Here is a 288358-nt window from a genome sequence, read left to right on the forward strand (position 1 = left end):
TTTATAAACGGTGGATCGTCTCATTTAAAGTTCAAATAAGACCACAATTAGCTGGTCGTAGGTATCATATTAAGATGCTAAAGGCAAATGGTGACATTCTAACTCCACACAGATCGACGTGCCATTATGTGCACAGCGAAATTACTAATGAAACGCTACTGACATCCGTGGTTTCCACAGATCGCTTGAAGCTGTTGGTTGTGGTCGTTCCAACCGTTTAGTTCGTTACAGCTCGTTACCCAGTTCATAGAACACCTACATCTACATCTACATTTATACTCCGCAAGCCACCCAAGGGTGTGTGGCGGAGGGCACTTTACGTGCCACTGTCATTACCTCCCTTTCCTGTTCCAGTCGTGTATGGTTCACGGGAAGAACGACTGCCGGAAAGCCTCCGTGCGCACTCGAATCTCTCTAATTTTACACTCGTGATCTCCTCGGGAGGTATAAGTAGGGGAAAGCAATATATTCGATACCTCATCCAGAAACGCACCCTCTCGAAACCTTGACAGCAAGCTACACCGCGATGCAGAGCGCCTCTATTGCAGAGTCTGCCACTTGAGTTTGCTAAACATCTCCGTAACGCTATCACGCTTACCAAATAACCCTGTGACGAAACTCGCCGCCATTCTTTGCATCTTCTCTCTCTCCTCTGTCAACCCGACCTGGTACGGATCCCACACTGATGAGCAATACTCAAGTATAGGTCCACCGAGTGTTTTGTAAGCCACCTCCTTTGTTGATGGACTACATTTTCTAAGGACTCTCCCAATGAATCTCAACCTGGCACCCGCCTTACCAACAGTTAATTTTATATCAGCATTCAACTTCAAATCGTTCCGTACGCGTACTCCCAGATATTTTACAGACGTAACTGCTACCAGTGTTTGTTCTGCTATCATATAATCATACAATAAAGGATCCTTCTTTCTATGTATTCGCAATACATTACATTTGTCTATGTTACCACGTGGTGAGCGAACGACGGTTAATAGGTAGGTACAAATCTTTGAGAGAGCAGGAACATTTAGAATCATCGTAGAACTTTAAGCGTCCTGGTATTCTTAAAAATCAATTAGTCACAAAAAATAAGTTTTAACAGCGAATTAGCGAATTCTCGTGTGATAGAGTTTCGGGCATATTTGCCTCAGTTACTAACGAGAGTAATAAAATTTTTGAAATGCCAGTTATTATAATAAATTTGAATTTACAAGCGTTAAGGGATGCATCTTGTGTAATAACGTGTTTCCTGATATTTGCAATATTGTGGTATTAGTTTCCATATGCACTCATTGCCACAAGGAGCAGTGGTTTCTAGTGCTCACTTGTAGTAACCATTTTGTACAGCCAGACGATTGGGAGATTTGAAGACATGCAAGAAAGTTAAGTTATGTAGGCTGTACGCAAATCAGCTAAAAGCAGTGCTGTTAGTTCACAAATCTTTAACATATTGCAGCGTGTCAGCAACTGTGAAATGTACAGCAAATAAACAATTTTGTCAGCCTTCAGTTGCAAGGTAATTTTACTCGTTTACCTAGGTTTCGATTCCAGTAATGGAATCTTCTTCAGAACAAAAAAATGAAATTATTTTGTGAGCCAAACACTGGCCATGTCACAGATTATGCGTCTTTAATGTTTTAATTTTTAATCTGTGACATGGCCAGTGTTTGGCTCACAAAATAATTTCATTTTTTGTTCTGAAGAAGATTCCATTACTGGAATCGAAACCTAGGTAAACGAGTAAAATTACCTTGCAACTGAAGGCTGAAAAAATTGTTTATTTGCTGTTAGTTCAGATACTTCTAAGCCTGGCAGTACATATCATAAATTTCTCATCGTGTCAGTGTTTCTCTATTGTTCCACTTGATAGCAACCTGTGTGTAGTGTATTGCTATTAGGTAGAGGTGTCATGCCGGCCGCTGTAGCCGACTGTAAGCAGGAGATCCCGGGTTCGAGTCCCGATGGGGGCACACATTTTCACCTGTCCCCGTTGATCTACATCAACGCTCGTGCGCTGCTGACGGTATTATTATAATTATTGCCGGCACGGTAGCTCAGCGTGTTCTGTCAGAGGGTTAGCTGCCCTATGTAATAAAAAACTGAGTGAACGGATCAACACAGAACCAGAACGGGTGTCAGGGGACGTCCGCCACGAACAATTACAAGGAACTATAACGAACAAAATGAGATTAAAAAAAAGCGGTTCTAGGCTGTTCAGTCCGGAAATGCGCGACCGCTACGGCCGCAGGTTCGAATCCTGCCTCGGGCATGGGTGTGTGTCATGTCCTTAGGTTGGTTAGGTTTAAGTAGTTCTAAGTTCTAGGGGACTGATGACCTCAGCTGTTAAGTCCCATAGTATTCAGAGCCATTTGAACCATTTTAGAGCTGTCACAAGAATACTCGCGAAAACCTGTATAACTTATGGATGTATCCACAATTTTGTCATTTATCAATAGGAAACAAAGCAGAAGATGATGCTGTCGTTTCGAGTTTTAAGGATCCCCACAGTGCAAATTCAATGTGTTGTTATTTATAAGAATGCGTTTCTGTATATCGATACTCACTTTTCCTTTTAACTCGTGCGATAGTAAGTGTAAATCAATAAAGAAAATATAGAGACGTGGATCACATACAGAATATTCAAATCTTCGCTCTGTGGTACGTGGACTCAGCCTTTCACAGACACACACAAAACCAACAAACACGTGCGGAATTGAATGGTGAAGCATGCTGGACAGCACGTATTCCAAAGCAAATAAGCAGAAAGTCTGTTACTTCGATTTGGTCTTCTTTTGGTGAATAGAAACGGGCAGCAGTGGCGATTCATTAGGCGCGTGCAAGTGCTTGGCGCCCGAAAGGTGAGGGCCGGGACGTGTGAACTGCCAGCTGGCCAACGGCTGCACCTTGCGTCGAGCTGAGCTCTGTGTGTGTGTGTGTGTTTGTGTGTGTGTGTGTGCTGCGCGGCACAAGAGTACGGCGCTTGTTGTCGCGGTGACCGCCTCGTCCGTCAAAGCGGGCCGTCCCGTCACAGTAAGTTCGTCATTCAGTTCAGTCTCACTGATCTACTAACCACAACTCTCCACTTGTAACAGCCTTTAACCCACAACCGTATTTTTTTGTTTACTTGTTCTTGCAAAAAAATAAATGCTTATGGTACAAACGGTTTGCACATAAGCGTGTGAGATTTTACCTCTTTTAATTGCAATCAGAAACAGTTCAACGATAACAACTATTCATATTAATTTTTCTACTAGGTTTGTGCCAGGATACGCATTGATTGGAGATTGGACACGTATTTGGGAAGATGGCGGTTCAAATACCAGTCTACACTCATGCTCATAAATTAAGGATGATGCGGATACATGGTGAAACAACGCTCTGGTGGGCGGTTTGCGGGTTTAAATCACCTCGGGGTATGACCATGCGGTGCATTTGACCTGCGGTCGTCGCACGGTGGTGCTGGCAGCAGTCCACATACGCAGAGACGTGTTGGTGCATGTCAGAGTACAGTGCAGGGAGTAAGTCAGCAGTCATTTTCAGACGTGCTAATGGTGACTGTGTGTTGAAAATGGCTCAAAGAACACATATTGAAGACGCTATGAGGGGTAGAAAACTAGGTCGACTGGAGGCTGGTCAAACACAGCAGGTCATAGCACGGGCCTTCCGTGTGCCACAAAGTGTGATCTCAAAATTATGGCAACGATTCCAGCAGACAGGAAACGTATCCAGGCACTACAGCACGGGACGTCCACAGTGTACAACACCACAAGAAGACCGATATCTCACCATCAGAGCCGCAGACGGCCACGGAGTACTGCAGGTAACCTTGCTCGGGACCTTATCGCAGCCACTGGAACAGTTGTCTCCAGGCACACAGCCTGCAGACGACTGAACAGACGTGGTTCATTCGCCCGGAGACCTGCAAGGTGCACTACACTGACCCCTGGTCACAGGAGAGCCCGTAAAGCCTGGTGTCAAGAACACAGTACATGGTCATTGGAACAGTGGTCCCAGGTTATGTTCACGGACGAGTCCAGGTATAGTCTGAACAGTGATTCTCGCCGGGTTTTCATCTGGCGTGAACCAGGAACCAGATACCAACCCCTTAATGTCCTTGAAAGGGACCTGTATGGAGGTCGTGGTTTGATGGTGTGGGGTGGGATTATGACTGGTACCCGTACGCCCCTGCATGTCTTTGACAGGGGAACTGTAACAGGTCAGGTGTATCGGGACATCATTTTGCAACAGTATGTTCGCCTTTTCAGGGGTGCAGTGGTTTCCACCTTCCTCCTGATGGATGATGACAGACGATCCCACCGAGGTGGCATCGTGGAGGACTACCTTCAAACAGAAGATATCAGGCGAATGGAGTGGCCTGCCTGTTCTCCAGACCTAAACCCCCGGAGCACGTGTGGGATGCTGTTGGTCAATGTATCGCTGCACGTCTTCAGACCCCTACGACACTTCAGGAGCTCCGACAGGCACTGCTGCAAGAGTGGGAGGCTATACCCCAGCAGCTGCTCGACCACCTGATCCAGAGTATGCCAACCCATTGTGCGGCCTGTGTACTTGCGCATGGTGATCATATCCCATATTAATGTCGGGGTACATGCTCAGGAAACAGTGGCGTTTTGTAGCACATGTGTTTCGGTACGGTTTTCTGAACTTATTACCAATACTGTGGACTTACACATCTGTGTCGTGTGTGTTCCCTATGTGCCTATGCTATTAGCACCAGTTTTGTGTAGTGCCACGTTGTGTGGCACGACATTGTGCAATTATCCTTAATTTATGAGCATGAGTGTTGGATGTCCAGATTTAGGCTTTCCACGATTAAGGCAAATTCCAGGACTGTTCCTTTGAAACGGACACGCAGGATTTCCTTCCCCATCTGCAGCTTATGCTTTGTTTCGAACTATCATTTCGTCGGCGGAACGTTAGAACTTATTCTTCCTTCTTTACTGGTAGATTATAACTTACTGCCACTTACTCAGTATTGGAGGAGGTTCTCTTCTCTCGGGCAGAGAGACTCAAACACCCACAGGAGCAAATATTATCTCCATGTCATGCTATATTTTGTGATGGTTAGGTGCGTAAGTTAAAGCTCGGAAGAAGAACGGCTCACCTGAGTGTAACGTCCACATACAAACTGATTCTCTTCAGTTTCCTCATATTGGCTTTGAGAGACTGAGAGAGGCTCATTTACACAAATCTGACCCACACTTCTGGAAAAAATCTCAGCTTCTGGTCTTCTCACTCTATAGAAATAACCGACAATTTCCCACTTGGCACCCGACAGCAAAAAATTTGTTTATCCTTCTACCGAATGATTTACACCTACAGTTGATATGTAACACATTGATACTTCACTCATTAATGTGCACAAACATGTCTCTTGAATTAAATTAAAGTTACTGATGTATACAGGACATATGAACACAGTGAGGACATTGTGGCACCCCGGTTTGGTATTTTGTAGATCTTTTCGTCACTTCGGGAGTGGAATTTCCTCTCTTCCTACAAGACCCATAATATTTCTTCCTGAAATGACTTTTCATCTGTTCTGCCGATTTTCATAGATACGTGAGCTATAGTACCAGTTATTTGTGCGGCTTCAAAAATATTGTCGCAAGCTAAAATACTGGATTACTTTTCGCGTAAAAGTGTTGTCACAATCCGAAAACTTTTTACTGCAAATCACTCTGGCAGTGGAACATTGAACGCAGTATGTCGAAAAACACGAAAACGACCTAATAGAGGAATCTTTAGCATCAGATTTGCACCTATGGCTTCAGAATACGCTTTGCTTCGACCTCGGCCGGAAGAGGACGCGGATGGCAGCCCGCAAGTTTGGTCGGCGCGCCGTGGCCCCGGCTGCGGCTGCAGCGGCGGGCCGGAGGTGTGGCGGCCGGCGAGCGGCCGGCCTGCGGCCGCTGCTCGCCGAGGCGGCCCGCGGCTGCTCCGTGCACGGCGTGCGCTACCTCGCCCCCCACGCGGGCGCCTCGCCGGCAGCCAGGCAAGTGGGGCCACGTGAGCCAGGACACGTTTCGTTGAGTCAAAAAGTACCTGCTACCAGTGTTGCCAATTTAGCGACTTTGTCGCTAGAAATGGCGACTTTTGCCTTCGTCTTTGTAGTGTTGGCAGAAGAGCCAACACTGTGTTGCAAGAAGAGGCCGAAATGCACCCGTCAACTCACGCAGGTGGCGCTGGGCCTGAAACAGGTTACGTAATGAATGCTATAAAGAAAAGTACGTAGCTGCTGGAATACTTAACTTTAATCCATCATTTGTATACAGCATTCTTGATGATACAAGTGAGACTCTCTCTAGAAATGGTTAATGGGGCCTTGCTAGGTCGTAGCCATGGACTTAGCTAGTACGTCTCTCTAGACCTGCCGTGTGGTGGCGCTCGGTCTGCAATTACTGACAGGCGACACGCGGGTCCGACCTGTACTAATGGACCGCGGCCGATTTAAAGCTACCACCTAGCAAGTGTGGTGTCTGGCGGTGACACCACAGTCTTAGTGACAAAAACAAAACAAAAAAAACCTTTTTTGCGACAAAAATTATTTAGCGACTTATCTGGCCACTTTTGGAGTACTGACGACTGACTTTTGAAGTACAAATCAAAACTATTTTGGGCCAGTATTTTCATTAACAAAACTAAGACTTTAACTATAGAATGGGTACTACACTGACTTTGTTCTAGATTTACTAAGTTAAATTAAGTTCTTAGCAGATCATGTAGCATTGTTCAGCATTTAGTAAACCTGAATGTGGGAACTGCCTACAGAGTAAGAAAACCTTGACTACAGAACAATTCATTATTCATTATCCACTAGCCTGTTATCGTCGATAGCGTATCGATCTATAATTCTTCAACTTCTGACCTCCCTTTATTTTTCGAATTGACAAAAAACATACGTAATATTAAGTATAGTGAAATACATTTCTGTCCAACAACCTCTAACTTTTCGAAGTGTTAACTCGCAGTCAAATTATTACCACATGCACAGTTGTAACGCAAGAACAATTCGGCAGGGGTATCTCAGACATTATTACCTTTTAAACAATGAACAATATGACTGATATCGAGTTACCGAGTGAGTAGATTGTTTCATGACCTCTAATTCGCCTGAGTTTTAATGTATTTTCAGTGATTATAAATTGGTGAAACTTAGGTTGTGGTGGCTTACATAATGATTTACCGCAGAAGAAGAAGCAGTACGCTCAAAAATATCGGGATGCGTGGGAAGCAGAACCTGAATTCAATGGGTGGCTGAAACCAGTCGTTGGAGACTTATCCAAGGCAAGATGTCAAGTATGTGCAACAGAGTTTTATGCTAAATTGTGTGATATCAGAAAGCATTCGGAAACTATTAAGCATAAACAAAAAATTGATTTAAAAAAACACAAACCACCTTACCTGTGAAAATTGTTCCGACAACTACAGTTAGAATAGCAAATAGAGCGGAAGGCGCCTTTTTTTTATTTATTGCTGAACATTGTTTTATTTTAGCTATATATCATTTAGGAATACTGTGCAAGAGGGTGTTTTCCGGTGATGAGGGTGTCAAAAACATGCAATTACATCGTACAAGGTGCACTAACATAATAACTGAAGTTTTGGTTCCACATTTTACACAATCATTGGTTGAAGATATAGGTAACCAAAAATACAGTGTACTAATACATGAATCCACAGATGTAGCAATATCTAAAATGCTAGGTATCGTTATACGGCGCTATAATGTAAACAACCAAACCATTAGATCAGCGTTTCTCAAACTCGCTGTAGTAGAAACTGCAGATGCAAGAAATCTGGCTGCTGTGCTTGTGAATTCTTTGAAATATCTCAAACTTCCAATCGCTAATGTGGTAGGAATTGGCACAGATAATGCTTCTGCAGTGGTTGGAATAAACAATCGAACAACTCAAGAGAGAATATGGTTTGAAGCATTTGGTATTGGTCCGGTGCATTTGTCACTCTCTTCAGCTTGCAGTTTCGCACGCCTCAGTGAATATCATACCTAGAAACATATAGTTTCTTGTACGGGAAACCTACAATTGGTTCTCCATTTCACCCAAAAGACAAGAGGAATATAAAAAGGTTTATGAGACAATAAATTTTGGAAAACAGCCACTAAAAATTTTGAAGGTCTGTGCAACGCGTTGGCTTTCAATTGAACCAGCAATACGAAGAATTCTGGAGCAGTGGGAAGAACTAAAGCTACATTTTTCACTTGGCATGGTTCAAGACAATTGTTACACTGCCGATCTTTTGTACAAGATGTATTGTGAAGACTCAAATCATCTTTACATATTTTACCTTACACATGCTTTAAAAGACGTACAAATAGCAATAAAAGCTTTTGAAGGAGAAGACAATGACCCCACTAAATTACTAGAGACACTTGCATTTCTCATGCAGTCACTCTGACAAAACATAGTTTTTCCAACTGTTGATTTGTTGACAACACCAGTTCCAAACGAATTTACGTACGCAAATCCGAACCTTGGCTTTATGTTTGAACAGAAATTGTCTGAGTCAAGTTTGTCTGAAGAAAATAAAGTTTATTTGAAGAAGAGATGCATTCAGTTTAGTCTGAAACTGATAAAAGAAATTCAACAGACTGCCAAGTAACGTTACGATCCTGAAAAAAATGTCAGTGTTGAATGTTGAAGAAACACTAAAAGTGAATAAAAATAATGCTGTAGCGGATGTAGCCAAAGAATTGGGTTTTAGTGGCGATTTCATAGACGGTATACTGCACGAATGGCATAATATCAAGTTCATTAGCTGGAATAACATTACTATCACTGTTCGATTTTGGAGTGAGGTTTTTCAGTACAAAAATGCCGCAGGGGAGAATTCTTTTTCTTTGATTTCACAGCTAGCAGTGACTGTTCTATACCTACCTCATTCAAATGCAGAAGTGGAAAGAATATTCAGTTCTATGAACATTATAAAAACTAAACAACGTAACAGATTATCGTTAAAGACAATTAATGCTTTGATCATATTGAGAGACCAGCTGAAGAAACAAAATAAAGACTGTGCATCTTTTGACATACCGTCAGACGTATTGGAGCTTATTGGAACGAACAAAAGTTACTCTTTTGCGACAAAACCAGTCGAACTGCAACATCATATTTTGAGCGACGTTCAACCCTCTACATCAACTATAGTTGTGTCAGAGCATGAAACAGAAGAGTTATGCGATCTTCTGAGTGACGACGATGACTACCGGTATGTATATATTTTGTAACCTAATTTGAGTTCTTACTTTCTTTTGTTACAAATATAGTTGTACATTTCGAGTATATTTGACTACTGTGATTGAAACAACAATTTATGTGTTGCGTTAATTATGATAACATGTTTAATTATGCAAGCGATGCGTCGTTTAATTAAGACAATATAGCAATTACGTATGAGATAATTTTTATTAATATTTTATTACCCCCGCCCACTGGCTTATTGCACCATTCACAGCAGGAAATTTTCAGTACACCCCTAGTAAAATCAGTTTTAGCGACTTTCTAGAGACTTTTGATGTTGAACATTAATACGCCCTGTGACTCCTCTTGAGAGATGATGCCAAGTACAGCCGTCATAAATGTACTGATACAAAAAAGATATGATTGCAGAAGACAGGTGATATTACATTGAGGTGACAAATTTCGTGTGAAACCTCCTAATATCGTGTCGGACCTCCTTTTCCGCGGCATAGTGCAGAAACACGGCGTGGCATGGGATCAATAAATCGTTGAAAGCCCCCTGCAGAAATGCTGACTCATGCTACCTCTGTAGCCGTCAATGATTGCGAAAACGTTGTCGGTGCAGTGTTTTGTGCACGAACTGACGTCTCTATTACGTGCCATAAATGTTTGGTGGGATTAATGTCGAGCGATTTGGGTGGCCAAATCATTCGCTCGAATGTTCTTCAAACCAACCTCGAACAAATGTGGTTCGGTGATTTGGCGCATTGTGTTCCATAAAAATTTCATCGTTGTTTGGAAATATGAAGTCCATGAACGGCTGAAAATAGTCTCCAAGTAGCCGAACGTCCAGAGGACCCATTCCATTCCATGTAAATACAGCCCACCCCATTATGGAGTCATACCAGCTTTCACTGTGCCTTCTAGACAACTTTGGTCGATAGCTTCGTGCGGTCTGCGCCACACTCGAAACCTACCGTCAGCCCTTACCAACTGAAATCGGGGCTCATCTGACCAGGTCACGATTTTACAGTCGTCTAGGGTTCAACAGATACGATCACGGGCCCAGGAGAGGCGCTGCAGACGTTGTCGTGGTATTAACAAAGGCACTACGCCGGTCGTCTGCTGCCACAGCCCATTAATGCCAAATTTCACCGCTCTGTCCTAACGGGTATATTCATCGAACGTCCCACATTGATTTCTTTAGTTATTTCGCTCAGTGTTGCTTGTCTGTTAGCACTGACAACTCTACGCAAACACTGTTGCTCTTGGTCCTTAAGTAGAGGCCATCGGCCACTGAATTGTCCGTGGTGAGAGGTGATACCTGAAGTTTGGTACTGTCGGCACTTTCTTGACACTGTGGATCCCAGAATATTGAATCCCGTAACGATTTCAGAAACGGAATGTCCCATGCCTCAAGCTCCAACTACCATTTCGCGTTCAAAGTCTTTTAATTCCCGTCGTGCGGCCATAAGCAGTTCGGAAACCTTTTCACATGAATCAGCCGAGTACAAATGACAGCTGCGGCAATGCACTGCCCTTTTATGGTTGGCTGATTCTTGGGAGGGGACCAAACAGCGACGTCATCGGTCCTACCGGATTAAGGAAGGAATAGGAAGGAAATCGGCCGTGCCCTTTCAAAGGGACCATCCAGGCATTTGCCTGAAGCGATTTAGGGAAATCACGGAAAACCTAAATCAGGATGGCCGGACGCGGGTTCGAACCGTCGTCCTCCCGAATGCGAGCCCAGTGTGCTAACCACTGCGCCACCGCACTCGGTCCTTTTATACTTTGTGTACGCGACACTACCCCCATCTGTATATCTGCATATCACTATTCCATGACCTCTGTCACCTCAGTCTAATAAGCTATTAAACTGATGGCAGTAGACAGAATGCCAGACAATTAATGTAGAGGCTCAATTCCGCATCAGCACTTGTGATTCTGCAGGGACATGATTTCGAGATAAATCAGAGAGATTACAGAGAAAATTGAGCTCGTGACAAAGTGGCTGAGGCGTCGAAAAGGGGGGAGGGGGGTTCGATGTAGTATTACCCGATGGCGATGACGACAGTGCTTGGCAGCCGACGGCAGGGTGCCACATCGCTCCTGCACGATACAGTTGCTTTCAGTCAGTTAAATCCATGGCCCTTTATACGAGTACCAAGCAACATTACGCGTCTCGGACCAACATAACGAACAGCAAGGAGCCGAACGAAACATTTGTTCGTTACTCTGAGTGCATCATCTAACTGCGACAGCACTTCGGACCAGCGCCGCAAACAAAGTGGGGCCTGGAGCAGCTGTGCTCCGGACTTTTGGTCGTCAGAGTGAATGCTCCTGAGTACGCTTCCGTTCTCAATAAATAGGTCTCCTGCCAACTGCTGAAAAGCACAGTGGTCAAGTTCTACCTGGTGAGACGTAGGTACAAAGCAGACAATGTCTTTCTTCCTCCCAGGTTTACCATCATGCCTTGGCGCCAAACGTAGCAACAGAGGACTTTCGTACCAAAGCCTGCCTTTGGAGTAGGAGCCCTTAATATTTTTGAAAGATTGTAACTGTTTTTCCAATTCTGATGAAAATCGTATCCCTCGTTTTAGAGATTAGATTTCTGGATAATTTTCTCTAGTACGTAATGAATCTAGTTGTCATTGTCCCTTTTCTCCCTGATATTTCTTTGCGAAAGTATGTAATGTAAGCAGACATCGAAATAAAATCAGTATCAAGAACCAAAGTACCCCCGTGTGTTAGATGCAAAGAAAGTACCAGTATCAGATAGGAATGTGAGTACGATTTTAATTAATTGAGGTCTCTCTTAATTCGCCTTACGTGAGTACAGGAGTAGCTACGCGTTCGACACGGTACAAGACTGGTTCAAGCTGTAGCGTCACAAGTGTGCTACGAAACAATTACAATATCTGATTAAAAGCATGCGGAGAGTCCTATGTAATGAGGAATTGAGGTCCATATGTCATAAGAGGCGGACGTGCCAGTAAAAAGGCGGCGGAAGTTGTTGTCAGAAGAGAAACAATAACACAGAATGGATCGCTCAGGAGAGCTCAGTAACTTAGAACGTGGACTTGTCACTGAATGTCATCTGAGTAACAGATCCATCAGGACGTTTCAGTCCTCCTCAGGCTTCCAAAGTCGACTGTTGGGGATGTGACTGTGAAGTGGAAACGTGAAGATAAACCACACTTAAATCAAGACCAGACAGACCTCATGTACTGACGAACAGGCACCGTCGAGCATTGCGGAGGGTGGTAGCAAAAAATCGCATGAAATCAGCGGAAGGAACCACTCCTGATTACAAAGTGTTAGCACAAGTACATCTGGGACAATTACTGTGTTTAGGGACTGAAGACGAATGGGATACAATGGTCGAGCAATACATTTCTGTTGTCACTACTAAGCGACTCTTCAGGTGATGTAAAGACCGACACCACTGGACAGTGGATAACTGAAAACGAGTGATTTGGAGTGACAAATTGTGCTCTGCCCTGTTGGATTTCCTATGGAAGCGTTTGTGTTTGCCCAACGCCTGAACGACGTTACTTGCCGTCGTGTGTAGTGCCAACAGTGGAGCATGGAAGGGGTCGTGTTATGGTAGGGGTGTGTTTTTCGTTACCAAGATGTAGTCCACTTATTGCACTTAAGAACGAGGAAGGATACGAACACATTTTGCAGCATTGTGTACTGCGAGCAGCAGAGAAACAGTTTGGAGACCATGACTGTATCAGTACGACAACACACCCTATCATAACGAAGCATCTGTGAGGTAATGATTTGTGGGCAATAAATTCCTGGAATTGACTAAGAAGTCTCGAGACCCGACCTGAATGCAGTGCAACACCGTTGGGATGAGTCAGAACGTCGACTTTGCTCAAGAATCCAGTGCCCTAGATCAATACCTTCTCTAGTTTCGGCTCTTGAGGGCCAGGCTTCCATTCCTCCACAGGCATTCAGACACCTTATTGAAAGCGTCTCCAGCAAAGTTCAAGATGTCATGAAGGAGAAAGGTGGGCACACCCCACATTAACGTCCACTAATATCCATTCCAATTCCTTCATGAATCGAAACATGATTGCGTCGCGTCGTTTTATGATTCGAGGGTCTGCAACTGATAAAAAAAAAAAAAGGGGCCCCCGGGGTCCCAAGTTCGAGATGGCGGCGTCACTGTCCCGCCGAGATAATTTGTCCTTTTAGGACAATTATCTGAGCAAGCACCCACGCCAGCAAAAGGTTGCCCAACACGTGCTGTTCAGTAATGTAATCTGGAGTGCTAGAAATGTAAGTATTGATAACTGAAATTGCTTAGCAACCAATCTAGTATATAAGGGGCGTAAAATTGTTGTCTTCACAGTATGTCCTCTGACTACACTTCGAAAAAGTCTATTGTGTGTGACGAGCTCCCAGAAACAGTAAGTACAAATACTTACATGGCTGTGATTGCTCTCCTTCGTCGTGGACATTTCTTAATTCTGGTGGCAATAAATGGGTCAACCCTAAATCGGCATCTACATCGTCTAGAGGAGTATATGCAATCGTGGACGAGGTGGATGTGGTCGTCATCATGTTTCCATATGATAATTTCTCCAGGGTAGACTGATGCATTGATCAGATAGTTTATTTCCATAAGAAGTTCTGTTTTATTACATAGTATGTCATTTGAGTGTTATACGTGATATTTCAAAAACATTCATCCAGTGACACAAGACTCATTCTTCTGCGTGAATGAGAATATAATCTTGGGATAAATTATAACTTACGCATTGAACTACGAAGTTTTTATTTACTAAAGAACCATCCGATTTTACGAGAGCATTTCTCTTACATGTATGTACATTCAATGTTGTGGTGCTTTTTGCAGTTACGTTTTGTGACCGAAAGCTCAAAGTGTTCTCTACCAGGCGAACGACAGACAGCCAGACGTTATTCAGACTCGCTTCATACTACTGCGAGCATGTCTGCAGATACTACACTATTGACCATTAAAACTGCTACACCAAGAAGAAATGCAGATGTTAAACGGGTATTCATTGGACAAATATATTATACTAGAACTGACATCTTATTACATTTTCACGCAATTTGGGTGTATAGGTCCTGAGAAATCAGTACCCAGAACAACCACCTCTGGCCGTAATAACGGCCTTGATACGCCTGGGCATTGAGTCAAACAGAGCTTGCATGGCGTGTACAGGTACAGCTGCCCACGCAGCTTCGACACGATACCACAGTTCATCAAGAGTAGTGACTGACGTATTGTGACGAGCCAGTTGCTCGGCCACCATTGACCAGACGTTTTCAATTAGTGAGAGATCTGTAGAATGTGCTGACCAGGACAGCAATCCAAGATTTTCTGTATCCAGAAAGGCCAGTACAGGACCTGCAACATGCGGTCGTGCATTATCCTGCTGAAATGTGGGGTTTCGCAGAGATCGAATGAAGGTTAGAGCCACGGGTCGTAACGCATCTGAAATGTAACGTCCTCTGTTCAAAATGCCGTCGATCGAACAAGAGGTGACCGAGACGTGTAACCAATGGCACCCCATACCATCACGCCAGGTGATACTCCAGTATGGCGATGACGAATACAGGCTTCCAATGTGCGTTCACCGCGATGTCGCCAAACACGGAGGCGACCAATATGATGCTGTAAACAGAACCTGGTTTCAAAATGGCTCTAAGCACTATGGGACTTAACATCAGAGGTCATCAGTCCCCTAGAACTTAGAATTACTTAAACCTAACTAACCTAAGGACATCATACACATCCATGCCCGAGGCAGGATTCTAACCTGCAACCGTAGCAGTCGCGCGGCACCGGACTGAAGCGCCTAGAACCGCTCGGCCACCGGGGCCGTCACAGAACCTGGATTCATCCGAAAAAATGACGTTTTGCCATTCTTACACCCAGGTTCATCGTTGAGTACACCATCGCAGGCGCTCCTGTCTGCCATGCAGCGTCAAGGATAACCGCAGCCATGGTCTCCGTTCCGTTTTACCCTCCTGTAGCCACCGATTCCATATTCTGCTAACAGTCATTGGATCTCGACCAACGCGAGCAGCAATGTCGCGATACGATAAACCGCAATCGCGATAGGCTACAATCCGACCTTTATCAAAGTCGGAGACGTGATGGTACGCATTTCTCCTCCTTACACGAGGCATCACAACAACGTTTGACCAGGCAACGCCGGTCAACTGCTGTTTGTGTATGAGAAATCGGTTGGAAACTTTCCTCATGTCAGCACGTTGTAGGTTTCGCCACCGGCGCCAACCTTGTGTGAATGCCCTGAGAAGCTAATCATTTGCATATCACAGCACCTTCTTCCTGTCGGTGAAATTTTGCGTCTGTAGCACGTCATCTTCGTGGTGTAGCAATTTTAATGGCCAGTAGTGTACATTCCCTGCTGTTGCTACACGGTGTTGCGGCTCTCCCAGTGGTGTTGGAATTAGAGGCATGCGTAAGAAGTATTTCACGAATATCCACATTACGTGAACTTAGGAGACGATGAAGACTGTGAAACTGCTGGCGCCATCGTCAGATGCTTTGAGGAGCCGCCGTCCTGTATCCTCAACGAATATCACGCCGAATAATAGCAAATGAATTGAATTTGTTGGAACAGAAGACGCAAAGTGACTTTTATTTCTGTGTTACCGCCATTTCAATTCGACGCACATGAATTGATAATGAACGAACAGGCTTGCTATCCGCACGAGGGAGACCCGTCGCAGCAAACACATAAACCGTTAACGTACAATTGGCACCAAAGTAAAATTTTAGTTTCGATGCGTAAGTTAAAATTCACCCCTGGTTTCTGCAGCATTCACGCAGGAGACACAGTCTCGTGACATTAGATGAATCATTTTGTAACGTAATAGATGTACAGCAAATAATTCACACATTAGAATATCAACTACAATGTAAGACCTACACTGCATTCCATAGTATGACTCAGCGATGAACAATTTCTCATATATTGTGACCAAGGGCATACTTCTGTAAGGTGTTATAAATTAATGTAACAAGTCGTTACGCTCATAAAATAGCTTCCATTGGTTTTTATAAGCACATGTGTTAGTTACAGCATTAAAGTTCAGTAGACGAGCTGTTCTATAGCAGGTACTCCTCATCTGATAGTCTGCATAACGCGTTTGATCAAGCAAAATGATGCTGCAGATAGGGCTGAGTTTGGTTACTGTTGACGACATGATGACTGTGATTACCGCAACAGTGGGGATTCACACCTGAGGAAACACGATAGAAATATATAGAAGAAGGTTACAAAGAACACGGTACAGCAGTGAGCTCAGTACGGTAATATGGAAGGGAGCATGACTCTCATACATAAACAACCTACCCTCCATAATTGAGTGTCTAGTGTTACTCTTTCTCACCATTTGCTAAGAGAGAAGATGATATTCTTCTCGCTATAAATTTATACTTCTGTAAATGAAACCCATCTTTTTTAAATTCGCTCTTTTTTAAAATGTTTCTTAAATATGTTAGATGGACATCGTGCAGTCCAGGTAACCACTGCCTCTGCCCCATCCCTCCTCTCACTTGTGCCGTACTACCCTGTCACGGTCCCCACTTGTCTTCCTTTCGCGGGGCAAAGCCTGGCGGAGTGCGGCGAAGTAGAATTCCGGCTGGCATGAGTACTGCTAGGTCTTCGAAGCCAGAAAGATCATTTCACAGTGCACCGGAGCAGCTCCGGATCTATGATATTTCCGAACCAGAACAAAAACTTGATAGCGGCACCCCTTCCCCCTCGAGTATTTGAGATAGGACGTCAAAATATTTTTAAAAAATCGATTTTTCAAAAATACGTGCATTTTGTAGCGCTAATTTTTATGAAGAGTTTGATACATAAAACATATATGTTCGAGGAAATGTAAGACATTTTATTTGGTCTTAAATGTACCAAAGTACAGTGCCACGTCTCTTCACACAGCATTTTTCTGTCGCGCGTCACTGTATTTTGCTCTTTGGAACTGAAACGAGTATATTTTGTAGTGGAAGCTATTAAACCTACATTCAGAGCAGTGGAAATTAAAATGTCCTGTGATCCCTCTCTTGCTCCCAGTCGGCCGGTTTGACAGCCTGTCCCCCTTAAAAAAAACCTCACAGTTGATACTATGTGGGATTATTGGTAACAGGGAGAATAAGAACTCTTCAGGAAATTTTCACTCTTTATTGCCTATTAGCTATTACCTTCTCCTTTGTGTGACATAAAACATAGGAAACATAAAAGCAGTAAAGAAAAGAGACAAGTAAGACAGTATATGATTCTTCAATCCTTAGGTCCTAGCATTTTTTCCTCTCCACACGGCTTTATACGGCATGCTTTCCTTTCTGCGAAAGAATCTATCAACTCATCAAAATTCGTTAAACGTTTTGCTACATGAAAACACCAAATTTTGCTACCTAATACTGAAAAAGCCGTTAATACGAATTGTACCCAATACTGGTGTGGTTTCTTGACTTGAATACGTCTGATTTGTCACTGTCTGCTAGATGAAACGAAATGGGCCTTTCTAATATTGCGGCAATTGTAACACACGCCAAATAAGAGAGACTTTTATGGCACAAATGGTCATTTTTTAACCTCACTTACATAAATAGCACGATGGAATATAACTGAAGAAGTACCAATATCAAATCCCTACTGCAAACAAAAAGTTTTATGTTAGGAAATAGATTCACATTTCATTCACATGCTCCAGTTGCTCTAGCATGAGATCGAAAAGCAGTATTACGAAATATTCTTCCTTACAATTAGCATGATGTCCCCGTTTCTTCGTGAATTATATTCTGTTGTGTTATTTTTGTAAATGAGATAGATAAAAATGACCATTTGTTCCAAAACATCTCGCTTATTTGGCGTGTGCCACAGTTGACGCAATATTAGAAAGGCCTATTTCATTTTATCTCGGAGACAGTGACAAAATAGGCGTAAAGAAATCGAGTAACCTCGCCAGTCTTGGGTACTATTCGTATTAACAGCTTCTTCAGTATTAGACAATGACATTTTGCTCCATGCAATATGTGCGATGTCCCCGTTTCTTCTCCTTTCTCGTTCTAACAATCTTGTCATCACTAATTTTGTCACTATTCCAAACACTGTCAAAACTTATTCACCAGTTAACCTTGTTAGAATCACTGGTTCAGTTATCACGCGTTTATTCTCCGATCAGGCGTCATTTCTTGTTCGTGCAACGCGTTTTCCGCGCTACTTCAAGAATAGAATTAAGCGTTTGCTAACCAGGGACTGTATAACTGGCTCTTAGTAGTGTAGCGATCTGGCAAAAAATTTCTGTCAAAATTTTATTTTCTTGGATATCCCGAGAAGATAATATGTTATCTTTCTTACCTGTTATTCCCTGTACCCAGTGCCGACTCGCACTAACGCAGCAGCCGCCAGACTGCGCCATATGCCAGTGTCCAAGATATTGCAATTTGCTTGCTCAGGCCCCGCAACTGACAGAATGGATGTCGCGCTGATCCCCGAACAAAAGGGTCAGGTGGCAGAAACTCTTTGATATTGATACCTTAGAAATTCCTGTCGAAACACATGCTCTCTCTCTCTCTCTCTCTCTCTCTCTTTCAATGGCCATGTCCTGTCTCCTGTCACATGCAACTGCAAAGCCTGTATGCGCTATCGATCACGGTTGGATTGAATTGTAGACAAATCAGCACGTACATGGTAAATCTCTAGCTATAGATGTCTTGGATATATTGCCTCATTATATCAGATTGATTGACTAATTAAGAAAATCAGTAACCTTTGTGTGGGATACTTTTTCCTTGCTTCCTACTGGCAGATACTAGCAATGGGATATTAGGCGGCATTTGATCCTGCAACCATCTGTTTTCCAAACCCTACTACATTTTTTCCCTTTGCCTCCTATCAGTGGATACAAGCACAATTAAGCAATTTGGTAGGAAGTCCATCACGTTGGAGGTAGCCAAAATATTCCAATTTCAGCACAATTGCATGCTATGTCCTTAAATAATTTGTAGGATGGGTTGGACAGATGTGTGTTCGCAACACAACTATCAGAAACAATAAATTTATCAATGGGGATTTGATGTTGTGATTGGATTTTACAAGCACTATAGAATTCCTAAGTTATTCCTCTCCATTACACTCGGAAGGAGGCGTGGTGGGATAGTAAAAATAACAACAAATACCTCTGCAAGACAGACATTGAGAATCAGTAAACACGACACATTTAAACCGTGATCCAATCTGTAGTAATAAGTTGTCATGGATAGATATCAGAGGTCACTATCAACCAGGAATTTGACATCATGAATGGGTTTTTAAAGCAGTACAGAATTCCTAAATTAGTTTCCAAACTACATACAAACACTGCAGTCTGAAGGAGATCTGTGTCCCTCAGGGTGCATTCATTTCTGTCACCCAAACAACCTCCCTAGCATCGTTATTTTGTATCATCCAACAGAGAATAACTATGAACTATAAAAAACTCTGCTAATGTCATCCGATAGAGAACTCAATAGGCTTTTGCTACATGCCTCTCTTCCAATAAATCAGGGAACAAATACTGTCTGATTGTTGATGTTGAGCATATGTGATGAACCATTTAAACATACATGGATTGGTAAACTGGAGCAGGTGGTCAATGATCAAAGTCGCTTGCACAGACCAGTGTAAAGTTTCATTGCCTGTACTGTAGGAGAACCATATAGCATAGACTATCATTCGCAAGAAAGGGTCCCTGTGATGTTTTCTCGTACAATGTTTTTTCTGCCATAACAAACCCAAGCAGTGTATGACTACTACTTTGTACACCGCCATATATTTTGTTTTTCCATCATGACTCTGAGGTCTCCATCCAATGTTAAACTGGCATTAACACATCTCGATCCACTGGCTCTCACACAAAACTGGACATCGCATGGAGTAAACTATGCTGCTTCTCCCACAACACTCAGGATCGTTGAAATAAAAGACCAAGGCAGCATTTATTACTGATAAAAATGTGGAACTTTACACTGTTCTATACAAGCAACTTCGATCACTGACCACCTGCTCCAGTGCACCAAAGCATGTATATTTAATGGGATCACCACATACGGTCAATGTCAACACACAGACGGTACCTGTTTCCCGATATATCAGAAGAGAGAGTTGTGGTAAAATCTTATTGAGTTATCTATCAGGTGACGTTAGTAGGGTTTTTTTTATAGTTTGTACCTTTTTCTCTATTGGATGGTACAAAAAATGATGACAGAGAGAATTTTTGGGTGACTGGCATGAATGCACCCTGAGGGACGCAGATCTCCTTCAGACAGCAGTACTCGTATATAGTTTGGAGATGTATCACAATGCAGTAACAAAATCCTCGCCCTTCTTCCAATTCCTGTAGCTGCTCATACTGTCTTTTCTACTACCTTATGTTGCAGGAGAAACCTTCGCTTCGTGCTGGCCTTGCATATTGTCCACAGTTGGCAGAGCTATGAAAAGATGTTCCCATTTCCACTGGGTAGTCAAACCAAGGTTCTGTCATGTTAGCTCAGCTCATTCTGTTTCTCCATGATGTGCAGAAGGTGGTAGATACAGCGGCCTCTGACTTCTGTTTGGTTCCCAATTAGATTGGCATGATCACATGAACAAAGCTGCAGGGATGGTGGGGCAGAGACTGAGAAACAGTTGCAAGATGCAGAAGGACTGTCTAAAAACAGCATTAGATTTTTGCTGTATGGGATCCTTAAAAGACAGGTTCGAAAAGGTGACTCGTTTCGAGATATGAGAGTGGCACGAATATGATTCACCAGTGGCAGTAATTATTAAAAGACGTCTCCATAGGATCCAACGCAAGTGTGTGGTTGAATGGAGAGACTTGATTCCAAATCGCAGACAGCATTTCTGCCAGAAAGTACAATACTATCAGCGACTCTTGTGTGTGCCTGGAGAACCAAGACAGTTTTTTATGCAGGCTGACATTAAAATAGTCATTGTGATAATTTTTTTGATAGCGCAGTCTTTACACAAAATATATGTTGCCAGCGATAGAATTCTTCTGCGGTCAGCTTTAAATGTCGTTGCTCAATAGTGTTCCTCGAAAATAGCATCGTCTTCCCTCTACGGATTCCCATTTGAGCTACCTGCTGAGTGGAATCTGACTGCTGAAAGAAAAAAAATTACTCGCCATGCAAAGTGACTCTCATGATCAATTTAATTAATTAACTTATCAATTTGATATCAATGACGTGCCACCTGGCTGGTGAAAGTTCAAAAAAGTTCAAATGTTTGTGAAATCTTGTGGGACTTAACTGCTACGGTCATCAGTCCCTAAGCTTACACACTACTTAACCTAAATTATCCTAAGGACAAACACACACACACACCCATGCCCGAGGGAGGACTCGAACCTCCGCCGGGACCAGCCGCACAGTCAAAAATGGCTCTGAGCACTATGGGACTTAACATCTATGGTCATCAGTCCCCTAGAACTGAGAACTACTTAAACCTAACTAACCTAAGGACAGCACACAACACCCAGCCATCACGAGGCAGAGAAAATCCCTGACCCCGCCGGGAATCGAACCCGGGAACCCGGGCGTGGGAAGCGAGAACGCTACCGCACGACCACAAGATGCGGGCCACGCCGCACAGTCCATGACTGCAGCGCCTAAGACCGCTCGGCTAATCCCGCGCGGCTGGTGGAAGCGGTGGCTAGGATACCACTGATATGATTCTTCAGTAGAGCGGTAATCAGGCACTTTTTTCGTTGTTGTGATACATTTTAACGAAATTTCAGTCTCTTACCTAAACAGGGAGAGATACATAGTATAAACCTGATATTTACAATTTCTCAGTGCTGTTACCTTAAGAGACTTCGTATGTGGCGAGACATATTGTTATTTTAAGGGTGGTCGAAAGTGAGGAGGCGTCCTGTGACAGAGGTAGATCTTAGCACTCCGTTATGAGCCAAAAATGGGTTTAATAATCTAGTCCTGTGACCCAAGACATAACAAATACTAAACTGATGGGAACACATTTTTTTTCTATCTAATGAGAAAGTACTTAGAGGAACTATAATAGCCTATGCCCTACTGCAGGAGTATTTTCACAACAAGTAAACATACTTTAGTGATGTGAAAAAGCGTGTTTGCCTTGATTTCTTTCCTTCGAAAACAACTTGTATAAAAAAGAGAAATCTACATCTCACTTGAGAAATTCGGGTGTATGAGCAACATATCGCTGTCTCGGATTAGGCAAAGTGGACTTTTAAAACTGGTGTGTCTGCGTTGGACTGGAATATGTTAGAACTACTGTATACATCCAAGTCACAGCTGTTTATCTCGCAGTGCATTTTGGCTGATGGCAGGAATGGTCACGAGGAGTCATCGACTGGAAGTAATGGATTAGCTGAGCCTTTGACGGGCGATTAGGTGCAAAGAATGCTCCAACCTGTCTGATCTCGCTGCAACATTGGGGCAATATTACCACTGTGCTGGGTGAGCGGCGATAGAAGTGGATGTGTGTGTTCTGTGAAAATATTCAAAATGACAGGTGTCTGCACTGGACATATTGATAGCATCCGAATTTTGTCCACTCCAACCATCTCCGGATGCCCTCCATGGTGGAGGGTGGTGCACTCTGGCCTACAAGCACATCTACAAATGTTGCTGCAGCTGTAGGGGTAGTTTCACCAACCTCTGAGCATTGGCAACGACAGCGTATGAGGGAATTGGAGCACTGTGTATTGACATCACGACATGAGCACATGGGATGTGTCAGTGTTTCAACAGTCATCCATATCCAGCCATGACATTTGCTATGGGCTGGATAATTGTTTTAGTGTATTGTGTTTAGTGCTTCTCAATACATCACAGTGGACTCTGTCTTTCAGCGATATTTGCTGTTGTCTCCATCCTGTCACGCAGTAGGCCATTCCTTCTTCTGAATGTCGTGGAGAGAACCAAATTAGGAATCCTATAGTGCTTTAAAAAACCAATATTGAGGTCAAATTCCCGATTGATAGCGACCTCTGACATCTAGCCATGACCGTTTATTATTACGCTCTGGATCGTGGTTTAATTATGTTGCGTTTAGTGCTTCTCAGTAGATTGCAGTGAACGCTGTCTTGCAGAGGTATTTCTTGTTGTTTCTACCCCATCACTTGGTAGACCTTTCCTCCATTCTGAATGTAGCAGAGAGGAAGAATTTAGGAATTCTACAGTGCTTTCAAAACCCAGTCACAATGTCAAATTCCCGATTGATCATTTTATTGCTTCCAATAGTTGTATTGTGAGCACACATGTGTGCAGTCCCTCCTGCAAATTGCTTAAGGACATAGCATGCAGCTGAGCTGAAATTTGAAATCTTCATTTACCCCCAACATGATGGACTTCTACCAAATGACCTAACTATGCAGTATCCACCGATATGAGACAAGAGAATCCAGAAGGGCCTAGAAACAAGGCGACTGTAATATCGAATCCCTCGAAATATTCCGGTCTTAATATCCACCAATACAAAGCAAGGAAAAACTATCCCACACAAGGGGTTTTGATTTACTTAATTATTCAATCAGTCTGATCGAATGAGGCAATGTTTCCAAGACATCCACAGCTGAGGGTTTACCAGGTAAACGCTGGTTTTTCAGCAATTCGATCTGACCATGACCGATATTTTTGGTATGTGCACACCCAGTGGTGGCAAGAGACAGAATGTGGCCCTTGAGAGAGAGGATGTGTTTTGACAGGAATTTCTCAGGTATCAATATAAATAAAGTTAATTGTTGGGTGTTATTACCGGCCACCAGGTTCCACCATGACAGTTCTAGAATCATTCAAAGGGAGTCTACACTCTGTATTGCAGAAGTACCCGGATCATGCTATATTAGTCGGAGGCGACTTCAACCTACCTAGTATAGACTGGGATGTCTATGGATTCATTACAGGTGGTACAGACAAGCATTGAACACATTATCCTAAAACTGTCTTGAGCAGCTAAATCGACTGCCAACGCGTAATGGAAATATTTTAGATCTGGTAGCCGCGAACAGACCAGACCTCATCGACGGTGTCAGTGTTGAGACAGGGATTAGTGATCATGATGTTGTCATTACGACTACGGTTACGAAAGTTAAAAAGCCGGTCAAGAGGGCTAGGACAGTATTCTTACTAGAAAGAGCAGATAAGCAGTTGTTAGCATCCCACTTAGTAAATGAATCGACTTCATTTACTTCCGGTACGATGGACGTGGAAGAATTATGGGCAAATTTTAAACACATTGTAAATCTCGCATTGGACAAGTATGTACCGAAAAAGTGGGTTACGGACGGAAAAGACCCACCGTGGTTTAACAGCGCAATTCGGAGAATGCTCAGGAAGCAAAGACAGTTGCACTCGCGGTACAAGAAAGATCGGGAGAATGAGGACAGGCAAAAGTTAGTAGAGATTCGTTCAAAAATGGTTCAAATGGCTAACTAACCTAAGGACACCGCACACATCCGTGCCCGAGGCAGGATTCGAATCTGCGACCGTAGCGGTCGCGCAATTCCAGACTGTAGTGCCTAGAACCGCTCGGCCACACCGACCGGCTACAGATTCGTGTTGCTGTAAAAAGAGCGATGCGCGAAGTATACAACCACTACCACCGTCATACCTTAGCAAAAGATCTTGCTGAAAACCCAAGGAAATTCTGGTCTTACTTAAAATCGGTAAGCGGGTCGAAGGCTTCCATCCAGTCACGCACTGATCAGTCTGGCCTGGCAACGGAAGACAGCAAAACGAAAGCTGAAATTTTAGATTTAGCATTTGAGAAATCTTTCACGCAGGAGGATCGTAGAAACATACCGCCGTTTGAGGCTCGTACAGATTCCCGTACGGAGGATATAGTGATAGACATCCATGGGGTTGTGAAACAGCTGAATGAGTTGAAAATAAATAAATCGCCAGGTCCGGGTGGGATTCCAATTCGGTTTTACAGAGAGTACTCTACTGCATTGGCTCCTTACTGAGCTTGCATTTATCGCGAATCTCTTGCCCAACGTAAAGTCCCGAGCGACTGGAAAAAAGCGCAGGTGACGCCTGTATATAAGAAGCGTAGAAGGACGGATCCTCGAAACTACAGACCAATATCCTTAGCATCGGTTTGTTGCAGGATTATCGAACATATTCTCAGCACGAATATAATGAATTTCCTTGTGACAGAGAAGTTGCTCTCCATGCATCAGCACAGCTTTAGAAAGCATCACTCCTGCGAAACGCAACTCGCTCTTTTTTCACATGATATCTTGCGAACCATGGATGAAGGGTATCAGACGGCTGCCATTTTCCTTGACTTCCGGAAAGCGTTTGACTCGTTGCCCCACTGCAGAATCCTAACTAAGGTACGAGCATATGGGATTGGATCCCAAATATGTGAGTGGCACGAAGAATTCTTAAGTACTAGTAATAGAACCCAGTACGTTGTCCTCGATGGTGAGTGTTCATCGGAGGAGACGGTATCATCTGGAGTGCCCCAGGGAAGTGTGGTAGTTCCACTGTTGTTTTCTGTCTACATAAATGATCCTTTGGATAGGGTGAATAGCAATATGCGGCTGTTTGCTGATGATGCTGTGGTGGACGAGAAGGTGTCGTTATTGAGTGACTGTAGGAGGATACAAGATGACTTGGACAGGATTTGTGATTGTTGTAAAGAATGGCAGCTAACTCTAAATATAGATAAATATAAATTAATGCAGATGAATAGGAAAAAGAATCCCGTAATGTTTGAATACGCCATTAGTAGTGTAGCGCTTGACACAGTCACGTCGATTAAATACACTCCTGGAAATGGAAAAAAGAACACATTGACACCGGTGTGTCAGACCCACCATACTTGCTCCGGACACTGCGAGAGGGCTGTACAAGCAATGATCACACGCACGGCACAGCGGACACACCAGGAACCGCGGTGTTGGCCGTCGAATGGCGCTAGCTGCGCAGCATTTGTGCACCGCCGCCGTCAGTGTCAGCCAGTTTGCCGTGGCATACGGAGCTCCATCGCAGTCTTTAACACTGGTAGCGTGCCGCGACAGCGTGGACGTGAACCGTATGTGCAGTTGACGGACTTTGAGCGAGGGCGTATAGTGGGCATGCGGGAGGCCGGGTGGACGTACCGCCGAATTGCTCAACACGTGGGGCGTGAGGTCTCCACAGTACATCGATGTTGTCGCCAGTGGTCGGCGGAAGGTGCACGTGCCCGTCGACCTGGGACCGGACCGCAGCGACGCACGGATGCACGCCAAGACCGTAGGATCCTACGCAGTGCCGTAGGGGACCGCACCGCCACTTCCCAGCAAATTAGGGACACTGTTGCTCCTGGGGTATCGGCGAGGACCATTCGCAACCGTCTCCATGAAGCTGGGCTACGGTCCCGCACACCGTTAGGCCGTCTTCCGCTCACGCCCCAACATCGTGCAGCCCGCCTCCAGTGGTGTCGTGACAGGCGTGAATGGAGGGACGAATGGAGACGTGTCGTCTTCAGCGATGAGAGTCGCTTCTGCCTTGGTGCCAATGATGGTCGTATGCGTGTTTGGCGCCGTGCAGGTGAGCGCCACAATCAGGACTGCATACGACCGAGGCACACAGGGCCAACACCCGGCATCATGGTGTGGGGAGCGATCTCCTACACTGGCCGTACACCAGTGGTGATCATCGAGGGGACACTGAATAGTGCACGGTACATCCAAACCGTCATCGAACCCATCGTTCTACCATTCCTAGACCGGCATGGGAACTTGCTGTTCCAACAGGACAATGCACGTCCGCATGTATCCCGTGCCACCCAACGTGCTCTAGAAGGTGTAAGTCAACTACACTGGCCAGCAATATCTCCGGATCTGTCCCCCATTGAGCATGTTTGGGACTGGATGAAGCGTCGTCTCACGCGGTCTGCACGTCCAGCACGAACGCTGGTCCAACTGAGGCGCCAGGTGGAAATGGCATGGCAAGCCGTTCCACAGGACTACATCCAGCATCTCTACGATCGTCTCCATGGGAGAATAGCAGCCTGCATTGCTGCGAAAGGTGGATATACACTGTACTAGTGCCGACATTGTGCATGCTCTGTTGCCTGTGTCTATGTGCCTGTGGTTCTGTCAGTGTGATCATGTGATGTATCTGACCCCAGGAATGTGTCAATAAAGTTTCCCCTTCCTGGGACAATGAATTCACGGTGTTCTTATTTCAATTTCCAGGAGTGTATTTGGGCGTAACATTGCAGAGCGATATGGAGTGGGACAAGCATGTAATGACAGTTGTGGGGAAGGCGGATAGTCGTCTTCGGTTCATTGGTAGAATTTTGGGAAGATGTGGTTCATCTGTAAAGGTGACCGCTTATAAAACGATAATACGACATATTATTGAGTACTGCTCGAGCGTTTGGGATCCCTATCAGGTCGTATTGATGGAGGACATACAAAAAATTCAGAGGTGGGCTGCTAAATTCGTTACTGGTAGGTTTGATCATCACACGAGTGTTACGGAAATGCTTCAGGAACTCGGGTGGGAATCTCTGGAGGAAAGGAGGCGTTCTTTTCGTGAATTGCTTGTGAGGAAATTTAGAGAACCAGCATTTGAGGCTGACTGCAGTACAATTTTACTGGTGCCAACTTATATTTCGCGGAAAGACCACAAATATAAGATAAGAGAGATTAGGGCTCGTACAGAGGCATATAGGCAGTCATTTTTCCCTTGTTCTGTTTGGGAGTGGAACAGGGAGAGAAGATGCTAGTTGTGGTACGAGGTACCCTCCGCCACTCACTGTATGGTGGATTGCGGAGCATGTACGTAGATGTAGATGTAGAATATCAAAAGGTGGTTGCCACCTAACACTTTTTTGGGGGGATCAGGACGACATCCTGTCTGTCAGTTGTGGGACCCAAGCAGGAATAATGTGATCTCTTGGACACCAGCATATGGCACAGTCTGATGGCTGATGTGGTGGTGCAAGCTGTCACTGTGTGCCGGCCAGCAGATGTCGGATGGCACATGATTTACCATCTCAAGATTTTTAATAGTGAAATTATGTGTGATGAGTGTTCCATGATGGTATTCCTTATGTGGTCGGAATAAAAAAAGGCGATGGAAGTAATTACTCCTTTTCCATGTATTTTATAAAACCTGCATCTTCCCAAAAAGCAGAGAATGATTAGCATGAGAGATTCAGTCCCTAAAAATTGAATTGTTTATAAATAAATAATATACCATCTGCTACATGATTGAGTTTCCTGTCGTGAGATCCTTCCTCTGCAGCACAGAACCGCCAGTTTCCATGTGGGAGGGAGGGGAGAAGTGGAGAAGAGGGGAGGGCTGGGGATTTACCAGAGGGGTTAATTAATTGATTAATTTGATTAATTAATCAATCAAATTGATATAGTGGGAGGGTGGTATTCTAATAAATCAGGCCTGAAAGTGTACCTGTATTAGTGTGTTGGAGGAGGAGGGTTGGTTTCTCAGAAGGACAGATTATCTCCAGGTGGTCATAATCAACTTAACAGAACAACAGGTTAGGGACCTGACAATCGAAAGAGAACAACAGGTTTGCCTCTGAATGTATACTTACCCCTGAGTGTGGGCAACCTACACTAACAAATTGTCCTGATGTGGGCCTTGCCCCACTACTCAAGGAATGACAATAGGAAACCTATATAGTGAGTGATTTCTGCTGTGTCTCCATAACACTGAGGTAGTTGCTAAGGAACACCGTTCTATGTATGTATGACTTGCTACAGACATTCTGTTGTAAATGGTAACCACTTGGTTCAAGTTGTCTTACTTCAATATAATTATATGTTGGCTTCAAACTAAAGACTTGGTAGTTGCTAAGGAATACCATTCCATGCATGTATGTCTTGTTACATATATTCTGTTGTAAATGGTTACTACTTGATGCAACTTGTCTTATTTCAATATCATTATATGTTGACTTCAAACTAAAGACCTACATCCATTTGAGTATTGCTTCTGTACTGAATACAACACTCAAAATGACTCACATTAAATTTGCAGAAGGTATTTTCATGCCGGCCAATACAACACTCAAAATGAGTCACATTAAATTTGCAGAAGGTATTTTCATGCCGGCCAAAGGCAGTGATAACACCAGTTCCTGTTAGGTGGTCGAAGTTAAGTGCTGTTGGGCTTGGTTAGCACTTCGATAGGTGACCACCTAGGTCTACTGAGTGCTGTTGGCAAGGGGGGGGGGGGGGGTGCACTCAGCCCTTGTGAGGCCAAGACCAATTGAGGAAGCGAAAACTAAAAACAGCCTGTAGACTGGTGTGCTGGTGCTGAACACATGCCCCTCCATATCTTCATCCATTGACGCCTATCAGCTGAGGCTGACATGGCAATCTGTCGGTATCGCTGGGCCTTCTGAGGCTTGTTCAAATCGGGCTGTAGCTGATAAATACAAATAAGTGAAAATATATCATGCTATCCACATAATTGAGTTTCTAAAAATGACAAAGCTGTTACAATATTATGTAAAGAAACTAAGTACTGCACGTTAATGGGGAGCATGTGTGAAAGTATTGTGTTCAGAACAGCACATCTGTAGACGTCGTAGCCATACTTCGCAATGAAGCTGACAACATCATATACCATCCCATGCTCAGCTCTTCTTGCCTCTCACCTACTTGATTAGTCTGATACATTACTACATCTTCAGAAATATTGCGTAATTCTTTTGAAATGCGAAACAATAGATGTTATGTTTTGTAGAAGTCTGTGTTCCTGCAGCAGAAATGCTTTACCTGATGAGGAACGTAGGTGTAGGTGGTTCTATTTGCGTGTGACGTGATTCCAGTCACTTATGTTAGCACTGTGTATGATTCAGTTCTTCAACAACTGGTTGTAGAAAAGAATAGCATATTGCTACCACAAGAAAAAATCTTCTTGGGAACGGCCAATTATCTGGATATTGGTATGCTTCTTGTAGCACCTCTTTAAACCCCAGACCATCCAACTTAATCGGTCTCTACAGATTAAGTATGACAGACCACACACATTCACCATAGATGCTATTAAGAAATGACAAATCCAATGGAACTTGACCCATGGCGAGAAAAAGTTGACAGTGAAACAAGGAGATTCCAATCGAAACAAGTTTCTAAGGAAATTCGTTTGGTGCTATTTGGCCCTAAGAAGACCTTATGCAAGCCACGAGTTTTAATGGCAATCCTACTGGTTGGAAAATGTATCACAGACTATCCATCGCAAGTAATCGTTGGGACAATGAAGAGTAAGAGACGAGAACAAGTTGCTGGTGACTTTGTTCAGTTGCAGTCCTGGAGAAGAACACATGGCTGTACAAGTCTGTTGTGCTGAGCTCTTGGTGGAGTCAGATGACTCTCTAGGCACTCCCTCTTTCAGAAGGTAGCTCTGTCGCTGTCTGCCTTTGCCACCTGCTCCACATATTGCTGGTGACTGCGTCTCAGGTATTCCATCTCAGTGATAGAAGATCCAACCCACCTACTGGAGGGTGCGAGGCTCATGGGCTGAGTGTGGGCTCATCGCTATCTGCATCAGCACAGCGGGCCGTCGACCAATCTGAGAGGTGGTATTTCTGCCCGTTTTCGTTACTTTTATCCCGCTGTATAGTAGGAGTTGTACTTATGTGTGATGTGAACGTAGTCTCTGGTACACAGCCTTACACGAGAGCGCGCCACCATCCAATTATTCCAGCTGTGGCTCCACATCGAGCTCCAGTCTTTTGCCATCCAAGTAAAATGAAACCGATTTCTGCTTCTGCTACAAGACTGGAAAGCCTCACATTCACCCGCCGATAGTGATATCAGTTGCCACAGACGGCGCTTCTTTCCTCTTCCCAGATACAAGTCTACTCCGACGATCTCAGGACAAACAGCTAGTCGGGGCCATTCTCAGCACAGTTCACGTCGGGACAGTCCGACCAGCTGCATCTCACGTCAGAGCGCCTCCAGTTCTATAGTGCCACCAGCCGACACTGTTTTCAATTGGCACTGTAATAGCAAGCTGCTACTTACCAGTAATCGTCAGAGTGTTCAATGACATATGTCTGGTGCCATTATTAGTCAGCGACTGAGCAGGGAAAGTCACAAACAGTTGTCTGGCTAAACGGTTTTAAATTACATGGTTATCTTCAAGGTGTTAAGATAGTCAGCGTGCTGGACTTCGAATAAGAAGGCACGAACCTGTCGGCACTCAAAGCTGAGTATTACTTTAGTAGTTAAAGTTAATAAATGTTTATTACTTGTTTCATTTTGTGTCATCCATTTTATGTATATTTTAGACCTAAAGCCCTATGTTCACATAAAGTTTCGTGGCATGTTGGCCAGCCACCTTGCACAGCAACTAAGTGTCTGCAGTTCGAGGTTCACTGCCTGCTTTCTTTGCTGTTAGGCATCAGATTTTATAGCATGTATCTCCGTATCTCAGCCACTCTAAAAACCCTGGGAGAATTTTTCTGATTGACCAAGTAGTCAATATTTGATATTCACGGTAAATGATAACAGCCAAACAGTTGCAGGATAAAGATTTATTAAAATCCTTGACCACGGTTACGGTATATCTAAACATACTTTCATCAGAAGCAAAACTACACCTGAATAAGGAGACACCTTCATTAGCAGAAAACTTAGCAACATAACTGAGATAAAAGAAAAAACAAACACTAATAGCTTTAAGTACCATAAAAATTACCAAAGTATTACAATCACACAAACTTTTAGTCACTTACTAAAATCACATAGTGCAGTGGAGGTGCATAAAACAATCGTGCCTCTACTGCAGAATGTGATTTTAGTAAGTGGTACTTAAAGCTATAAGTGTTTGTTTTTTCTTTTACCTCATTTATGTTGCTACGTTTTCTGCTAATGAAGGTGTCTCCCTATTCAGGTGTATTTTTGCTTCTGATGAAAGTATATTTAGATATACCGAAACCGTGGTCAAGGATTTCAATAAATCTTTATCCTGCAACTGTTTGGCTGTTACCATTTACCGTGAAGATTTTCAACAGTTGTTGCTTCAGCCACGTTTAAAATTTATCAGCATTTGTTACTTTTTCTCACAGGAATTACATGTAAGGATTTATTTTGTTGTTATTTCCTATGGTTCAATACTATAACATTTATGTTTCATTGTATGATGGGCCTACTTCTGAAGGACGTTTTGTCTTTCAAGAGTGTATGCACGGTGCCGCATGTTTTACCTGGTCCAGTGACATCAACGTGATCACCGCCAATGTCCGACATCAACGCCCAATAACCACTCACAGACGGCAGATGCCAACACCAGCAGTGGGGGTATATACACTGTGGGATACGGAAACTATGCAGACCCTGTTGTACTGAGGACACGTAGTGGTTTAACTGACGTCCAGAAGGGCACGATAATTGGCCTTCGGCCCAAGGCTGGAAACATTTCCGAAACGGCAAAGTTTGTAAACTGTTCGTGTGTCGTCGTGGTTAAAATGTGCCGTGCATGGCAAAATGGCGCTATCTAAAATCGGCTCCGAGGCAACTGTGATGCAACACAGGCCATACATGACAGGGAAAAATGACGGCTGCAAACATGTGTACAGGCGAGTAGACGTGCAGCTGCTGAACAACTGGCCGCCCAGGTCAACCAATGGGTTATCAGTAGTGTCTCCTCAACAACAGTTCAGCAAACGTTGCTGCATATAGGCCTCCGCAGTATGTGCTTAGTTCATGCAACCATGCTGACTGCTGTTCATCGGCGATGAAGTCTGGAATTTTCACGCCAGTGCCGCAACTGGACGTCCATTGAGTAGCGGGAGGTGATCTTTCCAGATGAATCGCTTTTTGTGCTCCATCATATATGACCGTTGGATCTTTGGAAGGGTCCAGGCCGGAGGAGACAGCGTTATGTTCTCGATAATATTTTCGTGGCATTCCCTGGGTCATCTCTTCATTCTGGAAGGCACAATGGGTCAACACAAGCACGCATCTGTCCTTGGCGACCATGTCCACTCCTACAGGCAGTGTATTTTTCCTCAACACGATGTCATCTACCAGCAATATAATGCAATATGTCACACAGCTCGCACATGAATGCTTCGAAGAGCACCAGTATGAGTTTACCGCACTCCTCTGGCCCTCAAACACCCTGGAATTAAACCCAATCGAGAATCCTTTGGATCACCTACATCGGGCTGTTCGCGCCATGGATCCTCTGCCGAGAAACCTATGACAGCTGACCATGGCACTAGAGTCGGCATAGCTCCACATCCCTGTCGGTATCTTCCAGAGCCTCACTGGCTCCTCCTTCACGTCTCGCAGTGGTCTGTGCTGCGAAAGACTTGTTACTCAGGCTTTCTACCGGCTATCACATAAATGTGACTGAATAATACAATTACCTTGTAGGAACAAGCCTGGTGCAGGTCAATGAAATAACAGAACCATTTGACCAGAAAGCCGGCCTAGTGGCCGAACGGTTCTAGGCGCTACAGTCTGGAACCGCGCGACAGCTACAGTCGCAGGTTCGAAGCCTGCCTCGGGCATGGATGTGTGTGATGTCCTTAGGTTAGATCGGTTTAAGTAGTTCTAAGTTCTAGGGCACTGATGACCTCAGCAGTTAAGTCCCATAGTGCTCAGAGCCATTCGAACCGTTTAACCAGAAACTAGCTTCACGCGAATTAATTATCCAAGAAATTCAGGTCCCAATGTGTATTTTTTCAAATCGTTATATTTGTCTGTATGGAGGACGCTCCAAGAAGAGTGTCATGCTACTGTCAGAATTCTGAAGATTATTGTTGCGACTTCCATGTACATTCATGCTCAAAAGTATCCGAACGACCTGAATTGCAATTCGCCTGATTCGCATACAACCCTCATAACGCAGCTGTCTAGCAGGTCCTCTAATAGCTCCTCGGTACATCCATTTGACTATTAAAAATGGTTCCAGCAGATCACCACTAGAAAACACTACTCTGTATCGCAATAACTCAAGATGTAAAGTAATACCACGATACTACAAATATCAGGGAACACCTTATCACAGATAAGACTGTCTTTAAGGCTCGTAAGCTCACATTTATTACAACAAATGACATTCCTGAAATGTTACCACTCTCACTATTATGTCAGATAGGTAATGCACGAAGTAAGTTCATCGTATTCATGATTTCCTCTTCAAAGTAACATACCGTACTTATTATTTAACAACAAATGACATTAAAAATTTAAGTTTTTCACGAGCTGATAGTTGAGAATATGTATGAACTTCAAATGACACGACGAACCGTCTCGTTCTGCATGTGGATTCAAACCCAGATCATGCAGACTAAGCAAAAATATCGTGACTGACGGAAACTAACAGTCATTCCTGACTAGGCATACAGAGAGTGATATACCTCGATTTTAGACAGTGTCAGTTGGGAAATATCAACTTTAAATTACATAACGTAAACATTTTTAACGGACGCGAATTCCTACAGAACATCTATTGTCTCTGTTAGTGAACTACGAGACATATTAAATATTGCTTCTTCACAAGTAACTTACTTGAAATGCCGTGAGGTAAAGCTTTGTGTTGGACAGGGATTCGAACCCAGAATCTAATCGGATTGTTATCGAAGCACAATCAACTGTGACATATTCCGATATTTCTCGGCAGTAGCAAGATGTTTTAACTGAAATGACGAGACGAAACATTAATTTTTTCCTTCCAAGGACTCCAACCCGGCACCTATCGCTGTTATATTCTAGAGAAAACGACGTTAAATATGGGTTTGTTACACCAGCAGCGACATGTGAGCATGTTTGAACTAGAAATAATATGACGAAGAGTTCAGTGCTGACTGGTAGACGAACCCCGCACAAATCGTTGTTGACTACACACAAAGAAACGTCAGCTACCGAATTTTTCTCCACCAGCAGCTCGGAATAGCATCCTTGAACTTACAGTGATCTCGCAAATAGTTCTGTGACTCACTGGGAGTCAAAAACGTCAGATGCGTCAGTGTTGACAACGAATGAAAATACATTAAAAATCAAAATTGTTATGCACTAGGAGATAGGTATTCTCCTGCTAGAGCTTGATAATATATAATGAAACTTTAGTACCGGGCCAGGATTCGAACCCATTCAAGCGCAACATGTGGAGATGTTGAAGAATCTGCAGTTTTGAACAAACAACAAATTGCAGTCGAGCTGTATTGTCACGAAGGGATCAAATTCCGCATTAAGGGTGGTCTGAGTTGCATTCCCAGTTCAGAACCAATTTTATCGACATACAGAAGCTCAAATAAAAGATGGAATAAGTGTCCTGTGACCCTACATAGCGTTAGTTTCGTCACTAGAAATAAATAACTAGTAATAAATAACTAGTATAAGAAAGGTTACTGGTAATAGAGTTTCTACATGTCGCCACCCCTGACTTTATTGTGGTTCAACTTAATGTCTACTTGGTAGAGAAGGAATATCATGTTTAATGTGAATTTCAGACCACAGTGCCATTATACCTTCTTCACTTGGCGTAGCCAGAAGAGAATAGAATCTGTCTCTCCCTATCAAAAATCTTTGATAGAAGCTGGAATCGAACCCAGACCATCAGTATACAAATCTACCAGTAATCCAACAACCCACCAAATGATCTTTGCTAGGACTCATTTTTCTACTGTAACGCCGTTGCGCCACACTGGTTGAGAATTCTGACACACAGGCTCCCTGTAGTCGTTTCAGTACATTCATTTACTTGGTTGACCGAATCGCCATGAACTAGCTGCTTCGGCTACCCAGTGCATACATTCGGCTCTATTTTGTAATCACCGAAATAAAATCACGTAACTGCCACCTACACAGAACTGCCAACAGTGTAGGATGTTGAAATTTAAATTGGAAATTTTCCTTTCCACTTGAGCTGCACTATTGCGCTATCTGTCTGTTTAAAACGTCGTGTAGTGCAAAAGAAAAGCTGTAACTGTCTGTCTCTCAGACGTCTACTTCCGGCCTTATGCATTATCTCATAACACCATGGAATGCGAAAGTTCTGGAAGAATTATTATTGACTTCGCAAGGTGGTGTAGCTACGGTTCAGCTCGCAGTGTAACGGTAAGTGCAGTGCACTGTAGACAAAACGTCGCGAGTTCAAAAATATTCACTGTTACAGTTTTTAAATGCGATTCTGCTGTTTGCTGACGTTATCAATCTAATGGAACTTAGAACATAATTCCCTTCACTGCTCAACACAAAATAGTCGCTTGTGGAGAAACGGCCAACTACTGTGGCATTTTGTTCTTTTCAGGTTCGATTATCAGTCAGCACTGAACTCTTCGTCATATTATTTCTAGTTCAAACATGCTCACATGTCGCTGCTGGTGTAACAAACCCATATTTAACGTCGTTTTCTCTAGAATATAACAGCGATAGGTGCCGGGTTGGAGTCCTTGGAAGGAAAAAATTAATGTTTCTCGTCATTTCAGTTAAAACATCTTGCTACTGCCGAGAAATATCGGAATATGTCACAGTTGATTGTGCTTCGATAACAATCCGATTAGATTCTGGGTTCGAATCCCTGTCCAACACAAAGCTTTACCTCACGGCATTTCAAGTAAGTTACTTGTGAAGAAGCAATATTTAATATGTCTCGTAGTTCGCTAACAGAGACAATAGATGTTCTGTAGGAATTCGCGTCCGTTAAAAATGTTTACGTTATGTAATTTAAAGTTGATATTTCCCAACTGACACTGTCTAAAATCGAGGTATATCACTCTCTGTATGCCTAGTCAGGAATGACTGTTAGTTTCCGTCAGTCACGATATTTTTGCTTAGTCTGCATGACCTGGGTTTGAATCCACATGCAGAACGAGACGGTTCGTCGTGTCATTTGAAGTTCATACATATTCTCAACTATCAGCTCGTGAAAAACTTAAATTTTTAATGTCATTTGTTGTTAAATAATAAGTACGGTATGTTACTTTGAAGAGGAAATCATGAATACGATGAACTTACTTCGTGCATTACCTATCTGACATAATAGTGAGAGTGGTAACATTTCAGGAATGTCATTTGTTGTAATAAATGTGAGCTTACGAGCCTTAAAGACAGTCTTATCTGTGATAAGGTGTTCCCTGATATTTGTAGTATCGTGGTATTACTTTACATCTTGAGTTATTGCGGTACAGAGTAGTGTTTTCTAGTGGTGATCTGCTGGAACCATTTTATAGTCAAACGACTGTACTGAGGTGCGATTAGAGGACCTGCTAGACAGCTGCGTTATGAGGGTTGTATGCGAATCAGGCGAATTGCAATTCAGGTCGTTCGGATACTTTTGAGCACGACTGTACAAGTAGGCAACTACGAGGTCATATAGTGCCAAATGTGAAAAGGTGGCTGTGCGTTCACAACCTCTGAAATAAAAGATTGGCAGCATGTATATAGATACTTCAGGTGGTTACCGCTTCGGCTTAAGCATTTCGATGCGAGCATATAAGGCCATCTTTGCTCCTTCCCGTATCGAGCTGTTTGAGTCAGGAATATCTATGACCCTGATACAAGTGATGAACGCATTCGTTTCCCGCTTCGTCTGGAGTGGTGGGCACTGACATAATATCAGCTTCCGCAGAGAGCGCGGCAGGTGCAGATTCTTGTATAAGCGCACTCTTGCTGCCACGACGTGGGGATAGCACGCTGCCAACTGCGCCACGTGGGTCGAAGCCTGGTAAAAATTGTTTATTGTTATGATAATCATTAAGCTTCTTTCAACTTATTCTTCATTTGAGACGAGAGTATAAACATTGCGTTCGCTTTTCATGTTGGCTTGTGATCAGTGATTCTCAGTCCACGCCACGCCATAGTCTCGTATATTTATCCTGTGTCTTGTTGTGCCGCGTCTTCTCGTAGTAGGCCAATTACCTTTGCTAATTATTGCGAGGAAATAAGCTTATGATGTGGCTAAATTGCGTTATGTAGTTGCAGCGGTTTATTAGTGAATTATAAGCTTAAACTTTTGATGAGTGTCTGCTTAAGTAACACGTGGCCCTCAGTTACTGCCTACATTTATCGAAAGTGATGATGTACAGTATAGTACATTGCCCTCCCCCCCTCCGTCCCCCGCTCCCCCGACCACCAATCCGCCTGTTGTGCAGCAATACGTAGGGATCATCCACAGCCATTCATGACAGATGAAGGTCACAGCTGCATCCATTACCAGTATATTATGTTGAGGACTTATTCTGTCAAGAATGATCTCTAGAGTAGTAACCATTCAGTAGGATCTTCTAGGGGGCAGACGTCTGATGATACTCACTCTTTACTTTTTCTTTAGACGATCGAGTCACACTTAGTGTGATGTAACAAGGGCTCCAGCCTTTGCAGAGGTGGTATCGATGCTCAGTGATGTGGCTTAAATTAGATTACAATAATTAAAAGGTCTTGCTCGCTAATACACAAAGTCGAGCGATTTTTGTACCTAGATAGTATCTGTAGACAATCGAGCGATTTTGTATATCGACAGCTGAGAGATATTTCTTGGTTATACACATGCTTTTTCGACAAAATCGCAGAATTTCTGACTCCCGTCGCAACATTTAATAGTGTAGGTACGCTGGTAGCAATTGTCTCCTGTTATTATCTAGGCAGTGTGGGAAAAGGTGAAACGGTTTTTTGTTATGTTTGTTTTTGTTTATTCAATATCAGTGATTGTGAAAAAAAAGTCGAAAGTAAATTATAGCCGAAACGAGGCCCTTCCACAAGCAGATCACGTTTCCACCAACGTTTCCTCTTTCTATTTTTTTCACTACCCGCAAGCCGCAAACCCAACTAGGTCAACCGTAAGTAGCAAATATCGAGACATAAGGCATTCGAGTGTGTACACGATACAAAGTACCTAGACAGTGTATATACATTGTCTAGTAAGATGTCTACAGACAGTCCTTCTGCAATCCACAGACAGTCGCTCGATTTTGTATCCAAGTGTGTACTTGTCTTTACAGTATTAATATTTGTAACTGTGGATGCGCATGCAGACTGCACAGGCTCGGAATGTGTCGGCCGTGGAGTGAGCAGAGGCTGTGCGCAGGCTGGCGTGGGCGGCGGCGGTGTGCGGCAGCGCGCTGCTGGCGGCCCTGGTGGGGGCGGAGGCGTGGCGGGGCTACGCGCGGGCGCCGGCCGCCATGCGGGTGGAGAGCACGCACTGGCCGCTGCGCGCGCTGCCCTTCCCCGCCGTCACCGTCTGCCCCGGCCGGCGCGTCGTCGCCCGCCTCGCGCTGCCGCTGCTCGCCAGGTCAGCCACTCCACACGAATTCCAGTCGTAAAGTATTCACTATTAAATTACGTAATTGCAGAGTGATTCAGGAGGAATATTGCATAATTTGTGAGGTGATTCTACATGTGAAACTAAGCGGAAAAGTCCTACGAACGTGCTTCCGATTTTCGATCTTTACGAACTGGAGCGGATTGAAGACTACACAGATCCGTAAATAATTTTGAAGTTAGGCCTAAGTGTGGATATTACTTACCGAAATTCTACTCTACTGGCCATTAAAATTGCTACAGCACGAAGATGACGTGCTACAGACGCGAAATTTAACCGACAGGAAGAAGATGCTGTGATACGCAAATGATTAGTTTTTCAGAGCATTCGCACAAGGTTGGCGCCGGTGGCGACACCTAAAACGTGCTGACATGAGGAAAGTTTCCAACCGATTTTTCATACACAAACAGCAGTTGAACGGCGTTGTGATGCCTCGTGTAAGGAGGAGAAATGCGTACCATCACGTTTCCGACTGTGATAAAGGTCGGATTGTAGCCTCTCGCGATTGCGGTTTATCGTATCGCGACATTGCTGCTCACGTTGGTCGAGATACAATGACTGTTAGCAGAATATGGAATCGGTGGGTTTAGGAGGGTAATACGGAACGCCGTGCTTGATCGCAACGGCCTGGTATCACTAGCAGTCGAGATGACAGGCATCTTATCCGCATGACTGTAACGGATCGTGCAGACACGTCTCGATTCCTGAGTCAACAGATGGGGACGTTTGCAAGACAACAACCATCTGCACGAACAGTTCGACGACGTTTGCAGCAGCGTGGACTATCAGTTCGGAGACCATGACTACGGTTACCACTGACGCTGCATCACAGACAGGAGCGCCTGCGATGGTGTACTCAACGACGAACCTTGGTGCACTAATGGCAAAACGTAATTTTTTCGGATGAATCCAGGTTCTGTTTACAGCATCATGATGGTCGCATCCGTGTTTGGCGACATCGCGGTGAACGCACATTGGAAGCGTGTATTCGTCATCGCGTATCACCCGGTGTGATGGTATGGGGTGCCATTGGTTACACGTCTCGGTCACTCCTTGTTCGCATTGACGGCACTTTGAACAGTGGACTTTACATTTCAGATGTGTTACGACCCGTGGCTCTACCCTTCATTCGATTCCTGCGAAACCCTACATTTCAGCAAGATAATGCACGACCGCATGTTGCAGGTACTGTACGGGCCTTTCTGGATACAAAAAATGTTCGACTGCTGCCGTGGCCAGCTTATTCTCCAGATCTCTCACCAATTGAAAATGTCTGGTCAATGGTGGCCGAGTAACTGGCTCGTCACAATACGCCAGTCACTACTCTTGATGAACTGTGGTATTGTGTTGGAGCTGTATGGACAGCTATATCTGTACACGCCATCCAAGCTCTGTTTGACTCAATGCCCAGGCGTATCAAGGCCGTTATTAAGGCCAGAGCTGGTTGTTCTGGGTATTGATTTCTCAGGATCTATGCACCCAAATTGCGTGAAAATGTAATCACATGTCAGTTCTAATATAATATATTTGTCCAAAGAATGCCCGTTTATTATCTGCATTCTTTTTGGTGTAGCAACTTTAATGGCCAGTAGTGTAACAAAAGTGTTATCTGCTTACCGAGTCATCTGGATAAAGATGTTGCATGGAATGGATAAAAGCCCTCGGAATCTAACGTATGCCACACTCGCGTTTGTGGAATATCAAGCTGACGCCTAACGATCCGTGTTCTGGCGGTGGGACTCCGTTGTGCCATTGCAGTATGTCTCCCCTTTCCTCAACTGACTGGATGGCCTCAGATTCTTTTGTTACATGTACACTGGGTAGTGTTGCAGATTCACGTAATGTTTGAAAACACTTGGAAATACCCTGGCACGAGGTGTTCATCGATCAGGGTAACGTTTGGTACTCTGTCACTGCCACATGGGCACTGCCATTACAGTACCTGTACACAAACAACATGTCTACGTATTCCGCATGGATGAACATATGCATTATGTCGGTATTCACGGACACAATGGACTTCCTCTTTTATCCAACACTCAAGCACGACATGCACACGGCCTCACTGCTGGAAAACCCCCACACCTCTTGCAGAATAAACCAGTCATCTGTCCCATCCATATTCCGTCCACCACAGCCCCTGCGCGGCATTTTGGTAAGTAATATTCACACTTGTCTTCATAATTATTCATGGGTGTGTGTCGTATTCAGCCTGCTCCAGTTCTGTAACAATCGAAAGCTGGACACATGTTCACGGCACTTTTTCGGTTTAGCTTCACATGTAAAGTTACCTAAAAATTATGTGACATTCCTCCTGAACCACCCAGTACGTCTCGTGGCTTGATACGCTTTGAAATTCTCCCATCACAGTACCATATCACGCGGCTACAAGAGCCAAAATCCCTCACTGAAATGATGTCGTCTAGTAATTCCTTTTCTACGTTTGAAGAGGAACAACGCCGCAACAGTCCCTGCTGAGTTATTAGAAGTGTAAAGCAACAATGCACCACTATTGTGTGGCGCAGTGGGTGGGTGCCTTAGACGCATCCAGCGTGGTCAAACAAGACTGCACCACGAAGAATTACGTGGCAGACCATGTCCTGGAAATAGAGCGAACACAAGCATAACACAATCTAGGTGATGGTGGAACTAGTGAAAATCAGACACAGATCAGTTTCCAGCATCTTCCACGACATTTTGAACGTGACACAGATCTACGCCAGCTGATTTCCGCTACAGGTCACACCCGTTCAAAAAGCCTGTCGAACCGAGGTAGTTACAACTGTGTCGGCCCAATCCAGATGACTTCTTCATCCGCCTAATCACAGTGGATGAGTGCCTTGGAGTATCACACTGACTGATTCTGGATCAGCAATGGAAACAGTGTCCGTCAAAAAAGACGAATAACCAACTGCAGTCTGATAAATACAGTCACGACACTCTCTGGGATGATGATGTTTGGTTTGTGGGGCACTCAACTGTACGGTCATCAGCACCCGTACAAAATCCCAATTTTTACACAATCCAATCTAGCCACTGTCACGAATAGCGATGATGAAATAATCAGGACAACACAAACACCCAGTCCCCGGTCAGAGAAAATCCCCAACCCGGCCGGGAATCGAATACGACACACTGATCCAGCGGCAGTAATGCTGGCTACTAACCGCGAGCTACGGACGACACTCTCTGCTGCAAATGTTGTTACCGTATTATTACGTCTGTGAGGTTTCCACTTAAGCTACAGTTGTAGCGGCTTATTTGATACATTAAGTAATGTGAGTATTAGTTTCCATATTCGTTTCCTACGTTCCACATTCACTGATTGGACTGAAAGTGTAGCGAATAAAACTCTGCTTTGCTGGATAGATACATGACGTCTTTCTGTAAAAGGTTAAGTGTTCTGATGTTTGCAAGCAACTTTTCTTTAGTAAACGTAAGCGACATTACTCAGTGAATGTCTGTACGTTACAAGAGAATCGTAAATAAACTGTCCTGTAATGCACCGTTTTGTATCTCCCACTATTTCTACTAGGAAGCTAAATAATCGCAAATGTGGTGTACTTTTTTAGCGATTGTCGATTTTCACGGCGCTACATACAATGCTTGTTGTAAAAACTGTTACAAATCAGTATAGACGTTAGTATTCGTATTCATCCGATATCGTATTCCGAATTGTCGCTTGCCGTGCGGAGTGGCCGTGCGGTTAGAGAAGCCATGTACGGACTGCGCAACCACTCCCGGTGGAGGTTCGAGTCCTCCTTCGGGCACGGGTGTGTGTTTGCTGCTCTTAGCATAAGTTAGTTTAAATCACTTTAAGTAGTATGTAAAGTCTGCGGACCAATGACGTCAGCAGTTTGGTCCCTTAGGAATTCACACACATTTGAACATTTGAAGTGTCGCTTGCTGGCCACTTGGGGCACTGCAGTCGCTGGAGGCAACAAAAACAAGATGGAGTGTCACGACTGTTATATTAGACTGTGGAACCAACCGTCGTCAAGTTAGATGATGCAGGGTTCCAGAACTAGCGTAGATTATCCCCATAAGGAGAACACTGTCACACAAAAGTATTACCGAAATCGAATGACGTGACTGGAGCCTGCAAAGACAAAGCATCATAGAAAATTGTCCAGCAGGGGTACTTTTGCTTCATTATACCACCCCAGGTCATTCAGTGTGGGACACAAACATGCTCTCAGATTTTCCTTCACCTCTCATATTCTCCTGAGATGAGTAATGGACATAGGCACTTTTTGGCACAGACAATAGGATTCCATTTATATCACTTTCATCAGGGGAAAGGACAAATACAAGCTCAAGTTCACCTCATCCCCCTCTCTTGCCTCCCCCTCCCTTCCCCCTCCCTCTTAGTCATACCCCTCCCCTCACCCATTCCCTCATTCCACTTCTCCTTCTCCCCCTACAAATTTAAGATGATGGATCTAGCACATCTGTCCTAAGTTAAAATGATAGTCTAAAGATCGGTGATGGTGGTTCTAGCTCATGCATTTTACTATTTATTAATGCGCAATTACTCTGGAGCTGGCAGCGTCATGAGTGCTGGAGCAGACAGCATCGACCCACAAAGTGCATGTCCAAGGATATATAGCCATTGATTGGTTTGCATGGGGAAACAGTGAGTGGGGCCCAGGACAACTTTTTTCAGATCTACAGACTGGTTTGAACAAGTGCCTCACAAGTTTCTACATCTTCAGCATCACCATTCCTCACACCAGGTTGCAGGAAGCATATCTATTCTACATATGTGTTTTTGTGTGTGTGTGTGTGTGTGTGTGTGTGTGTGTGTGTGTGTGTGGTGTGTGTGTGGTGTGTGTGGTGGAAGTGTAGTATGAGCTTTCATGTAAACGTCTAACCACGCATTTCCAGTTTATTTAAATCAATGAGTTATTGTAACAGGGCTTGGGATTCAGGGCATGCTTTGTAAATAAAAAAGGATGCATGGTAATCAATTATTTTGTTCACTCATTAAATGCTTTATACATAGTCTGTTTTAGACAGTCTATCAAGGCTAGCAGCAGGAAAAAAACTTAATGTATGTAACGTGTACATGCATTACAAAACTTTCAGTAGAATATCTATCATCGCAGGGCATGAACTCTCTTTATCTAGATGTTTTGTTTTGCATGCAAAATTAATACTGTTAATACCATGTGTACAATACATCTTTCTCCTGTACAAAAAAAGCAAAAGTTTAATGTCCCATCAACAGTGCAGTCGTAGAGGCAGAGCACAAGCTCAGATTATGAAAGGATGGAGCGATTTAGGAAAACCATAGAAAACCGTAAGCTCGGTGGCCCAATGGAGAATTAACTTGTATGTGCAATCTATATAGCATCTCACTATATATATCATTTTCTTTTAAGCTGATTAACAGATGATACTGAAGTTCATTTACAACCTTTAAGCTGAAATCTGTATTCTCCAAATAAGAACACACACACACATACACACACACACACTTAACAGTATGATATACTGGTCAAATTATTCCTCACACAAATATATATACCTGTACACCTACTATCTCTCTCCCTTTCTCTCTCTCTCTATGTCTTTCTCTCATCCCAATGGATAGTGGAAGTGGAGTCGTATTTCAATTCTACTACAGCACATGACCCATTTATCATGACAAAACAGATCGATTTTCATTTGGCCTGTAGCATGAACCATATGTCCCTTGGACATGAACTGATGTACCACATGTGGAGCCTCGTCTGGACCACCATAACAGAATGTCAGGTAATCATCAACCATAAGAGGCACATGATTCTATCCAGTCTGTGTATATTTTAGATTATAGCCCAACAAACTCCAAAGTCCTTGATTTGTCACCCAATCACGTCTTTCATCAAACCAAAAACCCTTTGCGCACTGGCTTTATACTATATGGATTATTGGTTTTATATCCAGATATTTCGAACGTGTTGGGATGGCACTTTGTCACCTCATATGGATTACAGTCCTTCACCCAGTAAATAAATCTGTCGATATACATAAGACAAACTTTGGGTCTTCAAACTGTTTTCACAATGTTATAATGAAAACAGTACATGTGGAGGCTGATAGGTCCCATATACACATTACAACATAAACGGGTTACGGGAACTGTACTGCAGTCTTCGCCGTCTCAAGAGCCACAAACTCTAAATGTAAGATGGCAGTCCACTTAAAATCAGGCTTGGCGATAAATTGTCTACCCACACTCCACAACCATCCTCATCCCAATAACTGATTAATTTAATGTCATGGAGTATTCGAATATTTTCAATTGTCTTGCTAAAAATTGTCTCCTTCAACGATTTATAAAAATTCTTTCTCAATTCCGCTCACCACAGATGATTTTTTATGGGTTTTTAAAACTATGTACTCCTTCAGCCACCGTTTATAGTAGAACTAGGTAATGAAGGTGATTAAACAGTTCTATACTCAAATTGAGGCATTTCTGGAGGTTTCTATAACGTGTATTATATATTCTTTTGCCCTACAGCTTGGGAAGGAACCATATTATGGAACTTGGTGCTCTGAATGCAGTGGCAAATTGTTGTGATTGACATGCAAGCTACTGGAATACGCTTAGTCTACCTGCACGACTTATCCTTCATCAGAATCATCTGCCACAGCTAAAAGTTTATTCGATGAATTTCAACATGAATCAGCTACCAGGATCCTCCAGTAGATAGAAAATGTTGCATGGCGAACCCATATAAATTGTTAAGAATGTAACTTGAATTGATAGTTCTGTTGGGCATTTCACCCTTTCATGGGTGGTTTGCCATGGTATGTCCATGAATTAAGCAGCAAAATACTCCACGACTCCCGTACTCAAAGAATAATAAGATAGTACCATCAGATAAAAGCTCGAGTTCCACAAATGTTTTTATACATTGTGTCCACAATAACCCATGCGTGGTTTAGTAATAGAGAGGATCCAGATTGTATGTTGCCACGTATCCGCACTAGAATTGTTCGAATACATCTGAGTCCATGCAAAACCTTGGTATTAAATTTCCGCCAAACTTGCATCACACGCTCCTATTGCGGTGGAGTAATACAAGACTTTTTAAAAAAATAGTTTGTCATCCAGCTTATAGTAATTTTACGTTATCAACAGCACATACATAAAGTTAACACTATCATTCTTGAAAATTTCTCAGCGAATCTCGATGATGAAGTCTCCTCGGGTTATCAGCCGAGTCAAGGTGTCGTTCTGCGGCAACATTTCAACAAGTGTCCTACTTGTTATCTTCAGGCCTGAAGATGACGAGTGGGAAACTTGTTGAAACTTTGCTGTAGAACGATGTCTTGACTCGACAGATAAACCTAGAAAACTTCATCATTATCATTCTTCTTCTTCTTCTTCTTCTTCTTCTTCAGGAGGTGGAGTGAAAGACATCCATACTCCACAGAGTATTGTATTGCACCATGTTTGTAAATAGTGCATACACATGAAGTTTCCTCACAATCAATCACATATACATTTGTAACCATATAGTCGAAAGTCCTGGGCGTTGTTTTCTTATCTGTATAGGTCATCAACCGATTGTTACAATGTATTCCACGATAATTACATGTTTACCACAGTGCTGTTTTCCGCATCATGCTGCATTTCACATCTCTGAAAGGTTTCTGTGATGCAATTTTTGTGGAGGCTATTGTAATAATACGTCCACTATATGTGTATGCAATGAATGCTATATCTTTGAATACGAACTGTCTACATTCATCATAGAAACCATGAACATTAGCGAAAATATGTGTACTTTGAAACTAATGGAAAGGTTTAGAAGTGCTGATACAGTTATGCATTTATGTGGGCTTTATACATTTTCTTTGGGTGATTATAATTTACCACACACTAGCATGTGTAGTATAAATGCATTAGCTGTTCTATATGATGTAAAATTTTCTGAAGCTTCGAATTCTACACAAACATTGATGGGTGCCAATTTTACAGATTCATTCTGTTTGGAGTTGTCTATTATTGTAATGGGCGCTAACTTTTGATATTTATACGGACTGAATATGCATCAGATTTTTCTTTCAGTCCCTGACAGTAAGATGGAGGAAAGCTTGAGTATGTACCAAATAGGAAGCTCTAAGCGATATTACTCCAACCATTATGCAAATTTTCATGTGGGTAGAACAGTTTACAACTTTCGAATTCAGTCAAATCACTTACTGTATTTGTCTTCCTGTCACTCGACAGTGTGAGTGTGATGATTCAAGGTATTTACAGTTGAATTACTCTTTTAATAGGCCATGTTTGTGTGGAGGCATTCAGTATTATGTGGTATTTAAATAGCGCATCAAATATCAGTAAATATTTTAAGCATTTCTCATTGATTACTCAAACATGAGGCATCTTCTATACAAGTTTATCAATCACAAATTTGCTCTCTTCGATCACACCTGTTCTTTGATGTAAGCATTGCTATCTGTAGCACTTCGTACTAGAATGAGTATTTGTTTTACATAGTTGAGAATACATTTCATTCTTCAAAAATCTCATCATCAGCATGATATAAACACACTGTATTCATTTGTTAATGTTGTATCTTCTTTTTTGTGAACCATCCTGCATTTTCTACGCCATTCAGGTCCTGTTTCAATGTGGAAACATATAGTTTAAGAGTTGATGCGGTCTGTAAATTTCTTGTATTACCACCTTCAGAATTATTCAGTTCGTATCTTATTTTCTGAAACAGGAATGTGACGGCATTACGTGTAAGATGGGATATTGTTGCAGGGGCTCCATCCATTTTATTAAATTTTCCTTCGCAATATAGAAAACTGATGCTTGGAATTGTTAAACCAACCTGGTGCTGACTGAGAATACTAGTCTGATAGTTGTTATTCAACATAGCTGAAACGAAGTCTTCTGTGACAAGTATTCTCGTCATATGAGCAATTCATTACGGTTCAATAGGACCAATCTATTGAGTGGTTTAAAGCCTAGTAATTTTAGGGGGTTGTAACTCTCCCGTTTTAGCATATTGTTTCCATGGTGAATTGGTACACTGATGAGTGTGTGTATCGGTTTCATACCTTTCCCACATACTGCTTCTGTTGTAAATGTCTTATGAGTTCTTCACCATGGAAGTTAATAATATGTCCTTGTTTTTTAATATTCAACTCGAGATTGTCTAATGTCTCGATAGCCACTGGAAAGTATATGGCATTGGCTGGTATCTCAACGATTTTGTATCCTTGACTAACTGTACATTGTGTGAATCAATATATCGTTTGTTACAATGTTGAACTTAATGTCAGTTGTGTTATTCAACAGTATCTCCACCATTTAAGCAAACTCGTAAAATCTGTCAAGATTCGGTTGCAAACGTTGTGCCTATGAGAAACATAGGGGTCGTAAAGAACTTTTCTGTACAAAAGCTATTGTCTCCTTTGTTATTGATATTTGCACATACCGCAAACCCCTAAGCAAACTGTTTTAAAAATGTATTTCAGTCACTAGCATCATGTGCACCACTGGGTATCCACACAAATTTAACATCTTCTAGACTTAGTTTTCAGTTTGACTGTGTTATATTAGGAATGCTGTCATACATGTCCAAACCTTTTGTTTAATATATGCCACCGAGCATTCTTGGTCCTCCCACAACATCTAAATGTACATTTTCACATTCTTTCGACTTTCACGTAGTCTTAGGCAACTTTTTTTTTCTTGCATAAACACTACTTGAAATGTTGAAATGTGAAACTTATTGATGAATTTTAGCTGATCGATATTTGTAAGTGGTCTGTTGGGTATTACAGATAGCTCTTTTTGCACAATCCCAGTCCATGCCAGTATCATTTTAAGCATTGACCTTTTCCAATAGCCATAGATACCACTAAACTGTTGCGCCATTTTGCCTCACCAGGCTGTTGCTGAGCGCTTTTTGCATTTTTCACTGTGATGGTTGGTGCTCCTCCAACCAATGACACAATAGCTGAAAGTCATGATAGTGCAGGACTTACTGAATGTAAGAATTCCACTTGATGATGTCTGAAGTATTGGTGTTTTGGGTTCAAATGGTTCAAATGCCTCTGAGCGCTATGGACTTAACGTCTGAGGTCATCAGTCCCCTAGAACTTAGAACTAGTTAAACCTAAATAACCTAAGGACGTCACACACATCCATGCCCGAGGCAGCATTCGAACCTGCGACCGTAGCAGTCGCGCGGTTCCAGGCCGAAGCGCCTAGAACAGCTCGGGCACCGCAGCCGGCTATTGGCGTTTTAATCAGTCTCATTTTTAATATTCTTTTCTTCTTCATGGAACATTTAGATATTTGACTGAACGCATTTTTAAACCCTCTTGGTTTTTTTTAATGGTCAATGTGTGATGTTCATCACTTGCCAAAAATTTATCCTGGAACCCAATTTAAGTTGGGCATGCAGTGTTTTATTAAAAGTAAATGAAGAAGTATATTATCCTATACCTTTGTCTGTTTTTACATATATCTGATTAGCTTTGCCAGTTAAAATTCGATCTACAGGAAGACATTTTGTTTGATCTTTATTTGTGGCATATGTGGTATCATGTTCTCTGCAAGCTTCATCCACTAGATTAATTTCTTTATCACCATCTTCCAGTCATTCTTCCATCTTTGTTCCCAACCTGCAGTATGTAAGAATATATAGCTCTACAAATAAATTATTGAGAATACTGCAACTATCATGTACTATGACTTCTGCTATAAGTGCTATACTATGTCTGGATTGAGGTGTGAGGTTACAGCTCGGCTTTTCACATACATCTGCGGATGTCAGAATGAATTGCATTGGTGGCCCGAGAATAGTTAGGTCACTCCCCATTGAATCACATGCATGTAATGAAAAAGAGAATACTAATAGAACAACGTGGCCCTAATAAAAAAGATAATAAACAGTATGTTCATCTAACTTTGAAATAAAACAGTGGACCACATATTCCTTGTTTATTAAAAAGTTTCTTTCTAGCATACATGAATAACAAATTATTACAGGGTCTGTTTCATCACAAGAGATCCAGAGAACAAGAACATTACCAATAGTTAACATTGGCTACTCTAACAATTGAAAATCTCAGCAAAGATTGGATGATTTAGTGGTATGGGACAGGATTGTAATCTACACATGAATTATGGGAGAATAGAGACTGTGCTGGTCGCATAAAAATTGCCTTAATGCGGCAGAAAATAGAAAAACTACACATGTAACTAACATTTCCCGTTGAATTCTAATGAGCCTTTAATCACTTGTGAAAAGTACTGAAGTCCTCAATGTGGCTAATCCTAACACCATACCTGAAAAACGCACATTAATTCTCTCATCTTGTTCACCCAAGTTGCGATTTCTCCCCAAAATCAACACTCACTGTCAGGTGCATGGAGCGTAGTGGGCACCATGATGTTCTGTAGATTGTGACATACCAGCTATCCATCCGATTTCCAAAGTCTCTAAGGCAGATCTTCTCTTCCATATTCCGAGCCTAAGTCTCCCATACCATATCCCCAGCTGAAGAGCGTTCTTTTCTCAGTTTTGAACAGAAGTCAAAAGTTCTTTACCGAGACTGTCTTCGTTCTCCAATCTGCAAGACTGCGCAATTCTCGGTTGCCAATGAAAACGGCTCTGCAAAGTGATGGTAAGTGATATTTTTGTCAACATGACAACAATTTCTCTTCCACGAGAAAGTTTTACAACACTGACCAGTTGTTGCACACCTGGCCATGTGGTTCTGTCTTACTCATCCAGTCTTCAGCGAGTTTTATATTTTAGCCAGTGGAATCACCTCTACATCGCACTTCACAGAATTTAGTGCCCCGATTTCTTTTTCTATGCTATTTGTTTAATTTAACAAATGAGGAGCTCTCTTACAACTTTTTAAACCAGATGTTAGTCACTTCGTGTGAAGCAGCGACAGAAAGTCGGTCCATTGGTTTACAAATAAAAAAGGATTCCTTTTCACAAAGCAGCCTGGCAACTCCTCAGAGAATGCTGAGATGTTTATCTCTCACTGATTGCCCCGCACCTAGACTTTCCGAAAGGTGCGTTTTCAGCACAAAACAATTTTTTTCCCTGATACCCCTGCCTGTAAAACCTGAAACCTTCCGCGAGCGCAGGTCTTCGCACTGCCAAGCTATTTCTGTAATGTAGCTCTGGACCCACATCGCACAGAGTGTATAGTATTATGGGAAAACCGCAGGGACTGGATGGCGCCTACACTGACAAAGGCAGAGTCGGTATCCAGAACCTGCCCTTAGCAGTTGCCTTTGCCTTGTGGTTTGCTCTGGAAAGGCAGGCTGCAACAGCAATGGAGCTACGTCCGAACATCAGGTCACTGGTCCGGCCTACTGCATCCAGCCTGATCCAGCAAACATCCATCTGAACTATAGAGAAATTACATACATGGTCGCCACCAGGAAAAAGGACGAATTAATATAGAAGAAGGTGACTTAATCCTGGCAGTCATCGACGTTAATAATTACAATCCTTAACTGTTTTCTAGAGTGATGGGAATAAAGTTCAGATAGTAATGATTTTAAATCAAATTATGAATGGCACGCGAGAAATGCCTGTCCGGCAATGGACTGCCATATGGCAGAGGGATTGTGAGCCTTGTTATGTACCACATCTTTGACATCTAACCAACTGATAAATGATGAAGAGGTACCAAGCTGTAGAACCAACACCTTGTTCCCATAATGTATTATGACATGCTCTTCAAGAAACACATCCAACTGAATATTTCTCTGTAATTATTCATTGCAGAAACTATCTGCTGTTTCGTTGTCTTTGCTATCCTTTAGAATCTATGTTCCAAGATTTGTCTGCTGCACCTTGAATACTGTGAAGTATTGAAATGGCTAATGAGTTAGGTGCTTGTGGAGTGGTAGGGCTAGATCATCAAATAAACAATACAATAACAATTTCGTTAAAATAAACCAGCACTGTGCTCATTAAGTAACAAGACATAAATAGTTTTCCAGAAGTTTACAGTGCAATTATAGAAGCCAGCGGGTGTCAAGTTAGATTCCTTTTATAATCAATCAGGTGTGGGTAGGGTTCAAACCCGGCACCTGTTCACAGTACTGGACGCGCAGTTCTACAGATAGCTGGCCAAATAGCGCAGTCAATGGTACTTTCAAAACATGTAAATAGAATGTCCAACGCACAGTAACCAGCTCTCAAAAGTGGATGGCTCTTCAAAGTTTCTCATGGTTACACATTACATTCCCTAATGCCCAGAAATACATTTTCATAAATAAAAGGAATTATCCGAACACGACGGCACTCGGTAGATGTGATTTATATGTAGAGATAAACGATTTCAAATTACTATTTATTCGAGAGAACAACTTCACAAATCAAAAACCCGTTGGTCCACCTCCTGCCCATATTGAAGCAGTTATTCGGCTTGGCGTTTATTGACAGATGTATTGTACATGCGCCTGGGGGATGATGTACCGTATTCTGTCCGGTTGGCGTGTTAGATCGTCAAAATCTCGAGCTGGTTGCATGGTCTTGCACATAGTGTTCCAACATTCTCAATTGGAGAGAAATGTGGCGACGTTGCTGACCAAGGTAAGGTTGGCAAGTTCGAAGACAAGCAGTAGAAACTCTCGCCATGTGCGGATGGGCACTATCTTGCTGAAATGTAAGTGTAGACGGTGATAGTAAGTTCCTATAGGACCGAACTGCTGATGTCATCGGTCCCTAGGCTTACACACTACTTAATCTAACTTAAACTAACTTAGACTAAGACAACACACACACCCATGCCCGAGGGAGGACTCAAAACTCCGACGGAGGGAGCGGCGCGAACCGTGGCAAGGCGCCCTAGAACGGTCAGCTATCCCGCACGACGTAAGTCCAGGATGGCATGCCATGAAGGACAACAAAACGGGGCGTAGATTATCTCCGACGTACTGCTGTGCTGTAAGGGTGTCACGTATGACAACCCAAGAGCCCTACCATAATGTGAAATGGCATCCCAGACCATCAATCCTGGTTGTCGTGCCGTATGGTGGGATACGGTCACACTGGTATCCCATCACTGTCTGGGACGTCTCCATACACGTCTTTGCTGGTCATTGGGGCTCATTTCTAAGCGAGAGTCACAACTGAAGACAATTATGCTCCAGTCAATGAGATTCCAAGCCGAACGTGCCCGACACGACTACAAAAGGTCTAGTTGGTGTACAAAGATCAATGGTAGTCGGCTCAGAGGCCATCGTGAGCTCAGTCCTCTTTCCGTGAGCTCTCTATTATTTGGTCACTGAAGCATAACTTGCACATCGGCTCAATGATAATAATGAATCCGGATCTCTGAGTGCCTCTCTGATAAATGCTTGGTCCTCATGTTCTATTGGGGCTCTAGGTCAATCACTTCCTTCTTGATGCTGAGTTTGGCCATGTTTCACCTATTCATGCAAACATCGTCGAATAGTGGCATCGCACTTTCTCAAATGTCGAGCAATTCTACGATTATTCCAACTGACTTTTTTGACCCCAGCTACATGTCCTCTCTGAAATGCATGCCTGTTCACATACCTCTCTGAGAGGCATAGTTACTGTCCAACTATGTACAGGGAATGAAATTTACAAATACTTTACACCTTGGTTTCGACATGTTATTTGTGTACAATCCTTACGAGCTATGCAGTGAAATTGTGCTGCAGCGTCACACATTCATCCATTAGCTGCCAAGGTTTAGAGTTTTGCATTTTCCGTCGATATCTGTATGAATATCAATTTGTGAGTAATTTGAATAAATCCTTCATGATGCGTCGTTTAATTTGTCCTTACGTGTGTATTTAAAATAATCTTTCACAATATTAATAAATAATTTAAACCTCACTAACAACAATAAGTTAAAACAACATTGCTTGTATCTACGTTGATACCCTGCAAATCACATTTAAGTGCCTGGCAGAAGGTTAATCGAACAACCTTCACAATAATTCTCTATTGTTCCACTCCCGAACAGCGATCGGAAGAAACGATCTTCCAGTGAGAACTCTAATTTCTGCGCATTTGCCTTTCCCATCTTTGTTTTTACAGGTAAGATCCAAGAAAATTTGAAATATATATCAAAGTCCATTAAAATAGTTTTGAAATCTTTATTATTTCATGAGTACTGCTTCACATATAAAACCTGGCATAAGTCGTACAAGCTTTGTAGCACGACCTATCTTTGCAGGCGTGTTTTGTACGCTGTTGTGGATTTTTCAAGTTAACACCTCCACAACTGTTCGACAATGCATCTTTCACGGAGCTCTGAAATGAATGATATGATTTCGTTCACATATCCAGTATTTCCTGTGTGGGTTATGCTGTAAGCAGTCTGAATCATTCCGCTAATTCATTGTAGTGTTATCCAAGTGGTAGTGGGCGTAAGGCGAATTTGCTGTCATTCACAAGTAATTTGTAAGTATAGTCGCCGGATTACGACACCGACATTTTAAAAAATTTAACTATACACTTTTGTCTGCGGCATTTTAAACAAATTCTAAGAGAATTTCATCTACATATCATTTGTTTTATGTGATCAAATAATTTTAAGTTAACAGCGCCGTAAGCCACTGTCCCACCTTCAGGAGAAGATATTCGACGGACGTCAGCCCTCTTATACCAAATGTGAGCACGGTTTGTATGTTTATTTCCACGGTTGTCATACCAATTACTCAAAATATTGATCTTGAGCATTGCTACACGCTATTAGGTGATTCTGGAGAAACAATACTGTACGTTGAATTTCGCCTGGAGTTAACAAGAGGACCGGCCCGTGTTGCAAGGCATTTTATGACTTCGTGAGTCGTTGGTGTTTCCCAACAGACGTCTTGTTTTAATTTTCGCCGCAGATAAAAGTATACAACTCTTAATTTTCGTGAGTCTGCAGGCCATTTTGCTTTTCCAGAATGACCGTCCCAGTGCTCTCCAAATGTTGCCTAAAGACGGTCTGTCATTACATGTGCAGAATGAGAGATGCATTCGTCATGTTAGTACGACACTGATTTCCTTATGTCCAGTGGTATGTCTTCCAATAACTGCGGTAGCAGCATATCTCATCAACTCGAGATAAGTTAGCGTATTTAGTTTCCTGTCAATAAAACATGAATCCATTATGTGGTTTTTGAAAAATAAGCACCAAACCTTGATAGAGCAAGAGCGTTGTTATCATCCACTTCCTTGAATCAGCATCGATTTTTAGCTGACGATTAGTGCTCATTGCGAAGATTGGCTTACTCAGTATTTGTAAACGATATTTCTTCTTTAAATAATATTTTGTTTAGATGCGCCTTATCACTTTGCACTTTCACTATGAAAGTATAGATGCAGCTAAATATAAGAGGATGAAATGCGATGGAGTGCCAAGATGCCTCTTTCATCAGGTGCTATTTTTTTTTCCTTTTTGTATTTTATTCTAGTCACTTCCACTTTCTAGAACTTTTTTCATAACGTTTGCAAGGGCAGATCGTGAGTGCCTGACACTGGATACTCTTCAGCAAACAACTGCATCGCTGCTCTGATAGTTTGGCGACATTCTACATAATCAGCATTCACTTTTTCGACAGTTGCATACACTGTGAATGTCTCAATAGCTTTCCGAGCAAGTTATCTCAGTCGTACAACAGCAGAACACAGACTGATGACATCCAAGCGTACAGGTAAACACAAGAACCATACCTGAGTTACGTGTTTGCTTACATTTGGTATAGTAGGGCACACATTCATAGAACCTCTTCTTTTGATTGTGGGGCAGTGTTTTGCAGCGCTGTTATCTTCATATTACTTGATAAAGTCTCATACATGGTATGTCACTCTTTAGAATGCATAGAAAAAAGTATACAGTTCCAATAGAAAACAAGCAAAGTTGGTGCCGTAACTCGGCGATTATAAGCGATGAAAATTGCTTACGAGCATTAGTATATTTGCCATACTGTCCATTGTCCACTGTCCACTGAAAACCGCACCTCGATATATTTCTTCATCTGGATGTATATGGGCTGGCCTGTCTTAGCTACCTCACCCTGTATATGACAAAGACGATCGTTCATTTTTTTTATACTGAATGTCAAAAATAGAACTACTATCATGCACGTTTAATGCTGATTTAATAATAAAATGACGGGAAAAATATCGCGGCAGCAAAAACTAATTAATGTAGAGTAATGAAATTTCGAGAATACATTTATCTGTGTTACATATTTAAGTGATAAACGTCCCAAGATCACAGGTTAATGTAGCCGCGATATACTCCATTGCAAATGTGAAATTCTGGTACATTAATAACCGATAACCACCAGAACGTTGAATAAAAGCATGCAAAATCGCATGCGTTGTGTTGTACAGCTGCCAGATGTCAGCTTGTGGGATGGAGTTACATGCCTCTAGCACTTCGTCGGTCAATATAGAGGCGGTTAATGCTGTTTTTGGACAACGCTGGAACTGTCGTCCAATGATGTCCCATATGTGCTCGATTGGAGCAGGCCTGATGACCAAGCAGCCCAAAACAACGTGTCGACACTCTGTATAGCAGGTTGGTTTGCAACAACGGTATGTGGGCAAGCGTTATCCTGTTGGAAAACACTCCCTGGAATGCTCTTCATGAATGGCAGCGCAACAGGTCGAATCATCAAACTGTAGTACAAATTAGCAGTCAGGGTGCGTGGGATAACCAGCAGAAAGCTCCTGCGATCATATGAAATTGCACCCCAGATCATAACTCCAGCTGTAGGTCATTTGTGCGCAGCAGGCAGAGAGGCTGGTCACAAGCCCTCAACCAGTTTCCTTCTCACCAACACACGGCTCTCACTGGCACCGAGGCAGAACCAGCTCTCATCAGAAAACACAACAGACTTCCACCCTGCTCTCCAATGAGCACTTTCTTGACATCTCTCAAGTCACAAATGACAGTGGTTTAGGACCAGTCGAATGCACGCTACAGGGCGTCGGGCTCAAAGCTGTCTTTGAAGTAATCGATTTGTAAGAATTGGTTGCTTCACTGTAATGCCAACTGCTGCTCAGGTTGCTGCTGTAGATGCAGAACGATGTGTCTTGCCTTAGCCGAACACGGTGCTCTTCTCTCTCGGTAGTCCCACGTGGTCGACCGGAGCCCGGCCGTCTTGCGATTGCACGTTCTCGCGACCACTGCTGTGCACGACCACATACATTGACTACATTCCTGCCAAGTGTTTCTGCAAATTATCGCAGAAGGAACATCAAGCTTCTCGTAGTTCTATTACACGACCTTCTTCAAACTCAGTGAGGCTTTGATAATGGGGTTTTGTCGCCTTAAAGGTATTATTGACTAACATTTACCATGCCCAATCTCAAAGATGACTAACTTTCACAGCCGTTACAGTGTGTACTTAAAGCAATCCCGATTTGCATCTTCATAGAGATGCTACCAGCGTCACTCTTATGCGACTGGCGCCAAATCTGAACAGAGGTCATTCTTCAGATGTAGAAACACCCCTAAATGCTTTCGTTTTTTTCGCACAACTCCTTTGTGTTGCTATTTTTTCAGTCAGTGTAATTTTGTATTTCCTACTATGTGGGCTTTTTATTCGTTTTGGCCGCGGTGGTCTAGCGGTTCTGGCGCTGCAGTCCGGAACCGCGGGACTGCTACGGTCGCAGGTTCGAATCCTACCTCGGGCATGGGTGTGTGTGTGATGTCCTTAGGTTAGTTAGGTTTAAGTAGTTCTAAGTTCTTGGGGACTTATGACCTAAGATGCTGAGTCCCATAGTGCTCAGAGCCATAGTGCGCAGAGCCATTATTCGTTTTGTTGGGGCATTGTTTTTTCAATATATGTATATTAGTCGCGTGTAGTATTTCTGCACACATTTTTAATTCTTTTGCTAAATATTTGTCACATTTCGAGGTTTTTAAGACTACTGAGGCAGTAGAAAAGCTGTTGTTTCAACTTTTCTTTTCCAAACCCAGATTGTTTGCTTGTTTACACTTATAGGTAACGCACCCAACACACGAATTTCTTCCCTGGTCGCTCCGTATGTTCCATTTACCTTGCTGTTGCTGTCACATTTAATGAAATCGCCTATTGTGTGTTATTCTTCTTCACTATTCACATTACTGGTCGTTTGCGAGAGTTGGAGTTTCAGTAACAGGCTTCAGTGTTTCTCTGACAGACTGGCCTCTCTCCAACTGCCACTCTCTTAGCAATCGTAACTTCTATTGAATAATCTTACACACCTCAACGACGTTGCGTTTTGTCATTTTGTTGTGGGCTCAACGACTTTGAGACAGTATGTAACTTGTATCCTCTCAGTCTAGTTGCAGTGGGTTTTTCGTCTTTATTAGTTCGTTTTAAAGTACCACAGCCCCACTGAACATATTGACTTTACTCCAGAATTTTGTGTTAATCTATTATTAAATGTTGCTCTCGGTTTCTACATTAACGATCTAGTATGTTTTTCTACCTGGACATTTACATCCCTTAAACTTCCACTGATCGTTTCATTTTTCATGTTAAGATAGAGACACATCTACTGAAGCTGAATGTGTGACACACATGCGACTTTGTTCATAGTGTAATGTATAACAGTGTAACTACCTCTTCCTTCAGTGCATATACTGCATATATTCCCGAGCTATATGCTAGTTAACTTCAAGATCCATTACTCCGTCTGTTAACTTGTTAAGTTTTTCTTTAATGTTCCGTAGATTTTCTATGCTTGTTTGTATCAAAATATTTAATACTTTTATTTTTGTGTATATCTCTGAAAATATTTGTCAATTCCGCTCTGAGGGTTACATACATTCGACTATGAATATGTATCGTACGACCGTATTTATCCATGTTGTGCTATGTGCTGAGGCATTCAATAGCATTATAGTAATATTATCTTTAAAATAATCAGTCTCCACATATAATCCTAAGCAGATCATCATTTTAGTTCCTGTGTGTCCTTGATAAATTTCTTTTGGATACATGTTCTGTTGTTCGAAAGTGATAGTAATGTTTGGGTTATCCCTTACCATCTGTTTTCGTGTCCTCGAGCATGTTTCACTCAAATAAAAAATCTACCTAAGTGTGACGACCATAACAGAAATTTTTTCGCATCTTTTCAGTTTTCATCAAGTATAAACGCATCGCTTTCCAGCGATAAAACAGTACCACTTTCATAGAATGCCTTGTATATAATGAAATCAATGCCTGACAACATATCTTGTAATAGCTAATACTAAGGCTCAAATTACGTTTTTAAAATGCATGGACATGCTTCAAGCGAACTTCATCAGGATATGTAAGGCAGTTATATAATATTCAGCTTGCCACAATCTGATGGGTCCGTAATTATCGACTGTATATTGTCAGACAATATTGCACCATTCTGTATGATTTGAATAGGTGTTTCACACATTTAGTCATGATGTTAACTGTGCTACTACATCAGCAGACAAGATATTTTATAGAAAGAAAAAACATGACTTATACTCTCCTATTAACTATTCATGGAAACATTACAAATTTTACATGATACATTATGTATGAAAATACTTAAATATGGTAATAATTCTGTGTCTACATCTGGCATGGTGAAGTCATATATATATTATGGACGGTCACAAAGCATGGGTCAGCTGTTTAATCACATTCTGGCGTGAAAACTCGACCACATTCTTTCACAGCTTCTTACAGAAGCTACTTGCATAAGGTTGCCAGTTAATATGTTCAGTAACACAACGGACTACATAGCTCGCGTACAGTAAATTCATAATAAATGTTCTTGTGGGTGCACGAACTCTGTGTCGTTACGTATGCTCACTGTTCAGTGTAAGTCACCACTGCAAGTGTGGTCTGCTACTTGAGTGAGAGGTTCGGACAGCTGGCAACGGTCGGAAGAGTGGTGTGTGGACCCCTCGCCCCTCCATGCCGCTTCCATGACGCCTTAGACCGACGATGACACTGCGGCCAGTCGCTCTCACGCGATCCTCAGCCCCCGATCGCCGAGTTCTTCTTTTGCCAGTCACTCCTACGAGCGTTTTCCCAGCTGCATTTCGAAATCTGTATCTTCAAATTCAGTGGCCAATATCAGTCGTTTTTCACTGTTGGGTCATTACATAAAATTATCAACTCTACTTGGGTAACCTATAGTTTCGAAATACACTCCTGGAAATGGAAAAAAGAACACATTGACACCGGTGTGTCAGACCCACCATACTTGCTCCGGACACTGCGAGAGGGCTGTACAAGCAATGATCACACGCACGGCACAGCGGACACACCAGGAACCGCGGTGTTGGCCGTCGAATGGCGCTAGCTGCGCAGCATTTGTGCACCGCCGCCGTCAGTGTCAACCAGTTTGCCGTGGCATACGGAGCTCCATCGCAGTCTTTAACACTGGTAGCATGCCGCGACAGCGTGGACGTGAACCGTATGTGCAGTTGACGGACTTTGAGCGAGGGCGTATAGTGGGCATGCGGGAGGCCGGGTGGACGTACCGCCGAATTGCTCAACACGTGGGGCGTGAGGTCTCCACAGTACATCGATGTTGTCACCAGTGGTCGGCGCAAGGTGCACGTGCCCGTCGACCTGGGACCGGACCGCAGCGACGCACGAATGCGCGCCAAGACCGTAGGATCCTACGCAGTGCCGTAGGGGACCGCACCGCCACTTCCCAGCAAATTAGGGACACTGTTGCTCCTGGGGTATCGGCGAGGACCATTCGCAACCGTCTCCATGAAGCTGGGCTACGGTCCCGCACACCGTTAGGCCGTCTTCCGCTCACGCCCCAACATCGTGCAGCCCGCCTTCAGTGGTGTCGCGGCAGGCGTGAATGGAGGGACGAATGGAGACGTGTCGTCTTCAGCGATGAGAGTCGCTTCTGCCTTGGTGCCAATGATGGTCGTATGCGTGTTTGGCGCCGTGCAGGTGAGCGCCACAATCAGGACTTCATACGACCGAGGCACACAGGGCCAACACCCGGCATCATGGTGTGGGGAGCGATCTCCTACACTGGGCGTACACCACTGGTGATCGTCGAGGGGACACTGAATAGTGCACGGTACATCCAAACCGTCATCGAACCCATCGTTCTACCATTCCTAGACCGGCAAGGGAACTTGCTGTTCCAACAGGACAATGCACGTCCGAATGTATCCCGTGCCACCCAACGTGCTCTAGAAGGTGTAAGTCAACTACCCGGGCCAGCAAGATCTCCGGATCTGTCCCCCATTGAGCATGTTTGGGACTGGATGAAGCGTCGTCTCACGCGGTCTGCACGTCCAGCACGAACGCTGGTCCAACTGAGGCGCCAAGTGGAAATGGCATGGCAAGCCGTTCCACAGGACTACATCCAGCATCTCTACGATCGTCTCCATGGGAGAATAGCAGCCTGCATTGCTGCGAAAGGTGGATATACACTGTACTAGTGCCGACATTGTGCATGCTCTGTTGCCTGTGTCCATGTGCCTGTGGTTCTGTCAGTGTGATCATGTGATGTATCTGACCCCAGGAATGTGTCAATAAAGTTTCCCCTTCCTGGGACAATGAATTCACGGTGTTCTTACTTCAATTTCCAGGAGTGTACGTTATATCCTGGTATCATGTTTGACAAATGTAATTAAATTCACAAAACAGTGAATACCTATTTATGAATTCTTGAAACAAAAAATCATTTAGTTTGTCAGAATATAAGTACTGGAATTCCCAAAATAGAGATATTTCGGCTTACTCCAACGAATGTGAAATGTAGGACAAAGAAACTAACATGAAGATACAGCCTATAAAACGTGGCCGGAATCGAAATAATGATAATGTTAGATAATGTATGCCATCAGAAATAAAATCTAATTTGCCTACTTTAAGAGTCTCTTCAAAATCTACACCAGAAACGGGTAACGAATAGAAAGGATTGTTTAAAATTTATTTAGAAGAAATTTTAAGGATGTCTAGAAGTAAATGTAGCCAGTGCGATATGATATATTGTCTCCTCCAAACAAACCTCTCGGGTTTGCCACCAGGTAGTATTTTGCAAATCCCACAATGGAGGAGGAAAGTAAATGACTGGTGGTGGTACAGGGTGCCCTCCGCCACGCACTGTATGGTGGCTTGCAGAGTATCTGTGTGGATGTAAATGTAGAATATTTCATTGATACAATTCAGGCGGTGGTAGATACTATTGTTCAGGCTGCAAGATGCGACTGATGATAATCGCGCGGCGGCGTCGAAATTTATTAGGCCAGCAGTAGTCAACAGAAGTACGCAGGACGGCGCTCACAGTTGGACGAATGCGGCGCTGGTAGTGCCCCGTGCCGGGAGCCGCAGAGAGGCCTTCCGCGCGTGGGCCGTGGACAATGACTGTGTGACTGTGCTGCCGGACTCTCCTGTATCTGAAAAAAGCTAAATTAAACTCCGTCCGGACAGGCCATGAAGGCCGCCTATCATCCTCAGCCTAGAGGCGTCACCGGATGCGGATATGGAGCGGCATGTGGTCAGCACACCGCTCTCCGGACCGCATGCCAGTTTCCGAGACCGGAGCCGCTACTTCTCAATCAAGTAGCTCATCAGTTTGCCTCACAAGGGCTGAGTGCACCCCGCCTGACAACAGCGCTCGGCAGACCGGATGGTCTCCCATCCAAGTGCTAGCCCAGCCCGACAGCGCTTAACTTCTGTGATCTGACGGGAACCAGTGTTACCACTGCGGCCAGGCCGTTGGCCCTGTAGTTGAAAGCTGAATTAAATCTCAGTAATGCAGTGTGTCGGGTCATGAATCGGAAGTTCTTGTTTTTCACGTTTTAATTTAGAGAGAGCCAGTGCTTGACTTCAGGCGCGCTTAATTGAAAACCTGCAAGATTTCTATAAGACTGTCCACCGTACGGATATATAGAGCCTCCTTGAAAAGACGGTCGCAGAATGATTACTCTGAAGACAAAACTTTAGTCTTCTCGTGAAACACGCTATGCCCCGTGATCGGTCAATGCTTCGCTACGGCTGATTTATCAGTTTGGCCCAGACGTGTATGGTCATGATTTCCAGCATAACGTTGTAAGATTTCCCACATTCGCATGGAGTCTTGTGTACGCCGTGTTTCCTAAGGTCAAGATCCTCTTTGACCAAATACAATAAATTCCTCAATTTTGCTGGTGGACGAAAAACACACTCAATGCCGTGTCTCTTGAGGATTTTTCTATTCTTAATAACATGCCACCAAAATACGGCAACAACGCCGTCGCAGTGTGTACCCCCGCATCTTCATTTACGTCTCTGCACTGAATTTGCTTCGAATGGAATGCACAGAGAATTTGTCTATCAGAACAGCCACTCCGTTGGAACACCGTTCTTAGGTGTTGTAACCCGCCAGGCAGACTTTCGGTATCTGCGATCACATGTGCACTGTTTACCAGAGACCGTAAGGCACTACCGTCTTATGCACAAAGACAGCTTGTAGCCTGCAAATGTAGCTCGGTATGAGTTGTTCTGCGGCAGACATTATGTCCCAGTATGCCATCGACTTTTCTTCTGATCGTCACATCCAGGAATTGTAAAACGCGATCTTTTCCGTCCTTTTCTACTTTCTGCTATTCGCTGTTGACCAGGAGATAGTTGTAGTAGATAGCCACTTAGTTCTATGCTGAGAGAGTGTGTGTAGAATAAGACGAGAGAGGTTTAAAAATAAATACAGAGAAAACTGAGCATATAAAATTGGGCGGTAATAAAAAATATAATTTAGACAATGGGAATTTTATGATTAAATGCTGTTCTTATTGTAAACACGTAGGTGCAACTATATCAAGATGTAGACAATAGCCGGCCTTGTGACCAGGCGGTTCTAGGCGCTTCAGTGTGGAACCGCGCGACCACTAAGGTCGCAGGTTCGAATCCTGCCTCGGGCATGGATGTGTGTCATGTCCTTAGGTTAGTTATGTGTACGTAGTTCTAAGTTCTAAGTTCTGATGACCTCAGATGTTAAGTCCGATAGTGCTTAGAGCCATTTTTTGTAGACAATACAAAAAATGAAATTGGGCAAAAATATCGCTTTCTGGTTATCGAAAAAGATGTCTGAAGAAGTACTGAAATCTCAAGATTATACCACATCGGAAATAAAGAGCTAAAATAATAAATGAAAGCAGAAGGGAACATAATGGAAGTTTCTGAGAGGAAGATGTCGCTATGGCATGGCCATTTACAATTGCATGTATACTCTGCAACCCATCTTTGGTGTGTGCCGGAGGGTTACTTTCTGTACCAGTACCGCTTCCCCTTTTCTTTTTCAAGTCGTGTATGGTTTGTGGGAAGAACGGTAGCTGGTAAGCCTCTGCGTGGGCTCGAATCTCCCTAATTTTATTTCCATGGTCTTTTTGCGAGGTATACATTGGAGGGAGCAATATGTTACTTGGGTCTTCTACGAACATACGCTCTTCAAACTTTTAACCGTAGACAACACTGTGGCACAGGAAGCGTTTCTTACAGCGTCTGCCACTGGAGTTGGGTGAGCATCTGTGTGACGCTTTCGTGTTTACTACATGACCCTGTAACGAAACGTGCTGCTCTTCTTCGGATGTTCTCTATTTCCTGATGGATCTTCTCTATTTAGAAATAACGGATGATAATAAGAGGGCGTGCTGAAATGTAATGCTTCCGAATTTTTTATGTGAAAGTTCTAGAAGACATTTTTTAAAGAAAACAAACGCTATTAACATTCTGTATCTTTATTCTTCACGACCACGTTTTTATTTCTCCACATAGTCACACTGGCGACGAACACCGTTCTCGCAACGAAAGATTAGTTTGTCGATACAGTCACAACAGAATGTTTGACTTTGTTGACGGATACACATCCTCATCTATGCTTGCACGGTTTCATCATTACCAAAGTCATCAAAGGAAGTACCTGAAAGCGTTCTTTAAGTTTTAGAAACAGACTAAAATCATCTGATGGGGACAAGCTTAGACTGTAGGGAAGATGACGGACGGCCGCGAACCCAAGGCGTCGGACTGCTGCAAATGTCGCACCTCTCGTGTGTTGTCTGGGATTCTCGTCCCGACGGAGAGGCAGCTCCATGTGTGGACGAGCTCTTCGAATTCGAAATTGATTACAGAACGCTGTTTCTCACGTACCAACGTAGGTACGTTGCACACCACTAAAATTCGGAGCGCTGTAGTAGCAGAGAGCTGCAAATATGTAAACATTAGGGATAAACATGTAGAATGTTCAAATAACTTACGGGTTTGCTGCCGGGTGACGTCGTCGAACACCGCCGATATTTCGAGAGGAGCAGATTCCTTAATAACACTATCCCAATAGCTGGACGTGCAAGCCAGAATCTCTGTGTTGTTGTATTCCTATGGAAAGGAAGCTGTTGAAATCAGACTATCAAGCAAACTTATTAACAGAGATGGTAGATTTTGTTTAAATGCTGCTTGGAATCCGGCTCTGTCTCTCATCAAAAAACAGAGGGACAGAATTAGTGCTACCTCACCTATTGATTAATAGTAAGTATCGATATTTCTGATGTTGGTTATCTTTGGTTGTGTTGACACTTGTTCTGTGTGTGATGTCTTCCTTGTTTCTCCTCTGTGAACCGAGGTATTAAATTTGCTCGCACATTTTTTCTTCCTTGCATTTGTGCCTTGAGAATGGTAGGGTGTGCTCCTGTCGAAATATCGGCGGTGTTCGACGACGGCACCCGGCAGCAAACCCGTAAGTTATTTGAACATTCGATTCGCCGGGAAAAGTTAAGGTCTCACAACATGTAGAATGTTTATAATATAAGCGTTACTGAAAAATCTTTAAGAGTTTTCACATAAAAAAATTCGGGCGCATTACTTTTCAGCATGCCCTAGTAGACAGCCGAAGAAGGTAAAGACAAAAAATACAAGAGATTGACCACCTAGAAGATGGGTGACAGATGTCAACGAATCTATGAACTCCAGGATTCTCGAGCGAGATTCGGAAGACCGTAAACTATTAATACAGAGAAGCATAAAGCGACATTAAAAGTCGAAATAAATTAATAAATACACTCCTGGAAATGGAAAAAAGAACACATTGACACCGGTGTGTCAGACCCACCATACTTGCTACGGACACTGCGAGAGGGCTGTACAAGCAATGATCACACGCACGGCACAGCGGACACACCAGGAACCGCGGCGTTGGCCGTCGAATGGCGCTAGCTGCGCAGCATTTGTGCACCGCCGCCGTCAGTGTCAGCCAGTTTGCCGTGGCATACGGAGCTCCATCGCAGTCTTTAACACTGGTAGCATGCCGCGACAGCGTGGACGTGAGCCGTATGTGCAGTTGACGGACTTTGAGCGAGGGCGTATAGTGGGCATGCGGGAGGCCGGGTGGACGTACCGCCGAATTGCTCAACACGTGGGGCGTGAGGTCTCCACAGTACATCGATGTTGTCGCCAGTGGTCGGCGGAAGGTGCACGTGCCCGTCGACCTGGGACCGGACCGCAGCGACGCACGGATGCACGCCAAGACCGTAGGATCCTACGCAGTGCCGTAGGGGACCGCACCGCCACTTCCCAGCAAATTAGGGACACTGTTGCTCCTGGGGTATCGGCGAGGACCATTCGCAACCGTCTCCATGAAGCTGGGCTACGGTCCCGCACACCGTTAGGCCGTCTTCCGCTCACGCCCCAACATCGTGCAGCCCGCCTCCAGTGGTGTCGCGACAGGCGTGAATGGAGGGACGAATGGAGACGTGTCGTCTTCAGCGATGAGAGTCGCTTCTGCCTTGGTGCCAATGATGGTCGTATGCGTGTTTGGCGCCGTGCAGGTGAGCGCCACAATCAGGACTGCATACGACCGAGGCACACAGGGCCAACACCCGGCATCATGGTGTGGGGAGCGATCTCCTACACTGGGCGTACACCACTGGTGATCGTCGAGGGGACACTGAATAGTGCACGGTACATCCAAACCGTCATCGAACCCATCGTTCTACCATTCCTAGACCGGCAAGGGAACTTGCTGTTCCAACAGGACAATGCACGTCCGCATGTATCCCGTGCCACCCAACGTGCTCTAGAAGGTGTAAGTCAACTACCCTGGCCAGCAAGATCTCCGGATCTGTCCCCCATTGAGCATGTTTGGGACTGGATGAAGCGTCGTCTCACGCGGTCTGCACGTCCAGCACGAACGCTGGTCCAACTGAGGCGCCAGGTGGAAATGGCATGGCAAGCCGTTCCACAGGACTACATCCAGCATCTCTACGATCGTCTCCATTGGAGAATAGCAGCCTGCATTGCTGCGAAAGGTGGATATACACTGTACTAGTGCCGACATTGTGCATGCTCTGTTGCCTGTGTCTATGTGCCTGTGGTTCTGTCAGTGTGATCATGTGATGTATCTGACCCCAGGAATGTGTCAATAAAGTTTCCCCTTCCTGGGACAATGAATTCACGGTGTTCTTATTTCAATTTCCAGGAGTGTAACTGTAGTGTACAGATTGTGAGAGTGATTGTGTTGCAGGGAGTTAGGAGAGGACCCCGAGTCGCTGAACGGCAGCCTACAGGAGTCGCTTCTGCACGTGCTGAGCGCGCTGTCGCTGTTCCGGTCTCCCAGCTACGAGGGCGTAGCCAGGGACCTGCTGGCGGCCGGGGACCCGCTGCTGCGCCGCCTGGCCGGGCTCAACGTCACCAGCCTCATGCTGCAGGTAGGCACTGACCAGCTGGCGGAGCGTGCGGAGTCGTCTGCTGCCACACGGCGACAGCTCAGCTCCCCAGTAAGATAGCCATCAAAGAGCGCAGCTGTACTGGCAGCTCTGATACGACGGCATGTGTAGGCACCTGCAGGAAGTCAGGAACCCTGTGATACGTTGCCTGTAACGAGTGAGCACCATCGTAACCGCCGCTGCAGGTATTAAAAAGTGAGCAAACCTGGGCGATGAGGTAGCGGTCAGACACTGGGCTCGCAGAGTTTAAATCCATTTCTCGCCTTACAGATCTGGGTTTCCTTTACATATCCAAAACACTGAAGGTGAATGCCGCGGCGATTGCTTCCCAAAAAGAACACAGTACCTAATGTAACGGTTTCTTTGATCTTCTATAAAAAAGAGAATATGGAATCTTTCAGACACGAAACATTACTGCATCTGAATATGCTAACACTATAAGTTGTCCCTTGAAGTTGTGTATTGAGAGGTACGTTGGATAAACTGCGAAGGTAAATTCTAAAAGTCGACACTCAGTGGTTAGCTGATTCAGAGAACAGGGGCCAGCTTATCTCAGTCTTCTAAATACATCTCCTTGGCACAACTGGAATTCTTCTCCAAAATTTTCGGCTTCTAATATAGTTATTTTCGATAGGGAAGTCAGTGTGATGTTCGGATCGTTGCTATTGTCAGTACAACACTGTCTAAGGTCTGTGACTCACGAAAATAGGTGCTATCGTACGGTAAAATCAGTGCCGTGTGAGTAAAAATCCACAACTCAGTGTGGATATCTCATCAACAACATGGAGAACTATTGCACCTAACATCACTGTCTTTTCTTGAAAGTCATTTCATATCAAACGGATACGGATGTGAAGCGTGGGGTAGAGGAAAGGCAGAGAAAAAGAGACTGGAAGCAATGGAAATGTTGATACGGAGAAGAATGACGGAAACAAGCTGGGTAGATAGAAAATGTAATGAACAGGTCTTCAGAGAAGTGAATAAGAAAAGAACGCTGCTAAATTTCATAGGAAGAAGAAAATAAAAAATGATAGGGCACATAATGAGACACAACCAGTTCCTAAAGAATGTATTTGAAGGAAAAGTTTTAGGGAAAAACCCAAGAGGCAGACCAAGAGCAACGTATTTTAATAACATCAAAGAAGATATGGGGATAAAATCGTATGAAGAATTGCAGAGGATGACAATGGAGAGAGGGTCGTGGCTAAATCGACAAGGCATAGCCTAAAGTTTATGATGATGAGATGTGTCTTGGCCATCTCTCAATCTTAATTGCTCTGACACGCACAGCTATAGTAGCGAATGTATAAATTCTGTATGGACATCAGTCAACCCGTCGCCACCCTAGTCCAGTTCGATCTCGTGCGCTACTGACCTCGTTATCATTTATCATCCTTCGCAAGTAGGCTACGGCAGGATAAATGCCGGCTGTGATGTCATATGAAGGCAGCTGCTAGCAGCCAGTGACTCGCACCTGCAAACGCCTGGTACGTCTCACAATCTCCTATTTGTTGCTGCATGTACAGCTACCCCCACAAGAAAAAGCTCACGTATTGTGGCAGCCCAGCAACGGAGCGACCATCTGTTGCAATGTCTAATGCGACTCAGTGTCAGAAGCATCTTGCTGCAGGTTCTCCCAACACCTGCAATGTTACCCAGCTGTGCACGTGTAACGACTGTGGCCATTTTCTCAAAAACGATTCTGAAAGATTTCGGTCGGTATAAGATGCTTACCTACGTTCATTACCTCAGGAAGAAGCTGCACACATGTATCACTCTGTATCAAAAGCTGAAATCTTTTTGATGAAAATAAGTCCAAATTACGACGCATCCAACGTTGAATATGTATTTTCTATTACCTCTCTTCACTACACTCATGGCTCGACTACGAGTAGTAGCGGTTCAGTCGCACCATGGAGGGGTGGGGCGATACTTGTAACACTTTTCTCCTGTGGCGGCGTCGTGATTCATTGATTCCTGATGTGTCGATGGTATCTGAACAGCCAGGCACACTCCGTTGGCTTAGGCAGCGGGGCCAACCACCATGTCCTAACTGCTTCTCATCATACTTTAGGATGGACTGTCAGAAAGCTGGGTGCATTGCAGCCATTGTGGAAAAGATGGGCATCACCGAACTGTCTGCCATAAAGTGTTGGAACCGTCAGTCACAGTTCCCAGCATGTGTCAAGGCACGGTACATGAACTTAAGGTGGTTACCCCCCAGGGCGATCCTTGTGCTACTGAGTTATTTATCACAGTTGCGAATCAAGACGTTCATTTCCAGGTGGACGTAGGAACAACCGTTTCCTCGGCGTACCTCCCTCAGGTACGCTCATCTGGGTTCACCAGAATTGGACCCGTCCGTCCTCCCATAAGTTGGTCGCATATGATGACACTTTGACTCCCCTCCACAGCCAATTCACATTCACCACCACCTGCAAAAATTTCGCATACCTGACAACATTATTTCCTGTCGATAGCCACGTAGCTGGAAACATTTTCGATTTGGATGCCTTCTCATTGTTTAGATTCTCCATCACCGACGAGGTTAAGATCGTCTCTGACATGGTTCCCTTCGATAACATCGACTACTTTTGTGCTGTTTTCTTATCAATATTCTAACCTGGCCTGTGGTGCACCGCAGGTTTCTTGGGCTCCGACACAGTGCTCTGTTCCTGCCAGATACAACTCATTCGCGTTTCTCCACAGATGGCCATTAAAAAGGAACTCTAGCGGCTTCACGTGGATGGGGGCGATTGAACCAGTTAAATCCTGCGCTTGCTCTACACCTATGGTAGTGGTCAATAAACCCAATGGCTCTCACCAGCTACGTGGAGATTTTAAATCGTCAGTCGATGCCCAGGCACAAGTGAAGACATATCCCACTTCCCGACCAATCGACCTCTTCACAAAGCTAGTTGGGATTGAATATTTTGCTAACGGAGACCTTACCGACGCGTAGTTACAGATTACGGTGTATGAGCATCCTGGTAATGAGTACTTCTTTCAACTCATACTGTTACAAGCCTTTGGCTTTTGGGATCTCTTCCTCTCTGGCAATCTGCCAGAGACATCTAGAACAGTTAACCATCCCCATCCCCATATGCACTATCTAGATTGGCTAATTATCGTGGACATTATGCCTCGGGACTACTGCACAATCTTTGCAACATATTTACCACGTTGCATTACGCAAATGAAAAGTACCGCCTACATAAAAGTCAAGTTTTGCTGGAGTAAGTGGAAGAAAGAGCGGGAGTTCAGGGCACCCTCCTGTCCTTGGGGTGTGAAGCTGCCCCTAAAGGCTGAAGAGTCAGCAATGAACAAGACATGAGGATGCAGAAGGCACTGGAAACTAATGAATTAAAGAACCTTACCGTGTATCCACGGGACATGTGGCCTGTAACTGAAGTGTCATGATGATCTCTCCATTTGCAAAAGATTCCGGAATAGTCCCCCATTCGGATCTCCGGGAGCGGACTGCCAAGGGGGAGGCTACAATGAGAAAAAGATTTAATAATCAACGAAAGGATAACGTTTTACAAGTTGGGGCGTGAATGTCAGAAGCTTGAACTTGTTAGGGAAATTAGAAAATCTGAAAATGGGAGTGCAATGGCTCAATCTAGTTACAGAAGGGGTCTGTGAAGTGAATTGGAAAGAAGACAAGGATTTCTGGTCAGATGAGTATAGGGTAGTATCAACAGGAGCAGAAAATGGTATAACGGGAGTAGGATTCGCTATGAATCGGAAGCTAGGGTAGAGAGTGTGTTACAGCGAACAGTTCAGTGACAGGGTTGTTCTTATCAGAATCGACAGCAAACCAACACCGATAACGATAGTTCAGGTATACATGCCGACGACACAAGCTGAAGATGAAGAGATATAGGAAGTCTATGAGGATATTGAAAGGGTAACACAATATCTAAAGAGGGATCAAAATCTAATAGTCATGGGGGACTGGAATGCAGTTGTAGGGGAAGGAGTAGAAGAAAAGGTGACAGGAGAATGTGGGCTTGGGGCAAGGAATGAGAAAGGAGAAAGACTAACTGAGTTCTGTAGGAAGTTTCAGCTACTAATAGAGAATACTCTGTTCAAGAATCACAAGACGAGGAGGTGTACTTGGAAAAGGCCGGGTGACACGGGAAGATTTCAGTTAGATTACATCATGGTCAGACAGAAATTTCGAAATCAAATACTGGATTGTAAAGTGCACTCACGAGCAGGTATAGACTCAGATCACAATATAGTGGTGATGAAGAGAAGGCTGAAGTTTAAGACATTACTAAGGAAGAGACAATACGCAAATAATTGGGATACGAAAGTACTAAGGAATGAGGAGATACGGTTGAAGTTCTCTGAGGCTATGGATACAGCAATAAGGAATAGTTCAGTAGGCAGTACAGTTGAAGAGGAATGGACATCTCTAAAAAGGGCCATCACCGAAGTTGGGAAGGAAAACATAGGTACAAAGAAGGTAACTGCGAAGAAACCACGAATAACAGAAGAAATACTTGAATTGATCAATGAATGGAGGAAGTACAAAAATGTTGCGGGAAACTCAGGAATACAGAAATACAAGCCGCTGAGGAATTAAATATATAGTAAGTGCAGGGAAATTAAAACAAAATGGGTGCAGAAAAAAATGAGAAGACATCGAAAATGAAATGATCGTCGGAAGGACAGACTCGGCATACAGGAAACACAAAACAACCTTCGGTGACATTAAAAGCAAGGGTTGTAACATTAAGAGTGCAACGGGAATTCCACTGTTAAATGCAGAGGAGAGAGCGGATAAAAAGAATACATTAAAAGCCTCTATGAGAGGGAAGATTTGTCTCATATGATAGAAGTAGAAGCAGGAGTCGATTTAGAAAATATCGGGGATCCATTATTAAAATCAGAATTTAAAAGTGCTTTGGAGGACTCAAGCCAAAATAAGGCAGAAGGGATAGATAACATTCCATCAGAATTTATAAAATCATTGGGGGAAGTGGCGACAAAACGACTATTCAAGTTGGTGTGTAGAATGTATGAGTCTGGCGACATACCATCTGAGTTTCGGAAAAGCAATATCCACACAATTCCGAAGACGGTAAGAGCTGAGAAGTGCGAGAAATATCGCACAATCAGCTTAACAGCTCATGAATCCAAGTTTCTTACAACAATAATACACAGAAGAATGGAAAAGAAAATTGAGGATGCGCTAGATGACGATCAGTTTTGCTTTAGAAAAGGTAAAGGCAGTTCTGACGTTGCGGATAATAACGGAAGCAAGACTAAAGAAAAATCAAGACACGTTCATAGGATTTGTCGAACTGGAAAAAGGGTTCGACAATGTAAAATGGTGCAAAATGTTCGAAATTCTGAAAAAACCAGCGGTAAGCTAGAGGTAGAGACGGGTCATATACAATATGTACAACAACCAAGAGGGAATAATAAGAGTGGACGACCTAGAACGAAGTGCTACGTATTAAAAAGGGTGCAAGACAAGGATGTAGCCTTTCGCCCCTACTGTTCAATCTGTACCTCGAGGAAGCAGTGATGGAAATAAAAGAAAGGTTCAGGAGTGGAATTAAAATTCAAGGTGAAAGGATATCAGTGACGCGATTCGTTGATGATATTGTTATCTTGAGTGAAAGTGAAGAAGAATTACATGACCTGCTGAATGGAATGAACGGTCTAATGAGTACAGAGTATGGACTGAGAGTAAATCGAAGAAAGACGAAGGCAATGAGAAGTAGTAGAAATGAGAACAGCGAGAAACTTAACATCAGGATTGATGGGCACGAAGTAGATGAAGTTAAGGAATTCTGGTACCTAGGTAGTAAAATAACGAGTGACGGACGGAGCAGGGAGGACATCAAAAGCAGACTAGCACTGGCAAAAAGGGCATTCCTGGCCAAGAGAAGTCTACTAACATAGAATGTTGTCGTCTTCAGTCCTGAGACTGATTTGATGCAGCTCTCCATGCTACTCAATCCTGTGCAAGCTTCTTCATCTCCCAGTATCTACTGCAACCTACATCTTTCTGAATCTCCTTAGTGTATTCATCTCTTGGTCTCCCTCTACAATTTTTACCCGCCACACTGACCTCCAATGCGAATTTTGTCAGACATAGTGGGTATAAAAATGAAAAAGCTGGCATACTATGCTTACTTTCATTCCATAATGTCATATGGGATTTTTTTTGGGGGTAATTCATCAAGCCAAGCTAAAGCTTTCCGGGCACAAAAACGTGCAGTAAGAATTATATGTGGTGTGAACTCAAGAACATCCTGCAGAAGCCTGTTTAGGGAACTAGGGATACTAACTACAGCTTCCCAATATATTTATTCCTTAATGAAATTTGTCATTAAAAATATATCACTTTTTCAAACCAACAGCTCAATTCATGGAATCAATACTAGAAATAAGAATAATCTTCACAAGGATTTAAAGTCACTTAGTCTTGTACAAAAAGGTGTGCATTATTCAGGAACACACATTTTCAATAACTTGACAGCAGCCATAAAAAGCTTAACAACCAATGAATTCAGTTTAAGAGAAGCCTAAAGGATTTATTAGTGGCCAACTCCTTCTACTCCATTGATGAATTTCTTAGTAAAACCAATTGATTTGTATATAAGTACAACATAACTTCTGCACAATTTCAGTGCAGTAATGTGTTCACCGAAAATTTGTGTGTCTGTGTGTGTGTGTGTGTGTGTGTGTGTGTGTGTGTGTGTGTGTAAGTATAATCTAACTTCTGCACCATTTCAGTGCAGTAATGTGTTTATTGTAAATAAGTATTACAGTAGTTGTATTACATGTTTATTACCTTATAAATAAGTAAAAAACTTTTTTATTTTAAATTCGGTGCATTAGTATTTGTAAAATGACTCTTAGTGTTCATTAAAAAATGACGGTCATTCCACTTGGGACCTGTGGAATGTTACATTAGCTTGTTTGTTTTAGTTGTAAGTATTTGTCGTGTATTGTTGTTTTTCTTACATGTTCCACATCCTGGAGGACCTCCTCACTGCGGATCAGTTGGAATGAAAGCAAATCTAATCTAATCTAATCTAAATTGGTGATCCCTTGATGCCCCAGAACATGTCCTACCAACCGGTCCCTTCTTCTTGTCAAGTTGTGCCACAAAATCCTCTTCTCCCCAATTCTATTCAATGTCTCCTCATTAGTTATGTGATCTACCCATTTAATCTTCAGCGTTCTTCTGTAGCACCACGTTTCGAAAGCTTCTATTCTCTTCTTGTCCAAACTATTTATCGTCCATATTTCACTTCCAATCATAGCTACACTCCATGCAAATACTTTCAGAAATGACTTCCTGGCACTTAAATCTATACTCGATGTTAACAAATTTCTCTTCTTCAGAAACGCTTTCCTTGCCATTGCCAGTCTACATTTTATACCCTCTCTACTTCAACCATCATCAGTTATTTTTCTCCCCAAACAGCAAACCTCCTTTACTACTTTAAGCGTCTCATTTCCTAATCTAATTCCCTCAGCATCACCCAACTTAATTAGACTACATTCCATTATCCTCGTTTTGCTTTTGTTGATATTCATCTTATATCCTCCTTTCAAGACACTGTCCAATCCGTCCAATTGCTCTTACAAGTCCTTTGCTGTCTCTGACAGAATTACAATGTCATCGGCGAACCTCAACGTTTTTATTTCTTCTCCATGGATTTTAATACCTACTCCGAATTTTCCTTTTGTTTCCTTCACTGTTTGCTCAATATACAGATTGAATAACATCGGGGACAGGCTACAACCCTGTCTCACTCCCTTCCCAACCACTGCTTCCCTTTCATGTCCCACGACTCTTATAACTGCCATCTGCTTTCTGTACAAATTATAAATAGCCTTTCGCTCCCTGTATTTGACCACTGCCACCTTCAGAATTTGAAAGAGAGTATTCCAGTCAGCATTGTCAAAAGCTTTCTCTAAGTCTACACATGCTAGAAACGTAGGTTTGCCTTTCCCTAATCTATCTTCTAAGTCATAGGGTCAGTATTGCATCACGTGTTCCAATATTTCTACGGAATCCGAACTGATCTTCTCCAGGTCGGCTTCTACGAGTTTTTCCATTCGTCTGTAAAGAATTCCTGTCAGTATTTTGCAGCCGTAACTTATGAAGCAGTTAGGTCGTAAATTTTCCCTCCTGCAACACCTGCTTTCTTTAGGATTGGAATTATTATATTCTTCTTGAAGTCTGAGGGTATTTCGCCTGTCTCATTCACCTTGCTCACTGAATGGTAGAGTTTTGTCAGGGCTGGCTCTCCCAAGGCTGTCAGTAGTTCTAATGGATGTTGTCTACTCCTGGGGCCTTATTTCGACTTAAGTCTTTCAGTGCTTTGTCAAACTCTTCACGCAGTATCATATCTCCCATTTCATCTTCACCTACGTCCTCTTCCATTTGCATGATATTTCCCTGAAGTACATCGACCTTGTGTAGACCCTCTATATAGTCCTTCCACCTTTCCGCTTTCCCTTCTTTGCTTAGAATTGGTTTTCCATCTGAGCTCTTGATATTCATGCAAGTGGTTCTCTTTTCTCCAAAGGTCTCTTTAATTTTCCTGTAGGCAGTATCTATCTTACCCCTAGTGAGATAAGCCTCTACATCCTTACATTTGTCCTCTAGCAATCCCTGCTTAGCCATTTTGCACTTCCTGTCGATCTCATTTTTGAGACGTTTGTATTCCTTTTTGGGTACTTCATTTACTGCATTTTTATATTTTCTCCTTTCATCAATTAAATTCAATATCTCTTCTGTTATCCGAGGATTTCTACTAGCCCTCATCTTTTTACCTACTTGATACTCTGCTGCCTTCGCTATTTCATCTCTCAAAGCTATCCATTCTTCTTCTACTGTATTTCTTTCCCCTGTTCCTGTCATTCGTTCCCTAATGCTCTCTCTGAAACTCTCTAGAACCTCTGTTTCTTTAAGTTTATCCAGGTCCCATCTCCTTAAATTCCCACCTTTTTGCAGTTTCTTTAGTTTTAATCTACAGTTCATAACCAATAGAGTCTACATCTGCCCCTAGAAAGGTCTTACAGTTTAAAACCTGGTTCCTAAATCTCTTTCTTACCATTATATAATCTGACTGGAACTTTCTATTGTTTCCAGGCCTCTTCTACGTATACAATCTTCTTCCATGATTCTTAAACCAAGTGTTAGCTATGATTAAATTATGCTCTGGGCAAAATTCTACCAGGCGGTTTCCTCTTTCATTTCTTACCTCCATTCCATATTCACCTACTACTTTTCCTTCTTTTCCCACTACCGAGTTCCAGTCCCCTATGACTATTAAATTTTTGTCTCCGTTCATAATCTAAATAATTTCTTTTATCTTATCAAACATTTCATCAATCTCTTCGTCATCTGCGGAGCTAGTTGGCATATAAACTTGTACTACTGTGGTAGGCGTGGGCTTCGTGCCTATCTTGGCCACAATAATGCGTTCACTATGCTGTTCGTAGCAGCTGACCCGCGCTCCTATTTTTTTATTCATTATTAAACCTACTCCTGCATTTCCCCTATTTGATTTTCTATTTATAACCTTGTATTCACCTGACCAGAAGTTCGCTAATTCCCACTATATCTAACTTTAACCAATCCATTTCCCTTTGTAAGTTTTCTAACCTACCTGCCCGATTAAGGAATCTGACATTCCACGTCCGATTCGTAGAACACCAGTTTTCTTTCTCCTGATAACGACGTCATCCTGACTAGTCCCCGCCCGGAGATCCGAATGGGGGACTATTTTACCTCCGGAATATTTTACCCAAAAGGACGCCATAATCATTTAACCATACAATTACGCTGCATGCCCTCGGAAAAAATTACGGCTGTAGTTTCCCCTTGCTTTCAGCCATTCGCAGTACCAGCACAGCAAGGCCGTTTTGGTTTATGTTACAAGGTCAAATCAGTCACTCATCCAAACTGTTGCTCCTGCAACTACTGAAAAGGCTGCTGCCCCTCTTCAGGAACCACACGTTTGTCTGGCCTCTCAACAAATACCCCTCCGTTGTGGTTGCACCTACAGTACAGTCAACTGTATCGCTGAGCTGCGCAAGCCTCCCCACCAATGGCAAGATCCATGGTTCACATATTATGCGTCCGATAGCTAAAATGTGGAAGAAAGGCATTCAGTAGAGTTGGAAGGTTGCTTGTGCACTACTTTCGCATAATTTAAGCATCAATTATGCTGGCACTAGCCTTACACCCTCTTCCCCTCTCATCCATTGTCTTTGACTGTGGTTACCTCCCCCTATGGCACGGATGCAGTGCTGGACTTAAGGAACGATGACAGTAGTGAACAATCAATTGCCTACAAGACAAAAACACACACACAGCTGCTCAAACGAATTACTTGCAGATTATCTTTACAATTAAGATTTTCATGTTTACCTGTCCAGAAACAAGTTCACACTCATTATAAACCACAAACCTCTGCTAGAGCGCTGAGGGCTACGCTCCCATCTTCCAGAGCAGATAGCACAATGGTTTCAGCATTGGGCATTTTTCCTCAGCTCCAACAATTAAACCTTTAAATAAAAACCCACACTACAACACACAAAAGCAGACACTCTATCTCACCTTATTGTGGGACCAGACCCAATCTTCGACCACCAGGACTTCTGAAGTTTCCACATAGGCATGGAACAGCAACACTTTGGATGGGTTTCTTATTACAGGTGCTCGGATCACTCCAGACATGTGCTATGACTATATTATGTTGCGTCAAGCATTATATGCTGCATGGTTGGCCCACATATTTTTCAAAGGGCACAAGTCCAATGTTCCTGGCCTGGGCTCGCCTCTCCCACCATGTGTTGGTCGTCAGCGATGTTCTCCTGCTGTGCTGCGGATACAAGTTTTACAATTCTTACATCTTGGTCTTTGGAGTGTGTAATGGATTAGATTCCTTGTGTAGCGACATTCCTACTGGCTAGAACTGAACATGGACATGAAAGCTATGGTGTACAGCTGTTCCACATTTGCCTGCACCAGACTGCTCCACCAAATCCTGGCCCCTCTCTATGCTCTATGTGATTTATTGTTGTGGACGCCTACTCTACCTATTCCTATGTCGTCAGCATGGCGCTCACCACGACAAAGGCCAAATTTAATATGTTTGTCCTGATTCTTGCCATCAGAAGGATTCCCTGTATGGTCATGTCAGACAACGGGTTCCAATTTTAGCTGACGGCTTTCGATCAATTCTGCACCACAAATGGCATCAAACATGTATTTAGTCTGGAGTTTTACCTGTACTCTAATGATGAAGCAGAGTATACGGTGCAGAAGTTGAAACAGCAGTGTTAAAAGTAATGGGGTCGACCGCCACCATAAATGTGTTCACTACGTCGCTGAGCGCTTAGAAGACCACTCCTGTCCACAAATGTAACCCAGCAATGCTCATCCATGCGCAGCAGCTGCATACCCACCTCCATCTCCTTGCTCCACAGCTTTGGGAGCCCCAGACCTGGCATGCTGAGCACTATCCACCTGGCACAGTTGTGTTCATACGAGGCAAAAGACGCGTGGGCGCTGGCCATAGAGGTTATCACCTAGGAAAAACTCTCAAGGCAGTTGACACTCTAAAGTGTTTGGAGAGGAATCATATCGACCACCTGCATTTACGTTAACCAACTGTGTCACCGTCGGTGGCTCAGGCCGACTTGGAAATTCCATCTTTGCTGGTCCCACAACCAAACAGGTATAACTTGCACTCCAGAACAACAACAGTTGTTCCTGTGAACATGGATGTAGAGTTCTCACCACAGCCACCAAATGCGCGGCTGATGTCGCCCGAGCCGCCACTACCCAACATGTTGCCAGACCACCTATTTCCTCTAACCAGCTGGGGACCTTAAGTGCCAGGAAAACAACTGTGCCACAAGTTCACCTTCCAAAGCATCATCCAGATCGCTTCCGCCCTAAGCATACATTGCAGGAAGGAATGATCTGGTATCCTGGCCCAGTGATTTTGAAAGCTTGCTGAAGGACATGGAATTCGATGACGACCGCTAGGCGGCACTGATACATCTGCAATGCTGTCCGTAGAGCCACACCCATCTTGTTGGCTAATTACAGTTCTTGGCCACACCTGAATACTAGCAGCCCTGCAGCTTTGTCTTCAGTCGTGATTTCACTGTAATCTTGCATTGTTCTCACTACACATCGTTGTTTTCGTCTCAGAATTATCTAAGCATTAGGTTTTCGATTCTGGATACTAATTCGAGCCCATTATTCTGCTGTATCGTCTCCAGTGTCCATCTCTGTCTAGTTGTTGTCCTGTTCCCACTCGACGAATTGCTGTTGACAGCCCTTGGTCAGTCGACCAGTTTCTGCGGGTTTTTCTCATCACATTCTGGATACTATAATTACATACGTAGTTTCCTCACTGTCGACAAGAAATTACCCAAGAGAGCTGGCGCGCAGTGGTAAGAGGTAGGACTGGTATTTCGGAGGATGGTAGGAAAATTGTCTCACGAATTGTTTCTAAATCTCTTATGGCAAAAACCATGATGGTTTCTTTTCAAAGGAAGATGCCGATTTCCCTCCCCAACTTGGGATTGAGCTCCATTTTCTCATAGGTGCAATATTAAATTCTAATTTTCCTATTATGTGTCTTTTATCCTTCAGACTAGTTGGTTTTGGAAACATGTAATCTCAACAATGGAAGTGTTTCATTACCTCTTTAATGTAATTTCTGTTACTAATTTGTAATCAAGAGTGTAGACGTATCTGACTAAATTCAAGTATAGCTATCCGCTTTTCCTATATTTTCATGTTCTGCATACTTAGTTTCTTGTCACATCCGCTACTTGCTTGAAGCATCCAAGGAGTGGGAAAGAACGTGACTCCCCGATTCACGTCGCTGTCATATCGCGCCTACTGCGTAATCACGCTCTGTTCTCTGTCGACAGGTGCTGCCCCGCTGCGAGGCGGTGTTCCACAAGTGCTTCTTCGAGGGCGCTCCGCTCAACTGCTGCCGAGAGATGTCGCTGCAGCGAGCGCCCGTCGGCTTCTGCTACTCCTTCAACTCGCTCACGTCTGAGGCTAGGAGGCACTGGTCTGTTAGCTCACACCACAAGATCAGCTTTCCTGTAATTCCGTTGGAAAATGTTCACCTCATTTGTTACGTTCTCGAAATCATTAATTAGTCTGAAATTTAAAGTGCCGCCTTGTTGTACAGTCACATGCAGAGAACTAAAAAACACTGTAGCAAAAAAAAAAGAAAGACACTTTTGTTAGATAGGGAGGCGATCAGAAGGTTTCTTGGTCAGGCGTAGAGATGTCGCTGATACGAAGTGTCAGGGTATTTCGTGCATACGAGGGGGAATAGCTTTGTCAACCTGGCTCTCACAAGGATACCAGTAGCTCTGAGGGAATGTCGTCACTCCTGGGGACGAGTTTCGATTTCGGTCTTTCAGTGCACTGCCAGATTCATCTCGCAGTATCGTATCTCCACCTCAATTTCTCTTTCCTCTTCCCTTTACATAATATTGCCTTCAAGTTCATTTCCCTTGTATAGCCACTCTATATATTCCTTGCATCTTTGTTTTCCCTTCTTTGCTTAGTACTGGTATTCCATCCGAGCTTTTGATATTCATGCGGCTGCATCTCTTTTCTCCAAAGGACTCACTTTTTTCTATAGGCGGTATCTGTTTTTTTCCATTATATTTATACTTCATCAAAATGTTCAGTCAGTTATAGAAAAATACTACATGCCGTTAATCTATTTTAGAACTTGAAAACTCACGAAATATATGCGTACCCCGCGGACAAAAATACGCAGATTGTTCAGAAATATTATCTGAGTATTTTAGATATGAGAGACCAGTTATCTCCGGTAGATAATTACAAAATTATGTACACTATAGGCCATTAATATTGCTACACCAGAAGAAATGCAGATGATAAACGGGTATTCAATGGACAAATATATTATACTAGAACTGACATGTGATTACATTTTCACGCAATTTGGGTGCATAGATCCTGAGAAATCAGTACCCAGAACAACCATCTCTGGCATTAATAACGGCCTTGATACGCATGGGCATTGAGTCAAACAGAGCTTGGATGGCGTGTACAGGTACAGCTGCGCATGCAGCTTCAACACGATACCACAGTTCATCAAGAGTAGTGACTGACGTATTGCGACGAGCCAGTTGCTCGGCCACCATTGACCAGACGTTTTCAATTGGTGAGAGCTCTGGAGAATATGCTGGCCAGGGCAGCAGTTGAACATTTTCTGTATCCAGAAAGGCCCGTACAGAACATACAACATGCGGTCGTGCATTATCCTGCTGAAATGTAGGGTTTCGCAGGGTTCGAATTAAGGGTAGAGCCACGGGTCGTAACACATCTGAAATGTAACGTCCACTGTTCAAAGTGCCGTCAATGCGAACAAAAGGTGAGCGAGACGTGTAACCAATGGCACCCCATACCATCACGCCTGGTGATACGCTAGTATGGCGATGACGAATACACGCTTCCAATGAGCGTTCACCGCGATGTCGCCAAACACGGATGCGACCATCATGATGCTGTAAACAGAACTTGGATTCATCCGAAAAAATGACGTTTTGCCATTAGTGCACCAAGGTTCGTAGTTGAGTACACCATCGCAGGAGCTCCTGTCTGTGATGCAGCGTCAACAGTAACCGCAGCCATGATCTCCGAGCTGATAGTCCATGCTACTGCAAACGTCGTCGAACTATTCGTGCAGATGGTTGTTGTGTTGCATACGTCCCCATATGTTGACTCAGGGATCGAGTCGTTGCTGCACGATCCGTTACAGCCATGCGGGCTGTCATCACGACTGCTAGTGATAGGAGGCCGTTGGGATCCAGCACGGCGTTGCGTCTTACCCTCCGGAACCCACCGATTCCATATTCTGCTAATAGTCATTGGATCTCGATCAACGCGAACAGCACTGTCTTGATACGATAAACCGCAATCGCGATAGGCTACAATCCGACCTTTATCAAAGTCGGAAACGTGATGGTACGCATTTCTCCTCCTTACACGAGGCATCACAACAACGTTTGACCAGGCAACGCCGGTCAACTGCTGTTTGTGTATGAGAAATCGGTTGGAAACTTTCCTCATGTCAGCACGCTGGAGGTGTCGCCACCGGCGCCAACCTTGTGTGAATGCTCTGAGAAGCTAATCATTTGCATATTACAGCATGTTCTTCCTGTCGGTTAAATTTCGCGTCTGTAGCACCTCATCTTCGCGGTGTAGCCACTTTTAATGGTCAGTAGTGTAATTATGATATTTCCGGTTTGTTACTACAGATTACTTTGTTTTCATGAAAACAACCTGAAAATAGTGATAAAGCCTTTAATACATTATTCAAAACGCAGAACACAGAGCACAAAGTAAGTCAACAACACTCAGACAGATGCAAAACTACTGCAATGTGGTGCAGTTGAGGGTCAAGGGTGAAGTGTGCATTACTTTTGTCAGTAGCATAATCCGTAAATAAATGAAATAAGTGTGTTTCCAAAGCAGACAAACAGACTGTACTGTGGAAATTTGCAATGTTATGGAGATATTTCTAGTAGATTTCTGATTCAAAGATAAACGGGATAAGAAATGAAACGGCATGCTATAAAGAGCTACAGGGGATGACGAATGCTTTACAACAAACCAGCTAAGTACCTGGCTTTACCCAGACATGTACTCGCATTTATTACAGCTCTATTCGTCCATCTCCTCCTTCCCGCTCTCTCTGCCCATCTCCTTTCTCTGCTCATCTCGTAGTCCACCCTCTGTCTGTCCATCTCCTCTTCTTTCTCTGTCCACTTCGTCCTCCCCAAGTCTCCGTCCTTCCTCTCCTCCCCCATTCTTAGTCCATCTCCTCCATCTCCCTCTCTGTCCATCTCCACCTGTTTCCTTTCTCTGTCCATCTCCTTGTCCCGCATATCCGTATCCACCTACTCATTCGCCCCCCCCCCTCACCCCTTTGCCTGTCCACCTCTTCGTCCCCTTTCCCTGTCCGCGTTTTCACCCCCATCCCAATAGGATTTTGCCGGATCTTATGACCACAGCACTTCTTTCCAAATTGTAAGTAACATTTGTACCAAGTTTGGTTGTAATCGATCGAGGGGTTAAGAACCAGCTTTTTGCCAACGGCGTTGCTGCATATGTACGTGTCACATACATTTAACAAATTTCACACATATTTCACCTGTATCTCTAGCGAATTTCGCCCTGTAGTTTCGTTTTCACGCAGCTCAATGTCTATGACGTCATATCTTCTGGACTATGTGTCGTACAATGATATGTTTTTACACGTACATTCAGTGGTATATGTGAATATGTACTGCGAATAGAGTGATTAGTAAAGAAGTAACAAATTTAAAGGTTATGCCTGTTTCGACAGTTTTACTGCTTGAACAGCGAAAATGAAATAAACGATGACCTACATTCCATTTGCCGCGTTGGGTAGCCGTGCGGTTTGAGGCGTCTTGTCACGGTTCGCGCGGCTCCCCCGTCGGAGGTTCGAGTCCCCCCTCAGGCATGGGTGTCCTTATCGTAAGTTAGTTTAAGTTAGATTAAGTAGTGCGTAAGCCTAGGGACCGATGTCCTCAGCAGTTTGGTCCCATAGTGAGGCAGAAAAAGTCTCGTAAACGTTTAAAATTATGCGTTAAGTTTGCTGCACTTTGCTAAGTGTTCTCATTCTCAAATACTGGATAAATATGGTCTGGCTATTTGTGAGTTATGATCTTCACTGCTTCTTCATCCGCACCCCTTTCATAGTCTGATGGTCTTTGTCCCCACTATTGTTCTTTCCAGGCACGAAATGATATGTATACCAAGTACAGTACAAATCTACCCAGTAGTTTAGGAGGAGATGTGGAACGTATGTGCAAGTGTACACCAGAGTGAAACATGCTCTTATCACGGTTCAAAAAATAAAAATAGAGAAGGTAACTAGCTTTCCGACTTCCGTGGCAGCTTCAGAGATATTTAAATCAAAAAAATCTTGAAATATTCGCTCCTTTTCAATTGTTAGTATTACGAGTATTACACATGTCATTTAATATGATCCACTGTGTCAAGTAAAGTAACATGATACATGATGAAATGTCATATAACACGACACATGTCATCATGTCATCCAGCATGGCGTTTGTCATGTCACGCAATATGGTACAATGTGTTATTAAACTTGCATCCCCACTCTGAGGCACTTCCTATTATAGATGCGCCTCCACTCTCGGATACTTACTATTGTAGATGAATCCCACTCTTCGAAAGTACATAAATTTATGTCTATTTGTCCCTGCATCCCTCACCATTCGTGTAAGAGGGTTTGGTGGAGAGGAGAAATGGTCCCATCGATGAAAAAATCCAATCAAGCCCTACCCCCTTCCAGAAATCAAAAAATTATCTTAGCGTGCTACCAGAAACAAATCAATTCCCATAAATTTTATCCCCACAGAAAAACATTATATTATATATCTTATAAATCTTCTGGATTTTGGGCACACGATCATGGACTTTAGGCTATATATTGCAAGCAGCAGGTGTGCCAACACCTTGCTGCTAAGAGAGCTTGCTGTGTCGGGGAAGTAAGGCAAACATGTAAAAAAAGCGCCGATACATCAACTTAGTTTCCTACTTTTACGTCCTTACCTCTGCCCAGGATATACTGGCCTGTTCTTGTGCTATGATAGTAGCAGTTTTCATTTTGGTTTCCAAGTTTTACTCTACTATAATTTTGACATTGGACAGGCACAGCTTGGTAACCGATGTAGACTGCTGTTGACTCGCGCGACAACTGATCCGGTATAGGTTTTTTCATTTTTTTTTTTTTATCGTCTTTCGAGCCATGTTGCTTGAATTGGGCATCGTTAGCCTGGCTCCTCTACGGTTACGCGCGTGATATGGTTGAACCTCTATAGTATAGCCTCATGTCTTCAGGGCACACAAGACTCATCATTTCTTAAATTTTTTTAATATTTTTTAGTTTTTATTATTATGTTTTCTATTTTTTAATTTCTTAAAATTTTGTTTTATATTTGTTGTACTTTTTTAAGTTTTTTTGTTTTATAGTAAGACATATTTAATTCATGTGCACTTGAGACCGTATACGCAAACACATGATGAAAAAACCATAAACATTTAATAGAGTGGACAAAATAACAGCAGCTATAAATATAATACCGAACGAAATATTAAATACTGTGCGAAGTTTAGGTTAGTAATGTAAGCACATACGTAGTTTATATTACGTAGATAAACTTACGATACAACCATATTATATAAATAAACTTAGGTAAAACCTTACTATATTGTGAGCAGAACAATTCGTGCAACAAATAATAAGCTATTGAAAAGCGAACATCTTGTTATTATCTGTTATCTTAAACTTCTTATCGTTGTTTATTTAAAGTACGCAATGATAACAAATTGAAAATTAATAAACTGCCGTTAGAAAAACTCGCGTGATTAAGTCCTGCGCGAAATGTTGCGACAATCAATTAAGTATAACTGGCTGAAGTAAGCAGACGAACTGTGAAACAATTAATGTGCAACAAAATAGTATGAGCTTTTCAGTCCTGTACGAGTATTGACGAACTTGAGCTCCTTTTTTTTTACAAAGTAAATTTTCCAAATGATAGCACAATAGTTTTTTAAAAAAATGGAATAAAAAATTTTCTGTCTGTTAGAAATTAGGTGACCTTTCTTCTGACTATTTTTACAGTAGTTTTATTGTTGGTTTAACTTTACACGTGGTCATCGATAGAGCTTTAAATGCTCGATCAAACAGTATATCATCTTATAGCGGGCTGGGCATTTGGCACGTACATCGCTTGAACGTCCAAAGAGTTTTCTACGGTTTTAAGCCATTGGTGAATAAAGTCTTTAATGTGTAAACAATGAAATGATAATCAACAGTAGTAAACAGTTTTCTTTAAATATATACAAATGCAGCGCTTAAAATGCAACGCATTTGTATGAAAAACAGTTTCATGCGCAAACACGTGATTTTTCGCTCATAAGACCCAAACGATGAAATATTTTTGCAGACGCTTCTTATAATTACCGTAAGAATGTATTCTTTATTATCAGCTGTATCACTTTCAACCATTTCAGCACGTGCAATTCGCGTAAAACTGGATTTATACGTATTTTACGTGCAACTTTAGACCTCGTATTGTGGCACCGGATAAACCTTTCACAAAACAACTCTACGACCGTTAACTACATGTTTTTGTCTATCTTCTTACAAATTTTGAATTGATTCGCACAAGCCTGAAATGTAGATGTGACGCGCGTTACGAAAGCCACAAAAAAGTGTTTTTTGTACTTAAAATCGGAATGAAGTTAGATTTTTGAAAGCACGTTTTCAATTTTATCATAATAGTGCGCTTTTTATTTATTTGGATCGTTTTAAACCGTTTCTGAGCATTCAGTTCACGTAATTTTTTGTGCTATATTTAACTCGACTTTAAAACATCGTATCTCGACGACGAATAGAGGTTATTGGATTGACTTTTTTTTTTTTACTTTATCTGTTTATCTATTTTCGTGCAAACTTTGAGCCGATTCGTAGATGTTTAAAGTATCGAAGTGGAGCGCTTCAAAAACCTCCCAGAAAAACGTGTGGGATCCTAACGAAGCAAGATTTTTTTTTTCAAAAGCTTATCTTAGACCACTCTCTGATACACCGGTGGACCACATTTGAGGCCACCGCCTGGTTCCAGTCCGGACTAATTTAAGGGTGACACACACAAATGGTGCCACTGCCTGAGCAGTAATTTCAGCCCAATTAAAATCTTTTGCAAAAGGAGTTAATCGATTCGCACAATTTCCCTGGACCCCAACTCCGTTTCGTCGTTCAAACGTTACGTAATATAGTACAAAATAATTACAGTAAGTCAGATGTTCGAAATGCTATACAAACGGCCGCTGGTCCGGGCTCAACCAAAAACTTTTCATCCCATGTTCCTAGATCGGATAGCAAGCGAGCACCAAGCGTTCCCCCCCACCCCCCCACCCCCCTCCCACCCTCCTCACCCTCATCCACTTTAAACCATGGTTCTGCGCGCGGGCTTTTCATGCGTATTTGAAGTCCATATCTTTATTCTTTATGTCTACATATTTGTAACCTTCCGAATTGTATGGCGATGTGTAACGTAACTATGTCGGTGCTTGAGAAACAGCGTACTGTAATCGAGTTTCTAGTTAGAAGATTTGTTCACACGTGGAGCACCTCTTCTTCAACATGACAATGCCGGATAACAGACGAGCGTTGCGACATCTGCAACAATCCGACGCCTTCTGTTCTCTGTCATCGATCGTCCTCCAAACAGTCGCCACTCAGCCCCATCCGATTTTCATTGTTTCCAAAACTTAAAGAGCACCTTCGAGGACTTCAACTTGATAGTGACGAGGCGTTGCGAGCAGGGGTGATATTGTGACTCCCTCAACAGAGTCAAACATTCTACAGTGACGGTATCAACAAACTGGTCTATCGTTGGGAGAAATGTGTTCGTCGCAAGCGTGACATGTTGAGAAATAAGTTTGTAGGTATGAAGAATAAACATGTGTTATTAACGTTTATGTCCTCTAAAAAGCCTTATTAGATTTCGCATTAAAAATTCGGAGGCATTACTTTTCAGCACGCTCTCGTATGTGCAGACTGCACAGAGAACCTGCATGAACAACCACGAAAACATTGTCGAGGGTTTTCGGATTCATCTTGTGTATGCAGAATGAAACAAAACGATAATGAGTAACTCAGAAGCATCGCAGGGAGTTTGTTGGGTAAAAAACTGAGCGTAGGAAGAAATTCGACTTCATCCAACGATGCCACTGAACTCCGAAACTATAGGGGTAAACGCCCGCTTTTAAGTCATCCTTTCGGCAAGTGACCTGAGTCTTATATGCAAGGGACTGCTTGGTATGGAGAAGTAAAAACCTAGCTGACAAACAAAAGCAGAACGAACCGAAAATGAGCGTAAGGAGACTAATGATTTTAAAAGTAAGAGGTTGTCAACCAACTTGAGTAAAATTCCTAAGACATTTTGGTCGTATGTAAAATCAGTAAGTGGGTCGAAATCATCTATTCATTCTTTCAGCGACCACACCGGCACCGAAACGGAACATAACAGAGAGAAAGCCGAAATACTGAATTCGGTCTTCCGAAGTTGTTTCACCGCCGAAGATCGTAATACTGTCCCTCCTTTCAATCGTCGTACGAACATCCAAATGGCAGATATTGAGATAACCGATCGCGGAATTGAAAAGCAGCTGTAATCGCTTAGTAGCGGAAAGGCTTCAGGACCAGATGAGATACCTATAAGATTCTATAAAGATCATGCGAAAGAGCTTGCTCCCCTTCTAGCAGCAACTTATAGTAGATCGCTTTAGCAACGAAAGGTTGGAAAAAAGCGCAGGTCATTCCCGTTTTTAAGAAACGCCGTAAGACAGATCCACACAATTATAGACCTACATCATTGACGTCAATCTGTTGTAGAATTATGGAACATGTTTTATGCTCAAGAATTATGACGTTCTTCGGAAATGAACATCTCCTATTAAAATCAACATGGATTCCGCAAACAGAGATTCTACGAAACTTATCTCGCTCTGTTCCTCCATGAGATCCACAGCGCAGTGGACAACGGCGCTCAGGTTGATGCCGTGTTCCTTGATTTCAGTGAGGCATTTGACACCGTTCCGCATCGCCGTTTAATGAAAAAAATATGAGCTTACGGAGTATTAGAGCAGACCTGCGATTGGATTCAAGACTTTCTTGTAGACAGAACTCAACACGTCACACTTAACGGAACTAAATCGACAGATGTATAGGATGTACAGATGTACTGGAGTACCACAGGGAAGTGTGATAGGACCGTTGCTGTTTACAATATATATAAATGATCTAGTAGAAAGCGTCGGATGCTCTTTAAGGCTATTCGCAGATGATGCAGTTGTCTATACCAACACCAGAAGATAGTAAGAATTTGCAGAACGATCTGCAAAGAATTGATGAATGGTGCAAACTCTGGCAGTTGACCCTGAACGTAAATAAATGTAACATATTGCGCATACATAGCAATAGAAAAACACTGCTATACAGCTACACTATCGATGACAAACACCTGGGACAGAGTTTGCCGTAAAATATCTACGCGTAACTACCCAGATCGACCTTAAGTGGAGTGACCATATAAAACAGACAGTGGTAAAATCAGACACCAGACTCAGATTCATCGGAAGAATCTTAAGGAAATTTAACTCATCCACGAAAGAAGTGGCTTGTAAGGCGCTTGTTCGCCCCATTCTTGAGTACTGTTCATCTATCTGGGATGACTGTCAGGTAGGACTGATAGAGGAGATATAAAAGATCCAACGAAGAGCGGCGCATTTCGTCACAGGATCGTTTAGCTAGCGAGAAAGCGTTACGGAGATGATGAACAAACTCCACTGGCATACGTAACAAGAAAGACGTTGTGCATCAAGGAGAGATTTACAACTGAAATTTCGGGACAGCACTTTTCAGGAGGAGTCAGACAACATATTACTTCCCCCCACATACATCTCGCGTATTGACCACAAGGAGAAAATTCGAGAAATTAGAGCCAATACAGACGCTTACCGACAATCAGTCTTCCCATGCACTGTTCACGAGTGGAACAGGGTTGGAGGGATCCGATAGTGGTACCAAAAGTACGCTCGGCCACACATCATTAGGTGGCTTGCGGAGTATGAATAGATGAACCGAAGCGTACATGGAAGTAGGCCCGCTACTGCCTCAAGTGACATCACAGCTTGAGAGAGACGCGACGGCGCTAAGATTTCACGTTAAGAGTTCCAGTCTGAAATTTTGGTGCAAACGTATAAATCACCGTGCATTGTGCATTTCACGCAGATTACATTAAACTCTAGAGGAACTGAGAAGGGAATCAGGAGGAAAAATGCATGTAACTCATGTCTACTCTTGTTTCTTATTTTTGCATATTATCTGTGAAAATACTTCTCAAAATGTCACATGCTTCTTGAAGTGATTTCTTTCTTTACCGCAAGTGCATGTCTCAGAAAGGAGAGTATAATCAGCTGTCAATTATAGACGCTGTTAAACATTTCTCTATGATTTGCGCTGCTTAGTAACGAATTTTCAAAGTCATCAAAGAAAGGCTGATCGAAAATTCGCGCGCATCGAAAAGTAATATGTCATTATAACAAATATGTTTGCACTGTATTTCATAACCTGAAAGTTATAGTTTATAACACCTGCTCAAAATAGTTGCACCGTTCAGTCGTTTTACCGTATTTGAGGCCACTTCGCGGAGCTCACTAACACTGAAGTTGACCTCCATTATTACGTTAATCTTTAGTTCTGTCAGTGTGTGCGGCCTATTTTTACAGAACCGTCCTTTAAGATAGCCCCACAAGAAGAAGTCTGGAGAAGTTAAATCGGAAGAACTTGGGGATCAAGATGCTTGGTAGAAAACACTGTTTACTGCAGTTAGAAAAAAAATAGTATACACTATTCAACGAGGCGATACGCCGCTCCAGTTCTGTGACGGTGCAAGGCGTTTTCATGAATAGTACTTGGATTTTCGACAGACGAAAGTCTTGTGTTTCCAACATCCTCATTTCCACTAAGGTGAAGCCACGCTTAAAAGCTCTGACAAAATATTCAATTAAATGAGAACTGTGGCTGTCTATAGTAAAGAGGTATCGGGGCCTAGTTTTCAAATATATTTTCACGAAGGTACAATAGTTACAAAATTTTCCTTTGCAGTAGGATACTTAACTACTGCACTACTGCACTTCTTAATTACTAGTACACTGACACCATCTACACTGCTACTGGTCCTTGCAACGAATCTCGGAGTAACCAGTCTCAGGATAAAATAAGTTCAATATCCTCCACCATGAAATAAAAATTTGAATAAATTCTACGCTACCTACTAAACATAACATTACAAAAAATGAGCGCAAATCTGAAACACGCTGTTAATCAAAACGGTACACCGCCAGTGAAACATTTGGCCGGGATTTCCAGGATGACGGCTGTCTTTCATGCAGGACCCGTTGTTGCGTGGCAACTCCTTGATGATGACAAGCGAGCTACTTGCCAGTTATCACAACCTTTGTAACGCTATGCTACGGCCTGACAGCATTCTGGAAGTTAGATAGTGCCTAAAGACACGTGACAGAAACACGGTAGAGTACACAAAGTCACGTTTACTGCCAAGGGGGATGGCCTAGCAGGTTTGACATGGGTGATGTTTTCAGAAAGGGTTGCTATCCTCAATTTGTATCTTAAGGAATCCTCAACAGTTCCTCTGATTTTGTCGATATCGTTTTGTTATACATTTTACATAGATGAACAGTCATTATGTCAGAAGTTAATCAGGTCAGTACATTGTTTCTAGACTTCTTAAAAGTAAGCAGGCAAGAGAAACACGACGAATACGTGGAGAGTGCGCCACGAGACAGGCACAACCTGTGACTGGCGTCTCTCAGCTCCCGTGCACAGCCTCCATGCGGCACTCACAAACCCAAACCTCTTCCTGCTTCTGCGCCACTTCCTCCAGCGCACTATGTGAGTCCGCTTATAGTCAGGACAGCCAACAAGGAACTCTGCCATCCGTGGATTACTTCGCTTTAAGTCTTCCAGCCCGTCACATATCTGGGAAACTATTCCGTATGCTCGTACCTTCATTAACAGTCCACAGTGGGGCATCGTGTCAAATTCTTTTCGGAAATTTAGGCGCACGGAATCTGCTTGTTTCCCTTCATCCATGGTTCGCAGGCTCTCATGTGAGAGAAGGGCAAGCTGACTTTCGCAAGAACAATGCTTTCTAACACCCTGCTGATTCGTGGATAGAAGCGTTTCCGCCTCAAGGATTTTTTTTATGTTCGACCTCAGAAGATGCTCAATAATTCTGCAGCAAACTGAGGGTTAAGGATACTGGACTGTAATTTTTTGGGTCTGTTGTTTTGCCCTTCTGATATACAGGAATCACCTGCACTTTTTCCCAGTCGCTTGAGACTTTGCGCTGGGCGAGATATTAGCGATAAATACCAGCTAAGAAAGGAGCCGATGCCGTAGAGAACTCTTCGTTAAACCGAACTGGGATTTCATCCGGATCTGGCGACGTACTCATATTTGTTTTCAAATCTTTTAGTTGCTTCCTTGCGCCTGGGATACTTATTACTATGTCCTCCATATGGGAGTCTGTGCGATGGTCAAACGGCGGTATGTTTGTACGCTTCCCCTGAGTGAAGTATTTCTTAAACGCGAAATTTGAAACTTTGGCTTTCCATTTGCTATCTTCTGCTTCCATGCCAGACTGGTAATCGACTACCTGTACTGAAGCCTTAGAACCGTTTACCGATTTTACCTAAGACCTGGATTTCCTCGGGTTCTCGGCGAGATGTTTCGCTAAGCTACGATGGTGTAAGCAGTTGTATACTTCACGCATGAATTTCTACAACTCTTGCCAGTCGGAATTGGCGCATTCTCTTTTGAACCGAGGGTGTAACTGCCTTTGTTTCCTCAGAATTTTCCGAACTTCATTGCTTAACCACTGTGGGTCTTTACCGTCCTTAATCCACTTACTCGACACATGCTTCTTGAGAGCATGATTGAGAATACTTTTAGGCTTTGCCAATAATTCCTTTACCTGCATCATACTGGAACTAAAAGATATCACTCCAGTTCGCAAGTAGGATGCTAACAGCTGCTTATCTGCCGTTTCGAGCACAAATACTCTCCTGGTCTCCTTGACTGATTTATTAACTTTGGTAACCATAGTCGCTATGATGACATCATGATCACTAATCCCTGTCTATAAGGTGACGCCGTCGATAAGGTCAGGACTGTTTGTAGCTATGAGGCCTAAAATATTTCCATTGCTTCAAACCTTAGTAAAATGAGTATGTCCATTGCGTTTTAGCTGCCGAACTTGTTATTCAAGACAGTTTTTGGAAAACGTGTTCAAAATTAGTTGGCAGGGCTGTCTGTTTGTACCCCGTGCAATGAATCCAGACCCCATGCAATGAATCCATAGACGTCCCAGTTATACTCAGCAGGTTAAAGTCATCTCCAACTAACATTGCCAAATCTGCATATTTCCGCGCTGCTGACAGTAGACTCTCTATGAAAGACTAAAACTGTCACAGCGGAATTGTGTTGCAGGTAAAAACATCCAACGATTCACGTAGAACTTATATACGCGACCAGATAACTTCACTGTCACATTCAAATTCGCCTTCAATAAAGTCAATACTTTTGTCAACTGCAATGAACAGTCCCACTCCTCTAGAGTCTAATTTGTCTTTTCAATATATGTCCTGTGAATCGCGAAATATCTCAGAGCTTTTTACTTCTGGTTACAGCCAGCTCTCGGTCCCGAGAATAATTTAAGTGCTAGAAATTTCGTGGAGGGCAGTAAAATCTGGAGTTTCGTTACGAATACTTCGAAAATTTACTGATAAACCTTTGACAATCGAAGTGTCATTACTCTGAACGCTGTATGATTTCGCTATCTGCGTGTCGTCTGGCAAGTGGTCATCAGAATATCTTACGTCCTAGAAAATCCCATGTGCACTCCACAAGTATTCTGTTACCCGTGTAGCTGCTTCCTTTCTGTAGTGCACTCCTGACCTATCAAAGCCAGTGCTACAATTCCCCACCCGATAAGTCAGGTTCAGAAATCTGCAGCTAAACCCTCATAGAGTCGACGATGCCTTTGGATGAGAACCTCCGCTCGGCACCAAGCCAATGGATCCAGATCGACTCTGGGGAGAATGCTGCAAACTTCGAGCATTGCTCGCATCCCGAGCGAGAGCCAAGCAGCTTTCACCACCTCCTCTAGCCGCCTGCAGGAACTGAGGATGTTTAGGAAATCAAGAGCCACGCATCTAATTGTACCGAAGTTAAGCACCATTTTGTAAAATATAATTTCAACAAACGTTGTTTGTTATTTCTCATTCTGTTGACACTGCAAATTCTTCTCCTGTGCCAAATTTTTCATCTCAAAGTAGTACTTGCAACCTACGTCCTCAATAATTAATTTCTGGGTGTAGTCCAACCTCTGTCTTCCTCTACAGTTTCTGCTCTTTACGTCTCCCTCTAGTATCCTGGAAGTTATTCCATGACGTCTTAACAGACATCCTGTCATCCTGTCCCTTATTTTTGTCAGTGTTTTCCATATATTTCTTTCTTCTCCGATTCTTTGGGGAACCTCCTGATTCCTTAGCTTATCAGTCCACGTTATTTACAACATTAGTTTGTAGCACAATGTCTCAAGTACTTTTAAGTTCCTCGGTAACCTTATTTTTGCTACTCCTCACTATTTTCCTCTTTCTTCGATTTACTCTCAATCCATACCCTATACTCATTAGATGCTCATTCCGTTCAAAAGATCCTGTAATTCTACTTCAGTGTCACTCTGGACAGTAATGTCATTAGCGAAATTTAACACTGATATCCTTTCACCCTGGGTTTTAATCCCTCTCTTGATCCTTTTTTTTGTTTCCATCATTCTTCTTTGCTGTATAACTTGAACAGTACGGGTGAAAGCCTACATTGCTGTCTTACATCCTTTTTAGTCCGGACACTTCCTCATTGGTCTTCCAGTCCTACTGTTCCCTCTTGGTTCTTGTACATATTGTATATTACCCGTCTTTTCACATAGCTTACCCCCGTTTCTCTCAGGATTTCGAACATCCTGCACCATTTTGCATCGTCGAACGCCTGTTGCAGATGGATAGCTCCCGTGAACGTGTCTTAATTTTTCTTCAGTCTTGCTTCCATTCTCAACCGCAACATCAGAACTGTCTCTGTGCTGCCTTTACCTTTCCTAAAGCCAAACTGATCTGTCATCTAACAGATTCTAAATTTTCTTTTCCATTCTTCTGGATATTATTCTCCTCAGCAACTTGGACGCATGAGCTGTTTAGCTGATTGTGCGATTTTTCTCGCACTTGTTGATTCTAGTAGTCTTCGGAACTGTGTGGATGATTTGTTTCCAAAAGTCTGATGTTATATCGTCAGTCTCATACATTCTACAGACCAACGTGAATAGTCGTTTTGTTGCAATTCCCCGCTATGGTTTTAGAAATTGCGATGAAATGTTATCTATCCCTTCTGCCTTATTTGATCTTTAGTGTTCCAGAGATTTTTAAAGTTCTGGTTCTAATACTGGATCCTCTATACCCGTATCTTCTCTGTAGACTCTTATTTATTATTCTAACACGTCATCAGACGATTCTCCCCGACATAGCGGCCTTCAGTGTATTCTTTTCACCTGTCCACTCTCTCTTGTGAATTTAACAGTGTAATTGCCACTGTAGTCCTAACGCTACCGCCATTGGTTTTAATTTCACAGCAGCTTCCTTTGACTTATCTATGAGCTGAATCAGTCCTTCTGATCATCATTTCTTTATTGATTTCTTCACAGTTTCCGTGTAGCCTTTTGGTCTTAGCTTTCTTGCACTTCCTATTTATTTCATTCCTAAGTGACTTGTATGTTTGTATTCCTGAATTGCCGTGAACATCTTTGTACTTACTTCTTTTGTCGACCAACTGAAGTATTTCTTCGCAGTTAACTTCCTTGCACCTATGTTTTTATTTCCAACTTCTGTGAGCGTCCATTCCTCTTCCTGTTTCGGAATCTCTGCCTATCATGATGTAATCAAACCGAAATCTTCTTGTATCTCCCGGCCTCTTGCAAGTATACCTACTCGTCTTGGGATTCTTGTATAGAGTATTCACTCTTACTAGCTAAAATTTATTGCAGAACTGAATTAGTCACTCCTTGATAAATGACTATCGCAAGGGGACTTCGTTTGCCTTCCTCATGACTGTTAATGTCATAAATAAGTGACTTAGCAGGCTGTGTTGGTTGCAGTCTCAGACGTTTTGCATGTCACACATTTACCGTGTTCAAAAGAGGAACTCCCCATCGCACCACCCTCAGATTTAGTGGTAAAATGGCCCAGTGCAAGACAGAACACAGATCAGGCATGAAAAGAGGAACAAGATGTACTGAACCGGGAAAAAAGCAAAACAGAAACAGTGAACGGTCCGAGCTCAAGATGTGCAACATAGAGCGAACTGCAAGAATTACAGCATCGTGGTTGTGTGGTCACGGTGTTGGACTACAGAGCAGCAGAGACATGGTCAAAACTCCCTCGTGTCCTTTTTCCTCCACAAAAGAGTGAAGTTTGTGTCCGGTCATTAATGTGTTTGTTCTTCTGTAGTCTTGGCAATTGTCATAGTATAAATTGATTGTAAAATATGAGCCGGCCGCTGTGGCCGAGGGATTCTAGGCGCTTCAGTCCGGCACAGCGCTGCTGCTACGGTCGCAGGTTCGAATCCTGCCTCGGGCATGGATGTGTGTGATGTCCTTAGGTTATTTAGGTTTAATTATATATGAAGATAGTAACTGTTCTCCAAAGAACAGATACCATTGATGACGGTGCAGCTTCTATAGAATAAATGATAATTAATTGAAACCCTGAGCTGCCGACAGGTGTTGTTGCTGTACCTCGATGGGGACAGATTAAAATGTGTGCCCCGACCGGGACTCGAACCCGGGATCTCAGTGGTATCTGTTCTTTCGAGAACAGTTACTATCTTCATATATAGTTAAATGGCTACCCGGCCATTGACCTTCGTCTGTGTGAATGCGCACAGGTTGCCCGAACTCTTATGGGAATAGTCACCTTAGTGGGCGCGAGTAATGAGTGTATGGGCAAATATCTCACGGGAAGCGTGCAAGGGATAAGTCCCTGCAGTCGCGCTATTCATCTGTGTCCTCGGTGGCTCAGTGTATGGGCAAATATCTCACGGGAAGCGTGCAAGGGATAAGTCCCTGCAGTCGCGCTATTCATCTGTGTCCTCGGTGGCTCAGATGGACAGAGTGTCTGCCATGTAAGCAGGAGATCCGGTGTTCGAGTCTCCGGTGTTCAGCTGTCCCCATCGAGGTATATCAACAACACCTGTCGGCAGCTGAGGGTTTCAATTAATTATCATTTAGGTTTAATTAGTTCTAAGTGTAGGGGACTGATGACCTCATATGTTAAGTCCCATAGTGCTTAGAGCCATTTGAACCATAAAATATGAGTCATGTGGTAAGAATATATTACCGTCACAAGTAAATGTGATGAACAGAGAGAGCAGGCGAGATGCCACACAAACTTCTCACAGAAATGAAAGCAACAAGTAAACGGGTGTGAACTACGTTGCAACAAAGGAATTCAAGAGTCAAGATTTCCAATAGGGAACGCAAGAGTCATAACATGCAGTACTTGTGTAGAACAAATAGGGGGTACATACTTCTGGAGGTCCCTTTCTTACACTTCGCCGTTGGTAACGGACGTTACATCACGACACAGACACAAATTTGAATACACCTAACAGACACTTCAATGATCGGACAGACAGTTCACAATTTTGTGATTAAAAAAAATGGGACACGAGGGAGGTTTGAACACGGATCTCCCCCTTTGGTGTCCAACACCAGAGCACACAGCGACGACGCCGTGCTTCTGGCAAATCGCCCCATGTTGCACATGTCGAGCATGGAACGTTCACTCTTCCTATTTTGCTTCTTTTTTCACAGTTCAGTACACCTTCTTCCCGTTATCATGCTTGACGGGCTATGCACTGGGCCATCTTACCATTAAAACTGAACGGAGTGCCATGGCGAGTTTCCATTGTCAGAAGAACGTAGTTTGACCTACTGCCGTTAGATGCTTGCAACTCTGGCTGTGGTCACGTTTGCCTGCGCGCAGCGACGCGAAGGACGCGCGGCTGGAGTGCGCCGTGCGGCGCGGCGCTGGCTCCGGGGACGCCACGGGGCTCGAGCTCTTCCTGCGCCGGGACGCCGCCACGCCCGACGGCGTGCGCCGACTGGACCCGCCGGGAGCCCGGGTGAGCGGCCAGCGCCTGCAGCCTGCCACAGCGACCTCATCAGTAATACCCGGTAGCACTGACTTCAAAACACGTCGCCAAAACTTTTCAGGTATTATGTACACAATTGGCCATTAAAATTGCTACACCGCGAAGATGACCTGCTACAGACGCGAAATTTAACCGACAGGAAGAATGTTGTGGTTGGCAGGAGAGCCAACACCGTGTTACTAGAGGAAGCCGAAAGGCACGCGTTTTAGCTCACGCAGGCTGGCGTGAGGTCTGGAACAGGACAAGGAAATTAGACTTTAGAAAAAACGGACGTAGCTGGTGGAATACTTAACTTTAATCCATTAATGGTGAACGTCGGTCTGGACGGTACATTATTCACAGTATCAATAGTAACTGGTAATGGCGCCTAGCTAGGTCGTAGCAAATGACGTAGCTGAAGGCTATGCTAACTATCGTCTCGGCAAATAAGACCGTATTTTGTCAGTGAACCATCGCTAGCAAAGTCGGTTGTACAACTGGGCCGAGTGCTAGGAAGTCTCTCTAGACCTGCCGTGTGGCGGCGCTCGGTCTGCAATCGCTGATAGTGGCGACACGCGGGTCCGACGTATACTAACGGACCGCGGCCGATTTAAAGGCTACCACCTAGCAAGTGTGGTGTCTGGCGGTGACGCCACAAAGAAGATGCTGTGATATGCAAATGATTAGATTTTCAGAGCATTCACACAACGTTGGAGCCGGTCGACACCTACAGCGTGCTGATATGAGGAAAGTTTTCAACCGATTTCCCATACACAAACAGCAGTTGGCCGGCGTTGCCTGGTGAAACGTTGTTGTGATGCCTCGTGTAAGGAAGAGAAATGCGTACCATCACGTTTCCGACTTTGATAAAGGTCGGATTGTAGCCTATCGCGATTGCGGTTTATCGTATCGCGACATTGCTCCTCGCGTTGCTCGAGATCCAATGACTGTTACCAGAATATGGAATCGGTGGTTTCAGGAGGGTAATACGGAACGCCGTGGTGGATCCCAACGGCCTCGTATCGCTAGCAGTCGAGATGACAGGCATCTTATTCGCGTGGCTGTAACGGATCGTGCAGCCACGTCTCGATCCCTGAGTCAACAGATGCGGACGTTTGCAAGACAACAACTATCTGCACGAACAGTTCGACGACGTTTGCAGCAGCATGGACTATCAGCTCGGAGACCATGGCTGCGGTTACCCTTGACGCTGCATCACAGACAGGAGCGCCTGCGATGGTGCACTCGACGACAAACCTTGGTGCACGAATGGCAAAACGTCATTTTTTCGGATGAATCCAGATTCTGTTTTCAGCATCATGATGGTCGCATCCGTGTTTGGCGATATCGCGGTGAACGCACATTGGAAGCGTGTATTCGTCATCGCCATACTGGCGTATCATCCGGCGTGATGGTAAGGGGTGCCATTGGTTAGACGTCTCGGTCACCTCTTGTTCGCATTGGCGGCACTCTGAACAGTGGACTTCACATTTCAGATGTGTTACGACCCGTGGCTCTACCCTTCATTCGATCCCTGCGAAACCCTACATTTCAGCAGGATAATGCACGGCCGCATGTTGCAGGTCCTGTACGGGCCTTTCTGGATACAGAAAATGTTCGACTGCTGCCCTGGGCAGCACATTCTCCACATATCTCACCAATTGAAAACGTCTGGTCAATAGTGGCCGAGCAACTGGCTCGTCACAATACGCAATGAACTGTGGTATGGTGTTGAAGCTGCATGGGCAGCTGTACCTGTACACACCATCCAAGCTCTGTTTGACTCAATGCCCAGGCGTATCAAGGCCGTTATTACGGCCAGAGGTGGTTGTTCTGGGTACTGATCCCTCAGGATGTATGTACCCAAATTGCGTGAAAATGAATGTACGTTCTAGTATAATATATTTGTCTAATGAATACCCGTTTATAATCTGCATTTCTTGTTGGTGTAGCAATTTTAATGGCCAGTAGTGTATCTATACCTAACTAGCTTTTGCCTGTGGCTTCGTCCGCGAGGATATCGAATCCTGTAGATTATTATCGGTGAGGAAAACGGATATAAAAAACTGAAGGCGAAGATGTCAACAGGGGGCAACGCTAAAGAATTGATGTGTTCGTAAGCACAGATACTGACATTTGAAGTATGAAATACCAATAGACCTGGATAGAGGAACAGCCTAGTGTAGTGTTTAAAGAAATTACGAAAATTAAAGAATCTGTTCTCACAAACACAATTCTTTGTCGTTGCGCGTTTTTCACAGCTTTACCTTCAGTTTTTTATATTCATTTTATCCCACCGATAATCAGCTCAGGATTTTTCAAAATAGTGAGGGTTCGAGATCCACCCGGACAAAGTCGCGGGCAAGGCGTTATTACTTACTACTCGACAAAATTACCAACGATAATAGTTACACCAACAGAAGAATGAATTCTAGAAACAAAGAAGTTAATCGAACCAAGATACTAAAACGAAATCACAACAATTCTATCATTACAATTGTATCGGTAAGACATGATGAAAACCTCTGAAGAAATGTACGAAAGAGATTTTTAGCGACAAATCGACAAACTATTCAACGATAGAAGGTTTTTTTGTGTCAACTCGACCACTTTATCAACGATAATAGAAATACCAACTCGACAAATTTATCAACGATAATAGTTACACCGATTCATGAACTGTTAACATTATTATTATTATTATCATTATAAAACGTTCCAAAACAGTGTTTTTGTACCAATACCATAATTTCTATTCTGGTTTATTTGGTTAAGTTTTATAAAACATCTGCTGACCCGATTTTGTTTCTTTCAGTGTAGTGAAATGAACTTACACGAAACTGAGTCGATCCACATCAGAAAATGTTTGCCAATTTTACTCATCTTCATGGACAACTCACGCTTCACCAAAAATTTGATTATGACAAAATTGTTTTCACAAAAAAGCACCTAAAGGTTCCTAAGACAGTTTCCCTGTATCTCCTATTTGTTCAGATTTCTCCGTACTGATCAGCTGAAGAAAACATTCGTCTTGTAGGCGCCATATATATATGAAACATGTACCAGATTTTATGTCAGATTCCAACAATACAACTGTGAAAGCCATATCCAATTTTATGCAATAGTTTTTGCGTAATGCGGGTACAAACATACGGACAGTAGACAGACAGACAAACAAACAAACATTCTAAAAGTAATTGTTTTGGCTTCCATTTCACTTACAAAGACCCCTCATATTAAGTTTTCTTAAGTATCTCCTATCTCCAGACGTCGGTCGGTAACAACTTTTTTTATACATTACTGGCGATTAGAATTGCTACACCAAGAAGAAATGAGGATGATAAACGGGTATTATCTGAGAACTGACATGTGATCACATTTTCCCGCAATTTGGATGCATAGATCCTGAGAAATCAGTACCGAGAACAACCACCTCTGGCCGTAATAACGGAGTTGATACTCCTAGCCATTGAGTCAAACAGAGCTTGGATGGCGTGTACAGGTACAGCTGCCCGTGCAGCTTCAACACGATACAACAGTTCATCAAGAGTAGTGACTGGCGTATTGTGACTAGCCAGTTGCTGGGCCACCATTGACCAGACGTTTTCAATTGGTGAGAGATGTGGAGAATGTGCTGCCCAGGGCAGCAGTCGAACATTTTCTGTATCCAGAAAGGCCCGTACAGGACCTGCAACATGCGGCCGTGCATTATCCTGCTGAAATGTAGGGTTTCGCAGGGATCGAATGAAGGGTAGAGCCACGGGTCGTAACACATCTGAAATGTAACGTCCACTGTTCAAAGTGCCGTCAATGCGAACAAGAGGTGAGGAGAAGTGTAACCAATGGCACCCCATACCATCACGCCTGGTGATACGCCAGTATGGCGATGACGAATACATGCTTCCAATGTGCGTTCACCGCGATGTCGCCAAACACGGATGCGACCATCATGATACTGTAAACAGAACCTGTATTCATCCGAAAAAATGACGTTTTGCCATTCGTGCACACAGGTTCGTCGTTGAGTACACCATCGCAGGAGCTCCTGTCTGTGATGCAGCGTCAACGGTAACCGCAGCCATGATCTCGGAGCTGATAGTCCATGCTGCTGCAAACGTCGTCGAACTGTTCGTGCAGATGGTTATTGTCGTGCAGACGCCCCCATCTGTTGACTCAGGGATCGAGACGTGGTTGCACGATCCGTTACAGCCATACGGATAAGATGCCTGTCATCCCGACTGCTAGTGATACGAGGCCGTTGCGATCCAGCACGGCGTTCCGTATTACCCTCCTGAACCCACCAATTCCATATTCTCCCAACAGTCATTGGATCTCGACCAACGCGAGCAGCAAGTCGCGATACGATAAACCGCAATCGCGATAGGCTACAATCCGACATTTATCAAAGTCGGAAACGTGATGGTACGCATTTCACCTCCATACTCGAGGCATCACAATAACGTTTCACCAGGTAACGCCGGTCAACTGCTGTTTGTGTATGAGAAATCGGTTGGAAACTTTCCTCATGTCAGCACGCTGTAGGTGTCGCCACCGGCGCCAACGTTGTGTGAATGCTCTGAAAATCTAATAATTTGCATATCACAGCATCTTCTTCCTGTCGGTTAAATTTCGCGTCTGTAGCACGTCATCTTCATGGTGTAGCAATTTTAATGGCCAGTAGTGTATGTAGTACATGTATAGATGGGGTTGAAAGTGGCACATACAGAGGCACGAAATCGGCTTTTAAATGTGTTAAGACGTTTAGGTAATAATGATAGCAAGGAGTTAGACAAAAACTTCGAAACTCCACGAGAAATGCACGCTTGAATATAAATGCAGATACTACCTTAACCTGCAGGTGCTGCTGCTCTATTTGCCCACGAACGGCAGCTGTGCGATGCCTTCAGTTCGTTGCAAGTGTCGTGGTCAGAACAGCGTTAAGTGTAGATTTGAACGCATTGTGCAGGAGTCTGTGAATTCAAACGTGGGCAAATTTTTGATGTTCAGATACTGGGTGGGTCCGTAGCCAGCTAGCCAAAATGTTTGGTGTGTCAAGGGGCACGGTTTTGAAAATATTCAATATAGAAAAAGCGGAAAAATATCGTCCGTTAATCACGATGTGGACGATAGTGTGCGTTGACTGATAGTGACGGACGGTCACTGTAGAGGATTATGACGAACAGTACGTAGACGACAGCTGCCAATGTCACTGCAGAACTGAATATCGCTCTCGCGGACCCAGTCAGCATCAAAACAACACGAAAGGAACTCCAGAAGTACGGAAATGCAGGGAGAGCTGGAATTCCAAAACCACTCATGAATTATGCCAATGCCTGTAACAGGAAAACGTGCCACCCAAGTTGTAAGACTTCCACTACGGGGCAATGGAAAAATGTAACTTGTTGGATAGGTCTCTTTGCAACTTATGGGAGAGTTTACATTCCAAGAGAGAAATATGTTGGTGGTTGGGTGATCATTTGTGGAGCCATATCATGGTATTCCACGGGTCTCGAGGTGCTTTGGAAGGTCACCTAATTGTCACCGATTATGTGATTCCCGTTCCATTCCCATTCCTCATATATGTGAATGACCTTCCACTTGGCATTCAATAAACATAACTGGCACTTTATGGAGACGATACTGGTCTTATGATAAATTCGATTACAGAGAAAGAAACACAACAGCTGGTAAATGATATTTTACAAAGAATCATTAAGTGGTACTCTTCCTACATTTTGAAAAAAAAGACGCTCCATTCAATTCTGCTAACAAATAGAGTAATATCATCAACTGATGTAACACATGAACAGACCCCAGTGTATAGGGTACAGTACTCCAAATTTTTGGGTGTACATAGCGATGAAAACTTGAACTGGAAGAAGCGTATTACTGAGCTTCTCAAACAAATTAATTCAGCCACTTCCCCCGTTCATATCATTGCTAATCTTGGAAACAAAAAAGTCAACCTGCTGGCACTCAGCAATGTCTTACAGGATAACTTTATGAATAATTCATCACTTAGGAAGAAAGTGTTGATTCCAGAAAAGCGAGCAGTAAGAACAATGTGTCGCCCTCACCCACAGACATTATGTAGGTACCTCTTCAAGGAGCTACGCATTTAACCTGCACCACAACAATATACGTATATATTTGCTGATGAAATTCACCATACGCAACCCATCACAATTTGAGAAGAATGTCGTGGAGGTTCGAGTCCTCCCTCGGGCATGGGTGTGTGTGTGTGTTTGACCTTAGGATAATTTAGGTTAAGTATTGTGTAAGCTTAGGGACTGATGACCTTAGCAGTTAAGTCCCATAAGATTTCACACACATTTGAACATTTTTTGAAGAATGTCGTGTCTATACCTACAACGCTAGAGATAAAAATGACCTTTATTACCCATTGTTAAAGCTGTCAATGGGTAAGAAAGGAGTTGAGTATGCAGCAACAAAACCTTTTGATCATTTGCCCAATAACATAAAAACCTGAAGTTTTAAACCTAATTTAAAATCGTTTCTTCTGGAAAGTTCCTTCTAGTCTACTGACGAACTTATTCTTAAAAACTGGTAGCCAATAACAGAAAAAAGAATATTAGGAGCAGTTGCATGAAGAGGACTAAAAATAATAATGTGTTCATTAATGTTAACATCAGTCATGTATGTATCCTGTAAACTACCTCGTTCCCCATCATTTCGATAATAGAATCGTTCAAATGGTCTATGGAACATGTAACTAACTAACTAACCAACCTACTATTTCAGGTTCATCTCATGGAACGTTGTTTGTCCCCCAATGGTGCTGCTGTGTTTCAGGAAGACAGGGATGCTGTCCACACAGTTCGCATCGTCCAAGACTAGTTTTGTGAGCACGAATGTGAATCCGCCTCTACCCTCGCCACTGTAATCAGCAGATGTCAATATTGCTGAGAGTTCTTGGTTTATCTTGGAGAGAATGGTGCATGATTACTATACACCTCCATCATCGTTACTTCACCATGTCACTATTTAGCAGGAACTTGAAAACTACACAGGACCTGTGTTTATCCATTCTTAGACGACTGGAAGCTGTTTTGAATGCCAGATGGTTTCCTACACCCTATTAGGCACGGCAATGTGTTCTGTTTCGGTATTTCCATTTTTTATCCGTCCCCTGTAGAAGTGAATCATCATTTACCGTGACTATGTCATTCACAGTGCTGATAGCATCTGTATAATAATTTAAAAAGTGAGACTTCCTGCCGTTTTACAACTGGAACTCCAATCCAAAAGCTTATCCTTTCGCAGATAAACTTCTTCTAACAATGCTAGTCCCGCTAGATATGCATGAGCCATTTTGCGACGTTTGGAAAGCTGGAGAGAGGCACTGGCGAGGAGAGCTTCGAAGGCGGGTCGTTTGAGTCGTGCCTGTGTAGCTCCAGCAGCAGGCGTCTAAGTATTCAGCGTCATAGAAGCAGTAAGTGTGTCCAGTCACACCTTCGCTGACGAGTTTGCACAGAGGGGGCCACACCTGTGTAAGTAAACCAAAATCTTACACGCCGTTCGAGATGAGTTCTATTCTCCGTCAGTGCTTTGCGGAACAGAAGTCAGCTCTCATAATGTCGCTTCATATTTTCTGGTGGAATGTCTGGTTAATGACTGTCCAGACCTATTCAGATTACGTCACGTCTGATGTTATAAGATATAATAAACCGAACTGAGGATATTAAACAATCGCCTTGTTGAAATTCTGTTTCTTGATCTTTCTTCTTTGTTGTTATTTCATTGCTCCTTATAAAAGGGTGAAGGTATCCATAAATTTTCACTGTATGCCCGAGAATGTTTATAAAATACATGGACAGCTTCTAAAAAAAATGTATATGTTTTACAATTATAAGGGGCAGTCAAACGAAAACGAGACAAATGGAAAAGAAATACATTTACATCTACATCTACATGGACACTCTGCAAATCACATTTAAGTGCCTGCCAGGGTTCATCGAACCCCTTCACCATTCTCTTATTATTCCAACCTCCTTTTAGCGCGCGGAAAGAACGAACACATGTATTTTCGTGCGAGTTCTAATTTCCCTTATTTTATCATGGTGATCTTTTCTCCCTATGTAGGTCGGTGCCAACAAAGTATTTTCTCATTCGGAGGAGAAAGTTGGTGATTGGAATTTCGTGAGAAGATTCCTTCGCAACGAAAAACGCCTTTCCAAATCCTGTATCATTTCAGTGTCACTCTCTCCCATACTTCGCGATAATATAAAAGGAGCTACCCTTCTTTGAACTTTTTCGTTTGTGTGACCTAAGTTCAACGAATTTCTTCTAGCACTCATGTGGACGACCTCACACTTTTCGTTATTTAGGGTCAACTGCCAATTTTCGCACCATTCAGATATCTTTTCTAAATCGTTTTGCAATCTGTTTTGATCTTCTGATGACTTTATTAGTCGATATACGACAGCGTCATCTGCAAACAACCTAAGACGGCCGCTCAGATTATCTTCCAAATCGTTTATATAGATAAGGAACAGCAAAGGGCCTATAATAATACCTAGGGGAACGCCAGAAATCACTCTGTTTTACTCGACGACTTCCCGTCAGTTACTACGAACTGTGACCCCTCTGACAGGAAGTCACAACTCCAGTCACGTAACTGAGACGATATTCCATAAGCACGCAATTTCACTACAAGCTGCTTGTGTGGTACAGTGTCGAAAGCCTTCCGGAAATCCAGAAATACGGAATCGATCTGAAACCCCTTGTCAGTATCACTCTTCATTCTAATAAAGAGCTAGTTGTGTTTCACAATAATGATGTTTTCTAAACCTCTGATGGCTGTGTGTCAATAGACCGTTTTCTTCGAGGTAATTCATAATGTTTGAACACTCAAAACTTTAATCAATCTGCTTTGATTAACTTTAGATCAGCTAAAGACCACATTCAAAATCCAAGACACAAGGCTTAAGCAAAATTGAAATACAAGGTTCTTCTGGAGGTTTCACCCAAGAATATTTTCTAAATCTTCAATCAAATCGGCTGAAGGCCTTAGAAATTTAATTTTAATGGAACTAGGTTGGAGGTCGCAAAATAAGCAATAAGAGAAGTTTCAATCAAAAGGCAGAAGGCCTTATCTTAAAACCCCTCCAGCAAAATTCGGCTGAAGGCCCCATATAAAAATATAACAATACCATGCCTTAAGAGCAAGACAAGAACATTAATTTAAGAGATATTGATACTCGGCTGAAAGCCACACATCAACCAAATAACTAAAATCCAAACAGGGAAATTACTAAATAACACACAAGGAATGGCGCTCAGAAGTTTCCAAGTATCGGCTTGGGATTGTAACACTAACGCCCGTTTAGGTGAGACAGGCAGCCTGACCAACGACTTCTTCATCTGGGGGCAACCCAACCGACACACAGCTGACTGACCAATCAACCAAATCAGTTCCACTCCACAAAACCAGCAAAACGACCACAAGATTTCAATACACGACACACAGAATATTGGCGCCCACAACGACCAACAACACCTCAGCTGTCGAACTACAAGCCACCCTGGACAGTAACAGCCCGATGAGGAAAATACACAGCCTAAAATTACGTCAACGACCAGGATAGGTAACCTGAACGACAACGGCCACAAGGCAGAAGATACCGCTGGTGAACTTCCATAACAGGGAATAAATTAAGTTAAATTTCACAGGAAGACGACTGGAATCTTAGCCGACTTAAATACACACACGTTGTTGCTCACGGGAATGTCCCAAAAGCGACAACCAGGATCAAACATTGAAATGTAAATAGTTGAGGCTCGATAGTAAGTCAAGTGAGGACTCAACTTTCATCCCCAAGATCGGTGGGCGGCAAACTTCGTAGCACTCGCAAGCAGCACCTCACATTTCAACCGCGCGTGCTCGCCGCCATCGGCTCCAGCCCGACTTCGCGCGACGGGGGCTTGCTTGCTGCTCCACACCAGCCGACTGACTGACTGACTGGACTGCTGGTCCACCCGCGACTGCTGCTCTGTCGCGACTTCATTGCTGGTGCGTCTCCCACTCTCTGACCAACCGACACATGGTGACCCGGAAATACTATCGGTCGCTCCAGAGATGGCACGACAGTGCGCTTATCGATATGCGCTGCTGCTGCCTCTCACAGACAAGTAAGGCAGGAAGATAGTGAATGGAATAAGAAAACTAGGCGGCACTACCGTAATAGAAGATGACAAACAATTAATGGGATGAATACGAGCCGTGCACAGTTCAAATATCTTTGGATTTTCTGCCATTTTTGGAGACAAAGTTTCGTTATGGAAACTCTTGTAACCATCTCGCGTTGAAGTCCGCACTAAATTTTGAGCTTCTGTAAAAGATCGCCAATCTTGGGCATTTTGCATCTGTTTAAATTTGGCATGTTTGTTTCATTGCTTCTGCAACAGTGTTCTGACCTGTTTTATGTACCGAGGACGATCAGTTCCATCGGCTATTAATTTATTTAGTATTAATCTCTCAATTGCTACCGACACTATTTCTTGAAATTCAAGCCAAATCTGATCTACACTTAAATAATAATTTGGAAGCAGTGGAGATTGTCTCTCAGGAACGTGTCAAGTGAATTTTTATCTGCTTTTTTGAATAGGTATATTTTCGTTTATTTTTGGAGGATTTGAGGGTTACAATATTCAATCTCGCTACGAGAATCCTGTGTTCACTAATCCCTGTATCTGTTTTAATGCTCGTTATTAACTCAGGATTATTTGTTGCTAAGAGGTCAAGTGTGTTTCCACAACCGTTTACTGTTCGCATGGGCTTATGAACTAACTGCTCGATATAAATTTTCAGAGAATGCATTTAGCACAATTTCTGAATTAAACATGTATTTTCGCGAACATATCGAGGGTAAATTAAAGTCACCACTAACTATGTATAATCGTATGAGTCGGGTACGTGTCTGAAATCTAATTCAAGTTTTCTTTGAACCTTTCACCAACTGTATCATCTGAATTGGGAGGTCGGTAAAAGGATCCAATTATTATTTTATTCCGGTCGCCAGCAATGACCTCTGCCCATACTAACTCACAGGAACTATCTACTTCAATTTCGCGACAAGATAAACTACTTCTAAGAGCAACAAAAACGCCACCGACAACCGTGTTTAGCCTATCCTTTCGGAACACCGTTAGGTTCTTCGCAAAAATTTCGGCTGAGCGAATCTCCGGCTTTAGCCAGCTTTTAGTGTCTATACCGATTTGAGCATTAGTGCTTTCTACTAGCGCTTAGAGCTCTGGTACTTTCCCAACACAGCTCGAGAATTTACGACTGTTATACCGATGGTTCCTGTATCTACGTTCTTCCTGTGTTCGGCTTGCACCCTTTGTGACTGAAGCCCTTCTTGTGTTTCCTGAGACCCTCTAACCCAAAAAAACCGCTCAGTCCACGCCACACAGCCTCTGCTGCCCGTGTATCCGCTTCCTGCGTATAGTGGACACTTGACCTATTCATCAGAACCCGAAACCCAACCAAGTCGAGGACTCTGCAGCCTACACGTTTGCAGAACCGTCTGAGCCTCTGATTCAGACCGTCCACTCGGCTCTGTACCAGAGGTCCAAAATCGGTCTTGTCGACTAGGCTGCAAATGGTCAGCTCTGTTTCCATCTTGCAAGCAAGACTGGCAGCCTTTACTATTTCTGTTAGCCGCACGAAACCAGAGAGAATCTCTTCTGATCCAAAGCGACACACATCATTGATACCGACGTGAGCAACCACCTGCAGTTGGCTGCGCCCTATGCCCTTCATGGCATCCAGAAGGACACATTCCACATCTAGAATGACTCCACCCGGTATGCACGCGAAGTACACATTGGTTTTCTTTCCCATCTTGGCAACCATGTCCCTAAGGGGCTTCATTACGCGTCTAACGTTTGAGTTCCCAACTATCAATAATCCCATCCACTGTGATTGTCCGGATCTTGCAGGCTGAGAGGTTTCCTCTGAAACAGGACAGGCGACAGTATTTCGCTCATCGACAGTGTCAGCCACAAACAGCGCCTGAAAACTGTTTGTCAGACAAACCGGGCAGGCCTTAAGCCGTCGGCACACGGACCGTGCATCCGAACGTTGAGCGTTGAGCGTGCCGGGTTTCTGACGTTATAGCGTGGAACAGCACGTTCGCGAGTCTTTCCGAACGTGCAGAGTAATATCTGGCATGTCAGATATTCTGAGCGTGCGTCTGAGCCTTGACCAATGTGATGGCACAACGCCACCTACGTCACACGCAAGCCGTCTCCCTTCAATACAGAGCTATGAGGCGCCATATTGGCATCCATTTCAAGCCTATATGTATATATGCCGTTTCTGAGCACAAGCAAATTGAGAATCACTGGAAAACTCGTTGATAAATGTGTGATTCGTTCCAATAAAATAATAAGACACATCATATCCGTGGCAAAAGAATTATTTTAACTTGCGTATTATAAGAGTAGGCTATTTTAAGTCAGCGACACACTGGAGATCCATTCAAAACGCATTGTTCTTGGCACAAATTGTTGTAATTAACTTTAATTGGTAACATATCTACGATTTAGGTTTTTGAGAAAGCCGTAACACAATAATATTAGATACAAATGAGGTGGTGTTAATTTAGTGTAACTGCCGGCACGGCAGCTCAACGCCGGCACGGTAGCTAAGCGTGTGCGGTCAGAGAGCCGGTTGGCCTCTGTAATAAAAAACTGAGCGGAAGGAACAACCACCGAATTTGAACAGGATGGCTTGCGACGTCCGCAACGACCACACACAACGATCAATAGCGAACAAAAAAAAAAAAACAAAAAACAAAAAAAAAGTGTGTTCGGTCAGAGAGCTGGTTGGCCTCTAATAAAAAAACTGAGTGGCAGGATCAACAAACGAACCTAACCGGATGTCATGTGACATCCGCAACGATCAAACCCAACGATCAAAAAAAAAATCGTAATGAGTAGCGGCACTGACCTCTGTTTGATGGGCGGTCGCGTCTTGACACTTACAATTTTTTTTCTAACATTCACGTTTTTATTAGTTTCTGATACTTTATTATTAGTTTAATATAAGTACATACTATAATAGTTGATTTTATGTAATTATAAGTTCACCTTTTTTTGAGGGACGATGGAGGAAATGTGAGTTTTAATAGATGTAACGTGAGACTTACGTGCGATCGTTGAGTAAATACTGTGATTTACGAACTAGAAACATCCCTCAACTGCCGCTGGAGTGCGTTGCGATCGCATATACCATGTTGGTCCCACGTACCGTATGCACAAGCCGCATCGTCCCTGAGCGTTCAACAGCACGTTGAACTTGGCACGCTCAACGTTAACGTTCGACAGCACGGTCCGTGTGCCGACGGCTTTACGTACGGCCGCCTGGGAATTCTTTCGACGCCTGCTACGCCCCAGGGCGACCTCCCACTCGACCACAGCTGAAAAGTCAACCTCAGTGCGAGCAGTAACTGGGATGCCCACCAGTGAGCACCGATCAGAGGACTCGGACGTGCTAGACGTCCATTGGATCCCCACGGCCGTCCCACAACCGTGGTACCCATCCACTGCAGCCTCAAGCTGTGTAACCGAAGCCATCACAGTCTGAAGTTGAGAGCTAAGTGTCACCAACTCAGCTCGCATCTGCACACAACAATCGCAGTCCCTGTCCATACTAAAGACCGTGAAAAACTGAACTATGCAGATAAACGGACTGCCGGCCGGTGTGGCCGTGTGGTTCTAGGCGCTTCAGCCTGGAACCGCGTGACCGCTACGGTCGCAGGTTCGAATTCTGCCTCGGACATGGATGTATGTGATGTCCTTAGGTTAGTTAGGTTTAAGTAGTTCTAAGTTGTAGGGGACTGATGACCACAGATGTTAAGTCCCGTAGTGCTCAGAGCCATTTGAACCATAAACGGTGCTATCGGCACGTGCTGCGCAACTCTGCTGTAGACCAAGACGAAAACGCAGGAACTGTGTCTAATAAATTAATTAATACACAGAGATTCAGAAAGCTAACTACCGAAGCACTCAAGTGAAACTAAATACTTCGCCCCTGATTAGGAACTCGTAATATGTCACAAAATCTGTTTACTTTCCGACGCAAACGAAAACGCGAGAACTGTGGCTATTAGATATTAAATAAACCCGCAGAAACTCAAGAAACTAAATTATTTAAGCTCACAGATGATACTATAAAATTCGCCCCTTGTTTGGAAACTCATAAAAGTCACAAAATCGGTTAGTTCCCTGCTGCTGCTTGTGTCTCGGCCGGCTGATGCTGCCTGACTGTTTATTATTTCAAGAGTAATTGTCTCAGCTGTTAATACATTTATCCCACTGTGAGACAAGACGGTTAGTGCCTTCATGGAAAAATGTTTGCAGTTCCCTGTGGAACCACGATGGCAAACAGCAGTGCACCTCTTCCTCTGAAGCAAATCGAAGGGCCAGGAATGTCGTCGTCCTTCAGAATTCCAAAAAATGAAATCGCATGGTAAGCGATCGTGAAGATACGGAAGATGTGTAAGGACATCCCAGCGAAACTTCTGCAATGTAATCGGAACAACTTTAGCAACATGCGTGCGTGCATTATTCTGCAATAGAATGATGCAGTCCGTCAACGTGCCTGAGCGTTTGGACTTGGGACCACGTTTCGTTTTTCGTAGTGTCGTACCTCTGTGCGTTAATTTTGGCGTCGTGTTACTGGCGGACAACAAACGTCAGGCCCTTGCATCATCATCATCATCATCATTTAAGACTGATTATGCCTTTCAGCGTTCAGTCTGGAGCATAGCCCCCTTATAAAATTCCTCCATGATCCCCTATTCAGTGCTAACATTGGTGCCTCTTCTGATGTTAAACCTGTTACTTCAAAATCATTCTTAACCGAATCCAGGTACCTTCTCCTTGGTCTGAACCGACTCCTTCTACCCTCTACTGCTGAACCCATGAGTCTCTTGGGTAACCTTGCTCCCCCCATGCGTGTAACATGACCCCACCATCTAAGCCTGTTCGCCCTGACTGCTACATCTATAGAGTTCATTCCCAGTTTTTCTTTGATTTCCTCATTGTGGACACCCTCCTGCCATTGTTCCATCTACTAGTACCTGCAATCATCCTAGCTACTTTCATATCCGTAACCTCAACCTTGTTGATAAGGTAACATGAATCCATCCAGCTTTCGCTCCCATACAACAAAGTTGGTCGAAAGATTGAACGGTGCACAGATAACTTAGTCTTGGTACTGACTTCCTTCTTGCAGAAGATAGTAGATCGTAGCTGAGCGCTCACTGCATTAGCTTTGCTACACCTTGCTTCCAGTTCTTTCACTATGTTGCCATCCTGTGAGAATATGCATCCTAAGTACTTGAAACCGTCCACCTGTTCTAACTTTGTTCCTCCTATTTGGCACTCAATCCGTTTATATTTCTTTCCCACTGACATTACTTTCGTTTTGGAGATGCTAATCTTCATACCATAGTCCTTACATTTCTGATCTAGCTCTGAAATATTACTTTGCAAACTTTCAATCGAATCTGCCATCACAACTAAGTCATCCGCATATGCAAGACTGCTTATTTTGTGTTCACATATCTTAATCTCACCCAGCCAGTCTATTGTTTTCAACATATGATCCATAAATAATATGAACAACAGTGGAGACAGGTTGCAGCCTTGTCTTACCCCTGAAACTACTCCGAACCATGAACTCAATTTACCGTCAACTCTAACTGCTGCCTGACTATCCATGTAAAGGCCTTTAATTGCTTGCAAAAGTTTGCCTCCCATTCCATAATCTCGTAGAACAGACAATAACTTCCTTCTGGGAACCCGGTCATATGCCTTTTCTAGATCTATAAAGCATAAATACAATTCCCTGTTCCACTCATAACACTTCTCCATTATTTGCCGTAAGCTAAAGATCTGGTCCTGACAACCTCTAAGAGGCCTAAACCCACACTGATTTTCATCCAATTGGTCCTCAACTAATACTCGCACTTTCCTTTCAACAATACCTGAGAAGATTTTACCCACAACGCTGATTAAAGAGATACCTCTGTAGTTGTTACAATCTTTTCTGTTTCCATGTTTAAAGATTGGTGTGATTACTGCTTTCGTCCAGTCTGATGGAACCTGTCCCGACTCCCAGGCCATTTCAATTATCTTGTGTAGCCATTTAAGACCTGACATTCCACTGTATTTGATGAGTTCCGACTTAATTTCATCCACCCCAGCTGCTTTATTGCACTGCAATCTATTGACCATTTTCTCCACTTCCTCAAATGTGATCCTATTTCCATCATCATTCCAATCCCATTCTACCTCGAAATCTGAAACATTACTGATCGTATTTTCACCTACATTGAGCAACTCTTCAAAATATTCCCTCCATCTGCCCAAGGCATCCACAGGATTCACCAACAGTTTTCCTGACCTGTCCAAAATACTTGTCATTTCCTACTTACCTCCCTTTCGAAGACTGCTAATTACACTCCAGAATGGTTTTCCAGCAGCTTGACCCATAGTCTCCAACCTGTTTCCAAAGTCTTCCCAAGATTTCTTCTTGGATGCTGCAATTATCTGTTTGGCTTTGTTTCTTTTTTCAACATAACTTTCTCTGTCTACCTGAGTTCTAGTCTGTAGCCATTTTTGATACGCCTTATTTTTCCTTTTACAGGCTGCCTTGACTGTGTCATTCCACCAAGCTGTTTGCTTCATCATACTTTTACACACTACTGCTCATTCTTTAGCCACTTCTAGTACTGTGTCCCTGTACCTTGTCCATTCCTTTTCCAATGACTGTAATTGACTACATTCAACTAACTGGTGCCTTTCTGAGATCGCTGTTATGTACTTGTGCCTGATTTCTTTATCCTGAAGTTTCTCCACTCTTATCCTCCTGCACTTTCGGCCTCACAATCCCAATTCCACTGCAGATTAAATAATGATCAGTGTCATCAAAGAATCCCCTGAACACACGTGTGTCCCTCACAGCCTTCCTGAATTCCTGATCTGTTATTGTATAGTCAATGACAGATCTGGTTCCCCTGCCTTCCCAAGTATACCGGTGAATGTTCTTATGTTTAAAAACGGAGTTTGTGATTACTAAGCCCATACTGGCACAGAAATCCAAGAGTTGTTTCCCGCTCCTGTTGGCCTCCATATCCTCACCAAATTTACCCATAACCTTTTCATACCCTTGTGTTCGATTTCCAATCCTGGCATTAAAATCACCCATGAGCAGAACACTGTCCTTGTCCTTTACTCCAACAACTACATCACTGAGTGCCTCATAAAAACCATCCATCTTATCTTGATCTGTCCCTTCACAATGCGAATATACTGACACAATCCTAATTTTCTTGCTAGACACTGTCAAATCTATCCACATCAGTCGTTCGTTTACATACCTTATTGCAACTACACTGGGTTCCATTTCTTTCCTGATGAAAAGCCCTACACCTCATTGTGCTATTCCTGCTTTGACTCCTGACAGGTAGACCTTGTATTCTCCCACTTCCTCTTCTTTCTCACCTCTTACCCCAATGTCACTAACAGCTAAAACGTGTGCACTCCAATATGGCCATCACAAGTGTTTCCGCTGTACAATTATTCAAATGAAAATTCTGTACCGTCTCGTGTGATACGCAGCTGTAGTGATCAAAGCAACCACCGCTTGCCGCTCCCATAACCCTGCGCACAGCCGCCTACCTCAGCTGAGGTAGCTTCATTTCTGATGTTGTCTGGTGACGACATTCTTATTGGGTTTATTGCGTCGACCAAGCCGTACATCTGAATTAATAAATACTTTTCAAATTAAATTATATTTTATACAACTTCGAATTACGCTCAAGGCACTTTGTGCATCAATATAGAATTCGTGAACACTGAAAGATTTCCGATTCTGTTAACATGTGAATTATGCTTAAAACGTAGTGATTAAACTGATCTGACACGAGGACAGAACTGCTAAGAGCAAATGGAAACAAAAAATTCACTATGAATGGCAAGATATAAATTGAGCAGTATGTTGTTGATACGTATGTCAAATAATTGATTTTGATCAGTAAAGTACAAAACTGAAGTCGAATTTTGTCAAGGCAATGTATTTTCAAAGCCATCAACGAATTTTATCGATGTTTTAATTAATATTAATCTTTCAGACCAAACAAGTTACCTTTATCGAGGTATTTTAAACAAACTATCAGTTTGCTCGCCTGTCAGCCCTGCTGGTATGAGAGGCTAGGTTCAGGAACGAACGCCGATTGTGCGGCGACACACCTTACTGACCGACTGAGCTGCTTCAATTGCTTCAAAATGCTTATTAAGGAAACGGTCCTTACCAAGTTCAAAGAAGAGCAGCACGTGTTGTATTATCGAGAAATAGGGGACAGAGTGTCACTGACGCGATACAGTATTTGGAATGGACACAGTCAAAAGAAAGGCGTTTTTCGCTGCTGCGAAATCTTCTCAAAAGTTCAATCACCAGCTTTCTTCTCGGGAAGTGAAAATATTTTGTTGAGCCGACTTACTTAGGGAGAAATAATCATCATAATAAAATAAGGGAAATCAGGGTTCGCCCAGAAAGCTATAGGTGTTCGTTTTTCCCAGCGCTGTTCGAGACTGGAATAACAGATAATTATTGCGATGGTGGATCGATGAACTCTTTGTCAGGCACTTAAGTGTTATTTGCAGATTTCCAAGTAGATGTAGATGAAACGACTCCACAAGAAACCTACTATGTTACTGCGAATAAGAGGTGGTCCTGGATTTCAATAACTGTTGGTAATGTTAGACATACTTTTTAAAATCAATAGCAATAGCGGAGCTTCAAACACACAATGAGGGCTGATGGAGAGTATCTAATTAATGGCCTTCAAAGAGACGTTCCATCAGAACCAACTTTTGTTAAGTGAAAATTTACGGCGTGATGAACAAAAAGTCTTCCGTCTAATTAGACGCAGCTCGCGTGCTTGTCAAAAACGGCATGTAGTGAGTTCAAAGGAGACAGAATTAACGGTCTCCAGAAAATGGATTTATAATACCGCTACATTCTGATTCGTACCATAGGACGTGGAGCTACAACAGTGATGTGTATATGGCATAATGGCATCAATGGGCCGTCCAGCATGGTCCACAGAGTTGGGTCTCCTGACTAAAACTGACTTTTCTTTTGATCTGCGTCTGCCGTGGTTTGCATTGGTGACCCGCCCCCGTTGTGTTGGCTTCCATTGTACAAACAGTACGTACATCCCACGTCAGGCCAAAACGAGCATGCATGGGGATCGACTAATTCGTGACGAATGAAAAGATGTAGTGATTTCAGACGAGTTCCTCTACAAGCCATTCTGCAATCGTGGCCTGATACATGTTAAACGCTATCTTCGCACCTTCGCCGTCTGGCAAGCTGTGTTGTTGTGAGACGCAGCATACAGACAGCAACTCCATTGGTTTTGGGCGCCATTGGACACAACGTGCCACCGCTACTCCTTCGTACTTAGAACTATCTTAACGGTAGCTGTCTCTCGTATCCTTCAGACAACTGCAGGTGCCATGTTTCAGAAAGACGATGCCTATCTAAAAGTGGAGAAGAACGTATATATCTGCTTTGAACATCGAGACTGTTACTACTACTCTCGACTGAAATGATATTCATTTTAGTTGCGTCCACAGTATCTAGAAATAAAAATATCTTTCACCTGCACTGTTACACGGTCGGGATTTCGGCTGTTGTTCCATTCTCAGGTATAACTGCACCAGCTAATATCACTAAGAAAAATCAATCCTAGAGATACATCCTGTTCTCAAAAATTTTGTAAAAACGCAAATTACTGGAATCAGTGCATACTGCGATGCATAATGAAAATTTCCTTTTGGCAGCAAATATTTTTTTTAAAAAATACACACAACCTGCCACCTAATTGTGAAGTGCGCCAATGTATATTCATTCTTATCAAGAGAGCGAAATATTGAAATGATCGTATGGCATTGTTGTCCGGGATGTCCCATTCGGGTTCGGCCGCCAAGTGCAAGTGTTATTTCAGTCGACGCCAGAGTGGGCGACTTGCGGCCGATGATGAGGATGAAATTATGATGAGGACAACACAACACCCAGTACCGAGCGAGAAAATGTCTAACCCGGCCGAGAATCGAACCCGGGCCCAGCCGGCCGGAGTGGCCGAGCGGTTCTAGGCGCTACAGTCAGGAACCGTGCGACCGCTACGGTCGCAGATTCGAATCCTGCATCGCGCATGGATGTGTGTGATGTCCTTAGGTTAGTTAGGTTTAAGTAGTTGTGAGTTCTAGGGGACTGATGGCCTCAGAAGTTAAGTCCCATAGTGCTCTGAGCCATTTGAACCATTTGAACCCGGGCCCAGTACATGGGAAGCAAGCACGTAGCACCTAGCTAAGCAGGCGGACAGCGAAATATTGTGTCATCCGCATTTATTGCTTATCATGCTAATACAGCTGTTACTTCAGAATGGCGCAATAGCCTAAACACTGATCGTAAAAAATATAGCTAATAACGGCCCAGGCACAAAATGTCACTTCATCTGTTATAGCTCCTACCGGTCCCGTCCGAGATTATTTTCCACGCAGGAAAATAAATACGCTTCTTATTTTCAGTTCAGCCCACTAAGCTGCTTTTACCACTTTTCGGCTTAAATGCCTTTAAAAAAAATGGTTCAAATGGCTCTGAGCACTATGCGACTTAACTTCTGAGGTCATCAGTCGCCTAGAACTTAGAACTAATTAAACCTAACTAACCTAAGGACATCACACACATCCATGCCAGAGGCAGGATTCGAACCTGCGACCGTAGCGGTCACGCGGTTCCAGACTGAAGCGCCTTTAACCGCACGGCCACATCGGCCGGCTAAATGCCTTTCATTTTGAAGCCACATACTCCATTTTCAGACAAAAGGATTTGGTGTACATCTGTAACACGTTCTGTGTAACAGATAGCGACAGGAAACTGCTTTCCGCCCATGTAGCAACGGATAGGAATACACCCAATGACAAATCCGTCGGTATATGCGCATATTTGTTGATAGATAACCAAATCAAAGTTCAGGACACCCCTAGGTAATGCGGAACTGACGACTGGACATGACCAGAAGCAGACGCGCATGTTTGAAAGGAAGTGGGGAGAGCTGTTTTATGAGTAGAGGGGCAACAACTGCAACACGGGTTGGTGATGGTTCAAATGGCTCTGAGCACTATGGGACTTAACATCTATGGTCATCAGTCCCCTAGAACTTAGAACTACTTAAACCTAACTAACCTAAGGACAGCACACAACACCCAGCCTTCACGAGGCAGAGAAAATCCCTGACCCCGCCGGGAATCGAACCCGGGAACCCGGGCGTGGGAAGCGAGAACGCTACTGCACGACCACGAGATGCGGGCCGGGTTGGTGAGGCGAGCTCAGTGACTTCAATGATGGTCTAGTTTTTGGATGTCACCTGAGTAACAAAACCATCAGGGACACGTTAACACTTCTACAGCTGCCCACGTCTGCTCCTCGTAATGTGCCTGTGAAGCGCAAAAAGTGCAAACGCTGAGGAACAGCCATAGCTAAACCATGAGGAGGCAGACCTCGTGTTCTGACGGACAGGAACAGTCGAGATTGTGGAGAGTGATTGTAAAAAATCGCATGAAATCAACAGATGGAATCACTCGTGAGCTCCCAAAGTGCTACCAGCCGCACACATAGCACAAAGAATTTTTTTTCCTTTTTTTGTCATCAGTCTTCTGGCTTGTTTGATGCGGTCCACCACGAATTCCTCCCCTGTGCTAACCTCTCCTCTGCCTCAGAATACCACTTGCAACCTACGTCCTCAATTATTTACTCTCCAGTTTCCTCTACAGCTCCCTCTAGCAAGTCATTCCCTGATGTCTTACCAGAAGTCTTATCATCCTGTCCCTTCTCTTGTCATTGTTTTCCACATATTCCTTTCCTCTCCGGTTCTGCGTAGAAGCTCCTCATTCCTCACCTTATTAGTCCACCTAATTTTCAACATTTTTCTGTAGTACCACACTTCAAATGCTTCGACTCTATTCTTTTTCGGTTTTCTCACCCTCCATGTTTCACTACCGTACAATGCTCTGCTCCAAAGGTACATTCTCAGAAATTTTCCCTCAAATTAAGGCCTACGTTTGATGCTAGGAATGCTAGTGCTAGTCTACTTTCTATGTCCTCCTTGCTTTGTACAGGGAATTGGAAAGAGTGTGTTCCGAGCGGTTAAAGGCGCTACAGTCTGGAACCGCACGACCGCTACAGTCGCAGGTTCGAATCCTGCCTCGGGCATGGATGTGTGTGATGTCCTTAGGTTAGTTAGGTTTAAGTAGTTCTAAGTTGTAGGGGACTTATGACCACAGCAGTTGAGTCCCATAGTGCTCAGAGCCAAAGAGTGTGGTTCAATGGTCGAGCAATAAGTTTCTAGATAGAATGCTATGCGACCCTTGAGGTGGCGTAAACAGTGACGTGACTGGGTAGTGGACGATTGGAAACGAGTGATATGAAGCAACGAATCACGGCACACCCTGTGGCAATCCAATGGAAGGGTTTCAGTTGGCGAAATCCTGGAGAGCATTACCTGCCATCGTTTGTAGTGGAGACAGTAAAGTACAGAGGAGATGGTATTGCAGTATGAAGGTGTTTTTCGTTGTCAGGGTATGGTTCCTTATTGCGCTTGACAAAATGCTAAATGTAAAAGGATATGAGAACACTTCAAACAACATTGTAGTGCATACAAAAGAGGAACAGTTTAGAGACGATGTTTGTACATGACAGTGCACAGCTTCTGTTGTGTTTGGCACATAACATTCCTCAGTAGACTACCCTTCCTACAGACCCGATGTGAACCCAATGCAATGCTTTTGAGCAGAGTCAGAACGTCAGACTCGCTCCAGACATCAGCGTCCGACATCACCCCTTCTCTGGTTTTGGCCTTTCAGTAAGAATGGGCTGCTATCCCTCCAGAACAATTTCGTTGAATGCGTCCTTAGCAGAGTTCACGCTGTCACAAACGCAAAGTGTGTAGATACAGCCTATCAGTGTTCACTAATGGGTGTCCAGATACTTTTAACCAGATATTGTGCAGTGTGCATGACTGGAGAAGCAAGGCCAGCGCTTCGTAAGTTGATCACAACCTGTGATATTAAAAAAAAAAAAAAAAAAAAAAAAATTACAAAAAAAATTGACTCTGAGCACTATGGGACTTAACTGCTGAGGTCATCAGTCCCCTAGAACTTAGAACTACTTAAACCTGACTAACCTAAGGACATCACGCACATCCATGCCCGAGGCAGGATTCGAACCTGCGACCGTTATTTTTTAGCGGTCGCGCGGTTCCAGACTGTAGCGCCTAGAACCGCTGTTTTTTTTTTTTTTTTAATCTCATTTTGTTCATTTTCGTTCGTTGTATCTGTTCTGGGCGGACGTCGAAAGACACCCGTTTCAGTTCGTTGTTGACCCATTAACTCAGTTTTTTTATTACAGAGGGCAGCTAGCCCTCTGACCGAACACGCTGAGCTACCGTGCCGGCCACCTAATATTTTCACCCGAGGGAAGGCTTGAACCAAGGACCTGTCGTTCCGCAGCTGCTCACGCTAACCACGGGACCACGGCACCCACAGAACCGTTCGGCCACTCCGGCCGGCCCTGTGATACTGTGTGGACTGAGCTTTGTCTAAACAATGGTTTTAAATATACACTCCTGGAAATTGAAATAAGAACACCGTGAATTCATTGTCCCAGGAAGGGGAAACTTTATTGACACATTCCTGGGGTCAGATACATCACATGATCACACTGACAGAACCACAGGCACATAGACACAGGCAACAGAGCATGCACAATGTCGGCACTAGTACAGTGTATATCCACCTTTCGCAGCAATGCAGGCTGCTATTCTCCCATGGAGACGATCGTACAGATGCTGGATGTAGTCCTGTGGAACGGCTTACCATGCCATTTCCACCTGGCGCCTCAGTTGGACCAGCGTTCATGCTGGACGTGCAGACCGCGTGAGACGACGCTTCATCCAGTCCCAAACATGTTCAATGGGGGACAGATCCGGAGATCTTGCTGGCCAGGGTAGTTGACTTACACCTTCTAGAGCACGTTGGGTGGCACGGGATACATGCGGACGTGCATTGTCCTGTTGGAACAGCAAGTTCCCTTGCCGGTCTAAGAATGGTAGAACGATGGGTTCGATGACGGTTTGGATGTACCGTGCACTATTCAGTGTCCCCTCGACGATCACCAGTGGTGTACGGCCAGTGAAGGAGATCGCTCCCCACACCATGATGCCGGGTGTTGGCCCTGTGTGCCTCGGTCGTATGCAGTCCTGATTGTGGCGCTCACCTGCACGGCGCCAAACACGCATACGACCATCATTGGCACCAAGGCAGAAGCGACTCTCATCGCTGAAGACGACACGTCTCCATTCGTCCCTCCATTCACGCCTGTCGCGACACCACTGGAGGCGGGCTGCACGATGTTGGGGCGTGAGCGGAAGACGGCCTAACGGTGTGCGGGACCGTAGCCCAGCTTCATGGAGACGGTTGCGAATGGTCCTCGCCGATACCCCAGGAGCAACAGTGTCCCTAATTTGCTGGGAAGTGGCGGTGCGGTCCCCTACGGCACTGCGTAGGATCCTACGGTCTTGGCGTGCATCCGTGCGTCGCTGCGGTCCGGTCCCAGGTCGACGGGCACGTGCACCTTCCGCCGACCACTGGCGACAACATCGATGTACTGTGGAGACTTCACGCCCCACGTGTTGAGCAATTCGGCGGTACGTCCACCCGGCCTCCCGCATGCCCACTATACGCCCTCGCTCAAAGTCCGTCAACTGCACATACGGTTCACGTCCACGCTGTCGCGGCATGCTACCAGTGTTAAAGACTGCGATGGAGCTCCGTATGCCACGGCAAACTGGCTGACACTGACGGCGGCGGTGCACAAATGCTGCGCAGCTAGCGCCATTCGACGGCCAACACCGCGGTTCCTGGTGTGTCCGCTGTGCCGTGCGTGTGATCATTGCTTGTACAGCCCTCTCGCAGTGTCCGGAGCAAGTATGGTGGGTCTGACACACCGGTGTCAATGTGTTCTTTTTTCCATTTCCAGGAGTGTAGCTTCTGTGTCTTTATCGCGAGCCTACTCCAAGAACAGTTTATGCCATTTTATAGCACTGGTTGTTAGACGAGTTGCACGTTCTGTTAAAATCCAATTGTATGCTATGTAATAAAAGAAAATTTCTTTCGTCGAAATTATTGTTTCACAGCACACAAGGGGTGGAGAAAAATATTGAAACACCAAAACAGAACACATCAAGATGCCTAATACGGTATAGGAAAACCGTTGGCATTCAAAACAGCTTCCAGTCGTCTCGGAATGGATGAATACAAGTCCTGTTTCCAAGACCATCTTACATACTCTTCCTGCTAACTAGAGACAAGTTCATGAAATGATGAGGGACGTGGACAGAGATCACGCACTCTTCTCTTCAACGTAGGCCACAAAGGCTCAAAAATATTGAGACCTGGTGGAGGATTCGAGGGTTTATCCTCACACTCACAAAACGCGTCCTGGAAGCCGCGAACTGTGTAGAAGCGGCCCTGTCGTCTTGTAACACACATCACCATTGGGGAACAAACACTACCATGGGATGGAACCTACAGAGCCAAAATAGACACACAATCCTTGGCAGTAATGCGGTCTTGCATAGTAAACGTGGGGCCGAGGAACCACGATATGGCTGCTCATTTTATCAGCAAATCACCACCATGTTTCACTCTTGACGGGCAAACAGTCTCTATTGCAGGCTTAGGACGGCAGGAACCAGACGTTAATTATTCTGTCAGAAGTTAGCAACGGTGGGAAACAAAACTGATCCGACCAAATAACTACATTGCTTCGTAGTCCATTTTTTATGGGTTCGGCACCACGTTTTCCTGGCAAGGGCATTTGCATCACTGATATGCGCTTTTGGGATTCCAGCTCGCACTGCAATTCCTAGCTTACAGAGTACCCTTTTTTTTCTTTTCTTTTTTTTTTATACTGACAGAGATCGCGAGTGTGAGGTTCACTTCTGCTGCGACTTTTCGTACTGGTTTCTTCTTTGTTTTCGTCACAATTCTCTTCATTGAACGTCCACTCCATCACAACCACTCAACACACACTTTTGTCCGCGTTGTGACTTAGCGGATGATGATTTTCCGTATCCACTTTGTGCGATATAAATCTTCGATACTGTGCCTCTTGAAACGCCAAACACGTCAGCCAGCTTCGTTGCAGAAGCAGGCACTGTAGAAGCAGAAAAAATTAGCCCCGACTTAACGCACTCGTAACTATACAGAACACTGTTGTGACCACGACGAATTAGGGCATGTTTAGTGATCAAATACACCAACGCAGCCTGGAGGCTTGGCTAGCATCTGCGTTTATGTTCAAGGATGCACTCCACGCGGTGTTTCCATGTTTTTGTCCACTGCTCCTCATACGGCCATTAAAATTGTTACACCACGAAGATGACGTGCTACAGACACGAAATTTAACCGACAGGGAGAAGATGCTGTGATATGCAAATGATTAGCTTTTCAGAGCATTCACACCAGATTGGCGCCGGTGGCAACACCTACAACGTGCTGACATGAGGAAACTTTCCAACGATTTCTCATACACAAATAGCAGTTGACCGGCTTTGCCTGGGGAAACGTTGTTGTGATGCCTCGTGTACCATCACGTTTCCGACTTTGATAAATGTCGGATTGTAGCCTTCGCGATTGCGGTTTATCGTATCGCGACATCGCTGCTCGCGTTGGTCGAGATCCAATGACTGTTAGCAGAATATGGAATCGGTGGATTCAGGAGGGTAATACGGAACGCTGTGCTGGATCGTATCAGTAGCAGTGAAGATGACAGGCATCTTATCTGCATGGCTGTAACGAATCGTGCAGCCACGTCTTGATCCCTGAGTTAACAGATGGGGACGTTTGCAAGACAACAACCATCTGCACAAACAGTTCGACGACGGTTGCAGCAGCATGGACTATCAGCTCGGAGACCATGGCTGGGGTTAACCCTGACACTGCATCACAGACAGGAGCGCCTGCGATGCTGTACTCAACGACGAACCTGGGTGCACAAATGGCAAAACGTCATTTTTTCGGATGAATCCAGGTTCTGTTTACAGCATCATGATGGTCGCATCCGTGTTCGGCGACATCGCGGTGAACGCACATTGGAAGGGTGTATTCGTCATCGCCATACTGGCGTATCACCCGGCGTGATGGTATGGGGTGCCATTGGTTAGACGTCTCGGTCACCTCTTGTTCGCACTGACGGCACTTTGAACAGTGGACGTTACATTTCAGATGTGTTACGACACGTTGCTCTACCCTTCTTTCGATCCCTGCGAAACCCTATATTACAGCAGGATAATGCACGGCAGCATGTTGGAGGTCCTATACGGGCCTTTCTAGATACAGAAAATGTTCGACTGCTGCCTTGGCGAGCACATTCTCCAGATCTCTCACCAATTGAAAACGTCTGGTCAATGGTGGCCGAGCAACTGGTTCGTCACAATACGCCAGTCACTACTCTTGATGAACTGTGGTGTCGTGTTTAAGCTGCATGGGCAGCTGTACCTGTACACGCCATCCAAGCTCTGTTTGACTCAATGCCCAGGCGTATCAAGGCTGTTATTACGGCCAGAGGTGGTTCTTGTGGGTACTGATTTCTTAGGATCTATGCACCCAAATTGCGTGAAAATATAATCACACGTCAGTTCTAGTATAATATATTTGTCCAATGAATACCCGTTTATCATCTGCATTTCTTCTTGGTGTAGCAATTTTAATGGCCAGTAGTGTACTTCAAAATAGTGGTCGTCAAACTTTCTTGCTCAAGAGACAATACTGACATTGTGGCGAGGCACTTCGGGCCGTATATGTACCAGTACCATTAATAATTGGTAACCTACGTGAAGTAGTTTGTTATGAGCCTTCGACAGTGTAGCTAAAGTAACGGTACAATAAGTTGGCCCCCGCCATCCAAAAACTGATCGTCTGCACCATCCCTCAGGGACTTGAATGTTGCGACACTGTAATTTACTGACAAAGTGGTGTTGTGCTATGTTAGCATATGATTATTTTGATTAATAACAGTTTGTGTACTTATATTTAAATGGATTATGCTGTCTGAGATGGGTCACAAATGTGTCCTAACTGTTTTGAATTTCATTTTTCTTCTGCTCATTGCGTTGTATTGCAACAGTCTAATTGAATTTCATATCTCTTGCTACAAATATGTAAAAGCATTTGAGGATGACTGTCTCTCTTATGCTCATTCGCGAATCGATGTTGTATTGTATTGTACTGTATGTTATCCGGGGACCTATAAACAACGGAGAGCCTGCGTCCCCGCCGCAGCCGCAGTGGTCCACAACCCCACGACGACTACCGCAGTCCACTTCACCTCTCCGCCGCCCCACACCGAACCCAGGGTTATTGTGCGGTTCGGCCTCCGGTGGGCCCCTCAGGGAACGTCTCACACCAGACGAGTGTAACCCCTATGCTTGCGTGGTAGAGTAATGGTGGTGTACGCGTACGTGGAGAACTTCTTTGGGCAGCAATCGCCGACATAGTGTAACTGAGGCGGAATATGGGGAACCAGCCCGCATTCGCCGAGGCAGATGGAAAACCACCTAAAAGCCATCCAGAGACTGGCCGGTTCACCGGACCTCGACACAAATCCGCCGGGCGGATTCGTGCTGGGGAGCAGGCGCACCTTCCCGCCCGGAAAACTGTGCGTTAGACCACGAGGCCAACCGGGCGGGCGAATCGATGTTACTTGCACCGTAGCAGCTAATCGGTACAAAGTACACACCTTCATGAGATTTCAGTGCTGGAAGGTAAACAAGAAAACACTTCCCCTATGACGTCCCCACGTCCCGCAACAACGTAGCTACGTGCCACTGAACCGAGCAGCCAACCTACATAGCTCACGGTCAACTTTTCCACAGTCGATAATAACTGAGCCCCCGTTATCAGGTGACGGTGCACGGCCCGCGGGACACGCCGGGCCCCGGCCTGGTGGCGCCGCAGTGGCCGGCGGGCGGCGCGCGCACCGTCACGGCGCTCTCGGTGGACGCGGCGTTCATCACGAGCGAGGAAGAGCTGCGCCGCCTGCCGCTGCTCAAGCGCCTCTGCCTCTTCCCGGACGAGCGGCCGCTGCTCTTCTCGCGCTTCTACACGCGCGCCAACTGCATCCACGAGTGCCTGCAAGCTGCCCACGCCAAGAAGTGCGGCTGCTTGCCCTACATCTCCCGCGTCCCCTCAGGTACCTCGCTCTCCACTTCACTGCCGTACCTAATTCACCGTTTTGGTCAGCAAATACACTCGCAGCTCAGGTGTCAAAGGGTTCGTAGCCGGTTTACCAACGGCAGATTCATATCGTGTCGAGAGAGATTTGATTCTGAGAACGACTACCTATCAGTTGCTCGTCCATTTTCGCCCGCGCACAGTACGACGAAGGCACTGTACCTGCGCTACTACACTACTGGCCATTAAAACTGTTACACCAAGAAGAAATGCAGATGATAAACAGGTATTCACTGGACAAATATACTATAGCGGAACTGACATGTGATTACATTTTCATGCAATTTCGGTGCATAGATCCTGAGAAATCAGTACACAGAACAACCACCTCTGGCCGTAAGAACGGCCTTGATACGCCTGGGCGTTGAGTCAAAGCTTGGATGGCGTGTAGAGGTACAGCTGCCCATGCAGCTTCAACACGATACCACAGTTCATCGAGAGTAGTGACTGGCGTATTGTGACGAGCCAGTTGCTCGGCCACGATTGACCAGACGTTTTCAATTGGTGAGAGATCTGGAGAATCTGCTAGCCCGAACATTTTCTGTATCTTGAAAGCCGGCCACTGTGGCCGAGCGGTTCTACGCGCTTCACTCTGGAACCACGCGACAGCTACGGTCGCAGGTACGAATCCTGCCTCGGGCATGGATGTGTTGATGTCCTTAGGTTAGTTAGGTTTAAGTAGTTCTAAGTTCTAGGGGACTGATGACATCAGATGTTAAATCAGATAGTGCTCAGAGCCATTTTTGTATACAGAAAGGCCCGTACAGGACCTGCAACATGCGGTCGTGCATTATCCTGCTGAAACGTAGGCTTTCGCAGGGATCGAATGAAGGGTAGAGCCACGGGTCGCAACACATCTGAAATGTAACGTCCACTGTTCAAAGTGCCGTCAATGCGAACAAGAGGTGACCGAGACGTCTAACCAATGGCACCCCATACCATCACGCCGGGTGATACGCCAGTATGGCGATGACGAATACACCCTTCCAATGTGCGTTCACCGCGATGTCGCCGAACACGGATGCGACCATCATGATGCTGTAAACAGAACCTGGATTCATCCGAAAAAATGACGATTTGCCATTCGTGCACCCAGGTTCGTCGTTGAGTACACCATCGCAGGCGCTCCTGTCTGTGATGCAGCGTCAAGGGTAAACGCAGCCATGGTCTCCGAGCTGATAGTCCATGCTGCTGCAAACGTCGTGGAACTGTTCGTGAAGATGGTTGTTGTCTTGCAAACGTCCCCATCTGTTGACTCAGGGATCGAGACGTGGATGCACGATCCGTTACAGCCATGCGTATAAGATGCCTGCCATCTCGACTGCTAGTGACACGAGGCCGTTGGGATCCAGCACGGCGTTCCGTATTACCCTCCTGAACCCACCAATTCCACATTCTGCTAACAGTCATTGGATCTCAACCAACGGGAGCAGCAATGTCGCGAAACGATAAACCGCAATCGCGATAGGCTACAATCCGACCTTTATCGAAGTCGGAAACGTGATGGTACGCATTTCTCCTCCTTAGACGAGGCATCACAACAACGTTTCACCAGGCAACGCCGGTCGACTGCTGTTTGTGTATGAGAAATCTGTTGGAAACTTTCCTCATGTCGGCATGTTGTAGGTGTTGCCACCGCTGCCAACCTTGTGTGAATGCTCTGAAAAGCTAATCATTTGCATATCACAGCATCGTCTTCCTGTCGGTTAAATTTCGCGTCTGTAGCACGTCATCTTCATGGTGTGGCAATTTTAATGGTCAGTAGTGTACTTTTCTGCTTCATTTGTTATAGGAGGCGTATTGGCTTAATGAGGTGACTAAAGCAATGGGATACCTCCGAATATCGTCTAAGATGTCCTTTTGCCCGGAGTAGTCCAGCTACAGCACGTCGTATGGACTCAACATGTCGTTGGGAGTCCCTGCAGAAGTATTGAACCATGCTGGCGCTATAGCCGTCCATAATTTCGGAATTATTGTCGGTGCAGGATTTTGAGCACGAAATTACCTTTAGATTGTGTACCATAAATGTTCGATGTTATTCATGCCTGGCAATCTGGGTGGCAAAATATTTTCTCCAATCGTCCAGAATGTTCTTCAAACCAATCGCGAACTATTCTGATCTAGTGACAAGGCACATTGTCATCCATAAAAATTCCATCGTTTTTGAAAACACGAAATCCATGAATGGTTGGAAATAGTCTCCAAGTAACCGAACATAATCAGAACAAGTACGTTCTATGTAAACATAGCTCACAGCATATTGGAGCCACCACTAGCTTGTATAGCGCTTTGTTAGCAGCCTAGATCCATGGATTCGTGGGGTCTGCGCCACACTCTAATCTTACCAACAGTTTTTCCCAACTGAAATTGAGACTCAGATGACCAGGCTACGGTTTTCCAGTCGTCTAGGGTCCAACCGATACGGTCAGGAAAAGCGCTGCAGGCGATGTCGTGCTGTTAGCAAAGGCACGCTGATATACGTGAGTTCACGTTTTAGCATTTGTTTACTAACAGCCGCTCACATTGTTGCAGATGCCATGATTTATGCCTGGAACAGAATAAGCTCAGAAAATATGCTGCAAACAACGACAACAATTCTTAAAAACATGCTACAACGTACAATAAATGAGGTAGTATGAAAGTATCCACAGAAAACTGTATTCAAAAAACAAACAGTACAAATGTAATTATGTGTTACAGAGTTTGTATAATTATGCTATTTTCTCAATGTTTTAGATTTAAAGAACCCACTGGTGATAGCGATATTTTGTCGCCGAAACTAGTTTGGGGAATAAATAAGTCCATAAATAACAAAAAGTGTTTCGCATAGAGGCGGACTCCCAATTCCCATATTATTGTTTTTCTATGCGAACACGGACCAAATGGAAGATTTCCAAGATAAAGTTATATTCAACAGCTAGACTAAACCTGAAAGAAATGACCAAGAAGTTCTGGCTGAACACAACATCAAACTGATCCCACAAGACGAAAGACTTTTTTTAATAAAAAATAGTGCTCGGTATCCATTAATAATTAGCCTATTACTTTAAGAACTGTGTTTGACTAACAGCTGGCCATGTAGTTTATAATTCTGTCTATAGCGAATTCCTCAAGATCAGTCTCTCTTACAAGTTAAATAAACTTAAAAATGAACAACTACACAATCACATTAAACAAACCAGCTCTCGGCACGGACATAAGTTTTAGAAATGAGTTACTACTGATACTTAAAAAAAAGGACTGAAATCTAACTTTCAGCCTGCATTGAGTCCAAACCTCCTTGAAGATATTATTGTTGCAACTAACACTGCACCTGATACTGTCTTTTTTATTTATTTATTGTTCCGTGGGACTAAATTAAGGAGAAGTCTCCATGGTCATGGAACGAGTCAATACATGAAATTATAACATGACAGTAGAAACAGATAAAATGAAATATAAGTAACATATTCAGGCGACAATTCGTAAGTTTAAATAAAGAAAATCAACAATGTAACACTGGAATTTGCTTAATTTTTCAGCTCTTCCAGGAGCTCCTCGACAGAATAGAAGGAGTGAGCCATGAGGAAACTCTTCAGTTTAGACTTAAAAGTGTTTGGGGTACTGCTAAGATTTTTGAGTTCTTGTGGTAGCTTATTGAAAATGGATGCAGCATAATACTGCACTCCTTTCTGCACAAGAGTCAAGGAAGTGCATTCCACATGCAGATTTGATTTCTGCCTAGTATTAACTGAGTTAAAGCTGCTAACTCTTGGGAATAAGCTAATATTGCTAACAACAAACGACATTAAAGAAAATATATACTGTGAGGGCAATGTCAGAATTCCCAGACTATTGAATAGGGGTCGACAAGAGGTTCTCGAACTTACACCACACATAGCTCGAACAGCCCGTTTTTGAGCCAAAAATACCCTTTTTGAATCAGACGAATTACCCCAAAAAATAATACCGTATGACATAAGCGTATGAAAATATGCGAAGTAAACTACTTTTCGTGTTGAACTGTCACTTATTTCAGATACTGTTCTAATGGTAAATAAAGCAGCATTTAGTTTCTGAACAAGATCCTGAACATGGGCTTTCCACAACAGCTTACTATCTATCCGAAAGCCTAGGAACTTGAACTGTTCCGTCTCGCTTATAATATGCCCATTCTGTCTGATCGAAATACCGGTTCTTGTTGAATTGTGAGTTAGAAACTGTAAAAACTGAGTCTTACTGTGATTTAGCATCAAATTATTTTCCACAAGCCACGAACTTATTTCATGAACTACATTATTTGATACTGTTTCAATATTACACACAAGATCCTTCACTACCAAGCTGGTGTCATCAGAAAACAGAAATATTTTTGAATCACCTGTAATACTAGAAGGCATATCATTTATATAAATAAGAAACAGCAGTGGCCCCAGCACCGACCCTTGGGGAACGCCCCACTTAACAGTGCCCCATTGGGACTGAACATCACTACCACTCTCAATATTGCGGAGAATTACCTTCTGCTTTCTGTTTTTAAAGTAAGAGGCGAACCAATTGCAAGCTACTCTCCTTACTCCATAATGGTCCAACTTCTGCGGTAATATTTTGTGGTCAACACAGTCAAAAGCCTTCGTTAAATCAAAGAAAACACCTAGCGTTCGCAACCTTTTATTTAATCCGTCCAAAACCTCACAGACAAAAGAGAATATAGCATTTTCAGTTGTTAAACCATTTCTAAAACCAAACTGTACATTTGACAGCAAATTATGTGAATTTAAATGCTCCAGTAACCTCGTATATACAACTTTCTCGATAACTTTAGCAAACACCGATGGCATAGAAATAGGTCTATAATTGTCAACATTATCCCTGTCTCCATTTTTATAAAATGGCTTCACTACCGAGTACTTTAATCGGTCAGGAAACCGACCACTCCTAAAGGAAAAGTTACAGACATGGCTAAGTACTGGGCTAACATACATAGAACAATACTTCAGTATTCTACTAGATACCCCTCATATCCATGAGAGTTCTTGGTCTTTAGTGATTTAATTATTAACTCAATGTCTCTCTTGTCAGTATCATGGAGGAGCATTTCAGGTAACAGTCTCGGAACACTTTTTTCTACGAGCGCTATACGATTCCCTGTTGGGACTAGGTTTCTATTTAGTTCACCTGCTATATTCACAAGGTGATTATTAAATACTGTACATATATGCGACTTATCAGTAACACGGACATTACCACTACGCACTGATTCTATATCCTCGACCTGTCTCTGCAGATCAGCCACTTCCTTTACGACTGACCATAGGGTTTTGATTTTATCCTGAGACTTAGCTATTCTATCTGCATACCACATACTTTTTGCCTTCCTAATAACTTTTTTAAGCACCTTGCAATACTGTTTGTAATGGGCTGCTGCATTCAGATTTTGACTATTTCTAACGTTTTGATATAACTGCCACTTTGTTCTACAGGATATTCTTATCCCTCTAGTCAGCCACCCAGGCTGCCTGTTTGTGCTAGTACCCTGTTTCGAACGTTCTAACGGAAAGCAACTTTCAAAGAGCACGAGAAAAGTCTTGAGGAAAGCATTATATTTATCGTCTACTGTATCAGTACTATAAACATCTTGCCACTGTTGTTCCTTGATAAGGTTTACAAAGGTCTCTACAGCAACTGGATCAGCTTTGCTAAAAAGTTGCTAACTATATTTAACATGTGTTACAGCACAAAAATCTTTTAGAGTTAAAATTTGTGCATCATGATCTGAAAGGCCATTCACCTTTTTGCTAACAGAATGCCCTTCTAGTAATGAGGAATGGACAAAAATGTTGTCTATGGTTGTTCTACTGTTCCCTAGCACTCTCGTTGGAAAGAATACGGTTTGCATAAGATTATATGAATTGAGGAGGTCTACCAGCATCCTTTTCCTTGCACAATCACTTATACAATTAATACTGAAGTCACCACATATAACAAACGTTTTGTATTTCCTATAAAGTGAACCAAGAACCTCCTCTAGCTTTAGCAAAAATGTTGTTAAATCGGAGTCTGGGGATCTATAAATAACAACAGTTAGAAGTTTAGCTACACTAAATTTAACCACACCTGCACAACATTCAAACACCTTTTCAGTGCAGTACTTTGAAACATCAATTGACTCAAATGGGATACCGTTTTTCACATACATCGCTACTCCCTCACACCGCAAAGAGCTCCTAGAAAAGCCGCCAGCCAACATGTATCCTGGTAAAGGAAGCCTCTGAATTATCTCCTTATTTAAGAAGTGTTCAGATATACCAATAATTTCAGAGTCAACATCTATAAGCAGTTCACTAACTTTATCTCTAATACCTTGCATATTTTGATGAAATATACTAATTCCCTTATTAATCGGATACCTAAGCTTTGTCGAAAGTGGTTTCTTTGTTAGAGAAACTTCCCTTAAGCAGGAATACCTATCAGCTGAGTTCAATCTAAAAAAGGTACAGCTCTAACAGCCACTACTATAGGAATTTTCCCATGAGTGATTCCACCACCCCTACCTATGCTGTCACCTATAAGCTTTGCCAACCTCCCCTTCCCATACCTGTTGAGGTGCAGGCCATGTCTAGTGAAACCCGTCCCTCTGATAGACTCCACCGACACCACTGAAATGTGAGCCATGCCTTCTGTCATCAGCGCACCCACAAGTCTCATGTTATTACGCCTGACGGCTGTATTAAGATGAGGCCGATCGTGACGCTGTAACAGTTCCACGAAATGCACATTCGTGTTGCCAGTCTGAGTGGCTATCTTTTCCAAGTCACAATCTATGTCATATTCCCCATCCCTGTCAATACTATTACCAGCCCCACCCACAATCACTACCTGATCCTCTTTAGTAAAATCCCTACATAACCTCCCTATGTTAACAGTCACCTGAGCCAATCCTGCATTAGGCTTCACAATGCTGGTGACCTGGTACTCACTCCCCAACACTTCCTGCAACTGCTGGCCTACACCTCTACCATGAGAACTACCTAACAACAGAACCTTCTTCTTTCTCTTAGACTTTGCAACTGTCCTAGCCACCGTAACTGCTGAGGTCTACTGCGTACTTCCAACATCTACAGCTACTAGAGATTCCTCTCCACTAGACTCTGACAGTTGGTCATATCTATTGCAAACACCAATAGTAAAACTATCTGAAAATCTCCTTCTCCTAGCAGATCTCTTGCCAACAGCCAGCTCCCATTCCCCAACCCCCTTCTCCTTCCTCATCCTTTACTGTTTAACTACGGTGGTTGATCGGAATCTTAATATACTCCTTCAATATACTTCCTCAAATTCAACAACAACGAAAAACAGTCATTGTTCAAAAGCTAACATAAAATGATGCCACAATTACTAAGCCTTACGAAAGAAATACCAAATTATAATGAATGAAACGCAAATCATAAGAAGAAGCTTAAGAGTTCTTCACCGAAAATAATATTATGGACATGCATAAAGACCTCTTCAGGCAAAACATAAATCACAGCGTCCGAACACACATTTCTCATTGAGTTTTAATGAAAGGAAATCACTACGAGGGTGTGCTGAAAAGTAACACCTCCGAACCTCTCATTCTGTCTCAGTATCTACTGAGGCATTAGGATCATGTCACGCACATTACTCTATCACTTCCCCCCTACTCTGACGCTAGTTGCAACCCTCTGCCGCCAGAGAGCTCCGAATTGTAGCGTGTAACATGGCGGTCTGTAACGTAACTCCGTCAGTGCGTGAAAAACAGCCTTTTATAATGGCGTTTTTAACGCAGAAAACGTTCGTTCACACATGGAGCACCCTCTCCTTCAGAATGACAATGCCAGATCAGTCACGCTGCTGCGACATCTGCACTAAGCTTTAAGACTTTTCACATAAAATATTCAGAGGCATTAATTTTCAAGACGTCCTCGAATTATGAACCCATGGTCACCATGGTTGAGGTCTCAACCTAAAGTTCCCAATCAGATACTTTGTCGACACAAGAAATACGCATGGCTATAAAATGATCCATAAGCTTATCTAGTTAGTAAACAAAACAGATACATACACAAAAAGGAACTGTGCAAAAAAAAGTAACAGTCAACAATTAACTGAAGAAAGGAATAACATTAACAGCCCCCGAATTATTTTAATGTGCTATAACTTCCTTGTATACAGGGGAGAGTCGTGCAGTATTGGCCTGCTTAAGTTTTTTGACTTTACTGTTTAACTGTGGTGGTTGATCGGAATCTTAATATACTCCTTCAGTATACACTCCTGGAAATTGAAATAAGAACACCGTGAATTCATTGTCCCAGGAAGGGGAAACTTTATTGACACATTCCTGGGGTCAGATACATCACATGATCACACTGACAGAACCACAGGCACATAGACACAGGCAACAGAGCATGCACAATGTCGGCACTAGTACAGTGTATATCCACCTTTCGCAGCAATGCAGGATGCTATTCTCCCATGGAGACGATCGTAGAGATGCTGGATGTAGTCCTGTGGAACGGCTTGCCATGCCATTTCCACCTGGCGCCTCAGCTGGACCAGCGTTCGTGATGGACGTGCAGACCGCGTGAGACGACGCTTCATCCAGTCCCAAACATGCTCAATGGGGGACAGATCCGGAGATCTTGCTGGCCAGGGTAGTTGACTTACACCTTCTAGAGCACGTTGGGTGGCACGGGATACATGCGGACGTGCATTGTCCTGTTGGAACAGCAAGTTCCCTTGCCGGTCTAGGAATGGTAGAACGATGGGTTCGATGACGGTTTGGATGTACCGTGCACTATTCAGTGTCCCCTCGACGATCACCAGTGGTTCAAATGGTTCAAATGGCTCTGAGCACTATGGGACTCAACTGCTGTGGTCATAAGTCCCCTAGAACTCAGAACTACTTAAACCTAACTAACCTAAGGACAGCACACAACACCCAGCCATCACGAGGCAGAGAAAATCCCTGACCCCGCCGGGAATCGAACCCAGGAACCCGGGCGTGGGAAGCGAGAACGCTACCGCACGACCACGAGATGCGGACGATCACCAGTGGTCTACGGCCAGTGTAGGAGATCGCTCCCCACACCATGATGCCGGGTGTTGGCCCTGTGTGCCTCGGTCGTATGCAGTCCTGATTGTGGCGCTCACCTGCACGGCGCCAAACACGCATACGACCATCATTGGCACCAAGGCAGAAGCGACTCTCATCGCTGAAGACGACACGTCTCCATTCGTCCCTCCATTCACGCCTGTCGCGACACCACTGGAGGCGGGCTGCACGATGTTGGGGCGTGAGCGGAAGACGGCCTAACGGTGTGCGGGACCGTAGCCCAGCTTCATGTAGACGGTTGCGAATGGTCCTCGCCGATACCCCAGGAGCAACAGTGTCCCTAATTTGCTGGGAAGTGGCGGTGCGGTCCCCTACGGCACTGCGTAGGATCCTACGGTCTTGGCGTGCATCCGTGCGTCGCTGCGGTCCGGTCCCAGGTCGACGGGCACGTGCACCTTCCGCCGACCACTGGCGACAACATCGATGTACTGTGGAGACCTCACGCCCCACGTGTTGAGCAATTCGGCGGTACGTCCACCCGGCCTCCCGCATGCCCACTATACGCCCTCGCTCGCACATACGGTTCACGTCCACGCTGTCGCGGCATGCTACCAGTGTTAAAGACTGCGATGGAGCTCCGTATGCCACGGCAAACTGGCTGACACTGACGGCGGCGGTGCACAAATGCTGCGCAGCTAGCGCCATTCGACGGCCAACACCGCGGTTCCTGGTGTGTCCGCTGTGCCGTGCGTGTGATCATTGCTTGTACAGCCCTCTCGCAGTGTCCGGAGCAAGTATGGTGGGTCTGACACACCGGTGTCAATGTGTTCTTTTTTCCATTTCCAGGAGTGTACTTCCTCAATAAATCTTGTATGAGTCGCACAGTGTAATGATTTTTATTTTTCATCGAAAGTAAAAGAGCCACAATAAAAACGCTTGCAGATAGAGTTTTGTAGTATGGGTCATTGTGTTTTCTGTGAAAATATCTGTTATTAATCACACACTGCACTGATACTTATGAAATAATAATAAAACACATAAGCGTGGGAACTTAGCTCGATTGACCAATTTTTAGCTCACTGTTTTACAGAAACCGCAATTAAACTAAAAAATATTCTCCTGATCCACGCAACCAATATGTGCCCATTGTCTGCACTTGGTACACAGCACCCATCCTTCTTCAAACAACTCCAAACACATAGCGCACTTTTCAGTCTCTTCTGTTGGCTCATTATTTCTAGTAAATTCTAGTTTTATTCACCGCTTTTGAATTGGATTTCCTTTGCGTGTTTTCTATTTTTAAACACCCAACTTAAGTTCAGCTTTCTTCAGCTACTTTTCAAACTTTATTTTTTCTACTTTTAATCTCTTCTCTCGGGTAGCGATCTTTTTCTTTTCTAATTGTTGAAAACTCTTCAGCTACCCCCCTCGTAGTCATTTTGTTAGACATACCCTCGCTTCGAGTCATTTTCGTGCGATCTTTTCTCTCACTTTTTGCTCATTTTCCGCGATTTCTGTCTAAAAAGAAGTAAGACGAAGAAAATATAATTTAAAAATTGAAGTTACTTCTGGCTGTTACTGATAGGCTATGGAGTGGCTTGTACTGCACGACAGACACGCAGTAGCATCTGGTCATATTGCTTGCACGTTATGCTGTGGAAATTATCATGATGTTTGTTAGATATCATTCGTTACATAACACAGATAAACGAAAAATAGCAACTAAATTAATCACTTACCTTAAAGAAGTGTACCACAGCCCCACGCTAAGAGCTACAGCAGCCGGCATCAAGGACGCAAAGTAGAGAAAGCACTGAAGAGAGGAGCTAGATATCCGATTCCAGCGCACTTGGGTAGAGAAGCTCGCTTCTGCTTGCTGTACACATCTCCCATCTGGAGGCGAAAAGAGAAATCACAGTAGTGGCCGATTTTGTAAGGCTGCCCCTATATATATCCGTCGATCACACTCCTCATTGGAATTTTTATGGACGACAATGCGTCATGTCACCGGGCCACAACTGAATGATTCGAGCGAATGATTTGACCATCCTCATCGCCCGACGCGAATCCCATCGAACATTTATGGGACATAACCGAGATGTCAGTTCGTACGCAAAATCTTGCACATGCAACAGTTTCACAATTATGGACGGCTACAAGGGACAGCGTGGCTCAATATTTTTGCAGAGGACTTCCAGCGACTTGATGAGTCCCTGCCACGTCGAACTGCTGCACTTAGCCGAGCAAAAGGACGTCCGACACGATACTAGGAGGTATCGCATGACTTTTGCCCTCTCGGCCTATTTTGCTGTACTCTGTGGCCGGATGCTATTTGTGTCGCCGCAGTCGTCACTTTCGTATTGTTAGCTGAGCGATGGACCTCGTGCGCGCCACCTGTTTGTGAATAGCGCCAGCTTTGTTCTGCGTGTTATCATATTTTACACGTTTGTGTATCGTATTTTCTGAGGCTGAAAGTGAGAACCATCTCAGCGTTTGCCCAAACGAGCGTGGGAAACAGCCTATAAATCACAGTGGAACTGGTCGGTGCACCACTCACGGTCGTTGATGATCCGCCGCACGATTAGAACCGGAACTGGCCTACCTTCTTGTGTGACAAACTGCCGCACTTCGCCAAACGGTATACGAACAGGTATATAAACAATTATCTTAGTAAGAATGTGGTATTTTTATAAGTTCGCACTAACTTAGAGCGCTTGCTTGACAAGAAGGTATTAATCTAATTGATTTCTCTTTCTTTCCTTCTTTGTCTCCGTAACTTGAAAAAAATTCCCATTTTTCCGGCCTACCCTAATAATTACGATGCATAAAAATAATTTAAAATTCTTTTGACTTGGCAGTTTATTATTGGAGCCATTCCAAACATATACGAGAGTATTTGTGGTAAAGTTCACTCCTGACTGAATCACATATACGTAGCCGATCCATTACTACCCAAGTTGAAAATCTCTGGACTTGTAACGTTCAAAATAACTGTGTGAGGATTTGTATAATTTGTATCATATTATTAGAAAGTTAACATTTGTAACCAAACAGTACATTTATTTTATTTTTTCGCTTTCCTACTAACTGCAATTTGGAATGGGTGTGTGTGATGTCCTTAGGTTAGTTAGGTTTAAGTAGTTCTAAGTTCTAGGGGACTGGTGACCTCAGAAGTTAAGTCCCATAGTGCTCAGAGCCATTTGAACCTTTTTTTTTTTTTTTTTTTTTTTTTTTTTTTTTTTTTTTTTTTTTTTTTTTTTTTTTTGCAATTTGGAAATGTTTCCTCGTGATGTGTGACACCTGTTGTACGCTGAGGCTGCAGAGTTGACGCCTGCTTTACCCTCGTGTTCTAGCCCCCCCCCCTCCCCCCGAGGAGCAGTGCGTTAGACACACCAGCCCAGCGTAAGCAGTCTGCACACGTACCGCTCTAGGCACGCTCTGCCTAAAACCGGACTTGACAGTCATATCGGGGCGACTCTTTAGTTCAGACGCTAGGTGCGTTTTTGGGAAGAGTGATGTTCAGATTCCTTTCTGGCAATCTATTCTCAAATTTACAGTGACGTATGTCGGAGCTACACTTCGATGCCAACGAACATGACACAGACAGGATGGCCACCATTAACCTTCCTCCAGTAGTTTCCACTCTTCTCACTTACATCCAGAAACGCACATTATTTTCCAATACTTACAAGATCGTGTGTGTTATAAGTTAACTATCAGTCTCATGTTCCTTTTGAAGCTTCAAAATAGCACTTTTCAGTGTACAAGCATCTAGTTAACATTGTATTACTCATTTAAATCCCCATTTTTGTGTACCTTTTTACGACAAAGCAGAAAGCCTGTCTAACAATGTCCGTGGCTGTGCGTTTTCAGCGCCCTGGCCAGAGTGCAACGTGGAGCAAATGAAGTGCATAGTGCAACCATCTCGTAAGTATTTCATATAACAACTATTTTTCGTTTCAGATTCCATATTTTTCATATTCACCATTATGATTTTAAAATGATACTCAACTTATATGGCTTAATAGGTGTGCTATGCTTGCGTGTGCGTCACACCATCGAAGTTTTTTTTTTTTCTTTATTGTTATTTTGAAGCCAGTATTACAGGCAGGCCTGCAGCAGCATACGACGCCGCTCTTTAGCCGCAGAGAAACACAAATATACAAATGAAGACATTTAAAGAAAAAACATGGTGGACATATAAACGGAGACAAACACTTTTTAAAATACAAGGTGCCGTTCACGGGCGTAGAGTCCAAGATAAAATTGTTCAGACACTTGGACACAGACAGAGACGAAAATTGCCACACGTGAATGTAGGGGCACAAAACGAATAACACTGAATCACTTAAGCACAAAACGACGGCACACACAGAACACGAGGCGTTGATCTCCGGCGCGCGAATGTTCACTATCCGTGTACGAGTCCGGGGACCTGCCAAGAGAGGAGGAGGGGAGGTGGGAGAGGGAGAGGGGAGATGCCATGGCAGGGGAGATAGGGGGAAGGGAGGAAGGGGGAGGGGAAGCCCGAGGGAAGAGGGAAGGAGGGAGGGGATGGGGAAAAAGGAAAGAGTAGGGAGGGAGGGTGCCTAATGAAAAGGACACAGGATGTGGGGGGGGGAGGATCAAAGTTGATAGGACGGGTAGATGGAGGGGAGGAGGACATCATCAGGGAGGGGGAGCTGGCGGAAGCCACCTTGGGAGAGGGTGAGGAGGGTGGAGAGATGGAGACGGGTGGGACGTGGGAATACAGGCGCGGCAGCGGGCGGGGGTGGGAGAGGATGGGTGAGACAAGCGGATGAGGAGGATCGAGTTTGCGGGAGGTGTACAGGATCCGTATCCTTTCAAGGAAAAGGAGGAGGTGGGGGAAGGGGATGGGATCATACAGGATCCGCGTGGGGGAGGAGAGACGGACGCGATAGGTGAGGCGGAGAGAATGGCGTTCAGGGATTTGGAGGGATTTATAAAAGGTAGGGGGGGCGGAGATCCAGGCCGGATGGGCGTAACAAAGGATAGGGCGGATGAGGGATTTATAGGTGTGGAGGATGGTGGAGGGGTCCAAACCCCACGTACGGCCGGAAAGGAGCCTGAGGAGACGGAGTCGGGAGCGTGCCTTGGCTTGGATTGTCCGGAGATGGGGAGTCCAGGAGAGGCGACGGTCGAGGGTGACGCCAAGGTACTTAAGGGTTGGAGTGAGGGCGATAGGACGGCCATAGGTGGTGAGATAGAAATCAAGGAGGCGGAAGGAAGGGGTGGTTTTGCCTACAATGATCGCCTGCATCGAAGTTTACAGTTTGTTCGTATTTGTCATGTTTTTGGCTGAGAGCTCCAGTGAGCACATTACTTTTCACTATAAAATTTATTGAATCAACGTCTTACATAGCTGATCAGTGGCTATACCTCTTTCTACTCTACTCTCCAATGCAAACTGTTCCATCTTGTGTGCCCACCGACAGGCAGATAAGCGCCCGCAGGCACAGGTGGGCGGGGGCGAATTAAAGGCTGAGTGCGGTCAGTGAGAGAGCTGGACTAGAGCCTATGCAACTCTTGTGCCGCCCAAACTCACTTACTGTTATTCTAGCCAGGCGTACTGGCGTGTGCTGATGCCGCACTCGTGCCCTAGTCTCGCGTAGCGCTCTCTACAATATTCGAAAATGGCAACGCTGAGCGTCCGTAGCTGCCTAGTCGTCATTAGCGAGGCGGTTTGCGGATTTTGGCGAAGTTCTTGTTTTCCATTGTTTATTGCGTTATTAGTTTCAGCAATTTGGTTCGAAGTAAAAAAGTGTGTTTTGTGGTATTTTTTTGTGCGATTTATTTACTGGGGTGAAGTGTTTGTTAAGTTGAAAATGGAAAAGCAGAAAGAAACATATTTCTCCAGTGCCATGTGGGTCGTGTTTACAAACAACTGCAACAATATGCACTTTGACAGCTGGAAAAATACGTCTCAAAAGGGCAACTGAGTTTCAGCGACAAAGCAAATACATAATCGACAATGCCAATAATTATTAAAAAAAATGTTGTAGACAATGATGGTGATGTGTTAGCATATCATGCACGCTCATTAGGGAAGATTTCGGCATGGTAGACGTAATCAATAGCAACGATATTACGAAACGCAGTGATATGTTACCGAAAAAACAACATTTGTAAAAAAAAATTCTTGCTACCGTACATATATCAGATTGGATTCCACGGGAAACTGTTGCGTTCAGCGTCTGTACAAAGATTTAGAACACAAGGTAGATATTTAAGCAATCTGTGTCATGTAGTAATCTGGTTCTATTGTAGATCTACAGTTCACCTGTCTGATAGTTGACATCAGTGCATTTACAGCGTTTCTTGTAAAATAATTATGCATTTTCGTTAGCATGCTAACGTGCTCGAAATTCCAGTAGTTACCTTTATTAACCCTCATATACTTTTTGTCATTGATTTATGTACATTTACATATCATACAAACATATAATACAACAATTTTACACACTGTGAACTGCGAGCAAGCTGAGGGGCACTCTGCGGCGCCTGCACCCCTTGGGCAGCGTTGGAACAGTGGAACAGTCTAATCGTTACCAACAGACAAGCAGTATCTATAGGCTATGGATTATCACTAGACAGGAGAAACCGATATAGACACTAAACAATTTTGTGAGCACTGACAGAAATAAACTTTTCAATGAAAGTCTACAGTCATCAGATAAAACACACAACGTAGTGTCTCCCTGGCAGTTAGAGAAGCATTCCTATTTAAAAAACACATGACATTCTAAACCGGCAAACAAAGCAGATATTTAGTGAAAAGAAAGACAACGAGATCGATGTAAGGCATTAACAACTCAAATCAGCATGAATAGTATAACTTTGAAGCGATACCACATGTTACAATTATTCGATTAGGAGATGTAAATCATCGTGCTACGTTTAATTAAACATTTATTTCATAATTTAATACCAATTTCAGAGTAATTTCCTAAATTTTCTTTAACGTCTTTTAATGAATGTACAGTCGTGCTCAAAAGTATCCGAACGACCTGAATTGCATTTCCCCTGAATCGCATGCAACTCGCATAACGCAGCTATCTATCAGGTCCTCTACTCGCTCCTCAGTATAGTCGTTTGACTATTGCAAATGGTTCCAACAAGTCACCACTAAAAAACACTGCTCTGTATCGCAATAACTCAAGATGTAAAATAATACCACGATACTACAAATATCAGGGAACACCTTATCACAGATAAGACTGTCCTTAAGGCTTGTAAGCTCACATTGATTACAGTAAATGACATACCTGAAATGATACCACTCTCATTATTACGTCAGATAGGTAATGCACGTAATAAGTTTGTCGTATTCAAGATTTCCTCTTCAAAGAAACATACGTACTTAACACAAAATGGCATTAAAAAATTAAATTATTCACGAGCAGCTACTTGAGAATATGTATGAACTTCAAATGACACAACGAACCGTCTCGTTCTGCATATGGATTTAAACCCAGGTCATGCAGACTGAGCAAAGGTTTCGCGACTGACGGAAACTAACAGTCATTCCTGACTAATCATACAGAAAGTGATATCCTTCGATTTTAGACAGTATCAGTTAGCAAATATCAACTTTAAATTACATAAACATTTTTAATGGACGCGAATACCTACACAGCATCTATTGTCCCTGTTAACTAACTACGAGAGATGTTAAATATTACTTCTTCACAAGTAACTTTCTTGAAATGCCGTGAGGTAAAGCATTGTGTTGGTCAGGGATTCGAACCCAGAATCTAATCGGATTGATATCGAAGCACAATCAACTGTGACTTAACGGATTTTCTCGGCAGTAGCTAGATGGTTTAACTGAAATGACGAGACGAAACATTAATTTTTTCCTTCTCAGGACTCCAACCCGGCACCTATCGCTTTTATATTCTACAGAAAACTAACGTTAAATATGGGTTTGTTGCACCAGCAGCGACATGTGAGCATGTTATAACTAGAATAATATGACGAAAACTTCAGTGCTGACTGGAAATCGAACCCCACACATATCGTTGTTGATTACACACAAAGAGACGTCAGCTACCGAATTTTTCTCCACCAGCGGCTCAGAATAACATCCATCAACTTACAGTGATCTCGCAAATAGGTCTGTGTCTCACTGGGGGGCAAAAACGTCAGATATCGTTAGTGTTGACAACGAATGAAAATACATTAAAAATCAAAATTATTATCCACCAGCAGATAGGTGTTCTCATGCTAGAGATTGATAATACATAATTAAAACTTATGCGCCGGACCAGGATTCGAACCCATTCACGCGCAATATGTGGAGATGTTGTGTGATCTGCAGTTTTGAACAAACAACAAATAGTGGTCGAGCTGTATTGTCACGAAGGGATCAAATTCCGCGTTAATGGCGGTCTGAGTTGCATTCCCAGTCCAGAACCAATTTTTTCGACATACAGAAGCTCAAATGAAAGATGGAATGAGTGTCCTGTGACCCTACATATCGTTTGTTTCGTCACTAGAAATAAATAACTAATGTAAGAAAGGTTACTGGTGGTAGAGTCTCTACATGTCAGCACTCCTGGCTTTATTGTGGTTCAACCTAACGTCTACTTGGTAGACAAGGAATATCATGTTTAATGTGAATTTCAGACCACAATGCCATTATACCTTCTTCACTTGGCGTAGCCAGAAGAGAATAGAATCTGTCTCTCCCTATCAAAAATCATAGGCAGAAGTTGGAATCGAACCCAGACCATAAGTACACGAACCGATCATCAACACAGCAGACCACCAAACCCTCTTCTCTGTGACTCATTTTTCTATCAACGCTGTTGAGCCACGCTGGATGAGAATTCTGACACCCAGGCTCTCTGTAGTGGTTTGCACCATGTTCAGTACATTCATTTACTTGGTTGACTGAATCGCCATGAACTAGCTGCCTCGGCTACCCAGTGCATTCATTCGACTCTATTCTGTAATCACCGAAATAAAATGACGTAACTGTCACCTACACAGAACTGCCAACAGTGTAGGATGCAGAATTTCAAATAGGAAGTGTTCCTTTCCACTTGCACTACTCTATTGAGCTATCTTTCGGTTGAAAACGTCGTACAGTGCAAAAGAAAAGCTATAGCTGTCGGTCTCTCAGAAGTCTATATCCGGCCATATGCATTATCTCACAGCACTGTGGAATGCGGAAATTCTGGAGGATTGTTGTTGACCTCTGGTGGCGCTGAAACTCTGTGTCAGCTATTAGCGTGATGGTAAGTGTCGCGCACCGTAGGTAAGCGGTCGCGAATTCGAGTGCATATACTGCTACATTTTTTAAAACGCAGTTCTACTGTCTGCTGAAGTTATCAATCTAATGGAAGTTTGAAAATAATTCCCTTCACTTCTCAACCCAAAATAGTCGCATGTGGATGAAAGGGCTAACTTCTGCGACATTTTGTTCTTTTCAGGTTTAATAGACGGAAAGGCAGCAGATGCATCTCCAAACTTTTCTATTATGTATGGGGAAAGGGCATCTTGCCAAAATACGTCAGAAAAGTATTTTCTACATTAGCTGTCGTGTGGTAGTGGCATTTTATTCTTCTTCAGACCTTGTTTGACAGCTTTAACTGAGAACAAGTTTTCTACATGCTTGTAATCAATAAACTGTACCGAGCGGGATGGCGCAGTGGTTAGCACACTGGACTCGCATTCGGGAGGACGACGGTTCAATCCCGTCTCCGGCCATCCTGATTTAGGTTTTCCGTGATTTCCCTAAATCGCTTCAGGCACATGCCGGGATGGTTCCTTTGAAAGGGCACGGCCGATTTCCTTCCCCATCCTTCCCTCACCCGAGCTTGCGCTCCGTCTCTAATGACCTCGTTGTCGACGGGACGTTAAACACTAATCTCCTCCTCCTCCAATAAACTGTATGTGCATTGTCAGACTGCTACAGATAACATCAGAGGATTTGCTTGTATCGTTCGTTTATGATGAATTTCTCTCTCATGTTAACTACTGTTTTAACAACACTAAAAGAAACCTTACGAAAATTGTGCTCTGTATTATAAGAAATAAAATAAAACTACCCACGATAGCCTTACGACAAAAGTCTGCAGCATTATAAGTTTTTCACTATTACACTATGAGCCGAAGGTGTTATCTTGCTTGGCCGGCCGAAGTGGCCGTGCGGTTAAAGGCGCTGCAGTCTGGAACCGCAAGGCCACTACGGTCGCAGGTTCGAATCCTGCCTCGGGCATGGATGTTTGTGATGTCCTTAGGTTAGTTAGGTTTAACTAGTTCTAAGTTCTAGGGGACTAATGACCTCAGCAGTTGAGTCCCATAGTGCTCAGAGCCATTTTTGTTATCTTGCGATTTCCTTATAGATGTTTGATCTGACTGCTTGTTGCTCTTTCACAGAAGGGATAAAAACTTTAGAGTTAGCGAAATTGGAACCGTGAGCCATAACACACGCTTTTTCACAGCTGAGCACGTTACCACAGAGTCTCGGATTCCTCTTACAAGGCCAATGGTGGTTAGAACTCGTAAACTGCTATTGAAAGGACGAGATTAGTTGCGATTTCCACGTGCAGCGACTTTCCTGGGCTGGAAACCGTAAATTTACAATCGTTTGTCGCACCTCAAATGATAATAACTCAGATTATTCAATGGAAATGACTGGAAAAATCAAGTGAACTTTGAAGCTTAATTCCGTGCATACTAGGAAATAACTCGTCGATCACAGAGTTGGCAAACATACCTTGCCTTGTTGCCAAATCTCAGTTACAGTAACAGCAGGAAGTAGACGAACCGATGTGTTGCTACAGCGGGCTGGGAAGTGACCATAGCTGGCGTCTCAAAGACGCGGCTGCCACGGCCTGGAATACGTAATGCGTCTGATTCGCATTTCTGTAACTAGGTTTAGGGACTGGACCTTAGTTACTAAGAATACACAGAACTGACTGCTAACCAAACATAATAAATCAGTGACTCTCATAGTTGTTTTTATATTTCTTTCGTAAGTGTACTCAAAACTAAGAAACTCATTCACAGACGTTTTCGTGCCTGGGCGACAGCCGAGCACAACATAACAATAAAAAAAGAATGTGTGTGTGTGTGTGTGTGTGTGTGTGTGTGTGTGTGCGAGGGAGAAGAGAGAGACAGAGAGAGAGAGAGATAAATAAAAAAGAACGAGAGAGAGAGTAAAAAATTGTTGTAAAGAAATTGGATCATGGTATGTAAAGAAATCTTTCATTAAAATGACACGTTTCACATCATTACGAAATGTCGTATTCATGATCTATGGAACAAGTATTAATGTAATCAAATCTAATCTAATCTAATCATATTGCTGAATAACCATGAAGAGTCATGAATTACAGAATTTTTCGCCAATATCAGTAACCAAATCTAAACTTGAAAATAAAAGACGACTGTTATTGTAATAAACCGGGATTCCTATCAAGACCCTTTCATCCCTGTTAACTAACCACGAAAGATATCTTATATACCTCCATTCAGAAGTAACAAAGTAGCAAGCATTTAAAGATGAAGCACATGATGTGAAGTTATGTGACAGAGATACAAACCCAACACGTAATCGGATTGTTAACTAAGTAAAATCACATGTTACGTATCGGTTTTTCTTACCAGCTCCTAGGTGTTTAAATCGAAAATAGGGATAGAAATTTTTGTGCCTGAGTGACAATCGAACCGCACACCTACCGTCCTTCTTTATCATCCACGAATATAGCTTAAGTATCAATTACTTATTCACCAACAGTAAGATGTGTGCGTGTTTGACCAGACACCTATTGCGATTGTTGGCAACACATGAACAGACATTAATAATGCACGTTATTTTCACTAGCAGGCCAGTGTGCACATGATAGGGCTTGAAATGAAATTATGAATATTTTTGTACTGGATCAGGATTCGGACCCACATACTTACCTTTGGAGTTTTGGGAAAAGGAACGAAATGATTGACCTATACTGTTCCGAGAGATTCAGACCCTCGAAAGAGGAGATACAAATTCGAATCCAGCACCAAAGTTGTCAACGTCTCCGGTTCAATCAAGTACAAGTAAAATAAGAGCCCTGTTCCTTTAAATGGCTATCGGTTCATCAAATAAAATAAAATTTTCTAATGTAAGTAAGTTTTCAGGTGACAGTATACCTGTTCACCATGACTTCCACCTATGTCATTTCCCAACGTAAACCTGTTCTGCCCAGATGGTAATGAAGGAACATAAAGTTTAATGCGGATTCTGGATTATAACGTCTTTCTGATGAGGATACCAGAGGTAAAGTAAATCTGTTTGTGCCTCTTAAAAGCAAATTCCTGAACCCAGTGCAATGCACCTGTGATAGTTCGTTCCACCAGATCGTTGTGGCCACATTTCCCAGCCCCAGGAGCTTACTGAAATGGATGATGTGCTTACCTTACAAAATTAGTCACGGTGGAAAAAATGCGAGTCTATTAAATGGTTAAGTAGAAGCAAGCTTCTGACGTGGAGATTATGCTATTAAAAACATCCTGCAGCTAACAGTGAGCAGTACGATCATACATCGTCGGCCCAACGAGGAAGGAAGGTATGTACGGAAATCGGCTGTTAAGGAAAATACTGACAGAACAACATAGTGCTGCCAGGTTAAATTTCGCACTGGCCTACAAAAGGAAGCCGTTTTCGTACTGGGACCGAGTTATATTTACCGACGAGAAGGTATTTTCAACTACTCCAAATACATCTGTCCATGTGTATCGACCAAGTGGGACGAGATACGACCGTAAATATGTCCAGCAGAGGCAAACGTGGGGCCGGACGTCTGTCACAGTTTGGGGCTGGATACCAGCAAATGGTTGCGGCGTGCTGTGGGAATTTCAGCGTCCTCTTCCATAAGGAAATCGCAAGATAACACCTTCGGCTCATAGTGTAATGGTGAAAAACTTATAATGCTGCAGACTTTTGTCGTAAGGCTATCGTGGGTAGTTTCATTTTATTTCATATAATACAGAGCACACTTTTCGTAAGGTTTCTTTTAGTGTTGTTAAAACAATAGTTAACATGAAAGAGAAATTCATCATAAACGAACGATACATGCAAATCCTCTGATGTTATCTGTAGCAGTCTGACAATGCACATACAGTTTATTGATTACATGCATGTAGAAAACTTGTTCTCAGTTAAAGCTGTCAAACAAGGTCTGAAGAAGAATAAAATGCCACTACCACACGATAGCTAATGTAGAAAATACTTTTCTGACGTATTTTGGCAAGATGCGCTTTCCCCATACATAATAGAAAAGTTTGGAGATGCATCTGCTGCCTGGCCGTCTATTAAACCTGAAAAAAACAAAATGTCGCAGAAGTTAGCCCTTTCATCCAAATGCGACTACTTTGGGTTGAGAAGTGAAGGGAATTATTTTCAAACTTCCATTAGATTGATAACTTCAGCAGACAGTAGAACTGCGTTTTAAAAAATGTAGCAGTATATGCACTCGAATTCGCGACCGCTTACCTACGGTGCGCGACACTTACCATCACGCTAATAGCTGACACAGAGTTTCAGCGCCACCAGAGGTCAACAACAATCCTCCAGAATTTCCGCATTCCACAGTGCTGTGAGATAATGCATATGGCCGGATATAGACTTCTGAGAGACCGACAGCTATAGCTTTTCTTTTGCACTGTACGACGTTTTCAACCGAAAGATAGCGCAATAGAGTAGTGCAAGTGGAAAGGAACACTTCCTATTTGAAATTCTGCATCCTACACTGTTGGCAGTTCTGTGTAGGTGACAGTTACGTCATTTTATTTCGGTGATTACAGAATAGAGTCGAATGAATGCACTGGGTAGCCGAGGCAGCTAGTTCATGGCGATTCAGTCAATCAAGTAAATGAATGTACTGAACATGGTGCAAACCACTACAGAGAGCCTGGGTGTCAGAATTCTCATCCAGCGTGGCTCAACAGCGTTGATAGAAAAATGAGTCACAGAGAAGAGGGTTTGGTGGTCTGTTGTGTTGATGATCGGTTCGTGTACTTATGGTCTGGGTTCGATTCCAACTTCTGCCTATGATTTTTGATAGGGAGAGACAGATTCTGTTCTCTTCTGGCCACGCCAAGTGAAGAAGGTATAATGGCATTGTGGTCTGAAATTCACATTAAACATGATATTCCTTGTCTACCAAGTAGACGTTAGGTTGAACCACAATAAAGCCAGGAGTGCTGACATGTAGAGACTCTACCACCAGTAACCTTTCTTACATTAGTTATTTATTTCTAGTGACGAAACAAACGATATGTAGGGTCACAGGACACTCATTCCATCTTTTATTTGAGCTTCTGTATGTCGATAAAATTGGTTCTGGACTGGGAATGCAACTCAGACCGCCCTTAACGAGGAATTTGATCCCTTCGTGACGATACAGCTCGACCACTATTTGTTGTTTGTTCAAAACTGCTTATCCCTCAACATCTCCACATATTGCTCGTGAATGGGTTCGAATCCTGGTCCGACACTTAAGTTTTAATTATGTATTATCAATCTCTAGTATGAGAACACCTATCTGCTGGTGGGTCATAATTTTGATTTTTAATGTATTTTCATTCGTTGTCAACACTAACGATATCTGACGTTTTTGCCCCCCAGTGAGACACAGACCTATTTGCGAGATCACTGTAAGTTGATGGATGTTATTCTGAGCTGCTGGTGGAGAAAAATTCGGTAGCTGACGTCTCTTTGTGTGTAATCAACAACGATATGTGTGGGGTTCGATTTCCAGTCAGCACTGAAGTTTTCGTCATATTATTCTAGTTATAACATGCTCACATGTCGCTGCTGGTGCAACAAACCCATATTTAACGTTAGTTTTCTGTGGAATATAAAAGCGATAGGTGCCGGGTTGGAGTCCTGAGAAGGAAAAAATTAATGTTTCGTCTCGTCATTTCAGTTAAACCATCTAGCTACTGCCGAGAAAATCCGTTAAGTCACAGTTGATTGTGCTTCGATATCAATCCGATTAGATTCTGGGTTCGAATCCCTGACCAACACAATGCTTTACCTCACGGCATTTCAAGAAAGTTACTTGTGAAGAAGTAATATTTAACATCTCTCGTAGTTAGTTAACAGGGACAATAGATGCTGTGTAGGTATTCGCGTCCATTAAAAATGTTTATGTAATTTAAAGTTGATATTTGCTAACTGATACTGTCTAAAATCGAAGGATATCACTTTCTGTATGATTAGTCAGGAATGACTGTTAGTTTCCGTCAGTCACTAAATCTATGCTTAGTCTGCATGACCTGGGTTTAAATCCATATGCAGAACGAGACGGTTCGTCGTGTCATTTAAAGTTCATACATTTTCGCAATTATCTGCTCGTGTATAACTTTTTAATGTCATTTTGTGTTAAATAATAAGTACGGTATGTTACTTTGAAAATGACATCCTGAATACGACGAACTTATTACGTGCTTTGCCTATCTGACGTTATAATGAGAGTGGTATTATTTCAGGTATGTCATTTACTGTAGTAAATGTGAGCTTACAAGCCTTAAGGACAGTCTTACCTGTGATAAAGTGTTGCCTGATGTTTGTAGTATCATGGTATTATTTTACATCTTGAGTTACTGCGATACAGAGCAGTGTTTTCTAGTGGTGACTTGTTGGAACCATTTTCAATAGTCGAACGACTATACCAAGGAGCGATTAGAGGACCTAGGCAGCTGAGTTATGCGAGTTGCATGTGAATCAGGCGAAATGCAATTCAGGTCGTTCGGATACTTTTGAGCACGACTGTACATTGTTTCTATATACGAATAGAGTTTTCAATACTGTAGCCGCAAGTCAGTTTACATCTTACAGGTTCATGGTGGACGTACACAAAATAAGGAAGACTGCTCATATTAGCAATATTTTACTTGATATAATGTTGTCTTGCGTAAAAGTTTTTCCTGACTGTGTCATTTGCACTGCGACAAGTTTCACCAAAAATTAACGGCTCAGTGGAAGTGTATGAGCAGTTCACTACCGTTAAGTTTTGAGCAAAGCCACAACGTTTCATGTATCAGCTACTCTCGAAAACGACGTAACATGTTTCTGATCTATTAACCTACCAGAAAGTTAGTGTTCATCTTAAATGAACAAAATCCAGACAAATTGATTACTACTGTGTAGTGTATCTTTTTCAGGACAACATTGAAATGAAAGGAACAGGATGGCTAAAGACAAATGCTGAGCATGTGGCCTTTCTTGTTATGGACCAATGTATAATGAGAAGAAGTCTCTGTGTAATGCGTGATGAAATCGTATAGCCTTCATTGCTAAAACTAACGTGGAATGGTACGAAGGGTGCAAAGGTGCAATGAAATTAAGGCGTTTGCTTGGCAGAAATGAGATCTTAGTCTGCAGTCTGTAAGTTACTGGCTTAGTTACGCATTTCATGAGTCACATTCATGTTAAGCGCTACGATGAGGAACATGTCAACAGAACAAACATAAGAGAAATATTTTTAAAAAATGAAAATATTTATAGGCCTGACGTTCGTCGTTTACAGTTTCTTGCGTAAACGATTAATTATTTATGTTCAAGGATTTCTGTATGGTATAGAAAGAGCTGGTATGGAGAAATATCTTAAATCTACATTCGAAAGTACTTCTGCTGTCCGTCAGATATTTCCACGAGCAGATTGTCAAAGAGTTTTATACCCTCATATTTCACCCGCTTCTGTGCAAAGCTAGATTCATTAAAGGATAATTCACATCATTTCTAATTCAAGCTTTTTACTCGTAAATATCTATGTCACTCTCAAACGCAAATAGACTGCTGATAGCAGATTTCATAAGTGAATAAAATTACTGAAGAAATGTATTTAAAATTGCCAAATCAATTAGACTTCAGCTGCACAGTTTATTAGTAATATATGAAAAAATTTGTCAGATCAAGACACAAAGCCCAGATTTCCTGCTTTACACGTGCGATCAATTTAACCACTTTTTCTTCTTTCGTCTTTTTAGTGTGCCTTAAGGTAGTAGAGTGATCACCTCACCTCTAGGCATTTGTGCGAAACTCAAGGCCCGGTCATGATGCTTCCCACTCCACTTCCCTGAACCACCCTCTCCTATTTTTTTCCTTCCTACAGCTCCAAAATTTGGGATATAATTTTAATACAGATTGTTTCTGTTGCAGAGAAGATATTGCAAAAAATTTAAATAACATAAAGTCATATCAATATGAAATAAAATGTAAGTACACTTATATCAAGCATCTGTCCTCCAATAGACAGATGAACTCAAAACATCCAAGAACAAATACGAAAATGGAAATTGCTGCAGTTATATCGCTTAGGCAAAGATCACACAGTGGAAGGAAATCAAAATAATAAAGTAGATAAAATCCTGCATGCTATCCCATTTGCAGACAGTGTTCACTGGTACTAAGTCGATAACCATTTCACCTTGTGTCAAGGTCCACTGCGGGGGTCATCCCCTGACTAGTACTCCCTAACCTGAAGAGTGGGTTTACGAATACACTGCAGAAATAATTTGAAAAGAGTTGTTTGTAGTGAGGAGTGTGCTTAAGTGTACTATGATTGTCTTGGAGACACTGCCTGTACTCAAGAACTATCTTCTTCTAGTTCTGGAATAAGTAGTAAATGGACATGTCTTTAAATCATGTGAGAGTGTGACTCCTCGAAGTCAGGAAGTAAGTATCCTCTGGGCATAGGAGGGGCCAGAGGACAATCTTGTGAAGTAGGGTATGGAGGTAGCAAGTGAGGATCTTCTGTACCAGCATTCATACGTCAAGCGATAATCCACATGTCAAACAATATTCGTCAGTGTCTCGGAGGTGGTACTGTGGGCAGAGGGGAGAACTTGCCAATCTGATAGCATGTAACCTTTATCTCATAGTGTATTTGTGATCGACAACATGGTACCACATTGCTCATACTTGTGTAGGGAGGAAGGGATGTTGGACTACTCTCCACACTGCAGGCCATGTGTGGCTGTTCTTTTACTCTCAGTCATGTTCTGAGGGATGGATATCAGGAGCGAACAACAAGTGCCTCTCGCCTTCGAAGCTTGAGTGGTCAGGAGATAACACACACATAACTGTTTTTGCATAAGAAAGCCGAAATGCGGGAAAGAGAGGAAGCAATATGCATAATCGTAACAGGTGACAGGATGGATGACAGCATCAGTTCCTTTAAAATATAGTAGTAATAGGGAGATGGCAATGCTAGGACACTTTTGATATCAAATTGATATGCAAATTAATGAAACTGATCATTTAATTATTATCACTTATACATACCCACACCCACCCCACACAACCCAGCCACCCACCTACCCACCACACCCCACCCACAAAACAAATTGTAAGAGCCTGTCTTGTAATACAACCTCCAGTAAGATTTTTTCGCATTCCTCTCTTCCGATACATCAAAACCAAATACGGTCTACATGCCTACATTTGACATTTTGGTACCATAATTCCTATCTACCGACTTCTGTAAAGTTCCTGTCATACAGCAGCCAATCATTCGCAATACCAGCAGATTACTTCATTCTCATTTTGTAAGCAATTTGATCATCACTGCCTGTTTCACACAATCTGCTCACATATCAGAGAAATCACTATCATTTCGAGGTTCCACAATGAGCTGTCATTCAAGTGTTGACTACTTTATAATGAGAGGTAATGAAATAATAAATAACATAGAGTTCGTGGTAAAACCAGTTTTTAAACATGCAATCTTAGTGATTATAATGAAAACAATCCTGATTCCACGCAAATAGGTACAGTCAATTTGTATTAGTTACATGTACAAAATTGGTGTAGTTTTGAGAGAACTATATGCACCGAAACTTTAGCCAGTTATACCACTCCTTTAACAGAACCTGCTATAAGATTTTACTGCATTTCTCTCTTCCGATGTATCGAAAAACAAATAATGTCTGTGTGTTGACATCAAGCATATATATGTATTGCTCTATTGTAGCTGGTGGGTAATGGTTGAAGTCACTTGCACAGACCTGTGTAAAGTTTTGTCGACTGTACTGGGGGAAGACCGTATCCAACAAACTATCAATCACAAGAGAGGGTTCCTCTGTTATTCCTCCATAAGCACTTAAATACACTGTACTTTCGGCTGTAGCACATCCAAGCAGTGTACGACTACAGCTTTGTACACCACCATACACTTTGTTTTTAACTACCATGACTTCAAGGTCTGTGTCGTGTGTTAAACCAACATTAACACTTTTTGATCCATTGGCTCTTACAGAAAGCTGAACATCACATGGTATAAACTATGCAGTTCCCATAACACACAGGTTGATAGAAATAAAACACAGAGGCGATGTTTCTTATTGACAAAACTGTGGAAGATATCACAACATATGGAAACTGGAAGAGATCGTGGCATTGTAGAGCATTTCCAGCAGCATTCCAAAGGTGTTGACCTATACAGTTAATCTCACCTTACACAGCGATGGGGTAGCAGAAGTCTCGGTGTTCCATTTCGAAGAGCATTGTTTCCTCATTTTGCAGTCATGTACATGATTATTGTTCAGGTGTTGACTGTCACTGGAAGGTGCCATTCACAACAAGTGTGAGTTAGTAGCAATAAAAATGTACTATTATCTTATTGGTGAAAAAAAGTGTGGAAGACATCGTAGCATATGGAAATAGGATTACTCTTAAGCGTTGAGGAACACTTCCAAGCAACTGTTTGAAGGTGATGACCTCTACATCAAATTCCATACTCCACAGTGACAAGTAGCAGAAATCCAGTGTTCCGCTAAGGCTCTCTCATCTCAACCAAGTGGTGTCAGTCAATCAGTATGTGTTAACCAAAATTGTACCAGTGGACGGATGGGCTGAGAAAGACACTGTTGATAAGGGACTACACTCCTGGAAATTGAAATAAGAACACCGTGAATTCATTGTCCCAGGAAGGGGAAACTTTATTGACACATTCCTGGGGTCAGATACATCACATGATCACACTGACAGAACCACAGGCACATAGACACAGGCAACAGAGCATGCACAATGTCGGTACTAGTACAGTGTATATCCACCTTTCGCAGCAATGCAGGCTGCTATTCTCCCATGGAGACGATCGTAGAGATGCTGGATGTAGTCCTGTGGAACGGCTTGCCATGCCATTTCCACCTGGCGCCTCAGTTGGACCAGCGTTCGTGCTGGACGTGCAGACCGCGTGAGACGACGCTTCATCCAGTCCCAAACATGCTCAATGGGGGACAGATCCGGAGATCTTGCTGGCCAGGGTAGTTGACTTACACCTTCTAGAGCACGTTGGGTGGCACGGGATACATGCGGACGTGCATTGTCCTGTTGGAACAGCAAGTTCCCTTGCCAGTCTAGGAATGGTAGAACGATGGGTTCGATGACGGTTTGGATGTACCGTGCACTATTCAGTGTCCCCTCGACGATCACCAGTGGTGTACGGCCAGTGTAGGAGATCGCTCCCCACACCATGATGCCGGGTGTTGGCCCTGTGTGCCTCGGTCGTATGCAGTCCTGATTGTGGCGCTCACCTGCACGGCGCCAAACACGCATACGACCATCATTGGCACCAAGGCAGAAGCGACTCTCATCGCTGAAGACGACACGTCTCCATTCGTCCCTCCATTCACGCCTGTCGCGACACCACTGGAGGCGAGCTGCACGACGTTGGGGCGTGAGCGGAAGACGGCCTAACGGTGTGCGGGACCGTAGCCCAGCTTCATGGAGACGGTTGCGAATGGTCCTCGCCGATACCCCAGGAGCAACAGTGTCCCTAATTTGCTGGGAAGTGGCGGTGCGGTCCCCTACGGCACTGCGTAGGATCCTACGGTCTTGGCGTGCATCCGTGCGTCGCTGCGGTCCGGTCCCAGGTCGACGGGCACGTGCACCTTCCGCCGACCTCTGGCGACAACATCGATGTACTGTGGAGACCTCACGCCCCACGTGTTGAGCAATTCGGCGGTACGTCCACCCGGCCTCCCGCATGCCCACTATACGCCCTCGCTCAAAGTCCGTCAACTGCACATACGGTTCACGTCCACGCTGTCGCGGCATGCTACCAGTGTTAAAGACTGCGATGGAGCTCCGTATGCCACGGCAAACTGGCTGACACTGACGGCGGCGGTGCACAAATGCTGCGCAGCTAGCGCCATTCGACGGCCAACACCGCGGTTCCTGGTGTGTCCGCTGTGCTGTGCGTGTGATCATTGCTTGTACAGCCCTCTCGCAGTGTCCGGAGCAAGTATGGTGGGTCTGACACACCGGTGTCAATGTGTTCTTTTTTCCATTTCCAGGAGTGTATATACTGCAATACAGATGATAGCGTGATCAGTTTCAGCAATTTTACCAGTTGTTCTGTAATTTCAACACCTGCTCATGACACAGAAGAAAGCTTCCCAATTTCTGTATTATCGCTATATCATTGCTTCACCATTTTTCAACTGCCATATACTAGATTGTGAGTGCAGAGATAGATGACTGTGCAGTATGTCCTTTCTGTCATATACATCAAAGTATACCAGTTGTTCCGTAATTTCAATGCCAGTGAATGACACACCAGATCGGCTCCCAGTTTCTGAATCATTGCAAAATTACCCCTCCACAACTTTGCAAGTACCATGTATTAGGTTGCAAATGCAAATAGATGACTGTGCAGTATGTCCATGTGGCCATATACACCAAAGTACAGAAGAGAGTGTCTTATACCGATGCAATTTATTCATCTACATATTTCCAACATGGTGATCACAGTACAGAATTTACAATTACAACTGCCCACACTTTCCTGTGTGGACTGGCATCACAGAGTATCCTCGCATTTGTAGAATAAAGTTAGAAATTGACAGATCCCTCCCACATTGTCCTTGACCAGTCCTCCCTTCAACACACTCACCAGTTTAAACTGCATCTGATCAGAAGAATGAGGGTCCTACGCTCACTACATTCCATGTCTTTTAAAGGAACTGGGCAAACTGTGTCCATTAACTGCACCTAACCAAATGCACAAGATCTCTCCAGAGCCGTGCCTGGAGATGAAGGTAGGACCTCTTATCGGCGTGTAGTAGACATGAGAGTCTTGTGGTGATACAACAGACGGTTAAGTAGGAACGTGTGGTTTATACTCTGCAGACGAAATCATGTAAATCAACTGTGTTGTCAATTCTGACGTATTATTCCACTCTCTGGAGTCAGTACCTGAAAGGTACTGCCATGAGAGATATGATCGTAGAACATGAAAACACACTCCTATGGTTACAGGGTTCTGCATCCAAAAATGCTATAGTGTGAAAACAATATGGTTTCTGAAGTGTTGGTCATGCAGAATGCAATGCTGTTGTACTGTAATGCAGGATATATCTGTCCAACATCAGACATATAACCAACCTGCGACTTTCCTAACCCAATCACTACAGTGACAAACTTTAAACTGATGAAACTGCTTCCTCCTACACTATTCTGGTGTCCTATGTAGGCATAACCCACGTATATCTGCTACTTGAGCTGCTTATAAACTAACTGGAACGACGTTAGGAGACTGTCTCTTAGGAAATTAATGGATTTTATGTCTTTTTAAGTTGGGGACGTACATTCCCTCACTTACACTTCCCTTGGCAGTCATGCTTATAAGTAGTAGTAGTATCGCTTTTAAAGGGGTGAAGCTATGTCTCACTAGCATATAAAGTGAGGAAAAACCGAACCGACGCCCTCCTGCATGAAAATACACACTAACAAGCACCACAATCAGTAGCCAATGGAGATGTAATATACTGCTGTTTACAGCAGTATCACCACGGCAGCATTTGTCTTGCACAAAGATTTCCTCATCTGATGTTAGGTTGTTTTGCTTATGTGTACGATAGGATAATATAGAAATTTTTTCCCAACAGCAAGTCTCTTGAGTACACTCCCCTCACATTATTAAAGATGATATATGTGGCATCACTTCACTCTCCTACAGAACACTCTACGGCAGTAGTTCCCAAACTTTTTTGTAGCGCTACCCACTATTTTTCTGGAAAAATTTTCGCGACCCGGTATACACATATGTACACTCTACCCCTACAGTCACTATGCAGCAGTTAATAGTAATATAAAAATTATAATAATATCAAACTAAACTTAGTATTGTATGAAAAAATGCTTTGCTGAGTAATAATTTTGAAAATGGTGAGAGGAACACAATTAAACAAAGAAACAATATTTTGGCCCATAAGAATTTTATTTCATGCAAATTAAATGGTGAGCTTAATGAGATTTGTGGTATTGTGTGGTTTTGGTATTAATGACACTTTATATATTTAGATTGCAGCTTGTTAGTTTTAATCGTAAATCGTTTTCCGCACAAAGTTTGTTTCTATAATTGTTTTTTAAAAAACCAAGCCAGAAAAAGCACATCCACATAAGTAAGTAGTGAGAATGCCATTAGTTCCTTCAAGCTATGTTTGCAAGCGCTCAGTACTCTCCCTTCACTTTCATCCAGAATGGTATTAGGCTTAATTCTTGAAATAAAGATTTCAAAGAAGAATCACACTATAGCTTTGGCAGGGAGTCTTCTACAGATGCCGACACTTTTAACTTTTTAAGGTTGTCCTCTACAAACGAATTTCTTATCCATAGCAGTTCATCAGGAATTCTTGGAAAGTAATACCTACAACAAGAAATCAAGATTAAGCAACTCTCTTAAATGAGCAAACAACTTTCAGTGGGAGTAATGTGAAACTATCAGATTCTTTTGAGTTCGCTATGTGGGGAGAGCCCAAATATCATTTTGAAAATGGAGGTGGTTGAACTTAATTGTTACTTTTCTATACTGGGTGAAAAACAATGTGAAAATTATAAACATGTTTAAAAGGAATACTTCAAATCTAAGTGATTTCTAGTAAAATTATTTCAGAATAAGTACCTGAAACTAGAGGTCAGTGCTTCAAGATGTTCCTTCGTGGCAGCTGCTGTTTCCTCGTTAACTTTGATTCCATATGTTTCTAAGAAATCATTGAGGAGTGGGAATGCATCAAAACAGCTCTCTTTCACTTTACTGGATCATTTTTCTAATTTTTTAATAGTTGCTTCTATTTTATCTTAACATAGAACTTGTGGACATCCTTCCTGGCAGCGATGAATTGAGGCTATTAAGAGCACTGAATATGTCACCCAAATATGAAAGATGTATTAGCCAGTTTTCGTCATTTAACGTGTCCAAGAAACTGCTTACAGATTTCGTGCGTCGCCTGCTATATCTGTGCTTTCATCGAGCTGAAGTGAAAAGTAGTCACTTTGCTTGAAACCTGTGATCATGGACGGTTTTACAAACTCTGAGATTTCATCGATCTCTAAATAAAGCAACAGATATTATTTTGGCCACTGGTAAAATAATATTTTCTCCTATGGGATGAGCTGCTCTCTTTTTGACTATCAGTAATGACAGTTGATATGAAGCTTATAACTTGCTTATTTTGTTTCCCAGAAGTCGAATTTGTCATCACTCATTTTGACTTTAAAAATTCTCGTTTTTTTGTTCTGGAAAAAATCGGTTGAGTTACTTACGTATTCTGGATGTTTCCTTGATAAATGTCTTTTCAGTTTTGAGGGTTTCGTACTCTCGTTAGCAAGTACTTCAGAGCACATCAACACACTGATGAAGCGGCTCTTGATCTATGCCAGAAAACACAAACAATATTTCAAATAATCATCATTGTATTTACGAAAGCAAAATTTTGCCTTCTTCTGGAAGGAGTTCAGTTCACTAACTTCATTAACACAATCACCTTTAGGTGTATTACATGATGCACTGGTCCCGGATGTGGACGGTTCGTCATATTTACATGAAGTCTGTCTTTTACGGCACGATCCTATTTTAATCCACGCTTCCGTAGTGAAATGAAATGAAACAAGCCGCCACAATAAACACGCATGCACACACTATACCAACAAACAAACAACGCACGCTCTCACAGTCATGAGTCACATTGTCGCAAGTGCAAGGGAAAGCGGTGCTGAATCATCGCAATTACCGATGAGTCCTGCGCTTGCGCTGTTCTCGTTTCGCCCAAAGCACTTTATTAAGACAATACTTTCTTACTCAGAATGATTTTGAATATAACTCTTCAGATTATAAAACTTTCATATTGAAATATGATTTTACACTTTCAATCGGTAAGATACTGTATTTTACTTAGTTATTGTAAAAATCGTCCGGCGACCCAACTGAATAGGTCTCGCGACCCACTAGTGTGAACCTACCTAAATTCGGTAATATCTTAATTCGACTGCATGTGTGAGAACACAGTTATGGATTGGGATAGATATGTTTCGCCTGCTTTAATATAGCGCCTCTGTGTAATACTTATATCGCCTTTGCTGAAGTATGTGTAATGAAAACCCATGTAGTTTACTGGAGAAGGGAAGTGTTAAAATTGAATGCAGACAAAGCATAATTTTTAAGCTTTTCTATCTGTTGTATGGAGGTAGACAGTACTTCGTCAGCATTATTCTTATGTAAAAGATAGCATAACACATTAATCCGACGGTGTAGTATAATGCTGTCAGTCACTCACAATCATATATTCTAAAGATACAGTATATTTGCTCTATTTTCTGCTTGTCTATGCCTATTAAAGAGTCATGGATGGCCGATCCCGTCCTCTCGCTGCTGCATTCACCTTTGAACTTTATCCCAGATGTACTGCATTACGGTTCATCCTCCAGGACACCGTTCCAGATATAATGAATAGTGGACCCACCAGAGGGAGGACTGGGTTGGGCTTATTGGAGCCATCTGTAACACAAGAAAGCACATAGACATACAATAAATAGAGCAAATTCATTGCATTTGTAGAATATTTGGTTGTGAGTGACTGGGTGCATTCGAGTACAGTGCTACACGATACCGTCCGACTACTGTGCTGTTCTATCATGTGCATCAGAATAAGGCTCACGAAGTACTGTCTCCCTCCAGCCAATGGACGTCTAACAAACAAAATAGTGGAACTGGGATGATCTTGTGCCGTCACCTTGGATCTTTAAGAGTATAAAAGGAGGTGTGGTAGGTCCAGCAGCATGCCTTGGTTTACTGTTATTACTGGAGAATCTAGACAAAATTATTACGAAATATTGGTAATATAATTTGCATCATAGACGTTATGCTCATTAGCAAGATGAATTTAAATGTGGTTATATCCCTTACAGAATTGTTTTGCAAAGAGTTTCTCGCTAATTGCGGATCTGTAGCACTATCGAGAGCGCGTACCCGTGGTCTAAAATGGTTCAGATGGCTCTAAGCACTATGGGACTTAACATCTGAGGTCATTAGTCCCCTAGACTTAGAACTACTTAAACCTAACTAACCTAAGGACATCACACACATCCATGCCCGAGGCAGGATTCGAACCTGCGACCGTAGCACCAGCGCGGTTCCGGACTGAAGCGCCTAGAACCGCTCTGCCACAGCGGCCGGCATCTGTGGTCTAGGGGTAGCCTCTTTGATTAGTAATCAAAATGTCCTCGGTCTTGGATTGGAAACCCGCAATTGCTTAAATCTTGATAAATCATCCGCATTTGCCGCCGAAGGTTTCCAGCATAAGGAGCCACACTCATTCTGCCAAAGATCTTGTCAAAGAGGGCAGATGAGCGAGCAGAGGTTCAGAACACTCTCTTATCCTTGGGATAGGAAACTGCTCCTAAAAGCGGAAGAATCAGCAATGTTCAATGGCTTGAGAATGCAGAAGGCAACGGAAACCATTGTATTACAGACACATAACGTGTATGCACGTGACATGTGGCCAGTAATTGAAAAAGTGTCATGATGATCTCCCCATGGGCAAATGATATCAGAATAGACCCCCATTCGGATCTCCAGGAGGGGACTGCCAGCAGGGGGATGACCACGAGAAAAAAGATTGAACAACCAGTAAAAGCATAACGTTTTATGAGTCGGGGCGTGGAATGTCAGAAGCTTCGACGTGGTACGGAAGCTAGAAAACGTGACAAGGGAAATGCAAAGGTTCAACCTACATACAGTAGGAGTCAGTGAAGCATAATGGAAAGTAGACAGGAATTTAAGGTCAGATGAGTGTAGGTTAATATCAACAGCAGCAAAAGATAGTATAACAGGAGTAGGATTTGTTATGAATAGGAAGGTAGGGCAGAGAGTGTGTTACTGTGAATAGTTCAGAGATAGAGTTGATCTTATCAGAATCGATACCAAACCAACACCGACGACAATACTTCAGGTATACCTACATCGCTACCTGAAGATGAAGAGACAGAGGTAGTATATAAGAATATTGAAAGGGTAATACTGTACATAAAGATACATGAAAATCAGACATTGGGGGGGGGGGGACTAAAATGCAGTTGTAGGGGAAGGAGTAGAAGAAAAGATTACAGGAGAATATGGACTTGGGAGAAGGAATGAGAGAGGACAAAGATTAATCGAGTTCTGTAATAAATTTCAGCTAGTAATAGCGAATACTCTGTTCAAGAATCACAACAGGAGGAGGCATATTTGGAAAAGGGTGGGTGATAGGGGACGATTTCAGTTAGATCACATCATGGTCGGACACAGATTCGGAAATCAGGTGCTGGACTGCAAGGCGTACCCAGGAGCAGATATAGACTCAGATCACAATGTAGTAGTCATGAAGAGTAGGCTGAAGTTTAAGAGATAGTAAGAATCAGTGCGCTAAGAAGTGGGATACGGAAGTACTAAGGAATGATGAGATATGCTCGAAGTTCTCTAAGGCTACAGATGAAGCAATAAGGAGTAGCTCAGAAGGCAGTAGAGTTGAAGAGAAATGAACATCACTCAAAAAGGGCAATCACAGAAGTTGGTAAGAAAAACATAGATACAAAGAAGATAACAGCGAATAAACCATGGTTAACAGAGAAATGCTTTAGCTGATCGATGAAAGAAGGACGTACAAAAATATTCAGGGAAATTCAGAAATACAAGTTGCTAAGGAATAAAATAAACGGGAAGTGCAGGGAAGCTAAGACGAAATGGCTACATGAAAAATTTTAAGAAATCGAAAAAGAATTGACTGTCGGAAGGACTGACTGAGCATAAAGGAAAATCAAAACAATCTTCCGTCAAGTTAGAAACAAGGGTGGTAACATTAAGAGTGCAATGGGACTTCCACTGTTAAATGCTGAGGAGAGAGCGGATAGGTGGAAAGGCCTACATTGAAGGCCTCTGTGAGGGGGAAGAGTTCTCTGATGTGATAGAAGAAGATACAGAAGTCAATTTAGAAGAGACAGAGGATCTAGTATTATGACCAGAATTAAAAGAGCTTTGCAGGACTTGAGATCAAACAAGGCGGAAGGGATTGATAACGTTCCATCAGAATTTCTAAAATCACTGGTTGAAGAGGCAACAAAACGACTATTCTCGTTGGTGTGCAGAATGTATGAGTCTGGCGAGATACCATTTGACTTTCGAAAAAATATCACCAACATAATTGCGAAGAATGCAAGAGCTGACAAGTGCGAGAATTATCGCACAGTCAGCTTAAGAGCTCATGCATCCAAGTTGCTGACAAGAACAGTATTTAGAAGAATGGAAAAGATAATTGACTATGTGTTAGATGACGACGAATTTGGTTTTAGGGAAGGTAAAGGCACCAGAGAGGCAATTCTGATGTTTCGGTTGATAATCGCAGCAAGACTAAAGAAAAATCAATACACTTTCATAGGGTTTGTCGACCTAAAAAGAAGCATTCGACAATGTAAAATCGTGCAAGATGTTCGAAATTCTGAGAAAAACACGGGTAAGCTACAGGGAGCGACGGGTAACATGCAATATATATAAGAACAAAGAAGTTATGATAAGAGTAGACGACCAAGAACGAAGCGCTCGGATTAAAAAGGATGTAAGAGATGTAGTCTCTCTCTCATACTGTTCAATCTGTATATTGAAGAAGCCATAACGAAAATTAAAGAAATGTACACGAATGAAATTAAAATTCAAGGTGAAAGGATGTGAATGATACGATTCGCTGAAGATATTGCTATCCTGGGTGAAGTGAAAAAGAATGACATGACCTTCTGAACGGAATGAAGAGTCTAATGAGTAGAGAATGTAGACTGACAGTAAGTCGAAGAAAGACGAAAGTAATGAGAGGTAGCAGGTATGAGAATAGCGAGAAATTTAACATCAGGACTGATGCTCACGAAATAGATGAGGTTAATGAATTCTGCTACCTAGCAGCAGTGACGGACGTAGCAAGGAGGGCGTCAAGAGCAGACTAGCAATGGCAAAAAGGGCATTCCTGGCCAAGAGAAGTCTACTTGTATCAAACATAGGCCTTAATTTGAGGAAGAAATAAGTTTGGAGCGCAGCATTGTATGGAAGTGAAACATGGACTGTGGAAAAACCGGAACATAAGAGAATCGAAGCATTTGAAATGTGGAGCTACAGACGAATGTTGAAAATTAGATGGACTGATAAGGTAAGGAATGAGGAGGTTCTGCACATAATTGAAGATGAGAGGAATATGTGGAAAACACTGACGAGGTAAAGGGATAGGACGATAGGAGATCTGTTAAAACATAAGAGCATAACTTCCACGGTATTAGAGGCAGCTGTAGAGGGCAGAAACTGTAGAGGAAGACAGAGACTGGAATACATCCAGCAGAGAAGTGAGGACGTAGGTTGCAAGTGCTACTCAAAGATGAAGAGGCTGGCACAGGAGAGGAAAACTGATCACTCAAAAAAAAAAAAAAATAAATAATAAAGAAATAAACCTGATGAGTAAAAAAAAGCTCTATCAAAAATAACGTACAAAGGATTGTGTGTACAAGGATTGTGTGTAGACCCATAAGCGGCGGACGGTTGCTGTTCGAATGCATTCGACTATAAATTACGTTGCCGGAGGGGAAACTCTCATGTTCCAGCATGCTAAGTTCAGTCGACTCACTGTCAACTAACGAATAATTTAGTACTAGGATTAAAAAAATAACCGAAATCTTCAGTTTGTAGATCTCCTGGCATGGTGGTGGGACGTATCAGAGTTGGACGGTGTAAACAGAAGAAGCGAAGCTCATCTGGTAAACAATAAGAGCATATACTTATGGGAAAAAATATCAGAGTAGCAGCAGAAATCAGCTCTGTACACATGTCAACTCCTTGTTGCAGATCTGTACACGGTAAAGTGGAAGTCAGATGAACCTGTAGATCTGTGCCAGACTTCGAGATACCATGAAATGCATCGTCACGTGAGATTGCAGACAAGTTCCCTGATGCACTGTAACAGTACACAAAATTATTCCCAGACTACAAGTTTCCAATCTGCACCACTCGTTGAGTTTCATCTAGGTACGAGCCGAGTGTTGCTATACTTTCAATGATCTTCCTATTCAAAATTCATACGTGTATGTGATTCTTCAGTACATCAGCGCACCTGATGATGGCAACGTGGTCGATTGCCGAAATATTGTGTCCTATGCACACTCATACCAGGCTGTTCACCCGAGATTTATTTCTTCATGCGTGTAGATCATCGGGAAGATGGGAACAGTTAGGATTTTAGTAGGCTGGTGTATAGGACACGCAAATATCGTCGGATAAAATCAAACAATGCGTGGATATGCCAGAATATGCCCATATACATAGGGAAAAATATGGAAGAAATATGAAAAAATTACATAAAAGCCGTAAAAATTGAAGAAAACCTGGTATAATTACGACAAATTGATCGTGAATACGTAAAATCAAGGGAAATACGACGAGATATGTAAAAATGCGAAAAGGCTTCCAAAATTACGTAAATTGACTGAGAATACTAAAATTACAAAAAAAGTGCCATGACATGCAGGGAGTTGAGGTGGGTTGGGGGTACCCACACACTCAAGAACGAGAAAAGCTTAAAAATCATGCTCTGTCCGCATTCAGATTTAACCCCCCCCCCCCCCCCCCCCGAAAAGTATGTGGGTTTTCAGAACACGTACTTCAACATAGGTGACATAAATACTGCACAGAGGCATTATATTAAAGCAGGCAAAACATATATATCCCAATCCATAACTGTGCTCTCACACATAAAGTCGAATATAGATATTACCGAATTATGGTTGGTTCTCACAAACGATGTTATTCCTTAAGTATTAAGGAAAAGACTTAGTGCGTTTTTCAGACTTAAGCCATTCCCTAGAGTGTTGTATAGGAGGATGGACCAATACCACATACATCACCTTTAATAGTGTGAAGGGGTGTACTCGAGAGACGTGGTGTTATGACGAAATTGCTTTATTATCCTACACATGAGCAAAACTACCTAACATCAGACCAGGACTTTTTTGTGCAAGGCGAATGCTACCAGAGCTGTGGTGATTTTGTTGTAAACAGCGATAAGACTGTTACATCTCCTTTGGCTACTGATTGTGGTGCTTACTCCCTCGTGTGCATTTTCGTGCAGCAGGGCGTGGATGGTACCTCAGTTACCGAAAATTGCATGTTTCGTTTTTCCTCGCTCTATTTCTTAGTGAGACATATCCCCACACCTCTAAAACATATATTAGTAATAATAATAAGCAGGACGATGCGGGAATTGGGGATACATACGTTTCCAACTTAAAAAGACACACACAATCCATTAATTTCCTAAGAGACAGAACAGCAAGCTCCTGTCTTTGCTCTAGTTGGTTTATAAGCAGCTCGAGCAGCGAATATACACTGACGATACCTTCCTAGGACACCAGAATAATGTAGGAGGCAGTATGTTCATCAGTTTAAAGTTTGTCACCGTAGTGATTGGAGTAGGAAACTTGCAGGCTGGTTGTATCTCTGAAGTTGGACAAATATATTCTGCAATAGAGTATTAAGAGCGTTGCATTCCGCATGATTGATACTTTGGAAAACACATGGCCTTAACAACATATTATTTTTGTGTGTAGAGCCCTGTAGCCATAGGAGTTTGTATTTATGCTGTTCGATCATTTCTCTCATGCCGTTAGCTTCCTGGTACTGACTCCAGAGAATGGAATAAAACTTCAGAGTTGAAAGTACAGTTGATATATGTGAAATGTTTCGAACTCCATCTGTCTGGGACTCTATCACATATAAACCACACGTTTTTCTTAAGCATCTGTTATATCACCGCAACATTCTCATGTCTAGTATACACTGATAAGAGGTTGGATGCATATTGTTCTCTCAAAACTACACCGATTTTGCTCATAAAAGTACTAGAAATCGGCTGTATCTATTCTCATGGAATCATAACTGTTTTCTTTGTAGTTGTCATGACTGCATATTTAAAAATTGGTGTTACCGCAAGTTTTACGTTATTTCATAGTTCATAACCTCTGATTATAAGGTAGATGCCACTTGAATTATAGCTCATTGTGGGACCTCAAAATGATGGTGTTTTTTATGAGATGTGAGTAGATTATGTGAAACAGGCTGTGATGGTCAAATTGCTTCAAAACCAGAATGCAAGAATCTGCTGGTATTGTAAATGATTGTTTGCTGTGTGATAGAAACTTTACAGATAGGTCAGTAGAGGGGAATTATGGAGTAGAAATGTCATATGTAAGCAGACGATATTTGGTTTCAATGTATCAAAAGAAAGAGATGTGATAAAACCTTATAGGTGGTTCTATTACAAGACAGGCTCTCACGATTTGTTTCGTAAATACTAGTGTGACGTAGCTGAAAAGCCCATTAAACCCGCTGGGAAGAACAGGTAATATGATTGTGGAAAGGGCCAAGGGTTGAGGTCAGTTTCTGTTTCTAATTGCCATTTATTGTAATTTAATAACGTTTACAGCCAAAGCGGCACACAGCCGAATCTTTACCGAATGCAACTCTTTCACGGCTGAAGGCCTCCAACAAGAAATCTTAACAAGATAAAAATCCAATTAAGATAGCAATAAAATAATTCAAAAAACAACATACGCAAAGTGCAATATAAGTGGCTGGGGGCCACAATGAAATTCCAAAATTTTAGAATATATTACCATAGACCTTTAAAGGCAGAAGGCCAACAAGAAATCTTAAAAAAATCAAAATTCAATTAAGGTAGCAATAAAATAATTTAAAACCCAAAAAAGCAACATATGCAAGGTGCAACACAAATGGTTGAGGGCCACAATTAAATTTCTAAACTTCAGAATATATTACCATAGTCCCTTAAAGGCAGAAGGCCAGCATGTTTAACAACAAGAAATCTTAAAAATCAACAAGATAAAAATCAGTTAAGATAGAAATAAAATAATTTAAAGAAGCAATATGCAATATGCAAGGTGCAATACCAATGGCTGAGGGCCACAACTAAACTTCAAAATTTTAAAATATATTACCATAATCTTTAACGGCAGAAGGCCGCAGTGTTGAAGTTGAAAGTAAATTTAAAAATTAATTTTGCAAAATTTTAAGAAAACAAACAAATGACCATAAGCCTAAAATTTAAAATAGCTGACAACAAGTAATTAAACACCGGTGGCACTCAGAAGCCCTCCAGGGAGGTCGATCTACCTTCGTTCACTTAGGTGAGACAGGTGGTGAGCCCAACTATACTTGATCCGTCGGAACCCAACCAGGGGACAGCCGTGGACCGACCGACACAACGACTTGCTTCCCGTCAATCAGTACACGAGAACTCGAGCCGGCAATGTTACAAACGTGATAATCCACAATGGAGTATGTATTAGCTGTCAAAATTACACACCACGTTGGACAGCGACAACAGGTGAGGAAAGGACGCTGCCTGAAATTACGGTAGTGGCCAGGGCAGGTAACCAGAACACTAACGGCCACAAGACAAAATTCCACTGGTGCACTCAAATCGTAGTCGGGCAAAATAGTTAATTGCACCGCATGGCGGCTAATTCTCAGCAGTAGAACCACTCTGTGTTGCTCATCGGAAAACCTCCCCAACAGCAAACCACCGAAGCGAAACACCACAACATGAATAGACGTGGCTTGGGTAGTTGAAATCACTACTCAACTTTGACGTCCTGGGTCGGTGAACCACGAAACTCGTAGCGATCGGACAGCTCCACACACGCCCCGACACTGAGCAGGGGCTGCCCGCGTACCCAGCCGACTGCACCGCGCGGAGATCCCTCGTCCGCAACAATCGACCGACTCACTCCAGACCCCCTTGCCGGAAACTATATGCACCAAACCAAAGATGGTACACGGCGCAAATATCTATACACATCACTGCTGCCACACGTAGAAGGAAGAAGAACCACGACGTAACCGCGACAAGGGCGGGAAACCAAACACAGATAGACAGCGAAGGTCACCAAAACGCGTAGTTGGGAGAGAGCACTGCTCAATAGCTTTTTTATTGGTAAAACAGGACCTGCCTTAGTGTACAAAACAGCAACATATTCTTCAGTTATAAGCTTCCTGCTGTCGAATGTAAAACATTATGTTCATTTTGTCTAGATCAAGGTCGAAATCAATGAGATCACAGCAGTCATAGGCAACAGGATGTGGCGAGAGCTATCAAACCCCTACATTCGCCAGTGGCTGTTTGCACATTGATCTCTCCAGCCTGTGTCGTTTGCCCACTAGTACTAGTGGCAGGACCTTCCTTAGGGGCGCCACCGGAAGCCGGGCGAAATTCTTATAACCCGAATTTTACATTGTAACCGGGCAATAGTCCTCGATGGCTCGACCAGTTGAAGGCTTGTGTATCGGGTTGAGTAGTCCATAGATGGAGGAAGGCGGCAAGCAAAAACGTTGGGATATCAGCTCTCAGTATATGGCGATCCAGTGTGGCAGCATCGGTGTGCAGTTAGAGCGACACAATTCGAGCAGGAGTCCATCTGGTCTGGGTAAGTTGTTAAGTGCAACCTTGTCTAGTGCAGCCTCAATATCATCCTGCGTAGACTCTTCTAAAAATGACATTGCTGCTATCTCATCAAGTGTGTGCGGCATGAACTGCAAAATGTCGTTGTTGACCCCGCCCTCTATATCTTCGTCTGGTAAAATCGGCGATAATGGTCTGCAAACGCTTCCGCAATGACCACACCGGTTGTCAAGGATCGACCATCAGCAAGAGTGAGGTCCATGGTTAATTGTCGTCGATAATGCTCTGCAAAAGCATTCACAACGGCCGCCTGGTTCGTTAAGGACCGACCATTCGCCTGTAGTGATGTCTTTGATTAATTGTCCTCGATCCCATCAAGCATGATCTGCTGCATAGATGGGATTTCACTGCATTCTCGATCTTGACGCCACCACTGCACAACGACCCCTTCCAATTTACGCCGCGTAAGAGACAATATTTTGGCTTTAATCAGGCGGATTGCCACCTGCTGGGCTGGTAATGGCCGTTGGGATGCGAGTTCGAAAAGCATCATGTAATAAAAGTCCCAACTGTGACGATTCCACTCAGCAATGCTCTATTCATGTTTTGTTAGCTCCTGCCGGAAAGCCAGTTTTGCACATTCCATCCACCAAGCCAAAGTCGAAGGATATCGTGTAAGACATCGTTCCTGGTCCTGGAGGTGTGCTGCGTGCATCTTCCAGATCCCAAGGCTGTACCCACTCGTTGCTGCTGTACATGTGAAGGGGCTATCGCCTGCGAAGGCAAGTGGCCATGGTTCGGCGTCCAACACTCCGAGCCAAGATCATGTGAGACACACATCCGATCAAGACGACTAGCCAACTAACTGGTAAGATATATGTGTCCGAGGCAGTCTCCCAAGTATCAATGAGAATTGGGGCTCGCCCCAATATCCGAAGCTCTTGACATGTGGGATTTGGTCTTCGGGGTGGAGCACATGCTACAGTCGTTGCCGAAGATATGTTGATCGTAACAACAAAGAAGCAGTGGGACGACTCCCTCCGAGTAGAGCTGCGATCTCTCGCGGCCTTTTTCGGTTCGTGATGGGAGGGTAAACGTTAACAATACATGCGCCCAGTGCAGTGATCACCAGCCTCCAGGCTGAATGGACGCAAGTCACTTCTTCGATTTCTATACTGTCATGCATTAGTATCGCCATGCTACTGCCAGTCTGACCACCCAGTGTCATATATGTTTCATAACCATATAAATCCGGGAGAGGCACTAAGTACACCTCTTGCAGTGAAGCAAAGTCAATATCCGACACACAAAGCGTCTCTCGCAGAAGATGTAGTTTCACCATTGTTCTAATAAAAAAGACTGTTCAAATGTGTGTGAATTCCTAAGGGACCAAACTGCTTAGATCATCGGTCCCTAGACTTACGCACTACTTAAGCTAACTTAAACTAACTTGTGCTAAGAACAACACTGCTATGTTGCTGTTATCGTATTGAGATTAACTGTGGTGTAACGATAAGCCTGATATCAAACTACAGATGCTAAGTTATTCATTAGGTCAGAAATGTCGATTAAGTACCACCCTGCGTTGTACATTCAGCCATCCCCGAAGCTACGGCCGGAACCATTTCTAAAGTGCCAGCTGGTGCAACTTGCATGGCCCCCTGCCCCAAGCACGAACACAGAGGAAGTCTGTCTTCCATCACCTCCTCAGGACGTGGGATGGGTGCCCATCTCCGCCATGTGGGGGCGGCACCCTTCTTCCGTATTAGTGTCCGATCACTCAGCTGCCGTATGTACAAAACAGTCCCACGCTGCAGCTGGCAACGGTTGCCTCTGTGGGAGCCTCGTCTTGGAGGTTGGAGTCCACATACTCCAGCGGCTGGCCCTCAACCTTTTCGTAAGTTCCCCTGCACCTCCGTTTACAGCGCTTTGGGATCATTGGTTTTGGGCGTGCCATTCTGTGTCAGACGAAGGCAGCAACTCACGACACTCCGGCATAAAGACTGCAGTTGGTACGTTCAGCGAGTCTGTAGGACACTCTATTGCCATAACCGTCGTCATCTTCAAACGGTAGCGGAGCACGACACCGAGAAAGGCCGTTTTATCTTCCCACCAAATCTGAGGATTGGGTCATGAGACAGTATCGGATGCTGTGCTGAAGTGGCAACAGTTGTGAGGGTGGCAACATAACTCACGAGAAGCAGCATCAGAGGCGATGGCAGCGCCATGTCCGCTGGTGGTTACTGCGTGATCCGGAGTTGGATGCATTCGGATCGGAGGTGTCCGTCCTTCCGACATCTGGAAGAGCTTTTTGGTTGCCCGTCATAAATGACGATGGCACGACAGCCTCCGATATGAAGATATGAGACAGCATGTCAAGTTCAATTGGGACCTGTCAGACTCCTTTTAGGACAAGGTATGTTCGGAATTGAGTCAATCATTCCGCAACATGACTATACATCGCGCTGTGGGGGCAAAGAATGCTGTAGGGGCAAAGAATGCTGTAGGGGCGAAGAACTGACTCAACGTGTCCCACTGAAAGTTCGAATATCCTGATTGTGTGGAGACCCAAGCCACCTTCACCGCCGTCCATAGTACTAACATTGCCATCAGCATGGCAGAAGTACAGGCCCTGTTTCGTCTCCCAAAGGATCTCTTCACGATGCATAAGTGTATGCTGATGATGTCCGCTGCCAGAATGTTGACCTCTTCTCGTAAAAGTCATTCTACTTCGAGTGCTTCTGGTCGTGAAAATTCGTTTGGGAACGTAAATTTGAGCGTCAATTTTCTGTATTGATTCGCCATGCTGATCTGTATGCTTAAGCTGTCGCGTACGGAACTACCAAGCACTGAGTTAACAACACGAGCACTCACTCTGTGACGAGGACGCAAACAGCACGTCTGCACCTCTACACTACCAAAGGAAAACTGGCCGCTTCGGGTATCTGGCACATCTCCCAGACTGACCCAAACCTCCATATGTCACCATGTGTTGACGTCTTGCACTCGCACAACTGCTGTGATTCCCACACAGGGAAAGACTTATTTATTATTGTCGAAGTCTGTTTAGGCACATGATACTATTTTGCAGTGGCTGTGTTTTACGGTGCACTATATGAGGTTTGGAGGTTTGGTTTGATCCGGGAAATGTGCTCAGATGGCCAAAAAGGGTTAAGGCTGTCACTCCTGTAATGTGGGAAACCCTGGTTCGAGTCCTGGTCTGGCATAAATTTTCCTAGTCTGCCATAAATCTGCTGAAAGACTTTGTGTAAAACACGGAAACTGGAAAATAGTAATTAAGTTATTGTGAAGCTGTGATTAATATTCCCAGATGCCTAAAGAGATGCCTGAAAAATGTACATCTGTGAACCCTACACAAATTCTAATTATTTTCTTATATGCAATAAATATTTTGCCTAAGTGAAGAGGTGCTCCAGAATATTACCCCAAAGAGATCGGCGAACAAAAGCATGCAAAATATGTTAACTTATTGCTTATAGATCTCTAATGTTGGCAATTATTTTATGGCAAAAGTATCTGGGCCTGAACGTTTTAGTTGGTCTTTCCTGTTTAACTTTTCATCAATATGTGGACCTAAAAGTTCTGTGTGTTACGTGCCTTTGGTCCGTATGGACGAGTTATTAGCCACGAAAAGTGGAACAACGTCAGGGGCTGATACCTATGCAAGAGGTTCCGTGGAAAAATACAGATATCCGATCCCGTGTCCCCAAGAAAATTCCATTCTGTCTTCCGATCAGTTATGAAGAGGCGCAGAGACGGCGACTGACAATCGGATGCGCCTACTTCTGACTGGTGTTGCTGTTTAGGAAGGCGCATGGCAAAGTGCATTTGTGCGCCTTGTCTCCGATATTTCTATGATGCTGTGCTGTGCCACCCGCTACTGGACAGCTCGGAGAGGTAAGACCTCTGGACGTCCTTCAAAAGCATCATCTGTAGTTTCGGTCAGAAATTAGCTCGCCGATCTGTCGGCTCAGTGCATCAGCCTTGTCCGTGAGGCAGTCGTTATCTGCGGGCGTCACTGTCGATGCAGTGCTGCATGCCGCCGCTGCTGAACTACATGAGGACGACACGATCTCCGCGTCTTGGATTCTATTTGCCAGATCTGGCACGGTGTCTAGCCACTTCTTCGACTGGGACGCTATAACGGCCTTTACCGATGCTCCACAGTGATGTGCGCACAGTGTATCCGGTACCGTGCTCGTGTCGACCTTGCTGAGCAGATGTCGGAGGTACTGCGACAGCCTTCTGTTCTCGATGTCTTCCTGCGTAAGAACTTACCTCAATTGCTCTTCCTGTGAAACTGACACATTGCGGATCTACTCTGCCTTGAGCCGCTCGTATGATTCTATCTCCGGAGCAATGGTTATTACGTCTTGTACTTCTGGAGAGTAACAGTGGTCAAACTGACTGATAAACAACGTGAATTTTGTGGAGTCAACTACTACTCCGGCGCAGAGAAAACTTGCCTCGACTTGAGTCAACTATAACGCTGGATTGCAGGGCTGAAACGAGGGTAGTTGCACAGTAAATCTTGATACTGCGGGTATGTCTACCATTTCTAAAAATTCTTGACTCTTGAAAATTCGGTAGTTATTCCGATGTATCGCTATTTACTCTCGTAGCTCAGCCACGTGCATATAAGAAATATTAATCTGCTACATCATTAACAACATTTCATTTAGAATAAACCAGGTATCGTTGCACATGCTGATCAATCCAAACATATCATGAAAAGAGGTAAGTAAAATCGTTCGCAGAGATAGGTATATCAGCTGAGTTAAATAAAGTTTTTGTTGGAACAAAACAGTCATAGAGCGTCGCTCTGCAACAAAGAGAAAGTTGGTCACAGCGCTCCTGGTGGCCAGCACTCGGACCCTTTTGACAGCTTTAGCCGGACAAATCAACTAACGACTTGTTATTGATGTGTGTTGATTTCTGCCACTTCAGGTTCACTAACTTGTCATTACCCCTCCCATTCAGGTATATGTCATGGGAAGTATATCTTCATCTCTCTCTGCAAATACTGGAACAGAACCAATATGAGAATCTGCTTATGTCTGCAGTCTCCCCCCTCCCCCTCAGCTCCATGTTTATCAGCTTTATAGCAGAATTAACCCAGGATTGGTCAAGGCGATGGAACCTCCACAAAACCCAGTTCTGCGCGCTCAATAGCTGCCCTTCTTTTGTCCAGTTTTTTTGTCCACTTTGTTTTTAATTTTTTAGCCAGGCCGTTTCCAGTTCCCTCAGCTGCATTGGTATAACAGAGTAGACATATTACTGAATGAATGAGTAGCCAAATATCGTTCTACAATGTAGGATGCATATATGGTGGTTTATACTCGTATCTTGTAGCCGACATACTCAAATCTGAAGATGGTGCGAAGCCGATCACAATTTTGCAAATACATACAATATAGATGGAGAATTAAATTCGTTGTACAGTCCTCCATTGCGGGTTTTCTCAAATTAGACACTATGTCAGTGTTTTCAAAGAATGCCTAACTACAGTTAGTTCGCTGTGTAGCTTTAAGAGATGCTAGGGGATGTACAAGGTGAGGCCAGCGCCCCCCCCCCCCCCACTCCCATGCCCCTCCTCCGCCCTCCCTACCCTCCCCGAGTCCTCGTTCTCCCCACCCGAAGAAATAACCACCGATTTGTATGCCCCCATTATCACTAGATAAGCAAAAGAAATTTTGATGTTAAGTCGTTACCGTACAGTCCAGAGACAAGGGAAGAAGGAGATGGGTAGGGATGCAAAAAAATAATACAAAAATCTTTCTTCGATGAAAATTTCATGTTAGACTAGTTCTTGTTAAGGAGAGTCGGATGGTTCTATCTCGGCCATATTAAATTATATGACTTTAGGAACATTTTTCTCCCTAACCAATTGACGTATTATCATGCTTTTTTGTTGTGTTCCTTATATCTTTATCTTCATCTTAAACTGATAAGTTTTAAAAATAATAAAAACTTATATTTTAAAAAAATATTTTTAAAGTAGACATAAAAACTGCGATTTTTTACTTTAATTAAATTTATATCATAGTTCTTTAAAAGATATTCATATTTCCTCAGCTTAAATCAACAACTAACAAATAAGGAACACTTTTTAAAAAATCATGTTGATAACATTAATAGTAGCTAAGAAAAATGTTCCTAACCATCGAAACACACAGTTGTCGGGGAAACGCAAGTAAAGATAAGACTATTAAACAAGGATTTTATTCTTACTTTAGTACATACCAGCCTCATATGAAGGTCTATCTGGATCTTCTACTTCTTCGAACTGGTCCTCAATCTTTCTTCTTGCTTGCTGTGTGGTCTGGCGACACTTTACCTCAATTCCTGTTACTGCTTTGTCCGCTTTTTTAATCCGAAGTTCGTCGTCCTTTTTCAAAATCTTGACACAGTTCTTGCCCGGAGATATGCCTAGATGACTCAAAATTTACACTTTGCTAAATTTCCTTCATTGAAACTTGTAATAGCTTCGTACACTCCCAACTGAAATGAAGTCATCAAAATAAAAGTTGCTTTTGGTAGCCGCGACCTTACAACATTGTTGAACGACTCTGACGGATTTTGCGTTCCACCATGCAGATACTTACGCAAGAGATCAGGATGTGCCAAGTCTCTATTTGTGGGTTTTACTTGTTCCATGACAGCGAAAGGAGGATGAGTGTGGTCATTGTGGTCATGAGGTTTCATTTTTCTCTTGGGCTTTTCGGAATTTGCACCAGCTTCTCTCACCTTTGGGGCATAGTCCGTGTCCAGACGTGTCTTTTGTTGGTAGCCGTCAAATGAAAAAATTCTGCCCAGACCGCTGCCTTTACGTCCTTTAGAGTTTTTGTAGCATTCCTTCTTATAATTAGGTCATAATATAGTTGTATTTGATTTATAGCCTCACTAGTAAGGCGGCCACGACCCCCGATGCCGTCGGAAAGTTTTGTTGCCGCGCGGGATTAACCGAGCAGTCTACGCGCTGCAGACATGGACTGTGCGGCTGGTCCCGGCGGAGGTTCGAATCCTCCCTCGGGCATGGGTGTGTGTGTTCGTCCTTAGGATAATTTAGGTTAAGTAGTGTGTAAGCTTAGGGACTGATGACCTTAGCAGTTAAGTCCCATAAGATTTCACACACATTTGAACATTTGAACAAAGTTTTGTTTTCCAAAGTTTCTGTTTCAATTTCCTGAGGCGACTACTCATCTGCTCCTGGACGTGACCGCAACATTCCAATTTTTCAATTGAGAAGTCGGAACCATATGGTTTGGCCTCAGAAACCTTAGGGTAAGAAGCACTGTCCCCGTCTCCTAAGCAATACTTGTACCGCACTCCGTATTTTGCCAGCGATTATTGGAACATTTCCAGAATTCCTTTTACCTCCATTCCTTCACTTACTCCAGAGTAGTTAGATAGGCAATCGGCATCGTGATTGTTAGTCATTCTATTTTCGCATCTGCAATACTTGGATAAACTTTTAACATCAATTACCTTGCCTGTCTTTTCTGCTATTGCAGTTACAATTCCATTGAGTGAAGTGTGACCCCTACGTTGCCACGATCCGTCAAATATTGCTGTCAAGTCTTTATTACCACCATTTTCACCGACACTTTCTTCAACAGCAGCCTTCATGCTCTCTTCACAGTCCTCTTTTGCAACATCTCGAAGCATCTTATTGTAATATTTAAAAGCTGGCGGAGTCGGCAAGTTCATTACACCGCAGAAAGTTTTCGCCGCTTCTTCACCTTTTCCAATACATCGGAATGCGTAGGCTAATCGAACATTCACTTCTGATTCCTTAGAGACTGGTAAGCATGGAGAATTAGTAGTGGACACTTCAAAAGAACAATCACTGCACTTTATTACTATCGGTACTTGTAAGCCTAGCCTCGTTCCAGTAGAGACGGTAAGGGATCCTTTACATTTTACGCACACCGCAATTTGGCGAACTAGGCTACCTAAACTGTTGATATTAACAATATCATAGCATCCTTCTTCTTTTCCATATATCTCATATTTAGCCAAGTTACGGTTAAGCTACTTAGAAGAAGAGCTTGTTTCAGAAGCACGAGCAGCTTCAGTACTAGTACTAGGCCTAGGCTCACCTTCTCAATGAACTTCCACTTCGGATTCACCACAATGCAAAAACTGTTTTGGTTCGTCTCCTCTCACTGAACTCACGTCTTCTTTTCTTGTTTTGTATTCGCGGCATTTTTACATAATATAAATTTATTTGCTGAGATCTAAGCACTGAAATACCAATATCGTAAACAAACTTCACTTTCAATCGCCACAAACAAAGAACTGAAAACACCAAAGTGAACTGGCAGCTGTTTTCGTCATTGTTACCAACAGTATTTCATAAGTGTTTCCAACTAAGCTTTCAAACAGCTGTGCTATAACAAGTAGTCACTAGCGAGTAAAAAGAAGATTGAGTTCATGAAAAGTGTGCCTTGCAGGGTTTTACTAAAACGCTTGTAAAACGGAAACCACTCCACATAAATTAATAAATTTGGTATCAACTTAAACCGAAATATATGCGTAACAAAAAAAGTGCAAAAAATAAAAATCAAAAATTTTGAACCAAACAACCATCCGACTCCCCTTAAAGGCACAAAAATTATAAATCATACAACTCCTATATCTATACTGCTTACCTCTGTTGTCTGGGGTATTTCTACTGCGCTTCACATTGTCAGTTGGAGTATTTTTCTGTGTGGATAACTAAAAAGTACATTGAGGAGTCCGAAGAAACCTGAATATATGCGACCATGTTGCATTCACCACATGTCGATCAACGATTATGTAAGTTCGGAAATATTTGTCAAATATTTACCAACTATTTACTATTAAAAGTAGTAGGAAATTCTACGCCCATTGGGTCCACGAAGGTTGCATTAACAAAGAACAATGTAGGAGCTTCTCACATAGATCTATAGACCGGTACCAATGTCTTCTTAACCTTATATTGTTACTTTTCATCACTGTCAGACCTTAGACACGAAGAATTCAGGAATATTAAGCAATAGTGTGGGAGCCAGAGAGCAACAAAAAATAAATAAAAATATCCCTTAATCTTCCTCAGTTTATTTCAAGTTTACGAAACTCATCTGTCTGTTCATTTGATTAAAACGTTCTTTGGATGGCTATTAGCCCTAAAGTCCTAGAGCTGCCGAAATGTAACTGACTTATCACATGAAGAACGCACTCATTTGCAAAAACAGAATTGACAAAAACCTTCTCTCTAAACTCCACAGAACATGAAAACCGGCCTTTTACATTGCGCAAGTAATCTGCCACGCGCCTCCAGATGTCTAATTTCAAACATCTGATCTAGTGCCGTGCTTGAGCACGACTCAAACAAGTGTAGCAGTTTACATTACATCTCGAGAAATCTCAGGCTTGCTGGAGCTGTCGATTGCCGCGTTATGTATCTACTACTATTGATACTGTCTGCATGGCATGTGCTAGTATTATTAATATACTGTGAATTTTAAAAGTAAAAATAAGTGCGGAAAACGGACTGCAGTCAGTATCTTTTAGGGTACACGCTGTCTAGAGACATCGGTTGGTACTATCTGGACGACGGGTCTCGCTGTTGGAATTTATTTTCGTGTTCCCAGTTACAGTCAGTTTAATATTAATAAATCTGTTTTATTTAGTAGGCATTTAATTCCTAATTAATTTCCTTCCTTGTTTGATATGAATTTTACCATTTCATTTTCAAGGCAATTAAAAGCTGATTACCTGACAGTTGCTGTATGCACAACCATTCTCTGAAGTAAAAGTGGTGACGTCGGGAAACAAAGCGTTAGAGAGATGGTTGGCGACAGGGGAGACGCGGCTCCCGGAGGCGTTGCCCCAGCGCTGCGGCCGCTGCCTGCCCGACTGCCAGGAGGCGGTGTACAGCGCGCGGCCGGCCGTCGCAAGGGACAGCAACCCGGCCGGCGCCACCGCCGCCGCCGCCGCCTACGTCGACGTCCACTTCTCGCAACCCTACGCCATCAAGTATCGCCGCGTGCTCACCTTCGACACGCGTCAGCTGCTCGGTAATCTAGCATCGCAACACAAATCTCTCCATCCTGTTGCTCTGTACCCCAATACTCCTCACGTGTTACATTGATAATTTTTACATCCATTCTGTCTCTGTTGCTACTTCGATGCTGTCTAACTTGTAGATCGGAACAGCTAATACCCATCTTTTGCATTGAATTTTTTAAACTGTTTTTAACCAAACATATTTCACCAGCAACTCACTCCACTGATACCCTATACAGTTCCCATGATGGCGCGATTAACTTAGCAGCAAGGGTGAGCGAAGCGAACAACAAGATCGTCACGTACATCTGATGGGAAACTCATCTGTCGAGTCCAGAGGCGCCATTGTGTGCGTCCTCAACCACAATAACGTACTTGTAAATAGTGTAAAAATTAAGACAACGTAAAAGTAGCACAGGTACAGAAATCAGTCGTAATGATTTCATTGCACATCTAGGGTTCCGTCATTCTGTGACTATCTTCAGTGGTAAAAAGCACTTGAAGAACCAGTTACAATAACGTAATATTGATATCTTATTAAAAGTACAGTTGCATAAGCTTTCAATGTAAGACAGTCATGAAATATGTACCAGTAAATACAAGTTAAAACATTAGAAACACTTGTTTATGCACATAGTCCCAACTGGTCTATTCGTGTCACATATTGAGTTCACAATGAAGTCGCTGTTTGGAGTTACAGCACAGCTACCTTCAATGTACCTCATACCTGTCTACAGCGCCCTCCTTACATGTATGATGCATTTACAACATCTGTTAACTTTACCTTTCCTCCACAATAAGTACATTTTATCCTTTTATTTATTATTTTACACTTTTTAAAAACATGAAACAAATAACGGGGTTGTAGCTCAAAGCAGTGACTAATATTTTACAATTTTACATGGTGGTAAATGTGTGAAATAGCCAGTGGCGTCAGCTACTGCTGCACATTTCACAACTGAACACAATTTAAAAACACATTGTTCAAATACCTAAGTTAATAAAATTTTATTAAAACCAAATACAGTTAACGGAATTGGATCAGACAAGAGTAGTGCTAAAAGTCGTACCATCAGCAGCATGTCGAGAGGCGACGAATCTTTCTGCTTTAAAATACCCTCTTTTATGAGTTTCGTATACAAATCCACTATAATTTACACAGTTTGGTCTTATAACTAATAAATCATCGACTACATCATCTAATAAAATCGGAAGTACAAAACACTTGTCTCTAGAAACTTTGAACACATATGCGATCTAGGAGGAGTGCAATCATAGCTGGGACATTATTGTCAGATAAGTGCGTCTTTTGGGATTGGAGCACAGTAGTCCAGTTTGGATTATGTGCACATACAAGAGTTTTCAATGTTTTAACTTACATTTACTGGTATGTATCTTATGACTGACTTAGATTTAAAGCTTATGCATTAGTGAGGCATGCATGTTGCCTTACTGTAATAGATTCTTCACATGTTTTTAGGACTGAAGTGACCGAAACCTAGATATGCAATAAAATCATTGGGACTGATTTCTGTACCCTTTACTACTTAAAATGAGTGCAGTCGCTGGACACAACTATTTCCCTATGGAATGAAACCTGATAACCTAAAAGTGCTGCCAAGAAATACTACATACCTCATAACAAAATATTTCCATTCATCTTTCTTTTTGTAGACCACTGAAAATACCAGTACAATGCTGTGAAACATGTATGGCGAAAAACGATACTAAAAACTCAGTTGGAACAGACAAGTAATGTCTATTCTTATTTACCAGATTAAAAATTTCTTTTTTTGTGACTATACTACTTTCTTCTATTTCAGCTCATATTTTATACTGATGGTATTTTCGGAGTAGGATATAAGCACTTATGACGATTGCAGAAACCACGACGAATGATGCATGTGATTAAAGTGAACTTGTCTCGTAGATTAGCTACGTGTCAATCCGCAACGCTGCTTTGAGTCATCAGTCTTCTGACTGGTTTCTTTCGACCGCCACGAATTCCTCTCCTCTCATTAGGATTATCAAACTCTGTATTTTCTTTAGCTTTGAGAATTCAATGTATCAATAATTGTTGCAGGAAGAATGTGTTAAACAGTTCTTGAGTTACCCTGTGGCACATACACTCCTGGAAATGGAAAAAAGAACACATTGACACCGGTGTGTCAGACCCACCATACTTGCTCCGGACACTGCGAGAGGGCTGTACAAGCAATGATCACACGCACGGCACAGCGGACACACCAGGAACCGCGGTGTTGGCCGTCGAATGGCGCTAGCTGCGCAGCATTTGTGCACCGCCGCCGTCAGTGTCAGCCAGTTTGCCGTGGCATACGGAGCTCCATCGCAGTCTTTAACACTGGTAGCATGCCGCGACAGCGTGGACGTGAACCGTATGTGCAGTTGACGGACTTTGAGCGAGGGCGTATAGTGGGCATGCGGGAGGCCTGATGGACGTACCGCCGAATTGCTCTACACGTGGGGCGTGAGGTCTCCACAGTACATCGATGTTGTCGCTAGTGGTCGGCGGAAGGTGCACGTGCCCGTCGACCTGGGACCGGACCGCAGCGACGCACGGATGCACGCCAAGACCGTAGGATCCTACGCAGTGCAGTAGGCGACCGCACCGCCACTTCCCAGCAAAACTAGGGACACTGTTGCTCCTGGGGTATCGGCGAGGACCATTCGCAACCATCTCCATGAAGTTGGGCTACGGTCCCGCACACCGTTAGGCCGTCTTCCGCTCACGCCCCAACATCGTGCAGCCCGCCTCCAGTGGTGTCGCGACCGGCGTGAATGGAGGGACGAATGGAGACGTGTCGTCTTCAGCGATGAGAGTCGCTTCTGCCTTGGTGCCAATGATGGTCGTATGCGTGTTTGGCGCCGTGCAGGTGAGCGCCACAATCAGGACTGCATACGACCGAGGCACACAGGGCCAACACCCGGCATCATGGTGTGGGGAGCGATCTCCTACACTGGCCGTACACCACTGGTGATCGTCGAGGGGACACTGAATAGTGCACGGTACATCCAAACCGTCATCGAACCCATCGTTCTACCATTCCTAGACCGGCAAGGGAACTTGCTGTTCCAACAGGACAATGCACGTCCGCATGTATCCCGTGCCACCCAACGTGCTCTAGAAGGTGTAAGTCAACTACCCTGGCCAGCAAGATCTCCGGATCTGTCCCCCATTGAGCATGTTTGGGACTGGATGAAGCGTCGTCTCACGCGGTCTGCACGTCCAGCACGAACGCTGGTCCAACTGAGGCGCCAGGTGGAAATGGCATGGCAAGCCGTTCCACAGGACTACATCCAGCATCTCTACGATCGTCTCCATGGGAGAATAGCAGCCTGCATTGCTGCGAAAGGTGGATATACACTGTACTAGTGCCGACATTGTGCATGCTCTGTTGCCTGTGTCTATGTGCCTGTGGTTCTGTCAGTGTGATCATGTGATGTATCTGACCCCAGGAATGTGTCAATAAAGTTTCCCCTTCCTGGGACAACGAATTCACGGTGTTCTTATTTCAATTTCCAGGAGTGTATGTTCGATTTGTAGGCTTGCTGCCGAATTTGCAAGTCAGGTGAGCAGTGGTACCCATCGATTTCGTAAAGACCATATAACGTCCCTCACCATATATCACTGGGCGTTGTGATGTGGAAAATACATGCGCTTTTTAAATTTTTCTTTTATTTTTTTAAAGGTAGAGCAGTATCTCAGATACGTGTGTCTATTTTTTCCTGCCTCATATCCTTCCTCGTAAACCACACTCACTTGAACTGACAGCCAAGGGACTCACTACACAAGCAAACTACCGTCTAGCTATTTCTCTCTCTCCATATTTCAAAGATTGCGTATTAGAGTCGCAATCCTCTCTTTACCATCAAAACCGGTTGAGACAAGGTCTGTCAATCTACAAAACTTTCTTTCTGACAATCTCTATCTCGAAGATCTGTGATTCGTTCGTTGCATCTGTAAAATGCAGGGTATGACCAGTTGCAAAAACTCAGCCGCAATAAAATACATAAAACTCTTTATGATAGACTAATAACAGCGAAGAATCACACCAGTAGAAACAGAAATACCAAATAACATTTAATTACTTTAAATCAATTGTTTGTAGTTTGTATGGCGCAAAATGTAAGCAAGTTTTCGCCAATCTCACAAGTCATTCACACCCTCCCGCCCTTCCCCCGCCCCAGCACTGGAAAAGTATGCAAGTTGCAGCGCGTCTTTCTCCAGTCTGTCATCGAAAGTCTGTTATTCCATTCTCTATTACAATACCCTTACTTACGATGGAATGCCTCAATATTTTACATACGCCCACCCTCTTCTAACACAAATTAAGTACTCCAATATTTTACCTTCGCGTCAGCTGCGTGATTCATCATTGCCAAAACCTGCACTCGTTAATACTGCTCTCCATCTTTTCTCTCGCCACCAGCGCACACATTCGGCAACACTAATTTCCGTCTCCTGTCCAAGTCTCACCTCCGTCTCCTTATAATTATTTCCCTCTTTGAACAGTCGCATACTTCTACTTTCAATCGTAGAGCTTGAAAGTTGCGTCCCGCTTCTGGATCAGAGTCGAGAAGCGTAAGTGAAATGCTGGTAATAAAACAAATATTTGAGAACATAGGACGAACTAGTGCAGTGCTCATTCTTTTCTCTGAATTCTTAATAAAACTCATCATTGAGTTTGACCTCTGTGCGCAACGACAACATCTTCACAGCGAGAACAACCTTAGGTGTGCACCAGGTTATATTTGTTATTAGTGGGTCGCCTAACCACGGAAAAGTTGTGGGACAATTCATGGCACAATGGAACCTAAGTCAAGACTGAGATTAACAAATACTTATTTCCTCTAATGACTGGCGAAAATCACCACACAAATTTAAAAATGACAGAATTCACTAAAACTCAAATCAAATAGCTAACTGACGCTAACACTTCGGGGAGGTATCAAAAATTGTGGAAGACTGTGTGGTGAAAGCGCAACAAGATCTGCTCATCTGTGCAGTTCACGAAATTAAAGTTAACAATACAACAAGATGCCAGAAATTTTATCCAAATTAAGCGACACAAGTTGCGTGGTGAAGTAAGAAACTAACAAGCTGCTTAGAACCTGGATCGTGCTGTTGCAGTCGTGACACATTTTCCCAGAACGATACATTCCAAAAGAACTCTATATGCTGTAGAGGACAATGCTGTAGCCGATGTGATTGAAAATAATATCACTTATTTCATGAGAAAATGGGGAAACGTTGCAGAAATTTTCCACTTTCGGTTTACAGAACGCAGCTTGACAAATAAGATGTTGGAATTGGGATGGACCAGTGTCCCATCGGTTGGTCGACTTCTTCATTGCAAGCACAGTGGCAGGACGACTCAGTTTGACTGGGCACACCAAATTTTGGTGCGAAAGTAACGGATCTACCCGCACTACCGTATCTCAGTGTCTCGTCCTTTAATATCAGAACAGAGTAGGTAGAAATATCACGCTCAATTATTTTGTGGAGACGGCCATGGCGGCACGGTGTCTTCTGCTCAGGGCTAGGTGAGGTGCTGGCTGTACCGAAAAAAGCAAAGAGCAGGCCGCAGCCTTACTTCTGCGAACGCTGCCCAGCTCCCAGCGGGCCTTCGCCGTTCCTAACGAGATTCACTGACCGTCTCCTACCAACAGCTTTCCACTCAACAAAACTGCACAGCTCATTCTCAATTAACCACGAAAAGATGTCAAGAATGAACCGATGTTGCCTAGTGATATGTAACAGTAATGTCACATTATCGCTTCATTTGTCTTTCAGAAACAATAAAAATTTTCTTGACAGTAATCCTCATTTGTCACATGCATACAGCATCCCAGAAATTTACTCAATCAGCTGCGTCAGTAAACGAACGCCAGCAGTTGTCCATCTGGATTATTGAAGAAAGCCCCATCTCGATTATTGAAGAAAGCAAGGTGTGATATTGCCTGTTCCGTTTACAATAGCGTTATCACCAACGGAACTCAAAAGTGCTCTAATTTTAGATGGAGGTCGGAAAACACATTTCACATCGCATTTCCGTAAAATACGACCGATCTTGTTGGACGTGTTTCCTACGTAAGTCCGTTAAGGATGATCTTGGACTGCGTAAGGCGAGTGTATATCGTATTCCTTGTAGCTGCGGCATGGCATATATTGGTCAAACTATCAGGACCGTGGAGGACCGATGTACTGAGCATAAACGGCACACACGAATACAGCAGCCAAGTAGATCTGCTGTTGCCGAGCATTGCTTGAATACTGGTCACCCCATGTTATATAGTAACACCGAGATATTGGCATGCACGTCCAGCTACTGGGACAGTGTTATTAATGAGGCAGTTGAGATTAAATTAGCGAGCAACCTCGTTAACAGGGATGGAGGTTTCTGTTTAAACTCTGTTTGGAATCCGGCTCTCTCCCTTGTCAAGAAACAGAGGGACAGACTCAATGCTATCTCACCTGCGAATTCGTAGTCTCACTATCGATAGCTCTGACTTTGGTCATCTTTGGTGGTAGTGTTCAGTGTGTGTGTTATCTTTCCTTCTTCAGTCCGCGAACCGAGGTTTTAAATTTGCATGTACGTCGCCTGTCCGTTGCAGTTTGCCTTGAAAATGGCGGGGTGTTCTCCCGCCGAAATATCGGCCGGTCGCTGAAAGTGTTACCTGGCTGAATTCCCGGAAGTTATTTGAAAATGAAAAAGCTGTTTATAACAAGTATATTTCTAGAAGCTGCTTCCACTAGTTTCAACTTGTGACTCATTACAACAAAAGAATGATTATATGTCATAAAAAAATTCCATGCTGGGATGTTAAAATTAGAGTCATAACTTGAAACTTCCTGGCAGATTAAAGCTGTGTGCTGGACCGAGACTCGAACTTGGGACCTTTGCCTTTCAAAGCAAATGGTCTAGTGACTGAGCTTCCCAGGGAAGTCTTGCAGGAGACTTCCTGTAAATTCTGGAAGGTAGGATATGAAGGACTGGTGGAAGTAAAGCTGTGAGGACGGGTCGTGAGTCGTGGTGTTGTGGTTGGGTAGCTCAGTCGGCAGTGCACTTGCCGGTAAAAGGCAAAGGTCCAGAGTTCGAGTGTCGGTCCAGCACACAGTTTCACTCTCCTAGGAAGTTTGATATCAGCGCACACTCTGCTGCAGAGTGTAAATTTCAATCTGAGAATTATAATGTGTTTGTATTAATGTGTTACTGGGGAGACTAATATTAGCGAATTTTTGGTCAAACGGACGTGTTACGGACATGATGGATCATAACAAGGCAACGATCAACAGCAGTTAACATGACATCCCCAATAGAAGAGAAAGTCTACTTATTTGTGTCTACTATTTACAGTTACGTAATGTACTTTACTGTGTGCAAAGAGATGCAAAATAAATGAAATATACAGATATTTAAAAAATAGAAGCTAGTGGAACATCAACGGGCGAGATGTAATTGTTGCTTAATAAATATGACGTAGAGACATGGGAACGAGCTGCACCACTAAATGGTGGCCTCTGCCACTAGTTTACACGGAAAAATAAATGGTTACGAAAAATTGGTTTTAAAATAAATTAATTTTGTTTGTTCTTCACAAAATTAAGTATTTTCATATTGACTTTATTTACAGAGTATTGTTAAAAATTTTCTTCCACTGAGACACAGCTCAGATCATGTAAGGATATGCTCAATTGAAAGGACGACAATGTCTTCGGCTTAGAGCTCCCTGCTGGGTGGTGTATGTCGACACCAGTTTTGCGGTAATCAGCACGACATTGCCAAGAGGCACGTGCCAGCAGTTGCCTTGTATCTTAACGTACGGGCCAATCGACGACCTCCTCCATAGCTGCTGCCGTGGAATCTGCTCACATCTCCCTGCAACGCGTGTGATCCTGGAACAGTTGTAGATGCCGTCCTACCCTTGGCATATGTCGTCGTAATGTTGCTTAAAATCCGTCTTGATTGCAAAAAAATTTTTTGCAATCAAGACGGATTTTAAGCAACATTATAAAATCACTGATTGCTGTTATCCCACAAGACATTATGTCTGTTTTTGCAAAATATGTCGTCGTACAAAATAATGTATAATTAACGGATAGGTACTTGATGACAGCATGTTGCCGAGATTCGTCGTGATACAGTAGATGTGACTGAAGCAGTAAAGTGTTGTGTTTATAAAGCTATCTTTTTTATTTATTGTTCTTTTTACGATTTTCCTCAGTTTGTTGACAGAATGACAGTGTTGCAACCTTAGCCTGGTAAGCACGTGTTGTGTGGGTGGAGAGACAGTGAGGTGTGCGGGTGTGCGGGTGCGCAGTGTCGCTGGGCGGCATCGCGAGCCTCTTCCTGGGCGTCAGCCTGCTGACCGTAGCCGAGCTCCTCTACTGGGCGGCCCGCATCGCCGCCGCCACAGCCGCCGCTGTCCGCCGTCGCTCGCCTGGAGCCTCACCTGCTCCACCATCTGCCGACAATCCCTGCACCACTCGAGGCGCCTGTACGAGGCCGGCCGTATGGTAGTCTGTAGGAGGGCGGGCCTAGACCCGCGGCTATGCACTATTTTTAATACACTACTGGCCATTAAAATTGCTACACCAAGAAGAAATGCACATGATAAACGGGTATTCATTGGACAAATATACTATACTGGAACGGACATATGATTACATTTTCACGCTATTTGGGTGCATAGATCCTGAGAAATTAGTACCCAGAACAACCACTTCTGGCCGTAATAACGGCCTTGATACGCCTGGGCATTGAGTCAAACAGAGCTTGGATGCCGTGTACAGGTACAGCTGCCCATGCATCTTCAACACGATACCACAGTTCATCAAGAGTAGTGACTGGCGTATTGTGACGAGCCAGTTACTCGGCCACCATTGACCAGACGTTTTCAATTGGTGAGAGATCTGGAGAATGTGCTGGCCAGGGCAGCAATCGAACATTTTCTGTATCCAGAAAGGCCCGTACAGGACCTACAACATGCGGTCGTGCATTATCCTGCTGAAATGTAGGGTTTCGCAGGGATCGAATGAAGGGTAGAGCCACGGGTCGTAACACGTCTGAAATGTAACGTCCACTGTTAAAAATGACGTCATTGCGAACAAGAGGTCACCGAGACGTGTAACCAATGGCACCCCATACCATCACGCCGGGTGATACGCCAGTATGTCGATGACGAATACACGCTTCCAATGTGCGTTCACCGCGATGTCGCCAAACACGGATGCGACCATCATGATGCTGTAAACAGATCCTGGATTCATCCGAAAAAATGACGTTTTGCCATTCGTGCACCCAGGTTCGTCGTTGAGTACACCATCGCAGGCGCTTCTGTCTGTGATGCAGCGTTGAGGGTAACCGCAGCCATGGTCTCCGAGCTGATAGTCCATGCTGCTGCAAATGTCGTCGAACTGTTCGTGCAGATGGTTGTTCTCTTGCAAACGTCCCAATCTGTCGACTCAGGGATCGAGACGTGGCTGCACGATCCGTTACAGCCATGCGGATAAGATGCCTGTAATCTCGACTGCTAGTGATAGGAGGCCGATGGGATCCAGCGCTGCGTTCCGTATTACCCACCTGAACCCACCGATTCCATATTCTGCTAACAGTCATTGGATCTCGACCAACGCGAGCAGCAATGTCGCGATACGATAAACTGCAATCGCGATAGGCTACAATCCGCCCTTATCAAAGTCGGAAACGTGATGGTACGCATTTCTCCTCCTTACACGAGGCATCGCAACAATGTTTCACCAGGCAACGCCGGTCAACTGGTGTTTGTGTATGAGAAATCGGTTGGAAACTTTCCTCGTGTGAGCACGTTGTAGGTGTCGCCACCGGCGCCAACCCTGTGTGAATGTTCTGAAAAGCTAATCATTTGCCTATCACAACATCTTCTCCCTGTCGGTTAAATTTCTCGTCTGTAGCACGTCATCTTCGTGGTGTAGCAATTTTAATGGGCAGTAGTGTACTTTGGAAGACAAACTGTGACTTATAAGTAGCCTTAAAAACTTCAGGTTCCAACTCTGCAAAATACCTGTGTAATACCTACTTTTAAGTCATTCCCTTGAAAGCAAAACACTTGACTACACTATATTTTCTCCTTTCCGTGGAGGCTAGGTGGGGCTTGGAGGGATGCAGTCCCCCTTGCCTCCAGTTATGGACGCCTTTGTTCCTGCACCTCTTCTTTCTTCAGGGCACACTAGTCTCATGGGGTGTAAATAGGAGTCGATTAAAGTAGTACAATCGCCTCATGTCTAAAGTATTTTTTGACCTAACAGAACACACAGCTGCCTTTCGTTTTTACTAAACACTACACTATCTCTGGATGTGTTTAGAGCCAGGCACCATTTTTGCTGTCATAGCTATGCTGTTTTACACCTCTACCATTATGTGGGAATGACGGGCGCCCGCAGGTATTTGTGTCTCATGCATGTGATTCATAAATTTTGAGGATGTTGTTATCTGCATATCATTTTCTCCTATAGCTTTCTATAGCTTGCTTTTTGTAACTGTTCATTGTTAACAAGCATAGAAAAGCGAACGGTATAATTAGGGTATACACTATTTTTCACATTCCAGTTCTGATAACATTTCTCACGTTTTGCGCTGTCGAACCACTACCACATCAATTTTCAAATCGATTTATGTGTAAACTGTATCGCCTTCCCGTTCATGCACAACATGTAGCATGATGCATAACACAGAACTGTACAGTTTATTACAGAATCTAAATCATTTTGGGTTCTATGAGAGATATAGGTGACATTTTTAGGGGCACATTAAATTTCTTCCACAATGTTTCTTCATCTGACTAAAACCTGAACTGCAATAAATCATCAAAAACAGGATTTGAATTTATTTTTCCTCATAAAGGCAAGTCAGGTAACGCACACAACACAAAAAAAACAGTTAACATCGGTTTAGCGTAATTAGTTTATAGTAATTTCGTAACCTTCTTACTGAGGAGCTCTTCTGTACTCTTTAGTTTTCTTTGTCAAGTACCTAGCTTTTCAACTGCATTTTTACGCCTTCAGAATTCATAAGTATTTTTGCAGATTCGTCAAGTTCTTTGAAAATGGTGAATGAACCAGCTTAAAAAAATTTGACTCTTATTCCTGTGCAAATATTAATAGAAGAAACAATTAATTTCGATCAGCGGTAGTTCCTGAGATCTCTAAAGTCTAACAGTGAAATAAAGAATAACTGGATTTATTGTATTGTTCTAGCTTGAATAGAAATGTGTTAACTGGAGAGAAAGAAAATATAAAGCTTTTGTTACTTTTTAGTACAGTAAAAGAATAAACAGAATTAAAATAGTTTACAAATCATTTCACTTTCCTTCGGAAAAAGTGGGATAGATATACAAAAAATATCACCTAATTATAAGCTGAAGTCTTAATCAAGACACTGTTTCACTGTCTAAGTTTTATGCTACATGTGAAGCAAACCCACAAGTACATAGTTAAATTTCAGAAAATTTTCCTCAACAGTAGTTCTACTATTGTATTCTTTCACCATCATCAGTGTTCGCTGCTAATTATAAAATATCTACTTTACGGATTTCGCTTGGCCCTTGTATCGATTGGGCTTTAAGCTGTCTTGAGAACACACAACTTACAAAGTGCATTTTTATGTGTCGACCGCAATATTATTGCGCCCAGGAGTGAGGGCGCTTCGGTGGCTTACAGTGAGCTTTTATCGTAATATTTCACGAGGACCGCTGAAACACTTGATAGCACACAACTATCTTGAAATAGCTCACAGTGCGGTACGTATTCCTCATCCACCACTGTAAGTGTTTACCATAACGGCCACGGGAAGCTGAACGCAATAATATCGTGGACAGATAGTAACTGTTTTAGAATAAACCAACCGTGGATATAATGACAGCCAGTCCAATCGATGTTCTCTTTATGCCATCTACGTCATACTTGAAATTGTAAACACATTATAACATTTGTCAGGTTGCCGTGGATTCAATAAAATCTTATATATTAGGGACTCGTCAGTCTCCATATTTTTACATATTTCCGACATCAGAAATACTGCCAGGAGACTACTGTTTCTTCCATAAAAGCATTTGAAACTAGCAGAGGTACTGACTAAGTCTGTGTTATCTCTATCACCACAATTACTGGGATTTTTAACAGAGATACTTCAGTTTCACTTACCCTTTTCTTGTGATATTTCATCACAGGTAGCATACTTTTCGATTCCCTCACATTAATTTTAGGTTTTCATTCGTTTGTGGGATAAAAAAACTCAAAAAATTAAATTTTTCCAAAAATTTTTTTACACCTCGTAGTACACAAAATTTTAAGTAATCATATTCACGCACCACCGCTCACATACATGTCATTGCTTAATACGAAAAAACTGAGAAGAGTTTCATTCACTGCCGACAACAATTTCGCGCCTTACCAGTAAAAAAAAAAAAAAAAAAAAAAAAAGTTCAAATGGCTCTGAGCACTATGAGACTTAAAACACATCCACACATCCATGCCCGAGGCAGGATTCGAACCTGCGACCGTAGCACTCGCGCGGTTCCGGGCTGGAGCGCCTAGAACCGCTCGGCCACCGCGACAGGCGCGTTACCGGTCAATTGAGGTTCAGGATAGAGCTTCGTAGAGACGTTCACCCTCAAATGAAGTGCTCATTTGCAGTATTGATTACGAAATTAATTAAATGAACGCTTTTGCGCGACAATTACTCAGTGAATCCCACCAGTTGTTAGATGGCACAGGTCTGCAGTAGGTCCAGTGAGTACGACTTCGTATTTCTACCAACAACTACCGATAAGCAGCCATGCATTACAAATGAACAAACTTCCAACAAATTAAGAAAAATAACACAATATGCAACTTTAAATTAGCGCCTGGCAGTTGTTAACCATTATTTGAGTTTAAAAGGAGTGAGGTTTTTATGAGTTTTCCTTCATGAAGAGACACAGAAATATAAAACTTACGGAAAGATACACTGAAAAGCCAAAGAAACGGTACACCTGCCTAATGTCGTGTAGGGCCCCGGCGAGCACGCAGAAGTGCCGCAACACGGCGTGGCATGGACTCGACTAATGTCTGAAGTAGTGCTGGAGGGAACTGACACCATGAATCCTGCAGGGCTGTCCATAAATCCGTAAGAGAACGAGGGGGTGGAGATCTCTTCTGAACAGCGCATTGCAAGGCATCCCAGATATGCTCAATAAAGTTCATGTCTGGGGAGTTTCGTGGCCAGCGGAAGTGTTTAAACTCAGAAAAGAATGGATGCAGGTTATCAGACAGGATGCTTACGCACGTGTCATCTGCCAGATTCGTTCTTAGGCGGATCAGGGGTCCCATATCAATCCAACTGCACACGCCCCACACCATTACAGAGACTCTAGCAGCTTGAACAGTCCCCTGCTGACATGCAGGATCCACGGATTCATGAGGTTGTCTCCATACCCGTACACGTCCATCCGCTAGATACAATTTGAAACGAGATTCGTCCGACCAGATAACATGTATCCAGTCATCAACAGTCCAATGTCGGTGTTGATGGGCCCTGCGGGGCGTAAAGCTTTGTGTTGTGCAGTTATCAAGAGTACACGTGTAGGCCTTCGGCTCCGAAAGGCCATGCAGGTGATGTTTCGCTGAATGGTTCGCACGCTGACGTTGATCGCCCAGCATTGAAATCTGCAACAATTTGCGCAAGGGTTGCACTTCTGTCACTTTAAACGAGTCGGTTCAGTCATCGTTGGTCCCGTTCTTGCAGGATCTCTTTCCGGCCGCAGAGATGTCGCAGATGTTTTACCGGATTCCTGATATTCACGGTACACTTGACTTAGTCATAGCTACCTCGGAGATGCTGTGTCCCGTCGCTCTCGCCCCGACTGCAACACCACCTTAAACTCACTTAAATCTTGATAACCCGCCATTCTAACAGCAGTGACCGATCTAGTGATTAGTGACAATAAAACACACATTTGTTGACGACTGCTCAACCTCGTACAAGTCGACTCAGGTAGCAGATCCTGAAGCTCAACGACTACCGCAGAAGCTAAGGCTGGAAACTAAACAGTTCTCGTCCCATAGAGTCTTCACTGAAGACGGGCTGGCGTGGTCTTGCTGGAAGTAGACGATGTGGCACGAAGTACACAAGTAGAAGGCGATCTTCTCGGTAGTCGAGCTGACGTGGAACTGCCCGCTCTGCTGTGGCGCCGGCGCATACCGCTTCTCTGGCGTCGCCGCCACTGCGACTTCGTACGGCAATCGCTGGGCTATACACCGTCTCTGAAGTAGATTTCGACTTATCGACGCCCGTGGTGCTGCATGGTGATGGGTGCTGTGCTTACGATACCACACGTTATACAAAGCTGATGTTTCGTAAGTAAAACTGAGACTGTTGTTGTAATATGTTAATTGGCTGGCGACTTGATGACTTATTTTACAGCCTTGTTCTGTTAATAACTCATGCAAGTCGCCAGCCAATTAACATACCACAAAAATATTCTCACTTTTACTTGCGAAATATAAGGCTTATATAACCGAAGACACATATTTCAACGTCAGATGATTTTTGTCATTTTTAGTACTTGAAAATTGCCTCAGGCTGAAATGTAAATGTATAATAAACCATATCACACAGTCAAATAGCGCTTAATTTCTGTGACAAGAGATTTTGTCGTATGTGTTTTGTCGTGCAACTGTTTTGTTACGCCAATAGCCTAGTGAAGTGGGAACTGGGAGAGTGACTTTTTCGTTCCCTGGGAAGGCAACATTCCGAGACTGAACTCTCTCTATGGATATCGTTAATGCGATCGCGTACGTATGTCCTAGTTTTACCAGTCAGTCGATCACAAGCTTCGTTTCGTTTTATTATAGCTTATTAGTAATACCTGGAGTTTTTGACATGTAATCGTTTTTTCCTCATGAGTTTTGCATTATTTACAAGGTTTAAAATCACGAATTTCGGGATATAGAAATGTAAATTTAATTTAATATCGCCATATAGCTACCACATTGTATTTACTTTTGCAAAGATCGTTTTATTTTTAAGATTTTACTCCATTTTTGTGCTTAACGTCAATTTATGACACAATAATAAATTCTTCTAATGCTGGTAAAAATAGTCAATGCATGTGCATCTAGGAAAAAAAGCACCTATGTCGCCCAACAATGTATTTGTACATGTCAAAACAAATTGATGGTTCATCTGCTTCTCTTATTTTTGTTAAAAAGTATGGGAACCAAAATAAAAACATTGCTTTTTGTGTCGATTTTATACAAAACGTAATGATATTTGCAAAATATCGATATTCGTGTGACAAGTTTTTAGATTCGTTATTGAAACTAAATGAAAACATAAAGGTGTACTCTCCAGTTGTTACAGCAAATTCTGAAATATTTTCTAAATACAAGTACTTGTTTCCTACAACAGACGTTCCCTCATTTATAACTCTAAGACGGTAATGCAACAATTTTCGTACATCTTCAAAGAATGAGATTTCTTAAGGGAAACCCAAACAATTTCACATTTTTGGAAGATGACAATCACCAGCCTTCAAGTAATATATAAAATGCGTGTTTGACCATCAGTGGTTTCAGTCTTGGTCCATCTTTACGGATAAGGATGCAAATGGTTTAAGCTACCACATTACATTTGTCATTACTTAAATAATGTGTAACCCATGTCATGAATATCAGTATACAACACAGGACTTTTAGCAGCAAACATAAATGTGTACGTTTAGTACTTATATGTTTGCTTCTAAAAGTCCTGTATCGTATACTGATATCCATGACATGGTTTACACGTTGTTTAAGTAATGACAAATGTAATGTGGTGGCTTAAATCACTTGCATCCTTATCCGTAAAGATGGACCAAGACTGAAACCGATTGCTATTCGGGTTTAAAATAAAAACAGCTGATGCTCAAACATGCATTTTATACATAACAAGTTCAAACCAATTATCCTTTTTGTAATTTCAGTTCCAACATTTTTTTCATTTAATTCATTATATAATTCATTTTAAACATGTTTCACATAATTAATTTTACGTCATTTTGTCGACATTTTAGATCATTCTAGTGATAATTTGCCAAGTGTTTTAGATCATAAAAACTCGGGCCCTGCAGCTCCTGGTGCACCTTCATACATGTGAACTGAATGAATTATCAATACGGGTAGCTGCCCCCATTGACACCCGCTTGCAGTCGCCCCTGGTGGGAATATGCAGAGCCACAACGATTTCAGTTAGTTGGTGCATCCGTGATAACAGTTGCATTTGTGCTAGTAGTATCCATACCTACTGTGCCTTAGGAATGGGGATTATCACTGAAACAATCGTTTTTCAACTACACCGTTCTTTTCGTCTCCAGTTTAACTTGACAGCTAAAACCGCTCAACATAACCGGTTTCTGAAATAAATGATTTTCGGTGCGTTATTACTATTACTTCCAGTAATAAACATAGGCTCGGAACAAAGACTGAAAAATTCCAATGATGGTGAAGGAGTAGTAGATCGCGATCGATATAGGGTTCAGACTGTGGCAGAAATCGGTTTTTTTGTGTCCAGCAAAGATGGCGAAGGTGAAGCAGGCGGGCGAGGCGACAACGAGAGCGAAAGGTCTTTCTTGCATCGACTTTTGGATGGCATCAATTTTCACAATGAAGCGACCACAAAATTAAGGTTTCAGATATTATCCCGAGTTAATAACACGTCAATAAAATTATAGGTATATCAATCAAACTCCAAGAAACGTCGCGGATGTGTCGTCCTTCACGATGTCTGAATTTTGTTGTGCCTCCTTTCGTTTTTAACCGTTTAAAGAAAATAGAGCATTGTAATTCATTGCTACCACCTTATAAAATACTCCCAGACTAGGGATGATACCATTCTGCAATACAGCTGATGTTCGGTGAGGAGAGCGAGAAATTACAGTACACACCAAGTGGGGGCAAATCTTACACACACACTGCACGTGCACGCGCACGCGCACCTTCTAATTAGGCCATGCCACACGCAACAGGTACATTACTGTCTCTGCAAGCCTATACAGGTTCTTTCGTCATGTCTTCCTTGCTGGTTACTAACTGTCCGCGTACTTATTGCAATGGTACTGAACGCTTTTCTGAATTTATATAATAATCGAATATTTTAAAGCAACAGAAATTTTACGAATAAAAATTACTCGTCAAAAATATTTAGTATTGTGGCTATGAGAAAATGATGTGTCTGTTTTATTTTACCTAGTTATTAGAAGAAAATGAAAGAAAACCTGTTAAAACCGAGAACAAACAAATATCGAAAATACTACTGACATCGGTTTTAATCGGTAGCTGTTTCCAACCATATCGTGCTTGTTCGACAATACGCAGATTTTAAAGGATATCGATACACTTTTTTGTTGGAGGGGGGGGGGAGTTTCATCAGTCTTCTGGGTGGTTTGATGCGGCCCACCACGAATTCCTCTCCTGTGCTAAACTCTTCATCTCAGAGTAGCACCTGCACGGTGAGTCCTCAATTATTTGATCGATGTATTCTACTCTCCGTCTTCCTCTACAGGTTTTGCCCTCTACAGCTCCCTCTAGTACCATGGAAGTCATTCCCTCATGTCTTAACAGATGTCCTATCATCCTGTCCCTTCTCCTTATCAGTGTTTTCCACATATTCCTTTCCTCTCCGATTCTGTTCAGAACCTCCTCGTTCCTTACCTTATCAGTCCAACTAATTTTCAACGTTCGTCTGTAGCATCAGATATCAAATGTTTCGATTCTCTTCTCTTGTGGTTTTCCCACAGTCCATGTTTCACTACCATAAGATTCTGTACTCCGGACGTACATTCTCATAAATCTCTTCCTCAGATTAAAGCGTATGTTTCATACCGGTAGTATTCTGTTGGCTAGAAATACCCCTTTCATCATTGCGAGTCTGCTTCTGATATCCTCCTTGCTCCGTCCGTCATTGGTTATTTTACTGACTATGTAGCCGGATTATTTCACTTCATCTGCGTAGTAACCATCAATCCTGATGTTAAGTTTCTCGCTATTCTCATTTCTGCTACTTCTCATTACTTTCGTCTTACCTCGGTTTCTTCTCAGTCCATATTCTCTGCTCATTAGGTTGTTCATTCCATTCAGCAGATCTTGTAATTCTTCTTCACTTTCGTTCAGGATAGCAATGTCAGCAACGAATCGTATCGTTGATATCCCTTCACGTTGAATTTTAATTGCTATCCTGAATTTTTCGTTTACCTCCTTCGTTGCTTCTTCGATGTCTAGATTGAACAGTAGGGGCGAAAGACTACATCCCTGTCTTACACCCTTTTTGATCCGATCATTTCGTTATTGGTAGTCCACTCTTATTATTCCCTCTTGGTTTTTTTACATATTGTATATTACCCGTCTCTCCCTATAGCTTACCCCTATTTTTCTCAGAATTTCTTGCATCGAACACTTTTTCCAGGTCGACAAATCCTATGAATCTGTCTTGATTTTTCTTTAGTCTTGCTTCCATTGTCAACCACAACGTCAGAATTGCCTATCTCATGCCTTCACCTTTTCTAAATCCAAACTGATCGTTATCTAGCACATCCTCAATTTTCTTATCCATTCTTCTGTATACTGTACTTGTCAGCAACTTGGATGCATGAGCTGTTAAGCTGATTGTGGGATAATTCTCGCACTTGTCAGCTCTTGCAGTCTTCGGAATTGTGTGGATGATAGTTTTCCGAAAGTCAGATGGTAAGTCGCCAGACTCGTACATTCTACTCACCAACGACAATAGTCGTTTTGTTGCCACTTCTCCCAATGATTTTAGCAATTCTGATGGAATATTATCTATCCCTTCTGCCTTATTTGATCTTAAGTCCTCCAAAGCTCTTTTAAGTTCTGATTCTAATACTGGGGCCGGCCGCTGTGGCCGAGCGGTTCTAGGCGCTTCAGTCCGGAACCGGGCTGCTGCTACGGTGGCAGGTTCTAATCCTTCCTCGGGCATGGATGTGTGTGACGTCCTTAGATTAGTTAGGTTTAAGTAGTTCTAAGTCTAGGGGACTGATGACCTCAGATGTTAAGTCCCAGAGTGCTTAGAGCCATTTGAACCATTTCCTAATACAGGATCCCCTATCTCTTCTGAATCGACTTCTGTTTCTTTTTCTATCATATCAGACAAATCGTCCCCCTCGTAGGGGCTTTCAATGTATTCCTTCCATATATCCGCGCTCTCGTCTGCATTTAACAGTCGAATTCCCGTTGCACTCTTGATGTTACCACCCTTGCTTTTAATGTCACCAAAGGTTGTTTTTACTTTCCTGTGCGCTGAGTCTGTCCTTCCGACAATCATTTCTTTTTTGATTTCTTCACATTTTTCATGTCGTCATTTCGTCTTAACTTCCTGCACTTCCTATTTATTTCACTCCTCAACGACTTATACGAGTCCTGAGTTTCCCGAGACATTTCTCTACTTCGTTCTTTATCGATCAACTGAAATATTTCATCTGCTACCCATGATTTCCTCGAAGTTACCGTCTTTGTAGCTACGTTTTTCTTTCCAACTCCTGTAATGGCCTTTTTTGCACATGTCCGTGCCTCTTCGATTGTAATGCCTACTGATCTATTCCTTCTATTATTGTTGTATCTATAGCCTTAGATAACTTCAAGCGTGTCTCGTCATTCCTTATTAGTACTTCCGTATCCCACTTCTTTGCGAATGGATTCTTCCTTACTAATATCTTAAACTTCAGCCTCCTCTTCATCAATACTATATCGTGAGCTGAATGTATATCTGTCCAGCACGTGATTTCCGAATCTGTGTCTGAGCATGATGTAATCTAACTGAAATCTTTCCATATCACCCGGTCTTTTCAAAGTATGCCTCCTCCTGTTGTAATTCTTGAACAGATTATTCGCTATTACTAGCTGAAATTTATTACAGAACTCATTTATCTCTCTCCTCTCTCATTCCTTGTGCAAAACCCATATTCTCCTGTAACCTTTTCTTCTACTCCTTCCCCTACGCCTGCATTCCAGTCCCCCATAACTATTAGATTTTCATTCCTCTTTACATACTCTTTTTCCCTTTCAATATCCTCATACACTTTTTCTATCTCTTCATCTTCAGCTTGTGACGTCGCCATGTATATCTGAACTATCGTGGCCGGTGTTGGTTTGCTGTCGATTATGATAAGAACAACCCTATCACTGAACTGTTCACAGTAAAAAACTCTCTGCCCTACCTTCCTATTCATAACGAATCATAATCCAGTTATACCATTTTCTGCTGCTGTTGATATTTCTCTACACTCATCTGACCAGAAATCCTTGTCTTCTCTCCATTTCACTTTAATGACCGCCTAGTATATCTAGATTGAGCCTTTGCATTTCCCTTTCCAGATTTTCTAGTTTCCCTACCACGTTCAAGCTTCTGACATTCCACACCCCGTCTGGTAGAACGTTATCCTTTCGTTGATTATTCAATCTTTTTCTCATGGACAGGTCCCTCTTGGCTGTCCCATCCGGAGATCCGAATGCGGGAATATTCCGGAATCTTTGCCAGTAGAGAGATCACCAAGGTACTTTTTCAATTATAGGCCACATGTCCTGTGGATACACGTTACGTGTCTTAAATGCAGTGGTTTCCATTGTCTTCTGCAGGCTCATGCCGTTGATCTTTGTTGATTCTTCCGCCTTTAGGGGCAGTTTCCCACCCCTAGGACAAGAGAGTGTCCTGTAACTCCGTCCGCTCCTCCACCCTCTTTGACAAATGCTGATTATTAATCAAAATATAAAGCTTGGCGGGTTTAGAACGCAGGACCGAGGACGTTTTCATTACTAAACACAGACGCTACCCATTCCTTTTTTTCTCGATCTCATTTTGTTCGTTATTGTTCGTTCTATTTGTTCGGTTTGGACGGCCCATCACGCTTGTTCAAGTTCATCATTGATCCATTAACTCGGTTGTTTTTTTTATTTTATTTTTTTTAATTTACAGAGGGCAGCTGAACACGCTGAGCTACCGTGCCGGCGTCCCTAGCCCACGGGTGCGCTAGATACACTAACACCCATTAAATGAAAACTGAACAATCACTATATATTCGACAGAATTAACGAAAGTTTGATACCAATAAGAAGGAGGACACGCCCACTACAACGACAGAAACGAGGTACGCTTTCTTTGTGACCAGGTGATTCACTAGCAGTTTGCAGTTGACTTCTAGATTTTATTTACTTAATGTTGCATCACTTCACTGACAAATCGAAGATAGACGAAGAACAGCATGCACTTCGTACTTACAGTGATGAGCCAAAACATTATGGTTACTGCCCACCGCAAGACTGTATGCCGCCTGGCGGTTTTGCGGACATGTGACGCGGGAAGGAAAGTATACAGGGTGTTACAAAAAGGTACGACCAAACTTTCAGGAAACATTCCTCACACACAAATAAAGAAAAGATGTTATGTGGACATGTGTCCGGAAACGCTTAATTTCCATGTTAGAGCTCATTTTAGTTTCGTCACTATGTACTGTACTTCCTCGATTCACCGCCAGTTGGCCCAATTGAAGGAAGGTAATGTTGACTTCGGTGCTTGTGTTGACATGCGACTCATTGCTCTACAGTACTAGCATCAAGCACATCAGTACATAGCATCAACAGGTTAGTGTTCATCACGAACGTGGTTTTGCAGTCAGTGCAATGTTTAGAAATGGGGAGTTGGCAGATGCCCATTTGATGTATGGATTAGCACGGGGCAATAGCCGTTGCGCGGTGCGTTTGTATCGAGATAGATTTCCAGAACGAAGGTGTCCCGACAGCAAGACGTTCGAAACAATTGACGTTGACCACGTCACTGTATGGAGAGTGCTACGGGAGAACCAGTTGTTTCCGTACCATGTACAGCGTGTGCAGGCACTATCAGCAGCTGATTGGCCTCCACGGGTACACTTCTGCGAATGGTTCATCCAACAATGTGTCAATCCTCATTTCAGTGCAAATGTTCTCTTTACGGATGAGGCTTCATTCCAACGTGATCAAATTGTAAATTTTCACAGTCAACATGTGTGGGCTGACGAGAATCCGCACGCAATTGTGCAGTCACGTCATCAACATAGATTTTCTGTGAACGTTTGGGCAGGTATTGTTGGTGATGTCTTGATTGGGCCCCATGTTCTTCCACCTACGCTCAATGGAGCACGTTATCATGATTTCATACGGGATACTCTATCTGTGCTGCTAGAACATGTGCCTTTACAAGTACGACACAACATGTGGTTCATGCACGATGGAGCTCCTGCACATTTCAGTCGAAGTGTTCGTACGCTTCTCAACAACAGATTCGGTGACAGATGGATTGGTAGAGGCGGAACAATTCCATGGCCTCCACGCTCTCCTGACCTCAACCCTCTTGACTTTCATTTATGGGGGCATTTGAAAGCTCTTGTCTATGAAACCCCGGTACCAAATGTAGAGACTCTTCGTGCTCGTATTGTGGTCGGCTGTGATACAATACGCCATTCTCCAGGGCTGCATAAGCGCATCAGGGATTCCATGCGACGGAGGGTGGATGCATGAATCCTCGCTAACGTCGGACATTTTGAACATTTCCTGTAACAAAGTGTTTGAAGTCACGCTGTTACGTTCTGTTGCTGTGTGTTTCCATTCCATTCCATGAAGAGAAGTAATAAAATGAGCTCTAACATGGAAAGTAAGCGTTTCCGGACACATGTTCACATAAAATATTTTCTTTCTTTGTGTTTGAGGAATGTTTCCTGAAAGTTTGGCCGTAACACCCTGTATAAGCGGAGAAGAGACGGCAAGGCGCAGCAAGTTGGCAAACGTGGTCATCCAGCACTTGGGACAGCTCGTTCGTCTCCGGCCGCGACACGTTGGCCAGACTTCGAGCGTAAAACATCTTCGCAGCAAACAGATGAAGAACGATTATTGCACGCAACCTATGGAGCAAATGATCAAGCTATGGACAAAATCAGGACAGCCAGACTCAGGAATTACAGGAATAGTACTAGATCGTCTTGCCTGCCCAAACTCAAGGCATCAGTGACATGAGGACTCATTCCATCGATGATTCAGACCTCAAATTGGGCCTCTGACAGAAGGCAGATTGTTGTGGAACGAGAACCTCGGCGACGGCGAAGCTGGCCGCCTGTTATTGAGCTGCTGTCGTCACCGCCTACGCAGAGCGGTTGCAGGTCGTGGAAACGACGAGTAAGGAAGGCTGAGCGGCCACGCCTCGTCAGAGACTTCGGCGATGGAGGCTCACTCGCTTTGTAAAGTAGGGCGAATGGATATCTGTGGAAAATCCGACGACAGGGTGCAGCATTACTGCCGGAGCCGGTTGGAGAAAACTTTTCCACACAGGCGACACTTCATTTGGCGCCCCTTCCTCCGCCTCCAGTCTTTATATTAGCTGCCTTTTCTTCGGATCTTGGTAACACCTTTTACTTTTAAAATAATTACTGTATTGACAATCCTCTGTGACAGAAATAAATTTCTAAATCTTATTCGAGTGCTACATTCAAACGAAGAAATAGTTCACCTGTTCACGCTACATTCATGGCACTTTCTGAGATCTTTACACGCTTCTAGATAAAGCAACCCGAAGTAGACGTACTGTCCTAAGTTCAGTAGAAATATGGTGTCTATTAAACTTAGTGGAAAGAATGGAAATAGAACATTTCTGTTATTCTTTCAATCTAATGATTAGAGTTTTTAAAGCAATAACTTAGAAATGATTAAACTTTCCACTGGAAACAGTGCAACAGAAATACAAAACATAGTCTAATTTTATGTTGTCGCTTTAAGCATAAGACACCGTTTAATTGCTTTTATCGTAAATGTGAAAATATCTCATCAACAAGCAGATTCATGTCAAAATTTACCCAACTGAAAAGGAAAACACAGATTTGTGTGTGATACAAAAAAGAAATATTTTACTAATAAAATCTTTTATAATTCCTGCAGTGCTACTTTGTCGAGAACATATGTTTTGAGACCGTGCCTGTGAACAAAATAAGAGTTAACTCTTGCAGAGAAGAAAACAGCAAGCGGCCACTGTTAATAATGCTATTTATTTACACAAATAGCGCCTTTACCCGTTTCTAACCGACAGATTCATCGTGCGACAGCTGCTCACGTTTGGATGCACATTTGTTGATGTTTACATTAGCTTTCGGCTCTTTATTCCACCGTGTTGTTAAAGTTTCTTGGGCTGGTGTTGCCACAGAAAGTCCTTCAATTGGATAAATACCATTTTTGTGTACAGTCTTAGGAATCAACTATGATTTTAAGTAAATGGTAATTCTTTCTAAATGGTAGTTCCATTCTGACTTGCTAACCGACATACATCATTTCCTAGCAACGAACTTTATTTCCCTTATTTGAAAATGTGTGACAGAGTAATGCGTCACGTGCTTGTTCTTTCAACGCTCAACAACCAGGCAGGTGTTGCAGAGTGTAACACCTACAACGCCTCTCGGTGTTAATAAACCAAAATAGCTCCCAAATTAGCTCCCATGCCCTCGAAATATAAATTCAGAAAAGTCCCAAGCCCCTCCACAAGTAGTAATTTACGAAATAGAAATAAGAGACAAATAGAGGGAAATCTATAGTAGAAAAATAATAGAAAAAGAAAATAATTTTAATCATAAATTTTGGAGGCATGGGAGGGGGGAAAAACGATAGAAATGGTTAAATTATTAGTTATTCTCATATATGAGAAAATCAATATTATAGTCACAGAACGTAGGTCTTGAACACCAAAGATAGCGTTTACTTAAGTATAAATAGACATACAATGCAATTATGATACTCCAGTCTCTATCCTCTAGTCTGTTCGAAGTCAGTCAGGACGGACAGCTTTAGGAATCAACAATAGGAGCTTTATTAAACCAGGGCGCAAGAATAAATCGCGACGAGATTGTTTTTTGGGAAGCATTAATTTCAGATCAGAATTAGAACTTTTGTCATATTAGAGGAAAGGGGAGGTGATCAATAATCGCTCTGACTTTAACGTCACTTCGTTTGAAGATTTAAATATTTTACGGAATTAAAGATTTTTGGACAGATTCGGACTTTGTAGTGTGATAGTGGAAAAGCTTTACTTCACGCGACTAGTTCAAGACAGTTTATGGATATTAAACGGGAACAATCTTTTTATCGAAAGTGACAGAACATCGTTTAGTGTGTCTGATACTGACGGGATTCTAGATTAGATACTTATTCAAAGAACCCCTTTGAATTCGATCGTGTGAATGAACTGATTTATTAATTATTATTGTTCAATAAAATAACGTGTTAATTTGAAACTGACTATTCGTCTTGAACTTTGATTCGATTTAGGTTCATAAATAATTAGGTTACGTGATTTTCACCAAGAATAAACTGCAGACTAGTAACTGAAACAAGTGAACGAGAATCTATTGTAAACACTAGTATTAATTTAGTTATGGTTTTTTCCTTCAAAACTGGGAAGACAATACGTGTAGTGGCTCACTGGGGTTAATTTAAGAACTAGCCGGGATAAAACAAAACCCCTCAATACCAGTCAATGTATAGATAAATTAACATTCCTACTTTCACGCAAGATACGGAAGTCGGGATAGAGAAAAGGGTCGCTACAAGAGCTTCAGATCTCAAGTCAGCTGGACAAAAATAGTGTATTAAAGTAAGTCCTCTTAGGTGGGTTATCTGCCATCTTCATGTGTTCGACAGCAAAAAGGTCGACTTCATGCTCAGAAACACGCAAGGGCACAAAGTATTGTTCATAACTATTCAGTGTGAACACATTAGGTGTCACTGACCACACAAGCTTCTCGAGCCGACAGTACACTGCCCGACAGAAGACGCGTGATCTAGCGGCTGCTGCCAGGTCTCTAGACAGGACAGATGCGGCGCCGGCTGTACATGTTGGGGCACTTAAGGCAAGATAAAGAGCCCAGCGCTGGTATGTAGGATGTTCCCGAGCTTGCCCGTACCGCTGGAATGTTTGCCTCCTCTTTTAACTTTCAGTACAGGCCCTCAGACTAGGCGATGGGCGATGACTGGTTGACGTTATCCTCACCGTTCACGGCCTACTGACTGCGGCCGCCGTGCTACTATATGCAAATTTATTCCTGTGCCACCCCTGCATACCTGCGGCAAGAATACTGTGTGCCAAACGCACAAAACACGCTATCACTAGGTAGTTACGTATGGCAACCTAGCCCATAGCACGCTCGCAGGCACACTAAGCGAGCGAGGTTGCGCAGTAGTGGGTTCTCATTCGTAAGACGCTGTTCAAATCCCCCTCTGACCATCCCGTTATAGGAGTTTCGCGCCTTCCGTAAATTGTTAAAGGCAGATTCCGGGACGGTTCCCCTGAAAAGGACCCGTCCTATTTCCTTCCAAATCCATACTTGTACTTTAATGATACTGCCACAGACCGTATATTTAACGAAGAACAGTAAGCAGTCTCATACAAAAATAGTAAGCAGTCTCGTATTAGAATATTATGTGTCTCCGGTTTTTCTCATGAAATAGGCCTATTTTCTGAAACTTCATGGCATATTAAAGCTGGGTATCGGACCGAGACTCGAACTCGGCAACTTCGCCTCTTGCAGGCAAACGCTCTACCGATTTTTTTTTCTTTAGCTCCAACTATGCTTCAAATTTTAATGAATATCTTTCACAAATTGGCCGGCCGCGGTGGTCTAGCGGTTCTAGGCGCTCAGTCCGGAACCGCGCGACCGCTACGGTCGCAGGTTCGAATCCTGCCTCGGGCATGGATGTGTGTGATGTCCTTAGGTTAGTTAGGTTTAAGTAGTTCTAAGTTCTAGGGGACTGATGACCACAGATGTTTAGTCCCATAGTGCTCAGAGCCATTTGAACCATCTTTCACAAATTAAAGCAAAAATCCTGGTTCACACATAACATTTAAGGAATTTAAATTTCGGTAACAACCACTGCATTTTCATACCACAAATAATATTTCTGTATTGCCTGAAAGCTAGTAAACTGAACATTACTCTCGCATTACGTAAAGAAAGAAACCCGCATCACCATGAAGAATCGTATTTCCAACTTCCTGCTGTTCTGTCAACCTGGTATGTCTTCTCGTAAGTATACGGTATCCACCGATTCTTATCTTCCGTTCATTCTTTCTTCGCATCGATAATTTAATTTCTCCCACCCTGGACGTTCCAGCTATGCGGGGCTCTTGAAACGCACTCCACAGGAAGTTATAGAAATACTGTCGGTGTTCCGGATTGTTCACGATCTTTAGATGTCGTTCCTGTAAAAAGGTCCAGAAGTCCACTACATTCTTTGGGCCATCTCTGAACAAACAGAGCACCGTCTGGCCTCGAAGCCACGTTACGGCATTCGTTCTGGTACGTGGGTAGTACATCACGTGGGATTTTCTCTGCCTCGTGATGACTGGGTGTTGTGTGCTGTCCTTAGGTTAGTTAGGTTTAAGCAGTTCTAAGTTCTAGGGGACTGATGACCATAGATGTTAAGTCCCATAGTGCTCAGGGGCATTTGAAGCCAAGTAAATCACGTCCGTGAAGAATATAATCCCTGGTTCAATGTTGTGCTGTCCCATTCGAAGAAAGAAGGCAATCATTTGTGTCGCCAGATGCCACATTTCTGCCGAGGGGCCGCATAATAGGCGGTGTTCATCGTTGTCCAGAGTTTGGCACTGAGGGCACAATGGTGATTCTGTCATATGAATCGCACGGAGTCTGGATCTGGATCGGATGACATTTTCACCATTAACTGTTAGGTCCACATTGCATGTGTATCTGTGTCTAAGGAAACATGGCGTATCGATCGCTACACTACTTGCCAATTGATATGTGGATGCTTCCTCTCAATAGGATTGCTGTGCTGTTCGGTCGTTAGTATCCGACAGATGTCACGCGCCGTTGCTGGTCTGGTTTCTGGCAGAGCCGTCTGAAAATAACTGTACTCTATAAAAAAAAAGCTGCGTATATACTGGAATGACTGGGAAATGTGCTGGACCGCCACTAGCGCCATTCGAGAAACTGGTGCTAGTTTTCTATTAGATTCCTTTCAGACAAGTCTGACGTTGTCTCCACAGTTTTAACATTGTGCCGATATATTGTGCCACCGATCGGTCACGAACATGTGCAAGACCAAGTCCAACCCAACTAAGAGGCAGGATAAAGGCGTCGTACCTTCTTTAAACAGCAGACCTGCACTCACAAAGGAACCGAACGCCGCCAGTATTCGTCGTGCTATCGTCACCGGCATTGGGAGTACTTGAGAAAAATGCGGAATTCGTGACGCCAGGTAGGTGTTAACATACGAGACCCGCTGGATCATCTCCAATGTCCGTGTGATGATCCCTCTAAGGCTCGTCCGGTCTGTCTGTAGTAGTATCTCATAATTGTACGCTGCTGTGCGACATATGTCGTTGGTAAAAATAATACCTAGCCGTAAGGGTGCTACACATTCTTCTGTTAGTCCACCACCAATATTCATCGCTACAGACTTCCCCATATTTATACGGCTGCCAGTGGCCGTTCCATATTTGCGTATCTAATCTAAAGCCACACTCATATCGTTTCCATTCTGTACTATCAGCACCAGGTCATCCGCAAATGACTTGCACATAAATGTGTATCCTCGCAAAGTCAGACCTGTCAAGCGGTGACGTAGGCCGCAAAGTAACGGGTCGAGAGCCGGTGCATATAACGTCGTTGATAACGGACATCCAAGGAGAAAATATAAAAATGCAGTAAATGAAGCAGGCAAAAAGAAATACAAACGTCTCAAAAATGAAATCGACAGGAAGTGCAAAATGGCTAAGCAGGGATGGCTAGAGGACAAATGTAAGGATGTAGAAGCTTATCTCACTAGGGGTACGATAGATACTGCCTACAGGAAAATTAAAGAGACCTTTGGAGAGAAGAGAACCACTTGTATGAATATCAAGAGCTCAGATCGCAACCCAGTTCTAAGCAAAGAAGGGAAGGCAGAAAGGTGGAAGGAGTATATAGAGGGTTTATACAAAGGCGATGTACTTGAGGACAATATTATGGAAATGGAAGAGGATGTAGATGAAGATGAAATGGGAGATAAGATACTGCGTGAAGAGTTTGACAGAGCACTGAAAGACCTGAGTCAAAACAAGGCCCCGGGAGTAGACAACATTCCATTAGAACTACTGATGGCCTCGGGAGAGCCAGTCATGACAAAACTCTACCATCTGGTGAGCACGATGTATGAGACAGGCGAAATACCCTCAGACTTTAAGAAGAATATAATAATTCCAATCCCAAAGAAAACAGGTGTTGACAGATGTGAAAGTTACCGAACTATCAGTTTAATAAGTCACAGCTGCAAAATACTAACGCGAATTCTTTACAGACGAATGGAAAAACTGGTAGAAGCCGACCTCGGGGAAGATCAGTTTGGATTCCGTAGAAATGTTGGAACACGTGAGGCAATACTGACCTTACGACTTATCTTGGAAGAAAGATTAAGAAAAGGCAAACCTACATTTCTAGCATTTGTAGACTTAGAGAAAGCTTTTGACAATGTTGACTGGAATACTCTCTTTCAAATTCTGAAGGTGGCAGGGGTGAAATACAGGGAGCGAAAGGCTATTTACAATTTGTACAGAAACCAGATGGCAGTTATAAGAGTCGAGGGGCATGAAAGGGAAGCAGTGGTTGGGAAAGGAGTGAGACAGGGTTGTAGCCTCTCCCCGATGTTATTCAATCTGTATATTGAGCAAGCAGTAAAGGAAACAAAAGAAAAATTCGGAGTAGGTATTAAAATTCATGGAGAAGAAGTAAAAACTTTGAGGTTCGCCGATGACATTGTAATTCTGTCAGAGACAGCAAAGGACTTGGAAGAGCAGTTGAACGGAATGGACAGTGTCTTGAAAGGAGGATATAAGATGAACATCAACAAAAGCAAAACGAGGATAATGGAATGTAGTCAAATTAAGTCGGGTGATGCTGAGGGAATTAGATTAGGAAATGAGACACTTAAAGTAGTAAAGGAGTTTTGCTATTTAGGGAGTAAAATAACCGATGATGGTCGAAGTAGAGAGGATATAAAATGTAGACTGGCAATGGCAAGGAAAGCGTTTCTCAAGAAGAGAAATTTGTTAACATCGAATATAGATTTAGGTGTCAGGAAGTCGTTTCTGAAAGTATTTGTATGGAGTGTAGCCATGTATGGAAGTGAGACATGGACGATAACTAGTTTGGACAAGAAGAGAATAGAAGCTTTCGAAATGTGGTGCTACAGAAGAATGCTAAAGATAAGGTGGGTAGATCACGTAACTAATGAGGAGGTATTGAATAGGATTGGGGAGAAGAGAAGTTTGTGGCACAACTTGACTAGAAGAAGGGATCGGTTGGTAGGACATGTTCTGAGGCATCGAGGGATCACAAATTTAGCATTGGAGGGCAGCGTGGAGGGTAAAAATCGTAGAGGGAGACCAAGAGATCAATACACTAAGCAGATTCAGAAGGATGTAGGTTGCAGTAGGTACTGGGAGATGAAGAAGCTTGCACAGGATAGAGTAGCATGGAGAGCTGCATCAAACCAGTCTCAGGACTGAAGACCGCAACAACAACAACAACAAGGGACATCCTTGTCTGACCGATCTCGCTACGACGAGAGATTTTGTCGCACGTCCATTGACGAGCACTTTGGAAGAGGCTTTGCTGAGCAACCCCATCACGACAGCTATAAATGGTCGTGGAAAACGCATGTGTGTCAGGACTTCTGAAAGATAGTTATGGCTTACTCTATCAAAGGCTTGATCATAATCTATTGACGCTAGTGCTGCACGGAGGCGGCACGTCTTTGCTATGGCGATCAAATCGCGATATTCAAGGAGCGCCGTCTGGATGTTGTTATCTCCGCTGAGTGAAGTTCGATCTTGCGCTCTTGGCGCAGTACTCTTCGGAGGCGTGCTGCTAATAATCTGGTGAATATTATAAAGTCACAGTTAAGGAGCATCAGCGGTTGGTAGTCCCGTATCCGCGTAGCACCCTAGGGTTTGTGTATCGGGATAATCAGTCCCCCCACAAAAAAAGCCGTCCGTAAGGGTACGTCAGGAAACATTAATCCGCGGCAGATAGTAGTCCTTCGTGGTGCTATCACATAGCTAAAGAACCTGTAGAATTTCAGAGGCAGGCGATCTGGTCCCGACGATTTGTTCACGAATGGCCTCCATCACTTCCTCCTCCTTAATATCCTCCATCAGTTGTGCTTCCGCCTCTGGTTCAATAGTGCCGAAAATCGTATGTGTAACTTCGTTAACGGCCTCCATATCGGTATCCGTTGCGGTGTAAAGTTGAGTGTAATGCTCTACAAAGGCCTTGCCTATTTCCTGTTGCGATGTTAGGTGTCTCCCATAATCCGTGTCGCCTCTAGGGCTCTTCGTCGTCTTTTGTTTTCGTTGATGATGTGATAGATTGATGGGCGTTCTCCTGCAACCCGATCTAGTGCCCGCTCCCTGACCACTGTACCTTCGAGGTGGCGTCGCATGATGGATATAATTTTGGCCTTTGCTAGTTGTACCTCCGCTTGCTGCTCCGGAGAAGGCATTTGTTCGGCGCATTCCCGTAGCAGCGTGAAACAGAAGTCCATCGTCTGACGTCGCCACGCTGCCTGCTGACGACCGTATGTCATCATTGCACGGCGCAGCGCCGGTTTGGCGCGACCCATCCACCAACTTAGGGTCGTGGGATACGACCGAAGGCGTCGCTCGCAAGATCTCCAAACATCTTCAGTGATGTCTCGACAAGCTGGTCCCGCAGGTGGGCGACGTTCATTTTCCAAGGACCACGGCTACGCCACTCTTGCTGCCGCCGGAGGGAGATTATACATATTAATGCTGTATAGTCGGTATAGACCGTAGGCCACAGCTCCGCTTCCAGGACGCCAGCGCTAAGATTGCTTGTAATATGTATTCGGCCGAGACGGCTAATGGAATGACTCGTTGTATAGGTGGAGGCCGAGGACATGCTCCCAAATGTCAACCAGATGCATACTCTGCACTAACATTCGTAGTTGTGGACGCGGGGTATATCAAGCAAATTGGTCTTTCTGTGTAAGTGCACAATTAAAATCGCCGCCTAGTATTAATCGGACGTGTTTACCTTGGAAGAGCGGGCAATTTCGTCTACGAGGAAGTGGGAATGCTCTCACCTCTTGTCTGTGCCGGCGGTGCAAAGATATCGATGAGTTGTACGTCAAAGACTGTCATTGGTAATACCCGTGCCGACAGTAGGTACAGTACATCATCTGCCGTGATGCCTTCTTTAAGAAGTATTGCTACGCTGCTGCCAGTTTTGGAAGCGTGTGATACGTAGTATACGGCCGGCCGGTGTGGCCGTGCGGTTCTAGGCGCTTCAGTTTGGAACCGCGTGACCGCTACGGTCGCAGGTTCAAACCCTGCCTCGGGCATGGATGTGTGTGATGTCCTTAGGTTAGTTAGGTTTAAGTAGTTCTAAGTTCTAGGGGACTGATGACCTCAGAAGTTGAGTCCCATAGTGCTCAGAGCCATTTATGTAGTATACGTACCTGTACGTAACAATAAATTCATCGATGTACACTTCTTGTAGGAGGACGATGTCGATGTCTGCTGTTTGCAGCCTGTCTTTGAGTAAGGACATCTTAATCTGCTAACGTGTGTTATTGATATTGATAGAGGCAAGCCGATATGCTTGTTTTCGCTCCGTCGCATGTATAGTGTCCGTGGGAGCTTATGTCGCCTGCTGTTGCAGTGGCATGTCACGTGACCCCGTCCCACCCGCCGTCGTTGGTTATAATTTTAGAGTGGGGCCGCTCCCGCCGGGTCGCCTGTTGCGACTGTCGGTGTGTCCCCTTCACAATCATCAGCCCAGTCTCAGTGGGACAAATTTTCCATAGGCCGCGTCTCGCCAACCGCGTCTCTCTGTTGCTCCTCTTCTAATGCTTGGGAGTCGTAGTGGACTGCAGGTTGCTGTGCGTTGTCAAGTTTGACGCTGCTGTCGAGACGGTGGTGTTCTGGATGAGAAGTCCCGGAACCCGCTGTAAGGTGGCCGTCTTCCTCGGTCGTTTCTTGATCGTCGCTCTGCATACGTATTAAGGAGTCGTCCGACGGGGTTAGACGTCGTTTCTTGCGTCGCTTCGGAGACCGTTGCTTACTCGTGTACATTTCCGTATCCGAATGTGGGCGAGTGTCTCTGTCACCACTGCAGTCTGACGCGAAGGCATACGTTGACACTATTCGACTGTCGATGACCATTTGCTCATCTGATCTCTGTATTGGTGGTATCAGTAGGTGCTGCCCGGTGGGGGCGTCGGTCGCCGTCACCATGCTCGAGTCGTCATCCGCACCGTCAGCTTTTCGACTGGCCTGTCCAGCTGTTGGGCGTTGAAACTGTTCAGTGTGCCGTCCTTCCGGAACACATTTGCATATGTTGGAGGGAGAGATGACACCATAAGTGTTGCTACAGCTTCACCTGTCGGTATTTGTGCAATTCTTCGTTGGAGACAGGCTGAGCGAACGTGGCCTTCCTGACCACAACCTGAGCAAGTTTTCGGCTGACCATCGTAAATTATTATCGCTCTGCAGCCTCCAATTGTGAGATGACGGCACATGTTTTGATAGCTCCAAAAAAATGTTCAAATGTGTGTGAAATCTTATGGGACTTAACTGCTAACGTCATCAGTTCCTAAGCTTACACACTACTTAACCTAATTTATCCTAAGGACAAACACACACACCCATGCCCGAGGGAGGACTCGAACCTTCGCCGGGATCAGGCACACAGTCAATGACTGCACAGCCCTAGACCGCTCGGCTAATCCCGCGGGGCTTGATAGCTCCATTCGTAGTTGTCGCACACCATTAAGTACCGGGTACGTGGTAAAGGTTGTCCATTTTTCTGCTATATGACTAAGTACCCGACCATAGGGTTGTAGCGCGCTAACCACAATCTCAGCGAGAACCTCAATTCGTACCTCAAATACCCTTAACAGTTCTCAATCCAAGACCTGCATGATCAATAGCTTCCATTCCGACAGGCCCGTCAGAATGTTTAAATTTAAGTCCATCTTTATGGTCCCGTATGATCTCGTCACACACCGTATCGTCGATCAGTTTGACATAGACCACACTGCTTGTGATAGAGCAGTAGATGCCAATCATATCTTACGTTCAATTTTAATGTCTGCACGTACAAATCGTTCTACTTCAAATGTCTTCGGTCGTGCAAATCCATTATTAAATCTTATCTTGATAATAGACTGGCCGGCTGGGATGGTCGAGCGGTTATAGGCGCTACAGTCTAGAATCGCGCGACCGCTACGTCGCAGGTTCGAATCCTGCCTCGGGCATGGATGTGTGTGATGTCCTTAGGTAAGTTAGGTTTAAGTAGTTCTAAGTTCTAGGGGACTGATGACCTCAGAAGTTAAGTCCCATAGTGCTCAGAGCCATTTGAGCCATTTCATAATAGACTCTCGGTAAGAATGAGCCATTGTAGTTCGAAAGTGCAAGCACTAGCGAAGGCTAACAAGAAGTAAAGAATCGCGTACGCGAAGCTCCGCGGCGGGGACGTAAAGATACGTCCTAGCCGCCGACTGCGGAAAGCGGACTGCGAGAGCTATCCGAGCACAACTCACAGCCACTCCCCATAGTTTTCATTCTGCCAGTAACTCGTTTACTACCTTCCAAACTTCGCGGAAACTCTCCTGCGAAACTTGGGGGACTAGGACGCCTGGAAGAAAGGATGTCGCCTCGCGGAGACATGGCGTAGCCACAGCCTGCAGAATGTTCCCAGAGTTAATTTTTCACTCTAAAGCGGAGTGTGCGCTAATATGAAATTTCCTGGAAGATTAAAACTGTGTACCGGACCGAGACTCAAAGTCGGCATTATTTTTTTTCTCCTCCCCGACACGTCCCTGAGCCAGTATGACATCTCCCACATTCAAACCTCCAAACGTCATACAAGTCGAGATCGAGTCGCAGTCCGGCACATAGTTTTAATCTGCCAGGATGTTTCATATCATCGCACACTTCACTGCAGAGGGAAGAATTTATTCTAGGCCTATTTTCTGTCTGCGATCGCTGTTTTTTTTTTTTTTTTTCAATATGATAGGTTTCGGACCTTGTAGGTCATCTTCATATCTATTAATGAATTAAGTACATTGCAATTGGACTATAATCCTATGTTCACAAAGCTTAAAAAATTTTCGTATTCTAATTACAACATAAAGTTGTACCACACGTCTTAGTTGCAGTGTAGCCTGTCCTACTGGAACTATCAGTTCACTGTCACATAGTAAAACCATACTTGCATTCTTCACTTATTATTTAATTGTACAATTTCCGTGTTTAGAATTAACATTTGTCTTCATATTCGTCAAACAATCTGATATAATACAGTAGTGGGCGACAGGTGATGTAAACGACTGGGTTGAATAAGCAGATCATCCTTCGTAATATTTATTAGAAAAGGAAAGCAATTGTCCATAATAATTATCAGGTTGAATGGCCTAATTAAAAACAACTAAATTAGGGGCCATCACCAATTTTAAAAATTCAAAAAAAAAGCAGAACCGAATCAAGCTTAACTTTCTTCGAATAACCCATCGAGTGGACTGATACATTACCTAACCGGCCATGGCCCTTATGTCACATATCTATACAAAATCAAAAGACAGATGCCTGCCGCAGTGTGGGCACACCAGAACACATATTTTGGGACTGCGCGCTCTATGGAGATGCAACGGGTAATGGACGTCAGGTATTGAGGATGTTGGATCCCAAAGCAGCACTAAGGAGCGAGTCGACTTGGGGCATCTTGGACGATACTGCAGCCGCAGTATCCAGGAAGGCCAAGAAGACTTCACGAGGCATTCAACCATAAGTCATCATGCTTCCGTCCAGGCTAGACGATATACTCTGCAGATGGAGAGAAGAAGACTGGCGTTGGTCTAAGTGATCATGAAAGCGAGCACTCACCGGACGAAATTCGCTGTGTGGCAGCCAGTTCCCAAATCCTGGATCCGTTGCGCGTGTAGTTCTTCTCTAAACCGAGTGCAGCCAGTTCCGATAAAGTGCAGTACGCTCTGTGACTCGTTCCACTGTCTGTCGCTCTGTTACTAGGTAGCGCCAGTGTCAGAGAAGCGCGAGGAAATAAGAGCCAAACGCGGGTTGAAAATACGTGCAGCCATCTTTCCGTAGTCTGGTGACAGTGAGCCAGGTGACGCTGACGCCTGACGCAACGAACAGCTGTGGCTCGTGCAGTCAGGCCGCAGCGAGTCGCCCTGTCGGTACAGTTCGGCTCCGACGTCACACTCCAACGAAACTTGCAGCACGGCTCCCAAGAATTCATTCACAATCACGGGAAAACCTCTCTCGGACAAACTACAGTCCAGAAGTAGTCTTTATTGCGTAACTTGAAAGATTACATCTTTAACTACCCGCGCAGAAACTTGCACCGCATTAAGACCACTTCTTCCCACCACAAACGCGAAAATAAGCGGAGCGACCGCCGAACACGTCCGTACGCCACGCCACTCCAGAGATGGAATAGAGTCGTTCACGCCACATTGGTCCCGGTGGAGGTTCGAGTCCTCCCTCGGGCATGGGTGTGTGTGTTTGTCCTTAGGATAATTTAGGTTAAGTAGTGTGTAAGCTTAGGGACTGATGACCGTAGCACTTAAGTCCCATAAGATTTCACACACACGCCACATTGACCGGTCGATGTTCCCACCAAAGACATGTCCGAACTGCAGACTTTGAGGAAATAGTGACGGATCGTGTAGCCGACCACCCTGCAATACACACCCGTCAACTTGGCCGTGAAACGCACACTTCCAAGAATACAGTGTGGAGAGTACTGGTGGAGCATGTATTTCACCTCTATCATTAAGAATTTGTGCAAGCATTGGAACCAACGGATTTTGAGCCCCGTGTTCACTTCTGTCAATGGATTATCCACCGCAGTGCTGTACTGCCGAACTTTGTACGGTTTGTATTGTTCACGGCAAGGCCTCATTCATCCGTGATGGTGTTTTCAACAGCCAGTGAGGACAATCCCCATGCCCCCACATCAGTGGCCACCAGTAGCAATTCTCTATCAGAGTATGTGTGGGCAATGTCCGAGATCACTATACTTTTTTGTTACATGTGATTGAGACGTATAGACAAAATTTTAAAAAGTTCAATAGAAAGGTTTTAAAATTTTTATAATTTTATATTTGAAAATTGGACCTTATTTGGTGCCTCTCCGTTTGACAGGTTCAATTCACCTGTGCTCCTGCGAGATGTTCAAATGGTTCAAATGTCTCTAAGCACTGTGGGACTTAACATCTGAGGTCATCAGTTCCCTAGACTTAGAATACTTAAACGTAACTAAGGACATCACGCACATCCATGCTCGAGGCAGGATCCGAACCTGCGACAATAGCAGCAGCGCGGTTTCGGACTGAAGAGCCTAGAAACGCTCGGCCACAGCTGCCGGCTCTGCGAGATGTACTGCCACAGTTCTTGGAGGCTGAATCCCTTTTTCTCTGCGCAAGGCTGTAGTTTCAAGATGATAGTGCACCAGCCTACCTAGATTTTAATGTCCATGAGCAGCTGAATAATACACACTCATATCGTTGGATTGAAAGCGGAGGTTCTGCGCCATGGCCAGTGTGACTGCCGGATCTCACACCTCTGGACGTTTTGCTCTGTGGTTACATAAAGCAGCTGGTGTATGAAATCCCCGTAGAAACAGGTGAAGAACTGCTTTGTAGGGTGCAAGCTGGCTGTCTCCTGGTGCAACAGACACCAGAGATCTTTGAGAGAGTGTGGCAGAACTTCACTCGCCATGCCATGCTTACATTGAGATTGGCGCCCATCACTTTTAACAATTACTGCGAGCTACATTGTTATTACGCGGTGTATACTGTATATGTCCATAACGCAATAAATATGCATTTCTGACCACTGGTTCCCTATCTCAGTATTATCGGTTGTGGGCCACTACCACCTGTTTCAATTTGAGACACCTCTACGACAAAAGTTAACTCTTTTTCCAGCCCTTATCTCCTTAATTTCCCTTAATTTGACATTAAAATCTTGGCGTTTAACAATGTCTTTAGACAACACGGGAAGATTAATGAGTACTGCACTAATGTATTTGGGTTGCTTCTGACCATTTCCTTTAGATATATACCCACTGGATTATTCGCTACAATATACAGCTAAGACAATCAGCGTTAACATTATCTGCCCCTCACACGTGACGTACCCTAAATTAGGAGACTGGAATCCTGATTTCTCATCTGGCAATGCATTCCATCTCCCTCGGTCTTCCTGTTAACCAACGAAGGACATGGCTATCCATTTCAATAGGAAATGGATGATGCTCCATATATCTATGAAACATAAGGGCCAAAATTACTGCCAAAACTTCCAACTCATAAAATGAGTAGCTAGTTTTAATGTTGACAGAGCGCCAGAGGCATACCCTATCGGGCATCTCCCTGATGGGTGTTTCTGGTACACCTGATATAGACAGGGACGGATCACATTGAAATTTCCTGCCTTTCCTTCGTAATTCATTCAATGGACTCTTAATTTTAATAAATGTAAATATGAATTAAAACACTCCAACGAACCTTACCATGGCCTTGTGATTCTTAGGTAGTTCGTAGCTGTAAATGCCTCGCAGTGGCTGTGATTAACTCTGATAGCTTGGGGAGAAGTTATATGACCCAAAAAAGAAATTTTTGACTGACGAAATTTTACAATAGAAGGCTTAAATGAGGGCCCAGCTTCCCTCACTGGCACAAGACCACCCTATTGTGCCAAATAGCCGCAGATTTATTTTCGCTGAAGATAACCAAGCCATCTAGATAATGACAGACGAACTTCAATTTGATATTTGAAAAAATACTGTCTGACACATGGGACAAGACTGTCAGATCAGATGAACACGGATGAGTTCACACAGGTACCATTCGGTAGCAAATAATATAATTGGTTTCAATTCTTCACACAATACAGTCTAATAATAGGACTGGTTGAGATCCAGAGTGGTGAAGAATTTAGATGCACAAAACCAAGAGAAGCAAGAATGTAAATTGGAGAACGGAAAGGACTGTTACGTTAAATTTTTGTTCAGTGCACGATAATCTGCGACTGCCCCAATTCCCCCACTCCTTTTTGGAACCAAAATATGGGTGAAGAATATGGAGAGCGGGGAGGTCTAATAGTACTGTCCTGAAATATTTCATCAATGACGAACTTCAGTTGTTTCTTCCTAGGGTGGGGCAGGCGATATAGTGTTGTCTGACCGGATTATCATCGGTAAGCTGACTCGTGTACTCGCCTATTTTCGCACATTCAGATATGACAGACATGTTGTTGTTGTTGTGGTCTTCAGTCCTGAGACTGGTTTGATGCAGCTCTCCATGCTACTCTATCCTGTGCAAGCTTCTTCATCTCCCAGTACCTACTGCAACCTACATCCTTCTGAATCTGCTTAGTGTATTCATCTCTTGGTCTCCCCCTACGATTTTTACCCTCCACGCTGCCCTCCAATACTAAATTGGTGATCCCTTGATGTCTCAGAACATGTCCTACCAACCGATCCCTTCTTTTGGTCAAGTTGTGCCACAAACTTCTCTTCTCCCCAATCCTATTCAATACTTCCTCATTAGTTATGTGATCTACCCATCTAATCTTCAGCATTCTTCTGTAGCACCACATTTCGAAAGCTTCTATTCTCTTCTTGTCCAAACTATTTATCGTCCATGTTTCACTTCCATACATGGCTACACTCCATACAAATACTTTCAGAAATGACTTCTTGACACTTAATTCTATACTCGATGTTAACAAATTTTTCTTCTTCAGAAACGCTTTTCTCGCCATTGCCAGTCTACATTTTATATCCTCTCTACTTCGACCATCATCAGTTATTTTGCTCCCCAAATAGAAAAACTCCTTTACTACTTTAAGTGTCTCATTTCCTAATCTAATTCCCTCAGCATCACCCGACTTAATTTGACTACATTCCATTATCCTCGTTTTGCTTTTGTTGATGTTCATCTTTTATCCTCCTTTCAAGACGCTATCCATTCCGTTAAACTGCTCTTCCAAGTCCTTTGCTGTCTCTGACAGAATTACAATGTCATCGGTGAACCTCAAAGTTTTTATTTCTTCTCCGTGGATTTTAATACCTACTCCGAATTTTTCTTTTGTTTCCTTTACTGCTTGCTCAATATACAGATTGAATAACATCGGGGAGAGGCTACAACCCTGTCTTACTCCCTTCCCAACAACTGCTTCCCTTTCATGTCCCTCGACTCTTATAACTGCCATCTGGTTTCTGTAAAAATTGTAAATAGCCTTTCGCTCCCTGTATTTTACCCCTGCCACCTTCAGAATTTGAAAGAGAGTATTCCAGTCAACATTGTCAAAAGCTTTCTCTAAGTCTACAAATGCTAAAAACGTAGGTTTTCCTTTCCTTAATCTTTCTTCTAAGATAAGTCGTAAGGTCAGTATTGCCTCACGTGTTACAGTATTCTACGGAATCCAAACTGATCTTCCCCGAGGTCGGCTTCTACTAGCTTTTCCATTCGTCTGTAAAGAATTCGTGTTAGTATTTTGCAGCACTGACTTATTAAACTGATAGTTCGGTAATTTTCACATCTGTCGACATCTGCTTCCTTTGGGATTGGAATTATTATATTCTTCTTGAAGTCTGAGGGTATTTCGCCTGTTTCATACATCTTGCTCACCAGATGGTAAAGTTTTGTCAGGACTGGCTCTCCCAAGGCCGTCAGTAATTCCAATGGAATGTTGTCTACTCCGGGGGCCTTGTTTCGAATCAGGTCTTTCAGTGCTCTGTCAAACTCTTCACGCAGTATCGTATCTCCCATTTCATCTTCATCTACATCCTCTTCCATTTCCATAATATTGTCCTCAAGTACATCGCCCTTGTATAAACCCTCTATATACTCCTTCCACCTTTCTGCTTTCCCTTCTTTGCTTAGAACTGGGTTTCCATCTGAGCTCTTGATGTTCATACAAGTGGTTCTCTTATCTCCAAAGGTCTCTTTAATTTTCCTGTAGGCAGTATCTATCTTACCCCTAGTGAGATGCCCGCATCTCGTGGTCGTGCGGTAGCGTTCTCGCTTCCCACGCCCGGGTTCCCGGGTTCGATTCCCGGCGGGGTCAGGGATTTTCTCTGCCTCGTGATGGCTGGGTGTTGTGTGCTGTCCTTAGGTTAGTTATGTTTAAGTAGTTCTAAGTTCTAGGGGACTTATGACCACAGCAGTTGAGTCCCATAGTGCTCAGAGCCATTTGAACCATTTTGAACCTAGTGAGATAAGCCTCTACATCCTTACATTTGTCCTGTATCCATCCCTGCTTAGCCATTTTGCACTTCCTGTCGATCTCATTTTTGAGACGTTTGTATTCCTTTTTGCCTGCTTCATTTACTGCTTTTTTATATTTTCTCCTTTCATCAATTAAATTCAATATTTCTTCTGTTACCCAAGGATTTCTACTAGCCCTCGTCTTTTTACCTACTTGATCCTCTGCTGCCTTCACTACTTCAACCCTCAAAGCTACCCATTCTTCTTCTACTGTATTTCTTTCCCCCATTCCTGTCAATTGTTTCCTTATGCTCTCCCTGAAACTTCGTACAACCTCTGGTTCTTTCAGTTTATCCAGGTCCCATCTCCTTAAGTTCCCATCTTTTTGCAGTTTCTTCAGTTTTAATCTACATGTCACAACCAATAGATTGTGGTCAGAGTCCACATCTGCCCCTGGAAATGTCTTACAATTTAAAACCTGGTTCCTAAATCTCTGTCTTACCATTATACACTCCTGGAAATTGAAATAAGAACACCGTGAATTCATTGTCCCAGGAAGGGGAAACTTTATTGACACATTCCTGGGGTCAGATGCATCACATGATCACACTGACAGAACCACAGGCACATAGACACAGGCAACAGAGCATGCACAATGTCGGCACTAGTACAGTGTATATCCACCTTTCGCAGCAATGCAGGCTGCTATTCTCCCATGGAGACGATCGTAGAGATGCTGGATGTAGTCCTGTGGAACGGCTTGCCATGCCATTTCCACCTGGCGCCTCAGTTGGACCAGCGTTCGTGCTGGACGTGCAGACCGCGTGAGACGACGCTTCATCCAGTCCCAAACATGCTCAATGGGGGACAGATCCGGAGATCTTGCTGGCCAGGGTAGTTGACTTACACCTTCTAGAGCACGTTGGGTGGCACGGGATACATGCGGACGTGCATTGTCCTGTTGGAACAGCAAGTTCCCTTGCCGGTCTAGGAATGGTAGAACGATGGGTTCGATGACGGTTTGGATGTACCGTGCACTATTCAGTGTCCCCTCGACGATCACCAGTGGTGTACGGCCAGTGTAGGAGATCGCTCCCCGCACCATGATGCCGGGTGTTGGCCCTGTGTGCCTCGGTCGTATGCAGTCCTGATTGTGGCGCTCACCTGCACGGCGCCAAACACGCATACGACCATCATTGGCACCAAGGCAGAAGCGACTCTCATCGCTGAAGACGACACGTCTCCATTCGTCCCTCCATTCACGCCTGTCGCGGCACCACTGGAGGCGGGCTGCACGATGTTGGGGCGTGAGCGGAAGACGGCCTAACGCTGTGCGGGACCGTAGCCCAGCTTCATGGAGACGGTTGCGAATGGTCCTCGCCGATACCCCAGGAGCAACAGTGTCCCTAATTTGCTGGGAAGTGGCGGTGCGGTCCCCTACGGCACTGCGTAGGATCCTACGGTCTTGGCGTGCATCCGTGCGTCGCTGCGGTCCGGTCCCAGGTCGACGGGCACGTGCACCTTCCGCCGACCACTGGCGACAACATCGATGTACTGTGGAGACCTCACGCCCCACGTGTTGAGCAATTCGGCGGTACGTCCACCCGGCCTTCCGCATGCCCACTATACGCCCTCGCTCAAAGTCCGTCAACTGCACATACGGTTCACGTCCACGCTGTCGCGGCATGCTACCAGTGTTAAAGACTGCGATGGAGCTCCGTATGCCACGGCAAACTGGCTGACACTGACGGCGGCGGTGCACAAATGCTGCGCAGCTAGCGCCATTCGACGGCCAACACCTCGGTTCCTGGTGTGTCCGCTGTGCCGTGCGTGTGATCATTGCTTTACAGCCCTCTCGCAGTGTCCGGAGCAAGTATGGTGGGTCTGACACACCGGTGTCAATGTGTTCTTTTTTCCATTTCCAGGAGTGTATAATCTATCTGATACCTTTTAGTATCTCCAGGGTTCTTCCATGTATCCAACCTTCTTTCATGATTCTTAAACCAATTGTTAGCTATGATTAAGTTATGCTCTGTGCAAAATTCTACCAGACGGCTTCCTCTTTCATTTCTCTCCCCCAATCCATATTCACCCACTACGTTTCCTTCTCTCCCTTTTCCCACTCTCGACTTCCAGTCACCCATGACTATTAATTTTTCATCACCCTTCACTATCTGAATAATTTCTTTTATCTCATCATACATTTCTTCAATTTCTTCGTCATCTGCAGACCTAGTTGGCATATAAACTTGTACTACTGTAGTAGGTGTGGGCGTCGTATCTATCTTGGCCACAATAATGCGTTCACTATGCTGTTTGTAGTAGCTTACCCGCATTCCTATTTTCCTGTTCATTATTAAACCTACTCCTGCATTACCCCTATTTGATTTTGTGTTTATGACCCTGTAGTCACCTGACCAGAAGTCTTGTTCCTCCTGCCACCGAACTTCACTAATTCCCACTATATCTAACTTTAACCTATCCATTTCCCTTTTTACATTTTCTAACCTACCTGCCCGATTAAGTGATCTGACATTCCACGCTCCGATCCGTAGAACGCCAGTTTTCTTTCTCCTGATAACGACGTCCACTTGAGTAGTCCCCGCCCGGAGATCCGAATGGGGGACTATTTTACCTCCGGAATATATTACCCAAGAGGACGCCATCATCATTTAATCATACAGTAAAGCTGTATGCCCTCGGGAAAAATTACGGCCGTAGTTTCCCCTTGCTTTCAGCCGTTCGCAGTACCAGCACAGCAAGGCCGTTTTGGTTATTGTTACAAGGCCAGATCAGTCAATCATCCAGACTGTTGCCCTTGCAACTACTGAAAAGGCTGCTGCCCCTCTTCAGGAACCACACGTTTGTCTGGCCTCTCAACAGATACCCCTCCGTTGTGGTTGCACCTACGATACGGCTATCTGTATCGCTGAGGCACGCAAGCCTCCCCACCAACGCCAAGGTCCATGGTTCATGGGGGGCGGATGACAGACATATTTGGCGCAAATGGAAACCGTGATCAGGCAACAGACGGCTACAATAGTCATACTTTTGTTTATCTGCTTCTTTGACGTCAGCAACCTTCATCGGTGCACTACAAGAATGCACACACAATTTATAAGTTCGCTTCATAGAAAAACGGAATGACAATTATCTTTCCCTTCAATTAAGGATAATGCCAGAACCAAAAATCACAGAAACATTTAAGTGACACACTACACTACCTTCACTTTATAAACGTACAAGTAAATCCCAGGATTAATAACTTAACCGTGAATTCCTTTCAGCAAGTTCAGTTTACCAGAGCTGGCCACCCCGAAACACCCAAGTCAAGTTCAATGGGGGATACTCCGATAATACTTTGCTAATTACTGTCCGCTTTCTTGTAACCACCAGTAGTTTTTCTTCACTAATCCCAGCAGTGCACGAGAAGGTATCAATTCCTTAAACAGATTCTGTCAGAATTCATTGTGACTACACTGCGCCACCCTTTTTGCACTAACATATTGCATTAACTGGCCCGTATATTTGGACGTAACAGGTTATAGAAACGTCACAGTTTTCACCTTCCTCTAGTAAATCACCTAGGTGTGACATTATAAACAATAATACATATATTGGTCATGGTACGGAAGATTTAAATGCGCGATGTGTGGCTGAGTAGTTGCAACATAGTAGTCAGGCCAGACATGTGAGAGCCGCCGTGTGACCAGTGGGTCTAAGCGGAGCGAGACTAGGGGCAGGTCGGTATCTGGTCGACCCTGGGCGGACGTTGCTTCAATTTGCCAACGGGGAGAGCGGTGAGACTAAGCCACTGGGTAGCTGCATGGCAAGGTCCTGACTGTGTCTAAACCTGAAACACAATTATTCACTAAAAACAGTAAAATCGCTTCCAAAATAGCTACAGAACATCTACAGACAGCGTTGCAATCTCAGTAAAGAGTTGATTCCTATAAAATTATCATCTTGAGCCCGTAAATCACCTAGTTGTGCCACTACAAGCAGTGCTCGTATATTCATCACGGTACAGAAGGTTGAACTGAGTAATATGTGGCTGCCATACTTGCGCATTTGCTCCTTTGTTATTTCTTTTGAAAAGCAAGCGTCCTTTGAACACAACAGTCATAGTCCAGCCTCCGTTGGTGAAGCACCAGGAGAGCAGCAAGCCACATATTTAGCTTTATCTGCTTGTTTTCATAGTTCATTTCTTAAATTCCTTGCGTGTTTTTGTGTGATTGCATAGTTTAATACTTAAATTCGTTGCTTGTTTTTGTATTTGAGAGATCAGTCTCGCGATTTTATACTTTCTAAGTAGGCTGTTTAGTTTTTTTTATGTTGGTAACGCCACGTAGTGCTCTGTATGAAAATCGCTGACTGCGCTGTGTGCAATCTGTGGCTGGTTGGACTCACTGTTGGAGTATTCGCTAGTGCAGCGTTGGGCAGTTGGATGTGAACTGTCAGCAATGGTGGATGTGGGGAGAGAGATGCCAGAGTTTTGAGAGGTTACTATGACCGGGCGATCTGGACGTGTGACCGTCAGAAAAAGGAAATTTGTTTAACTGGATGTCACAAAATTATATATATATATATATATATATATATATATATATATATATATATATATATATATATATATATGAACGCTATTAAGGTAAATACATTGTTTGTTTTCTATCAAAATCTTTCATTTGCTAACTATGCCTATCAGTAGTTAGTGCCTTCAGTAGTTAGAAACTTTTATTTAGCTGGCGGTATTGGCGCTCGCTGTATTGCAGTAGTTCGAGTCACGAAGTTTTCTGTGAGGTAAGTGATTCATGAAAGGTATAGGTTCTTGTTAGTCAGGGCCATTCTTTTGTAGGGATTATTGAAAGTCAGATTGCGTTGCGCTAAAAATATTGTGTGTCAGTTTAATGATGATAAGAATAAGTAAAGAGAAAACTGTCTGAGTACGTTGAGTTTTACTCAGCTGTTTGAAAATCAAATATCGTAAGAGTTTTTCCAGCACGGTCATTCTTTACATACAAAGGGGAAGTTTCAATTTGTATAGTGGGTATTGCGCTCTCTGTAACGCATTTGTAAGATGTTTTGAGAGGCTAATGGTGTTGATCATAGCAGTCAGCCATCAGCCTCGATTGGTGACACACTAGGAGAGTAGAAAGACATGTATTTAGCGTCTTCTGTTTGCTTTCATAGTTTAATTCTTTAGCTAGTAGTAGCAGGATGAATAGGGTGTGTGTGTGGGGGGGGGGGGGGGCGGCCGAAGTGGCCGTGCGGTTCTAGGCGCTGCAGTCTGGAACCGCGTGACCGCTACGGTCGCAGGTTCGAATCCTGCCTCGGGCATGGATGTGTGTGACGTCCTTAGGTTAGTTAGGTTTAACTAGTTCTAAGTTCTAGGGGACTAATGACCTCAGAAGTTGAGTCCCATAGCGCTCAGAGCCATTTGTGTGTGTGTGTGTGTATGTGCGTGTGCTGTGTGTGGACGCAGGGAAGCTGGCCGCAGTTCGCACGTAGCTGAAGACGTGCATGGCCACAGTCAGCTGTCTGTAGGTTGCTGCCCCGTAGTGTAGCGGTAGCGGAGAATCTGGCGCGTCACATGAAACCCCTCGGACGTCGCTTGTTTCGCCTACGGGCTCTGGTGCCGAGACACCGTGCAGCATACTCGTCCAAGGGGATCCATGCTCACCACAGGGTGAGTGGCGAGTTGTAATGCGTTGGTGACTCGCTGGCGACGGAAGGTCAATGCGGAAGCTGGCGGTTCGGCGTCATCCGTTCACTCCGTGAGTGGACGGGTAGCCACTCCTTTAGCAAAATACGAGCAGGTACACAGGGGCACGGGTTTACTTGTTATCGGAGGCCCCTATGGTAGGCACGTTATAGAGCGCCTTGGAGGAATAGCGTCCAGGGCTGAGATGAAAGCCAGTGTGCACTCGCTGTGTCTACCGAGAGCATCTGAGATGTGGAGGAGGCTCTGCCTGTGGCTGTCAAGTGTGCAGGATGCAGTCATCATCTGCAATTTATGGCTCACGTCAGCACCAATGATGTCTGTCGTTTGGGCTCTGAGGCCATCCTCAGTTCGTACAGGCAACTGGCGGAAGTGCTGAAGACTGCTGGCCTCTTGCGTGGGGTGCAAGCAGAGCTCATAATCTGCTGCATAGTTCCTAGAATTTATTGGGGTCCTTTGTTTTGGAGCCGAGTGGAGGACTTCACCCAGTGGACACATCGATTCTGTGACCGTCTTGGCTGCAGATTTCTAGACCTGTGTTATGGGTGAAGAATTGTGGGACTCCCTTGATTGTCACGGTTGCACTGTATAAAGCAAACAGTCAGGTAAACAGTCGTTGTGGAGTGTACATAGTTTTTTTTAGCTAGATGGTAGTTTGAGGTCCTGTGATGAACACTCGCCAGTCGATACAAGGAGAGCGAAATCGGACCACATACGATGTTCTGACATTTCGATTGTTAAAATTTTAACAGTAAACTGTCTAAGTATTCGTAACAAAATTCATACATTTACTGGCCTCCTGGAAAGTTGTCATACTAAAATTTTTTTCAGCCGAAAGCAGAAAGCTCCGAAATATTTAGCGAGGCGTGGAACTTTTATCGAAAGGACAGACTGAATGTCCTAGGAGAGCGAGTGGTCATTGACGTCGACAAAAATACTGTATCTATCGTGGTCCAAATTTAGGTTGATTCAGAAGTTATTTGGAAGCGACTAACGGGCCCAGGTGTACTAAAGACAATTATCGGATATTTTTCCTGGCCGCCTCATACTTACTTGTTGTTTATTGGGTCAAAGTATGTAAATATGTCGAACAATACAAATAAACTGTTGAAACTTTATTGGCCTACAGAATCCGTTTAGCAGCAGCACACGCTGCTATATAAGGTAGAGAAAGGAAACAGTGGAAAAAACGGCCCCGTTGGAGCAGAAAAAAGCGGATATGCTATTATTTAAAAGGCTCTGACATAGAAGTGAGGAACCAACTGCCTCAATCCTCATTCCTTCTCTCTCACCAAAAATTTTGACATGCAACCACAGTTGCCCATTTTTGTGCTAAAAGAGAGTTGCAGAGAGATAGTGACAGCGGAAGAAACAGACTGTGCTAGTGGGAGCGAAAAAGAGAGGAGACAGTGGTGGTGGAAGAGAGAAAGTGGCAGTGAAATAGAAAGAGTGACAAATGAAGATATTAGCAGTGGGAGACGAAGAGAGAGCACATAGTGGCGGTCAGTGGGAGACAGTGGCAGTAAACGAGAGAGAGGGATGGATGGAGATAATAGCCGTGGGAGCACCACAAGAGAGAGGGTACAGTGGAGCCGGCCGGAGTGGCCGTGCGGTTCTAGGCGCTACAGTCTGTAGCCGAACGACCGCTCCGGTCGCAGGTTCGAATCCTGCCTCGGGCATGGATGTTTGTGATGTCCTTAGGTTAGTTAGGTTTAATTAGTTCTAAGTTCTAGGCGACTGATGACCTCAGAAGTTAAGTCGCATAGTGCTCAGAGCCATTTGCACCATTTGGATACAGTGGAAACGAAAAAGAGAGATGAGTAGACCATACATAGGCTTGAGGAAGCGGGGGTGGGGGAAGGGGAGCTGGAAAACCCCCACTCCCAGACCGAAAAATTTGCCCACTTTTCCCATACCTTATACCCACATGTTAAATTACCCAGTCTGGGGATCAAAACTCTGAGCAAACCAACCCCAAAGACATTTGTGGAGAGGAGACAATGGTGGTTGAAGAGGGAGACAGCAGTCCATAAGTGAGAAAGAAAGAAACAAAGGCAATGGAAGAGAATGAGAAGGGGACAAAGACAATGACAGTGGGACAGACAGACAGTGAAATCTCACAGAAAGGAGACAGTGGGAAGGAAAAGCGAGAGAGAGCGAGAGCTGATAGTGACAGTGGGAGAGACAGACAGGAGAAAGTTCCATTGGGAGAGAAAGGAGGCAGTGGGGGAGTGACATGTATGGACAGTGGTCGAGTGAGAGAGAGATGTTGAATGTGAAGGCTTCACTACAAAGAGAGACTTACTAAAAGAATTTAGAACGTTCTGTATTAAAAGAGCACGAATATGTTCGCGTACCAAAACGTTTGCTGAGGGAGGATTGAGGCAGCTGGTTCGCCACTTTTCTGTCAGAAAGGCCTTTTCGCCTTTTTGTCCTCTGAGAGGAGCATTTTTCAGCTGTATTTGAAAAATTGACTATTGCAATATTTGAAGGACCCATTCACAAAAAAGTTTTTTTTTTAGAAGTTCAAATCTGTAGTTCAGGGGTCAGGCTGCTATACAGAGGACCTGGTTTCGATTATCGGAACTACCAAGGATTTTTGCTTGATAGGAGTGAAATCAACCTGTGAGGACATCTGAGGAACTTTTTTGAATGAGAAACAGCGACTCTGAGGTCAAGAAAGCCGATAAAAGCCGGGAGGGCGGGGCACTGATCTCACGCCCATCCATAACCCATCCAAATGACGCCATTGGCATAGTATGACACGGCAGTCAGTTGACCCCAACTTGCCGTCTGGGTCTGGACGTAGAGTTTAGTCGGCCCGAATGGGCCATCTAGGTCAGTGTAATGTCTCTTGCAGCGGTCTCTCCGCGATATTTTCAGAAATTTTATAAATTATATAACTCAGTAATATCTCGAAATATCTCTTCTTATCTTATCGATTCCTAAACTTTAATATACGATGATTGAAACTACTTTGCATTGATAATTATCAATGCAAAGTAGTTTCAAGCCCTGTTATTCCTTGGAGCGTCCATTTACTCCATGGAATAGCTTCTCTGCTATCTATGTTTTCTCTTATGAAAAGAACGATTCAGATCTTGCCAATTAGCTGTGAAAGAACGAAGATGTATATGTATGTATTGTTGAACTAGTCGCCATCTTGATGATATTCTGTATGAGAAGGAATTTAATACATGAACTAAACTAAATCAAGTGTGTTCGCGTATTATTTAACTGATTATTATTGACAGGGTCTGCTTACTACGCTGTGTTGCATGGGATCAGTGGGGAACGTCTGATTTGCACTGGACGAACCTGCCGTTTTGTACGCTCAAGATATCCAGTTTATTACTTTCAATAAATTGGCTAACACGGTCTTACGGTCAGCAGATCTCCGGTCTTCCCATGTGATCACCGAAAGTTAATAATTATTACAAATGTTTTCAGGAGATCGACTGACAATTTTCGTCGCACCGAGACTTCGAAATTGCTTCACTGCCTTATGGAATTTAAGTTAAGCTCAATTTAATCAGGATAGAACAATAATGAACTGTGTTAATGTGATAAGCCTGCTTTGTGAATGAAAATCCCTTTAATATACGCATGTTTTTTACTATCCTGATCAGTGAAGCTAAACCAGGCCGGTGTGAGAGAGGTTTTTAAATTTTAGATCCCACAAAAAATGTTAAATCAGGACGCCGAGCTTTGCCTCTCCTGGGGTTCCCTTCCCGCTTTCCACTAAAAAGTAGGATCCTGTCTCAGGAGCTATCGTCACTTGAAAGAAAACTGTTACCGTCTTTCATAGTTAGTACATTTGCCTGAAAATCAACTACTTGCCATTATTCTGGTTCTTTCTGATTTCCGTATGATTTGGTCCGTGGTTGTACAATGTACTCTTCACAGTTTCATGCTTGCAGTTCCTACAACAGAATCACACTCTCCTGTGTGCAGGTCGCCTGTCGGAATCTGTTTTAGAAATCGAAATCTCTTCCTCTGATGACCTCCTCTTCACCTAATTCAGTCTCTTCTTCTTCTCATAGAGCGTCATCCGGATATCCGCACTGATGCTTGTTTTGGAATAAGCATCTTGCAGTGTTTCGTCTTAATCATTCCTCGGCAACATGTTGACTTTTGTTTTGAACAGCGCCAAATCATAGTCCCGCCTACTTCGGTTCTCTTAATGATATACGAGTAACCTTCATAGTGGCCACATGGCTTAATATGGATGGTCTTTGACGCTTTCATATTGAACCGACAAGCACCAAAGAGACAAGGCTCTTATGAGAGCTAGAGTCGTACTGAGGGTGTTTCTCCAGGAGGTTATTCGCTAGGGTGACGAGGACTTTCGGAGTTTTGGTGGACAAGTACTTACAGGTAACGTTTACTATGGGCGAGTACTCCTGGGGTGCAGGTAGTCGGAATCAAGAAAACAGAGTTTGGAATACTGGACGCAAATTTGACAACTTTTTGTGTGGGTTCAACTTTCGTTGGGTGCATCTTTGATCTAACCTGTTCAGCAGCTGCTACAAACTCGCCCCACTCTCTGGTCGAAGGGCTATCCCTGCGACACCAGTGATTTTTGTTCCAGCAGAGATGAATATCTGTTCTATAGGGCCGAAATTGCAATGCGCCCAAAAGGAAATAAAATAACTGTCAAATGACTAAAGTGTTGTCATTTAGACAGATCTATCTTCGTTTTTAGTGTAACAGAGGTATATATTGCTAGTATAGGTGATCATACATTCACAAAAAGTGCAACAGAGGTATATATTGCTAGTATAGGTGATCACACATTCACAAAAAGTGCAACCTACACTTTTGAAACAGAGAAAAATAGTCCTACTGAAACGAAAACTATATCCCGGTTTTAAAAGTAAGTGATGGACAGTTTTTCTCATAGCTTCCAATGTTTTTCACATTTAATCTGTTCCGCAACTGATAATTTAGGATTTAAACTAAAAAGTACCACTTAGAAAAATCATGGAGAGACAACTAAGAACATTTTAAAAATATATTACTGCTAATTTACAGATACTATCACTCACACAACTGTTTTCGTATAGGTGTAATGTAATTAACCGTTTCTGTAATTTCCTTTGTTTTGAAGTACTGAAATGTTTTTGTAAAAATCAAATGGTTCAAATGGCTCTGAGCACTATGGGACTTAACTGCTGAGGTCATCAGTCCTCTAGAACTTAGAACTACTTAAACCTAACTAACCTAAGGACATCACATACATCCATGCCCAAGGCGGATTCGAACCTGCGACCGTAGCGGTCTCGCGGTTCCAGACTGTAGCGCCTAGAACCGCTCGGCCACTCCGGCCGGCTGTAAAAATAAAAAAAGTCGTCGATAAACCTGTTGTGTAAATCAACACTGGTAAACGTGAAATACGAAAAGTTAATTACAGTAAACTCATGTTTCAAAACAGCACCGATTTTCAAATATGTATCACTCTTTTTGATACAACTAAAATCCGATTTCAGAACTGTCGATCTATCATTAACATTGATATTACTCAGAGTTTTATTGGGACGTCTACTGATAGTTCTACAGTTTTCCCTTTTTGCTCCAGGGACTGTAGAGCACAGCAATAACAACACCTACATCTCGCAGGACAACACAGCGAAGAGTGAGGTTTGCCAAGGAGAGTATCTGTCCCGGATGCAGCTCTATTCCGCCCGCCGCGGCACCAGAGCGAACCCCTGCCGCTGTAAAAATGTCCGCCATCTTTACGACTGACACACCGTAAAGCGCTTATCCAGGACCACACAGCGGGCCTGCCTCTCTCCATTCAGACCTCTGCGGCCGCTCCGTGCCTTTATGCCCTTCGTACACCCAGCTACAGTATGAGTCACGTTGTTTTTTTCCTTTGTGTCTACATCGTCAGCGAGGGTAGAACACTTAAGGTCACCTTAGCATCCCACTTTCCTGTGCCCAACGCAGCATAAAGAGAAGGGTGTCAAATTTCAGGTAACACTATGCTCTGTATGATCAAAAGTATCCGGACACCCGTATGTATTGTGTAAATGACCACTGGATGTCATCTAGCCGACAGTATAAAAGAGGACGAGGAATATTGTGTTGTCAGAAGAAGTAGAGAAGAAGTAACAGGAGAGCTGAGTGACTTCGAACGTGGATTGGTGATTGAAGGTCACCTGCGAAACAAATCCACAAACCCGTAACGGACATTTCAGCCTTTCTAAAGCTGCCCAAGTCGACGTTGGTGACAAGACTGAGGCGGAAATTCGAGGGTACAACTACGGCTAAACCGAGGCTAAGCAGACCTCATAGACTGGCGGGCAGGGAATGTCGAGCATTGCGCGGGATGGTTGTAAAAATTCGCGTGGAATCAGTAGAAGCAATCACTAGTTAGCTCCAAAGTAGGCCTACTACCAGCAGTCCAGCGAGGGCAGTCACAGTGCGCAGATATTTAAAAGAATGGATTACAAATTGCCGAGCAGCTCCTCATAAGCCACGCGTTGGAGCGACGCTACTGGACAGTGTACGGTTGGCAAAGAGTTATTTGGAGGTATGAATTACACTACAACCAGTGGCAATTCGACGGAAGATTTTGGATTAGGCGAATGCCTGAGGACGTTACCTGCCGTCATGTGTAGTGCCAGCAACGAGGTGCTTAGGAGGTGGTGTTACGGTATGCGTGCGTTTTTCGTGGTTAGGCTGTTTTCCCTTACTGCATTTAAGAAAACGCTAAAAGCGGAAGGATATGAACACATTTTACAGCATTGTGCATCGCACACAGAAGATACTACACTAATGGCCATTAAAATTGCTACACCACGAAGATGACGTGCTACAGACGCGAAATTTAACCGACAGGAAGAAGATGCTCTGATATGCAAATGATTAACTTTTCAGAGCAATCACACAAGTTTGGCGCCGGTGGCGACACATACAACGTGCTGACGTGAGGAAAGTCTCCAACTGATTTCTCATACACAAACAGCTGTTGGTCGGCGTTGCCTGGTGAAACGTTGTTGTGATGCCTCGTGTAAGGAGGAGAAATGCGTACCATCACGTTTCCGACTTTGATAAAGGTCGGATTGTAGCCTATCGCGATTGCAGTTTATCGTATCGCGACATTGCTGCTCGCGTTGGTCGAGATCCAATGACTGTTAGCAGAATATGGAATCGGTGGGTTCAGGAGGGTAATACGGAACGCCGTGCTGGATCCCAACGGCCTCGTATCACTAGCAGTCGAGATGACAGGCATCTTATACGCATGGCTGTAACGGATCGTGCAGCCACGTATCGATCCCTGAGTCAACAGATGGGGACGTTTGCAAGACAACAACCACCTGCACGAACAGTTCGACGACGTTTGCTTTAGCATGGACTATCAGCTCGGAGACCATCGATACGGTTACCTTTGACGCTGTATCACAGACAGGAGCGCCTGCGATGGTGTACTCAACGACGAATCTGGGTGCACGAAAGAATCCAGGTTCTGTTTACAGCATCTTGATGGTCGCATCCGTGTTTGGCGACATCGCGGTGAACGCACTTTCGAAGCGTGTATTCGTCATCGCCATACCGGCGTGATGGTATGGGGTGCCATTGCTTACACGTCTCGGTCACCTCTTGTTCGCATTGACGGAACTTTGAACAGTGGACGTTACATTTCAGATGTGTCACGATCCGTGGCTCTACCCTTCATTCGATCCCTTCGAAACCCTACGTTTCAGTAGGATAATGCACGACCGCATGTTGCAGGTCCTGTACGGGCCTTTCTGGATACAGAAAATGTTCGACTTCTGCCCTGGCCAGCACATTCTCCAGATCTCTCACCAATTGAAAACGTCTTGTCAATGGTGGCCGAGCAACAGACTCGTCACAATACGCCAGTCACTACTCTTGATGAACTGTGGCATAGTGTTGAAGCTGCATGGGCAGCTGTACCTGTACACGACATCCAAGCTCTTTTTGACTCAATGCCCAGGCGTATCAAGGCCGTTATTACGGCAAGAGGTGGTTGTTCTGGGTACTGACTTCTCAGGATCTATGCTCCCAAACTGCGTGAAAATCTAATCACGTGTCAGTTCTAGTATAATACATTTCTCCAATGAATACCCGTTTATCATCTGCATTTCTTCTTGGTGTAGCAGTTTTAATGGCCAGTAGTGTAGTTGCGAGAAGATGATTCTTAGAATCAACGGAATACCATCGGGATGATTTAAAACGTCGACTTCGCTTCAGATCCCCAAGCTCCAACGACGCTAACTTCTCTGGCTTCGGCTTTTTAAGATGAACAGGCGCCCATTCCTCCGCAGTCATTCAAACACCTCACTGAAAATGTCCTCAGCAGAATTCAAACCGTCATAATGGTGAAGGATATAAACACCACATATTAATATCCACTAATAAGTGCACGGATACTTTTGAACACATAGTGAATCATAGATTTCCTCGGTAATCGTATCTGTAATGTTCTAGTATCCACTTCAAGTGGCACATCAGCGACTCACTTGCGGCTGACAACAGGATAAACTGTCAATTCGACTAAATACCTAGGAATTAAAATTACGAGCAACTTAAATTGGAAAGACCACATAGATAATATTGTGGGGAAGAGGAAACAAAGACTGCGCTTTGTTGGTAGGACACTTAAAAAATGCGACAAACCCACTAAAGAGACAGCCTTCATTACACTTGTCCGTCCTCTGCTGGAATATTGCTGCGCGGTATGGGATCCTTACCAGGTAGGATTGACGGAGGACATCGAAAAAGTGCAAAGAAGGGCAGCTCGTTTCATGTTATCGCACAATAGGGGCGAGAGTGTCACTGATATGATACGCGAGTTGAGGTGGCGGTCACTGAAACAAAGGCGGTTTTCTTTGCGGCGAGATCTATTTACGAAATTTTGAATTACCAACTTTCCCTTCCGAATGCGTAAATATTTTGTTGACACCCACCTATGTAGAGAGAAATGATCATCATAATAAAATAAGAGAAATCAGAGTTCGAACGGAAAGATTTAGGTGTTCCTTTTTCCCACGCACCATTCGAGAGTGGAATGGTAGAGTAGTAGTATGAAAATGGTTCGATGAAACCTCTGCCAGGCACTTAAGTGTGAATTTGAGAGTAACCATGTAGATGTAGAAAAATTGTATTCGTTACTTGCAAGGGTTGTTTATCTTTGGTCAAAAACTCGTGCACAGTACAAGATGTTCTAAAAAGAGTCACCCGATTTCACAAGGTTATAGCTCCTAAATGAACGAAGATAGAAACTAAATGTGAACTTTAAGTTACGCAGGACTACAACGTTCACCTGGTTTCAGTTGTAAGTTGCTGGTTCATATGCTTGCAATCAAGAATTTCCTGGGTACAGATAGCTCCCTCAATCGCTCGTTCATATGTTGCCAGTGGACACTGACGTCAGATAGAAGTAACACATATATTCTCCTGTCAACAGCTGCAATTTACAACAACGTGACGTGATTTTCGACAAGACTCCGGCACTGCGCCTCAACTCGAAGCATTTCACAACGATGGCGTCAGCAGTTCAAGACATTGATCGTTTATTTAACGGTAAAACCACAGGTCGCCGCCGTGTTCTCATTCAAGACGCAGGCAGCACTGAACACAGTTTTGCGCGTAGCCCACAGAAGCCCAATCGTCGTGTGAGCCTAGAGGGAGCCATTTCTCCCTGCCTGCATGGCGTGTTTTGTGACGTTTCTGTTTCAAACCATAAAGAATTCATTACTGTGCGCCCATCACGACGGTGATAACCGAAAACGTGTACAGTTCTGTGACTTCATTCTGGGTATCGAGATGGAGGACAACAATTTCCATTCATGTTTGGTGTTCAATGATACGTTAAGTTCCATTTAAGTGAAAGCGCCACAACTTAAAGAGTATGGGAAATACAGCAGCCACAGTCGAGTACGAGGGAGGCGTCCAAAGGTTGTTGTGTCTACGTCGATTCCCGGGAAAAGATTCATGGTCCATTTATTTTTACAGAAAATACGCTTACAGATATCACGCACCTGGATATATTGTGGGTCCGGTTTTCTCCACAGTTGGCAAAAATTTTACCAACAGAGCGAAGGGTTACAGCCCTGTCCTCTACAAGTCAGAGCATTTCTTAACGATGAGCACCCTCAACGATGGATCGGCTGTAGCGGGCGCACCGATCTCACATTGCATGTCGCCAGATCTCACGGCACGCCATTTGTGGGGATTTGCAAAATAATTCATGTGCCTCCTGATCTAGTATCTTTGGGTGAACTATGACAATGAATAGCAACAGCAGAGAGTGAAATAAATCTTGTCATGCTCGAAAAGGTCGGGGACGCGTTTGACTATCGTTCGGTGAAGTATACATTCGACATTTATGAAAGCTAATTGAAAACTTTGGTCCTAAATATAAACGTAAAAATTACTCCAACCTAGTATGTGCATACATGTAAAAGATGTATTCTTGTAAAATCGGACTTCTCTTGAAAAAATAGGCGAAATCTGACGAATCTGTTCGTAACACCTTGTACTGTTTTGATCACATGAAATAGATAAGTATAGCCAGTATGCAATCTCCTTTTGTTTCATGTGTAAAGTTCTAACATCTGCAAACATCGCTGCACCGAGGTGCGATCCGTCGGCGCTGAGAAGTGAATTTCGTGCTCTTGTCTAACGCGTGTCTAACAGTTGAATGCGAAAGATGTAACCGCAAGCGCCACGGACGACATACTTACGTAGACTCGCCTCAATGCAGTACTTTCGCAGACTTCTTCATTATCCTTAGTTTTTATGTAACTGCTGAGTGTAGTAAGACTTAGAAGAAGCGACACTGGCTTTAATCGTACATGAAGGCAGATGTGTTCTTCACTGGAGTGTTTGTTGTTAACTGTCGTGCGCCATCTTTGGCACATAAGAGAAATTTCAAGTTTGAAGTTAAATGGAAATGAAAGTATGATGTAAAATATATGGAGAGAGCTGGAAGAAGATTATTCAATACATGTATGAAATTAAAGGACGTCTTCAAAATTAATTTTTTGACTTACCAAGAACCGTTATCATTAGCGACTGCTACGCTAAGACTGAGGTTGCATATAATTTGCTTGCGTGCAAGAATCTGCAATTTCTACACGTTCGCAACATTCCTCTTGTCATCATTGGAAAACTTAACTTTCAAACTACCATCATTCTGCTCCAATTCACCATTGCACCCAGGTAAGCCCGCGACCTATCTGCACGGCGTAAAAATAATTCTGTCTGTCTTACTAAAGAATTTCAGGGGGTGCAGCAGCTTCCAGAGGTCAACGTAAAAGGTGGCTGAACGTCATCAGGTAAGTGAAAACTATGTATGTGGTGTGAGTGATCAAGAGTTAAAGCTATATCGATGGCTTATGTAGTTAAATCATTCTTTCAATCCGATTTAAAGGTCGATAACTGCATCTTTATATCAGTTCACAATTTTGTCTTTGGATATTCAGTGCAATTATTCATGAGTCACAGCAACGATTGCTATCACTTTAAAGTCAGGTTCATACTGAAGATCTCCTTTCAAGGCCAAATATGTTAACTGGCCGAACCAGTCAGTGAATTATTGATTCAGGAGTTGAAATACCTAGTTACTTCGTACTTTATAATTTTCTCGGCATTAAACGGCGTGGTCTTTGTGAGTGTATGCTGCGCAATCCGAACTCGTTAGATTACACCACTTGTTATCCAAACCATTTGATCTTATGCATCACGTGTACTTTGTTATAGATACATACAGTTCAGTTGCCGAATAACAAACTAACAAATAAACAGACATATACGCCCACACGTAAAAGAGAGAGATAATTTACCACCCGTATAGTGGAGGTAAAATAGACTAAACTTCACTCTCAATGTTTTCATGAGCGCACGTTGTGTCTCGAATCGTGAACGGAACAATGCGGCTTCTGTCCAATGTAGAACTACGAGAGGATTTCAGGAAGTAAACCACACAGGTCAAGTTTCTTCTATTGAATGCTGCACTACCATTCAAAGTGACACAGATAAGTGACGCTATTTTTCAACGTAGTCACCACGTCTCTCTGAACAACGATTGGAACGTTTCAACAATCGTCAGTTTCTCGACGAGAGCAATCCACTCGCTGGTCATGGAGCCATTCGGGAAAAGCTGCGTTAACATCTTCATCGTCCGAAAACCTGCAATCGCTGCGAATCAGTACCTCTATGTCCTGGTTGGTTCAAATGGCTCTGAGCACTATGGGACTTAACATCCATGGTCATCAGTCCCCTAGAACTTAGAACTACTTAAACCTAACTAACCTAAGAACATCACACAACACCCAGTCATCACGAGGCAGAGAAAATCCCTGACCCCGCCGGGAATCGAACCCGGAAACCTGGGCGCGGGAAGCGAGAACGCTACCGCACGACCACGAGCTGCGGACTCTATGTCCTGGATATTGTCGGCTGTGGTGAATGCCGATGGCCTTCATTTACAACCAATATCAGCCATGCCTGTGCAGCCTTGGTCAAATTGTTGAAACATATCAGTTCGGCTGGAAGTGACATTGGTGTTCAACGGCGAATATGTGTAGAGTTCAGAGGTTTTGCCAAAAATGTTCAAATGTGTGTGAAATCTTATGGGACTTAACTGCTAAGGTCATCAGTCCCTAAGCTTACACACTACTTAACCTAAATTATGCTAAGGACAAAAACACACACACACGTGCCCGAGGGAGGATTCGAACCTCCGCCGGGATCAGCCGCACAGTCCATGACTGCAGCGCCTTAGATCGCTCGGCTAATGGTTTTGCCCACAGTAATCGTGCTGTCCCATGTACTTCCGCTTTGGCTAACATTTCCATTTACCACACCATTTCACTCCCAGATTGTAATGCACCGTTATCCGTGCCACACCAGAACTGTTAATGCCGGAAAGGCAGAACATGTACAGCCTTCTGACAATCCGCCATTCGTATTGCGAAATGATCTTAGCGTGGAACGACATGTGTAACTCACTTTCTGAACTCTCCTCGTACTATCTCGAAGGGTCATTTCAAGTTTACATCTTGCGTGTAGTGTCACTTAACCTCAAGACCGAAAATTGTAGCGCCATCACCAAATACAAAATGTTGAAGATGTGCCTCGTAATGGATGTCTGCCGTCACTAGTTTCAGCTCATGAACACTACCTACAAACCTGATTCTTTGTCTGTTGATGAAAAAACTAAACTGCGGGATTTCTCCGTGGTAATCAAAGTTGACCTTTTAAGCGGATGTATGTAGTTTTCAGTGGGGCTATGTCTAATTTGTTGTCTACACATCATCGTTGCATCTGTAAAAGATCCCATTTATTATTCCCTTTATTGTGGCTCTTGAGTTCTCGATACCGCAGCCAGTACCTCGTCGGTATACCTCAGCATTCTATCGAACTGGTCATATTCTTACAACTACACTGCGTCACACAGTTAGAGGATCATTATTTCCAAACCACATAATTGTCTCCCATTGCAAAGCAGATGTTTGAAGTGACACTTCAAGTTTTCCCGGCGGATGTGTTGTAAATGGTCTTCACGGATTTGCCGCCGGATCACGTTGTGCAAATTCCACAATATTTCCTCAAAGCAACTGTCCGATATCTTCAGGTGGTTTAGCCTTGCTGGTGGCTAGGTACGACTGACGGTATCCGCACGTCGATGCCCCGTTTCTAGAACACGCGCGCGAAGAATGCGCAGGCGCGGAAATCGCGCATGCGCAGTGATTTGCAGATAGATGCCGAAAACCGCAGAGCGGCTCTCCTGCGCGAGCGCTGTACGCTGTTTTTGTCAACAGTGCGGGCAAACATTTTTCACCAGCGGCCGTTCTAGACCAATGTTACGATGGGCCTGTTATCGAAGAATCTTGATTTTTGCGTCGTGATTTAATATCAGCCAATGCAGGGTACCAGGCTGTGCTTAGCTGAAATCCCGTATCCTTGTTCGTGAGATTATCGGCTGTACGGATATGTATTGCTTCCATAATGAAGCAGTCCCAGACAGATGGTGCCGGGGATAAGACTTCCGTCTTTTCATAAATCATACGATGTCCTGCATTCAGGCAGTGTTCTGCAATTCTGCATACAGGACATCGGATGATTTATGAAAAGACGGAAGTTTTATCCCCGGCACCATTTGTCTGCAAATCATTGCGCATGCACGATTTCCGCGCATCCTCATTCTTCGAGAAACGGGACGTCGACGTGCGGATACCGTCAGTCGTACCCAGCCACCGGCAAGGTTGATCCACCTGAAGATGTCGGACAGTTGCTCCGAGGAAATGTGGAATTTGCGCAAAGTGAACCGGCGGCAAACCCGTGGAGACTATTTACAGGTGTCTGAAAAAAATGGTTCAAATGGCTCTGAGCACTATGGGACTCAACATCTTAGGTCATAAGTCCCCTAGAACTTAGAACTACTTAAACCTAACTAACCTAAGGACATCACACACACCCATGCCCGAGGCAGGGTTCGAACCTGCGACCGTAGCAGTCCCGCGGTTCCAGACTGCAACGCCAGAACCGCTAGACCACCGCGGCCGGCCAGGTGTCTGAAATTTAACTCAGAGGTACCTATAGCCGATGTCTGAAACGTAACTCAAAGGTGCCTACAGTCTTCCTCTGTTATGTGCAAAAGTGTGGCACCCAGCGACGTCACTCTCGGGCTCCGTGAAGCTTCAGACAGCAAGGTGTCGACGCATGCGAAAACAAAGCCAGAGTTCAGAAGTTCACGTGACGTGTACTTAGAGTTTGTGATGTGAGACTGGCACCAAATTTCACTATAATTTCACCGAACGTCGTTGTGGCCGTTCTCAAGATGGGAAGGTCGTCACACATCCTCTCAATCACATTTCACCCCTTCTTTTGACGCCTCCACGATCGACGTCCCAACAGCGACGCCCATAATTGAAATCACGCGTTTTTCTTATGAGTGGCAGAAGAAAACATTTCAGAGATACTGTGGCTCAGAATAAACATGAAAAGGCCTCAGAAGGTGGTATAAAGGGCGTCAATGAAACCACCAATTCCCTTGAGACGTTTATTCCGAACCATCTCGCGATCGGAAACGACATTTCGTACATTGATGAGCAAAGGGGCAACGATTTGGACAAGGTACATCACTACTGACACTTCTGGACTGCTCAACCCTTCTGTAAGGAAACTCTGGAGCTGCAAACTCCATTGAACGCGATCTGGCCCCTTTGAAACGTAGCGCGACAGCAATTTTTGCTCTGGTTTAGAGCGTGAAATCGTTGGGACCATTCAAAAACATTTACCGTAATTTGAACGTGATCCGAAGCAGCAAAGAGAGTTTATGTCTTTTCAGCCCTCCTTTTTCGCGTCGTCCTGTGGCGTGATCACAGGGGGATACAACATTGACACATAAGTGAATAAAACAGCAAAGGCTCCCTCTAAAAGAATCCGGTTCATCAACACCCTTCGTGCCAGCTGTGCGCCTTTTTTATGCACTTTAAAATTTACCTGTTCAGAAACTTCGATACCCATTCGCCCCAGTGGTGTTCTATTGTAGCTGCAGCGCCTAAGGGCAGACAACCCATTCAACGCACCTTACATTCTGCATGCTTGCCCTCTGCCGCTGGAGCACTTTCAAGTGAACGAGTGTCGAAGTCTCTGTACAGGTACATTTTTAAAGTGTGCATCAAAGGTGCGCAGTTGGTATCGAGGCTTAGTCGTTTTATTCGTACATATTGCACCCCCCCCCCCATCCAACCCCCTGTGATCACACTGTAGGAGGCAGCGAAAAGGAGAGTCTACAATAACTTCATTTCTAAAAAACTTGTGGCATGTTGCCGTATTTCCTATACTGTAAAATAAAATTGCTCCTGTGGAATACCGCAGGGTTTCCCAAACTGTGCTCCGCCTAGCACTGGTGTTCCACGGCAAGCGACTAACTGCTCCATGAAAAACTATTATGAACATGGCGGTTTTTTCGGTATTTTGACGACACTAATTATTTTTTAATTTTGTTACGATTTCTGTGGTATTATATATGATTTAAAATTGAAGTAATCACTGAACAAAACAGGTTTTTCTCATTTTTTAAATTTTTATTAACTTTCAAAATGAACAATGTGCTCCATCAAAGCACTGTGATTCTTAAAAGCGGTCCGACGCAGGAAAAGCTTTGGAAACACTCGTCTTGGGGTAACATCCTCGGCTAGTAATCAAAGCATCCTTGGTCCCAGGTTCGTGCCTCGCCATTGCTTCAATTTGAAATAAAAATCATCAGCAATGGCGGCCGAAGGAGCAGACAGAGGTTCAGGTCATTCTCTTGCCCTTGGGGTGGGAAAATTCCCCTAAAAAGCGGAAGATTCAGCAATAACCGACGACATGAGGATGCAGAAGGCAATGTAAACCACTGCAACGAAGACACATAAGGCATATCCTCAGGACGTGAGGCCTGATATTGAAGAAAAGCGTCATGGTGACCTCTCCATTGGTAAATGATTCAGGATTATTCCGTTATTCGCACCTCCGGGAGGGGGCTGGCAAGGGGGAGGTGACCATGAGGAAAAGATGGAATAACCAACAAAAGGTTAACGTTCGATAAATCGCGGCGTCGAACCTCAGAAGTCTGAACGTATCAGAGAAGCTAGAAAATCTGAAAGCGCAAATGCTATGGTTCAATCAAGATACAGTGGGAGTCAGTGAAATGATGTTGAAAGAAGGCGAGGGTTTCTGACCAGACAAATAGAGGTTAATATCAACAGCAGTAGAAAATGATATAATGGAAGTAGGATTCGTTATCATTAGGAAGGTAGGGTAGAGAATTAATTATTGTGAACAATTCAGTGGTTGTTCTCTTCAGGTTCGACATCAAACCAATGCTGACAGCAATAGTTCAGGTACACATGCCGACGTCGCAAGCAGAAGCTAAATAACATGATACTGAACGACTAAATCCAGTTCGTAAAAGGAGAAGAAAATCTAGTAATCATGGAGATTTGTAATACGATTTTAGGCGTTGGGGAAGAACAAAGGATTACAAGGGAATATTGGCTTAGTAGAAGAATGAGAGAGTAAAAAGACAAATTGAGTTCTGCAATAAATTTCAGCTAATAATACGAATACCCCGTTCAGGAATCGCAAGAGGAGGAGATATACGTGGAAAAGTCCCGGAGACAAGGGAAATTTTCATCTGGACTGCATCACCGTCAGACAGAGATTCACACGTCAGATATTAGGTTGTAAGGCATACCCAGGAGAGAATACACACTCAGATCACAATTTAGCAACGATGAAGAGCAGACTGAAATTTAAGAGAATTGAATGGAAGAATCCGTGTGGAAGGAAGTGGAATACTGAAGTACTGCTGAAGGATGAGACGTGTTTGGAGATACCTAAAAATGTGGGTACTGCGACAAGAAGTAGTACAGTAGGTAGTTCAGTTGAAGAGGAATCACAAATGTTGGAAAGACAAACGTAGGTCCTAGCATGGTAACTGCGGAGAAATCGCGGGTAGCAGAAGGGGTACTTCAATTGATCGACGACAGAAGGAAGTATCAAAATATTCAGGGAATGACAGGAATATAGCAATGTAAATCATTTACAAATCAAATCAGTAGGGAAGCCAAGGTCAAATGGCTGCAGAAAAAAAATGTGAAGAAATCGAGAAAGAGTTGAGAGAAGCTCAACTTCTCAGCCAAGATCGCTTGTAAACAACCTTTACTGTTGATCACTTTCAGTAAGCATGATTACCATCTCCAGATCTGTGAATGCATTGATAAAATGTGAAATTACACAGATAAAATTAAGTACACATCTGAAGCGTAGATTGCGTTCCAAGTGACACTGTGGAAGCCCGCCTTGTAACTTTATTCTTTCCTACTTATTATATTTTTTATAATTTTAATAACTTTACAATAATGTCTGTAAATTTTTATAAATTACAAAAAATTGTCATACAGTAATTTATTGTATATTAGTTTGTAAAAATTGCACCAAGTTGTAAAGCAGCTTCTACATAAGCGCACTTGTGCACGTGAGCATGATAAGAATAATTTATAGCTTCTGTTTTAATAACTATTTTACAACAATTTTAAGAAAGCTGCTTAGGAATCTTTTATCGACACGTATCAGGAGTCGTGCTGTAGTTCAAATACATTAATAATTTTAAGTAATAAGTACATGAATATGCTAGCGACACCTATCGGTGCCAGTTGTCAAATTTCCGGCCACGACCTGCCAGCCCATCGGTGCCCAGGCGGCAGTGAAGTACACAGTAGTGTGTGGTACCTGACACGAGCATCTGGTGAGTTACTCTGTTTACTCTGGTTTTCGCCTTGACTTGCCGATGTATGGATCATTTCGTTCTTCACAAACCCGGCAAAGTTTTAGAAACAGTACTTGTACAACTAGTATGACATGTAATAATCTTTTATCGAGGTTTGTTGTAACACGGTTTTGCTATTACAATTTACCTATTTGTGTACTTAATTTTATCTCTGTATTATTTCACAGTGTAAGAATCCATTCAAAGATCTGAAGATGGTAACCATGCTTGCCGAAATCAGTAATCGATGTTATGGATTGTTTGCAAACGACTTGCCTAAGAAGTTTACCTTCTCTCAAGTAATTATTACATATCTCCCCTTGCAGCTCAACATGATAGTATTAATCGAGAAAAAAATGATCGTCGAAAGAACTGACTTTGCATGGTTGTATGTGGTCCAAGCATTGCGCGTACTTGTTTGTGAGGATCCATTCGCTCTTTTGTCACCGAAATGTAATGGAAGGCAAATGTCTTCTGTATGCACAACATGTCTCCCCTCATTTGTTCCATCTTTCTTTCTAAGTTCGGTCACTGAAAAGGAATGCAGTATTCTATAGTGTATTGAAAGTCGTTATGGGAAGTGTATACCACAGGAGGAGGAGGGGGAGATTTGGGCTCGAATACAATTCGTCCTTTGGCTAGTACAAGTTCCCTACACATGTTGTGTATATCCAGAGGTTCCTAGCTATCTCTGAGACCTTATACAGACTGTCAGGTAATACTCTGTACGTGGTAGTCCATTCACTGCTCCTCAAAGCATGTCCCGCCCTTTGGCAGTAGCTCTCTTAAGAGCTATTGTGTATGAAGCGAATTCCTGCGACGATGGAACCCAAGTCTCAATTGATAGCAAACATGCTCAGTCGGGTTCATTTCGACAGATGCTGAACGCTAATGGGTTGATATTGTCTAGAGGAAGGTATTCATGAGGTATAATCGTGTATTATCCTTTTGAAAGACGGACTAGTCATCTAAATGTTGACTGTAGAGCTAGGCTACAGGCTGGAGGATTCTCTGCCGATTCTGCGAGGTTTCTAAATTATTCCAGACGGTGATGAGTGGTATCCGACATTCGTACGTAGATGTACCAGCCCAAGACATGACTGATCCTCTTTCCTTCTAAAGCCGTAGGACTGCGTCCCTGAGACCTGCATTTGTATCTTTTTAGCTCCACACTACTCTACGGCAATTGTAACATTCGACTGTGTCACTGGAGAGTGTTGCCCTCTCTGAAGGGATCTGTACCAAAGGGACAATGGTCAGCAGACCCCCCCCCCCCCCCCTAAGGGGATATAACGGCACACTCACCGCTGAGACGATGAGAACAGTGTGTGAATCGACTCTCGGTCGGTCGACTCTCCAAAGCTCATGGCCGCGTACCATGTACGCTAAATGGCAAAGATGTATAATTAGTCACGTAAAAATTAACTTAACATGAGTAATTAGTGTTGCTCTAAGAGCTATGGGGGGGGGGGGGGGGAGGGTTACACCGGGGACCGAACCGTACAATAACCCTGGGTTCGGTGTGGAGCGGCGGAGGGGTGAAGTGGACTCCGGTGGTCGTCGTGGGGTTGTGGACCACTGAGGCTGCGGCGGGGACGGAGCCTCTCCGTCGTTTCTAGGTCCCCGGTTAACATACAATACAGTACAATTATTTTGGTTAAGGAATTATAGTCGCTGAGCATTCCAGACCTTATTCCTTCAAAAATATGTCCTATGCGTTAGACACTATGCAAAACACCACGCGGACAGCGTTTGGTATAAAGCAGCCTTCCGCGAGAATTTGTACTGACTCCTGCTTTGTGTGCGGTGTGGTGTACTCAACAGATGTCGAAAACCTTTTTGGTATTATAGAGAGTATTAATGTACCTCGATGATATTTGCATGTAGGCCAAAAAGGTATAATAAGATTTAGTGCCCTTCGGCGATGATGTTGCTGGAAACGTTGCACAGCTCGGATTGTAGACAGGTGGAGGAAGGGGAAGGTAATCGGCTGTGCTCTAGATTTTCATCTCTTTTAACTATCTGAATAACTGCCATTATCTCATCATACATCCTTTTAATCTCTTTAGTTGGCATATAAATTTGTACTGCTATGATGAGCGACGGCTTTACCTTGGCTACGAAAATGCGTTCACTATGCTGGTCATATTAGCTTACCCATTTTTTAAAATTCTTTGTCGTTATTATACCTACTACCTATTTGATACTTTCTTTATAACCGCATACTCTCCTGAACAGAAATCCTGTACTTCCGCTACCATGCTTCACTAGTTACCACAATATCTATCTTCATCCCAACCATTTCCTTTTTTAAATACCCTAACCTACCTACCGATAAGGAATGTAACATTTCACGTTCTGACCCCCTGGAACACTTGTTTCGTTTTTCGTGATGACGACATCCTCTTCAACAGTCCCCGCTCTTATATCCAAATGGAGATCTATTTTACTTCCGGAATATTTGACGCAAATGACTGCCATCATCATTAAGCCTTACTCTAGAGCTGCATGCCCATAAGGAAAATAACTGCTGTAATTCTGTCTTGTTGTCAGTCATTTGCAGTACCACGACAGCAAGGCTCTGTTGGTCGAAGTTACAAGGCCACATCACTGACTGGAGCCTCTGTAATAACTGAAAAGGCTGCTCCCTCTTTTCAGGAACCTCTCCACAGACAGCCTTCCGTTGTGGTACGCCACCTCGGCAACGTCTGTGGTTCATCGAGCAATAATAGAAAGAAAACTAGCATATATCCTTAAAAAGCTTCCATTCTCTCAGATCCGGCTATTCGCTGTACATCTACAATAATTTGCACCAGGTCGAGAGACGAATGTTACACGAGTCAGACGTCTACAGTGTGAAACCATTCTTATCTCTGCTCTGTGAAATACAACCAGATGGATATGTGGCTCTCAACCATTTCCTTCTAGGACGCACAAAACAAGATGGTCAGCACACCAGACTTCATTCACCATTAATTAAATTAGCAGTATTTCTACCCTCGAGTATTACGCCATTGTTCTGGGAACTACGCTCATTGATAGGATGGACTATATTGCCTTGTCAAGATATTAGGGAGAAGACCAATAATGATTCTTTGCTCGATATCTCTGCAGTTTCAATCAAATGTCACAAAAATTTACTAATTCCCTATAGTGAGGCATGTAGTGCTCGTGAAGATCGTTCACTGTAGATATCTATACATAAATTTGCCCGCGTTTTTTACTCATGGTCTGAAAGTTGACACTTTCAAAAAATGACTCTTGGTCTGGCAGCTTCACGTTCCTTTCATGTCTTGACTACAAAGACAGAAAGAATGAACGACAATCAAGCACATCAGAGGACACAGTTAAGCACATCACCCCAGGAGACATCTCCTGATACTGTGTAACACTGTTACTAACCTTCAAATGGTTCAAATGGCTCTGAGCACTATGGGACTTAACATCTGAGGTCATCAGTCCCCTAGAACTTAGAACTACTTAAACCTAACTAACCTAAGGACATCACACTCATCCACGCCCGAGGCAGGATTCGAACCTGCGACAGTAGCGGTGGCGCGGTTCCAGACTGAAGCGCCTAAAATCGCTCGGCCACAACGGCCGGCTACTAGCCTTCATAATGGCTGAAGTTTGGCAAGAGAGAGAGCCCACAAGTTGCTTCAGGTATCACCTATCCGGATGATTCCTCTCGTTGATGATTAAATCCGCTAGAGCTGGCAACAACGTTTGGTATGTTTCACCCGGTGCTCCAGACAGTGACAGACAGTTTCCATGTTACCAAGGACGGAGGATATAGTGGGCTCGTTGTGGTGGGATAGTGTGCCTGGGCGTTCGTCAAACTGGGACCGTATGCATGTAAGCCTGCGAACACGGCTGCTGTCATCTTGGAAGACGGTAAAGTCGACAGCATACTCATCATGAATATCTATAAGAAAGAGAACAATTGTTCATGCTAACCTGAATGAGTCACCAAGTCATGGTGTTGGAAATACTCCCTAAAACATCGCAAAACCATCATCGGTCTGATCTATATCGTATACATACTACAGGCTAAACACCGTCGCTGCACTCTGTCACTTGCATCATTTGAAAAGAGCCGAAATCACGACTCGTCGGGCCACATTAGACACCTCAAGTCAGGTACTGTGAACTTTCTGCGTGGTTTCGGCCGCTGAAGAAGTGCAGTTCTATGAGCCGCTGTGATCAAAGGCATTTTGTGAGGGGCCTGATTGCAATGTTCATTGTTTTCGCAATGTTCGTTCAGAAACCGGTCGAGATGGATCTGCGACTGACAACAGCAATACCTGTCAGGTTTGAAACCGACAGTGATCGCAAGAGATGAGACTCGTCTCCAGTTTCTATCACTAAGGAACTTCTTAGGATTCCGGTTTTGACATAGTGTTACTGCGCTTATTCCACTCAACCGTGTGGTACACACTACACCACTTCACTATCGTGGCTTACATCAGTGGTGGAGCGTCACATCACCGCAACGGGTTGTTCTGTAACGTTCTAAAGCGACCAGTGGGCTTTTTAAAGGGGTGATAAATATTTAGTCTGGTAAGCTCATAAACATAACGACTGTAAGAGGGACACAAGATGAGGATCGATAATCTTCAATTAGCTAGGATATAGTAAGATTTTGTGTCACCTATAAAATTTTGTCAAAGGAAACTATATGGTTCCAGAATCCTTTCAAGTCTCAAACATCTATGCTGTATATATGCCTTCTTGTTGGCTCCGCCATGTGGACGATACATTTGTTATATGGCCACATGGCGAAGAAGGACTTCATGCGTTCCACAATTTCTTAAATGGAATTCACCCCAAAATCAAATTCACCTTGGAGGTTGAGAGTGAGGTCAGTCTCCCGTTCCTAGATGTGTTCGTATACAGAAGATCTGGTAACACTCTAGGTCACAGAGTGTACAGAAACCGACTAACACAAACAGGTATTTAGATGCCCCTTCGCACCACCACCCAGCCCAGAAGCAAGCAGCACTCAACACTCTGTCTTCACGTGCCTTCCGTATCAGCCATGACGACAACTTAGAATCGGAATTGAATTTTTTTAAAAAGACATTGAAGACAAATGGGTATGATAGTTATTCAATCGACAGGGCTTTTAGGCGGAATATTTATACCCATAATAAGAATGACGAGGAACCGCCTTCTCACTCCGTGAGGTTACCGTTTGTTTCTGGGGTCACTGACCGCATAAGCAGAAATTGAAAGAAAAATGGTATTCAGAAATGTTTCTTTAGTCAAAACAAATTAAAAGACTTTTTCCGACGGAAAACAGATGCATCTGATTACCTCCACAATGCAGGCGTCCATCAAGTGTCATGTGGCTGCGGCAAAGTGTATATAGGCGAAACGGAAAGAACTGTTAAAGAACGCATTAAGGAACACGAACGGCACATACGGCTAAAACAAAGTGCAAAATCGGCAGTAGCCGAACATCACGAGAACTGTGGCCCCGACATCGATTTTAACAACATACGTGTACTGGCTAAAGAAACAAACATTTATAGAAGAAAGGTCCGATAAGCGGTTGAAATTTCTAAGAATGCATCTAATTTCAATAGAGAAGACGGCTATAGGCTTCCGGCATCGTGGCTCGCTGCCATCAAGGAAGTAAATACGCGGCCGCGGTGTGTGAGCGGCATAAACAACGCGCTGCAAGTCACCTCGGCGGACAATAATACACTCCTGGAAATGGAAAAAAGAACACATTGACACCGGTGTGTCAGACCCACCATACTTGCTCCGGACACTGCGAGAGGGCTGTACAAGCAATGATCACACGCACGGCACAGCGGACACACCAGGAACCGCAGTGTTGGCCGTCGAATGGCGCTAGCTGCGCAGCATTTGTGCACCGCCGCCGTCAGTGTCAGCCAGTTTGCCGTGGCATACGGAGCTCCATCGCAGTCTTTAACACTGGTAGCATGCCGCGACAGCGTGGACGAGAACCGTATGTGCAGTTGACGGACTTTGAGCGAGGGCGTATAGTGGGCATGCGGGAGGCCGGGTGGACGTACCGCCGAATTGCTCAACACGTGGGGCGTGAGGTCTCCACAGTACATCGATGTTGTCGCCAGTGGTCGGCGGAAGGTGCACGTGCCCGTCGACCTGGGACCGGACCGCAGCGACGCACGGATGCACGCCAAGACCGTAGGATCCTACGCAGTGCCGTAGGGGACCGCACCGCCACTTCCCAGCAAATTAGGGACACTGTTGCTCCTGGGGTATCGGCGAGGACCATTCGCAACCGTCTCCATGAAGCTGGGCTACGGTCCCGCACACCGTTAGGCCGTCTTCCGCTCACGCCCCAACATCGTGCAGCCCGCCTCCAGTGGTGTCGCGACAGGCGTGAATGGAGGGACGAATGGAGACGTGTCGTCTTCAGCGATGAGAGTCGCTTCTGCCTTGGTGCCAATGATGGTCGTATGCGTGTTTGGCGCCGTGCAGGTGAGCGCCACAATCAGGACTGCATACGACCGAGGCACACAGGGCCAACACCCGGCATCATGGTGTGGGGAGCGATCTCCTACACTGGCCGTACACCACTGGTGATCGTCGAGGGGACACTGAATAGTGCACGGTACATCCAAACCGACATCGAACCCATCGTTCTACCATTCCTAGATCGGCAAGGGAACTTGCTGTTCCAACAGAACAATGCACGTCCGCATGTATCCCGTGCCACCCAACGTGCTCTAGAAGGTGTAAGTCAACTACCCTGGCCAGCAAGATCTCCGGATCTGTCCCCCATTGAGCATGTTTGGGACTGGATGAAGCGTCGTCTCACGCGGTCTGCACGTCCAGCACGAACGCTGGTCCAACTGAGGCGCCAGGTGGAAATGGCATGGCAAGCCGTTCCACAGGACTACATCCAGCATCTCTACGATCGTCTCCATGGGAGAACAGCAGCCTGCATTGCTGCGAAAGGTGGATATACACTGTACTAGTGCCGACATTGTGCATGCTCTGTTGCCTGTGTCTATGTGCCTGTGGTTCTGTCAGTGTGATCATGTGATGTATCTGACACCAGGAATGTGTCAATAAAGTTTCCCCTTCCTGGGACAATGAATTCACATTGTTCTTATTTCAATTTCCAGGAGTGTATTTTGGGTAAACATTCCCCCTCTCTTGCTTTGTCCGTTTCGAATCTAGCCACTGATGACGATCAACCAACAGCGGTAGCAGGCATTTCAACCAATAGCCCCTCTCCAGCGTAAGTGTGGAATAGTGCCTTTCTATCGAATGACGATGACCGCCAATGGTATCCACAGGAGATGAGCTACCAACGCCCCTTCTTCTGCATTAGCCTCTGACTATGGCCGACCAATGGTAGCCATGTGAATTTTAACCAATGCTATCATTTCTCCAGCACGAACCCCAGAAAACTTCCCCTTTATAAGTGGACGTGACAGTCGTCTCTGATAGTGTTCTAGCAGTAGTGGACACCAAAAGATCCTGAGGAAGATCCCAGCAGAGGGGTCGAAACGTCGAACATTTTAGAAGAAACATGACGCGGCCTAATAAGCCAGAAGATTTTAACTTAAGTGTATATGTGCAGTCTGAAGTGAAGTATGAAAATTTGCACCATGACCGGGGTCCGGACATGGGTCTCCTGCCTATTAGTCAGCACCACCACATTACGCTGGTACAACAACGCCTTTGTATAACTGCACGGACTACTCTTGCATGCTTCACTCCTCCATGCAAATTCCTCACGCCTCAACCCACTTTAAATGTCCCCTAAACTCGAACAGCACTGCAGAGGCTTCCCAGCTGTATTCGAATAGCACCTTACCTTTTTGCAGAAAGAAACGTCTCGAAACTGACCAACTCATTTATACCAAAAATGTATAATTTTGAGTTTGGTCTACGTCTGGATTAATTCTCGTGCTTATAACACGAGTAATGTTCTGAAATCTCCAAATGGCTACGTAAACAACGTTAGGGCAGAACGAAAATGGCTAAATTTGGTTTGTCATGGCTATATTTTGTCATGTAAAGGCACAAGGGTAGAAAAAATGAAAATTGTCCGGCATACACCTCAAGCAGCGACGGTTGTAACGGATCACAGGTTTTTATCGCAGAAAACTGGGCCACAAATCAAACTTCGTGCGCAAAGTTTAGTGAGATGGGTCACTCAACCGTCGAGGCTCTGCAGCGAGTTACTGTAACGAACATATCTACAAAAACGGAACATCTCATTCTAGTCTGAGTCAAAAGGCTTCAAATGCCGAGCTGAATTAGTGGCGTCGTTTGGAAATAGAAGTCTGGAAAAGCAGTTCTGGGAAGACTGAGAGCAAGTGGCGAGATGCTGGCAGGGGAGCGTGCACTTCGTGATACGAGCCCGACCACCCCGGAGAGCACGGCGGTATGCACACAATGGCGGCCGGAGTGATTCGCCACGAGGATGCGACCGCGGAACGGGACCGCGGCCATTGTTCGGCCTTTGACGGCAGCCCGCGACCCCACTTTTAATTTCTGGCGGCGCTCCCGTAGCAGGGCGCATTGTGCCCGGCTGGCAGCGCCGTTACTTCGGCAGGTCGTGGCCCCCGCACTGCGCGACGCCGCAGCATCGACAGTCGTGAAGCTGCGAGAGTTCACTCACCTGATCGGCCTGCGGCAGCATATTCTCGGTGGAACTCAACTGTGGCCTTCTCGACCCAAACTGTTTCCTTCTTAACTTTTTATATTTATTACTTTCACCTTGTTTGTTGCACTGAAAAAGAAGTAGAGTGCAAAAGCAATTCTTACCCTTTTACTCTTAATGTAATATACCTACCATTTATGAGCACTAAGCAATATTGGGGACCAAAAACTCATTTAGCCTAATAGAGGCAACTCTGAAAATAGGTTGGATTGCAAAAGGTGGAGTACTTTTGATTTTCAGGTATGCTGTATGTGTTCAAAAAATGGTTCAAATGGCTCTGAACACTATGGGACTTAACATCTGAGATCATCAGTCCTCTAGATTTAGAAGTAATTAAACCTAACAGACCTAAGGACATCACACACATCCATGCCCGAGGCAGGATTCGTATTTGCCACCGTAACAGCAGCGCGGTTCCGGGATGAAGCGCCTAGAACCGCTCGGCCGCAGCGGCCGGCGTTGTATGTGTTACCCCTCTCGTGAAAAATCCAAGTTTTAGACCTTCTCCCCTTGGGGGTCAAGCGCCATCTTGAAAAGAAACCGCTAAGAAATGTCACTTTTTGCAGTTTTTCCCCGGTGACTCGCTTTCAGTGCATTTTAGGAAAAAACGTGCCAATGACAGTTTCAAATAGCGTTAAATTTCCTGCAAGATTCATAAATAACACGTTGGAAAACTCGGAACACCTAGTGACATACGAGGCTGTGAAAATCAGCAGAAATGTGAATAAAACGCAAAAAGTTAGATTTGGCAATTGTTTCATCCTAATAATTTTTATGCAGTTTTGTGCACAATGCATAAAACCAATTCTGTAGAGGGTTTAATTTCCTTCAAGATTCACACAAAATATATGTAATTACTACCTACACACGCCGAGAAATGTTGCACTAACAATGTTTGTGAAAGTGATCTCGAAACTGAAAATACCAGCCTCAGTCAAAAATTGTATTCCTGAATGTAACATCATCTTTAAGCCATTATGTATGCAATGTATACACATAGTTCATGAGATTCGTATAATTTTTGTTGAATCAATATTCTTGAAAAAGAGAAACAAATTTTCAACACTTTCACACATACTGATGAAATAAAACATTATGACCACCTGCTTAATAGATTGTTTGTCAGTGTTTTAAACGAATTACATCAATGATTCTGCGCATAAATGATCCGAAAGTTTTTTGGTAGGTTTGTGGAGATGTGTGACATTAGATATTGCGAGCCGTTGTTTGCTTTATTATATCATACTGAATGATTACAAATCTTACTTACATAAAGAAAGTATTATCTTCTCAATAATTTTTATTTATGAGTTAGTGAATTTACTCATGGCACTTTTGCTGCCTATACCTACAGTCACTTTCAGAACTCCAATTAATAATTAATTTCATAAGATTGAACATTAAATTGCTGGTATACCCATGTACCACTATAATGAAATAAAAACAGTGAATAGTTGAGGGAGTATGAATGAGCACAGTGGCGTATTTAAGTTTACAAAATAATGGCATGTTTTATTAACCATTTTGTAACTACGACTAGCTGATAAATCTTACACAAAAATAACAGACACAAATCACGAAAGGAATGGAGTTTAATTGCCAAAGCATACATTGAAGTGGAAGATATACTAATTCTCCCTCGAATTAATTCCTTTTGCAACGCAATCTGACTTTGTTTACATGATTCCACCGTTAGGCCCAACTCTATTCAAATGAAATCAGTTATAACGAACTACACCACAAATTGTAGTTCACATGAGAACAGGGAGCTGTGAATATCATTTAACGAGCCTACTCCATTGCAGCAGTATTTTACCCTTTCACCTCGATTCAGATGGCAGCAAGAAAACGGTGAGGAGCGGTGCGCTGCGGCAGCTGTAATCTCCTAACACGTCCACGAAAATTTTCAAACTACTGCAGAACGCTCTAGAGCACTGGAGACTTCCCTGTCAGAGTCCTGAAATCCCGGCAGATTTCAGTGTGAGGTGCTCCCACTCACTGGGGTGGCCAAAACAATTTGACTCATGGATACGAATTGTCAGACGTCACATAGTCGACTCATGACTAATAAGGGCACCCTCGACACACACAATATATCAGAGATGGTATGCAGTTCCACTGTCAGTACAGTTAGAAACTGCCACCGGTTCTTAGTCCACCACAAGACACACACCACAAGTCTCACCAAGACCTGAAGTTCTTCTGAAGGGGAGGACCAGAAGATGAAGCAAGTAAAGAATCACAACCACTTGCCACCAAGCCTCAGTACGGGAGCCGAATTAGCAAAAACGAAACTGTCCCTACATTGCACAAACCAATCGAACTATCTGCTCTTTGAATCTCCGCTCTTGACTTTTCTGTTGGCCTGGCTGCCAATCCGGACACAGCGCCGGGATTCCCACGTTGGGGCAGCAAGCCTCCACTTTGCATATCCTGAGATCTGCGACTCCAAATCTCTCTTGTCTGAAAAAAGAAGATTTTAGAGTAGGGAGGCGTCGTTCTCACCTTAAATATGGCCATGTTTTGGCAAAAAACATCTACCTAGATAGGACCAAAGTCTTTCTGGGCTGACCATTTCCAATTTCTGAAAGAAGACTGTTAAGCTTCCCAGGCAGTCGTGCTCATGAAATATATGTTTCTGCCGCTATTTAAAAGAACCTGGCGACTAACTGGCGTCTTTGACGTTACAGTCTTTCCACCACTAAACATGTGCACCAACCACTTTGTCTGTATTGTCCCATCATTCTAACATGAGAATGCACAGAGTTTTGTGACCTTCCCACCGATTGCACCAAGGCTCAGTTTACAGTAGTCTCCCTTACTCACTTTCCGCCAACTGGCCACCTTCGTGACAGACTGTAGCCCGGCCCAGTTTTGTGAACAGACACCCTCCTGTCGGACCCTAAGAAGGAGGAGGAGACTGCTACAGCCAGAAGTCCTTCTGCAAGTGCAATCCACTGAGTGCTACTTGCCAGAATCACTCGCACAATCATATCGCTCCACTCAGCATTTATGGTCCCCAATTCATTACTCTCCCTGTTCTCTGCCGCCTCCACTACGACAGCTCATGTACAAGTTCTCTCTGGGTTACAAATGAAGTTATAAGAACGTTCTGCCCACAATTTCCTCATGTAAAAAGTCATAAACCACACATACCAAGTACTGAGGAACTCTAAGATCGTGACCAAAAATATTAACGTTAATCTGACTGACATTGTTGTTAAAGCGAGAGAGTGGTGTGCCACCTTTCAGTGTCTACGCACATGTCATGAAATTCGCGTAAATAGCGCGCCGCTGACTTGCGTTTTGGTGATGGCGCCCAATATCGACTCATATGTGTTCCATAGGCCTTACATCAGCCGAATTTGGACGCCGAGACATCAACAAGAGTGATATAACGCTCCCCAAACAAAAGTAGCACGGTTCTGGCTCCAAGACACGGACAATTATACTGCTGAAAAACGACATCGACGTCAGAGAAGACATCAAGCATGAAGGATGCAGGTGGTTTCCAGCTGTCAGCATGTCCTCGATTACTGCCGTAAGGTCACAAGCAAGTACAGGAGAAAATCTCCCATAGCATAATACTGCGCCCACCATCCTGTATCCGTGTCATGCTGCTCGTTTCGAGCCGACGTTCACGTCTATGACGGCGTTCGTGGAGAGGACCATCGATCTACACTCATGCTCATAATTTAAGGATAAAGCTGATACATGGTGAAACAATGCTCTGGTGGCCGGTTTGCGGGTTTAAATCACCTAGGGGTGTGACCATGCGGTGCATTTGACCTGCGGTCGTCGCACGGTGGTGCTGGCAGCAGTCCACATACGCAGAGACGTGTTGGTGCATGTCAGAGTACAGTGCAGGGAGTAAGTGTGCAGTCATTTTAGGACGTGCTAATAGTGACTGTGTGTTGAAAATGGCTCAAAGAACACATATTGAAGACGCTATGAGGGGTAGAAAACTAGGTCGACTGGAGGCTGGTCAAACACAGCAGGTCATACCACGGGCCTTCCGTGTGCCACAAAGTGTGATCTCAAAATTATGGCAACGATTCCAGCAGACAGGAAACGTATCCAGGCACTACAGCACGGGACGTCCACAGTGTACAACACCACAAGAAGACCGATATCTCACCATCAGAGCCGCAGACGGCCACGGAGTACTGCAGGTAGCCTTGCTCGGGACCTTATCGCAGCCACTGGAACAGTCGTCTCCAGGCACACAGCCTGCAGACGACTGAACAGACGTGGTTCATTCGCCCGGAGACCTGCAAGGTGCACTACACTGACCCCTGGTCACAGGAGAGCCCATAAAGCCTGGTGTCAAGAACACAGTACAGTGGTCCCAGGTTATGTTCACGGACGAGTCTAGGGATAGTCTGAACAGTGATTCTCGTCGGGTTTTCATCTGGCGTGAACCAGGAACCAGATACCAAGCCATTGATGTCCTTGAAAGGGACCTGTATGGAGGTCGTGGTTTGGTGGTGTGGAGTGGGATTATGATTGGTGCACGTACACCCCTGCATGTCTTTGACAGAGGAACTGTAACAGGTCAGGTGTATCGGGACGTCATTTTGCACCAGTGTGTCCCCCTTTTCAGGGGTGCAGTGGGTTCCACCTCCCTCTTGATGGATGGTAACGCACGGCCCCACCGAGCTGTCATCGTGGAGGAGTGCCATGAAACCGAAGATATCAGGCGAATGGAGTGGCCTGCGTTCTCCAGACCTAAACCCCATCGAGCACGCCTGGGATGCTCTCGGTAGACGTATCGCTGCACGTCTTCAAACCCCTACGACACCTTAGGAGCTCCGACAGAATGGGAGCCTACACCCCAGCTGCTGCTCGACCACCTGATCCAGAGTATGCCAACCCGTTGTGCGGCCGGTGTACTTGTGCATGGTGATCATATCCCATATTGATGTCGGGGTACATGCGCAGGAAACAATGGCGTTTTGTAGTACATGTGTTTCGGGACGGTTTTCTCAACTTATCACCAATACCGTGAACTTACAGATCTGTGTCGTGTGTGTTCCCTCTGTGGCTATGCTATTAGCGCCAGTTTTGTGTATTGACACCACATTCTGCAATTATCGATAATTTATGAGCATGGTAAAAATGTGGTTCACCCAAAGAGCCGGCACGTTTCCATTGATCGACGGTCGAGTCCCGATGGTCCCGTTCCCACTGTAATCGTAACTGAGGATGTCGTTAGATCAGCATGTGAATACACTGAATGATCTACTGTGGAGCTCCATATTCAACAATGTACGATGAACGGTTTGCTCTGAAACACTTGTGCGTGCACCAGCATCGTCCTCTTTTGACAGAGATGCCACAAATCATCAGATCCTACTTGAAAGAGCACGAAAGCCTCCGAAACACACGTTCTGTGAAGAATCGTGGACGTCCAACCACCTATATCCTAGTAGTAGTTTCATTGTCTTTCTACCTCTTTCTGTAGATACTTACTGAAAGAGCACGTGAACTTTCGACCAGCTTCGCCGTTTTTGAGATACCTGTTAACAAATTCTGCGTAACAATAATCTGCCATTTGTCAAATTCGCTTATCTCAATGGATTTCCCAATTTTTCGGCCCATACCTTCGGTAGGGTGATCCCCCGCCCGTGTATGTTCCGCTTACATGCTTTTGTTACAGCGTCACGTGCCCGTAACGCCACCAGCAAGCATCCAACGTCATGGTGGCCATTGGTTTTAGCCTATGAATGTATACGTGCAAGTTAACAAAATGCAGTTTAAAAATAGGTCTTAAATTTTCTTTTAATGATATATACAAAATATTAAGTAAAAAGTTCATTAATTTCTCTTGTTTCGCCGCAGATGTGGTTAATGTATAGAATCTGTGACACTAGATTTAGGCTACAAATATCCCTTTTCCAGACAAACTTGATGGCCTCTTTTTCATACCTCGTCGCGCAGGGTTAGCCGAGCGGTTTAAAGGGCCCTGCAGTCATGGACTGTGCGGCTGGTCCCGGTGGAGGTTCGGGTCCTCCCTCGGGCATGGGTGTGTGTTTGTCCTTAGGATAATTTAGGTTAAGTAGTGTATAAGCTTAGGGACTGATGACCTTAGCAGTTAAGTCCCATAAGATTTCACACACACATTTTCACACCCCATCCGTGTTAGAACTTGCAGGTTAAGTCCTACATGCACGCCATTGAACTGCATTTCGTGTTGGTGATCGATGTGCCAAATCGAATTTGGTGTTCGTAGCAGCTTTAGAAAAGCGAAGATGCAGCAACGCATCTGTAGAAGTATTCGAGACACCTCCATAAAGTGCCACAAGGAAATTTTCAGTTGCGTTTACGGTATTGTCTTTTTGTGCAGCTGATCTTCGAAAATAGAAACGCCTTTACTGTGGGAAGCAACAGTCTCAAATATGGTGAAAACTATGGTTGTCCCCTGTCCATCCTGAGTTGAGATTGTGTGGCAACCACTTATCATACGGAGAAATAGAATGTTTTCACAATATCTTTATATTTGAAGGATATTTTTGAATACAGATCATCTCGTATGTTACCCCTTCCAGATTTCCTAAAGAACACGTTGCCTGACGTTAAAGCCGTCACCAAAACCAAAATATCGATGTCTTCTCGAATGACAACAGAATCATTTTCGGTAGTCAACGAAATGGCAGTTTTCAAAGGTAACACATCTGTATCCGCTATCGCCTTCTTGTGGCCACCTGTGCTCGCTGAAATTCGCTCTGAAGAAATGAGATAAAGCGGCATTTGTTTTTTCATTACAAAACAATTTATGCCATGGCATCTGTGGAAACATGCTACTACCAAAGAGAAATTCTGCACAAGATTGTAGCCTGGAACGACGAGCTCTTTCGTTGATTTTTGTGGTCCTTTTATTTATTTATTTATTTTTAAGGGCTACCCGTCGAAGATTACCAAAGCATTTTGACCATGTTGTTGCAGTGCTTAGGTCACAAATCTTTCCCACATTACTTTTCTTGCACTGGTGTCTCACAGTTTCTTTCCAGCACATCGTCTTCTTTTGAGTTTCTGTATTTTCATAGTGAGGTTGTTCATTCCAGCAAAATGGAGCTAATCTGCCATAGTACTGGAGTGCGGGGTATTTTCTACCTTTTCTTTGGCGTCTCATATCTTCTCAAGTATACCTGCACGATTTCTCTTCACAAATTTGCATGATAGAGCATATGTTCATTTTTGTGATAGAGTATCCAGCCATTGTGTACACTGATACCCACTAACTCACTGAAAAAGAGTCCAGTATCATCTTATGTTACAGATATTTTATTATATGGAATACTTTATACTGCTGCAGTCACTTTTCACTAATATTTTATTAGCACAGTGCATTTCGGCAGCACGCTGCCATCATCAGGAGCATCATACAGTTACTTATACACCAGCTGATAGCTTACGTACATTAGCTGTGTGTTCCAGTGGGGTTAAGAATCGAAAAATAAACCTTTGTGGAAGGATAAATCTGTTACAGTGTGTACATTATGTGAATAGCATGATTAGGTAATATATATATATATATAAAATGTCTATCAATTAAAACAAAATTAAAACATTACAAGACGGTGGTTCAACCAGAGGTTACATACGGAAGTGAAACTCTTTTTAAAGTTACCCAAAAAAACATAATTGACAAAATTTTAAAAGTAGAGAGAAGAATTGCTAGAACATGCATAAATAAGAAATATCAAAAAGCTGGGCAATGGCGGATAGTTCCAAATGAAGTGGTATACAGAGAACTGGAGCCCATCACCGATACTATACGAAAGAAAAGGATCTCTTTTTGTGGTCACATTCTGAGGACACCAGAAACCAGATTATCAAGGAAAATTATTGAGAAACTCTGGAATTTGAAACAACAAGGAGGATGGCTTAAGGAAATAAGAGAGGATATGGAAGAACTGGAAATAACTCTGGATGATTTGCAGAACAAAACGCCAAATTTAAAGAAGTTGAGGGACACAGAAATAAGATTTAAACCAAAAATTGACAAACGACGTACAATGAAAAGGGTATTTACAGATGAGGAACGACGAAAAGCATCGGAACGAATGAAGAGATGAAGAGATACTGGGCCACTCGGAAGGGGAAAATACCAAAGAAGAGGACCAGAAATGATTGACTGAAGTGGTCCAATGAGGCCGCAAAAGCAGAAGAAGAATATATATATATATATATATATATATAATTTGAAGGAAGTACAGAGGAAATATATGACTATATAAAAGCTAATGTGAAAATCATAGCAACAGATGTGTTGGGTAAAAAAGATAGCAACCACAACCGTGCAGCAGAGTGGTGGTCAGAGGAACTAGAGGTCCTCGTTAGAGAAAAACGAAATGCGTTCCTTCAGTGGTTGAATGATAAATCAGAAGAAACAAGGTCAATATACAAGAAAAAGAAGAATGAAGTGATGAAAAAAATAAGGCTGGCAAAAAATGAAGCATGGGAAAGAACATGTGCCAAGGTGAATAACAAATTAGGATTTGGGAGAGCAAAAGAAGCATGGTAAGTATTGAAAGGACTTCGACAGGATACAAAAAGCAAAACTAATCTCCAACTGATAATACGAAAGGAATGGGAAGAGTATTTCCAAAAATTATTAAATGAGGACAGAGAAGAATATCTAGAAGCAGGAACAGGGGAAGATAAAGGACATGAAGATGATAAGATCCAGATTTTAGAAAGTGAAGTACTTCAGGCGTTGAGAACAGGAAAGAATGGTAAATCACCGGGACCAGGCAATATCAATCTGGAGTGTCTGAAATATGGTAGTGACAAAATTGTGAAAGTGATAACACAGCTCTTCAACAAAATGATACATGGAGATTCAATACCCAACGAGATGAAGCTAAGTGACATTAATACAATATTTAAGAAAGGGGATCGCAAAATTTGTTCAAACTATCGAGGAATTTGTGTTACAAACACATTAATGAGAATTTTTGCGAAAGTAATTAAAAACAAACTGGAAAAAAATTTTAGAACCCAAGAAGAACAATGTGGATTAACGGCTGGGAGATCATGTGTAGACCATATTTTCACATTACGACAGATTTTGGAGAAACATAGGGAAAAATCAAAAAGTATAGGATTAATTTTCATAGATGTAGAAAAAGCGTATGATACTGTTCCAAGAAAATTACTTTGGAGAGCACTACATATGGCAAACATAAACCCTTCCTTGATTAAAATAATACAACAGATGTATAAAGATAACATTTGCCAAGTGAAAGTTGGTAATAAACTTTCACAGAAATTTAGAACAAGCAAAGGCCTTTTACAGGGCTGTCCCATGTCACCATCATTATTTAAAATCTATATAGATATTAGCCTTAGAACATGGTCTCGTAAATGTAATAGTATGGGATTAGAAATAAGAGATGGAGTTTACCTACATCATTTATTATTTGCTGATGATCAAGTAGTCGTAGCATAAGATGGGGAGGATGCTAACTATATGTGCAATCAACTAGCAGTAGCATACAAAACTTGGGGTTTGAAGATTAATTACCAAAAAACAGAATACTTGACTAATGATTCAGATGAGCTATACATTGAAGGAAAGAAAATTAAAAAGATAAACATTTTCTGTTATTTGAGATCCATTTTAGAAATCGAGGGAAAATCAGAGTCAGAAATCAATAAAAGAATTAGTAGCGGACGGAGGGTCATTGGGATGCTTAACTCAGTCTTATGGAGCAGGAATGTAATGAGCAGAACTAGAAAATTAATATACAAATCCATATTAGAGAGTGTGGTTCTGTATGAAGCGGAGACCTGGACAATTAACATGAAGCACATTAAAAAATTACAAGCTCTACAGATGGACTTTTGGAGAAGATCGGCAAGAATCTCCAGGAAAGAAAAGATAAGGAACACCGAAGTAATAAGGAGAATGGAAATAAAAGAAAGAATATATGACGTAATGGATAGGAAGAAATTACAGTGGTACGGGCATGTACGACAAATGGGGGAAGCCAGAATACCAAAATTGATACTGGAGTGGGAACCGGAGGGGAGAAGAAGAAGAGGACGTCCTGTGACCACCTGGCTCCAAAATGTACAGCACACAATGAGGAGAATGGGCGCAGAGGAAGAGGACACGCAAGATCGAAACACCTGGAGAAATATTTTGAGAATATAGTTTAAGAACGTTTATTGTTTGTATTGTAATTTCCAAGTAAATTATTATGTTGGAGATAAGCCTCTGTACTGAGGAAAAGCTCTAAATAATAATTATATATATATATATATATATATATATATATATATACGTTTACTTACATTTTTGTTTGCGATTTCATTTTCTGACACACACAGCACAGTAACAGGTCAATCACAGCTTAGCAGTTTCACAAACGTCTGTTTACAATTTTCCAAAGAGTTTTAAAATCTAAGATAAACTACTTACAATTTCAAAGTCTGTTTAAAACTTTCAAGAGAGTTATAAAATGTAAACTAAAATACTTACAATTTCAAAGGCAGTAATACATACCTGTGGTGAAGATGAAAGCTTTTATCTAGATGTATTGGCAATATGGAGAATGTTACGTGGATACTTAATGAAAACTATTCTGTCAATGGAATAAACATATAATGTTGGAGAAGTTTTTGAAGATGTTAACATTATTACTTTCAAGCTATTCGTTTAATAGTACACCTCAACGTGCTGTGCCATGAATGAAGGTTTCAAGTTCTTCATGTAAGTCCATTTGGTGTCCCTTATCCTTTTTATCCTCCCTCCATGAACCATGGACCTTGCCGTTGGTGGGGAGGCTTGCGTGCCTCAGCGATACAGATAGCCGTACCGTAGGTGCAACCACAACGGAGGGGTATCTGTTCAGAGGCCAGACAAACGTGTGGTTCCTGAAGAGGGGCAGCAGCCTTTTCAGTAGTTGCAAGGGCAACAGTCTGGATGATTGACTGATCTGGCCTTGTAACAATAACCAAAACGGCCTTGCTGTGCTGGTACTGCGAACGGCTGAAAGCAAGGGGAAACTACAGCCGTAATTTTTCCCGAGGGCATCCAGCTTTACTGTATGATTAAATGATGATGGCGTCCTCTTGGGTAACATATTCCGGAGGTAAAATAGTCCCCCATTCGGATCTCCGAGCGGGGACTACTCAAGAGGATGTCGTTATCAGGAGAAAGAAAACTGGCGTTCTACGGATCGGAACGTGGAATGTCAGATCACTTAATCGGGCAGGTAGGTTAGAAAATTTAAAAATGGAAATGGATAGGTTAAAGTTAGATATAGTGGGAATTAGTGAAGTTCGGTGGCAGGAGGAACAAGACTTCTGGTCAGGTGACTACAGGGTTATAAACACAAAATCAAATAGGGGTAATGCAGGAGTAGGTTTAATAATGAATAGAGAAATAGGAATGCGGGTAAGCTACTACAAACAGCATAATGAACGCATTATTGTGGCCAAGATAGGTACGAAGCCCACATCTACTACAGTAGTACAAGTTTATATGCCAACTAGCTCTGCAGATGACGAAGAAATTGAAGAAATGTATGATGAGATAAAAAATTATTCAGATAGTGAAGGGTGACGAAAATTTAATAGTCATGAGTGACTGCAATTCTAGAGTAGGAAAAGGGAGAGAAGGAAACATAATGGGTGAATATGGATTGGGGGAGAGAAATAAAAGAGGAATCCGTCTGGTAGAATTTTGCACAGAGCATAACTTAATCATAGCTAACACTTGGTTTAAGAATCATGACAGAAGGTTGTATACATGGAAGAACCCTGGAGATACTAAAAGGTATCAGATAGATTATATAATGGTAAGACAGAGATTTAGGAACCAGGTTTTAAATTGTAAGACATTTCCAGGGGCAGATGTGGACTCTGACCACAATCTATTGGTTATGACCTGTAGATTAAAACTGAAGAAACTGCAAAAAGGTGGGAACTTAAAGGAGATGGGACCTGGATAAACTGAAAGGACCAGAGGCTGTACAGAGTTTCAGGGAGAGCATAAGGGAACAATTGACAGGAATGGGGGAAAGAAATACAGTAGAAGAAGAATGGGTAGCTTTGAGGGATGAAGTTGTGAAGGCAGCAGAGGATCAAGTAGGTAAAAAGACGAGGACTAGTAGAAATCCTTGGGTAACAGATGAAATATTGAATTTAATTGATGAAAGGAGAAAATATAAAAATGCAGTAAATGAAGCAGGCAAAAAGGAATACAAACGTCTCAAAAATGAGATCGACAGGAAGTGCAAAATGGCTAAGCAGGGATGGCTAGAGGACAAATGTAAGGATGTAGAGGCTTATCTCACTAGGGATAAGATAGATACTGCCTACAGGAAAATTAAAGAGACCTTTGGAGATAAGAGAACCACTTGTATGAATATCAAGAGCTCAGATGGAAACCCAGTTCTAAGCAAAGAAGGGAAAGCAGAAAGGTGAAAGGAGTATATAGAGGGTTTATACAAGGGCGATGTACTTGAGGACAATATTATGGAAATGGAAGAGGATGTAGATGAAGACGAAATGGGAGATACGATACTGCGTGAAGAGTTTGACAGAGCACTGAAAGACCTGAGTCAAAACAAGGCCCCCGGAGTAGACAACATGTATGAAACAGGCGAAATACCCTCAGACTTCAAGAAGAAAGCTGGTGTTGACAGATGTGAAAATTACCGAACAATCAGTTTAATAAGCCACAGCTGCAAAATACTAACAAAAATTCTTTACAGACGAATGGAAAAACTGGTAGAAGCCGACCTCGGGGAAGATCAGTTTGGATTCCGTAGAAATGTTGGAACACGTGAGGCAATACTGACCTTACGACTTATCTTAAAAGAAAGATTAAGGAAAGGCAAACCTACGTTTCTAGCATTTGAAGACTTAGAGAAAGCTTTTGACAATGTTGACTGGAATACTCTCTTTCAAATTATAAAGGTGGCAGGGGTAAAATACAGGGAGCGAAAGGCTATTTACAATTTGTACAGAAACCAGATGGCAGTTATAAGAGTCGAGGGACATGAAAGGGAAGCAGTGGTTAAGAAGGGAGTAAGACAGGGTTGTAGCCTCTCCCCGATGTTATTCAATCTGTATATTGAGCAAGCAGTAAAGGAAACAAAAGAAAAATTCGGAGTAGATATTAAAATCCATGGAGAAGAAATAAAAACTTTGAGGTTCGCCGATGACATTGTAATTCTATCAGAGTCAGCAAAAGACTTGGAAGAGCAGTTGAACGGAATGGAGAGTGTCTTGAAAGGAGGATATAAGATGAACATCAACAAAAGCAAAACGAGGATAATGGAATGTAGTCGAATTAAGTCGGGTGATGCTGAGGGCCGGCCAGAGTGGCCGTTCGGTTCTGGTAAAATCGTAGAGGGAGACCAAGAGATGAATACACTAAGCAGATTGAAAAGGATGTAGGTTGCAGTAGGTACTGGGAGATGAAGAAGCTTGCACAGGATAAAGTAGCATGGAGAGCTGCATCAAACCAGTCTCAGGACTGAAGACCACATCAACAACATCCTTTTTATGTAATAAATGAAGGTCATTCGCAATATCATGGAATGGGTGGCCTGTGTCTTTTATGTGGGTGGCTATTGCTGATCTATTGTAATTATTGTGTGATAAGCATTTATGTGTTCATTATATCTTGTTTGAAAGTTTCTCCCAGTTTGGCCTATATAAAGGTATCTGCAGGTATGCATACTATTTTATAAGTGCCTGATTGTGAGTGATTACCAGTCTGTTCAAATGTGCGTGAAATCTTATGGGACTTAACTTCTAAGGTCATCAGTCCGTAAGCTTACACACTACTTAACCTAGATTATCCTAAGGACAAACACACACACCCATGCCCAAGGGAGGATTCGAACCTCCGCCGGGACCATCCGCACAGCCCATGACTGCAGCGCCTTAGACCGCATTACCAGACTGTGTGTGTATATTGTGTCTCAGTGTTTGTTGCAGTTTGTTGTGTGTTGTAAAGGCAATGTTAATGTCGTGTGGTCTGAGAATGTTTGCTATTTTGCAGGAGTGTTAGCCTGTGAAATGTATGCAAGCTTAGGGTTTCTTTTTCAATTCATGCATGGAAGGTGGTTTATCAGTGGAATATGAGAGCACTGGTAGCATCAATTTCCTTGATCTAACCATTAGTAAAGAAAACAACTCACACAGCTTCAAAGTTAACAGGAAAGCAACAGCAACAGATACCACCATACACAGCTGATCCTGTCACCCCACAACACACAACCTTGTTGCAGACAGAGCACTAGTTAACAGAGCCAACAATAAACCAATGGATAAATATGCACATCTTGACGAGCTCAGCGTAATAAGACAAATGGTTTCAGCAAATGGCTATGATGAAATTTTAGTTGATAACCTTACGCAAAAACGGAAAAACAATCCTGTAAACTGGTTAGTCCAGGCTGCTGCTGTGTTTTTGATTTCCAGTGTCTCTTAGTTAACAAAACAGTCAGTTACAGAATGTCATATCAGGTACGTGACAGGACTAAATTATTTCAAGCAAACACCACAGTACTTCGTTATCCATGGAGAGCTGTCACCAAAAACGAAAGTAACATTTGATATATTGGTTGTACCGCAAGACGTGCGCTAGAACCGTTACTATTTACGTTGGTACTTCTCCGAGGTAGTTCGTGAGCGACATAGTCGTAGATGGAAAAATTCTGTCGGATTATTTTTTTTCTTATTTTTGCGAAATGTGAGAATAACTGTATAGCTCGGCTCGTTCCACAACCCTAGTCGTGGTGTACGCAACGGCATGTGTAAACGAGCAAGTGGATGAATGAATACAACCAACTAACGGTGCGAGGACTTGTGATTAATCCCCAACCAAACAAATGCAATGGAAGGCGCATAAAGAGCCCAGATAATGCTTGACTGCATCAGCGATAATTAATAACGGCATTATTGACAAATATCCAGCATCCATCCGGAACGATATCCAATGGGACGACGTCGTAAAGTTACTTGGAGGCAGATTTAGAGTGATTTTCATTAGAAGAGTAGTAAAAAGTGCAATTCATTCACGAAGACCGTTTCTAAAAATTTAGTCACTATGATTCAATTTTTTTGTGTATCTAGGACCTTCATCAGTCGGTTTAATAACAAAGACGCAGAAGAATCAAAGAAAGTTATTTGATTGTCACTGTTTTTATACATTCTACACAAGAGCGCCACGAACGTTCATCAGAACGCCACAAGAAATCTCCCAGTCATATCCTTTGTACTAAACATTACGTAAAAAAAGGAAATTGTGGCTTATATGATGGCACATCAATCGTCAATGCAAAACGGAAATGAGAAAAATTATACTGGTGCATTGCGTACTCTTCGCTGCAAACTGATGATTTCTGGCTTGATGGTAACGAAAATTCTGGAGTTTTTAACTATTGGGAGAGAAAGAGACCCAAGTTCCAGCTGGTATTTTAATACCGCTGGATAAGCGGAAACCCACCTTGAGCCAACTGATACAGAAAGACAGTACCGTCTAGACACAGACCACATCCAAAAATGAATATCAAAGGACGCTCTCTGAACAGGGAACAATGAAGAACGATTTCACTGCTGCTCTGGACCAGTTATTGATGGAGGTGATTTGTTGTCGTCTTCCTCTGGCCTGTTATGATATTCCAAGCCTGTTTCTGTATACCATGGATTAAGGTGACAGTCGTCCGTGCAATGTAATATTCTATTTGCGTTGCTATAGACGTCTGTAGAGGGAATGGAAAGTGAAAGACCCGGTACAAAGCTTACTTGGAAGGTACCAGGTCGTCCGCTGGGCTTAGCATTCGTATCCGACGGCAGTCACTATCAGCAACATCATATGCCTTTCGTTCAAGAACCACTACAGAAAGGTTTTTAATTTAAGACATTTTTCAAGCTTATTCTTAAGTTACTTTATCATCACTAAAATATTCTGTAGAAAGGGGATACAAAAAGTGCTTATAGTCTCGAATGAAGAAGCAAACTGAATGTGTCATATGCACAATAATACAGAGTGCATAGAAACTAAGGAAAAAGAAATACACAGTAAAAAGAACTGTGTTAGTAAGAGAGAAATGTGAAGAAGAGGAAGAAAATTGTAAGTGAGCGAAGTGACTCAGTGAAAAACATCGGACTCGTATTTTTGAGGAGCTAGTGGGATTGATGTGGTTGGATTTAGCGGCGATCTTCTTAATCCACCCTTTGTCCTTACCATCAGCAAGACAATGGACTACGTCTACGTCCATCTTGGCTGGCACTTCACTCCCGAAGGTCTCACTGAGCACATTGAGGAATGCATATGCATTATCTTTTGTTCAGCAGTGCCATACCGACACCGCCCATGAGAATGGCGCAAGGCACAGCAGGCACCATTGTCTTCTTAACACATTGTATACCACTGTAACACGTAACACAATGAAAGGTAGCTGATAAATGCAGCCTACAGTCGGAACAAATCGCACGTATTTGTTTCGATAAATATCTCCGCTGATATGTAAGGCGTACACCGAAGAGCCGAAACATTACGTCCACCGCACATTGCGCGACTGAATACCTCCTAATGGCTTTCTGGACGCTTGACGCGGTAAGGAAAGTGTAAGAGGCAGTGGTTTCCGAATTTTTTGGGTCCACGGCTCCGAACGTAAATACCCGCGGTTCCTTTCGTAAGTGACATCCAACTCGAAGTGTGGGATAAACAGGTTTCGAGAAAAATTAATGAGATTATTATTAATTCATTAGCCTATGACGTATTGAAAGGCATCAATCGGTTCACCTTTCATATAAATTTGTGGTTTTTACAGTTTAGTGTTTTGACCATGTATACAGGGCATCTTTTCTCTACCTGCGTTTTCACGTATTTTTACACGCCAGGGAGGAATATCACGCTGGGAAACGAAATTGAGTGACTTTTATTCTCAGTTTTAATACATTTGATATTCAGAACACTAGGGAAGGGAAAGCAGAAAGGTGGAAGGAGTATATAGAGGGTCTATACAAGGGCGATGCACTTGAGGTCAATATTATGGAAATGGAAGAGGATGTAGATGAAGATGAAATGGGAGATACGATACTGCGTGATGAGTTTGACAGAGCACTGAAAGACCTGAGTCGAAACAAGGCCCCCGGAGTAGACAACATTCCATTGGAACTACTGACGGCCTTGGGAGAGCCAGTCCTGACAAAACTCTACCATCTGGTGAGCAAGGTGTACGAAACAGGCGAAATACCCTCAGACTTCAAGAAGAATATAATAATTCCAATCCCAAAGAAAGCAGGTGTTGACAGATGTGAAAATTACCGAACTATCAGTTTAATAAGCCACAGCTGCAAAGTACTGACACGAATTCTTTACAGACGAATGGAAAAACTAGTAGAAGCCGACCTCGGGGAAGATCAGTTTGGATTCCGTAGAAATACTGGAACACGTGAGGCAATACTGACCTTACGACTTATCTTAGAAGAAAGATTAAGGAAAGGCAAACCTACGTTTCTAGCATTTGTAGACTTAGAGAAAGCTTTTGACAATGTTGACTGGAATACTCTCTTTCAAATTCTGAAGGTGGCAGGGGTAAAATACAGGGAGCGAAAGGCTATTTACAATTTGTACAGAAACCAGATGGCAGTTATAAGAGTCGACGGGCATGAAAGGGAAGCAGTTGTTGGGAAGGGAGTAAGACAGGGTTGTAGCCTCTCCCCGATGTTATTCAATCTGTATATTGAGCAAGGAGTGAAGGAAACAAAAGAAAAATTTGGAATTTGGAATTAAAATCCATGGAGAAGAAATAAAAACTTTGAGGTTCGCCGATGACATTGTAATTCTGTCAGAGACAGCAAAGGACTTGGAAGAGCAGTTGAACGGAATGGATGGTGTCTTGAAGGGAGGATATAAGATGAACATCAACAAAAGCAAAACGAGGATAATGGAATGTAGTCGAATTAAGTCGGGTGATGTTGAGGGTATTAGATTAGGAAATGAGACACTTAAAGTAGTAAAGGAGTTTTGCTATTTGGGGAGCAAAATAACTGATGATGGTCGAAGTAGAGAGGATATAAAATGTAGACTGGCAATGGCAAGGAAAACGTTTCTGAGGAAGAGAAATTTGTTAACATCGAGTATAGATTTAAGTGTCAGGAAGTCATTTCTGAAAGTGTTTGTATGGAGTGTAGCCATGTATGGAAGTGAAACATGGACGGTAAATAGTTTGGACAAGAAGAGAATAGAAGCTTTTGAAATGTGGTGCTACAGAAGAATGCTGAAGATTAGATGGGTAGATCACGTAACTAATGAGGAGGTATTGAATAGGATTGGGGAGAAGAGAAGTTTGTGGCACAACGTGACCAGAAGAGGGGATCGGTTGGTAGGACATGTTCTGAGGCATCAAGGGATCACCAGTTTAGTATTGGAGGGCAGCGTGGAGGGTAAAAATCGTAGGGGGAGACCAAGAGATGAATACACTAAGCAGATTCAGAAGGATGTAGGTTGCAGTAGGTACTGGGAGATGAAGAAGCTTGCACAGGATAGAGTAGCATGGAGAGCTGCGTCAAACCAGTCTCAGGACTGAAGACCACAACAACAACAACGTGTACCGCATGGTTATAATTACTCACTGAGCTCCGGCGTGGGCTGTAATTATCCTATGACACCCAAACTTGAAGATATGCTAATGTGGAACCGATTAACGCTGAAAAAAAAGGTCCACTTTTGGCCACCGGGAGCAAATATGGCGCTGTCCACTGTTTCTTTGACGGTATGACATCCTCGTTGTCGTTTGGCAAACCATAAAGTGAGTGAACAGTATAGCTGCCAGAATAGAAACCGTGCGCTGTTAGTGAAACTGTTTTATGTGAACGACAGCAGTTACAGTGCTGCATCGCGTATCGCCGCAAGGATCTGAGCAGTGGCCCGATGTCATTAAATGGTTTAAAGAAGATGATAATTAAATTCGAAAACACGGGTTAGTTTGGAGTGGCACCAGTAAGAGGAAAGCGTCCTACCCCGGTGGAAATTACTGACGAGATTTCTGTCGCTGTAACTGGCCAGTCGCACGGTGTCCCAGGTGGCGCTAGTGCTCGTGCTGTGTCACGAAATTGTCCATCCCTTGGACATCAGTACGGAAAGTTTTGGGGTCTATTTTACACTGCTACCTGAGCAAAATCCGGACGGTGCAGCAATGTTCTGAATTCACTTTTCTGTTTCTGGTTCGGATCGAAGTTGATAAACTGTGAACGGGCAATATTCTATGGAGTGACGAGGCACATTTTACACTACAGGGTGCAGTGATAAACGGAACTGCCGAATTTCGGACAATGCTGGCTCTGAACCTATGGGACTTAACTTCTCAGGTCATCAGTCCCCTAGAACTTAGAACTACTTAACCCTAACTAACCTAAGGACAGCACACACATCCATGCCCGAGGCAGGATTCGAATCTGCGACCGTAGCGATCGCGCGGTTCCAGACTGAAGCGCCTAGAACCGCTCGGCCACACCGGCCGGCTCGGACAATGCTAAACTGTGTGTTGTGCACAAAGAACCATTGCGCTAGCCCTGTGTGACTGTATGGTGTGGGTTCACAAGAATCTTTATTATCGACCCGTTCTTCTTCGAAGAAAATACACCACGACGGCCTCTCAGAGATACCGTAACGTCTGCTCGTTATCGACACCTTCTTGTACAGCACGGAATTTTTGTTTTGGAAGAGCGCGAATGTGTTGATACCACTGTTTTCATGCAAGATGGGGCAGTACTTCATGTCACTCGTCCAGTGAAAGATCTGCTTCATTCATATCTTCCACTGACGTGTTTTCTACAGAGGTTTTCCAGATGCGTGTGCTGTAAGATCACCTGATCTGAATCATTGTGACTTTCGGTTCAAAATGGTTGAAATGGCTCTGAGCACTATGTGACTTAACTTCTGAGGTCATCGGTCCCCTAGAACTTAGAACTACTTAAACCTAACTAACTTAAGGACAGCAGACACATCCATGCCCGAGGCAGGATTCGAATCTGCGACCGTAGCGGTAGCGCGGTTCCAGACTGAGGAGCCTAGAACCGCTCGGACACTCCGGCCGGCGTGACTTTCGGCTCTGGGGAAATTTAAATCAACGCATTAGCAGGAAAACATTCGGCCTCTACCTGATCTGAAGGCCAGTATACAGGGACACGTTGTTCAGATTCCACCGGAACTGCGACGCGCAATGTTAATCACGTCGCTTTACGGACGACATCTCGTCGACGTCTCCGCTGCTAGTATTGAACAAATTGTATAGGTGGTGGTTAATAATAAAATCAACATTATTCCTTTCTCGTTTGTCTGACCTTTTCTGTCCACATACTGCTCCTAACCCATTACATGTGGAAACATTTCTAAACGTCTTCTTTCATTCACAGCGCCAGATTTGCACCTGGTGGCCAAAATCGGAACTGTATTTTTCCAATGTAAATCGGTTTCGCATTAACGCCAAGTTTCGCTGCAATACGATAATTATAGCCCACACTGAACCTCTGTGAGTAGTTGCATTTAACCACCCAATAGTTGCAACCACCTGTCCTAAACATGAATGATCGCTGCATTGAATGAATGATGAAGTAATTAACGATGCGGGTGACTGGGTGAATTGAGCTGGAAATTCTTGTTTTCACTTTGCACTAGAAACCTGAGAGAGCCGATTGGATGCAAGCCAGCCCGTGGCGCCACTCTGTCGCGGCAAACGTCTGCCAAGCGTTTTAAATGTGCGGCGACGTGATTGGTTCCTCTGGACCCATACACTAGGGAGACCCATGTTTGAATTTTGCACGTTAAACCCAGTCGAAAATTTTGAGACGAAAGAACCAGGCACTGTTGTCGCTCATGTCCTCTGATTATAGGAGAGCCTGCAGCCAATGGCAAATCTACCTTGTTGATTTGGCAGTCTGCCCACTCCAAGCCTGTTCGGTCTTGACACGCAAGATGGGCATGTTGGATTTTATACAGAAATCATTCGAGCGCGAATGAGTAGAGTCGCAGCAGGTAGGTGTTCCATGGTCAAGTAAGTATGACGTGCTGCTTCTGTGTACACATGAACGGTGATTTTGGATGGGAGTTAGTTCAGTTTTGAGTTAGGATTCTTTATAACGGTTAACCTCTATCATTAGGAACAGTTCAGGATTCTTGCTCCACTATCATTTTACTTAGACCCAGATGGAAGCGATCTTCTTCTTTAATGGACTACGATTCACCATCAGCCCGAATAACTACCATGATTGTTTTCGGAGTGAGTCACAAGTCGGCTTTAATTATTCAGTTTTTCGAATGTTCAGTGAAACTGAATCTTTGTATGCAGCAATTGCGTGTCCATGTTGGCTTCCTGATTCAATCCATTCCTTGCTGAATAATGATCCTTACGTTATTACTGTCCGTTCCTGGGGAACCATAGTGTTAGTTTATTATATGTCTCCCATGTCATACGCAGTTCTGGAATATGCTCTATCTTCATGACAAAATGTTTTTCATGCACCTATTTAATTCGATAAACTTCACCACAGTGTGCATACGAGCAAGGCTTCCTTCCTCCTGTTCCTCCTGTCATCTCTAACCTCACGTACACTTTACGAGAAAGTAATAAGGAAGTATTTAATAAATTGTAAAACATGGTCACTCGATTTGTAGCTCAGTAATTAAATTTCCGTTGCGCGTTTTTTTCTCCTTGTGAGAGAAACTAGGTCTAGAATTCAGTGACTATTCGTAGATCTGGCGCTGAGGAGTAGACGAATTAAACACTACATCCGCCCAATAAGAAGCTCGCTGCAACGAAAAGTCCCTCTCACAGGACAACAGTTCGGGCCACCAAAGAATTAACTGTCGTTTTCTACATAGGCAATAAACACTGGGGGAAGTGGCTTTCATTACATTTTTTCCCTCCATCTTTTTCTTTCACGGTAGTAGTCTCTTTTTGAAGGCTGAAATTTTCTCTGGCATTTGCAGAGAATTAGTCTAATTACCTTGAATGGATACATTCAACGAACTGAGTTTTTCCAAGGAAAGCCGTATCAAGTATTCACCCACTTAAGATTTGTACTATTGTCTGAAAAAGGTGCAATTGTACGTTGTTTGACAACTGACTCACCTTCAAAATAACAAACATATTCAACACAGGTGGTAAAACAAGGTCTTCTGCTACGGTGTTCTTGCTCTATGCTACACGGTAGGCAACTTTGTAAGACGAAAGAAAAGCGTCTGCAGGAATAGAAGCTTCTTTAGTGAAGGCTTTTTTCTCCTGTCATTACATTTAACTTGTAGGAAAGGAGTTCTCCTGGATTATTTAACAAACTACCGTGATTTGACGCCAGATGTCGCTTCGTTTTAGTACACTCCTGGAAATGGAAAAAAGAACACATTGACACCGGTGTGTCAGACCCACCATACTTGCTCCGGACACTGCGAGAGGGCTGTACAAGCAATGATCACACGCACGGCACAGCGGACACACCAGGAACCGCGGTGTTGGCCGTCGAATGGCGCTAGCTGCGCAGCATTTGTGCACCGCCGCCGTCAGTGTCAGCCAGTTTGCCGTGGCATACGGAGCTCCATCGCAGTCTTTAACACTGGTAGCATGCCGCGACAGCGTGGACGTGAACCGTATGTGCAGTTGACGGACTTTGAGCGAGGGCGTATAGTGGGCATGCGGGAGGCCGAGTGGACGTACCGCCGAATTGCTCAACACGTGGGGCGTGAGGTCTCCACAGTACATCGATGTTGTCGCCAGTGGTCGGCGGAAGGTGCACGTGCCCGTCGACCTGGGACCGGACCGCAGCGACGCACGGATGCACGCCAAGACCGTAGGATCCTACGCAGTGCCGTAGGGGACCGCACCGCCACTTCCCAGCAAATTAGGGACACTGTTGCTCCTGGGGTATCGGCGAGGACCATTCGCAACCGTCTCCATGAAGCTGGGCTACGGTCCCGCACACCGTTAGGCCGTCTTCCGCTCACGCCCCAACATCGTGCAGCCCGCCTCCAGTGGTGTCGCGACAGGCGTGAATGGAGGGACGAATGGAGACGTGTCGTCTTCAGCGATGAGAGTCGCTTCTGCCTTGGTGCCAATGATGGTCGTATGCGTGTTTGGCGCCGTGCAGGTGAGCGCCACAATCAGGACTGCATACGACCGAGGCACACAGGGCCAACACCCGGCATCATGGTGTGGGGAGCGATCTCCTACACTGGCCGTACACCACTGGTGATCGTCGAGGGGACACTGAATAGTGCACGGTACATCCAAACCGTCATCGAACCCATCGTTCTACCATTCCTAGACCGGCAAGGGAACTTGCTGTTCCAACAGGACAATGCACGTCCGCATGTATCCCGTGCCACCCAACGTGCTCTAGAAGGTGTAAGTCAACTACCCTGGCCAGCAAGATCTCCGGATCTGTCCCCCATTGAGCATGTTTGGGACTGGATGAAGCGTCGTCTCACGCGGTCTGCACGTCCAGCACGAACGCTGGTCCAACTGAGGCGCCAGGTGGAAATAGCATGGCAAGCCGTTCCACAGGACTACATCCAGCATCTCTACGATCGTCTCCATGGGAGAATAGCAGCCTGCATTGCTGCGAAAGGTGGATATACACTGTACTAGTGCCGACATTGTGCATGCTCTGTTGCCTGTGTCTATGTGCCTGTGGTTCTGTCAGTGTGATCATGTGATGTATCTGACCCCAGGAATGTGTCAATAAAGATTCCCCTTCCTGGGACAATGAATTCAAGGTGTTCTTATTTCAATTTCCAGGAGTGTATATAGAACTTTCAGACATATGACACACTGTAGTTGCGCTTCTTTTCCAAATTCAAGTAACTGTCGTCATACTTCCTGCATCTCAGAAACGGCGAAACTGGTCGGCTGTTCGCAGACTACAGTTGTGAATATCCGTGGGTAGTGGTTGAAGGACGGCGAATACACGCTGCTGGACTTCCACGCGTAATCAAAGAACGCTGAGGTCGGAAGCTCGTCGGTTTTGTAGAGCAAGACAGGCGGCGCTCAGTACCAGGTCTGAGTACAACCGTGGTTCGGGTGTAATTGTTTCGGAGCTCACCACTTACCACATACTGAGGAACACGGGGCTCCGACATGACCGCTCTGTGTTCCCTTGTTGACTAAATGACACCACAAATTAAGACTCAGAGGGCATGGTATCATCAAGACTGGATCTTGGGTCGATGAAAACGTGTCCACTGGTCTGATGAAGCACGTTTCTTCCCACATCAGGTCGACAGTTGTGTCCAGATCTGCCGTCATCAGTGTGGAAAAAGTGAGAGAACTAGCCCAAAGGAGGTCGCGCACTAACTACATGGACCTAGTTTCAGAGAAGTACTACATAATTATAACCCCACCTACTTTCACTTTTAAGCAGCTAATTACTATTTCACACCCATTTCAGCCAATTGTCCTAAGATAACCAAACGCTACACCCTTTGATTTCACAACTTTGGACAAAGAAGCCTCTACGTTCGATAAGCACCATGTTCTTTCGGCATATCCATCCTTGTTAAATAGGAAAAGACGACCACAGCCGATAGGAATATTACGATTGGAATGTTACAATTTTCAACACTATTTACAGCTGTAATTTCATTATCAATTTGTTGGCAACCTTTTTCGACGGTTCACTTCATCATCATCATCAGATCCTTTACATGAATATAGTGGCTGAATTTTCCCGAAAGACATCAATCAGGTAGTCCCACGTGAAAATAACTAGTGTCTGCATCAACTCTTGTAAGCAACCACACACAGTGAAGTCTTTAGGGAAAAAAATTTAGCCATTATGTATTTAGAGGGTCTGATGATGAAGTGTATCGTCAAAACTGGTTGCCAAATGGTAGTGTTGAAAATTGTAAATACCGCCATGTTCATGTTTCTTCAATTTCAACTGTTTTAGGTGAAATTTTGCAATATATAAACTTAAGTGCAATCCCACTTGCACCCTTGTTGCCACTTTCACATCCAGTCAACTGTCTTAAGGCCATAGCTAAGTAGCCAGAATATTTGGGGTCTGATCCCCATCATGTGTAATTTTTTTTTAAATTCAACGAAGTTCCACAAACTCTGCTCATCCACCATGGATACAGGACAGTAGCCGGGTTGGTATTTCCCAAAGAAAAATCGCCAAACAGCCTTAGGTTTACAGAAGTTATTTTAATGAGACGACCAGTATCGGCATCTCATTATTGTCATTTTCAGGCCCCTATGCACCCCATGTATAGACACTCAGATACTTCGATGCATGCATAACTGGAACCATCAATTCTACAACAAAATCACGGAATCCCTACAGTCTAGGTCACAGTGCCCCCCCCCCCCCCCCCCTCCTCCGTTCTCCACGTGGGCTCCACTGTTCCCTGCGGCCCGCACACGTACGCCCGCAGACCTTCATTGTACCCGCTGCCCCATTCTCCCGCCCCCACATCTCTCTCTCTGCACCCATCTCCACGTACAGCGAACTGTCCTAAGGCTATAGCTTTGTAGCCAGGTTCGAGCCGTGTCATGTTTAAATTTCTTGACATTTTTAACGTTCAGTGAATAACAGTGTACCAATTGTTTAAATAATTTCGACAACTCCTGTTACTACCAGCTACCCCAGCCCCCCTCACCCACGCAGCTGTGGAAAAAAAGTCTTATTCGGTAACAGAGAAAATGCTGAGCCATCAGCATGAAATGATCCGTTGCGTCAGCACTATACTGCATTCACACAGGGTGTCCACTATTACAGTTCCAGTTTAATAACAGTATAGAAAGAGAACCACTGCTCAAAATGACGTCAAATTTGAACAGCATATTATTGACGCAGGGGGAAATGTCGTGGACCAAAAAAATTTTTTAAAAGTAGATTTGACCAATAGATGGCGCTGTAAGTGTCTCAACGTAAATGGGGTTGACTACAAATGACAGACGAGTCATTTAATACGGCTGTGGTTTGAGTTACACATTACAACATGTGTACTGGTCAATGTGCATAACTGACAAGTCCGGCAGTCAACACCTAGGGTACTGTTAGTTAGGTAAGCCCATCCACCATCGCTAGGTCATACCACAACGGATAGAAAACATCGAATTTTAGATGTCCCGAGGCAAAAACCCCAATAAAAAACAGAATGTCATCTGAAACTTTCTGGCAGATTAAAACTGTGTGCCGGACCGAGACTCGAACTCGGAACCTTTGCCTTTCGCGGGCAAGTGCTCTACCAACTGAGCTACCCGAGCACGATTCACGCCCCGTCCTCACAGCTTTACTTCTGGAGAATGTCATCTGCTTCTAATTGTCGTGAGAGTGGCATAAGACTTGTTCAGTATGCTGTTCGCCATTTTCTGTCACAATCTGGAATCGAGTGTGTTGCGTTCAGAATGCTTTGCGCAGTGCGTGCCTTCAGTTCACCTATGTTCGTAATTCGAGCACTAAACACATCATCTTCCACACAACCCCACTGCCGTAAGTCACACAGATTAAGATTTAGGTGATCTTCATCTCCAGGCTGTAGTGAAATGACGGCTAATAATTGTAGTGTTTCCGAAATGCATCTGCAGCGGCCGCTTCACTAGCTGTGCAATGTGCGGATCGGCGCATTTTTGCATAAAAAAATTCTACCTAAACATCCACGCGGTCGAAGGGTTTGAACGATCTTGGTGCGCGAAAGACTCTGACATCGGTTACCAATGATGGTACAGGTGACAGGACCCACAAGACTCACCTCCTCGATGAAGTACGGCTCCACCATTAACTATACGGCACCCGCAAAAGTCACCTTTGCAGAATGAAATAGTACCGGTTGATGTGCGTGCGGATTTTCCGTTGCCCATATTCTACAATACTGTTAATTGACAGGTCCTTGGAGATGGAAATAAGCTTCGTCTGTCCACAGAATGCTTCTTGGTCACTCATTGCCCACTTACATACGAGCAAGAAATTCCAAAGCGAACGTTTGTCTTGCAGGTTGGCAGGAAGCAACTCCTGAAAATAGCTAATTTTGTATGGATAGTAATTCGGGATGTTTCGTAGGATTTTACACACAGTGCTCCCAGGCATGGGGCAACTCCCGTACATTGCACGTTTGCACACCACGCTCGACCCCTCCTGCACTGCTGTGGCCACATCTTCGACAGACGTTGGGTCAACTGCTTTCCTCCCTCCGTCACATTGCACCTCAAAAGAACCGGTCTTTTCGAATTTTGTTATAATTTTCTCCAGAGTCTTAGCAAATACCCTTGAGTGCCCGCAGCTTCTGCACGGTTACTGGGGTACAGTCACCGTTCTTCTAAAAGAGCTTTACCAGCAGCGCGCAGTTCTTCATGGAAACAGTCACGTTGAGCGTCTCTGATTCAAACTGAGGAACTCCTGTGTGCCGCACGTCTGTTGGTGCCATAGACCACAGATAACGTAGATCGCGCGTGTCTATACCTACGCCGTATTGATGTTTCGAACCAATATGTAAGTCACGTGACTCGGGGCAAAAAAGCCGAGTTTCAGTCATCACGTGCTGTGTGAAGTAGAGCTGACAGTCACAGTTTTTCTCATTTATAGCTGAGATCAAGCATTTATTTTAACAGCTGAACGAATTGTAGCATAACTATTACACATCTTCGAAGTTCGTAATATTAATTCAATAATTATCGTTTTTTACGTGTGGCCAGCTGAAACATACTTACAGTTCTGTTTACAAGCGACAGAAAATAATTCTTCAGAGAATACCTGTTTTTGTCTCTCTGTCAGTCTTTTCGTTCACCGCCTCACAAATGCAGAGGATAAAATATCACTGCGCAGACAGCATTAGTTTTCCGACGATTTTTCAACAATACGTGTCAAATGTTATATTGTGCTTTTATAAAACAGAAATCCGTTTCTGTTCACAATGTCCGGGTTTCACACAATGTTCTACACGAATATAGCATTGCAAAAACCATTCTGAGACGTCAAATACTTGAAAACACGAAGGACTGCACAATGCTTGCCGAGAGACTTGCTTGGCTTGCACTTGAACGAATCCAGCTGTCTGTACACAGATACGGTAGCGACTGTCAAGGCACTGTAGTGCAAAAAAACGATTATTTATGTGAATGGATGTGAAAAAGCGACTTGGTTTGTAACAATATACGGGTATGAACATGCTGTAGTACAAAATCTGGACTAAAATAAATTTCTGGTATTACATACTGTAAGGCTGCAAGTGATAAGTTTTTGAACTCTTATGAGAATGCGTTATAAGAAGAGTGTTGTACCTGGGGGATAGTGTACCTAGCAACACAAGACGTTTCATGACAGATGTTCCGATCTAGTGATTGATTTTAGAATCACGTGAAGGAATGCACACTAGAAACTACCATAAGTAGTTTCCGACACTTTTTACAGTATTTGTTGCTGCGAGGCATGGGGTTGTGTTTTGTGTAGCATTTTTACGTATTAGAAGTTCTACATATTTAAGTGTTGCATCATGTATTAAAGCTATTTGGAGGACATTGTTAATTCTTCAGTCGCAGTAAAACTCTGTATATTTTTAAAACTAGTAACGTAACATGTTGACGGTTAAGCCATACTTCTTCGGTCGTGCAGCATCTTGTACCTTGAAACGGAAGGTTGTCTACAATGGAATACGTAATACGTATTTCCAAATGAACTGAGTTTATTTAATGCCTTAACATTTTCCCTATCTTGAAAATCGTTATTTGCATTAGTTGCCAACAGTTTCTATTCCTAAATGTTTAACTTGTAACTGGGTTTTTATAATACTTATTCTCATTATGATTTCACTTACTGATTATTGGTGTGTAGTGGACTAATAATGTGACACATAGACTATCAAAACAGAGATGGACAAATACTCTTTCCATCATGTCTGCCCATACCACGGCCGCAACTATTAAATCGGCTCCCTCTGATGCAACAGAATCCCAAGAGTACGTGTGTACTGAAGCACTGCGGTTAAAGGAGGCCAACTTGGGTTCCTGCAAGCGTGACAGGCTTCACAGGAGCCGTTCAGCATGCTGCGCTTAACAAGTCTGTGTAGGTAGTTTCACTGCAGCTCATTTATCATAACGGTGGGAGCAGAAAATTGAACAAACCAGATTTCATGGAGATTAAGGAGAAATTAAGAACTGGGGAATATATGCCGTTCACGAAACTAAGTCCCAGTCCAGCAGGTTAAAAGTTTTCAATTGTTTATCAGGCAGGTTCAAGTAATTCGACAAGTGTCTCACAATGCAAAGAAAGTGTAAAAATTTACTCAACACGAATTCGGGAACTTCGAGTAAGTTACGACACATATCGCTCAGTGGAAAGCGTGAAAGAGGAGCTTCTTCTTTCGCACTTGTATTTTTTAGGTTAACATATTATGAAAAACCAGATTCGCGTTTGCTAAAATGGATTTTGAGAATTCAATATGAAGTATCTTGGCCGCTAAGAACGAATTCAGCGAATCCATACCGTATTTTACGGACTATAAGACGTTACGGACTGTAAGATGCACCTTAATTTTTTAGCAATCTTTTAAAAAATAAAATTATTGCCATTTCTAGTATTGGACCCGTGGTCTTGGGGGTAGTGCCTTTGATTCACAATCAAAACGTACTCGGCTCGAGTTCGAATCCCGCCGCTGCTTAAATTATTAATTAAAAATCAGCACTGCCGACCAAACACTACCGGCATAAGAAGTCACCCTCATTCTGCCAACAGCCTTGTCAAAGAGGGCGGAGAAGCGGATGGAGGTTCGGGGCACTCTCTTGTTCTTGGGATGGGAAACTGACCCTAAGGTGGAAGAATCAACAAAGATCAACGACATGAGCATGTAGCAGGCTATGGAAACCACTGCATTAAAGATGCGTAACGTATATCCACAGGACATGGGGTCTGTAATTGCAAAAGTGTCACGATGATCTCTCCTTTGGCAAAAGATTCCGGAATAGTTCCCCATTCGGATCTCCGGGAGCGGACTGCCAAAGGAGAGGTTACCATGAGACAAAACATTGAATAATCAACGAAATTACAGCGTTCTTCGAGTAGGAGCGTGGAATATCAGAAGCTTGAACGTGGTAGGGAAACTAGAAAATCTGAAAAGGGAAATGCAAAGGCTCAAGCTAGTTATAATAGGGGTCAGTGAAGTGAAATGAGGACAATGATTTCTGGTCAGATGAGTATAGACTTCAGCTAGTATTATCGAATACTCTGTTCAGGAATCACAAGAGGAGGCGGTTTACCTGGAAAAGGACGGGTGATACGGGAAGATTTCACTTAGGTTACATCATGATCAGACAGAGATTCCAAAACCACATACTGGATTGTAAGGCATACCCAGGATCAGATATTGACTCAGATCACAATGTGAAGAGTAGGCTGAAGTTTAAGACATTAATCGGAAAGAATCAATACGCAAAGAGGTGGGATACGGAAGTACTAAGGAATGACGAGATACGCTTGATGTTTTCTAATGCTATAGATACAACAATAATGAATAGCTGAGTAGTCAGTACAGTTGAAGAAGAATGGAGATCCCTAAAAAAGGTGATAACACAAGTTGGGAAGGAAAACATAGGTACAAAGAAGGTAACTGCGAAGAAACCATGGGTAACAGAAGAAATATTTCAAATGATCGATGGAAGGAGAAAGTACAAAAATGTTCCGGGAGACTCCGGAATACAGAAATACAAGTCGCTGAGGAATGAAATATACAGGAAGCGCAGGGAAGCTAAGACGAAACGGCTGCATGAAAAATTTGAATAAATCGAAAGAGAAATGATTGTAGTTAGGACTGACTCAGCATATAGGAAAGTCGCAACAAGCTTTGGTGACATTAAAAGCAATGGCGATAACATTAAGAGTGCAACGGGAATTCCACTGTTAAATGCAGACAAGAGAGCGGATAGGTGGAAAGAATACATTGAAAGCCTCTGTGAGGGGGCGAAATTTGACTGATGTGGTAGAAGAAGAAATAGGAGTCGATTTAGAAGAGATAGGGGACCTAGTATTATAATCAGAATTTACAAGAGCTTTGGAGGATTTAAGATCAAATAAGGCAGAAGGGATAGATCAAATTCCCCCAGAATTTCTAAAATCGTCGGGGAAGTGGCAACGAAACGACTATTCTCGTTGGTGTGCAGAAAGTAAGAGTCTGGCGATATACCCTCTGACTTTCGGAAAAGCATCATCCACTCAATTCCGAGGACGGCAAGAGCTGACAAGTGCCAGAATTATCGCACAATCAGCTTAACAGTTCATGCATCCAAGTTGCTGACAAGAATAATATACAGAAGAATGGATAAGAAAATTGACGATTCGCTAGATGACGATCAGTTTGGCTTCAGGAAAGGTAAAGGCACGAGAGAGGCAATTCTGACGTTGCGGTTAATAATAGCAGCAAGACTAATGAAAAATCGAGGATTTGTCGTCATGGAAAAAGCCTTCGACATTGTAAAATGGTGCAAGATGTTCGAAATTCTGAGAAAAAGTAGCAGTAAGCTATAGGGAGAGACGGGTCATATACAATATGTACAAGAGCCAAGAGGGAATAATAAGAGTGGACGACAAAGAAAAAAGTGCTCGAATTAAAACGGGTGTAAGACAAGGATGTAGTCTTTCACTCCTACTGTTCAATCTGTACATCGAGGAAGAAATGATGGAAGTATAAGAAAGATTCGGGAGTGGAATTAAAATTTAAGGTGAAAGGATATCAATGATACGATTCACCGATGACATTGCTTTCCTGAGTGAAAGTGAAGAACAATTACACGATCTGCTGAAACGAATGAACAATCTAATGAGTACAGGGTATGGATTGAGAGTAAATCGAAGAAAGACGAAAGTAATGAGAAGTAGTAGAAATGAGAACAGCGAGAAACTTAATATCAGGATCGATGGTCACAAAGTAGACGAAGTTAAGGAATTCTGCTACCT

General features: G+C 43.5%; 1 protein-coding gene and 1 non-coding gene across 2 annotated transcripts; both read left to right on the forward strand.

Annotated features, from left to right (window-relative positions):
• The first annotated feature begins 39367 nt into the window (after nt 1–39367).
• On the forward strand, nt 39368–190943 carry LOC126089446 (pickpocket protein 19-like). The gene is made up of 7 exons (XM_049906913.1): nt 39368–39477; nt 67962–68214; nt 81106–81251; nt 98966–99104; nt 128178–128466; nt 182145–182411; nt 190744–190943. Exons 1-7 carry the CDS (start codon nt 39368–39370, stop codon nt 190941–190943), a joined length of 1404 nt encoding a protein of 467 aa, XP_049762870.1.
• On the forward strand, nt 147225–147297 carry Trnaa-cgc (transfer RNA alanine (anticodon CGC)). The gene has a single exon. It is a non-coding gene; the product is annotated as a tRNA-Ala (tRNA).
• Nucleotides 190944–288358: the final 97415 nt, after the last annotated feature.

The sequence above is a fragment of the Schistocerca cancellata genome, chromosome 1 (genome assembly GCF_023864275.1).
Source record: "Schistocerca cancellata isolate TAMUIC-IGC-003103 chromosome 1, iqSchCanc2.1, whole genome shotgun sequence".
NCBI classification, from domain to species: domain Eukaryota; kingdom Metazoa; phylum Arthropoda; class Insecta; order Orthoptera; family Acrididae; genus Schistocerca; species Schistocerca cancellata.

Coding starts and splice junctions, on each gene's coding strand:
- LOC126089446 (XM_049906913.1), top strand. CDS start 39,368: ATGCGGGTGGAGAGCACGCACTGGCCGCTGCGCGCGCTGCCCTTCCCC. Junction 99,105..128,177: donor TGGACCCGCCGGGAGCCCGG/GTGAGCGGCCAG, acceptor CCCCGTTATCAG/GTGACGGTGCACGGCCCGCG. Junction 128,467..182,144: donor CATCTCCCGCGTCCCCTCAG/GTACCTCGCTCT, acceptor CATTCTCTGAAG/TAAAAGTGGTGACGTCGGGA.